General features: G+C 33.8%; 3 protein-coding genes and 2 long non-coding RNA genes across 15 annotated transcripts; 3 read left to right on the top strand and 2 right to left on the bottom strand.

The window, feature by feature from the left end:
* The first annotated feature begins 8,105 nt into the window (after positions 1 to 8,105).
* On the top strand, positions 8,106 to 40,566 carry LOC124361501. Its single transcript, XM_046815558.1, has 7 exons — positions 8,106 to 8,232; positions 10,549 to 10,618; positions 16,644 to 16,696; positions 18,226 to 18,261; positions 20,162 to 20,285; positions 21,050 to 21,108; positions 40,484 to 40,566. The coding sequence occupies exons 1-7, from the start codon at positions 8,179 to 8,181 to the stop codon at positions 40,502 to 40,504; spliced, it is 417 nt and encodes a 138-aa protein (XP_046671514.1). The 5' UTR covers positions 8,106 to 8,178; the 3' UTR covers positions 40,505 to 40,566.
* An 8,075-nt stretch (positions 40,567 to 48,641) lies between these two features.
* Positions 48,642 to 176,894, top strand: LOC124360267. 11 transcript variants are annotated; one of them, XM_046813717.1, is made up of 17 exons: positions 48,642 to 48,805; positions 55,583 to 55,676; positions 127,531 to 127,692; positions 141,509 to 141,621; positions 144,566 to 144,680; positions 147,004 to 147,083; positions 148,576 to 148,691; positions 150,370 to 150,581; positions 151,871 to 151,979; positions 153,208 to 153,302; positions 156,482 to 156,545; positions 159,716 to 159,794; positions 163,446 to 163,607; positions 166,466 to 166,592; positions 167,407 to 167,539; positions 167,993 to 168,076; positions 169,936 to 176,894. In XM_046813717.1, the coding sequence occupies exons 2-17, from the start codon at positions 55,624 to 55,626 to the stop codon at positions 170,071 to 170,073; spliced, it is 1,842 nt and encodes a 613-aa protein (XP_046669673.1). In that variant the 5' UTR covers positions 48,642 to 48,805; positions 55,583 to 55,623; the 3' UTR covers positions 170,074 to 176,894. The 11 variants fall into 11 exon arrangements, 10 of the variants coding, with proteins under 10 accessions (XP_046669673.1, XP_046669681.1, XP_046669675.1 ...); XM_046813719.1 differs by having other exon boundaries at positions 48,644 to 48,805; positions 163,446 to 163,556; XR_006922229.1 differs by lacking the exon at positions 169,936 to 176,894 and having other exon boundaries at positions 163,446 to 163,556; positions 166,446 to 166,592.
* Positions 176,895 to 178,604: 1,710 nt separating this feature from the next.
* On the bottom strand, positions 178,605 to 182,091 carry LOC124360269. Its single transcript, XR_006922230.1, has 2 exons — positions 181,913 to 182,091; positions 178,605 to 181,627 (listed from the first exon to the last, which is right to left on the bottom strand). It is a non-coding gene; the product is annotated as an uncharacterized LOC124360269 (long non-coding RNA).
* On the top strand, positions 179,362 to 183,199 carry LOC124360270. Its single transcript, XR_006922231.1, has 2 exons — positions 179,362 to 179,810; positions 182,085 to 183,199. It is a non-coding gene; the product is annotated as an uncharacterized LOC124360270 (long non-coding RNA).
* Positions 183,200 to 189,531: 6,332 nt separating this feature from the next.
* LOC124360271 (cell wall protein PRY3-like) lies at positions 189,532 to 223,384 on the bottom strand. The gene is made up of 4 exons (XM_046813728.1): positions 223,067 to 223,384; positions 200,143 to 200,289; positions 198,555 to 198,774; positions 189,532 to 193,753 (listed from the first exon to the last, which is right to left on the bottom strand). Exons 1-4 carry the CDS (start codon positions 223,346 to 223,348, stop codon positions 193,527 to 193,529), a joined length of 876 nt encoding a protein of 291 aa, XP_046669684.1. The 5' UTR covers positions 223,349 to 223,384; the 3' UTR covers positions 189,532 to 193,526.
* Positions 223,385 to 239,764: the final 16,380 nt, after the last annotated feature.

The raw sequence follows: 239,764 nt of genomic DNA on the forward strand, positions 1-239,764 counted from the left end.
GTCCTTTTACAGCCATTTAGATAAAACAGTATATCAAATTATGCAATAAATGTATTTTAATATTTTTCTGGTCGTGTGTTTTGTATAATTATACGTTTCTATAGCAATCTGACATTACCAAAAAGGGTAGGTCTCAGTTTTTCTAAGGGCATTAATAATCAAAGTATTTTTCGCCCTTCTCCCCCAACAAAAACTTATAAATAGTCAATTCATATTATCTTACTTTTTCATAGATGATACATTTTTGTAGGTTTCACAAATAAAATAATCTGATTTTTACATCCATATTTTATTAAAAGAGGGGCAATATTAATAGTCTTTAATAGAAAGAGGGGCATTATTAATTGTTAATTAATTTAAATTTTTACTTATAGCACAAAGGGTTTTGTACGACCTTTATGCTATACATAATCATAACACAGAAGTTGAATGAAATACTCCTGTAATTCCATACAGTATTTATTATCCTAAACGAGTGAAGGAAGAAAAAAATTATTCCTTTGAAACTCGTTCTAATTTTTTAGTTGGAGTAAATGCAAATACCCCAACTGGAGCATTTGTTCATTAAGACTGCAACTAACGTTGTACCTCTTGTTTTCATTATTAAAAAGAGTAAAATCTACTCATTTTTAGATAAGAATTGGAAGTTGCCTTGGATAATATAGAGGACAATAAAAAATAATTTATACATAGTCAAAACATGTTCTGTATTATTTACGCCATACTCGGGCGTTACCAAGCAATAACATTTATTGATAAGATTAATATATTTCAGCACAAAGTGCGTCAGGATCAGTCAGACAGTTAGATTTATTTTCACAAATCAGGCTTAACTTCTGTAACCAATTAAGAACTTCCTTACTAACTTAATTAAATTATGTCATCTTGCCTGAAAAGTTTTCGGACGCTCGTCAACAATGTAATATTGTATTGTTCATCAGATAGTACCAGAATAGTATAACGAAACTTTGTCTAAACCTATTTAAATTATGGTTTCAATATGTAATACATATGAATGAATTTTTTAAATGCTTTATTAATTTAGTTTGCTCTTCAAATTATTGATGTGAAATTTTGCTCTACAAATTTACACCATGGCGCTGGTAATACCCTACGGTTTACGAGATTTTAACTGGTTACCCTGTGTGATGAGATTTTGTTACCTTTTTCTTAAAATTGACTTTAATCGTAAAATTTCAAATTGTTATTACAGACGCACAGTACCATAAACCACTGAATAGCCCAATTGTTAGTTTATTAACTAATCTCTCTGTTACGTTGCACACCAACCAGTCCCATATGTACACTTTTCAGCCACAAGGGATCTCAGAACTTCAAAACACATGTACTAGAAATAAAGTTAATAGGTGCTACTAATAAAGTTAATCTTGTGTTAATCGTTCCTCGTGTAGATAACAGTTACAAAACTTTTATTTTCCAGTTGGTTTCTGATATTAAAAAACGGCCAAGTGCAAATTTTAATCATCATGTGTACTGCGTTTACATATGGTGTTGAGTTAGTAGCATGCTGTTACTTTTGTATGATAGGGTTTGGTTTTAAGAAGTTGCAATAGTACGAGAACATTCTGTAGAGTAACACCGTGTTGTCGTGTACTTAGCTTGAATACCAATGATTTTTCTAGGTTGTAATGAAGGAATATTAGCATTAAAGACACTGCACATAATTAGATAAGGATACACTTCTCAGGAACGTCCATGATAGACCAAACATCCAAATAGCAGTCAAACAGTGAAAAAAGGGAATAATTAAAATTGCACAAAGAATTTGGTCCCCAAAAAATCGTAAGTCTGCGCATGGAGAAATCTTCAAAATAAACATTGTCTGAAAATGCCATTAAATGGATCTAAGTTTAAATAAATACTAGTAGCAAAATAATGACTGACTCTTATTAATAGCTCAACTTTAATGATTAAGTATGATAATCGAGTTTCTCCTTCCATCATTATTTCTTACGTGACTTATCACAGCAGTTTAGTTTGGAGTGTAGGAGTAAAGTGACTGAAGTGGCAGATTATAATGATACCATTACACTAAGTGGAGGCTTTTACCAGTAATTATTGCTAACTGCGTGTCCCAAACAGTGTTTACCTGGAAGTTCAACTCCATTATTTCTTATCTCATTATACCAGCAGTTTAACGCCGCAGTGCAGTTGTCTAGAGTGTAGGGTGTAAGGGCAGAGTGACTGAAGCGGCAGATTATAATGATACCACTACAGTGAGTGGAGGCTTTCGCCAGTAATTATTGCTAGCTGTTTACCCTACACTGTTTTACCCCCAAGTGTAATTATATTTTTAATATTTCAAAGTAATTTTAGATATTGTAGTTTCAGTTAACTGGCTGTACCATTCATTAATTAGGTTACACTCTTCCCCATAAATACTGGTTTTAATATAAAATAGTAATTATCTTAGGACATTGCGCCAAGAATGAGCCGAATGAATGATTGAGTTAAGTACTTCTGTGTTGATTTTCGCTTAAGATAAACTGGAAAGTAAGTTTGGCGAAAACGAGTTAGTTTGTTTTCATTACAATCCAAGTTTGGTCGTTACGACCGCTTGGTTCGCAAAGGGAACACAATATTTAATGAATAAATCATTGTCATGTTCGCGTTGGTGCTTAATTTTGTTTTCGTTTGTATTATTCAAAGTACTATTAGTTCGTTTCACGATTTACAAGAACCACTGTAGTCTACTATAAAATAACTTGACAAAATAAATAGACTGTATAGTTTTGATTTACATTGAACATTTTAAAATATATATTCCAAATATGACTGTTCTGTATTTACGTCCAATTGTTATTCACAACCCGACCAGAGCTTCTTCGAATTGTACTGTTATCCGTCCAATGAGACAGAGAGAACCTAGACACTTGGAATTTGGTAGATAGGTTCAGGTAGTCCAAGAAAGCTCCCTATTAATGTTGGGGTCATAAGGTCATAGGGCAGTCCATATGTATGTATGTCCTTCTTCCGGCTATGTTATTATTTTTAGAGAAAGTTCTTAGAGACATGGAATTTAATACATAGGTAAAGTTTTTCTTGGTGCATGAAAGAGCTGTATTAATGTTAGGATCAAAAGTCAAAGGGCAGTCCATCCATATGGGCCATAACTCCTAGTATAACAGTCCTAGAGGTTTCTCTAAATATAACATGTACATAGGTCTCTCTTTATTCATTAAGAAAGAAGGGTCAAAGAGCAGTCCGGATGTCGTGCGATAACTCTTGCGGTCTCTTACGGTTCGATACTTCGTTAAATCGGTTTATTGAATATTTAATAATGAATCAAGTATTTAATTTTAGTAATTAATTATTTATGATTGAAGATACTTTAGAACGAACTACATGCTTTGTTTTTTTATCATGTAATTTTTGTGTTTGTTTTCTTATATACAGTTATAAAAAGATGACGGAAAGGTAAGAGAACTCTGGTTAACCTTGCTACTCCGGTACTCCGGTATGACGTAACTTCGGTCTTGTCAATACAGTAATGTGTTTAATTACTCGCTTGAGCGATTTGCATCCCACAACAAACGGCACGGTGCAGCGCAGCGGTACATGTTCATGCTAATTAGAGGAGCTACTTGTACGTACTATCGAGATTTCCTAGTAGTTTCAAGGCAAAGTTTACAAAACAAGCCTTTGAAAACTGGCAGGCTTTTTGTTTGAACGTCGGCTTTAATGGATCGGTGTACTTTCTTTGTTTATTGCCTTAGGCAAAGATCGGTTAAGAATCGTTACTGTAAATGAATCACCTGATTTAATTTCAAATCTGTAAGTAATGCCAAATTACACTATTAGGATGATTATTTCCAACTTTATAATAATTTACATGGAATTTAAAGCATAAAGGGGGTTATCGTATATATTCCTAGTGGTGGTTATATTTTTCTTTATCATAATTCTTTTAAATTACTGCTAAATTCGTACAGTCAATGTAATTTGAAACAAAAAATTAAAAAATTCAGCTGTAATGGAAATATTATTACATTAATTAATTCTTTAATGTACAAATAAATGTGGAACGTGTGTGGACAACTAGCGATGAGGGTCAAAACAATGACTAACTGTACAGTGGTTGCCTGCAGACTGGAAAATTTTGGCAATACGTATTTAGTTGGAAGACGTTTTTAACTGTTATACCGTAACATGTATAAAAAATTCGTATTTCTGGATTTTATATTATCAAAATTAGGTTCATTCAGCAATGTCAGCACTGAAATGGAGTACAAAGGGGTTATGCTTGTCACGAAACACAAATGTATTATTCAATTATAGTACCTCATCTCCAAAATAGTTAACAGTTATTAGTAAACATTTGAATTTCCAGTTCTCTTTTGAAATACATTTCTGGTACATTTTCTACAAAAAATAGAGAATACTTAAACGATTTGTTCACATTTGTTGACTTTACGCAGCTAATCGTCATCGTTACTACACTGTTGCAGTAACAAAGACACAAAAAACCCTTGTAAACACTGTATACTTTCTCTAGGGTAGTACATGCTTGCAAGCAAAGATTGTGTAATATTATTGATTTTTTATATTAAAATGGTCTTACTTTAGAGTTCATTAAAACTGCAGGTAAATACAGTGTATTATACGGCTGGTCGTATTCCCTTGCAGTTGTGTGTGAAGAGGGAGGGATCGGCGTGTATGTAAGTGTAAACACAGCCGCTATCCCTAATTGCTAACTTAGGAGGTGAAAGTTTTTAACAGTTAGATTCAGATGTGGAATTCACATAATGCACATACAAGTGAATATTTTGTCTCTTAGGCTCTTGATAATTATTTTATTTAGCCATAGTAAAATTGTGTGAGACTATTTTACGTACTTCACGTCGTTGACTAACCAACACTGTGACTAGTGTCTGCTTATCACACTTACTAACGAGAATAATTGCTTCTCAACAACTCATTCCCATAATTTATTGATATTGCCACTTGGTATTATTTGTAATCAATTGCACTAATTATGCTATATGTTAAAAGCCTATTATTAATTTTAATCAGGAATAGAGTCCTGTTGGTGGTATTCCAACCTATTGTTACCCACAGCTTCGTACATAATTTTGTAGGCTTTCCACGCGTACGAGCACTTCTGTTTCGACTCATAAATATTTCCAACGCCAATGATGAGATTGCGTTGTTGCCACGATCAAGAAAAAAGGGTCAAAGAGCAGTCCGGTTTATGTCAAGAAGTGTATATTTATAGCCATTGACGATTGCATTTTTTACTCAGGCCTTAGTTTATTTGTGCCATGGTTGATTTTGCCCGATCAAGAAAATGCCTATTTATATACATATACAGCTCTGAGAAGCCTACTTCTGTCATAGGACAACTAAGATTGGTTTCATAACACATTTATGGACCTTTAAAATTTATAATATAAGTTAGGTGGTAACTTTATCTTTGATATCTGTATTACAGTACTAACCACGCGTTGTATACAAATGTATAGTTTAAAGTATATTTTTATTAACATTTTTTTTTAATTTTCTTATCTGGATAGTTTATTACTCTGCACTAAACGTAGTTGTTACGGGAAGTGTTGTTACTATCAAGCTTACTAAAAGCTTTCAAAATTATAAATGTAAACGAATGAAAATAGTGGTTAAAATAATTAAACATATTGTTGAGCTATCATAAAGCAATGTTTAAACAGAACAGTTGATTACGTTTATCAGGCTCTTTCAATTAATAACATTTGTTTACTGTAATGCAGCTTAAGAGTGCTAGATGGGACTTTTCGCAATTTTAGAGATCTTTGGGCGTAGCACGGAGGAATTTTTTAAATAAGAATAGGCCTATATGTTATCCATGGACCCTATTAATGTCAATATAAAATTTCAGTATAATCTGTCCAGTAGTTTTTACGTGATTAAGGAACACACACACACACACACACACACACACACACACACACACACACACACACACACACACACACACACACACACACACACACAAAGACCATTTAATTTTTATATAATAGTATAGATAAATACTTGGTTAGAAAAACGTTGTTTAAATCAAGCAAATAGCTATAGTTTTATTAAAACATTCTGTTCTATTTTTGTTAATTACCTATCAAAATTTAACGTAAACCATGAAACACACTAGTTCTACTCATACGTTTACATTTTCTTTTCTTATGATAGAAGCATTGTGCAAGTAGCAGGGTTTTTCGGACATTTCTCGTTGTTTAGTGATACACGATTCAGTAATACTACATTTCGAGATCTACAATTTATCTCTTCTTCAGGTGGATAATTATTCTAACACATAATTGCAATCTAGGTTACAAACAATTTTTACTAAATCACGAATCACAACAAACATATTATTTGTCCATTCTATGCGCTATATCTCTAAAACATAAGCCACATAATAAAAACAAATTGATTATTATAACTGAAATAAATAATACAGGTCACAAATAGGTCTACAATTAACTACCAACCATTTACATCTAAATTGCAAATTTTGAAACGTAGAATAACTGGTTTCTTGTATCACTGGACGGTGACAAATGTCAAAAATCCTAAAACATAACAAATTCCTATATTTTTTAAGAATAATTTGTACTTATAAAAAATCTTTCTAGTCAAATATAAAAACATTTTAAAGATTTGGAGCAGTCTTAAATCAATATTTTTATTAAACTCTTTTTTAATCCTTATAATTTACCCTAGTAAGAAATAATACTTCATTTCTGTGTTTTCCTATAATCTATTGGGACGGAACGATGAAAAAATAAAATTGTGTTTATATTTTATTTTAAGCAATATTACTGACAACTTTTCGATAATTACCATTATTGACAAGAAAAAGCAAAATAAGTATAGTAAAGTAAGAATAAGGAAGCTCTGAGAAAACAAACTTTAATGAAAGCTGGATGTAGCCAGTTCATATTTTCTAACAATAAAATACTTTTGTCAGCAACAAGTTATTTAGTAGTGTTCTGATGACCTAAGCAAATCAAAATCTTTCTGTATGAGTTATATATGAGAAAAAGAGTTACAGTTATGTAGGTATGAACTAATTTATCATACTAGTTAACCATACTACATCCACTAATCAAAAGTTCGTGATGTTTTAACTGTGCTGATTGCAAGAATTTTGGAAAAGACTCTTACAACGAAACAATTTTAAATCTAAGCTGTATCGATCATCCCATATCAGATAAGGGTCTGCAAGAACCTTTAAATATGAACAATCTAAGAAATTTTATAATTCTTTTATTGAAGATTATTAAGTCGTGATTTAGGTCGTACTGTAAGAGCAGAGTTTTAATCTACGTATCTATACATTTCTCATCCTCAACTTGCACGTTTTTCAGTGCAACCATGTAAATCATCAGATCCCGTGTAATCTTGTTTTTTAATTACTGGTATAGTCACTGTAATAGGATAAGTTGTCGAAGTTGGTGGCTGTGCTAGTTCTGCTAATGAATAGGTATAGTTTAAATGAGTAGCATTATTTTGTTAATACTGTACCTGTTATGTAATATGTACTTACAGATTCTATTGGCAGAGCTTTAGCGAAGCCAATCACTCGTGGAGATGGAAAAATTTAATTTCTGTCTTTCCGTCTATCTGACTGTCCACAACGTATCTCAAAAACGAACTTACATTTACCCTTTAAATCGTGTATGAAGCTTCATTTCTATACTGGAGAACACTGAGTTCCATGTCACTTCATGGGATTTGGCTACGCTTTAGCGAATATCTTCACATTAGTCTTATGGGTATCCATGGTTGAAACGAAAGAATATCAGCATAAATAAATTTGTGAACAAACTCAATACACGTGCACATATTAACAGTAGCATAACTATCCCAACACATACAACATTATTTTAATGTGACTTGGAGTTTAGACCTTTATTATTTTAATATTTACAAGAAAACCAACTATTAAGTTATGTGTCAGTTGTGTTAGTTATGTGTCATTAGAACACATAATTATGTGAATGTACCATAGTAGCAGGCTATGTCGAGAAACACTTATATAATATACACATAAGCGAGTTTTAGAACAAACAGAAGTAGAACATACATTTCCTGATCTGTAACACAAGATTGACCTTGCTACATTGTAACTGCTGTGTATATATCTGAGTGTAGAATTTAGTCGCCAGGAAGCCAGTCACCATGCGGGTTCTCCTCGTCCTATTCATCGTATTCTGTGCTTTGCACATTGCCACCGTGAGTCTACATAGAGATATTTGATATTAATAATTATACACAATTAATATCATGTGGTTGTGAAATTTTGTAATTTTTTTATCATATAGACACAAAGATTATTTAGTATTACTTTGTGTGAGATTATTACTAGTGCAAAGTAATTTATGAATATTACAGTCACTCATTATCCCATTTATAGTTTACAGTAATTAATGAAACCACAAAGTAATTCCTTAAGGCATTTTAATTCCAAAAATAGTTGTCAAAAACGTGACGTGACGCCATTATTTTTTTTCATCAAGCAAGCAACGACATAATTTTCTGAAAACCCTGTTAACCATTAAAAATTCTTTAAATGCCACTTTTACCAAACAACACCTCCAGAAAATTATGGGCAAATAATTCTTTCTATAGAAAAATATCACTAATTTTTCAAATGTATGGTACAAGATTCTTGGAGAAAAGTCAGAACCACATATTATTACAGATTAAACTATATACCCCAAGAATACTTGGTCATATACGGGATAAAGAAGAGGTAGGTCATCACGCTGGACTTGATTTAATTTTTATTCTATGATTCATGTTTCATATGTAATTTGAAAACGTACCATAAATAGACAAAACAAGGGTTTGGAGGAAATAAAAAAGTAATTGTATGACTCTAGGTGAGGGAGCAGTTCTTGTAACCACTCAATTTAATCGGCTAAGTTCATTCTTATTTCTGAGTTTTTATTACCTTGAAAATTAAATTATTTTATTTTAATTTCTAGTTTTTTTGGTTTTTCTGGTTAAGAAGTTGTACAATATAAGTGTTTTTGATGACTAAAACCTATTTCTGATTTTCTGTGTACGATATGTTGCCATATCTGGTTATGTTTATGATGCAGTAGCCTTGTTTTGAAAAGAGCGTTGTTTGTAATAGCTTAGTTGTTCTTTTACGTTCTGGAGTGTTTTTACGTGCTTTTATGTATGATGCCTAGATCATCCCACATTCGTGCTATTTTAAAAAGTATGAAAGGTCAGGGTGGTAGGCCTAGCCAAATAACCAAGCCTTGCGCCACCTATCTACTCCTAAGCCTGGATCTTCAACACAGCCTATTTTATAATTTGAAAAATTGTAAGCGGGGCCTCAAATATTAAAGAACTTTTTAAGAACACCAACCAGAGATAAATGTTGCTAAAAGAAACCTTGAGGATGAAATAGAAGCCATATAGAGTGAATCTGGACTCTCATATGAAGCTGACATGTACTAAAACTATATAAATAGATAAAAACTGTTGTTTATTTATTTTTATTATAAAAATGAAAATTTCTCAAAAAGTACACAAGATACAGACCTGAAATTTGTACCATACATTCAATATATTATTCCAAAGAAAACTGAGTTTCTAACTCATTGAACATTTTAACAAAGTGAGCAAAACATATCATCAGAGTAAATGCATATTTTAAAACTTGTTATTTTGTTTATTTATTTATAATTTTAAAAATTAAACAGAATTTAAAATAAACAGTAGGTTTATAACATAATAGGATATATGTGTTAAATATATTAAGTTATTAAGTTTATTAAGTTTTATTAAGTTTAAGTTTATTAAGTATTATTAAGTTAAGTTATTATGTTATGCTTGAGAAATCTCCCTTTAAAGGTTTACAAATTAACAAGTGTTTAACAAGTAAAAGTGTACCGGTATGCAATACCCCTTTAAATGTTTGATTCCACTATTTCTCTCCTCAACACAACTTTAAAGATCTTTATTTATGACCATTTTATTAATTTTCTGTATATATAATAATAATGAGTGCGTAAATAAGTGTACGTATTTATTTATATTAGTTTTTATAGCGCTGTAAGACTTTACAAATTGTTTTCTCAAGAATAATATATATCGATCATTGGCCGACTTGTGGTTAAAACTCTTCAAATCAAAATTGCCATCGGTCAACTTGCATGTGATGGCAAATTCTCAAAAATTAGAAAGTTTCATAGTAACAAACTCAGATGTAGGATTATTATATTCCGGCCATAGGCGTTTGCAGCCACTTCCAATTGTACCTGGGACTATTTTATGATTTCTCTTTATTCTTTTTCTAATCTGTTTCATAACCGTCTCTTTGATATTATATTTAATGCATTGGCTTACCATAGTAGTTTCCTTTATCAAAATATACTTTTCTATATTTCATTCCGTCCTCTCTGTGAAAATAGGAGAAAACCCGGCGTTGGTCTCTAACAGTAACTACTCATAGTACAATACGATTTTCATTTATGTTTTTCTGATAAATAATTGTTTAAGCTCTAAAGTATGTAAACTGGTATTATATTGTAGGCTTTATTGGACAAGAAGAAGATGACCGCCATCCTCACCAAATGTAAACAGCAGACACACGCTACTGAAGGTACAAACACAATATCATTTATAACGCTATTTGTCAACATATACCAAAGGTAATATAACATTTCATGCATAACGCATAACATGCATTTTCGGATTTATTACAGCAGCAAGTTTTATGAAGCCCTAACTGGGAACCATAAGTTGAAGGTGCAAAATCATAAATTGGTTCGCTGCAATTATGAGAACACAATTGAGTATATATATAATATATTATATACCGGGTGAGTTTTTTTTTAAGTGATCCAATAGCTAACTTTTTAATTACACGACTTAGCACCACACTTTAAATTAGGAACTTGCTTCAATTTTAAGAGATACACTTTCAAATTTTTTCCATTTTCCAATATGGCGGCCAACTTTAAAATCTTTTATGGAACACCCTGTATTTTATGTTGTTTTTTAGATTCTACTCTATAAAATAAGACATTTTTGCTTATGAGTTTTTCAATATCTCTAATGGTTCAGGAGCTACGTGGACTGGAAGTTTTCATCCTAAACTATATAGATATACATTTATCTTAGGTAGACAGTTCAGGTTTTAAATAGTTGATTTAGTAATTAAATCAATACTAGGAAGAGCATTACTAAATATTTGTTGATCAATAAAAATGTCAAGGACTGAGCGTTAGTGAAAAAACTTGTCCCGGTATCCATTTAAAGCATTGAGGAATATCACTACGGAATAATTAATTATACTATCAAGGAAACTGACCAGAAAGTTTTCCTTATAAGACGTCAATGTTTTATCTCGATAAATGAAACATGTTCTGCTGTAGCAAGTAAATATCTGGTTGTCAACCAAATAACCTTTTATTTTGCTCACTATTATTTATGCAAGTGCGATCAATAAGAAAACTAGTTCACCTTTATACTGCATAACATGAATAGCTATGAGCTACTGTGTATGTATTATAATACATTTGTAATGTATATCTCTGTTTTTCTTATAGTAATTTCAAAGAATTCTAATGAACTTTTAGGAGTAGATAGTCATGATTCATGAAGAATGCCAAAATATAATTTTTTATTTTAAAGTTTATAATGTTTTCTGAACATATTTTTGCCACCTTAATCATGCAACTTTACCTTCTTGGTAGCCCAAACCTTTCAGCTCTTGCTTCTTCAAACGTCGTGAAACATGTTTTGTTTTATTCTGACATCACAACAGTTCAAATAAAGATCTTTTGGCAGGAATACTATAATAATAGTAAACAGTTCTGAGCAGAACCAGGAAACTCAATTCAAACTAAATCTATCTTTTATTGTTACTGTCGAAGTTTATTTACTCAATTAAAAATTGTCTATTCCTAGTATGTATTGTATTCGTATGTACTTAATTATAATAGCAAGTAGTACGCCACACTACATGTCGCGTAACAGCCTCCCCTGAGGTTGCATGCAAAATTGTAAGTATATAAGATTTCATTAGGCTACAAATACTCTTATCTTACATGTTAAAATAGCATATATAATAGTACTCAGTGTGCATACAAATTTAATTATTTTACGAATTTCTCGTTGCTGTATGGTTACCTATAAGACCAATATAAAAATGTTCACTAACGATCAGCCAAATTCCGTGAGTGACATGCACTATCATCAGTCTCGATGTTGCCTATATAGAATACAGTTCTAAGCAAAATTTGAAGTCTATAGTTAGTTCAATTCGTCCTTAAGGTATCGTCTGGACAGGCAGACAAAAATTTTTTGTCTTTTGGGGCCGGAATTTCGGTTTGTTTTGTATAAAAACTGTAATGAGTATTATCACGCTGCTCTTAAGAGTCGGCTGTGCTGAAGACTATCTTGACTCCATAAGAACAGTGTTAAAACTCAAAACTTTTTATATGCTTAGTCATATAATATAACAAATGCTTTATATTAAATTATATAGTTAGTGTGTATTTAACTGCTTTTTAGTTATCTCGATATTTTTATAGGTTACTCAGAAAAATAATTTCACACTTTTGTGTACTTCGTCTTTTAAATATTAAAAAAGAATACACCTTACCCAAAAATCTAAGATTCGTTTGTATGCGTATTAATTACATACCTATTTAAAATGAGACATCTCGCATAACGCTACGACCAAAATAAGAATATAAAAGTGCATGCGGTTTAACATTGTACTTAATTGGAGAAAACTGAAGGTTCATTATATCCTCTTAATTCTATATTTATAGCTTGTACTGTTTATATATAACGATATATAATGTTGCATTACAATGTAAGCTTACAATATGTAATCCCTATAACCAAGTTATTATGGTCGACTCAATAATACATTTTAAGAAGCAAACCACCATTTAACTTACAAAATATTGAATGAAACCTACATAGATAAAATAAAAGTTGCAAGAGTAAATTTAACAGCCATCCACTTACTCTGTTTAAATCGCTCTTAAGTGCTCTGAGAGAGAAACTTTACTCTACCTCAATCTATCCCCATCTAGGAAACATCTTTAGCACATCTTTACTTGCGTCAGAGAATTATACGTTTAAATTACTTCAGTTTTAGTCTCCTTTATTTGTAGGCAATAATTGATTGAATAATAATTGTTACTGCCCTAACTCACTTTACTACATTATTTTGTACAATTTGTTAATTATTTTCTATTCGTTTGTAGCAATTTAGGAGGCATACGAAATTCATCGTTCATATTGTGATACAACTATCATAAATTGGAATAGAACATCCGAAACGCTCCTTCAGCTGAAATGCGCAGTTGTTTTATTAGTATTAAATAAACAAAATTAAACTTAATGAAGGATCTCGGAACATTGGAAAAAGATTAATTTGATATCACTCGTAAATGAATACACATTTTCCAATGTTAGTTTAATTCTTGCGAGGCCTTTCGGAATCAATGATTCTATCATCAGGCAACTTCAAAAAATTACCTTAAAACAGAATGTATATATTTCAAAACTTAGAAACTTAAATCTGTGTTTTACCAAATTATATGGTGTCTGAAATATAATTAGGCCTATTTAATTTAAAACGTACCTAATATGCATTCTTTTAGACTAAAGTCTGAAATTTGTTTTATTCTCTTCCAGGTACAAGCCTAAAGATTTTCCAACTTATCTTACTTGTAATCATAGAGAAAGCCAGCTCTTATACCATTCACTAACTAGGCGAGATGTCAAAATCTTTCATGATTGATTTTATATAATAAAAAAAAAAAAAAAAAAAAAAAAAAAAAAAAAAAAAAAAAAAAAAAAAAAACATGATAGACAGTATCCAAATTTAAATTTGAGGTAGGAACAGTGAAACTTATAACATCAAAAGACGAAGACTGAAGTCAGCAGCAAATGCAATATCTTCGCCCTCTCGTTTGAGGAACGTAAGATATTTTAATACTAAAAAAAGCTCCGGGTTGTATAGAATATCTCATGAACATTTTAGCGAGTAAACAGCCTGACTAAAACAGATTTCAAAAATTAAGATACAAGGGAAAATATGTGGTTTTAAGAGACAATTTACATTATTGAACCTAATAGGCAAGGTGTAATGAAGCTTATCAACTCTCTGAAATGCTTTGAAAGTAGAGAAAAAAAAACCAGAGAATGTATACATCCATTGATTTGAATATAAAAAGCTTTAGAGGATGTATTCATCTAACCCAGATAATCTGTCAGTAAACAAAGTTTTTTTCGAACATATTCAATACAATATATAATACAGGATGTGGTAAACCCCGATCAGATATCTGTTCCACCTGTTTTATCTTAGCAAAAATAATCAAGCGAGAAAAATATCCATTTCTTAATAATTACTGATGATAAAAAAAGAGTTCATAGATTAAAATATGAGGCATATTACAAAACTCTACAAGACAAAAATATAAACTGTGTATTTTCTCTTTTGACTGCCCAAAAACTCCCTTTGCCATAAGTGCCAGATCAGATAACTTATTGTAGCCGACAAATTTATGTCTAGAACTTCACAGTTGTAGTTTCACGGCAAATCTGAGTTTCATAAATCGAATGTGATGTTATATTGCTGAACAGAGAATTCAGTATAGATTCAGACAAAATATCGTCCACTTAGTTCCATTGATTAGGAGAATTAGGAAAAAGTAGGCATAGTTTCCGTTGGATGCGCCGGACAAAATAAAAACTCCGCCATCATAGCCATGGCCAATTATTGGCTGGTAATAAAAATCCGTAAACATTGTCAGCAAAGGCAGCATTGTCCTTGGTTTCAAATATTGTGTTAATAATAGCACATTCAAGCCAGCCAATCAGTTGCATTTTAAAATTCAAGAGGATTTGTGTAAATATTTTACTCGAACAAAAGTCTCAAGAAACCGTTTGGTTACCCAAAAGCTACAGAACGTGAAGAAGCGAATGTACCAGCTATAGCTCACTGTTTTGTCCCGGAAAACCTTCAAGAGATGTTGTTCCGGAGCCCATTCCAGAAACAAACATTCTTAGCAATGCAAAAAAGAATGATGTCAAAAATCTCTTATTTAAACATCGTGAAAAAAATTGGTATTATGTGGAAGATCTATAGTCTTTTTTTTGGGGGGGGGGTTAGAAGGAAATCAGCCGATAGAAAGGAATCAGTCGTCTGAGTTACCTGATGATGATCCTATTTTGATTGTTTAACCTAAAAAATATTATATCATTTAATTTGTATATTGTATTTATATAGGAGGAATAACAAACCTTTTTGTACCACAACTGGAACCTATTTTCAATACCTTTAATACCAACATAAAGGGAAATATGCCTTTGATTTGAAAACTCACTAATTCTAAGTCGTTAGCCTACAGGTCAAAACTTTTTAACTCCAGACGTGAGTGTCAAAACTTTCTAACTCCGAAATTTATATTATAATTTTTAAAAAAACACAGTGTAAGTTTTGCTACTATATTATTTATAATAACGTTTACCATATTATAATATTTATTATAACAAAGGTTTTCTATGATTATTTTTTTAAATAACCTTTAATTAATTTTTTTAATTAGTCATTAATTTGATTCCAAACCATAAATAAGTAACTAAAACAGATTTTTGCGATTTCCAAAATTGTTATGTTTGGAGTTAGTGAGTTTTGATTCTACGTCCCTCATATATTATAATGTATAAAACTAGGGAATAACCGATATGTATGCAAAAGAAAACTACAATAATTATATTGTAAGTTCTAAAATAACTATACATTATTGTTTATGAATTTATGAGTCGCAATAGAAATATTATAAATTATTTTAAACGTTTCTTACCTATTACTATAGAAACTATACGTGAAAAATTAATTAGTAACTTTTAAATTAATATTCACTAAACCTAAAAAGGTAGTCTTTCCATATAGCTGTACTACAAAAAATGTATCAACAAATCTCCTCCATGTCAAATTTTTGTCAACACTATAAACCAAATAATTCTTTGTAAAGTTATTTATTGTTATTAATTATACATAACAATTGTTGCAGACTTTAAAATTTATAACGCAACATTGTTGTTTTTATGGATTAAATTATTTTATTTTAGTATCATAAAAAAGAAACTAAGATGTATTGAATTGTAGCTATTTAGAATTACATTATTCGTAACACGTTTTTAGGTTTTGCCCAATAAAATAGTAATGTCTTTGTAAAGTCTACATATTCAGGTACAAGAAACGTGTTTTTTTATACAAGAAATGATTATATCGCATCCCATTATAATCTTATTGCTTGGACATTGAACTTTTACCGGAGGTTGATCATTACATAAAGTGACGTTGATGTTTCAAAAAATATTATATCAATAACGATCGTGTATTTCTAATCCAATATAACTTATACACGATAACGTTTAAGCGTCTATCTTGATTGTTGCCATGATCAAAATTTAAGTCAACAATCATCGATTACAAATGCATTTCTAACACAAGCAATAGAGAACCATTATGATTACGTAAATAGTCAATAATCTTCTGTTTGTTTTGGAATTAAAACGAAATTTCATATCGAACTTACAGTTACAAACCACTACTATTTTATTAAGCTAAAGAGATGAAAATTATATTTCAGATGTTGGCGAAGTCGTAAACAAAGAAAAGTTACCAACTTCACCAGAAGGAAAAGTAAGTAAAACTTTAGTTACGTGGCATATTGGAGTGTTTATGATGTTCATAAAAAACTTAATAACCTTAACATTTCTTTGAAATTTTATGCATCATATACATTAGTTAGTGTTTTTTGATGTTCAACTGATTACAACCTTAATAATCCACTTTCTCGAAAAGTACGTGTAAATGTTATAAATGAATAGGTTGTACAGTAAATAGTTCCTATATTAAAATTTTGTACTTTGCTACTTTTATAAGGGTTGTTTGTGTAGACATCTAGTGAAATCAACGTTTATTTATTCAAGATATTTTGTTACAACTTTTAATTCACAGCATGTTTATAAATAAGGAGAAATACGTTATATATATATATATATATATATATATATATATATATATATATATATATATATATATATAATTTGCCGGGTGAATGTGCTACCATTACACCACAGAGCCCTCACTTTTTACGATAGAATTATTTTGTATTTGGCCGTATCTGTCACATATGCGTTTAAATAACCAAACTAACATATGATCGGAAGACCAAATACCTGTCAAATGACTTTTATTTACTTTAAATGTGTAAAAATGGCAATTTCCTTATTATTAATTTCAATAAACATTGAATAGCAAAAAGTACTTGCTTGGACACTTTTATCCCGGTGAAGAATATATACATGAATAAAATCAAATGAATGTAAATAATGGTTCTGTGCACTCAGGACAAATTCAACATTGAAAGTTTTGTTAAAAATCATTAATCAACCAATATTTGGTTAAGGTGTTCTGTACACAGGGTTTTCATTGTAGAATAATTCATATAATAATAGTTTCAGACTCTTTAACAGTTGTTATTATATTATTTATTAACTCCATAAACTTAAAATATAGACGAAAATGTGTATTTATCAGTGTGATCACAATTCTTAACAATCATTAATTACTTTCGGTTGGCCCCACTAGGTTGAGGATTTTTCAAAACGAGCCCTTTTATATTTGTTACTAACCAAGTGTCATTTCAAGGTAAGAGACTTGGTGAAAAGACAGCAAGAATGAAGGGTGTAACATGCTGTTTTAATATTAGTTAGGGGAATGTTCACATAGCTCTAGTGATAAAACAGCGAGGAATTGCCATTACATTTCAAGATATCGATGTTGTAAAAATAAATGAACAAACAGAAAATGAAAAACATAGTCCCATACCTTTAATCTTTCATAATATAATAATTTTACTTTCTAAGTAGTAGTGTTTTAAAAACGTATACTTAAGTAAAGATAAAATTATTATGTTATGTTCACATACTAAACACTGCTCTTAAAATTAAAAGAATATGTATATGCTTTTTAAACGTTGCTTTTATCACAATTTAAGTTATTTCAGTATGATATTTGATCATATTTGCACCATACTTGTATACATATTACACCGTATAACGTCATGACGATATTTTACAGAATAAGTTAAATAACATAGAATACGGAAATATTGTGTTTAAAATACTTTCTCAATAAAACTTTGCTAACTAATATTTTTGTTTCAGTGTATGATGCACTGTGCACTTGAAGCGTCAGGGATGGTGAGTTCAATGTTGTCTGTTGGTTCAAAGAAAATATTTGCTTGTTCAGCTCGAAAACTCCATTATTTTCTGTGGTGTGTCCTGCCAACGAAAATGTTTACACTTCACTAGAGACCTCTTTGCGACGATTGGAGACACATTCAGTTTGTATCCTTGTTTATTTTTTTGAACCAGATTTTGATCACTTGGATTTCAAATATCATTTATAACAACACTGTACGATTATTATCAATATATTCCGTTAAATGAATACGGAATATATTTTTTAATTAGGCCTAATATTTTGATAAAATATAGACATTTAAAATGTATTACATAAGAAAAACTTGTTTAACAACTTTGGATATGTTAATATAAACAAATATTATTATTGGGCTATAAAATATTTTATTTTTTTCTTATAGAATACAACACTAAAAAAGTTTTAATAAATTTACTTAAGAGGTATACAGTCCCATCCACCTTACTTTGTATAGGCCTTTGTGGTACGCTGTTAGTAAAAGCCATATAATTACATTTTTCAAAATCCAAATACAAATTACAAGTAACTTTACTAACTTTTGCTGGTTTTAGCAAATATTAAACTAATCCTAAACCACCCTAAAAAAAATATTCCCCCAGTTCTGAATTTAAAAAACCTATAAATGTTTAATGATTTCAATATTAAATAAAATTCTAAATCTATAGAAACATTTCCTTTTTTTTTGAACACAAACTTGAAGATCTTGGATTCTAAAAAAATCCTGGTTATACAACAATATTAACATAAATTATAATAACAGACAAACATCATAACTGTTTGTAAACATTTGTGAACATTTTGTACCACATTCTAGCTATCCAACTATAACGAAAAATCGCTTAGTTATCAACAACTTTAAGCAAATTTGTTAATTATTTATGATTTTCGTAACATGCGACTGATTGATATGTTATAAATACATCCCGTTCATTTTCATTGTAATTACTGGTTAGTAACAACAGATATTATTGTACTTATTTTAATGTGTCATTAAAATTATAATTAACTTATGTCTGATGGTATGTTTCACTTCTCTATTAAAAAAAAAAATACAGGGTGTTTCAGACCACCCTATAGCAGCCAAACAAACCGAGTTGTATAATTCGTGTCAACATATACCTCTACTTTTGACCTCAAATAATTCAGTAAAATTATTTTTAACTCGGAAATGTTTTCCCACAAGGGCACTTTTTGAAAAGGTAGTGGTCGTTTTTTGAAAAATTTCAAATGGGAGCATAGGTCATGTGGTACCTCATTTTAAAAGTCTATTTACCGTGGGTATTTTGACAAAAACTTAATATTATGCTTATACATGTTTACAGGATGTGAAAAACTGTCTTTAATTTAGATGTTAACAGTAACTTCTGCTCTCAGCCACCCTTAAGACGTAGGCACACCAATTTTTTGTATAATGTTTTTTACGTACCCTATCAGGAAATATGGAGTGGCTAACGTTTACTTCTGAATCTAAATTTAAAAATTCATGAAACATTAATTAATTAATTAAAAACGCCAAAAGTAAAAAACTGTAAATGGGAAACTATGCTGCAACATACTCGTAGACCATTTTTAATCCTATTAAGGACAAAGTGATTTTTGTGTTTGTATTTTTTCTATCATGTGGCCGTTTAATAATAACGCTACAACACTTTACTTTAATATGTTTGTTTTGAAATAAAAACACTAATTACTGTTTTCAAACACAGGGAAAACCTATACCGTAATCTCTACTGATCTAAATCTATTTATAGATACTGCACCGGTGGTCTGAAACACCATGTGTAAGACTTTTAACAAAATAAGTTAACAATAATAGTTCAAGGCAGCATAGACTATTCCAGATCATTATAAAAGTTGAATTAAATGATTTGCTTGTAGATGACTGGTAACAGAGTGAACATCATTGCGATATCAGAGTTCTTGGTGGAACGCTATGCAGGCAACAACACCTTGCTGGAACAGGCTGCGAAGGCAGTGGCGATATGCAGTTCACAGTTGGCTGGTGAGTAGTGAGTTTCGACCGCGTAACCGCCGCGCCCGCCGCAGTGATCATAACTCTGGTTTATCTCTTCCACGGTTCGATAAAATTGAGATAAGTAAATTATTTTTACATTTCCCTAACCCTGCACTATTTACTATTTTTAATACGAATGATTCTTTTCATTAACTATCTACAAAATCCGACAAAGATTACTAAATTTCTATATAAATAATTGCGTTGTTTTTTAAGAAGAGCTGATCTCCCTACAAGTCTTATTTTGCCTGTCTTCATGGGCTAATAGCGTGTGCGAGGATTGTAAAAAATAGAAAGGAGAATAGTACAATACAGTACAAGACCGGTGGTACTGATAACAAATGCTACGGTCACAGACAGGACATGATCCTGCGCTATCTCTATAACTCAGATCGAAAGTCCGATGTCTTATATTATATACTTATATAATATTATAGTATTATATTTGCCTTTAAAGACAATAACCCAACTTTTAACTTAAATTGTTAAAAGTCGTTTGACAGTCTTACGGCTAAAAACAGTTGTTAATCATTATAATCAGTGGTAAACGCAATCGAAATTCTCTAAAAGTTTAATGATCGTACAGCATTGCTAAACCTTCTGAGATATTCCTTCTAGCAATATTTTGTGCGATTGTGCTTCAAAAGGTTGCAGTTGATTGTTTGGTACGGTACATTGTTACGGTTACAACTGCATGATAAGAATTATATTATTGTGATGTATTGCACTGATAACACTATGAAACTTTTTAGGTAAGAACAGCAATGACAACTGTGAAAAAGCAAGTAGTATATTCCGGTGCGGTAAAGAGGTTAGTAGATGTATACTATTAATACTAGATATAGTGGATATAATTGATTACTATTAACTAACCCGTTAACTAAATGAGATGTCTAAACATTTTTTTGGTTTTATAATAGTAAAGAACTTTAAATGACTGGACAATAACGTATTATAATTCATAACTATTATACTTTCTACTTTAAACCACTAAATCAACATAACTTCCCACTTAAAAAGACCTTTACTCAAACTTTGTATCATTCTCCGTACATACATTGCTACGACATAATAATATGAAAATTAATAAAACATTTAACATCAAAAATATAATCAACAAAGAAAGGTTTTTAAGATTATAGTGTCTATCCCAAACACAGAAGTAAAACCTCCAAACCACTCTCTCGTCACTTCAACATAAAAATTACAATTGATTAACTTAAAGTTGCCATTTAAAACTCTCTGTTACATTCTACAGAAAAATAACACTGTTGTGTATTACTGGTTATTGTTTTTTTTTTTTTTTTTTTTTTTTTTTTTTTTTTTTTTTTTGCTATTTGTTTTTAGTCATAAAGAAATAAAAGTGATAATTTCGTAAAACTCGAAAATTGTACTTACCCGAGAGCTTGAAAGTATTAAACGTGCAAGACCAATTTATCATAAATAGAATTTACGATAACTAATTTTTCGTAGTAAACGTTGAGCTTACTTTTCTGTAACATCGAGCAAAAAGTTACTTCATACTTCTCTTACAAAAAAAATTAATATAATGTTAATAATTAAAGGTGATCTTTTTGCAATTATGAGTATTCTTCGTTATTTTCAAAACAGCGCACACTTTAATAATCTTACAAAAAAATGTGCAAAACCCCTGTTCAAAAACAAATACGTTAAAAACACACAACAAAAAACTTTAACACGGTATAATATGTAGAATATTTATTTGTTTTCATAGAATAAAACATGTATGAAATACATTCTTTATTGTGTCTATAATACATATTAGGGAAATGAACATCAGTTTTATGTTCAACTGTATTATCTAAGTAGCAAAAGTCAACAACCTAATCAATGAAATAGATTTTTTGTCCTCTTTTAATTATTTCCTTGGTAGTTTTATGTACGCTGTGATCAAATTTGCAAAAAAAATGTTAAAATTTAAAATTTTGGTTTTTACTTTTTATTAGTAGTTGGTCAGGTGAATTGTAACAAATGATGCATATAAAATTAAGATATTGTAGATTAAACTTTTAATAAGCAAGAATAAATATAACTATAAAAACTCTTTGATCCGTAATAAAGGAAACCGCCAAAATCTCACGAGAAGAACTTTGTAGAGTTACAAACTACTATGACCACCCTTCACTTACAAATATAATGGTTATACTCGTGTAAGTAGATAGTAATATGGCGGGTTCTGGCGCACTTTTGGGACAGACAGAAAATCAAGGGAAAATACTGTTTAAAGGACAATAAATGAATCTGTAAAATCAAACAGTAAGGGGTTCTAGACCACTTTTGGGACAGACAGAAAATCAATGTAAAATACTGTCCATTGAACCATAAACAAATCTAATAAAAATCTAACAGGAAAGCACGAATGTTAAATAACCGAATCTTTAGCTGGTTTTACTGTTCAATGTTTGCTTCTACATTTATAAGCTGTTTTAATGAAAAAATCAAAAAATCTTAATAAAAAATCTTTATTCTACAAAGTTAATTGTAAACACAGTCTTTATCTTTAATAGTCTTCTTTCCAGTAACAATCAAGTGTAATTTTTCATTTTTGTTTAATTCTTTAATCTTTTTCTCATCCAAAACAGTCAAAAATCTGTTCGGCAAGTGTACTTTACAATCTTCCAACTCGGCAATTATTGTAAACCCGAATTTATCTTTCATTTTCTCTAAATTCAAGATTCTATGTTTTCTTCCTTTCTTCCAATTCATTCAACTTCTTATACTCTTTAAACTTACATTCTCCAATATCATTTAACTCCTTCAAGAACTCCATTTAAATAGAAAAAAAATTTAAAGACGGAAAAAATGAAATTCGCTAACCTTCACTCGAGAAGTCGGGGAGAATGTGAGTAAAACCGCATTCTTTTCAAGAGGTTCTTCGTTTAATTTCTCCAAATGTACTATAAAATCATCGAGGATTTCTGGTTCAAAATCATAAACAAATTCAACATCCAGATAATGAAAAAATACAGGTAATATCTTTTCATAATAAACGTGTGTATCGATACCTACAAACCTAATGTATTCTTTGAAAAGGAAAATAATTTTGTCAATGGTTCCAAGAGATAAGTAAAAATTTTTATTCTGTTTTTCTAAATTCTGTAACAAATTTTGTTTGCTTCTTGTCTCCATATTGCAATTTTGTAAGCAGATTATTCAAATGTGTTAATTTATTTCGAAATTTCTTAGGTTTAGGTCTTTCTAACAAAATTAAATTACAACCTCTACAAACTAAATATCTTTTATCGATAATTTCTCCTCTATTAGAACACTTGTAACAGTTGGCATTATACTCTTCCATTTAAACAAAAAGATTTTTTTATAAATGGAGATTATGGAAACTAAGTCTGCCGAGATATAAATTTTTCAGCGCAAATGTTTGTGTTTACATTTCTACAACAGAGATAAATAGAAATAATTTCATTCTATTGTACAACTATTTAGGATATTATGTGTACGATTACAAAGATTATTCCGGAAGAAATCGAGATATTTTTCATCAGCGAAAGAGTATATTTTTGAAGTTTTAGAAGGAATGAAAGAGAATAATATGAACATCATCAATTATTGTAAAAGACAAAATGAATGATTGTGTCTTTGGTGTAGTGTTGTTAGTGTGCGTGTTTGCGCTATGGGGAATCACATCACATTCAACTTCTACGGTGTCTATTGTTTAGAGACTTGGCCCTGCACTGCTACTGTCCAACCAAGTTAATGGCTAGGAGCTGTAATTCGGGTCTTAGACTCTGGAAATTTTTTTGTTCCCAAGTCTCATTTTTTCTTTGGTAACTACTGTGTAGAAGTTGATGGAGAGATACAATTAGGGAATTTGTGTCGGGTGTTTTTGTAAGTGTAATGTTTGTATTAATGAATGATGTGGAATGATGAATGTAATGAACGAATTAAGGAAGAGAAGGAATGTACGAATTAAGGAAGAGAAGGAATTAAGGAATGAAGTGGAAAGGTGAGGAAGCAAATGGCGCGCCAACCACAGTTGTCATTACTCGGCTTGTTCTATAGTCATTACACTATGGCCACTCGTGTAAAGACTTGTCCCCAACCACTGAACGACAACCATGTCTTCCTCAATAAAAAGCGCGCCTGAAGCTCTGGGATTTGAACCAGAACCTCAGGCTTTGAAGGCAAGCGTCTTACCAACTGAGCTACGGAGAGTCTCGAAAGTTATAAGCTATATCTCTGCTATATAAGTTGTTCAATTAGGAGTGCTAGTTTACAAATTTTATTAATAATTTTTATATTTTCAAAAACAACCACTCAACCGATTTTAATGAAATTTGGTACACATATAGTAAATACTTAACTCTTTCGACTTAACTTATCCATAAGGGTGAAATCATCCCCTATTTCTTATATTCATAAAAAAATAAAATAAAATAATCAGAAAAATCTGAAACTTCAAAAACAAGCGAGTTCAACTTAAAATTTCATGAAAAATAACAAAATTTTCAAAAACTACCCCAATCATCCTTATCTTAAAACTCTTTATATCTCGAGAACTGTTGGAGCTTTTTTGCTGAAATTTGGTATATAGGATCAGTAAATATTAAAGTATTTTTTAAAATCATAACTTCCGGTCCAACCCTTAAGATGACCTTGGAATAGTTTTTTGTTAATATCATCCCCATTTTTTAAGATATTCTTTTGAAATTAAAAATGAATACTTATATCAATGTCTTTAACAATAAATTCTGTAAAGTTGTAGAATTATCCAATGATAATATAGACAATAAGACGATTTTTTCAAAAATTTTACTGAATTTCTTTAATATCGTTTCTTAATCACTTCATAAAGCTAAAAATTTCTCAGAGACAACAACAACATAACAAATCGCGTTTGTAACAGCTTTTTTGAAAATCCATATTGATAATTATATCGTTCTTTGAACCAGAAATATTTGTCAAACTCTTTGTTGTATCAATGACATAAATAGGTCTATTCGCTAAAATTCTTTAGGATTGTAATACATTTCCTTATTATTACAGTAAAACTTTCTTAAAATCTTGATACATCTGATACATGATTCTGAAAAGACCTCCTGAAATGTCTTAAGTTTTGTAATTCATCTGGATAATAAGAACCGTTCAATTTTACTCTGATATTTTTTACATCCAAACTATCAAACTTTGAAGGATTTTTTTCTTGATTATTCTGTCTATCTGTTTGAAAACCTATGATAACGAACTTGGGATTGAAGATATTTCTATAAAATATTTGTGATATCGAACGAATAAGTTGTTCCGGAAATACCTTTTTGTTCAATACATTGCCAATCTAGAAAATTAAACATAATGTTTTGACTTTTTGTAATTTCATCAATCAACCTTATTTTACTCGTGATTTTATAATCAATCATTGGAACTCTAATAAAAAAATCTGTAATTGTTATTTTTCCATCAACAGGCATAACATTTCCAGTTGCAGTCTTCAGAATCACATCATCGTCTTCTGCTCTTATAAAACTTAGATAAAATCCTCCTTTATAGATCGGAATAGTAACATTTTCAAAAAAATCCTAATCCAAAATGAGATAAATTTCCAGCTGCTTCAAAAACACCAAATTTAAAATCTGATTCAAAGCCATTAGAAGTTTGAGAAATAACATCACTTTTTGAATACGAAATAGTTCCTTTAATTGTGCTTAATTGGCCACAGTTTTCGACTTCTTCTATCAATTTATTGTGTTTTCTTACTTCAATCTTAGAAAATAAAAAACGTATAAAAATTATCGATTAATCTAATATTATCTGTTCCAAGATATGCTTGACCATCTTGTTTTGTTAAAGTTCCAGAAATATAAAACTGGAAGTTAGACGAGCCAAAAGTTATCTCAAAATCAATATTAAACTCAGTTCTTTTATTCGGTTCATTCAAATGTTGTTTACTAATTGGATAGAAATTTTTAAACTCCGCCCTTTCAATATCACTAGCATATTTTCTGTAGTCCGCCATTTAATAAGAGAAAAATTTAGAAATTTTAAACATCATGTATCATTTTTTCATCGATCTAATGTACGTTTTTATAAGAAAAGATATAAATTTTAGTAAAATAATTAAAAAAGATTAGAGTCATTTTTAATGATCTACTTCGTCATATTCAGGATTCTCTTCCTTAAATTTTGCGATCTCGGTCACATATTTCAATAAAATCTGCACAGGATAGTAACCGCTATCTATAATATTGTTCCAATCAACTGTATCTTTATTTTCATCCAAAAACTTTTATACTCAAGTGTTGATAGAGACAAAGAACAGACATATGATCTTTTAATTGATAATGTATAATTTTTCTTGAATGAACTCTGATGATAAAGTTTGATATTTTAGCAATGTTATAACCAATTCAATTTGTTTACGTATAATCTCATCATATCTTCGGATAATTCATATTTTTGAGAATGTCATCCCAATGTTCTTTTTTCAAATCTCTTTCGTGTTGCATGATAAAAAGATCGAAAGCACTGTAAATGTCCCGCCATCTCTATTTATTAAGAAAAAAATTTCAAAATCAAGTTTTTATAAATTGGCTCTTTTTTGAAGTTACATTCAGCACATTTTTCCAGAAATTCTTTCTTAACTCCGTTAATGTTTGCATAGTATTTTATATCGTTTGTGGCAGTTTTCTCTTTGCACCTCACACAGTATATGAGCGCCATTTATATAAGGAAAATTAGTCATCGTAACCACCTACTCCATTAAATCTGTTGTCGATGTTTTCAAAAGTTTTATCGACATCTTCTTTAAATTTATTAAAGTTTTCTTCTAGTTTATTTACTTTATCGAGATATAAAGAGTATCGATCATCTATACTTTTAAGTAATTCATTATTATGTGTTATTTTCTCATTGAAACGTGTATCAAAATCTTTAAAAAAGTTTACTTCCTCATTGAAATGTGTATAAAAATCTTCCAGAATTTTGTTAATTACTTCACCAACTAATACATTAACATCATTTTTTATATGTATTAAAGTTTTCTTCTAGTTTATTTACTTTATCAAGTAATTCACCAACATCGTCTACTGATCTTTTACTTCTTTCATCAAGTTTTTCATAGACTTCTGTTGTAAATCTTTAACATGCTGTTTATGATTCTCATAATTTTGTTTTAGTTCATTAAACATTTTAATAGGATCTTCTAATTGAATCATTACAACAACATCAAATGGATTAATTCCTTTACTATAACACCGCTAATTCTTTTCCTTTAAAATCTAAGGCATTTTTAACATTCGGATCATGTAAATCAACAATATCGATGTTTTCTGATAATTTTAGAGGTTTTAAAATTTGTTCTTTAACAACAACATCATGTTTGTCAATACCAGGTCGAACACCGACAATTCTTTTCTTATTAGCCAAACTAACATAATTCTTTTCAACTTTGATCGCTTCAGTAATTTCATCAGCTTTTTCGATGTGAGACATTAAATTGGTAAATAATTTTTTTTACACCATCATCAACTTCTTTTTTCCAATGTTTTTATTTTATCAGCAACTTCATTTGAACTCATGAAATTTGCAAGTTTGTTATCATATTCTGCTTTAAAATCTTCAATCTCGACAGCAAACATATCTGAATCTGGAAGGTTTTTGTAATAAATTTTCTAACTTGTTATCAAACTCATTTCTCAAACTATTAAAATTGAAACTATTATCTACATTTTGAATAATTTGTGTACCAAATACGTCAAAAATATTTGTGAATCCATATTTATTAAGCAATAATTTGTTAACAACTTCTTTAAAATCTTACCATTACTCAGTTCATTTGAACACAAAAACACATAAATGACCACAAAATTGGGGGATCTTTGTAGTCTTGAATTTGAGAATCGTTATAATAAAACGCTTGATTTTTTTCAAATATTTAATCAATTCTATAGGTGGTTTGTCCTCAATTCTTCCATACGAATCAAAATAATATGCATTCTTATCATTTTTATAATAACAAATCCAATGTGTTCCACTTCCCATAATCGAGTCTAAATTCACAATTCCACATTCAAAATTTCTTAACTTTTTCAGGTAATGTATCTCTCATGAAGATTCCTCTAAAATGTTTAATATTTTTGCAGATTTCTTCCAATTCCCCGAATGTTAAAGGTTTAAATTTTTTTTTCAATGTTTGATTTCACGTAATTCAAAGTTTTTTTTCATCTAATCCAGATCCTGTAACATCTTCCAACTCTTTATCTAACCAATTTAAAAATGTTTTCGAACAATAGGAATCACATCCTTTTTAACGATTGGAGCAGCTTTACGAACATAAGGAACAACATTTTTAACAACTGGAATATTTTCTCCAAAATCTAATAAATCTTTCAAAAGTCCACCATTTTTAAGTTCTTTCAACTGATTATAAAGAAAATTCTATTCTGACACCTTTATCGTTTTTTCTTTATGTTTTTCGAAGTTTATTGTATTGTCTATTTGTTAAAAATATCTTATCTTCGCCATTTTTTAGTTGATCTATTTTAAATTGAATACTAACGGGTATTTTCTTCTTAAAAGCGGATTTTATTTTTTCTTTCTGATTTTTGCTGAAATTTACGTTCACCTCCATTTATATAGTTAAAATTTCAAGTTCTCTTCGATTTCCCATTCCTAGTTTTCTCTTCAAAAACATTGCTCCAGCTGTTGGAAGCGCAACAAATCTTTCACCTAAACTAGCATCTTTTGATAAAAATCTATCCATTGCCTTATCTTGCAAAACTTTATCTGCGATATGTCTGGAATTTGTGTCTCTATGTTTTGCATAAAAAATATCGTGTTCCATAGCAGCTTGATCTAATTTATTTATACCAGTATCTCCTCTTTTTAGTCTTTTTTTCGAGTTTTGTGCCAGGCCCCAGATACTGATAAGTTGGTACGTGTAATTCAAAAGGTAAATTGTTGATAAAATCATTCAAAAGTCCGCTACCTTCAATCATAGATGAACTTATTGCCGGAAAAACTCGTTTTAAATATTTAATTCCATCAGGTTTTTCAATCATTTCATCAAGTTTGTTCGAAATAAAATCTTTAATCGCTTTCTTTTCGTTCAAAAAATTGTTGTTTCCAGCCTTTTCTTGAGCATAAATATAATTAATAATTCCATCGAGTTTTGTCAAATCGTCGATATATCTGTATTCAATCTTATTATCACTGTATTTTTCTCACACCTGATCCTTCGATTCTTTTTTTCCCAAATTGGTTTAATCAAATTGAGATATTTTTTACCTTTACTTGACTTTGGTTTCTTAGTTGATGGATCATTATTTTTGTAAATTGAATCAGATTTCCATAAAATTTCAGTATACTTTTTCAAGTCTTCTTCAGAATATAAACCGTCTTTTGGAACATCAGTGGCCTGTTAATAATCTCCATAAACCTTGAGTTCCTTCATATGTTTTTTCATTAATAAATGATATCATTATGCTCAAAATTCACGGGCAAATTTCCAATCATAAAACTTTTCTTTTTTCTGTCCCAATACAAACCAAATTTATCATCCTTTGCTCTAGGAAGAAATTTGTTTACCAATTTCACCAATTATTATATCCGTTGTTCCAGGACTTATTGGTTCAACTATGGTAGAGTCTTCAATGATTCGAGGTCTAAATGGTGTTGAAGATGGTAATTTTGGCAATTCAAACTCAGATTCTGGAATCGAAATATCAGCAAATTGTCGTACAACTGGAACCAAATTCATTAAATTTTGATTATCGCTTAAAACATTTTCAATTTTGCCCTCAACATTTTTTTATTGCAGAAGTTACAGGTTGATTAATTTTTTGAATAAATTCTTGTTCTTTTTCATCAATTCGAATCTGTTCTTTAAATTCTTTGATTAATTTCTTTTCTATTTGATCAAGTTTTTTTCGCTTCTTCAGAAGTTACGTTCGCCATTTATTTAGGAAAAATTTTGAAACGTGGAAACGTAAAAACGTGAACGTGGAACGTAAAAAACGTGAACGTGGAACGTGGAAAACGTGAACGTGGAAACGTGAACACGGAACGTAAAACGTGAACGTGGAACGTAAACGTGAACGTGGAACGTAAAAAACGTGAACGTGGAACGTGGAAACGTGAACGTGGAACGTGACACGGAACGTAAAACGTGAACGTGAACGTGGAACGTAAAACATGAACGTGAAACGTAAACACGAACGTAAAACATGAACGTGAAACACGAACGTGAAACATGAACGTGAACGTGGAACGTGAACAGATTTACCGTTTTTCTGTTATTTTCATAATGTAAATAAAAATTAAAGATAAATATAAAAATAATTGTAACAAATATTTTATCGAGACCACTGAGCAGCATTTATATTAGAAAATTTATTCAAATATATTACCATTTTTTAGGCTTCAAAGTTAGATTAATTGTTAAAAATCCATAGTCTTCTTTCCAAATTTTATCACACACAATTCATTAAAGTGGTTAAAACTCATATCAGATCCCACATAATTGTTGTAAATCTTTCTCGAATAGTGATCGTCTTGCTTAAAAAAAACACACAACATATTCAGGTTATTTCTTATAACTTGTTTATCAACCTTTGAAAAGCATTGGGAAAGATAGATACAAGATATGTTTTTTGTGACGGGACATTACGAAATATTCCTTAATAACGTCCTGATTTTCCAAAATACAATCATCAAAAAACGATTAAAGAATTCGGTTTACATTCGCTTAACGGAACTATGTCCTCTGAAGCATTATAAAAATATGATATTTTCTTACTTAAGTTCTTCTCAATATTTTCAAATCTTTCTTGTAATTTTTTTATAGGCGTCTTGTTCTAAAGATTTACTAAAAACATACAAATTGGAATAAGGAATCAACCTATTGTAGATAAAAATTCAATAATAAAGTTGTTTTTTCCACATCCACTTGAAACCAACAATTAACAATCTGATTGGTTGATCTTTCTTATTTTCTTCAAACGTTTGAAGTTTTATCTGATCTTTTTGCTTTAAAAATTTCTCCATTTAAATAGAAGATTTTCAATCTTGAAGCAACGCTTGCGAAAATGAAGCAGTTCAAGTTGACTTCAGAAAGCTCTAAATTAGTTTTAAAACTTGGAACATCCTATACACTTAGAGGAAGAATCAAATTATTTTTATCGGTTTAAGCGGTTTTTATTCTGGACAATTTTGTAATAAATATTAGTGAAAGTTCTCCTTATTGTATAGGATTTAGTGAGAAGAACATAACAAAATACTATGGTTTTAAACAAAGGATATTATACTTTCGATCAAATAAAAAATTCCCTTAAAAATTATCTGAAAACATTCAAACAATCAGATAAATCTTTAAACTTTGACGAAAACAAGTTTGAAATGCAAAAAAATTATCTCTCTAATAAAATTCAAATAAAATCACCAGTAAGAATAATGTTTTTCAGCAATTATTGTAGAATTGTTAGGGTTTGTTCAAGAAACTATTGAGCCAAATCAGGTATATTTAGGAAATAAAACGCCAAAATTTAGACCGTTCGATGTAATTGAAGTGCACTGCAATCTCGTTGAACCTAATTTTGAAAATCATACCGAACATTTACACAAAGAATCTGAAATTTTGTACACATTTTTCCCAAATGTTGCTTATGGATCAAAAATCAGTGAAAAACCGAATGAAATCGATTATATTCCAATTAGAAAAAATATGAAAAGAATTCAAAAAATCGTTCTGACTATTCAAGACTCTGAAGGAAATCTATTAAATAATGAGAGTAAAACAACAATATATTTTAGATTGTCGAAAGAATGATGAATCAAGGGGGAACGAATCGTTCTTACCTTCAAATTTTCAAGAAAACAACTTTTGAATGTATAAATTACAAGAGTCTATCCATAGACCCCTTAACAATCTTCATCCTGACCCTGTTTTTATCAATGAATCTGGACTTTATACTGAAATAAAAATTACTAGTTAAATTTTATTTCTATCTAAATGGAGTCAGTTGTAGACCTACTCAATAATCAACTAAAATTCAATAACAAACATATCTTTACGATTGTTGACGAAAACAATGTGATCTGGTTTAAGGCTAAAGACGTAGCAAAAATTCTAGAATATGAAAAATACTATGCAAACGATCAGAATAAACGTTGACGAAGATGATAAAAACTTCTATTTTTAATCTAAATATAAGGGGGGCTATAAATAGCTTACCTTCAAAACTTCCAAAATAACACTTGTTTTCGTTAATGAATCTGGACTTTATTCTTTAATTTTGAGATCGCATAAAACCAGAAGCGAAATTGTTTAAAAATTGGGTTACGAAAGAAGTAATTACCTTCCATTAGAAAATATGGTGAGTACAAACTCAAAAAACGAAAATAAGCAGTTAAAAGATGAAATAAAACAGTTACAAATTTCAAGGTCAAATGAAAATCCTTGAAAATAGAGAATCAAGAATTGCGAATGGAATTAATGAAGAGAGATATGATATGTAAAAATTTTGATAAGAAAAAAGCACCATGTTTTTGTATTAATTAAGAAGAATCACATGTGGGAATATCCTTATTACGTTATCAGAGCTCAAAAGAGAGAAATACCGAAAAGATTGAAAGAACTTGAAATTGATTACCCAGAAATGGAAATTTTATTAAGACAAGGAGATCCAAATAGTATAAATCTCTACAACCAAATGAAAGAATCTTTGAATATTTTATACAACGGAAATCATTTTACTACAAATATGGCAGACATCTCGACTGATTTATAGAATATCTAAATTACACGATGAAAATGTTTCTAAATTTTACTAAAAACTCTCGATTTATTATATTTTGTTTGTAAATGTTTAGCATAACTAGGTAACGCATTGTAGAATTCTTTTTTCATATTCACAAGGCATTTCGTTTTTTATAACTTTCGCTGAAAAATTTTTTTTAGCACAATCTTTGCAAAAAGCATCTTTTCTATCTTTACTATACTGCCAGTTATTAAATTCAGAAATATTTTTTAATTTCTTTACAAAAGTAACACTTTTTCTCTTCTAAAGTTAATTTGTTCATTTTAACGTATAATTCCTTACAATAACAGTCTTTTCTATTCCTCTTCTTGACACTTTGTACATTTCTTTTGAGACTCCATTTATATAGAAAAAAATTATTACACGATGAAAATGTTAAAACTCTTGAATTATGATATTTTGTTTGTAAATGTTTTTGATAATTATTTAACCATTTTATAGTTCTTCCACATTCACATTGAGTATCTTCATAATATAATCTATGGTGATTCTTCTTTACACAATCTTTACAATATGAGTCCTTTCTATCTCTACTATAGTGATCACTATTAAACTCTGAAATTTTTTTAGTTTCTTTACATTTAAGACATTCTTTTCTCTTCCAAAGTTAATTTTTCTATTTTATCATACAGCTCTTTATGATATACTTCCTATAACAATCTTTACAATTATAAATAATTCCATCTTTTCTACTTTTATCTTTATAAAAAGCTTCAAAACCTTTATTTCTTTGCACATTGAACATTTCTTTTGAGCCTCCATTTATATAGAAAAAAATCTTTGACTTTCTTTCTCAATTCATATTCATAAAACTTTTCCGGTTATTTCTTCATTATTTAAATCTTTTATACTATAAGTTACAGGATCTGTGTTATTAATTTGATAAATCACAAAGATTTCTCTTGACCAATTGTTCTTATATTTGTTCGAAAATGTTTGTTTTTTACTAACAATTCTTTACATGATCATTGACTTTAAATTTAGTTTTCGTGTGAATTTCAGGTGGAACATACTTGAAAACGGTCTCTCTAATAACTCCTTTTCTGCATCCTTATCTACGTCTTTCGGTTTCATTTTGATTGTGCTGTGAACTGTATCGTTATAATTGTTTACGATTTCTTGAAGAATATCGAATCCATTTAAAGTTTTTATTAATCTCAAAAATTACTTTCATTCTCTCATTTTGAGTTCTGTTATATCTCTCTACAATACTACTTGATTTCTCTTCGTTTTCAGTATGATAAATCTTAATGTTGTATTTTTCTCAAAACATCGTTAAATTCTTTATTTTTAAACTCTAAACCCTTATCTGTATGAAGTAGGTTAGGAGGTTTGTGATTGATCCTTATGGCATCTTTTACTATATCTTCGAAAGCTTTTGAAATATCCTTGCCGTTTTTTCTTCTTTTGATAGCTCTTGACCAAGCATATTTTGAGAAAGTATCAATAACATTTAACATATACTTAAATCCATCATTTTGATCTGAATAGTTAGACATTATATAACTAAATCTGCTGCCCATAAATCGTCAATTCCTAATGTTATAATTTTTCTCTTTTTAAACTTTTTTCGTACTGGTGCATGAATTTCTCGAGCTTCAATCCTCTATCTCATCTTTAGTCTTCAATTCTTTCTTTACTTGTTTTTCATAAGGATTCTTTATAAATTTACTCTTATTTGTCTTACATTTTGAACATTTTGCTGCAATTCTATACAATCCGTTTTGAGTTTGAACAATTTTTGAATCTATATTTTTTTCGTTTTCTTTTTACACATTGTGTGACAGTGAATTAAATCATCTTCCATTTACATATCAAAGTTTCCAAGTTTATTTAATTCGTCTAATATATCAGATTATTGCTTCATTTTTATAGCCATACGGTACTGTATCGATCTTATTTTTCTAGGACAATTCTCTTATCATCTTTAGCGTTCAGTGCCAGCTTGTTTATGGTAACAGTGTACAACTCATGTTTATAACTTTTGATGACTGTCATCTCCCTAAATTCTTCTTTATCTTCGAACAAACATCTCTTCAAGTTTTCGATATTTATTGTTTTATTTACAACGCTTCTCTTAATTCCTTTACACCTAACTGGGTTTTTATCTTAGATATTTGTACGAGTACATCTTAGACCTTAAACCACAAAATTCTTCTAAAACTTCGCTATTTAACTCATCCTTTGAATTTCCCTATTACCTTCTTATTTTTAGTAGTGAAACATTCATGATCTTTTGGATAATCACTTGTATCAAAGTCATCTATAATTTTCTTTAATAATTTTAAAAGGATCTCGTTTCAATTCTAGAAAATAACTGTCTGTATCCATGTAACACAGATTCAAATCTGGATCAAACTTCTTTAATTTTGTTGTAATAAAACTCGTACATTAGCAATTTTGAGAGGTCGAGAACTGAAAAATCCTATGTAAATCGGTTTGTTAAATTTAACCTTTTGTTTGTACATGTGACTCGCTATACAGTTGTCGTCAAAGATGTTAAAGCATTTGAAAATTTGTTTTCTTAGCTTGTTTCATTGAAAATTCTTCATTTCCAAGCTTAATATCACATCTGTTTCTCACATTTTCCATAGATTTTCCAAACACACTGAGTTGTTCATCAGCTTGTAAAAGTCCTTTTCAAAGTCGCTTGTAGCTTTGGTTCTCATGTTTGTGGTAAAATCAATGTATTCTTTATAAAAGGCTTCTGATCGAATGCTATAACTCTATTCACATGTTTTCAAAATCATACCTTGTTTCCAAATAGATCTTCAAATTTTCTCGAATGAACACGTATCAGTATTTCAATCCGTAGCAGTTGTGCAAAGTTTGTTTTTAAAATGTTCTGGAAGCAAGAGGTAAATCCTTGTGATGTTCGTGTAAATTCGTTGGATATCCAAGATCAACTTCGAGAATATAGCCATAATCTCGTCGCCAGTGAGTTCCAAAATTGTTTTCTTTCCATTCTTGTATGTTTGTGTAGTTTTTGGATCCATCTTCGAGAATATCACTAAATCTTCGTCAGTTATGTTTTGCATTTACTTGGCCATCCACCATAAACGGCAGTTTTGCATTAGGCCATACAATAAAGTTATTATCAAACGTATAACAAATAGTTTTCGGGCTTTGTCTTATCAAAATCTTTTAAATATTTGTTTATTTGCTTTCACATATCGTTTAATACACTGAGAAATGCCTCCGCGAATGCCTTTTTCAATCATCAAATACATATTATAATCGTTAATTAGCTGAAGCTCAATTTTCGTTAATTTTAACATTGCGTCCCATGCGAGACTGGGAGCTGTTAGATAGTGTGCCGGATCGAGTTTATAACAATTAAGGCAAAATGTTTCTGAAATTTTCGAATATATCAGCAAGCAATAAAACATCTTGGATATTGTACAAATCAGAGTAATTTCCAAGATTTTTTCTCTTTTAATTTGTTCCAAAACGCTCAAGTAGTGTTGATAATCTTTCTCAGATATGCTCTCATCTGTCAAAAGTGAATAGAAATCTTGAATTCTTTAATTCTTCTGTGTAATCAAGTTTTTCAATACTATCGATAAATTCATAGGGAAATATTCCTTTTCCTGACAATATTTTAAAAATCTCTTCTTTGTCATTTGGCTGTCTTTCTATAATTTCATTCAATATTCTTCCATCCTGTATAAAATGATTTGTATGTTTGAAGTCTTCTTTCTTTAAATTTTTCGCTAATTTTTCGATAGATGACGCCATGAATCTAAACGTGTCTACGAAAGAGAATTTTATGAACTTTCTAGGTTTGTCACCATCAAAATTCATACCCGTATCCAGAATTTACAGAGTAATTTATATATCGTTCATCGGTGTTTGCAATCAAATCAACATTACCGTATTGTTTTGCCAATTCTTTATGTACAAATGCGTATCGTAATTAGACATATTGTGACAGAAAACGGGAATATTCTGAGGAAATTTCAAATTCAGATTACAAATTCTATGAGCTGCACCTCGAAATTTTCCAGTCAAATGACAGTGATCTCTGCATTTTTTGAATGCATCATAAGCAGAAACTCCAATTATCTGGTAAAAACCTAAAGTTTTTTCAGTGTCTTGATACGATATTTCTTCACAAATTGTGGCAAAGATTTGAATTTTGATACGAAATTTCTTCTTCGTCAGTCAATTTCATGGGCTTCATGTTCTTTGAATTATATTTTTTAGCTATGTACTTCGATAATTTATTGAGTTCTTCAAACAATTTTGCAGGAACGTTCGGCAACTCTTCTTCATTTTTTGCTCGATAACATATCGGCTTGTACATACGATTGGTCACATTAGACACTAAATATAGAGTAAAACCATAAGGAATATGCTTCTGAATCTTGGTTGTAGTCGATTTTTTGCGGATTGTTTTTGCATGTGGGAATCTTCTCTAATATGCTTTCAAAATCCATATAAATAACGTACGGATGGCTAAATTTCTTTTGGTAATTGGTAAATTTAGTTGTTTGACCCGGAAACGGCATAATTGGCTTGCAAACTTCATGTTGCTTACAAATTTCTAAATGATCTGCTAAATCTCCCAGATTTGTAGAAATGGCTTAAACATCTTCTACATAGCAATTTTTTATGTTCGTGTTTAGATAACTGAGAACTCACTAATCTATTTAAATCAGTTATCAAAACAAAATGGGGATTTGTCTTCTTGTTTTACATACAGTAGATCAATATTTAATTCTGCATCATATTTTTTCAGAAAATTTTGTAACGGAAACAACCTTAATACTTTCATCAAAACTGTAGACATTGATAGACATTTTTGGATATTTGTACTTGGAATTGTAACTTCGTTTCTCAAATAATTGTATATCTTTTAAGGACATTGGATACTCGAAACCTGAAAATATCTCGTCATTTACAAATTTTTTATATTGTTTTGATCTTTCGCAGTCTCTTTCGGGGTTTTTCAATAGCACATCGGATAGAATAAATAAAGCAATAATCATCTTTATTTTTGATATTTATACAAGCTTTTTTTATCTTGATTTTCTTTGGCAAATCGATATATGATCCTGCGTTCATCATTTCGTGTTTGTTAAGGCTCAAAACTAGTTGTTTGCAGCTTTTAAATGTCCATCCCAGAACCCTTTATTTGGATGATTTGTCTGTTCTCGATGTGTTAATTTATTAAATTGGCTTAGTAATAAAGTCGTTTACGTCAAATATTTCGTCTGATTTTATAGTAAAGTACATTGGACACGTTTGTGTTTCACCGTTCACTAAAGTTCGTTCGTATTCGCATTCTAAAGATAAATAACCTTTCATATTTTTAAACGGTTTCTTGAAATTTTTCTATTAAACTTTTAATCTCTGGCCTCATAATTGATAGATATTTGTAAATTGACATGAACTTATCGTTTAAATTCGTTAAAAATGTATTGCTTGAAAAGACCGTGTATTGAGGATAAAACTTCTACATCAATGATATTTTCGGATTTTACTTTAAGAGTTTTATCAATTTCTTCGATCATTTCAGACTTGTTTTATCGTTAGTACCGATAGCCAACTTTTCAGCTATTGAATGAAGTTTTTCATCATTAAATAGGTCGAGATTTTTCTTTTCAACTTTTGAAATTTCTCTTTAATTCACGTAATTTTCTCAATATTAAACATGTTTTCGTGATCGGCAATTTTATTTTCTCTAGCCCACTGTCTTAAATAATTTAGTTCTTTATTATAAATTTTCTTTGTTCTTCAAATGATTTTTCGAATTGTAATGACGAGTATAGTGATGTTCAAAAATGTCTTTTTTGCAGTATGGGCACTCTATCTTTTTCCGCTCCATATTTAAAGAGCAAAAATTTGTAAACTAAAATTTTGAGAAGTGGTGATTTTTGTGACAACTTGACACAAATCAGCACAATTTCTGGTCAAATGTTTTTCAGATTGTTCTATTTAAAGAGCAAAAATTTGTAAAATTAAATTTTAAGAAGTAGTGATTTTTGACACAAATCAGCACAATTTCTGGTCAAATGTTTTCAGATTGTTCTATTTGTTATAGAAAAATCTTTTAACTAAATTTAGTTAAAGGATTTTTCTATAATAAATGGCAGCGCTGTTACAAGAGTTGAATAAGGTTGGTGAACTAAGATTCAAAGAATATAAGAAATTAGTGGAATTGGAAGAAAAAAAGATATATAGAATCTTGAATTTGGAGAAAATGAAAGATAAATTCGGGTTTACAATAATTGCCGAGTTGGAAGATTGTAAAGTACACTTGCCGAACAGATTTTTGACTGTTTTGGATGAGAAAAAGATTAAAGAATTAAACAAAAATGAAAAATTACACTTGATTGTTACTGGAAAGAAGACTATTAAAGATAAAGACTGTGTTACAATTAACTTTGTAGAATAAAGATTTTTTTATTAAGATTTTTTGATTTTTTTCATTAAAACAGCTTATAAATGTAGAAGCAAACATTGAACAGTTAAAACAGCTAAAGATTCGGTTATTTAACATTCGTGCTTTCCTGTTAGATTTTATTAGATTTGTTTATGGTTCAATGGGACAGTATTTTACATTGATTTTCTGTCTGTCCCAAAAGTGGTCTAGAACCCCTACTGTTTGATTTTACAGATTCGTTTATTGTCCTTTAAACAGTATTTTCCCTTGATTTTCTGTCTGTCCCAAAAGTGCGCCAGAACCGCCATATTACTATCTACTCGTGTATACTCAGTTAAAAAGTTTGCTTTTTCCTTTTTATTAGTTGGTCAGGTGAATTGAAACAAATGATAGATATAAAATTAAAATATTTTAGATTAAACTTGTAATAAGCAGGAATAAATATAAATAATATATAATGGTTATACTCGTGTATACTCAACGGTAGTACTACTAACATTTTGTTGACTCCTATATAAGACGTCTTAAAATTATATTTTTAGTTATTGACTGCAGATACACTACGACATAATTTCTTTGATATCCACCAAGGTTTTATTTTCTTTTTAATTCTAAAACAACATCACGGAGTCTGTTCGGGAGTTGAGATTCTTTATTATATTTATGTATAGTCTATACCTCCCTTCGGTGTCTTAAGCTGTAGTGAAACGACTTCGTGTTTTTCATATGACAATGTGACTTTTACGGTCTTATTCTTTATATTGATGTATTTGGATATAGGTACATAATTTAAAACGATAAATCATAAAAACATTTCAGATTCTATCACCTATAGAAATATCGACTAAAAATAAAATTGTAAACCTTCATGAGGTTGAATTTTGTTTTTATAAGGTTATAAACAATATGGCCGCCAGTACAGCCGGCTCTTATTGTGTAAGTTTAGTTTTCAATTGATTTGATCTAACTATCTACTAATTGTCCGTTAATTATTGTGTTGTGTGTTTCAGAATAACATCATTTTGGTCTGAAAACAATACTCTGATAAGATCATATTTTAACATAAAAATTGTATTAAAAACCCTATTGTGTACTCGTCTTTCATTATTTTTCCTTGGAACCATTCTGATATTTAGATAAATGAGTATAAAGTCGAACTCCATCAGTTATCCAATCAAACTCCTCGAAGTGATAAGGATGTCCCATCCAGTCTTATTACTTAATACAGTAAGACTGTTATATCTTTTATTCAATAAGAACATTCATAATACATTATATCTTACGGCAAGCCCATTGGGCCGACTTCTTTTTGGTTGGTTCGCGTGTATGAACGTATGTATTCTCTTTTATTTCGACCTATGTAAGTCGCCTAATATTTTGGTAACAGGTTTGCCAATATCCGAACTGAGAGTAATTTGGAAGTTTTATAATTTTTTTAACTTTTCAGTAAGTAAAAGTTGTCTAGAAGAATTCTGCATATAAAACAAGAGTATACGTGAAGAAAAATATAATATGGTAATCTACTGGCAACTTAGAAAGACTAATCCAAATAAATGTTTGTTTTAGTTTAGTTAGCCTATAACTTTCCACAGACAATATAAGTATGTCATTTGAGTTAGGGATTGGTTTAATAGCACAAACAACTCCCGAAGAAGTTTGTTCATTGGATTTTGAATGTTTATTTCATCTCTTTTTATTTTCAAGGTTAAAAAATTTGTCAAGTCGTATTGTGTAACTTTTTCCAACAAAGACAGTGCCCCCGCTGCCATGATTGTTTACTGAGATTGTGGATTCAGGAATCGCTGCGAAATTGCGCTCACAGCCTAAATTTGTACGAGAGTTTGTTAATGAGATTATACAACAGTTGCAAATTTGTTATAGAGTTACTTGGATAGTATATTTAAATATAAAAATAATTAATTTACCATGATGGTTGTATTAGTGAACAGAGCGCTCTGTATTCTACAGAATCAGAATTGGTATTGTAAAATACTAATATTTAGGAATCTGACTAGATATACATTTTGTATGTACTGTATTCTAAGTTTTGGTTAAAGATTACACGAACACAAGATATTTGATTTTGACTCAGGCGATACCTTTAAATTTTCCATCGACTGTGCAAATTTAGTAGTACCCGAGAAACAAGGAATGAAACAGTGCCAATCCGACTACTCTTTTCTGTTATAATGATATGAAGTTGAAATAACGATATGATCGGGGCTACAAGTTTAATTAAGAAACCAAGGCCAACAATATCATTTCAGTCGGCTACTGAATTCTATGGAGAATTGTACAATTATATAAAACAATTTTCATAGAATTGTATAATTTGCGAAAAAGTGTAACAACAAGTACTGCTTTAGATCATTCACTTTTCAAAATGGAATTAGTGGTGGGGGTATTTGTTTATTAATTTTAACCTAACTTGTTGCTGCTTGTTAAATTTCTTATCCTCCGATTTGATGTTTCGCATTTATTCATTTAAAAAAATTTTTGTTCCGCCCTTTGACAGATTTTGTGGCTTTTCTGTAAAACTTCCACCATGTGTTATTATTTTCTGATTTAAAGTCCGAGCTGTTCAATGTATAACGCTTTTACAGTAGACTGAAAACAGTACATGTGTTGTATTTAGTTTGATTTCGTTCTTGTATTAGTATTATAATGCGTTTTGACATTGATACCTTGCAATAAGTTTAAGTTCAGATGTGGGTAATTTGAGTTCACAATTGGTAGCACTGTCCAACGACCAGGTATATTCACCTGCAATCTGACGCCGATGTAGTTCGCTAGTCAATTTGTGTCGCTCTAGATAGGATGTCACATTTTTTATGTACTAAATATGAATGTTTGCTTCCATCGCTTTTATTTCATATTCACAATTATGTAGGTAAAACTGACCAATGTGCGTTATTGTGTCCTATAGAATAAAATTCTCAAAATTCTACAATATTATCACGAATTAATTTTTTTCCAAATTTATCAGCTGTTACTCTTCTGAACTACTAATGAATGGAACTTTAAACTCTTATGAGAATTGAAATAGAGCTGTAATGTAATCATTAAAATGAGAGGTGTAATGTACTTATTTCAAAATTTAGTATTACTTAGTCAGTTTATGGTGGTGCAATAGGTTGAGATAGTTCTTTTTAACTATTTCTCATCCTTTACTTTTATTATTTTTATTTCAAGGTCATTTTCTAACGTAGGCTATAATCTACTATACAAACACATATCATCGTGTTCAACCTTGTATCACTGGACCTAATTATCATATGTCCTTCATTATTACCCTTCAAATACCTGCAACCTCTCGTAGAATAATCAAAACAGTAAAGGCTTAAAACTTTTAATAAAATGCCGAAAATGTATTGTACCACCTTAAATCTAGCCGTTTTATGCCCATGTCCGTATTTTCGTTGGACTATAAATCTGCAAGTGTCTTTATATTTTGTGTAGATTTTGTCATCGTGATGATTTCACAGTACTGCCATGACAAAACATGTAGATACATCAACAAACAATAGTAGCGCTGAATTTTGACAGAATGTATGAACAAAGTTTTGATTAAATTTTTATTCCATGGCCAACAATATATATATATTATTCATAAGATTTAACGTGTTTAGATATGTTACAAATACGTCTCAAAAGTCAGAAGACAACATATTGTTGTTAATTTGCTGTATAGAGGAGTAGACTGAAGACTTGTTAAATTTATTAGGTTAAATGCGTTATATTGAAAGTGTTAGGATCTTTTGAATACAAATTTATAAGATTTATTAAAGAAAGTTTTAAGATTTACTCATTATAACCAAAAGCAAGATAAGGCTGGTATATTAATGTAATTTAAAAAATTACTGAACATTTATTTTTAATATATTTAATGTTTATTTAAATGATTTTTGACATAGTCAGTCACTGATTTACTGACCTATTACATGAGAAGTTTCTATATGTGCTATAGATATGAAATTTTATTCGGGCAGTTTGAGATGTACATAGCATACAAATTTGAAATTGAACAACTTCTAGTTCTTTGTACAAGTATAAAATATGCCACCCTTAAAGAAACACAAGGAAAACTTGTCATTGCTTTAAGAACATTACTTGTTACAATCAAGCATCATTTGTATCGTTTGTTTATTCAGGTGAGTACATTTTAGAAAGTAAATTGTTATTATTGTAATAGCTAGAACACTCCAAAATATTTTTTAACCATGAAAAATGTTCATAAAACCGTTGGTAAATAATATCTTTAAATAAACAATATGAAAGTTTGTGTCTAGATCAGTGGCGTAGCGAAGGGGGGGGTCCAGGGGGTCCGGACCCCCCCCGGAAATTTTAAGACATTAAAAAAATGAAGCATGGAGCAGGAGAAAAAAAGGAGAGCTATCATTAATCTTGTCTACAAACATTAAATTGATTGATTTAATTGATGAAAGTGACCGTTGTTAAAAATATAATTGTCCTTTCGTTTAAATCATAAAGTATCAAACGATACTTTTGGGCTCGGCTTTTTCGGATAGTGTAGTGAAATCACGGTATTTCTATAGGGCGCGGTCACGGGACGTGGGCAAAGTAACCTGAACCGTAAAACGGCGAACAGTTTAAATTAGCGACCACTTCGTTCAAATTTGTCTTGGGGACGTAAAATGACCGCTTTGAATTAAGTTACGATGTTGATTTAAGGTTTCATTAAACTGTAGACGTGTATATAATTATCGAAAAAAATAAAAGAAATCACTTTTGGTCGGAAAATACACTTGAAAAAAACTACTGATTAGAAGTTTGGCTGCTTTTGGATTTCACTGATAGAGGTATTTATGAATGAGTTATAATGACGATTTTTTTGTATCATTACACTGTAGACGAGTACATAATTATCGGATCGGAAAAAAATTCACTTTCGGTCGGAAATAAAATACACATGAAAAACTCTAATGATTAGAACTTCAACTAATTTGGACTTCAGTGATTGAGGTAAACGTTGGTGTTTTCGGTTGAGTTAGGACGACGATTTTTTATCATTAAACTGTACACTTTACCTATATAATTATCGAGAAAAAAATCACTTCCGGTCGGTAAATACCGAAGAAAAGCTCTCTACAGATTCAAGTTTTGATGATTTTGGATTTCACTGGTTGAGGTAAAAGTGGTACTTAGAATTATGTTAGGACGTTGATTTTAGGTATTAATTCAACGCCGACTAAATACATATATAATTATCGAGAAACAAATCAATAAAATCACTTCCGGACGGAAAATAACGAGGAAAAAGCTCTCTACAGATTCAAGTTTTGACGATTTTGGATTTCACTGGTTGAGTCGTTGAGATAAAACTGGTACTTAGAATTATGTTAGAACATTGATTTTGGGTATAAATTGAACGCCGACTAATAACTACATAATTATCGAAGAAAATTTGAAAAAATCACTTTCGGTCGGACAATACACCGGAAAAAAAACTCTACTGATAAGAAGTTCCGACTACTTTGGATTTCACTGACTGAGGCATTATTTCATTTTCCTTAGTATATTCCGATCGGAAGTGATTATTTTTGATTTTATTTCTTGATATGAATTAATACCTAAATCAACGTCCTAACATAATTCTAAGTACTACTTTTTACCTCAACCACTCAACCAGTGAAATCCTAAATCGTCAAAACTTGAATCTGAAGAGAGCTTTTCTTCGGTATTTACCGACCGGAAGTGATTTTTTTCTTATATATATAGTTAGTCGAGTACAGTTTAATGATAACAAAAAGTCGTCGCCATAACTCAATCAAAAATACCGCGTTTTACCTCAATAACTGAAGTCCGAAGTAGTTTAAAGTTTCTAATCATTAGAGTTTTTTCATGTGTATTTTATTTCCGACCGAAAGTGATTTTTTTCCGATAATTATGTACTCGTCTACAGTGTAATGATACAAAAAAATCGTCATTATAACTCATTCATAAATAACTCTATCAGTGAAATCCAAAGCAGCCGAATTTCTAATCAGTAGAGTTTGTCCGGTGCATTTTCCGACCGTTAGTTTGATCTGTACCCGAGCAACGCTAGGGAAATTGCCCACCTTTTCTAAAGGGTTTTCGGCCGTCAGTGGCCCAATGTCCCCGAAGGGGTATTTTATTTTCTCCACAGAATATAGTTGTGTCAATTTATACACTTGAGTGAAGCTCTGTTTTTGTTCTTCTTTCTTATCCAGTGAATGCAACATTACATTGGTGCCTTCTACTCGGCCAGAATCGAACTTCGTAAAGTTTTCGTAGCTATAAAAGAAAATTTGTGGTACTAGAGTTGCTGTGAGAGTTGAATTTGCCTATTACATCTTTCCACTTTCTATAAGGCATAGTTGTTACTAAAGCTCCATATTTTTACCTTTTATCAGTGAACTCATTGGCAAATAACACACAAAAACGTCCTCCGAATCCCCGGTTTCGGACCCCCCCCGAACGAAATTTCTGGCTACGCTACTGGTCTAGATGCTATAATGTGAAATTTTGACACTCAAGATTTACTCCTTGAAAGTACACCAAAACGAAAAGATTTAATTGAGGTGTAATATTCATATTTCTGTATCCTTATATTTATTTTAAGTTTCGTACATTAAAAAATCACTAGGTAATATCGCCACATAAGAAACAGCTATGAATGTACAATAAATAAAATGCTTAATTACTTTAAAAATTTAAAACTTATGGAAACGTAAATTTTTTATTGTTAACCTGGTAGTCAAGTGAGTATGTATTAAATTAAAGATAGTTTCTTCCTGAGTTCGGCTGTATCTTCGGATTTAAAAAATAAGTTAAATTGTGTGAACATATGTACATTTTGTGTATGATATGACATTATTTATTTATTTGCTTACAAATTTATATTACGATTGTAATCCTCCGACAAGTAAAGTATACTGCCACCTGCTAAAATCGTCGATATTTTTGAACATTTACATGTGCACTTGAGACGAGTATTCAATTTCGAAAGACGTTTTCATAAATCCAATTACAGCTTCAATTTAGGAATGTTAAATATAAAGTATTTCAGCACAAAAATACAGTAATGCTCCTAAAATTGTTGCAAAAAATTAAAATCCACATATTTTCAGGTTTTTTAACTTGTTCTCATGGCAATCTAAAAGGAGATTCCATATTGAGTTATAGCTTCAGGAAAGACGTTCATAATTATTTTAAAATATTGTATTATTAATTCCATTTTTATTAAAATAAAACTTAGTAAAATAATATTTTTAATTAAAAATGTAATAGTTTGCAGGGCTGCAGTGTAATTAGAGACCATCATGACAATAATCATCAACATTTCTGATTAAGTACCGAACAATTAAATAGTCCTTCCTACCCAGATAGAAGAAGCAGGTAGATTTTGTAACAACTAAAGTATTATTAATTTATCTCGTGTGATTTACATATACTTGATATTTCAAAGCTCATTTGGGAAAAAAACTGGAAATTACAAAATCTTTAGTAAACGTCATAATCGTAGAACATCATATAGAACTTTCTTTTTGTTTTTCCCTAGGTTTATAAATAACGAAGTTGTGAATTTTTAACGGCCGCTATATTGAAATGAAATGGCGCACGAAGTTGGCCAACGAACTCAGCCGAGATATTTGTAAGGCCAATTTTTGCACAAAGTTGAACCTTTTTGGGTTTTTGGGACAGTTTTCAGTAAGCCGTGTTATATAAAATTTTGAACAGTGGAAGTTTTTTGGACTCTAGTGGTCATGTTTGGTATAGTTATGTAGAAATGATTGGTAAGTGCTATCATGAGGACAATTGCAATAGGCTTATTTTGTATACATAATCTACCTAAAACCAAAAATAACTAACCAAATACGTTATAGGTATTTCACGTTATAGTATAGTTCATCGGTTTTTATATATAAAAAAGGTATAATTATATGATTAGTTAAAATTATTATTATATTTATTTATTAAATCCTTAAATCCTATTTAAAAACAAAGCGGTGTACAGTACAACTTACTTGATACTATTTTGAAGGATAAACGTATGTAACAACTTGTAGCACTCATGTTCCACTGCACTTGTGGCCATTACTCAAATAGTAGGCCTACACAAATGATTTTACTGTGTTTGGATTAAGTTCAAACATACGGTATTGTTATTCTATACATTAACTAGCAGTTACGAGCATCTTCGCGCACGCAATGTCGTAGGCTTTGTACGTCTACGAGTACTTCTGGTCCGAGTGATTGCATTTCCTAAGCCGATGTTGAATTGGCTTTGTTGCCACGATCAAGAAAGTAGATCAAGAGAAGTGTATACTTATGGCTATTGCAATTTACTCCGGCCTTGGTATTTTTGTGGTAGATTGGTATTCCCTTGTTTCTCCAATCAAGAATGTATATAGATATATAAGAAGATGTTCCATTGGTATTTATCAATTCTTACAACAGTTCATTTCCTTTAAATTTAGTATTTCAAAAGCAGTTATCCCACCGAGCCTTAGGTTGTGTATTTTTGGCGGTGAATGTTAAGGAAGCGACTGCAGTGAGTCCAAAGTTAAATTCAATCTATAGCCTAAATTTGCAAATTACTGTTACTTTTTAGGCGTTTTATATAGGTAGTATGCAATCTTCTAACTGTACCTTTTATGTGCTTCCTTTCCATACTGCTATTATGGATAGAGTATAGGCTATTTGTGTCTAAACTCTTTGTTTATGCACTTTATAACTGTACACAATGTTTTAGGATCTCTTATTATTACTAAATCAATGTTATGACAAAGTCATTCTAGAGTAAAGTTTAAAGTAATACAGTTATAAACAATAATTTGTAATAAACAACAATCATTTTAAGCTTATGTTTCTATTATTTCCTACGACGAAGTTCTGAAACACTTTCGAATAAAAGTGGATTGACACTTACAAATGCCTATATTTTCAGCAACTTGGACTAGCGGGGCTCCATTTTGATGTTGTTATAAATCATATAAATATATATAAATCGATTCATTGTTAATATAAATCCAGATAAGCCGTATCAATAAATTACCATTACGATTACTATGTATCTACTAAAAAAACATTTACTTATAGTACACATTACATTTCTGAACAGAATATACAATGTAGTCGAGTGACAATTGGAATCAGCTGAGTTGTTATGAATTGTCAATCTTGTTTTAGTTTTAGGTTAGATCTCATCCTAGTCATTTTTTGTCGTCTGCTATTCTTTCAACATCACAGTGTAATTATTTGTAACGAATTTATAAATGTATATTAAAAATATTGCCTGTTGTGAAACACAGAGTGTGGAATTTCACTCATTATTAAGTCCTAATTCGGTAAGAAAATGTTTTCTCTTACCGTAAGTTGTTATGTTATAGCCTATCCTTGGGTACTTAGACAGCCTAAAATGGTTAACTTGAGGCTATAAGTTCTGGTGCAAACAGATTAAAGCATTACACTTTATTTAGTCTTTATATGATTAGAATATAAAATCCTAATATATAAAAGGTTTCAGAGTAGGTTTTAACCTTTAATGGAAGCCTTGAAAAATAACCTACCTACTAGCATTGTTAAAATATTACAATGTTGATAGGCTATTATAACCTAGGACTTTAGTTGTAAAGTTGAAGTAAAACTATAAGCAATACAGAGCTGATATATAGGAGTCAAGTTTCAGGGGGGACTTTAATAAGCAGCCTACTCTCGTTATTCAATTGTTATTATCGAACTATTTTATGTATTATTCAAATACGATATTATATATTAATCGTTCAAAAACAAGAATTATAATACATTTACAACAAGAATAGTACATTACAATTTTTGATAAAATTACAAAATATGAAATTTAACTATGGCCTAGACTTGCACATCAGAAATAGCGTAGAGTACGATAAGTGGACCCGTTTTTTATATCGAAATTGGCAAACGATACCTATTACTTAATCATAACCATCGATATAATCAATCGATATTGATTAATTATTTTGAACAATTAACTTAAATAATTTATATCAACAGCTGTAAACACTTTCAAATAATACACGTAGGGTAATTTTTCAATTTTACATAAGTAACATTTGATTATTAAAAATGGCAGTCAATTTTTAAAAAACTACACAGCATTGCTTTGAAAGATGATAGGCCTAAGACATGTTTTTCGTGGCTTCAACATGTTGGACTCGTAACGAAAAATCTAAATATGTGAATTTTGTGGGAAAGAAACAACTGTAACTGTGAGAGGAGCAAATATGGTCGTCTTCAGTTTTCCTAATAATTTGTTTGATCACTGTAAATATTAAATTCATATTTTAATTTAAAACATATGATTATTATTGAGGACTATAGATACTTTTAAATCGATTGATAGTCTAGTATTTGATATGCGAATATTAGGTATCAATGGTTACAATATTCAATATAAAAAAACCAGGTCCACTTATTGTACCCTACCCCAGAAATACGTTACAATATATTTAGATTGCGCGATAGCAGTGAGCAACCACTTTTCTAAAGGCAGTAACCAAACCCATATGTATATCTAAAAAATTATCACAATATCCTCATATTCACCATCATTTTCATATTCTCAGCAAATTAGTTATTCTTGCAGTTTATTGTTTACATGACAAATGACTGTAATTAATAGTAGGGGAGCCCACGTGCTAAATCGGGATTTACTCGAGCATCATAGAGACCTATTGGTTTGTGAAGCTTTAGATGATTACAAAAAAAAAAATGTCATATAATATAAACCTTTTCATCGGTGGGGAAGCGGCTATAAAATTTTAAAAATTTGTGAAAAAAACTGTTGCATGGGACATACTCAAGCACGTCAGATATCAATATCACCTATGTCCTGCGTGTTTTTAAAAACTTACGTATGTTAATCTGATCGTTTTCATGATGGGGGTGGTTATAAATAAGGGTTAAAAATTTAATCGAGCCGTCAGATTTTCTGAGGGGATGTTGAGTGAATGTAAAGAAAGCTCTTTTATAATAATCTGACGATTTAAAGGTGTGGCAAATGCGCACACCATTAATAGAATGTGTAAAAAAAATCGCCATTTTGAAATACTCAAGCGCGTGTCAGATTAAGATATATATGGTTTATCTTTATGTCTTAGACGTACTGTCTCATAATCTGACATTATCTAGAGGGATTTACCTAATCTTTTTTCCAATTTTTTTAATCATTGAACTTAATTAAATTAAAAAAGCTCAGGAGTTGGCATGCGAATAAAAAAAGTGTATGTTTTTAAGAAGAATAATTGTTTTTATTAGAAAATGATTATAAAAAATTAAATTTTTTTTAAAAATATTTTATTTTTAATCATCATCTTCATCGGTAGAATCATCTTCTGGAATGTTGCTGGATTCTCCTGCTCTGTAAAATTTTTAAAACAATAATATAAGAAAGCTGATCATTATAACATGAAATTAAAATATTTTTAAAAAAATAGATTTTTTTCATATCTTATAAAAATGGTATTAATAGTTTTGTTGATGCAAGAAACAATTAATGTTATTTGTTTAAAATAATGAATTTGTACAAATTTATTTAATAAAAATAACTTCCCCAATTTCCGAAAGTTTTAAATTTTTTTTCAGCGGGCAGTTAAACATTTTTTGAAATATTTCCTATATAAAATCACACATTAACACTTACTTGTCTGTAGATGTACCAGCAGATTCAGCAGGAATTTGTGACTGAGAGCACACTCCAGTAACAGGAGCATGTGAAATCAGAACCATGCTCAGAAACTTCCATTGCATTATCACATTCCACTACAAATAATGAAAGTTTACCGTATTAGTTTATAGCTGTGAATAATTTATAGCACTGTGCGTGATATACTTAATTTAACGAAAAAATTCTATCGAAAGTTTAAGATCATCGTACGTTGTTCGGGATTTTCGGAGAACCGGTTTGCTCCGACGATAGTCTAAAATATTTACACCATTTTTGTAATGTTTCTAATGTGAATTTAATTGTTTTTCGGTAAAGTAGTTTTTCACCACAAAATACACACATTACCTTAGTTTCACTCATAGTAAATATCTATAAATTTTTAATTCGCATAATTTATATTAAACTAACAAAATAAGTAAAAACGTTGGAAATACGTTTGTAAACAATATCACGCCACGAACGAGTCTGTGTAATCAGCTGTCATGGCAACCGTAACCAGAGTGGGAACGGTGTAAGAGAGTAATAGATAGAGGAAGAGCGAGAGAGAAATAGAGACGCGGAGAGGGAGTATATGCATCATGTACCAGCACGTATTAAACTTCATTGATCATTTTTTGTTACTGTTGGCTTGTAAAAATCGTCAGATTATATATTTTTCGTAATCCTTAAATGATTCTCTTCAAAATAAAAAAAAAATAGCCACGCTCGAGAATCTCAAGTTGACGTTTTTTTTACAACTTTGCAACCCTTCCCCTTCTTTACGTCACTCTCAAATTGTCAGATTAGTGGAATGTACACGTTTTAGCATGTAACTAACTCACCTTACCTTAAATCTGACGCGCTCGAGAATTTCAGTTGATCAATTTTTTTTACTTATCTGATCCTTTATCCTTGCTGGGCGGCCATATATATATAGGGCTCAAAGTTGGTAAAGGTTCTTAACCGGGTACAAGGTATCCCCCTGTATACTAATCTGTCGCGCTTGAGTAAATCCCGAAACCCCCCCTTGGGCTCCCCTACTAGGAATCATGTGTTGTGAAATAAATTGTAATATTGAACTATTCATTTGGATAAAAACAATCAAACCATTCTATAAAAACAACCGAATGATGTAGGCCACTTATTAAAGTATACCCAAGTTTCGCTATCTAGTAAATATTAATTTACTCACTTCATATTATTTGTTGCTTTTTCTAATGGAAAATGCTCATAAAGTGAATAGAAAATAGTATTTTCTGAGTAAACTAGGCCACCCATTTAGAGTGCTCTGCAGATGTTATGGGAAATTCCAAAAACATTTTAAAAAATGCTGACAGTAGTACCTATCAGCGTGAGCTAACACCGCAGAGGTCTTTATCTAACTTTATATAATACAAAATGAGATATCCATTGATATGATATATGAGAAATATAAGTTTTGTTTATCCTTCTCGCAACTTTGCGGGCGGCGCTAACAATGCAACTACTTTACAATTCGTTAAAGTCAAGTGATAAAGTTTATCGAAAATTTCAACACCTATTTGGTATAGTTAGTTTATTGGTAACACGTAGATATCATATTTGTCGGGGTTTAAGCCCCTTTTGATTGTTAAACACGTCATAAAAGTGGAGATGTTATAGCAATTCAAAATGAATTGTTGGCAAGTAAGAGGGTTAAACAATAAAGTATAAAAATCTTATAGATTTTTTTTAGTTTAAAACTAATGCAAATATTTAAAACCAAAAAATCATTTGGATGTATTAATTATATCTTTAAAATTCAATATCTCCCATCAATTTACATCAAATAAAGGATACACAGTGTTTAAAGTTTAACATTGTTCCTATAGGACTAAAATAATAATGGTCACAAGTACATGTGTAAAAAGTTGCTCTTAAGGTGCAAAAATCATTAAAATTATAAAAACTACAAAAAAGGAACTAGCAGTTCAATGGACTGACTAATGCCTCCAGCTATCCGCGCTGGCTGTGCCTGCTGGCTGTGCCTGCATTGCGCTGTTGGGGACAAACAAAAAATATCCCTCGAGATAGTACCTATCACTAATAGAATAAAATCTTACAGAGTAGAAATGCTTGAGAAAACTAAAATGTAGCCTGTTACAAATTTACCATACTTTAATGTCCTAGATAAGATTTTCTCCATGCTATTAATGTTTGTACTACATACGGTTTGTGAGTGCCTAAAATTGGTTGTGGAAATTAAAGTGTACTATTAGCCAATAGAAAATGTTTTAAAGTGAATTTAGGTAATATGGGTAAAGTAAATATTATCCCACTATTGTTACAGACTGATTACCTGTAATCAAGTTTGGTATAGTCTGCTGTTAATACGAGTAAATTGTCTAGATTTTTTTTATCGACTAATTTTATTAACTAATTGAAAGCTAACCTTATTGATTCCAATGTCCATACAGACATCAAAAATATATTTGTAAAATCCTGCCCATTGGGGTAACTAGGACTTGGCTTTGGGTTGGGATGAATCTGATTGAACAGTACACTATACCGGGTGGTATGGAATAAATATAAACTTATTTTATATTTATAAAACATATAAACTAACTATCTAGGCCTGATTCCAAGTAAAACGTGTCACTTTGAATTTAAAAGATATTCAATTGTTGTTCTACATACATGTTTGTGGGTTTTTGTCCCTCTCATCCCTTCCTGCCACCACTGATCCTGCATATTAGTTAGATATTTACCAATTTCTTATAAAATATAACAGAACTTTCACCAGCTCTGTACCAAAATGAAGACAGTTAATTAATGTTTCTAATAATGTTCTGAACTAAACTGTGTACACTATTTTAATATTGAATAATGTATAAACAGTAATGTTGCAGCTTGATGTGCTTCTATGTAAATCAAATGACCAGTATATAACTAAATAGTTTATTTTTTAGTAAATATTAATACTCTTTTAAATTATTAATTATACTTTGTAGTTTTTTTTTAATTGTTCTTCATAATTTATACTGTACGTGTCATGTATTTCTTCCACAATAGTGCTTTTTTTATTTAATTTGAGATCTATTTCTAGTCTGAATGCTAGTAATGCTGAGAAGTTATAATAAACGTAGCCTACCAATCTTAATATATAAAAATGGTCTCAATAAAACTTGAGAACGGCTAGACTGACTTGGCTAATTTTGGATTATAAATGTCAATAATTTATACATCATCCAATATATAACATAATTTAAAAAATTAAACTCCTTAACAGACTTGGAAATTAGGAACTTCTTCTTTTAAAGTGGTCAGACAGAAACGGTCTCAAACTTAACAAGGAAAGTAAAGTGTCCTTCATCTCACTCGACTGCACAGATCCTAGCAGAGAGCATGGGAGACTGGCAATCTGTGATACTTCAAGATTCTTGGTGTCTTGTTTTGGTTGGTGGGCTCTCATTCACTGATTATGTCACTCACTATCCAGCAAACCGTTGACAGGCTGAGGAGTCTGTCCAGATTCAGAAGCTTCTTAACAGGTTCTGTCAAGCTCAAACTCATGCAGTTTTTGGTCCTGTCAGTATTTTACTACTTTTATTATCTATCTGGAGAGAAGAATTTAAAAAATTCAGAAAGTAGCGATCTGCTTTTTGTCTTCTCTGAAGTGTTCTGATTGTGTTGTATTTGAGCTGGGAATGACCTATGGAGAGAGTTTGCAGGGTATTGACCTACTACATGACTCACAAGATTTTGTGCTAGGATAGCCGCACTTTGTGGTAGGTTGTTGCATAGATACCAGGTCTCTCCGCAAAGCTTCTCTACCTTAGGTCCAAAAATAATGAATGACCTCGAAAACCATATCAGCTTATCTAGTCATAGTTTTTAACATAATTTGACAAACTTTAAGACAAATAGTTGGGTTTTTTTACATATTTGTTTGCATAATTTAATTTGTTGGTTAAACTAGTAAATCATTTATTGACTTCAGTTATTTTGTTAACTAGTGTTCTAAAAATCTGTTCTCAATGAAAAGTATGTTTTAATTATTTATTTTATTTATAAACACTATATGTGGTTTGAGTACAAGAAAAGAACTAAAGTTTATAACATGAGAAGCATTTATGTATTTCAAATAAAACACAATATTCAAGAAAAACGTTTGTACGTTATTGTCAATGAATTCTGAGCAGATTACCAAATGTTCGGACTTGGTTGAAGTTTGCAGTTTGAGGAATAAATAATTACTTAAAATCAGATAAAAGATTAACATAAGACAATTGGAAAAATAAGTGGAAGTTTGTGAGTAGTCTGTTACACACTATTTGGGGCTTACTTAACAACAACATAAGTTTGAGCACAACTGTGGGAGGAAGTGTAGTTGAACGTGACTAAAATTTACATGATCATACAAAATCAACTGAAGGAAATTTTTATTCAAAAAATATATTTTTATCAGGAGACATTGTTATAGGTGTGGCTGTGAACTGGTTGAGGAGGACGGCTGCTCCGTGCATGCAGCAGCTGGTCCGGGGCATGTCATTTCACATTCACGGGCCCAACACTCGGTGAGTACTTTCATTTTGGGTTTACACACAATTGTATGTTCTGTGGTAATGGAACCGCAAACAATGTACATATATAATCATATACGCAATTAAATCTAAATCAGATGCACTGTTGAAAGTTCAAACTAGTCATCCTAAACAATTTTCAAACTGTAGTAATAATTTTACTGTAGTTAAAAGAAAAGTAAAGGGATGGTACACTCTTCCCCTTATGTCAGAAGCAGAAAACAAGCCACAGAAGTAGATGCATTTTGACTAAAGTAGTCTTTTTAAGTTTACGAATGCAAATGTTTTCTTAATTGGAGTAAAAATCAATATTACTTACAGTGCCATAAACATAGCAGACATTTTAACAAGCAAAATTAATATGTAAATATAATTTAATTAGGTACACTTACAAGAGATTGTTACCATTAATTAGTTTGGAATATGTCCTCCTATTACTTTTATGACTTCATAGACTTTTCTTGGCATGGAATTCCACAAGTTTTTTTGCAATTGATTGTGATTGCTTCATCTCTAAACCACACCTGAATCACTGTTTTCACCATTGTTTACTGTTTTTATTGTACAGTCCATTTTTACAGTCTAGCCTTACAAATTGTCCACAAATTCTCAATAAGATTATCAGGTGAATTCCCAGGCCAATCCAGAAGGGTAATATTATCCTTGTAGTATTTAATCATATTCTTTAATAAGAGGCACACAGCTGAGTCTTGATGGAAAATTTTCTCTTTGACCTGGACTTTGTCAAATTTTATAGCTAAGCATTGCTCCAGTAATACTTTGCACCTTTCACTGTTCATCATATCTTCAATAGAAATAAGAGTGCCAGTTCCTGAGTGTGTAAAACAGCCCCAGAACATTTTCTTGGTGGGATGTTTAACTAAATAGCTAGCAGAAAGTGATGCATTGACTACCTTTCCGAACGAATTTTGATCGCTGACCTTGCACAAATAAGTGTGTCTCATCAGAAAATAACACTTTAATCCAATCTTCTGTGCTAAATTGAGTATTTTTTTCCCAATGTTTTTTTTATCATAGGCGCTGTCCATCATAATGTATCTACTCCTTCCTTAGAAGAGTTGTTTGCATACTGTTGACTCGAGAATTTTTATTCAATCTTTTTCTAAATCTTGTTGTAGGTCATAACTTGTTTTCTGGGATGAAATTTGCTGTCACACAAAAGAAAGGCTTCATCTCAAGAAGTAGTCTTCCATTTTCTTCCACATTTTCCCTTTCCACTGTATTTTATTTCATTTCAGAAAGTTTTTATTTCACAGTATTTACAAACTTTACAAGAGAGATTTATGCAAAACAAAAACATCAATAAATATAAAACCATTGATCTTGAAATATTTACAAACTTAAAAATAATTAAATAATAATATAATCTTCAAACAAACTAAAAGTAAACTTAACAATAAAAAAGAACTTACAAAAAACAAAACTCGATAATTGTGAAATAAAATAGAACATCCAATAGGCAAAAGCGCGATGAAGGATGCACATCAGATTAAACTAACATAATAAAACTAAACTCAAAGAAGGATTGAAACCTAAATAATATATTAATAAGAAACCCCTACAAAACCTATAAGTCACGGACGTAAAAATAAATATTAATTGGAATTATAAAAGATGATAAAAATGAACTAGAATATACACATTATTCATTATTTCATTCAACAATTCTCAGAAAGCACTCGCAATTATCCAACAAAAATTAAAACATTTTTAAACTTTTAAAAAATGATTTAATGGTGCTAAATGATCTAGTTTAACAGAAATAAGATTAAACAATCTTGGAGAATTAAAAGTAAACAAATGTTTGAAAACTTAGATTAGGCTTTGGAACCAAAACAAGCATTTCAAGGGACCCTGATTCCTTTTTTTGTTTAATTATTTTGTTTACAGCACCCAAACTTACACAACACTCTTTTGCAATGTCCCTCTGAGTCATTGGTGTATGTATACTCATTAAGTGTTATGATCCTTTCTCTTTTTCTAGCTGTGATATCTATATCAATAAACTACTAAACCTGATTGCACAGTTTTCTCAAAATCAATGAAAATAACACAAACTTGCATACATACCCTAAGATATAATAAAATATAATACTAATGTAACACAAAGCATGTGTTTAACACATTATGTCAATAAGGTTTTGAGGATATGTTGTTTCTTGAACAAACAGATTGAACTGACAAAATACGCACAGCAGGTGTGCCAACGTATGAAAACTGAATTTCAATCTCTGTTCACATTAATTTGCACTGTATTTGTACTTTCTTGGTTAGTGCAACAACTCAATTGTGGATCCGTAAATAAATTATAAAGGAAGTGAATTTAATCGTTTGTATCTTACTCTTTTGGACCGCAATAACTTTACATTAGTACCTAAGTTATATTTTTTCTTTATCAGGACAAAAAAGCAAACTATCACTATAGCAATTGAAAAATCTTAGACATAAAGTAAATTAAAAGAGCCAAAAGTAAACGCTTTTGAATTTAAGTTGGTTTTTGTTAGTATGTATTTTCTTGATCAGGGCACAATTAAACTCAACTATGGCACTTGAAATACCTTAGAACAAAATCAATTCAAACAGATGGAAGTTGACAGGTTTTTGAGACATATTTATATTTATTCATTCACCAAAACCTAAAATAGAACCAGTCCACATTTGATTTACGTTTTGAATCTCTCAACTATGTATACTGAAATAATATGTACCAGATATGTCTATTTATGTTAAAAAAATTTGTAGGGCTCCATCATAAATGATTTCACTAAGAAAAGCCTTCGTTTTTTAAAATTGCGTGTGAAGCAACGGGTAACTGCTAGTCATTTAAAAAGCAAAAGTATTTTCAGAATTTCAACTACCCATACGGTTTTAAAATGGGTCACATCCGTAGAAAAACTATATTTTTGTTTTTCAACTTGTCTGTATCCTAGAACAATCAAATTTGATATACTACGCTCTCAACAGACTAAGTAACGATTTCTCTTAGGAGAAACCACCCTTAAAAGCCGAAACAGATTTGCCCTTAGAAGCACTGTGTTTTGTTTTTCAACTTCCTGTTGTAGGAAAGGTGATATTTACCACACATGTGTATAATAATGCCCTCATCAGACTACAATAACCGGAAATAACCTTAGTCCGGAAATAGATTACAATGGCTAGAAGTAGTCACTTTTTTACGAATGTAGACTTCAGACCAACATATGTATATACCTTCTTGATCGAAATGCTGTTATGGTGCTGGAAATACCTTAGAACAAAAGTAGATTATTTTAAGAATCTACGCTTTTTCACCATAGAAGTTATAGACCTATGTCAATATATATATATTTCCTTGATCAAAGAAACAATACAAATCCTATTAAGCCCCAAAAATATCATAGACTGAAAATAACAATTACTGAAAGCTGGACTTTTGAGATCAACTAATAATTGCATATTCTTAATGAGGGTAACACTGCAAACGCTACTAAGGCCCCGAAAATAACTTATAAATAGTACTTGGTACTGACTTATCAAGTTAAGTTACTGTGTCAAAGTGGATTGAATTTGTCTCACATATTAACTGGTAACCTATAATAGATCAAACATGGCAAAACCAGCTATTGGTGTTCCCAGGGCTTCCTAATGGACTTTAGTCAAACAAAACAAAACCTAATAAATGCTATTATTTTAATCATGGTTGTTGCTGTTTGTTAATTCTTGTAATAACTTGTTTTATGATTTCGTGTTGTAAGTTCCCAAAATAACTAGTGAGTGAATATTTTATCTACCTTACAATGGCTTTACATGTAACTTAAACTGTGGAGGATTTATAAATCAATTCAAACTTTAATTGGTGGCTGAATTTGATAGAGTAACATTAGAGACCTCCAGTTTTCGCCATTAGTCTTCTTTTTATGTATTATTATATATATTTATATATTCAAATATTTAATTCAAATGTGATTGTTGCAATGAATTTTTGTACTTCATCTGTACTCATAAAATCTGTTTTACTCTTTTTATTCATGGCCTCAAAACATTGCTCTTTAAACTTAAAGTCCAATTATTTGGAAATAGTTTATGAGATATCCTCCGGTGACCATCATTTATTTTCCTGAGATTTTATTATGAAAAGGATTTGCCTATGACGTACCTGTTATTCAAAAAGAAATAAAAAATAAAGCCATGGGTAATTGCTAATAAGCCTGTATTATGTTTGTAATAAAATCCAAAATAAATATTTTAATAAAAAATTCAATCACCAAATGGTTACGCAACCACGATTTTTCCTTTTTTCATTGCAGGTTTTGAGTGATGACTTCAAGAGACCTACATTTTGCTAGTGTGATATTTTCAGTCTTTGGATCAACATACTATATCTGTCAATAAACCTTCTCATACTTTTGTGAAATCCAATTATAGAAGAAACCTTTCTGATAAAAATCTATTTTGATAGGATGTTAAAATTCAAGCCAAAATGAACTGACATTTGATCAAAAACCACAGTAAAATCCTACATATACACAACAAGATATTGCTTAACAGAAAAACATGAATTAATTTATGTCAACAAAATTGTAAAGAATGTTAATTTTAGTAAATAATCAAATGTGTTTTATTTGAAAAAGTTTACAGTTTTTTTGATATTCCTGCTATATTGGCTCAGTTATTGAAAAACATTCAAATCTTGGTAGTTTGTATAGTACTTGGCCCAGCTACATTCTAAAATATTTCAATTTGGTGTTCTTGAATGAAAAAGTTTAAGAAATCCCTGATTCAGGGGCCAGAGAAATATTAAAGGGCAAAATAGTAAACAATATTTAAATCTTGTTAAGTAGTTAGCAAAGTTGAACCTGTCATGAAAGAATATTTACATCAATTGAAGAAAATCATCGTCATATACTACACTCTTTGAGTAAAAATTAATTAACGGCAAAACATGTCAGAAGAACAATATAAACATTTTGTCTATGTATGAGACACATAATATTCTATTATTTTGGAATGCACCAAGATTAGTGACACAAGAGCAGATTGATATCTATCATAATACGATATGTAAATGTACAATCTGGGCAAACTGAGGAACATTTTTTAGGGTTCTTACCAGCATAAAAACTAAAGGGAAGATTTATTTAGAAGTCTACTGAAAAGGTATGAAGAGCTAAGAATTTAGTTGGAAATTAAACCTGGGAATATAACAATTTCAGTGAATCTTCTACAATATAACAACATATATAACTGAATAAAGAGCAATAACTATCTATTAGTGAATTTATATCCTAATAGCTGAACAAATCCCTTTCAAATTTATAGTTTATATAGTACACCTTCATTCAACAATGTACCAAGACTTTCAAGCAGATCAATTTTTTCACTTATAAAATGTGTAGATACTGAGTTGGATTTGTTTGATTAGTGATGCATGATTTTATCTCTGCTAAGTGCAGAAAAACAGTTATATAGGATACCTGTACATCATTAACATTGGTATTAATGCAGATTTTTATAAGTTGTTAACAATTTAGTTCAGTTAGATCTAAAATACACATTCAGTAGCTATTTCAGTTCTATTTTAAATGTGTATGTTGGCTTAAAATATTAAATAGTGTTAAATAAGTATATCATTTACCAAAATTATAAATCCATAAATCTCTCATTTAAAGGACACATAAATACCTATGCCACTGCTATAAAGATAGTGTCAATAATCAAGGTTTGGCTTAAGAAAGATTAATATTTGCATGTAACTATGCATTGGTGGTGGTCAGAGTTTGTATATACCAGTAATCTAAGTTGAACCAAGACAGATGTCCAGAAATGAGCAAATTGCTCAGAGGCAAAGTCAAACACTGTTATGAGTTGCCCAGCAGAGAGCTGGTATTATGTTTGATATGCTAATACAGTAGGCACACCTTTGTTTATTATTGAGGTGCAGGTATTAGACACATTGCTGTGCTTGGCCTCCCGGTTTGCCTCCTTTGAAAACGTAATGGACTGGTGGTGAGTTTTTGTATGCGATGAGCAGTTTTTATCAATCAGTACTATTATCGTTAGGAGTCTCATCATTAAATTTTGAAACATTTTGTGGGCATTTTTTCTAGCAGTTAAACAGAGATGTTAATGTTGAGGAGATGTCAATATGATGTTACGTTTGATCTCTATTTCATTATCAATTTAGTTTATCCGCCAGCTGTATACCGTATACTATTACCAGTTTTTTGAAAATAATAAAACTCAAATATAAAAAACTGACATTTCCATAAGACAAGTTATAAAAACTTACTGGGTGAAACTTTGGAAATTTGGAATAATTATTAATAACATAATATTAAAACAGAGATATATTGACAGCTAGCTACTTCGGGATATCTGATTTTGAGGATAAATTATAAATATTTTCAGTGTTGTTAAAAATTATTTTTAAAACAATTGAAAATAATATTTTTAAACGTTCATTTCTTTTATAAATACATGTATAATTTTGAATTGTAATAAATGTAAAATTTTAAAAACCATTTCCTTAAATGCATTTTTGAATAGTCACTTATACATACATGGCCTAGAGAAACATTGTACTTTTGAATTATAATGAAATTGAAAATGAACATAAACAAAATAGATTTTATTCTGATTTTAAGTAGTATAAAGACTCCATTTAATTTATTGACTTACTTCTGTCCTTAGAGTATTGCTACCATTATGATTATGATTAAAGACAGTAAATACACCATACTGAGGTGTCTATATTGGTACCACTAGGATAATGTGTTAACTATGATTAACTGACATGTGTAATTGCCAAGAAATATGAGTCAAATTCTAATCAATAATATTTAATTGAAGTGCAGTCACCAGGCCAGATGAGAAATATAGCAGATTATTACATGGTCATTGCCAAAATGTATTTAAAAGTTAAAATAATTTCTTTTCAGTATTGGCAATAAAGAGGTAGTTAAGATAGTTGGTAATAGATTATTAATTGAAAGTAAATAATTTTCCACTTATGAAGAAGAGAAATTGACTAGGTTTTTGTGTAAAGAAAAACAATGGATCTGTTTACAGATTAGATTATCACATATCAGCACAGACAGCTCCAAGAAATCATTTGTGAACACAATAACAATTAGTGGGCCCAATGTCAAACTTTGTAAACCAAAGACAATGAGCATCAAAGATCTTTTATACTTTGGAATTTAGTAACTACTGTAATTCTCACATTTAACTCAAATCGTGTTAATAGAAAGCGCCTTAAAATTATCGCCGCATTCACGAGGCAGCGCAGAGTCCGGTCCGTTTCACAATAGAACCTGCAGGCGCACTCTTTTGATTGCCGATAGAGCCATTGTGGCTTACAAAGAATTAATTACACGTGTTCACAGAATGTTTTACAAATAACGTTGCCTACGACCACATCAATAATTAAATCCAATTTAACAAACATCCTTGCTAGCTGTGTAGTTAACTCCCCTCTCAGCTTATCACCCCAGGGGTCCGGGTTCGAATTCCGATTCGGGCTGTGTCGTACGGTAACAAACAATTTCATTTGAGACTAGTCTGAAGCAATGTAATAACCGGTTCCTGTCTGGAACTTCAGGTCCTATATCCATGTGGTGAAAGTGTCCAGAACGTTTTAACCCTTATTCCAGAGTTTTAACAGAAAAAGCGTCAATTTGAATTATTACATTCACGCTTGATTCAGATTATAAAGTCAGTGTTAGTTTGCATTATCAGTTGTGCACGAATCTTAAAATGAGTGGAAGTTCTGCCAGTTTGCTTTCATTTTTAATTTCTTCAATTGTAACTAATACTATCCTAAAATGTAACTACAATATTTATTAATAGAAAAACATATGTTTTATTTATAAGGAAAATGTGAATAATTTTAAATAATATTGTTTTACCAAAAATTTGATCGTTAATCATATATTCAGTGTCGTAGTTCGTTGGTATAATATCCTTTCTTTGCCAAGTTCTCTGTATGAGGAAACTTGCACGCATATCCTATATTTAAATGCTTACTACAGGTTAGATAGAGAGTGTGACTTATGTCACTGTACAGTGTTGGTGCAATGCGCCTCACGGCAATTCGTATATGTGTAGGTCAATTGCATGCCTTCGTGAATTTCTTATGTTTTTCCGAACTGTTTTAATAATTAAATATAATTATTATATAAGATGTTTTTATATTATCTGCATCTAAATTTTTATAGAACAGAAAATTATACACAGTCGAGTAACGTCAATAACTTATAAATACCTCTTCCGGCTTAGTCATAAGAAAGGTAGATTTCACATGTAGCCGTCATCTCTAAATGTCAAACTGAATAATATGTGTTATTCGCTGAGACATTCAATATGCACAACACTCATGGCACGATAAATCTTAAAGTATGGTAGTAACACTTTCAATTACCGTGAAACCTTACTAGATAAAAATCGTTGTATACATTTAAATTTGATTATAAAAACGTGGACTTGATTTAGATTATAGTCAGACATTATTGCGAAAATATTCACTTATAATGATATAATTATTTACCTCTAAAGCTTTTGAAACCTTTACAACGCCATCTTCAAACCTTTAGGAGCTATCGTAAATTGTATAATAATAACTGTGTTTGAAATTACTTGACAATGTTCTATAAAGTGTAAATTTATATTTTTTATTTATTTATTTAATATATAAGGTAAAGTCTTACTCAAATACGGATGTCTGCCATCTTAAGGCTTTTATTGTTTCACTACCTGACGAACTTATGAAAGTATTGTTTAGGTACTCTCTTAGTACCAAGTCTAGTTTGAATCGTTTAAAATTTACGGCATTTAAAGCGTAAACTACGATTTCCACAATACCTTACAAAATATTTTTAAAAAACACGCAAGGATAAACATTATTGTAAATGGCTTGAGAATTCTGAAACTGTGTTCCTTGACAATATGATAACTGAGATACGAGTATAACCGTTTGTTGTGCACACTTTGAACGGCCACCAGCTTGACTCCTTAACAGATATCGAAGAATTGAAACAATATAAGTTGGTTAAAATTACTTAATATTTATAATACGTCTATTATTTTGGATGAATCATATTTGGAATTAGTAGAGTTATACAATTTGCACAAATACGAACGGCCGCCATCTCGACAATTTTTATTGGTTAAGATTACCAGACGATCTCCTCCAAGATATTTCTAAATTCTGGCTCTGTTTCAAGTTTAGTCTGAAACCGTTAAAATTTACGGCAGTTGTCGTGTTTACAATTATTTCCGCTTATACTGTACTACTCAAAACAATTCCTATCTGGAAACCGTATAATATGCAAAAACAAAAACACGTTAGAATAAACATTATTTTAAATGACCTGAGAATCCTGAAACACTATTCTGTAATAACTTTGATAAATCTTTCCTTATTCAAACTTTGAATGGCTGTCATCTTGAAAACTTAAAATATATCGAACAATGTTAGTATAAACTTGTCTATAATTGTATATAGTTTAAGGACATGTCCTTTTGGATACATATTGAGAATGGGCCGCCATCTTGAAGTGATTAATCTTTAATACTGGCTAATAAACGTATCCATACAATGCCCTAGTACTGCCTGAGTAGCAAGTTTCGTCTGGATCTATTAAAAACTACGGCACATAAGACTCTGCACACATACATAAAAGTGCGTCTAAAAAGTCCCATACTCCCTTGATTTTTTTACTTTTGATAATAATCAAATAATCTTTAGTATATTTAGACATAAAACTTTTGACGTAGTTTCAGCCCCCGCTTGAAGTAAACATTTAAGGGGGTGACTTAAAATTTTAATTGGTTCTAAATTTTAGTTAAATTATTTACTTACTGCCGAAGGGTTTTGTAGATTGTGGTATAAACTAATGTGTTAGATTAAATTAGATTGCTTAAATCAATCTATAAAAATAGTATGTGCGAAACAAAGGGCTTGTGACTAATATTAATTTCAAACAATTATTGAAAGGCGCTTTACAGTTAGTTGGATTTATTTTAAAAAAAAAACACTACTTTCTCTTTACATTCCCTACTAGTCTACACTAATACCAAAGACCGACCTGTTTTCCAGTCAGATTTACAGCTCGAAATGACACGATAATTCACGTCCTGACTAAAGAAAAAGGCCTTCCTTACATTTTATAACGTGTCTGGTATAATAGATGACAAGAATGTACAATCATTTCTCGTAGCTCATCAATGTTTTGTAGTCTCATTTCATTATTTTTACGTTTTATTATTTTAATTTGAAAGTAGTCGGACTTGTGTTCCCATCACACGTTATGCACACTACTTTTACCCACTTGCGCAGCTGTTGATCGCTGAGCCGCGCGTGTGTTTATAGTTGCCTATAACATCAACTTGAACTTGCTCAGTAATAATGCGCGAGCGTCCTGGACGTGGGCGTCTGTCAAGTTAAACGTTATTGTAAATATATCCACTAAACGCTTCATGTATTCCATATATATTGCCATATTCGTAAAATTGTCGTTAAATAAACGCATAACTTCATGTACATTTCTTCTAGCCTTGCCATAACATAAAATCATTATTTCAACTTTCCATTCATTAGAGCGAAACCATTTCAATCAGTAGTAAAATTGTAAACTGTTTTAGGTACAAAAAGAAATAGTGAAGACTGCCCAACTGCGAAACGGGAACTGATAGCAGATAAGAAAGAACAAGTAACGGTCCCTTTGGTTTTCCCACGCTATAAACTTTGGTCGGAAGTTATGCATAAGACTGCATTGTTATTGATTTGCTGTAAGTTTGTTCAGGAGGTTTTTAATTCAAGATCTTATGGAACTATAAAGATGTTATTTAATGAGTACCTCAGTGAATTGAGAATAGAAAAATTAAGTTTTTCAAAATACTAACTATTGGTAAATATACACAGTCATTGTTGAACATGGTTGATAAAACTTTTAGAGTATTCGTATAACCCTCTTTTCTTTTACCAAGACCTTCAAAACAAGAAGCGCCTAATAAGTGTTTGAAATCAAGGTTTTTACACGCATTCTGTTCCTTACATTAGAAACTGTATTAACAGACTTGATTTTAAAAGTTTGGCGGATGGTTAACTTTTTAAAGGTTAAATGTACATGAAAAAGATTACTATTTTTCATTATACGTAGTTTACTATTTTACGGACAAACGTTGAAATTGACAATGAAAGTCGTCTATTGACTTGCATTATCTTTGGTGTGACTGAAAATTGAATGTTCACTGTTTCTTAGTCCGGTAGTTTAGAGCCAATCCGCGTGTTAGACAATATACAATGTTTTTCATTAAATCGATAAGGATATATCCCCTAATGAAGGAATTGGCAGTCGTGTTAGTTTTGGTGAAAGTTGAAGTAAAAATTGGTTAAATTTCAAGCGACACATTTTATAAATGTAATATTTTGTTGTTTGACACGCTTAATGTGAAGAGTAAGACTCGAAATTAAAGTTTAACTCAGTATCAACCAACGAGATCAAGATCAAATATGCAGCATAAGATAGTAACTCTCCGTCTCATTATCTCGTTAAGTGGAGCTAATATAATTATTGTTGTAAGTGTGTAAAACATATTATCTGAGTAATATTTTTCACTTTGTATATCTGAATCCTTTCTTTGGAAATACTTAACACTTGACGTTCACCATATCTATCGCGGTTGAAAATTGATTTCTGGGTCAATATCTTTATCGATTCCACGATAACTCGGTCGTGTGCTCGGGCAATGAGCGGCCATTGACTGTATACAGACTGACTGGCTGGCCTTACCTTACCTTACCTAGTCCAACGTTGAGGCAGGAGCAGTCTCCTCATGTCCTTTCTCGTCGCCGCGACCTCGCCTCTGCTTGCATGTCACGGTCTCTCCAGCTTTTGGCCTGGTCCTGCTGTCGTCGTCGCTTTTATTGCCATGTACATAAAGTCAACGATTCTCCTACAGGAAACACGACCATTCCATCATTTTCCCCGCAAATTCAACAGGTTGGACGAAAACAGACTGAGCAAAGATCGGTTTTCACAAAAACGTATCAATAAATCATATATATATATATATATATATATATATATATATATGTATGTATATATGTGTATATATATATATATATGTATTTATATATACAGTATATATATATATATATATATATATTTGTTTTTTTTTTCTGGAAAATATTTATCTTTTAAAGCGTTATACAAACATAAACCAAATTTTAGATAGGTATTATCTTTAATAACGTATGTTAAAATTTTAAATTTTCTATTTATCCATTTCAATGAAGCAGCCGTTTAAAATTTTCTACACAATATAACGGAACGCAAGTATTTTACAAACACACACAAGAATAAATTGTGAAGAAAATGTTAGTCCTATTAGAGATTCAACAACAAAATGTTTAAGTACATCGAGTGAAAAATAAACCAAATATCGCAAATTTGTGAAGTAGCAAGTATTCGCTTCTTGGTTCCACTTATTAGTTTCCATCAACAATTAAAATCATTAAAATGATAAACACATTTGTTAAATACGAAACAGTTCCTTCCCAGTGAACATAAAACATTTATTCTTAATATTGGCTGTTCAAAACTGAGTTATTGCGTTATTGAAAATTAAACCTTGAAACCTTATCATAAGCCTGCATGCATAGTTGTTGGAGGATGAGTCCATGCATTTTCAAATAATTAGTTTCTTTATATTTGTATTTATATGGTAGCTTGTAAAGTATAATTAATTTAGTTCAGTATCAGGCGCATAGTTTATAGTCTCTCGAGACATCTGTTTTAATATCTTCAGTTTTATGTGTTAGCTGTTACAACTGAATAGCCGATAAAACTCTTGTACACCCAGAAAATAGTAGTGAAAATTGTAAAAATGTACCTTATTTATTTAAATGACAATCATGATAGATACAAATGATAACGTTTATTAGCTGTATCAAGTTTAACACATGAAATGTATGGATGGCAGTATGGCACTTTATATTGTATGCCTACTTTATTTGTTTTAAATTATAAGATAGATAATGTACTTCTTTGTTGTAAGTAGGTTTTTACTCGTCTATTTTATTTTTTACTGTTATGATCGAATAATACATGGAGTATACAGCTGTGAAAGAAAAATATGATCGTCATTAATATGTAGTCATGTATTACTGTATTACTGTTGCAACACTCGGCCATGTAACGCTCGTTGTTCATCGTGAAATATTATTGCGATCGATTAATTCCGATCGGGTGGGTGTAATAAATACGGTTTAATGACGGACCGAGAGTCGGCCTAACCTTGACATTTTTGCCGTACTTTCACCTGAGCGGGTGACGTCACCGCGGCCGTATACGGGCGGCGCGGTCGCGCGCTCTCCTGGGCGCTGACATCACGCTGGTCCGCGCGCACTATCACTTCCTTTTATAACAAGTGCTTGCTTGCATCTCCTGTGCTCAGTGGGCGTTCAGGTCACCCTCCACTCTCCAGTTGTTTCCTTTGTCTCAGATGAGTCACGCGCCTTTGACTCCTGATTAGATCAGCCTCTTCCGTGCACGGCTCTTTGTTTATGTTGTTGCTGGGTAGTGGCGGGTTCTGGGGAATTCTACCCGGTTCAAGGCCTTGTTCGGGATTGTGTTTCGTCCAACAAAAGTACTTTGCTAAATCCAAAAAAAATTTCTTTTCTTGTTTATAATAAGATTTTACTAAACTTAAAAGATTACCACTTAGTACAGTATCACACTGATGTCCAGATCTCGGGGGGGGGGGGAGGTATTCCATCTCCAGATCCTTCTGTACCAAGTCCGTTAAAAATTCTAGATCCGCAGCTTCGGCGTGTTCAGCTTCGAGGGTTGAACTGCGCACAGATTGGTCATGACACAAGGTAGAAGTACGCCCAACAATATGTCGTTATTACACATTGGGCTTCGCTGAAATCGTATGCATGTGTCAAGTATATAGATTATTGAACTGAATTCATTTATGCCATGGTTGGAATTGTACATTAGTGTCATAGACCAGAAGACTGGCAAGTATAAGGATGTCATTTGACTGAAAGAATCTCTGCCATACAACTATCCCGTCTACCAGCGCCTTGGAAAGTCCTCATGGTCCTTTTCTGCAAAATTATTATTCTTTAAAAAGAGGCCTCACAACAGAAACAGAAATTCTAGAAAACTATGCATAACTCAGTCTGGATTTAATTAAACCATAACAGCCAAGGCGAGAGCTTCCCTTGAGGCAAATTGTGATATGCACCTTAAATGGAAGAGAGCTGAATTTAATTGCAAGGTTTGTTGTTAATTAGTTTTTAACGATGGTGTTATTCATATAAAGGAAAGGGTAAATTTGTTGATGATTTGGACTGAAACTGAATCATCTATGTCTTCGAAATGTTAAAAAAAGACTGCATCAACTCTTCGAAATCATTGTGATCAAGTACATACCACGCAAGTGCGACAGCAAGAATTCTAAGGCAATTTAATCATTGAAATACCGAGACAGTATAAAAAATGTTGGGCACATCACTAATATACATTAAAAACAAGAGAGGCCTCAGAACAAAAGCCTGAGGCACACCTGCCTTAAAGAATCTGATGCTTATGTTCTCTCATTACTTTAGATTTGAACATATTATAAATAAAATTAAACAATCCTCAGAAAGTGACCACGAAAATCATGCCTCTAGTTTATTTTAGAAAATGGAATGGTCGACAACGTAGAAAGCTTTGCTGGGATTGCAAAAAGACCAACTGTGTGACGTCAGTATCAAGAGAAGTAGGGATACTCCTGAAAGCAAACACTGATGTATTTAATTATTATCGAAAACCAAACTTACGTGTACTTGGGCAGTACATTCTTTCCACAATAATATCAATAAACCTTATGGAAATAAAACGTTTATTTGCAGACCTACAGCTGTAAATGACCTCCCAAGTCGTTCTCACCGGATTACTACTCTGAGTGATATGCTCTTCCACCTACCTGACCTTCGTATCCTTAATGAGCAAACGATGACGTCCTCTCGAAAATGTGTAGTACTCCTTCAAGGGAGAAGTGGCTTCTAATTGCAAGATAAAGCTTCCTGCAACTTTCTACGGCTTGCAGTAACTTCATTTGTTGGCCTCTTAGACCATCCAGATGTGTTGGCTGCCTTTTCACAATAAGAAAACAAGAATTGAAAAACTCATAAATTTATCCGTTTTTTAGACAGGGAATCCAGCTATTATCCAACTTCATTCTTGAGATGTCTTGTCGAAAGACAGACATTCACGTCACATGTTAAAATGACAAATTACTGTTTGTTATCAAATTACTTAATTCTACGATTTTCTCGTTGACTTCACGGTTAACCATTCGCTAATGTCCAGCTAAATTCCATGAAGTGACATACTCCATCATCCAACGTGATGTTGTCCATACAAAAAAATAAAGCTTCGTGCAAAATGTCAAGTTTGTAGGTTAGTTAGTTTTTGAAATATGAAAGACTAGCAAATGAATTTTTCTGTCTCTCGAATGAGATTTGCTTTGCTAACGCCCAGCCAATCATAACGTTTTATAATTTCTTAAACACTTCATTACTGATTGTGAGTATTTGTTGTGGGGTTGTATTTTCTAGAATGTGCTCCACTAATCTTGGAAATTTATTGAATGTCTGGTTGGTTTACTTGTGTCATATTCGTTTTAAATTGGACATTTAACTTATTTAGCATATTTTGACACATGTTACCGTACTTGCTTTTAGACCTGTGCTTGGATATGATATGCCCGAACGCGGGGAAGCGACACCAGTAATCAAGCCGTCCGGGAAGTATTTAGCTGCGCTTCCATTCCCCGGGCAAGGCCCACCTCTTGTAGCAACTGTTATTTGGCCTTTTAAGCATTCGCTCAATATAAACGCATGTTTAAAAAGCAATTACATTGGGATCTAACATTTTTTTCGTTAACTACATACATTATCTCAGCAATCATAGTTATTTTAATGTTTTACCTCATTCTTTGAATTGTAGCGTGCAGTTTCATATCGATAATCAGTATTAGACAAAGGATATTTGACGTTTATAATGTTATAAAACGTTTTATCTGTAATAAAAACATGAGACCATAACTCTTACTTTTATAATATGTAATTGTTGTCCTCTCTCCTTCTTCCAGATTCGAAGGAAAATCTGAAATATTAAAGCGTAATTGCAGATGCTTGTCTTTTGAAAGGTAACAATAAATGAAATACTATTGTTTATACAAATTGAATTTCTCTCTATTTCTCTCTAATTACTTTTTCTTTACCTGAAATGAAAATTTTCCTAACCTTATTCTAAATTTGGAGAATATTTTTCCATACGGCTAGCTAGTTATAAAGAGTAATTAATTTAAAATAAGTATCTAAAAAATGTGTGTGCCATGCTGTTGGTGTTATTTTCCATTTTATTTTTTAATTATTCTTCTTTTTCGGTAACGGTCTCGTTCCATTCAATTTGACTATTCCTTCCTTAAGATTTTATAGGTTCTACTTTGACTCTTCGTTTATCCCAAGAATGGGAGGACCTACATAATAACGAATAATTGTTATTTTAGTTATTTGTTAACTAGTAATATTATAGTTAAATCTCTTAGAGTCATTAAGCTACTGCTGAATTTATGTTATACTGCATGTAATATTTTGGTGTTGTAGTTTGCTGTTGTAAAATGTTGTATTGTAAATAGAAAACAACAAGGCAGTCGTGTGGTCTGGCATGTCTGGTCGGGGCCGACGCGACGTTTAGTTCCTCGAAGTTTCATTCCGTTTTTATGGTCGTAAACTATGACGTCGAACGTAACCAGCGTGTGGAGAGCCAGTAAACCTGGGTTGGACTGTGGGCAACCAATAGTAGTTGTGCAACTGAGTGAGGTTTGTGCGACTGAGCACAAGCGGTTTCTGGTCCTGCGGCCCGGATGTGGCATTTAGTCATCCCTAAGTATTTACTCGTCCGCACTGCCTAGTCAGTGAAGGCTTGTGTCGAATCTAATTATAGTGTTTAGTTGGATACTGGATGCAACGTATGTTAGGTGGATTACATCGGCCCTGTGATGAGATAAGTAACAATTTGGAGATACCGTCTCCGGCAATTCTAATCCCTCCACCTACCGCCCCTCCCCTAAATTCACCATTTCCTGACCTCCGCATGTGCCTGTACTTCCTGTATAATCTGAGTGCTCGAATTGCAAAATGGAGTTTACAATTAAGATTTTCATAAATATTCAACGTCGTAAAGCATGATTGGATGAGGTAGATGCATTTCAAGAAGGTTCTAAGCGCGTGTGTGGGCTACTTTCGAAGGTTTATGTTTTATGGCGAGGTATGGCGCGATTCCGCCAAAGAAGGATGATCAATTTCTGATTCTACATTTTGTTGAGATTCTTTTGGGCGTACTCGTAATGCGAACAAGAGTGTCCAAAGTACTGCTCGCCTTCCAGTACGTGATGAGGCCGTAAAGACCACTAAGTAAACAGATGCTAAGGTCAAGGATAAAGCATAGGACGAAAACATTAGAGCTGACATATTTTCGAATACTGATCGTAAAGACGTGACCGGTATACGATGGCAGTGTGACTAGGCGCATGGATAGCGTGGCAGGCATAGCATACATCTAGCCACGTGCACTGTGGACTGACCTTAACCCAGGACTTGGCTGCCGCGCGGCGTGCTGTTCTACTGGATGCAAGTGGAGCTGCGAACATCTCATGTGTTTCGTATTGCGATGGATTTGGAGGTAAATTCTTGACGCAACCATATCTCATACGTCCCATACACACCATATCCACCAACGTCACCTGATTAAGATTCCATGTACTAACATCCTCGCTTTACTATTGTTACTGATTTCTCGTGTCAACTACGTAAAGATCTCTTGGGCATTGGAAGGTATCATAGTGTCCGGACAGCTGGTTTTACACTCGAATTCCTTAATTCATATCATCTGCGTCTTTGACGATGATCGTGCATATCTATGTTTGTTGCGATTGTTCTCAAGACAGTTCTGACACTGCGAAATCATAACAGGATCAGATATGGATTCATTTCGGTGAAGCAGCCGAAGGAGAGATCCGAATCCAGGACCTCAAGTCTTCGTTTTCCGCCTATCTAAACAGGATTGAGTGTTAAACGAAAATCTTGGAAACTCAGTCTTGCAAGGCACCACCCCGGACCAACCTTGTTTGTCGCCTACTTTGCTTCCAAACATGAATCAAGAACGTTATGTATCAGGTTAACGTTATTACCCACACCTCCGCTTCATATCATGCTACAGGGTTGAAGGAACAGAGGGCCCACTCTCATAAAAACTGGGAGCTGGTATGGTACGTCTCAAGACACAGTGATATCTGTGTGTCATTGCCACTCTCATGGTAAATGGAGTTCACGCGTTGAATGCTGCGCATGCTGAAAAATTGTTTAAGTATTTAGATAACAAGTTATTAAACCTGACAGCCTCATATATTTGAAACGAATAGCATCATCCTCTCGTCATTGATGCGAGAGTTTAGTGTTCTCAAATCGCGCAACTTTTGGTGAGTTATAGCTTACGTATTAAGCTGCCTCAGGGACATCACGACCAGAGTTGTAAGGTCTACATGGGCCAAGGTATTCAACGTTTTACAGGTGGATATAGCAGTGGTACATTGTGGATGTCAGTACCCAACCATTCCTTTCCTCTCACACTCGTTTCCGTGTATGCTACTGGCCCGGCACAGAACCGTGCAAAGTTGCAAAAATAATCTCCGTACGTGAGAAACCGTCCTAGATGAATTTATCTAACATTTTTTTAAAAACGGAAAGGCAGTCGCGGGACTGACCGACAGAAGTGACTAATTCTTATAACGGGCTATGAATACATATCTTGAAAAAGTACGTTTGCAATGGTTCTTTTTTATTTTAGAATAATATGAGACACTCAACTCTTAAACATAAAAGATCATTGTAAATTCTTTATTGAACATATTCTTAGAGAACAGTACAATTTAAAAATTCATTTATCGTGTAAAATGGATGGTCTTGAAGCCAGAGTTTTAGTTTGTGTCCAAACTGCAGTCGGTCTCTCCTCTTCAGTTTTAGTGGGAGGGCGTTCCACAGCTTTGCTCCGACATACGTTGGCTTCTTCTCCGTGGGCGCTAGGCGGTGAGCTGGAAGATGGTAGTTTGCAGCATGCCGAGTGTTGTAGTCATGTTGCTGTGCTCCAGTCATCACTTCATCGGGTGATTTCAGGTGTACGTAGGTCACAGCTTCTAGGATGTATAGGTTGACCACAGTGAGAATCTTCAGTTCTTGAAAGGGCTTGCCTGCATGATTATCTTGTGCGTAGGCTTGCAAGGATCCGAATTGCTCTCTTTTGGTGTATTAGGACCCGTTGCAGGTTGCCTAGTGTGGATAGTAATAAAAACATCATTATATTTTCTTATAATTTTATGCATGCATGCATTAACATTTTATACATTACAATGGTCACTGACTACTGCAGATTACAGTAATAAATATCTATACATTTTCTTTATTAACATTTGTATTGGTTTCTATAATTTGGTCAGTATCATTTTCACTACAATCTCGTATTTCCGAAATAGTTACTTCATTTTTATTGTCATTATATTCTAAAATGAATGTATGGGTTTATAATAACTTAAATAGAAAATAAACAATCTGGAGTAATATCTTGCTAAATGTTTTGTAAGACACCATCTATTGTTTTTTTTCATATCTCGTTGTATTTATGTTGGTAATTTTTATTTATTTTTCGGTCAATTAGTGGTTTTGACGTTTTTTCTGAAAAATTTGTGTTAAAATCTGATTTTACGTAATTTATTTTTTTAGTGAATGTAAGGTAAGACCTAACGTAATTAGGTTATAATTAATTATAATCAACAGAAAGTCTAATTTTCTTCCAGGATTAAATTACACTCGGCTTTGTTAGCTAGAAAAGATCTAATCAATTAATTTTTTAATCCTCGTCAGAACGAAACTAGTAGTGAACTGGAATTAATATTAACCGTGCTGAAATTCAGTTTAGAATCCGATAAGCATTAAATACTGATATTAAAAAGATGCAGTAATTTAATCAATTTTACGTTGGATTTATTAATAAATAAATTAGTAGTTCCTAGATTTATAATACCAATCCATTTACCGCCAAAAGAAGTAGACACTTCAATAAGGAGCGACAGTAACCTGTCGCTGGCATGCTTGATAGCCACTGAACGGAGAAACGCCCTGCCTGACATCAAAATGACCGCGATAGTCCCGGCCCCAAGCGTGTCGATTCGTTCCGTGACGCACTTTTCCCACCCTGTAAAACATAAATCCATAGCCCGCAAAAGAAGTAGTCACTTCAAAAAATTGTATACCTAATGAGCTTTCAAGTATTTCCCCATGCGAATAACGTTTAAAAATTCAAAACTTTCCAGGTACTTGACTAAAAACACATTTTTAGGTCTCTGTCCAAGATGGCATAAACTCCACTTCATGGGTAGCTGGTTTATTCGACGCACATGATTAAACCAGTTGGTCAGTTGGTAGCTGTGAAAATTTCACGACACTCCTTTCTTGTGCCAATAACATTGGAATAGTTGAAAAAAGTCGACACATTCAAAATAATATGTTGGCTGTTATTTTTTCTATTATTGAATTTTTACCTTACTGAAGAAACTTGGGAAGTGACATGTGTGTCGGACTAAACTTACAGTAATTCAGTTATTTTTTATCCGATTTCAAGACATGAAGTCTAAATTTTGTACGATATTTTGTTAAGGTAGTACTTTTTAGAAATACATTAGTTAAAGTATTTAAAATGGACGCCATTTTTAAATTTAATTTGAAAATTCGAGCAAATATATGTTGATAGATCTCATGAACATATTGAATTTTATAGTTTGATTGAAGTTGGTTGATTAGTGGTAATTTTTTAAGATTTTCTCATACAGACAGACATGCGTTAAATAAAAAGAGATTAACCATTGCTTGCCCTTAGTTTTTGTCTTTTCTTGGTCCATGGAACAATATTCTAAGGTTCACAGTGAGAGTTTTTTTGGACCTATAAATAATTTTGTCTCTTACATAAACTGAAAGATATAGATATAATACGTCACTCTATTGTTTAATGTTACATAACATAAAGTAGTTGGTATCTTCTCTTTTCTTCAGGTGTCCGAACCAAATATATTGTACAAGGTTAAGTATGCATGAAATAATCAAGAAACATGGAACTGGACACGCTTTACAGCAGGTTAGCTGGCTGGCCGTCTGTCTAAAACCTGCGTTTCCAGTTTCAGTTTGTTTCTTTGTTATGGTCTTCACGCCACGGTGATAAATATTCTCAAACTTGTTACCTTTCCAATCAAAATTCATAATGGTAATTCGTGTATTCAGGAGCGTATAAGTAGGAAAGAGAGAGAAGAGGTTCTATGATATGAAGTACCTGCACTTGGTGTATAATTTATTGCACTTAGGTCATGTTATCTTGGAGCTCACGATTACGTTGCTATAATATATCAAGATAACACGATTTCTTGACAGTTAACAGCTCTGCATGCCCTTATCTTTGCGTTACGTCAGATTAGCTAATTGTTATCCTTCCTACAGCTCTGAGACGTTTGTTTTTATTTATCATTGTTTTCATTACTGAAATGTTTTGACACTTGTTGTTTAAATTATGTAATGCGACGTTCAACCGTACAAATCGCAAACAGTATAAAATATTATCAGTGCACGTATAATACCGCATATTATTAAACCTATCGAAGATAGATTCCAAAATGGGGTTTCGTCATATTCTGTGTTATTTAACGATTCGATTTAAAACGCATATAACCCAAATAGATAGAAAACGTTACAAGTCTCCGGTAAATTTCTGGAGTTTCTGTACTACCTCAAATATTGGAACTGTGAGCACATCAAAGTTAAAGTGACAGAGCACCAGCGTGTTTAAGGAAACTTCGTAACTTCACAAATTACAATACGACACATGTTGTGAATTAGAGTGCGGTATAAAAATATAACTAAACTCGGAAGTATAAGCGTACAAGATGTAAAATAAAACAAAATGGTTAACAATGGGAATGTCTTTTATTGACGTGACAACGTCTTAAATTAGGTTGCGGCTCGGAGTCACTCATGAAAAAGTGTAACGCCCGGTAACGTTACGATGCCCGTCCAGTGGGTCCGCCGCACGGGATCCGCACGGGATAAAGCAGATAACTGTGGGTCCGCCGCACGGGATAAAGCAGATAACTATGTTTATTCGTGAAAATGTGGAGTGCTTAGATTCGTCATTTACACAACTACAACAATAAAGGTAAATAATTGTACACTGATATTTCATTATCGTAAACTATGATTGATTGATTAATTGTTAGATTGACACAAAAGTTGAGAAACTGAGTTTATAGGTTATGTCATACTATTGACAAATGTTGATAGTGTTAAGTAAATTATTAGTTTAAATCACTCTGCAATCAATCGTAATTCAGTCGATTGAGAAGAAACAGCGCGTATTGCTAGTCAAACATTTAAAATAACAAATTATAACCTCTAACCTGTCATAACAGTGCGACCAAACAAACGAACTAAACCGACCAATCACCACGCGCGGAGTTAGAATTTAACTGTGTTTAGCAAGAATTTAAAATTCCAATTTTAGTAAATGTTTTATTCAACAAATTTTAATTAATTTCAAATTATGTACAATGTTTTAGTAAACAAAATATATTTCTATAGTTAAAATTTGTGCAATTCTTATTTTCATTCAATTCCTTGTTCCTATTGTGCAATTTAATAATATTCATATCAATAAATATTCTACCGAGAAAAAGACGTTGTCACGTAAAATCTTCGCCCGTAAAACCGACTTTACAGGCAACCATAATTTTTTTTCTGTATTGTCAGCAACATAGGCAGAAATTTGTGAGTCAGAACAATTCAAGAGAATGTATAATGTAAATAGATAAAGAAAACATAAAAAAAACTCTGATACCCGAAATGTTATCAGTACTAAACTGATTAACTCGATATTGTTTCACGTTGCCGCGCAATAGACTGCCTCTTCACTCCATTGTTATTGCCACAATGATGTACAGACTGTATTGACATTCTTAAGGTGATGCAATCTGTGTACTGTTAGGTTATTTTTTAATTTTCTTACAATCTAAAGGTGTTAAGATTTCTACTTTTTCTTTTTTTTAAATGTGTTTACACTTTATTGTTTCACGAGGAGTTGTTAGTATTTATACAAGTATTTAGGGGTATAATATAATGAAAATAATAAAACCCCGTTTTAAGATAAGGATGTAATTATTTATATATGTATTTGAAAGCTTATTGAAGGGAATGAGATTTTTTGCAGAAAGACAATTTCTTATAATCACATTTTTTTTAAATAGTTTCCTTATATTAAAATGTATTTAAACAATTTCTTATCCTTAAGACATAAATACTGTTTAAACTATGTCTCTTTTTGAACCCATATCTTTATCAGGTCCTTGATTACAAAATTGCTCACCTTTTAACTTTAAATATCTATAATTTTTGAAGTAATCAAAACATAAATCTCAACTTAAAACCGAATGGCGCTGGGGGAGTCACTACGTGGCAACTTAGGGTTCCATTACGTGAGTTGAGTGGCAATCTCCGATATTCGAGTGAACCGTAATTATGTAGCCTGCCTGTTGATCGCATCTGTTAAGATGTATGTGAACGAACTGAACTCGATTTCGACTTGGATAGGCTTTGCAACCCATTAAGCATCCAAACAGAATATTACCATATGTTGATATATTAAATATCAGTTATCATGATAGAATCTACGCTTTGTCAAAATCATCTTTAAAAACACACGTAAATCAAATTAGTACGTAATTTTACTGCCTACTAGAGAGAGGACTCAATGACGTACATCATTATTCTGACAACAATGAGATCGGATAACAGACAACCCAGTGAGTTCATCTCCGAAGTTGACACTCGGTTGTTCCCACCTTGTGTTCCTCCATGTGTTGTTGGTAGGTTAGGCAACCGGCGGCGCGGCGCCACATCAACTCGCCCTGCGCCGTCATGTGCCCGCGGGCAGCGCCACTGCTTGTGTGACATCACCGGACAATTGCCGCAGCCACACTAATACCTTCTCACTTCCCTTCAATAATGACATGTTTGGCCAGTTCCCAGTATTAATTGTGAGCGAGTGTGAAACGCACGGCCTCGGCCTTCTCACTCACTGGCCTGGTGTCATTGTTTCCGAGTTGTTGGTCGTAGTTGATGCAGCACAACAAAGTGTCTTGACTAACTTCATCATCTAGTAAAACCAGCTGGAATTTTACCATTGGATGTGATGGTGAGGAATTTCAATGAAATAGATAGATATGATGTCACAAGTATCAGGAAATAGTGTACATCCGTTAGTTCTTTACTAACTCTACCGGTCAGTTGCCACAGCCACACTAATACCTTCTCACTTCCCTTCAATAATGACATGTTTGGCCAGTTCCCAGTATTAATTGTGAGCGAGTATGAAACGCACAGCCTCGGCCTTCTCACTCACTGGCCTGGTGTCATTGTTTCCGAGTTGTTGGTCGTAGTTGATGCAGCACAACAAATTGTCTTGACTAACTTCATCATCCAGTAAAAACCAGCTGGAATTTTACCATTGGATGTGATGGTGAGGAATTTCAATGAAATAGATAGATATGATGTCACAAGTATCAGGAAATAGTGTACATCCGTTAGTTCTTTACTAACTCTACCGGTCAGTTGCCACAGCCACACTAATACCTTCTCACTTCCCTTCAATAATGACGTTTGGCCAGTTCCCAGTATTAATTGTAAGCGAGTGTGAAACGCACGGCCTCGGCCTTCTCACTCACTGGCCTGGTGTCATTGTTTCCGAGTTGTTGGTCGTAGTTGATGCAGCACAACAAATTGTCTTGACTAACTTCATCATCCAGTAAAACCAGCTGGAATTTTACCATTGGATGTGATGGTGAGGAATTTCAATGAAATAGATAGATATGATGTCACAAGTATCAGGAAATAGTGTACATCCGTTAGTTCTTTACTAACTCTACCGGTCAGTTGCCACAGCCACACTAATACCTTCTCACTTCCCTTCAATAATGACATGTTTGGCCAGTTCCCAGTATTAATTGTGAGCGAGTGTGAAACGCACGACCTCGGCTTTCTCACTCACTGGCCTGGTGTCATTGTTTCCGAGTTGTTGGTCGTAGTTGATGCAGCACAACAAAGTGCCGTGACTAACTTCATCATCCAGTAAAACCAGCTGGAATTTTACCATTGGATGTGATGGTGAGGAATTTCAATGAAATAGATAGATATGATGTCACAAGTATCAGGAAATAGTGTACATCCGTTAGTTCTTTACTAACTCTACCGGTCAGTTGCCACAGCCACACTAATACCTTCTCACTTCCCTTCAATAATAACATGTTTGGCCAGTTCCCAGTATTAATTGTGAGCGAGTGTGAAACGCACGGCCTCGGCCTTCTCACTCACTGGCCTGGTGTCATTGTTTCCGAGTTGTTGGTCGTAGTTGATGCAGCACAACAAATTGTCTTGACTAACTTCATCATCCAGTAAAACCAGCTGGAATTTTACCATTGGATGTGATGGTGAGGAATTTCAATGAAATAGATAGATATGATGTCACAAGTATCAGGAAATAGTGTACATCCGTTAGTTCTTTACTAACTCTACCGGTCAGTTGCCACAGCCACACTAATACCTTCTCACATCCCGTTAATAATGACATGTTTGGCCAGTTCCCAGTATTAATTGTGAGCGAGTGTGAAACGCACGGTCCCGGCCTTCTCACTCACTGGCCTGGTGTCATTGTTTCCGAGATGTTGGTTGTAGTTGATGCAGCACAACAAAGTGTGTACATCCGTTAGTTCTTTACTAACTCTACCGGTCAGTTGCCACAGCCACACTAATACCTTCTCACTTCCCTTCAATAATGACATGTTTGGCCAGTTCCCAGTATTAGGCCCCGGGCACGATACGAGCGGTGAGCGCCGAGCGTCAGAGCGGCACCACTCTGCCAACGCTTTGCAATCGGGCCCCATATGTTGTCGTGCAAATGTGAAGAGGGGTGTCACGATAGACTTGAGCGGTGAGCGACAGTGAGCGGCGCCGCTAAGCGTCGAAAGCACCGCCAAACCTTGCCCGATTACTTTTTGTACGACACTCGACGCTCAGATGAGTCATGCTTCTTTCCACGGTTTTCAGTCTAGTTCAATATGGCAGAAGGGCAAAAACCACGTGAGCCTCCGGCTAAACTTAAGAAAAAGGACATTGTTGCTTTGAAGAAGCTTAGTGATACTCAAATTGAAAGTTTGGTATGTGAAGTTCCGTGTCGTTCATCATTGTGGAATGATAAAGACAACAACGTTCTGGATCTTCTTTCAACTGTTTGATGAGATGGTGGTACTCTCCATAAACCCTTCTTCGCCCTGTTAATTGGATGAACTCCCCATCGTTTTATCCCACGCTTGCAACCCCGAACTACACGCCTTTTCAATATTGAATTTTCCGATAACAACAGAAGATGTACTAGGTCCTCACTCGAAGGCATATTGCAACACACTTGCGCCGCTTGTATCGTGACCACCCTCGCCGCTCTGGTGACGCTCGAGTGCCGCTCGACGCTCGACGCTCACCGCTCGTATCGTGCCCGGGGCCTTAATTGTGAGCGAGTGTGAAACGAACGGCCTCGGCCTTCTCACTCACTGGCCTGGTGTCATTGTTTCCGAGTTGTTGGTCGTAGTTGATGCAGCACAACAAAGTGTCTTGACTAACTTCATCATCCAGTAAAACCAACTGGAATTTTACCATTGGATGTGATGGTGAGGAATTTCAATGAAATAGATAAATATGATGTCACAAGTATCAGGAAATAGTGTACATTCGTCGAATGTGGGATTAGAAAAGTCTCAGTTGTTTGTAATTATTTTTCCTAATCCAGACTCGAATAACGATAGCTTTAGTGTTACTGAGTTACTCAAGCCAAGAACTCCGTGATTGTAAATATCTACGTTAAAATGGATGGGTTAACCTTAATTTGATTTTAGTACTGACAGGGTCTCAAGGAATGAACTTGAAATAAAAAAGTATAACAAACTTGATGACGACTTAATTTCCATTAAAATGAACAAGATGTGTTTTTAACCAATTTTATTTATTAAAATTAGTTTTTTTTAATACAACAACGCAAATGTAAGTAAAAAATACGAACACCTATGGAAAATGTGTTATTCAATTATAGGCTGGAGGACAACTTTGATTTAAAATTTCACAATCATCCGAGATTAAACTATTTAATTTTAATGTATCTACATTATTCTTGGGTCTTTGACTATCCCCCACATTCTAAAATTGCAATTTTGATAGATGTTACAAAAATATGATTCATAAACATGAGAGTTGTACTTTAAGTTATGATATGTTTTGGTTTGTCATTAGAAGTAAGCGTATGATTATATAATTTGAAAATAAATAGGCTACTAGTAAAATCATGAAGTAAAATGAATAAATAATGTAATATTTAAGTTTGTAAATTAAAATCAACTACGTTGCATACTATAGACATATAACATTTCAATGACAATGCACCAAAGAGGATGACAAGGGAGGGTTCTTGCCAGAGGACGGAGGACTACGCCGGGCGGCAGCACGTGAAGACGTCAGCTGTATAAATAGCCCGCGATGACGAGTGCCAGGTGTGTGAACTGGTCAGGTTGGAGGTCGGTGCCCGTCGTCGTTTATTATCATTGCCAGAGGACGGAGGACTACGCCGGGCGGCAGCACGTGAAGACGTCAGCTGTATAAATAGCCCGCGATGACGAGTGCCAGGTGTGTGAACTGGTCAGGTTGGAGGTCGGTGCCCGTCGTCGTTTATTATCATTGCCAGAGGACGGAGGACTACGCCGGGCGGCAGCATGTGAAGACGTCAGCTGTATAAATAGCCCGCGATGACGAGTGCCAGGTGTGTGAACTGGTCAGGTTGGAGGTCGGTGCCCGTCGTCGTTTATTATCATTGCCAGAGGACGGAGGACTACGCCGGGCGGCAGCACGTGAAGACGTCAGCTGTATAAATAGCCCACAATGACGAGTGCCAGGTGTGTGAACTGGTCAGGTTGGAGGTCGGTGCCCGTCGTCGTTTATTATCATTGCCAGAGGACGGAGGACTACACCGGGCGGCAGCACGTGAAGACGTCAGCTGTATAAATAGCCCACAATGACGAGTGCCAGGTGTGTGAACTGGTCAGGTTGGAGGTCGGTGCCCGTCGTCGTTTATTATCATTGCCAGAGGACGGAGGACTACGCCGGGCGGCAGCACGTGAAGACGTCAGCTGTATAAATAGCCCGCGATGACGAGTGCCAGGTGTGTGAACTGGTCAGGTTGGAGGTCGGTGCCCGTCGTCGTTTATTATCATTGCCAGAGGACGGAGGACTACGCCGGGCGGCAGCACGTGAAGACGTCAGCTGTATAAATAGCCCGCGATGACGAGTGCCAGGTGTGTGAACTGGTCAGGTTGGAGGTCGGTGCCCGTCGTCGTTTATTATCATTGCCAGAGGACGGAGGACTACGCCGGGCGGCAGCACGTGAAGACGTCAGCTGTATAAATAGCCCGCGATGACGAGTGCCAGGTGTGTGAACTGGTCAGGTTGGAGGTCGGTGCCCGTCGTCGTTTATTATCATTGCCAGAGGACGGAGGACTACGCCGGGCGGCAGCATGTGAAGACGTCAGCTGTATAAATAGCCCGCGATGACGAGTGCCAGGTGTGTGAACTGGTCAGGTTGGAGGTCGGTGCCCGTCGTCGTTTATTATCATTGCCAGAGGACGGAGGACTACGCCGGGCGGCAGCACGTGAAGACGTCAGCTGTATAAATAGCCCACAATGACGAGTGCCAGGTGTGTGAACTGGTCAGGTTGGAGGTCGGTGCCCGTCGTCGTTTATTATCATTGCCAGAGGACGGAGGACTACGCCGGGCGGCAGCACGTGAAGACGTCAGCTGTATAAATAGCCCACAATGACGAGTGCCAGGTGTGTGAACTGGTCAGGTTGGAGGTCGGTGCCCGTCGTCGTTTATTATCATTGCCAGAGGACGGAGGACTACGCCGGGCGGCAGCACGTGAAGACGTCAGCTGTATAAATAGCCCGCGATGACGAGTGCCAGGTGTGTGAACTGGTCAGGTTGGAGGTCGGTGCCCGTCGTCGTTTATTATCATTGCCAGAGGACGGAGGACTACGCCGGGCGGCAGCACGTGAAGACGTCAGCTGTATAAATAGCCCGCGATGACGAGTGCCAGGTGTGTGAACTGGTCAGGTTGGAGGTCGGTGCCCGTCGTCGTTTATTATCATTGCCAGAGGACGGAGGACTACGCCGGGCGGCAGCACGTGAAGACGTCAGCTGTATAAATAGCCCGCGATGACGAGTGCCAGGTGTCTCGACAAGTCGCGCTCGCACTTTCAGGATATCACTCAAGTCATTTCCCAATGACATCGTAACAACAATTATTTCACAATACATGTACAGATGTTGCAATGGTTGGCGTTTTTTAGTAAACCACTCTCCCTCTACCTATTATTTGTTTTAATCTAAGTCGACTGTTTTGTCAGACGCCGCGTGTTACACATGTTCCTATATCTTATTTAGTGTATAACATATAGAACTCAATTTTCTCTGTCACAGCTTGTAATGGTACGACTTGTGATGGTCGTGTTGATTATGTCAAGTTGGAGAAGTTGAAAGATCTGTGTTATAAGTTATTGACGGATGTAGTAGTTCACGAAACTTAAGACGTTGCCTAGTGTATGATAAATAATCGACTACAAGCCCATTCCTATCTCATATAAATATAAACAAATATCATCAAGTCGATTTCAAAATAGTAAATAAGTATTTTTAGGGATAATTAAAAACTATAATTTTTAATTTACCGTAATTTTTGACGCCCTTGTAAAATATTAATAAAATGTAAACTCGGTGTTTTAACAAGGTTATAAATATAATGCGTGCTACTGTCGTTTTCCTGTTTAATAATCTGAAGACAAAAACTTATTTCACACACTACTCTACACACAATGACACATTACGTCATAGGTCACGATTATTTGCTTCTGTCAGTAAACCACAATGGATTCAGAGAAGAAAGCTCTTGCCTAACAAACGATTATATTAACGTATTTGTTAATTTTATATTATAGGAAGAGATGTGAATTTTAGAAGCATTGGTACAAGTATTATTTTTTATTTTCCCTCTACCTCCAAGTCACGTAAGAGATACTCTGAAAGACTAGTTTTAATGTGGATATAACAATTTTTAGGTAGGTTATGTTCCTTTTTGCAAATCGAGTACGTATCGGATACAGAAGTTATGAATCCATTCGATTTATCAATCAGAATAAGTTACATTTGAAACTGTAATAGGGTCTCCCTATATGTTTGTAAGAGTGTGAATAACAAAAAACTTTTAGTTGTACAACTTATCCAATACATAGTCAATTTAAGGTTATTTCTGTTTTCGTTAATGTTTCGTACAGTATTAATATTAACACATATTTGCAGCATAATTTATATCTTATCTAATAGTGACTTTTACTTAGCTGTGGTCTAGTTTTGTTTTCCCTTTTTAACACCTCTTTTTGTGCATAAAATGTGTTTGTTAACTAAATTCACTCGCACATGTTCATAAGTCATGTTATAATGAGAGTGACTTTTATATCGTCGGCGTACAATTTAATACGGCAATATTTTATATTTTATTATATACTTATATTAACCTATAGTGCACCTACTATATCTTCTAGTACAATACAGTTTTAGATTTCTTTACGTTTAAATAAAACATTGGTTCATATTAATCACGAAGTAAACAGAGATTATGATTTTAATTCGACCTCAAATCACAAGCAATTAGTATCTTTTAGAGTTTTGTAAAACTTTACGTAAATTACTCAATCTTTTATTTAATTCTGCAATTTGTATAGGACTGATTTTTATTTCTCTAATAACGCTAACCTTAAAAATGTTAAGTTAAAAATGTTTACTTAAAATTAGGGAAATTTCTAATTTAACATTTTAATTTTGTTTGCTGTTTTTTAAAAACTCGTATTTAATTTTGAAGCCTTTTACTTTTACTGCAAACATAAAATTAATTTATAAATAATTATGTTGTTTTTTTAATTTTATTTTACAAAAATATGAAAATCCATTCTATGTTTTTAAACATAAATAATTTTGTAATTACTATAAAATGTATTGGATATTTGTTCTGTATGGCTCCGTATGCATATATATATATATATATATATATATATATATATATATATATATATATGTGTGTGTGTGTGTGTGTGTGTATATATATGTATATCTAAATTTTGTAACCATCTGTCGACCAAAGATGATATTAGACGTTATTGTGAATTGACTGCAACATTGCGTATTATCACATAATCATTGAAGTGGCCCAGTCAAGTCGAGATTCCAATCTATGCTGTGTAATTTAAACTGTCTTTTTAGACAACCCAGGCTCAAATTGCGACCCCTTACACTGTGAGCTGTGTACATACAAATTCCCAGGCAGGAAATTTTGGGATCGCCATCCTCGTAGTAACCCAGAAAATGGGTGTATCAGCGCTTCTGGAAACTTTATCAGTTTCTCAATGGCGCTGAGATCTGAGGACGTTATTAAAATTACAGTACTTAAAAAGAGATATGAATTAAAAAAATAAACATTTATAAAAATTGTAGAGTGGTTTGGAAGTACAATGTTAGTGGTGTCAGCTCAGGATACCCTAAAATAGGTATTCCCTAAATAATCTCAATTAGATTTTTTGTTCCATTATAATACGTTATAGATTATAGACGCAATCGTTATGTCATAAACTTTTTAGGAGAGCACTAAATGACTCGTGGTGGACAAAAATATTCTTTGACTTGAGGTGTGCCCAGTAGATTTATTTGAATTTCATTTATGAGACTAACTTGTGGACTATACAGAAAGGTTCACTGAAGACACTAACATAGTGTTACAATAGTTTAGGGGATATAAATTCCTCCTAGATTATTGAACTTTAAGAGCTATATAATCAATGTTATAAAGCTCCTCTGGGCTTCAATTTTTATTCCCCCATGTATCATTTGTACATGAATATGACTTTTATTGTACTCGTAAAGTATTATCTCAGACTAAAGATATGTCTATAAGTTATGATAGATTCTTTCTCTGTGCTATTATATCATGTTCTAAACTCTGTTTTTTGTCGTGAATCTGCTCAACATGCACCAACCGGTATTAACGACGGTAGTTGCATCAGTAAAGTAACCTTATGTCTGTTTGAGTCATGCATTAACTTTAAGCAGAGTAAGCTCTGCCAATCGCGTGAGTTTGTTAACTATCTGCCAGTATCAGCTAGGGCGGTAACGGTCGCAGCAACGTGATATCATAATGAAATATAGGGTCGTAAAATCTGCGGAATATGATTAAGTCATTTCAGGGTCTTAGAGGCCGCGCCACCGTGTCTGCCAACGTTACAACAGAGATAGTCGATGGTCGCAGCGCAGCGTCATTAACTCGTGAAATTTATAAAACGTTTTATTACATCTAGCTCAGCAAGTTTGTTTTACCAAGAGAGATATTGTTTTACATTGTTGCGTTATCCTAATTAATATTATAAATACGAAAGTGCCTTTGTTTGTTTGTTTTACTTTCGCGCGTAAACTATTCAACCGACTGAACTGAAATTTTACGGGGACATTCTTACGGTCCCTGGACTGAATATAGGGCTACTCTTAATTCAAAAATCCCTCTGGGCCATGCTCCCCTGGTGACTAAAGCAGCAAAAATTCTCTTATTGGTCTCTGAAGTTGTGTAATATGAAAGAGCCTGTTAAATGTAATCATTCTGTGTAAGCATTGTATTATGACAACACGACCATATGTGTAATTAATTTGACCAGAATTTTCAACCCGTTTACATTTTTACGGAGTGAAAGCATAACAAAGTAACAGCACTTCTTATTTCAACAACGTGGTAATTAATATATTTTGGATGTTACCTATTCTGAATGCAGGCCTACTAAATTGGAAATGTGTCTATGTAAGGTATTGCATTTGGTTTCCTTAGGAATTGTAGTATCACAAAGCAATACACGAGACATCAAATGTAGTTGTAATGGCAGAAAATCGTCGAGGGGACATACCATCCATTTCTCACTGAATATGTATACGATACAGATTAGGTATATAAATACTGATATCATTTTTGGAGCGAGGAAATATTGATATTGATGATATTGCAAACAAGGATTAGGAACCAAGAACGTGTACTTTACTTTATATAATTCTTATATAGATTACAAATGTTACAATTTAAGTATCGAAATGTGTAAGTATTATTGATGTTGATTTTAGTTTTTAATTTTCAATTACAATATTTATATCCATACAATTTTTCTGTAGTGTTTTGAATCCAACCTAATTACAAAATTATACATATATATTGTTTTTTGGGGTAAAATAGCAACCTCAAATTTTGAGTTGGAAATATAATTAATTTGAACTACAAGTGAAACCCCTGAAATAAGAATTACTCGTAATTTTGCTTAACTTCTGGTCCTCTTGATAATGAACAATGAAAAATTGGTATACCTACCTGACGCTTTATATATGACTAATTCCATTTTAAAACTCCATCATACTCTATCGTATTACAACACAAGTGCTTTCAGTAAGAAAGCAATGCACTCCGACTTGAGTTTCTCCAGATAGGTCTAAAATGATTAAAATGTTACTGAAATCATGGGAGCTATTCAATCAAATACATGGAATGTTGCAATTGCTGGTGAAGCCGATAGTATTCTTTATTAAATCTTTCTGGTGTACTCAATTATTTACCATAGAGCATAATACAAATGAGTTTAGTGTTTATTAAATATCTTTATAGGCCAAAAAGCCCAGCCAATGAATGATTGTAGAAAGTCAATAAGCGGAAAACCAACATTATTCGGGGTACCTGGTACTATTAAATACTAAAAGTGCTCAACCCTAAGGATGGAAGGGGAGTTATCCCTTGAAATTAAAAAAAAAAAAATACTTTTAGAACAATATTGTTCACTATCAAAAGACAAATACCCTTTTCGATAGTATTTCTTTTTTTTCGAAGTCAAGTTTCCTTTATAAACCTTTGTTAAAAACGTCCTTATTTGGCCACAAGACTCCCAGTACGAATATAATTTTAATGTAATTGTTTGTATGCTCTGGTTCATATCTTTTTTAGTTTATGTTACGGGAATTTGCTACAGATACGTTACTAAAAAACGATTTCAATAATTAGCTGTCGACTTTAAGCGGGTTTCAGTGTCGGGCTTTGAACCATGTCCAAATGGCGTTATGTACCGGTGTTATTGTGGTATAATGAGCGCCTAATTGTTGCCGATTGGGGCGGCGCGGCGGTGCGCTGAGCCTCGGGCTGGCGATACTCCAGCGCCCACGGCTCGACCCTGCCCGGCCCCGGCCCTCTAGCGGTCGAGTGGGAAGTTATTAATTGCCTAATAGACTACTTCTGCCAGTCCCGCTCCTCTCTCAACAGTCCATTCAAATCGTACCGCGTCTGTACGTATCGCTGATTTAATATAAAATGTACGTATAATCTTATTCATTTCTTGTAAGAGCTTAGAAAGTTGGCAGCCTGCTTGCTATTTGAGTTCCAACCCAGTTGTCCTTCTCGCGTCTGGTGACAGAGGTCGTTATTGCAGAACAAAGAGCTTGTGTGTACTCTGGACATGCTGAAGATTCATCGTTAGGCTAGAAAATTTATAAACATGTAATGAAAAGTGTAGAAGAATACTTAATTTAAAACACTTAAAGGTTCGTTCTCAAAGCATATATGAGTCAGGGCTTCATGTGACCGTCAATTTGCAATTGCAGCTGAAATCCTTCACTATTTATAGAGTGATATTTATATTTTGCTTTAGCGTTGTATTTTGTGCACTATCATCAGTTTTGCCTTCTCGAGATACAACAATTCTTGTAAATTTAGGTTTCAATAAAATCTTTACATCACATCCAAAGACTTTTCCGCTCACCGGCCACAAGATTTAGGTACATTTCCTTTGCAGTTCGTAAGAATGGTAATCGAAACTTACGTCACTGAACCACCTTATTCCGTAAAAACAACAGAATGTACATTAAACTAACTCTGAGACATTCTCGATCTCATCTGCTAAGAGCGTTCGCCCTCTGTCAGGTACCTACCTATTGGTCTCTAAGAACTCTCACTCTCTAGGACCTTCCGGCCTCTGATAAGCCCCGGTGTCTGGCGTCTCTCGGCCTCCTGTGAGCTCTTTAGAACCTTCTAGTCCCTAGTAGGTCCCGGCCTTCTGGAGCCCTTGGCCTCTGGCAGCGCTTAGCCTCTTGAACCTACCAGACCTTGGGAACTCGCAGTTTGAGAACCTCTAGCTACTGGCAAATCCCCGCCTTCGGAAGCCCCCTCCCTCTGGCAGCTCTTCGCCTTTTAAAATTCCTGGCCTTATGGAGCTTTCAGCTTCTAGAACTCCTCCAGTTTGCCACTGGCAAAGTTTCTTCCTATTAATGCTCCTGACCTCGAACAGTCCTGTATGTTGGGATCTGTCATGCTCTAGAATCTCCCAGCCTAGCTTTCTGTAGGCCAACGGCTCTTGAGAGTCGTGGGCTTTGGTAGCTTTCGGACTCTTGTAGATCTTCAATTTATATGACCTCCCGCCTTCTTCCAGCTCTCGGGTTTTTGCGGGCCCTGGCCTATTGTAAGAGTCAAACTCCTAGCTCTTCTGGCAGCTCCGAATCCCTGAAAGTTCGCACTCTATTAACACGTCTGGTTCTGTACAGGTCTAGATAATATATATCGCATTACAAAGTGTTTAGAAAGAAATTGTTTATAAAAGGCTTTTGACGTAAGGCTCTGTCCCACTGTCTCAAAGGGTGCCGAAAATCTATGCTCGATTATTATTTATCTTATAGAGATTTTATGACAGTTTTGGTTTAAATCGATTAACCCCCAAGCTATACATGGTTATTATTTGTTCTATAGAAGATTTATATCAGTTTTGTCTAAAATAAGTCCAACCACAAGGTATTCAGGGTAATCGCACTTGTTATGGATTCGATCTTACGCTAAAACGCCTTGTCTAAAAGGGCGCTGAACAAGCTCCCTTCTTCTATATTTATCATATACAAAATGCATGCCAATATTTGTTAAAATACATCCAACCGCAATGGGTCCACAGCTGTTGTGCATAAAATGGTTTTGGGATAAGGGTTCCGCCTCGTTAGCTTCAAATTCGGATATGGGCTATCCTTTAGTCATTACTTGTCCTATTGAATGTAAATGTTGAATGTGAATGTCCTTTGTATATGTAAATGTTTTTTGTAACACATCCAACTACATGGCGTTTATCATAATAATTGTTTATAAATGGTTTCAACCTTGTCTCAGAAACATATCGAAACCCCATCCGGAGTAAAATAAATATCGTCAATGCGAATCTTTATTAAAATCAATCCAACCGCAATGCTTCTAAAGTTCTGTAGAAAAAGGTTTGACTCTGGGGCTCCAACCATTGGTTCGATTTGTCCCAATCACAAAATTGACCTTCCGATTCACTTTTACAACGTACGTACCAAGTTTCTTAAAGATGCGTTAAGAATATTGTGGTTGTATTCTTGACGGTACCATAGATACATTGATAATGTTAACATTAACCACACAACAAAAGGGGAAATTAGAAATGTACTTAACATGCTTGGAGCTTGTCGAAAAAATTAATAAACATATTTTAGCTTAATATTATTAAATTGATAGTGATCACATATACTCATAATACCTGCTTCAAAATAAGTCGTTTACTTCTCGTGATCACAAAATTGACCTTCCGATTCACTTTTACAACGTACGTACCAAGTTTCTTAAAGATGCGTTAAGAATATTGTGGTTGTATTCTTGACGGTACCATAGATACATTGATAATGTTAACATTAACCACACAACAAAAGGAGAAATTAGAAATGTACTTAACATGCTTGGAGCTTGTCGAAAAAATTAATAAACATATTTTAGCTTAATATTATTAAATTGATAGTGATCACATATACTCATAATACCTGCTTCAAAATAAGTCGTTTCCTTCTCGTGATCAGAATATTTATACACGTGCAATACCTGGGTATTTAGATAAATATAATTAAATAAAAACACTAAACATCTCAAGGAAAGTATAACATTTATGAAACAATTTATATTTTTTATTATTTCTTTGCGTATCTATTATTGAGTTAAAATTAATGTGTTGGCGCGAAGACGGATCACCGTAATAAATAGCTTGTACTGTGCTGTGGCAGCCAAGTGGCCCGATACGCCCGTCACGTCTCGGCATGAGCTCATGGCTGTTTGGGTCCCTACATCTGCTCCCCGCTCCGCTCTTGTGTCACCTCCACTATTCGGCAATCTGACCGCTGCAGGCTTCAGAGACTAGTGGTCTGATACGCCCGTCACGTCTCGGCATGAGCTCATGGCTGTTTGGGTACCTACATCTGCTCCCCGCTCCGCTCTTGTGTCACCTCCACTATTCGGCAATCTGACCGCTGCAGGCTTCAGAGACTAGTGGTCTGATACGCCCGTCACGTCTCGGCATGAGCTCATGGCTGTTTGGGTCCCTACATCTGCTCCCCGCTCCGCTCTTGTGTCACCTCCACTATTCGGCAATCTGACCGCTGCAGGCTTCAGAGACTAGTGGTCTGATACGCCCGTCACGTCTCGGCATGAGCTCATGGCTGTTTGGGTACCTACATCTGCTCCCCGCTCCGCTCTTGTGTCACCTCCACTATTCGGCAATCTGACCGCTGCAGGCTTCAGAGACTAGTGGTCTGATACGCCCGTCACGTCTCGGCATGAGCTCATGGCTGTTTGGGTACCTACATCTGCTCCCCGCTCCGCTCTTGTGTCACCTCCACTATTCGGCAATCTGACCGCTGCAGGCTTCAGAGACTAGTGGTCTGATACGCCCGTCACGTCTCGGCATGAGCTCATGGCTGTTTGGGTCCCTACATCTGCTCCCCGCTCCGCTCTTGTGTCACCTCCAATATTCGGCAATCTGACCGCTGCAGGCTTCAGAGACTAGTGGTCTGATACGCCCGTCACGTCTCTGCATGAGCTCATGGCTGTCTGGGTCCCTACATCTGCTCCCCGCTCCGCTCTTGTGTCACCTCCACTATTTGGCAATCCTATGTTGTTACTAATACACTAATATAAACTCACTTACTTTATGAATTAATGTTGTGAGAACATTGTACTAACTTCTCTGACATGTATTTCTGAAATTATTTGTTTTACATAAATAACCATAAGAATAATAAAAAACATAACTAAGAGAATCATGTCGAAACAATTTCAGAAGTTACAGATACTGACTCTGCCTAATACGTTCATGTTATAAACAATTTAAAAATAAATATCTAGTTGGAAATGATTTTCATAGTTAAAATAAAATAAAATTCAAAAGTCTCGATAGTTCATTTTAAATTTATTTGAAGCCTTTCTAATTCAAGCTGGGGTTTGCTTATTTAATATTTTACCTGAATATATAAACTTATAAAATAATTAAAATTTGTTTAAAACAAAGTTACAAGCTTTTTAATACCCATAGCTTTTGACAGTGTTGGTGAATTCATTGGTGAAATAGTAAATAATACAAATTATTAGAACATCTCGTACAAATGAGAACCAAAAGAACCATTAATAATTTTATTTACTAACATGGAAAGCCAATCCTATTATTGTAAGTAATAAAAGACAAATAAATAGCGTGAATATGAGGGTGTTAATATGCTAGAGAAAGCATTGTCCCTTATGATTCACACATACAGAGTAGCTTCCCTGGAAGAATATGGCAACCAAACTAGGAGTGCACTTATTAGATGAGTGGACTTACACGTTTGCAAATTTCACAGGACTACAATGATGTAAACGCTAGGTGATTAGATAATTGCGTGAATAAAAGCCGTACGATTCCCAGGCCGGGTGGTTAGGTGAGGTCAGCGAGTGACGTGCGGTGACCCCGGTGATCCCGGACACGTGACGTCACCTCGCCACCACAACAGACTCGACCACCGGAATAATGATACAGGCCAGCATCGTTCGGCTTGGAACCAGATCAGAATGTATCGTCAAATTGAGTAACGTGTCATCTTTCTCATGTCTTCGCAGCAGTGTCGTGAGTAGTCAGACTGGAAGAATCTGTTACTTTCACTACTCCGATATTCAGTTTGATGATTGTAGCTTGTTTGCCTTTCAATAAAGCCTAAAACTTCAACGCCGCGCCGATAGAAACTCAATTTACTGGATGAGCTGTAGAACCCGTCGCATCGCAGTTTAAAAGATCTATTGTGCAGCAAAGGTAAAGATGAAAACGTGGAAAATCAAATCGATCAGATTTTTCCAATTAGACTATTCACAATGTATTGCATATGCAAAGCTAAAGACTACACCGGTAAACCTGTGATTTCAATTGTTGGCTTGGTTAGGAGACCGCCATTTTCTCCAGGCTGCTTTCTTTTTTTACTGGGTCATAGTTTCACCATCAGAAGTGATATTAAGGTTCCCTAAAATAACAAGGTGACGCCAACCAAGGTAACGGTTGATAGAAAATATATCCTTCTCTTGCATCGTGTCTATATGCAAGAAGATGTCAAGATTTGAAAGCGATCAAGTCAAGATTTGAAAGCGATCAAGAACTCTTGCAGTGTCTGCATGTTTGATATAGCATTGCAACTGTGCATTTAAAATACGTGTGTGATAATGATATTTCTTGTTAGAATAAACTACCTACCAACACAGAATATGCACAATATTTAGATGGCTGTCTGCGTCGAGTGGGTTGCTATGGCTCGTAATGTGACACCCACACTCGTTTTCTACGTTTCCACAGCAGTGAGTGACATCACTGATAACTGTGATTTTGTTTGACAATTGGTTGACCAAAGATGCACCCGCGTCGAGTAGGTTGCTATGGCTCGTAATGTGTCACCCACGTTTTCTACGTTTCCACAGCATTGAGTGACATCATTTATAACTGTAATTCTCTTTGACAGTTGGTTAACGAATTATGCGTCCGCATCGAGTTGGTTGCTATGGTTCGTAATGTGTCACATACGTTTTCTACGTTTCCACAGCATTGAGTGACATCATTGATAACTGTAATTCTCTTTGACAATTGGTTAACGAATTATGCGTCCGCGTTGAGTAGGTTGCTATGGTTCGTAATGTGTCACCCACGTTTTCTACGTTTCCACAGCATTGAGTGACATCATTGATAACTGTAATTCTCTTTGACAATTGGTTAACGAATTATGCGTCCGCGTTGAGTTGGTTGCTATGGTTCGTAATGTGTCACATACGTTTTCTACGTTTCCACAGCAGTGAGTGACATCACTGATAACTGTAATTCTCTTTGACAATTGGTTAACGAATGATGCGTCCGCGTCGAGTTGGTTGCTATACACACCTCTCGAAGAGATGCTCATTTAATATGTACCGAGGTAAGTAGATCCGGACAATCAATCCTGGAGTTGAACAATTTGTACAAAAAGAGGATGGCATACATATTAGTACGAATACCGTCTTGCAGGATATCAAAGTCGTCGATGATAGAGACCTAGGAAAACAATTTTTCGTCATCAGCAAAGAGCAAAACATTGGAATTGAGACCTTTGGACAGGTCGTTTATGAAAAGGTTCTTCGTTGCCACGGCAGTCAGTGACATCATTGATAGCTGTGAATTTGCTTGACAATTGGTTGACAAATGATGCGTCCAAGTCGATTGACGTTGCTGAAACATTGGAATACTAGGTTTATTTTTTTCTTTTAGAGCAATGTCATGTGTTCAGAATGTACAACCACAACAGCCTTTAATTCTGTACACATAATGTATTGAGGCAGAATTGTTGTGAAACGAACTATCAGAATGGTATCCAAGTTCACTAATACAACCTTACTGTTGCTATTACAGTAGAGAATTTCTCTAAATACATATTATGTTTAAAATATTAATTATATCCCTAAAATCTACTCTTACGCCTTTAGATATTCTATTTGGTACCTCAAGCGCGACATTTGATGAGATAACAAGCTTTGGTTTCGATATTATAAACCTGGTTATCTATTAAAATATATATATAGGTACTGTAAGTGCGATTATAAAAACAAACCGATCATAAAAAAGCTTGTAACATTTTAGTGAAAAACAAAAGTAACCTCTAATTTCGTAGACAACATTATAATCTTTTTGTCTTTAATACTTATGCTCTTTAGAATTATTTTAAGCAAATTCAACTTAAAGGTGGTTTTTGGTTGTTATTTTCATGTTATGTGTTAGAGCCCTTTGAGATTACTTTCCCTAAGGAGAGAACAAAACATAATTTGTAACTGTAAGCAATCAAAGTAATAATTTGTGCCAGCTTCAAATAAGTTTCAGAAGAAAACGTCTGAAGATAAGTTTATGATATGTATATGAAATATGACTGAAAGGAATATTTATGGGTTTATACATAAAAATAATTATGTCATGTAATATAACGTTTAAAACTTAAAATGTCAACATTTATATTCTATTTAACAAACGCTACTGCCAAATTTGATCAAGTTGTAAATAATTAATACACATGTCATTCATCTAAGTCATAACTCATATACATCTTGTAATTGTCCTTCTTTCCAACTGTTTTCCGTGGAGCCTAGTGGAATATTAACCAAATTTGGAGTGTATATTTTTTGTGAAGTACTGAAAAAAGAGGTATTATATTTTTCCTGTCTCCATGGAAATTATCTGAAAGCGCTGTTAGAAATTGAAAAAATAACCCAACCTAAAACTGATTGCACCATCTGAGAATTAGTTGAAGGTTGAATAGTTAGACAAAAGATAAATTCCAAGAAATAAAATGAAATTATCGTCAACAAGGGCGGTACTTGTTTGATTATCGTGCTGACTAAGAAGTATTCGTCACTACAATATCAATCTAATATTTCGTCAATTCAGAATCCAGCAACAGTAGAGATAAGGTCATAAACTGTGACTACCACCATGAATCATCAGAAACTCTAAGTCCTTATCATACGAGGGGGGCTCGTATAAACGACATAATATTTTTAACATTTTAGATATTGTAAATTATGACGGGTCAATATTTCTTGGTTTGTGCATCTAAAGTAAACATGTGTGTTAAAAATACACTTACCTACTTATATATACCAATATACCAAATATGTGTTAAAATGAAAAGTTAAATAAGTCAAAATTCTTTTAAGTAACCTTCCGGAGTACAGGGTATAGTTTACAAAATATATTTCATGAATATTATACCAATTATTGTTATACATTAATCCCTAGCTAAAGTTTTTGAAAGCCTCGTCTTGGATAAAACCTCTCCGTTTAGCAATATCGTTGAAAAGGAGTACCATGGATTCCAATTTGGGCGTTCGACAGTCACCAACCTGCTATTGTTTCATGACTTTGTTCTGTCAGCGTTTGAAGAGAGGAGGCATGTAGACTGCCTTTACTTATGTTTCTCTAAGGCCTTTGATAGAGTAAACCATTCTCGTCTTGTTGCCAAACTGAATGTTTATGGCATTCAAGAAACCCTACTTGGAGGGTTTAGGAGCTATTTTTCCAATCGGAGGCTGATAGTGAACTTCTCTGGAACAACGTTTGCCTTGCTTATCCCTGGTTTCCCGTAGGGCTCACGTTTGGGACCAGTCGTGTTTAACCTTTTCATATACGACCTGTCCAAAGGTCTCAATTCCAATGTTTTGCTCTTTGCTGATGACGAAAAATTGTTTTCCTAGGTCTCTATCATCGACGACTTTGATATCCTGCAAGACGGTATTCGTACTAATATGTATGCCATCCTCTTTTTACAAATTTTTCAACTCCAGGATTGATTGTCCGGATCTACTTACCTCGGTACATACGTATTAAATGAGCATCTCTTCGAGAGGTGTGTATAGCAACCAACTCGACGCGGACGCATCATTCGTTAACCAATTGTCAAATAGAATTACAGTTATCAATGTTGTCACTCAATGCTATAGAAACGTAGAAAACGAGGGTGAAACATTACGAACCAAAGCAACCAACTCGACGCGGAAGCATCATTCGTCAACCAACTGTCAAACAAAATCACAGTTATCAGTGATGTCACTCACTGCTGTGGAAACGTAGAAAACGTGGGTGACACATTACGAACCATAGCAACCTACTCCACGCGGACGCATAATTCGTTAACCAATTGTCAAAGAGAATTACAGTTATCAATGATGTCACTCAATGCTGTGGCAACGTAGAAAACGTATGTACAACATTACGAACCATAGCAACCAACTCGATGCGGACGCACCATTCGTTAACCTACATCTTAAATATCACTCCGCCATCTCTGGGTTTTATCATTTGGGCAACGAGGCCGCTGAATCTGGTATCGACTTCTTTTCTGACTCCGAACTGACTATCTGCAGAAAGAAATTGAACTTTTCAATTTAATAAACATACCAGAAGCATACAGTCTTTACCTGAGGATCCTGCAGCAGAGCCAATTTGTATAATTTGCAGCAAATTATTATTATATACTTCCTTGACATACTTGTACTTTCTCTGTTAGGACTTTAATCTTTACTAGGTTTGCATGTTGGATTCTCCGTCTGATAAAATAAAATAAATATCGGTACTTTAACATTAATATCTTTACGAGAATATTAACGTTACACAGAAACGGTAAATACAATATCTCATATTATGATATGGTTATTGCCTTAACCCTATTTATATTGGTTGGAAAGAATGGTCATTTAGCAACAAAACATGTTTTCCATCTCCACCTGGTAAATAGCCGACGGCTATTTATTTCCCATCCAGTGATAATAATAATACTTAATAATATACTCTCGATAAATATTTTTCACATCCTTCAACAAACTGTTCAGGTACCAATTTATATCTAATACACTGGTCTGATAAGTGAATTAATCTGAAAAATACGGTTTAACAATTGCCCAATTCTTATAATGACAACACAATTTTAATCAGCAATTCATGTCGAGTTGACACATCTGAACTTTCTTTAGCTTATTTAGAATTGTAGAGCCTATTGATTTTAAGATTTATGTGAATGCAACTGTTGCTTTCTTGGTTCTGGCATCATCCTTAATGTCTATCTCCTTTTTTTATTTATTTATTTTTACTTCTTTTTATGTATTGTTTTCAAGAATTATTTTATCTGTTATTTAAAATCACGAGTTTATTACAGTACTTAGCGACAGGCTCGAACCTGTGACCCTTCTACTATGCCCGCTTCTTCCATTTTTGTGTGTGATTATTTACATTTACTTTTTTGTTTCTTGCTTTTCCCACGTTGTTACTAATAAAAGTATAGGGTCTTTTCTAGTATGTCCCCGCATTCTCTATTTTAATTTCTATAAGTTAGATTACGTTACTAGAGCTACAAATGTAATTTCTAAAGGTAATTGAGGTTAGGTTAAGCTAGGTTTTTGACAATAATTTGCAAAAACAATTGAAAAACGAGTTTATTAATTTGTACGAAAAAAAACACTAATTAGTAATGAAAGATGTTTAAAATAATATACTATTCTGGTGGCCAGAACGCTTTAATGTCCTCCAGGATTTGTTCGAACAAATCTGTGTTTTGTTGGCGATGTTTCCACAGAAACTCACATAAGTATGAGTCTAGCAAGTTGCGACTTGTACCGCATTCGTTCCTATTACGCCGTTTTGCCGACGCCCAGAGCGATTCGATTCTCTGTGTGTGTGCTCCTGTTGTAGGATCAACAAAATTTTCAGAATGGGTTAGATCACGCGATGCTTACCCGCTACACAGCGCTTCGCGCTGCTTGCTCTTTTAGAAAAAAATTAACTTGAGCTTGCAAAGTCCAAGTCCAGATCAAGCGGCGCGCGTTTATCACTGATATTTAATTACGATCTTTGTGAATGCGGGGACATATTAGAAAAGACCCAAAGTATAATATAAATAATAAATCTAATTATTGTGTGTGCAATTTTTTATGTAATAATGAATTTAATATTACACCTGAATATGAGTACCTTATTACATTATATTTATTGGTGTAATTGAAACATATATGATATTACCATATCTCGTTACTAGTTTTGGCAAAATACACCTCTAGTAATGGCGTAACACCTGAGTAAGTTTACGCTTATTGATAATTTTGCGTGGAGAGTTTCATTAAAGCTATGTGTAACGTTTTTAGTTCTTTTGGTCTTTTTGGTGCATATATATTGGTAGATATGATATTTCTCACCTTCGTCAAGGTCAGAGGGACCTTACCTCCGTTAGGTCTGTACAGTGATTTTTAGAATTATGAAAAGTTTATTCATTTACGTTAAAGAGCGTATCAGATATCAAGAGACAGCCTTTATATTATTTTTACCTTGCCCTTTCTGTCACCAACAAACACAATTGTACTGACGTGCCGTATAAACTAGTTAATAAGTTTAAACAGCATTGTATCAGAATCGCCACAGTATCGTCTGCTCCCCACCCTCCGCCGATACAAACCTGGTAACTGTTTAGACTAGTCTACATGAGGTCAGTTTGACATCTGTGTGTAACCTGCTTGTTTACTCGTATCATTCAGCGGCAGTGTGTACTTTGCTGATAACAAACCAATGGCATGGAATATTTTCGTGGCGTGTGTTTTCAATGCTGCATTATTCACCTAAGTTCGGGACGTTCGATCCATTTATCTGGGTCTTGTTCACGTACTTAAAGTTGCTTGAGTGTAGTTTATATGCACTGGGCTCTATTTACAGGGAATATTTGGATCCTGTGTTGATAGGACTGATCAATCCGCTCTGATGTCCGCAATTCAACTGCAGTACAGGTAAGCTAAATCGGTCATCGAAGTTTTACATGCCCAATTACAAGTCTCTCAGTCTGCCTGAGCTCGGTTTGTTGATACCGAACTCTCTTGATAGGGAATATTTGGTTCGTGTATTGGCAGCACTGGCCGGCCCGCTTCTGTTCAGTTGCAGTCCAGGTAAGCTGGATACTTCATCTTCTGTACGTTACATCATCGGTTCACGTGTGTCAGTCCGCCTGAAAGTTGTTAGTTGATATCGGGATCTAGTGGCGGGGAATATTTGGTTCGTGTATTGGCAACACTGGCCGGCCCGCTTCTGTTCAGTTGCAGTCCAGGTAAGCTGGATACTTCATCTTCTGTACGTTACATCATCGGTTCACGTGTGTCAGTCCGCCTGAAAGTTGTTTGTTGATACCGGGATCTAGTGGCAGGGAATATTTGTGGGTGTGTTGGCAAGACTGGCCGACCCGCTCAGCTGTTCAGTTGCAGTCCAGGTGAGCTCGGCCCCTTATCTGTCCGTGACGTCACCCGTTCACGTGTGTCAGTCTGCCTCCTACGCTCTCAGGGGCCCTGCCTCTTTGTATTGCTTGCAAGTGATTTTATAGAGTAATTGTCCGCCTCTTCCTTGGCTGTCCTTGACATGTAACCAGACGACACATAACCCTATCTGTCTAGGTTAGTTGTTTCATTATACTTATTCCATCTTGTGGTGTTTATACTTGTATGCGGCTTTTTGTAAACATTATGTGGTAAATAGATAACTACTACTTGTGTCTTTCTGTTAAACAGTTACTGTACACATTATAAATTAATGTATTATATATAACAATAAATTGCAGCTCCTTTTTATTTAAAAAAACGTATTAACATCATGTAATGGGTTAAGGTTTCGTTAACCTTATGGTAGTTATGTCGACTTTTCTTTTCCGTTAACTTCGTTTAAAAAGTAAAACACGTTAATTTATTAATTGTATATAAATATATTGATAAATATTGTATATTCTTTACAAATAATTTTATTTGATCATTTACATTTGACGTTTTTGTTCATACAGGAAAGATACTATCTGAAGAAACAAATTAGCTAATTGTCTACTAATAGGAGCGTCTGTCTGCGGGTTTAGTACCAACTGACACAGATGTTTTGTATAAATAATGTAACATACTAAGTAAATTTATAGTTTTGCTAAAAATTAATTTACAGAAGAATATTTGGCTATTAATGTTATAATATTCATAAATCTCACCGTCGTCGTGCTTACTGGTTTAAATTATTAACAATTTTCACTCAGGTAGTCCATTAGTTTTCCTAAGTAAATAATGCATTTCATCTTGTCACTACAAAACATTATTACACGTTCTAAGTATTACTTCGTGAAAATAACTATCAATATTGATAGCCATAATTTTTAACAAATAGACGGGAGAAATGGTGTTGCTCTTTCGGAGAAATACGTCTTTCCTGTAGAGGCATACGTGATTGTTTTTGTTGGAGAGTGTACATAGATTTAACACTTTTTCTATTTTATACTTGTAATCATTTTTGGTAGTGTGTCACGGTTTAACAAGAGCTAACTAAGGTTACTGTTTACACTAAATAATGAACTCCTGTGGTTGAACTGGGGATGTCTACAAGATTTTAATTAGTAAATTATTTAATATTTTATAGTTATATCGAGACCGAATGCTCCTTGAAAACTGAAAAGACTAATTACTAAACCCATCTTAAGTAGACATACCAGGAATGATGCGGTCGAGGAGGGTTGTGGTTTTTATGAATCCTAGATGTATCTCCAAATGGATTAGTTTAGGCGATACATGAAACATTATGTTCGTGCGTTTAAAATGCACTGTTTACATTCTATGTATATTTTAACAAAAATTGCATGCAGTATAAATTATGACTGTTATTCATCAAAGTGCTTGAAACTACTTGTTCGTTTAATTAGTTACGTGAGCCTTGCCTTATAATCCCGACTTGTTTACTTAACAAGTTCTAAGTGTATTATATTTCAGATTTTTGTTTAATTATTTTATCAGAACCTTTCATAAAAAGCTAGGAGAAGCAGACGCTTTTTATCTGCAACATGAGCAGATAGCATCGATTGATACAGTGAAATAAAATATCCGATTATTCTCGTTTTTGTAATAAAATAATATAGTATAGAACTGTCGTTAGTACTATATTCAGCATGCACGTATGTAACTTTGCAACTCTATGGTGTGTGAGGTGGGCCAATCTGAGTTATATATCTCCGGTTAGACTGGAAGAGCAAATCCAGCGATTTGTTTTTTAAAACATTCGATTAGGATAATTAGGGTAAAACGGTCATTGAGCAACAAATTATATGAAAATAACATCTCCGTAATTACTTGAACTCAATAATTTTTATCTATCAAAACTCAAAATTCAAATATTGTATTCTTTTCGGTTAATGTATTCTTAAACATGTCATACACGTTTATTATTTAGGATTTACTTTCATAAGTATACATAATTTTTTTATAGTTTAGTCTTAACTTTGTTTTAATAGTGGTATACTATTAATTTAAATGGCCCATTATAAAAGGATCAATATGTAGAATAGATAATATATACATGTCAAGTTTGTATATACAATATACCTCCAATTTTCATAGAATATTTCTAAAAGAAATTTGCAAAACTATATTAAAATAAATTTTATACGATGCTTGCTGTTGTGTGTAGCCTAAATAGTTATTATGGCTGGGATGTTTTATTAATAAATTATTTAAATGATTTTCTTAATGGTTTTGTTTAAAATGATAATTGTAAGGACAGATTACTAATACAGAATTCTGCAACCCCAGTATCAACGAGTAAAAGAATAAATCGATGATTAAAGGTTCTTCTTTATTTATGTTAGGTATTTTCTAAGAGATATCGAAATAAAACTCTACTTTTTATGTTGAAAAGCTGTTTCTAACAGATAAAATAACCATCTCATCCATGAACACCTCATGCTAGTCAATAAGATGCATAGTGTTTAATACATTTAAAAGTGTTATTAGAGTGTATATTTAACTTAGAAGGCCAACATTTAGTATTTTCACAAAATTGGCTAATGGTTTATGTTTAGTGAAAACCATAAACCGCGATATTAAACAGAACAGTTTCTTCTCAAACCCCAAAAACTACAAGCTGGAGCCAGATAGAAGTTGTTGTACTCGATTGTTTTATAGGTAGTGCGATCAGTTTATGGCCGGGGTTTTGTGTTCAGTTTCATATTCACAGCCCTTTAAATTGCCCCTCAAAACAAAAAAAGAATAACATAATTAGTTTTTATCATACATGGAATTGTGTGTAGTTAAATAATTAATTTTGTAAATAGGCTCTAGAAAAAAGAATAAAGATAAGGATATTGATTTTTGAAGCATGTATATCGCTTATAATTACAGGTATTTTTAAACAACTAGTGATATATGACAAAAGAAATTATGTTTTTCAATAATTTAACTTAAGGACATGTTATGTATTGAATTTAAAATACAATATATTTCTTCCAGTGTAGACTTTCATATACGCAGGTTTACATTATAAACATATACAATTCTTATCTGAGATGTTTTCCTGTAAACCTTTCTGTTTGAAAAAGGGCCAAACTTTTCTTATTAAACTCTTAACATTTACTCGTCAAAAGGTAAAATAGAATTATTTTTTTATTTTTCTATTTTCAGAAAAGTCGTTTAAAGGACTGTGACTATGAAATCAAAAGGACAACAACATTAATTCATATTATATACTCATTTACGTGACGTGCTATTGCTTTAGTTTCTGGTGGTTAACTAATGATTGTAATTCTAATTTAAGGAAAAGTAATTAACGTACAGGCCCGTGAAGTTATTGTTGTATAAAGCTGCTCCCTGGTACAGACAATTATTGCGGCGCTGACAGAATAATGCCACATTGACATTACTTATTCCGTTATTCAATTTAGTTGCACCGCGCTATTGTCACAGTCATATTATCACTAGGTTCTGCCAGCATGTGGAAATAAAACTATTTGGTAGATTTGAATATACGTGGAATGTAGTCTTCGAGTTCGTGCGTTGTTGTGTATACATAATCTATCTTGTGTTGTTATTGTACAGCCGCGACCCCAGATCTCTGTGAGCTCGTCACGTGATCGGTACTGTCGCCAAGGCCTGGACGTGGCAAGAGGATGTGGTCTCAGGTGTTATAACGGCTTTTAATATTTTTGGACAATTGAGCAGGAGCGAGTGACAGGAGCCAACTGTAGGCCTGACGCCGCGTCAATGAGTGTTTACATGTTCGCCTTGGCACTGGGCCGTCGTGTGGGCAGCCTCGAGCCGCAAGTCGCCTCTACTTCAACCTCCCGACACGTACTGCCAAATTTTTAATTAATATTACACTGTCGCTTTGTTGTTTATTTTTACCGAGAACGTTTCATTTGCGTAAATTTGTCATCGCAAATCGACATCCGACTCGGTACTGCAAAAGCTTTGGCACGTACAAGTGCATTGTTTCTTCAGAACAATGTGACGTATGATAAGTTCGTCTTGACTGTGGCTGACTCTGAGTCGGTCTGGAGTACAGTTGTCCTCACACCTCCACCCGGGAGGAGCAGCAGTTGCGACAAAAATGCATATGGACGAACACAAAGAAGGCCGAAGGGTGGAGGATGTGTAGACCAGGTACTCGAGTACATTGACCACCACTCACAGATCTATATCATGCAGTGTGACTTGTTCCCACCCTGTCCACCCAAGTGGCACAAGCACCAACGTACCACTAGCATAACACGTCATTGTCTTGGTGGTAGTTTATACCTATAGTTTAAACTTTGATCAGTGACAATAGCCACAATAATAATTGTGTATGTTACAATTTTACAATATTTTGTACGCTTTTTCATTTAAATTTAAAATATATATTAATGTATAAAATATTTGAAGGTTTATAGTACTGAGAAACATGTTTAGATTACACTGCAAACGAGTTCTATGAGATGAGAACTTTATTTATAAAGCAGCAGCTGTTGGTCCCATAGATCAGAGATTAGCTGTGTTATACGCAGACAGCGCTGGTGTCAGTTTAAACATTACATCGCACGTTTATAAGTATGCTATGCCCTAGCGTCTTGACCTTGGGTACGATATTGAATGGCAGTAGCGATTTCTCTATCTACTGTAGCTAATAAACGAGTCGTGCTATGATATGTGAATGTTATTTATAAAGCAGTAGCAGTAGATCAGAGTTTAACTGTGTTATAAGCAGACAGCTAATGGCTGTTTAAACATTATATCGCACGTTTATAAGTATGCCATGCCCTAGCGTCTTGACCTTAGGTACGATGTTGAATGGCAGTAGCGATTTCTTGATCTACTGTAGTTAATAAACGAGTCGTGCTATGATATGTGAATGTTATTTATAAAGCAGTAGCAGTAGATCAGAGTTTAACTGTGTTATAAGCAGACAGCTAATGGCTGTTTAAACATTATATCGCACGTTTATAAGTATGCCATGCCCTAGCGTCTTGACCTTAGGTACGATGTTGAATGGCAGTAGCGATTTCTTGATCTACTGTAGTTAATAAACTAGTCGTGATATGATATGTGATTGTTATTTATAAAGCAGTAGCAGTAGATCAGAGATTAACTGTGTTATAAGCAGACAGCTAATGGCTGTTTAAACATTATATCGCACGTTTATAAGTATGCCATGCCCTAGCGTCTTGACCTTAGGTACGATGTTGAATGGCAGTAGCGATTTCTTGATCTACTGTAGTTAATAAACTAGTCGTGATATGATATGTGATTGTTATTTATAAAGCAGTAGCAGTAGATCAGAGATTAACTGTGTTATAAGCAGACAGCTAATGGCTGTTTAAACATTATATCGCACGTTTATAAGTATGCCATGCCCTAGCGTCTTGACCTTAGGTACGATGTTGAATGGCAGTAGCGATTTCTTGATCTACTGTAGTTAATAAACTAGTCGTGATATGATATGTGATTGTTATTTATAAAGCAGTAGCAGTAGATCAGAGATTAACTGTGTTATAAGCAGACAGCTAATGGCTGTTTAAACATTATATCGCACGTTTATAAGTATGCCATGCCCTAGCGTCTTGACCTTAGGTACGATGTTGAATGGCAGTAGCGATTTCTTGATCTACTGTAGTTAATAAACTAGTCGTGATATGATATGTGATTGTTATTTATAAAGCAGTAGCAGTAGATCAGAGATTAACTGTGTTATAAGCAGACAGCTAATGGCTGTTTAAACATTATATCGCACGTTTATAAGTATGCCATGCCCTAGCGTCTTGACCTTAGGTACGATGTTGAATGGCAGTAGCGATTTCTTGATGTACTGTAGTTAATAATCGAGTCGTGCTATGATATGTGAATGTTATTTATGAAGCAGTAGCAGTAGATCAGAGATTAACTGTGTTATAAGCAGACAGCTGGTGTCAGTTTAAACATTACTTCGCACGTTTATAAGTATACCTTGCCCTAGCGTCTTGCCCTTAGCTATGATGTTGAATGGCAGTAGCGATTTCTTGATCTGCTGTAGTTAATAAACGAGTCGTGCTATGATATGTGATTGTTATTTATAAAGCAGTAGCAGTAGATCAGAGATTAACTGTGTTATAAGCAGACAGGTGATGGCTGTTTAAACATTATATCGCACGTTTATAATTATGCTTTACCCTAGCGTCTTGACCTTAGGTACGATGTTGAATGGCAATAGCGATTTCTTGATCTACTGTAGTTAATAAACTAGTCGTGATATGATATGTGATTGTTATTTATAAAGCAGTAGCAGTAGATCAGAGATTAGCTGTGTTATACGCAGACAGCTGGTGTCAGTTTAAACATTACATCGCACGTTTATAAGTATGCTATGCCCTAGCGTCTTGACCTTAGGTACGATAGTGAATGGCAGTAGCGATTTCTCTATCTACTGTAGCTAATAAACGAGTCGTGCTATGATTTGTGAATGTTATTTATAAAGCAGTAGCAGTAGATCAGAGTTTAACTGTGTTATAAGCAGACAGCTAATGGCTGTTTAAACATTATATCGCACGTTTATAAGTATGCCATGCCCTAGCGTCTTGACCTTAGGTACGATGTTGAATGGCAGTAGCGATTTCTTGATCTACTGTAGTTAATAAACTAGTCGTGATATGATATGTGATTGTTATTTATAAAGCAGTAGCAGTAGATCAGAGATTAACTGTGTTATAAGCAGACAGCTAATGGCTGTTTAAACATTATATCGCACGTTTATAAGTATGCCATGCCCTAGCGTCTTGACCTTAGGTACGATGTTGAATGGCAGTAGCGATTTCTTGATCTACTGTAGTTAATAAACTAGTCGTGATATGATATGTGATTGTTATTTATAAAGCAGTAGCAGTAGATCAGAGATTAACTGTGTTATAAGCAGACAGCTAATGGCTGTTTAAACATTATATCGCACGTTTATAAGTATGCCATGCCCTAGCGTCTTGACCTTAGGTACGATGTTGAATGGCAGTAGCGATTTCTTGATCTACTGTAGTTAATAAACTAGTCGTGATATGATATGTGATTGTTATTTATAAAGCAGTAGCAGTAGATCAGAGATTAACTGTGTTATAAGCAGACAGCTAATGGCTGTTTAAACATTATATCGCACGTTTATAAGTATGCCATGCCCTAGCGTCTTGACCTTAGGTACGATGTTGAATGGCAGTAGCGATTTCTTGATGTACTGTAGTTAATAATCGAGTCGTGCTATGATATGTGAATGTTATTTATGAAGCAGTAGCAGTAGATCAGAGATTAACTGTGTTATAAGCAGACAGCTGGTGTCAGTTTAAACATTACTTCGCACGTTTATAAGTATACCTTGCCCTAGCGTCTTGCCCTTAGCTATGATGTTGAATGGCAGTAGCGATTTCTTGATCTGCTGTAGTTAATAAACGAGTCGTGCTATGATATGTGATTGTTATTTATAAAGCAGTAGCAGTAGATCAGAGATTAACTGTGTTATAAGCAGACAGGTGATGGCTGTTTAAACATTATATCGCACGTTTATAATTATGCTTTACCCTAGCGTCTTGACCTTAGGTACGATGTTGAATGGCAATAGCGATTTCTTGATCTACTGTAGTTAATAAACTAGTCGTGATATGATATGTGATTGTTATTTATAAAGCAGTAGCAGTAGATCAGAGATTAGCTGTGTTATACGCAGACAGCTGGTGTCAGTTTAAACATTACATCGCACGTTTATAAGTATGCTATGCCCTAGCGTCTTGACCTTAGGTACGATATTGAATGGCAGTAGCGATTTCTCTATCTACTGTAGCTAATAAACGAGTCGTGCTATGATATGTGAATGTTATTTATAAAGCAGTAGCAGTAGATCAGAGTTTAACTGTGTTATAAGCAGACAGCTAATGGCTGTTTAAACATTATATCGCACGTTTATAAGTATGCCATGCCCTAGCGTCTTGACCTTAGGTACGATGTTGAATGGCAGTAGCGATTTCTTGATCTACTGTAGTTAATAAACTAGTCGTGATATGATATGTGATTGTTATTTATAAAGCAGTAGCAGTAGATCAGAGATTAACTGTGTTATAAGCAGACAGGTGATGGCTGTTTAAACATTATATCGCACGTTTATAATTATGCTTTACCCTAGCGTCTTGACCTTAGGTACGATGTTGAATGGCAATAGCGATTTCTTGATCTGCTGTAGTTAATAAACGAGTCGTGCTATGATATGTGAATGTTATTTATAAAGCAGTAGCAGTAGATCAGAGATTAGCTGTGTTTTACGCAGACAGCTGGTGTCAGTTTAAACATTACATCGCACGTTTATAAGTATACCTTGCCCTAGCGTCTTGACCTTAGGTACGATGTTGAATGGCAATAGCGATTTCTCTATCTACGTTAGCTAATAAACGAGTCGTGCTATTATATGTGAATGTTATTTATGAAGCAGTAGCAGTAGATCAGAGATTAGCTGTGTTATACGCAGACAGCTGGTGTCAGTTTAAACATTACATCGCACGTTTATAAGTATACCTTGCCCTAGCGTCTTGAACTTAGGTACGATGTTGAATGGCAATATCGATTTCTCTATCTACGTTAGCTAATAAACGAGTCGTGCTATGATATGTGAATGTTATTTATGAAGCAGTAGCAGTAGATCAGAGATTAACTGTGTTATAAGCAGACAGCTGGTGTCAGTTTAAACATTACTTCGCACGTTTATAAGTATACCTTGCCCTAGCGTCTTGCCCTTAGGTACGATGTTGAGAATGGCAGTAGCGATTTCTTGATCTACTGTAGTTAATAAACGAGTCATGCTATGATATGTGAATGTTATTTATAAAGCAGTAGCAGTAGATCAGAGATTAACTGTGTTATAAGCAGACAGCTGGTGTCAGTTTAAACATTACATCGCACGTTTATAAGTATACCTTGCCCTAGCGTCTTGACGTTAGGTACGATGTTGAATGGCAGTAGCGATTTCTCTATCTACTGTAGCTAATAAACGAGTGCGAGATACAGCCTAACATACCTCTATCCAACTGTTGTTTATCAACAATTAATTATGAATTGGATTATCACACTCCTTAACTATATCGTTACATCAATCGTAGGTGTTGGTAACATCCAGAAAATTGTCGATAGTCAGCACCCTCGGTCCACATAAAACATAATTGTTTTGGTTACGATGGAATATAAACATTTTACGATAGATTTTAACCATGGCGTCACATCAACATCCGTATATCCGGTATGCAGACCGTTCTTGCACCACTATTAAAGGTCTGGACTAAAAAAATGTCCTTTATCAGATTGTGATTGGTGAACATGTACGAACTGAAGGTTGACGACATTCCTGACCGTGGCGTCACATCTTCATTCGGTGTGGTCTACATCTCGACTGGGCCGCCGCCACAAGAACAAGACTTATACTAAATACATCTGCTTTCCTTCATTGTTGTTGATGAACTAGTACTTATTAAAGGGTGACGTTATTCCCCTAACCATGAAGTCATATTTTTAATAGGTTTACTCGATGTCCAGACAGTTTATATATTACCAGTTTGGTCTATCCTCAACACATATTCTTATTTGATAGTGAAAGACGAACAGTGGCAACTGAAGGCGGATGACATTCCTGAACTTTGTAGTCATATATACAACGGTGTGGTCGATATCCAGACTGTACCTACACTGCCAGTTTGGTCTATCCTAAACACATCTCCTTATCTGATAGTGAAAGACGGACAGTTGCAAACTGAAACCGGACGACATTCCTGAACTATGTAGTCATTTCTACAACGGTGTGGTCGATATCCGGACTGTACCTACACTACCAGTTTGGTCTTTCGTAAACACATCTCCTTGTCTGATGTGAAAGACGGACAGTTGAAAACTGAAGGCGGACGACATTCCTGGACTATGTAGTCATTTCTACAACGGTGTGGTCGATATCCGGACAGTACCTACACTACCAGTTTGGTCTTTCCTAAACACATCTCCTTATCTGATAGTGAAAGACGGACAGTTGCAAACTGAAGGCGGACGACATTCCTGAACTATGTAGTCATTTGTACAACGGTGTGGTCGATATCCGGACTGTACCTACACTACCAGTCACGTCTTTCCTACATATCCTTATTTGATAGTGAAAGACGGACAGTTGCAAACTGAAGGCGGACGACATTCCTGAACTATGTAGTCATATCTACAACGGTGTGGTCGATATCCAGACTGTACCTACACTACCAGTTTGGTCTTTCCTAAACACATCTCCTATATCTGAGGACGTGTGTGGATTGTTACAAACTGAAGGTGAACCACAATGTTGAACTATGTGCTCTTATCTGCAACCGGTCGATCGGAATCTGGAAAGTTAAGTTGGTAAATCTATGCTGTATATATTTGTGGCAGGATCAATATATATGGATCGGTAAGTTTATATACCTTATGTTTTTCATAGATCAACTAGTTATTTAATTTATAAGGTAAATGTATTTGATATAAAAGGTTTTTTTAATTAGTTTATAAAATAACTGTAACATTACACGGTGGCAGTTTGATTTATCCTTACAAAATCCTCTTTGTGCCGATACAACTCCACTTGTAATTAGGCTAACCTAACAAAACCAATCTGCAGAAACTAAAAATGACAGAGTGTGCTTACGATCATCTTTTTACAATCGATTCCTAACTTTAATTTTAAAGTTTGTGAGGTGATTTAATCCGTTAGTGTTGATATTTTTATCACAACATTTTTTCCAACATATCATCCAATTCTTTCTCACTGTTCCTAACTAAGGTAATGATACTCAACGGAGAGCTTAAAGAGGAAACGGTATGGTATCATTTTCACCTTATTGTTTGTGGTAATTAGGTAATCTTGAGCCTCCGTGCACTAAATAGGAAGCAGTATTCAACGTACTCGAAAGAAATCTTCGGATAATCACTACGGATAATCAGTTTTGGGAGGAATAGATTGTCACTGCTTCATTTCAAAGAATACAAATTGCATTAAAAATTCCCTTTCACTTCTTCCAGTCTGAAAGAAACGTTCTTCCTTCCAACAAATATGAAGTCTCCAGAAATAGTGAAAGAATGAAGCCGGTATTAGACTCAACCTCTGAAGCAGATCAGTTAGTGCAACGACTGAATTTCTCTAAATCTGACAAGGACAATATTTGTTATTGCTGTGAACTATCTCGTATGTATTTGATTCATCAACACATTCTTTACGTATTGTTTTTTAGAGAAAGCACTTCTTATGTTTGCACTTTACGAAAATTGACACGGACATTGTACACGTTAATGGCAAGGTCTAGTTTATTATTGGCGCCAACCGGATCGAAAGAGCAGATCTCCATAAGTTTTCTTCACAACTACCCTAAACACTTTTACGTTTAACCAGAATTGGCTCGATGTTTTATGGAATAATGTTAATCTAGGATGGCTTTTCGACGTCGTTCGAAGGCCAACATCGTCATGGCCAAAACAAATCTCTGCATAATTACTTCAACGCCTTACCGTTGAATTCTATTTGCCAAATTAGGCTGCGTTATACAAAAGAAATATTAACTAAACATAGCTTAACAGCTAAACGGGGAGATGCAGGGCAAAATCTGTTTAAAAAATCGTATGCGTTGTGGTCATTTATGGTTTTAACAAAACTTGCTGAAAGTTTTTACAAATAAACTATAAAGTCAAGTTCGTTATTGACGCCAATCGGTTATGAAGTCGCAAGAACATTATTATTTCTTAACAAAAATGGTAAACTTCTTAGGGATCCACAAATTTAACTAAAATTGACCTCGACTGTTTTATGCTAAGAGCGTCTACAAACCGATACCTCTGAGTACAGGATTATTTAGAGATGTTGCAAATGCCAGAGTTTGGGAGCTTCGAAAGACAGATGACAACATAGACAAATGTCTGGCCAAACTAAGATGTGGTAAGACCCAATCGTCGTAGTTTAGCCCAAATACTGCCTAGCTGGTCACCCCGCTATCAAGGCTAGCTTTGAATATTATTAGAGTACCATTGTCATAAATTTCCCAGTCACTGGGAGTGGAATAAGATAGACTCATAAAACTAAATTAACGGTTATATAACGGTGAACGGTTATACATATATATATATATATATATATATATATATATATATATATATATATATATATATATATATATATATATATATATATATTTATATATATTTCTTGTGTTCGTGTGTATGTGACTGAACTCCTCCTAAACGACTGGAACGATTTTGATGAAATTTTGTGTGTGTATTGAAGGGGATTCTAGAATGGTTTAGATTCATGATTTAGTCCGATATAAAATTGAAATGAAATTGAAATTTTATAACTATTAAATTACTGTCAATTGCTTGATCAGTAGTGTAATGCAGATTGCAGAGACGAAGTTACTAATTTTAAATTTTGATTGCGCCAATGATCAATAATCCATCTAATGCCATGGAAATGCTATTTATACGCTCCAAAACTAACATATGAGACCATTGTTTTGGTTAGTGCAACAGCATAAGTCAATTGTGGAATTGTAAATAGATTAGACCGAGGGTGAATTTAAACGACCAGAACAGACCCATATTGACCGCAGCAACTTTTTAGTCGGACGATACACTTTCGTCACTGGGATATAAAGGCTAACTCTTATTGTTACTGAAACCGTCGGATCACTTCAATAAATTATCATGGAATGTTGGAGGGAATACGAATCTTATAAAAACTGTTTCGCTTTACGACTTCAAGACCCCAAAACACTGTTCTTTAAACTTAAATCTAAAATGGGTCAGGAGATTGGAATAGCTTTGAGTGACTATAGATTATCTCAGGAGTGTTTATTATGTCATAGATAAAGAATACATGAATATGTTGTCCGAATTTTCAACAGTTAAATGCGTGCGAAGTCGCGGGTAACTGCTAGTTGTAATGTGAATATGAAGTATCTCGGTAGGTCCCTTAGTTGTCGCCTGTCAAGATCTGCTGGTATTTAATCTAATAAACTGATACAACAAAGTACCCAATCGACAAACTGAGGGAATGACCGTAGATCTTATAACCCCTAAATTCATGGGCGTCTTCCTTACAAGTGGAACTTACATACAAAGTTTCTCTATGACCTTTCTATCTCGACTTATCGCACGTCTGTCATAGACGTCCAACTCCTTGCATTAATAAAGTCATGCATCAATGAAACTAAATATGTTAGATATCACTGGTACAGAGCCAGACACTCTGTGCAGACCGTGATAACTAAACACTGACTGCAAAGTCTCGCTTTGTGTAGACACGCACGTCATCTCGCGGTAGGTATTCAGACCTTCTACCCTGATACTTTCCAGCTCCTTTGTTCCGTAGCAGAAGAGATTAGCGTGTTTGTTACCATTCATTATCTTTACTGGAAATATACTATGGCGACTGCCGCTACATACCAGACGTCGAAACCTCTCTGCGGCTTTCATGGCCTAGAACTTACTTCAGTAGTTTCAGTGGCCAGAATATACTAGAAACTGGCAGCTCCCAGCTTTAATGAACTTTTAATAGTGGTAGTACCGTACTTCAAGGATCAGGATTTTCCAGAAGCCAAAAACGTTTGTAAGTCGCAAACATGCAGTTGCTGGGAGTTGCCAGTGACCTAATCTCTAGAAGCTAGGTATCAGAGAACGGCAATACTCATAAGCTGTGATAATTTAGACTGGAATCTTCCAGATACCAAAAGTTGCAAAAAATCAGGAGCTCGTATAGGTTCTTGAGTCCGGGGGCTCAAGAAGCTGGAATATTCCAAAGTTAGAGGTTTTAGAGAGCACAAGCTCAACAAGACCGGGAAATCCCACATCCCGGGTCCCCCTCCCCACACCCCCTTCATTAGGGTCTCTGTGGCTGGCAGATTCTACAACCAAGAGCATCCATAGGTTGGAGACTCCCAAATGTTAGAGACTCTCAAATACTGAGATCTATCTGGGAACGAAAAAAACTCAAGTGACTCTAAGAGGTTGCTAGCTAACAGCATCCGGGAACACTAAGGATTCCATGACACGGATGCTGTCATAGTCCGATACTTCTTCAAAAATCAAAAACTTTAAACTACAGAGTCCGGAATCTCCCAGAGGTCCTCCATTACATAATTTGGAAGCTCATAGAAATCAGAAACTCGTAAAGTCTGAAACCTTATGATCAGCAAATTCTTCCAGTAATGCAAGGAAGTTCTAGACATAAGAAACGAAAAGATGCCGAAGACTACAGGTAGATATAGGTTTTCTTTAACAGATATCTGTTTAATACACCATGTTAATCAGTACGTAATCAGCCCAAAATCGTGATACTTCAAGTACACTACGAATGCTTGGAATCTCAGCAATAACTATATAATCCTAAACTCAAGTACGCGGGCTTTCAGAAATTACATTTTTCCAGAGGTGATGTAGTATACCCCCTAAGAGGCTTTCAGGATTCAGGTGGTTCAGAACCTCAAGTTTAAAAATACCAGGTCTTATAAACTGCGAAAATCTGTCTGAACTTTTTGGCCGGTGAGATGTCTTGTTTAGTATCGTTCGTGTTGATGTATTTACTAGGTTACTCTAGTTATAAAATTACCATAATATTAGTGATATCATAGATTAATAATACCTTAGTCTAAATTTCAATATGTATTTTATTTCTCACTACACATCATAATTTGGCTGGTGCATGAGTTATAATTTTTAATTTTCAACCGTATACATATTATAACGCAAGATTTGCCACAGTGTAAGAATCGTTATTATTCCATTAATCTAATTTTACAGCAATGCTTCCAAAAATTATAATATACTAGCAGTTGCCCGCGGCTTCGCACGCAATTTCCCGTTGAAAACAGTACACTATATTCACTTATTCTTTTTCTATCACAGTCGTTCCTTCGTGAGCCTCTTGGGCGCATTATGAAGGTGTGTAGGCTACCATATTTCCGGCCTGTATCTTTCGTGGTATTTGCTAGGTGTTGATAAGTTATTCAGAACAATTAATGTATATGGATGAATCTCGGTAAACTAATTAGGTTATAAAGAATCAAATTCGGTCTGTTAAAATTAATTGTCTGTCTAAGATATTTCCAGTATTATTTAGGAGTGTGCCTTCAAGAAAATGTATCAAAGAAACCCAATTTCGATCATAAAGTGTCTTTTTCGGCTTTTTTCATTTACCTTCGATGTAACCAAATTCGATTACCTTATGTGCAAACATTCACGGATTTGTACAATGAGGTTGTTTTCATAATAGCGTTTAATAGTATTTTCATTGCATTAGATAGTTTATTGATCATTGGTGCAATCTGAATTTAAAATTAGGCAATGACGTCTTCTATGCAACCTGCATTACACTACTGATCAAGCACTTTACAATAAAACTGTTATAAATTTTAAATGATGTAAACAGATGTTTCTGCCTTTTTGATGAACTTCAGCTGAAAGTATTAACAGCTGTTAAGTATCAGTTCGCTTTGTATTCCAATATAAAACACTCCAACATCAACAACAATTTATAATTAAAAAATTAATGAAATAAACTATTTAAATTGGACCAAATTTTGAATCTAAACCATTCTCGAATTCCACTGAAAATACACACAAAATTTCATCAAAATCGGTCAAATAGTTTACGATTCCATAAAGGACAAACACAAACATGCATATATATATATATATATATATATATATATATATATATATATATATATATATAGCGGGCCCGGCGCGCTTTGCTGCGCATTTCAATAATTTTTTGCAAAAGTTGCCCGCGGCTTCGCACGCAATTTCCCGTTGAAAACAGTACACTATATTCACTTATTCTTTTTCTATCACATTCTAAACATTGCTGAGATAATTGATAGTCGTTCCATCGTGAGCCTCTTGGGCGTATTATGAAGGTATGTACCATATTCCTGCCTCTATCTAGCTGTTACCCACGGCTTCGCACGCAAATCTTAAGAACCGAAGTCCTTATATTACTTAGTAAATTTTTTTTTTTTTTACTATAATAAATTTTAGATTAAATTAGTTATATCTCCGATGCCACGATTGAGCTTGCTTTGTTGTCTCGATCGAGAGAATATGTACACACGGAGTTTTGAGAACCATACTTCTGTCAAAAAAAACAACTAAGGTTGATTTTATAACATTCTTTATATTTGTAGCCAACGTAAGATAGTAATTATGATATCTGCATTACTCTTCTGATCAAGCATGAGCATGGTTTATATTAAATAAATATTGCAGTTAAAGGTGAATTTTTACGTCAAATTTGAATTGTATTATCTGGATAGTAAAGTCTATGTTTAACAGTGATTGCAAAAACAGTTTAAACAAAATTTGTCGTTTCTCTTAAGCTTACTCTATGCTTTAAAACTATAAGTGTAATATATGTTTACAAAGAACAGCTGATTAAAAATTTGAAAAGACGTTAACATATGTTTGCTGCAATGCATTTCTTATGGGTATTTCTGTAACCAGTGGGGCGGAATCCTGAATCGGGAAAGGGATGGGCATAGCTTATAAACCTTCTTCGTGGAAAAATACATATACGTACAAATTTTCATCATGATCGGTCCAATAGTTCACGATTCCATAAAGGACAAACATACAAACATTCATTTTTATATATATAGAAGATTAATGTTGCATACCTTCTTTTACAATAATAGTTTCATGTTTAATTAAATGTTTTAATGGTGGTTTCCTTGCATTTAATTCAATATATATAGCGTGCATTTTTGGAACTTTTACGATTGTTTTTATTTATTTGTTTATCAAGTATATCGTTCACAGTGTGCGGGATGCGGCTTTCTCCAAAATTGAAACGAACTCGGATGCTAATGTGATAAAACAAGGTCGGTGATCTCGGTATCAGCAGAAGGAAGTGGTCTGAAGGCCACACAACCCTAGCCGCCTGCGCCATGCCGCACAGCGCCTCGTCGTCATCGCTCTCATTGTTTTGTTATCTCATACAACTTAACTATTTCATTGGATGAATGGTTTCTATTGTTAGATTTGCATTAATATATGGATACGTAGAATGCGTGTAAAACGCCCTCGCCCTGAGCAATTCGTTGCCCCAACACAGGATCCATTCCTGGGGAGGGCAACATAAAATATCTACTTCTATATGGACATGTGTTAGACCTATGGGCGTAACTAACAACAATGTTTTCTGAAAAAGAATATTAGAAAACAAAGTTGCAAGCATTATTGAACTGTCGGTAGTGCTAACTAAGCACTACGGTTTCCTGTAGTTAAAATTATTTATGCGCTATGAATACGTAAAATTCTTTTTATTTATAAATACAATTAGAATAAACATGACGTGGGAGACATTTGCAAAATTAATCTGAAAACAGATTTTACATGCAAGCATTTTAAGAAATGTTTTGTGTATCTCGTGGTTTCTGCATGATCATAATTGACAAATAATCATGCAGATAAAGCTGCGCTGGGAGAGATAGCGCTCTGAAGTAAACATCATGTGCTGTGTGCACAGTGTATCATACAGTAGAGTTGATGTCTGTAGTACAGGTGTTTAATGCCGTGACAAAATATACGCCTGTCGGTACGCTGACAGTGATCTACCGAACGTGATTAATTGTCGACCGTGAGAGAGAAGTGTCCGTCGAGGATATCAGGGAATAGCTACAAACAGCAGCAATACCCGAATTGCCGGTGCCGTCATGCGCCCGAAATACCGCGGAAACAGGGCAAGGTTTCAACCGGCCGGGCCTGGGCCGCCAGACATCGCTACAACAGCGCTACAACATCGGCCCACCGAGACAAACCGTCAACATCCGACCAGAAAATGTTTACTGGACATTAGGTCTTATTCTCCCTTCCGTAGCCATAACGCCCAACAATTACGTGATCACCTGGAGCTAATTTCCGATTTTCAGGCAGACTAAAAATAAGCGAAAACTGCAAATATTGGCATTGGTCAAAAATGAAGAGAGGTCCTATGGTTATCTATACGATTTTTTATCTATACAAGTTGAATCGCATAAGCGTTGTCATCTTTCGTTCATAACAGACCTTTTCTACATCCTTTTTCAACAATACTTCACACTCCTTAAGGACTTCTCATACAAGTTTGTTCTTCTTTCGTATGTTTGTTTATTATCAATTCATGGTCTAAGAAAAGAAGTGTTTTGTGAATTTGTCACTGTTGCCAATAAACACTGATGTTTTATAAATTGTACAATTTTAAACAGAGAATATAATCTTGTTAGTCGTCATTTAATAATTAATGATCAAATAAATTTCGTTACATTTTTGAAAATAGAAGATAATATATTATTTTGTGCTGAAATCATTATACCAAATTATAATGGAATGCTGCCTTCTGTTTAGTTGTGTTGCCTATAAAGTAGTGACTAAACAAATTCTACTGTCTTATTGTGTACTAAAGTACGCAATTTGTATGATTGTGTGATGCAGAGATATGTGCACAAGACGCACCCTGCTTCACAATGAACTACACAGACATTTGCCATCGGCCGTAAATAACGACAGTTCATTAATTGCAATGAGGAGATGACCTCAGACAGTAAGAAGTGATAAATGCAGGGCACTCACATTCATCTTCCTACACTCTTATTCGTTCATTACTTTGATGCACGTTCAGCAAAAATGTGTAATTTTCAGAGGTTAAGTTTTTAAACGTTCATTAACTTTTAATATGTGTATAAATATCCACGTTTCTAATAAATAAATAATGGCGATTCGTTCAGTTAAACGATGCAATAGTTGTTCTAATTGGAATATTATCCCCAAGTAAGTAAAATAACTAATGTTTGGAATCACACAGGAACAAAATATTGGTGAACATTCTTGTTAAGCATTGTCATCCTGTTGAGTTTAAATTATCAAGCCAGTTGTACAAAATATTATTCCTTTAGGACGGTACAGAAGAAATTGTAGCCTAAAGTATACCGCTTAGTCGAGATAGGATTGTGAAGAAAACAGGATTTTTCCGGACATTTGCCATCGTTCAGTGAAACAAAAAATTATGTATTAGGTTAGTTAATTACCTGAAGAAGATATCAGATTGCAGATCTCGAAACGTAGTTTTACTGATTGTTTTGTTTTAGGAAAATATAGTACTGTTTATTTACTACACAATTAATTTATCTCGCCTTTCGCAAGGTTCTGTAATTTTTCAACATTGTTTTATTCGGAAAATCAACACGTTAAACACACATTAGTAATACGTAATCGAACTTTTCTTTATGTAAATTTGTTCTGTATGGTTTCAGTGATTAAGTCAATGTATTTTACCCATCGATCTCGGTATACCCTGCGGTATCTCGTCTTACACGTACATTGATTACAGATAGTGGCCAATATGATTACTGGCAAAGATTGTTAAGTGGAACTTTATGATACAAGATATGACTGTAAGATATACGAAATATCATCATGATGAGAGATGTTCGAATGTTGAAGTCCCTCTGTCTGCTGTCCAGCTTCACCGCTGTTCCATATCCGCGAGTTCGTGGTGTATTAGCAATTCTTACTTGGAGGCGAGGAATCCCTTTGTTAAAGGATTGTGGTCACTAGGAGTAAGCTTCAGTATTGTTTGCCTTTTTGTTTCACTGTGCCAAGGTTATGGTCTCAATCACGCGCCATCAAGACATCGCGAATCTTCCATGAGATCATTGTTTGTCATTAATATGAATAGCGATCTCCAATCTCATGTCTGTGTCGAGACACAAAACCCGTACATGAGCTCATTTGTTGCGACAGAGGCATTACCGAGAACCGTAGTCTGGACGGCAACATTTCCCCAAACAAATCCAAGAATTGTTTACTCTACATTCCGCATAGAGTATCACTGTTCAGGAAGGAATGAATTGTAATCAATGCACACGTTTTTAGTACTATAATAACTTATAAATTTCTGCTTCAGATATTTAAGATAGATAAGGATAATTTTCACCATCAAAACGGCACTCATTTTGAAAATCGAGCATGGTTATTTTTCGTTTACGTCGATGACTTGGCGAGCAAAGAATCCTTGCAGATTTACTAGTCAAAAAATCAACATTTAAGTTAGTTTTCGATAACCACACATATGTGCAAATAAAACAATTCCTATACTTATGTTTGGAATGTTTTTTTTTTATTTCCGTGATATATTTTTTTCAGTCGTTTTTGATCGTATCACAGTACATTTACACCTATTAATATATTTCTTTAACAAGAGTACGGAGAAAATAATAGCTTGGTTTAGTTATCATTTACAGGATATTTCGTATTGTAAATTCTTTTGTGAGGTTTGTGATCTGAAGATAGCTTTAGCGTTATTGTCTTTGCTTATTTACATGTCGGGTTTCGTTCAGAACTTCTTCTAAAAATTTCAAAAAGCATCAGTGATGAATAAGTTATTCATTCTTAGATTTCTTAGATTAGGATGGTTAAGCACGTAACGTTTATGTGATCAAGTGAACCTTGGAAAATGGCGGTACTGTAAGTGCAGCAATTTAGTTTTCCAAGAAGTTCTCCATCCCACAATGGACTCCCGCTGTCTCGACTTCCTTATTACGTTAACAGTTTTTTTATCGGTAACAGTGTTTATTATACGCACGTTTTTTATATCTAATTTTACTGGATGGAGCCTGATGAAACCGTTGAGGACGTAGGATGAGTGAAGTGGGCTGGAGGTGGGAGGACTGGACACTCTGACCACGACACCGCACTGAGGAGGCTGTAGACACAGTGGGCGACCTGCTCCTACTGACGTGTCGGAGGTGTCTGGGAGAACGACTTCCATCTGAGGTCCCTCCTAACTGTAGACTTTGAAATTATGATTTGAGCTGATGGTTGAGTTACTCGAGGAAGTTAAAAATTGTAACTACGTGAATTATACTCGTAGTATCCAATTAATGGATCTCTGGCGATAGGAATGTCAGTGGACAATAAATACATAGTTTCCGTTTCAAATTGTAACACTTTTTTCTGGCAAGAGATTTTAACGGGTCTTTGCTGATGGATGTCTCCTGAGTTAATAAATATATCATACCCTTTGCATTTGTTTAATAAAATAGGAAACCGTTTCCCTTTTTATGACTTTTTCTGCCCGTCCTGATAGGTTCCGGCTTGTGTGAGAATCTTATCAAACAGAATAAGGAGATAAATCGATAGAGTACAATCGATGGTACTGATAAAAAGTGATACTTGACTGCACAGGATTTTAACGTGCACTATCTCTAGCAAATTCGAGTCATACTGGCCATCGGCGTTCCAATAACTGTATGTCCTGTCTAGAGACTTTTACGGATCATTGCCAATATAAACATCATTATTGACATCACTCTCGTGTTACTGAAACAGTGTTTTCCTGTCAAGAGGCTTTGACGGGTCCTTACCGATAGGAATATCCTGAGTTTGATAAATACTTCGTTCCCGTTGCAAACTATAACAGTCTTTTCCTGTCAAGAGGCTTTTACGGGTCCTTACCGATAGGAATATCCTGAGTTTGATAAATACTTCGTTCCCGTTGCAAACTATAACAGTGTTTTCCTGTCAAGAGGCTTTTACGGGTCCTTACCGATAGAAATATCCTGAGTTTGATAAATACTTCGTTCCCGTTGCAAACTATAACAGTGTTTTCCTGTCAAGAGGCTTTGACGGGTCCTTACCGATAGGAATATCCTGAGTTTGATAAATACTTCGTTCCCGTTGCAAACTATAACAGTGTTTTCCTGTCAAGAGGCTTTGACGGGTCCTTACCGATAGGAATATCCTGAGTTTGATAAATATTTCGTTCCCGTTGCAAACTATAACAGTGTTTTCCTGTCAAGAGGCTTTTACGGGTTCTTGCCGATGGAAATCTCATGAGTTGATAAATACGCCATTCCGGTTACAAACTGTAACAGTGTTTTCCTGTCAAGAGGCTTTTACGGGTTCTTGCCGATGGAAATATCATGAGTTGATAAAAACGCCATTCCGGTTACAAACTATAACAGTGTTTTCCTGTCAAGAGGCTTTTACGGGTTCTTGCCGATGGAAATCTCATGAGTTGATAAATACGCCATTCCGGTTACAAACTATAACAGTGTTTTCCTGTCAAGAGGCTTTTACGGGTTCTTGCCGATGGAAATATCATGAGTTGATAAAAACGCCATTCCGGTTACAAACTATAACAGTGTTTTCCTGCCAAGTGGCTTTTACGGGTTCTTTCCGATGGAAATATCATGAGTTGATTAATACGCCATGCGGTTACAAACTATAACAGTGTTTTCCTGTCAAGAGGCTTTTACTGGTTCTTGCCGATGGAAATATCATGAGTTGATTAATACGCCATGCGGTTACAAACTATAACAGTGTTTTCCTGCCAAGAGGCTTTTACGGGTTCTTGCCGATGGAAATATCATGAGTTGATTAATACGCCATGCGATTACAAACTATAACAGTGTTTTCCTGCCAAGAGGCTTTTACGGGTTCTTGCTGATGGAAATATCATGAGTTGATAAATACGCCACTCCGGTTGCAAACTGTATACTATCGTTATTGTTAGTAAAATTAAGGAAAAAAGGAGGATCGTAAGGTTTATTCATAAACTACTTGAAACAAGATTAACTGACTTAAAACTAATCGTGATTTCCACATGTATGCTTTCTTTTTGTTAATAAAATTAAGGAAAAAGGAAAATTGTAGCGTCTATTAAAAAACAACTTGAAATAACATTAACTTATGTAAAATTGAGACTAACTTGAAAGTGTTTTCGCTTTTCGTTTGGTAAGTCTGCAATTTTAAATTTTCAGAGCACTGGATCATATGTAAACTTCTGGGGTATTTGGAAAAACAAAAAGTTATGATCTAACACCTGTGTAACTTTTATTTTTTCATTCGGTGTTCTTGACCTGTAATGCCTGGACTCACTGTACCTCGAACTCGCCTGATACGTCAACACATCAGAAACTTGGTTGGTTGAATCATTGGTACTTGTAGTGCGATATATATTGTCTTCGATCATAAGCTAATTTCGTCTTCACTTGTCATTGGATATCAATTTGACATTTCGTACCGCACATAGCTCGTGGTGTCGTTATATTAGCCGTAGTCAAAGCCGACAAGACAAGTACACATGATAATTTTAATCGGAATTTGAAATAATCTATGATGTTAAAATAATGAAACATTATTTATAGCTGCGTGGTAAAGTCTCACGTATATTATATGTAAACGTGAACAGAGCATAACCGTGTTTATTTGCACGCTGTTTGGAAAATTGTTTATAATATAATATGTTCGAAATGAATGAAACGAGTGCCTACCATTAGAAGAGTCTCTCAGAATGTTTTGCAGATTTATTTTAGGAACTCTAACGTAGAGGGTTCAATCTAATGTTATAAAAAGTTTTGAAAACTCAGTACATTTTTATTTTGGGATACAAACAGACAAAATACTAAGTTCGTAATAAATGCTTCGCAGAAGTGCTATTGTGCTATTTTTATAAACACAGCACTTGTTTTTAGTTGGTTTACGTCGTATAATGTATGCACAAATGAAATAAACAGCATGTATTATTTTTATATTACGTAAATGTTAAAACCCCTAAATATTAAACAAATATAATAATTTGTAAACGAGGGACATCAAATATTTATTTAAATAGGTTAGACAACATCCGATCGTAAAGGAATTTGAGTATAAAATTATTTAAGATTTCCTATTGAAAATGGTCATATGACGTTATACTTCAAAGATAATAATTTAACGTTTTATGTGTATATATGAACCTGTATAAACTTAGAGGAGTAAACGTAATACACGTGAAAGCTATAAACTCCATTAGAATCTTCGCGTAACGAAATTTTCATGGTTCGTATATTATTATGAACGTATTGTAGTGCTTATCTTTCCGCACTAAATACAGTTCTCTTGCAAGCTTCTATGCGGTATGTCTCGCTCAGAACCTGGCTCCGGCCAGTCATCTGTGTAGGAACTAAAATCCAAACTATATTAATGTATAAATAGGGCTCAGCCCTTGCTTGTAGTGTTTGACATTTCAAAAAGGCCGAGTGTGTGTCCTGTGTCTCCTTGAAAATGATGAGACAAGGTTGCTGTTGAAGCCGGTTTGATCTCAATGCCTACTAGGAACCACGATACACCCACCCACCTACCTACCAAGACAAATTTAAATTAAAATGTTAACTTTTTATTTTTTTTTTTTTTAACACACATTTTGTCGCTGAATTAACGGTTTGACATTGGAAAAATCTTTATTTTAGCAGATCGTGACAAATATGGTTTACAATTTGTATATTTTTGTGAATAATTTTTGTTATTACATTATGGGTGTCAAAATTAGTGCCAGATGTATAGTCGTTCTTGTGGTGCGTCATAATGATCATCAGCAGCTTCGTAATCCAGAGCCTTCATGCACCAGTTACTTTGCGTGCGGAAATCGTATTTCGAAGACGACGCTTCAGTCAGACTACTCCATTTCTACTGTTTTCTGTTTACTCTAAAAATTCTTTCCCACGTGGAGCGGATCACTCAATCGCGTTCTAATAATGTACAGTCGTGCTCTAAAATTAATTACTGAGCTTATTGATGTAAACAGCAAAGTGTGTTAGTGTGAAATCAATTTTGGTTTGTACAAACTTTACGAATAGAGTGGCGTTACAGTGCGTGACCGACGGACGCTTCAATTGTGAATTCTCTCGGGAGCGTGTGTGGCAAGTCGTGTTTATTGATTTGTCAAGGATTATACTTTACGTCTGAGGCTGGATTACCAAAATTTTACATTAAACCGTTCACTTAAAAATGTCCGTTTTCGCAGTTATTTGTCAAACAATACAGGGAGTTCACAAATATGGCTTAGTTAACGGCCTGTCTGTTTGTTAGAGGTAAAATTGTTTTTAAAATGAATAATATTCTAATTTTGCAAAATTTTAGTCTAAGACCTATTGTTAAAAAATGTTTCAGAGGTGTGTCATTTTAAGTTTAAAAATAGCGGCCATATGCAATTTTTCAAACTGTAATTACTCAAAAACGGGAGATTTTATAAAAAATGTACAAGGGTAGTGAAATATGGATTACTTTTACATGAGCCTTTGGATACCAAATTTATTTCGCTACAACAAATAATAACGGAATATTAAATTATTTTCTTGGTTTGGTTTAGTTTTTATTTTTATAATTTTAATTTTGGTTGAACCTTTCTTAATGGATTTTGTTTTGTGTGTGGTTTTGGTCGATTTGGTTGTTTAATTTATTTATTTGTTGTGTATGTTTTGTCAGTGTCAGTGTCGGTGTGGGTGTCGGTGTCGGGTCGGTCATGTGTGATACAGTAGTGTCCCCGTTGCAGTGAGATGTCGCTAGTGAGACCGTTGGCCGGCCGCGGCCCGCGACTGCGCCTGCGCCCCAGTTGCTCGCCGACCGGCCCCGCCAGACGAGCTGTCAGCGCGGTCACCTCGCTTCCATGGCAACCGGACCACACGCTCACGCGACGCACTGCTCACTTTGCCAGGTACCACAACACTGTCAATCCATTCTTGTTCTGCTACTCCTCAACACTTTGGTGCCCTTTGTTTTCCAATATTAACTGTAACTGCTTTGAGAGGACATTCGCCTTTAGCTAATAAATTCAAAGTCTATGATCATCGTCAACCTACCGCAACGTTATTCCTTCGTGTCTTGCATTGTAGTATATGTATTAACAAATATTCTATAGAAACATTAATCATATTTTCTTTCACGAGTGCTTTAATACATAGTTAATAAAGAGCCTCAATTCTGGTGTGCAAAATGCATTTATTTCCTGTTTTAATTTTTACTTGTGTTAAGGGTTCTCTTAAACGCCCTATCCGTTGCAAATAGAATTGTCGATGTTGCATATACTTATAAGCTTGGAAGTGGAAAATTAAACGTAACTTATTTCGAGTTGAAGATATTTGGACTTTCTCATATTTTTGTAGTGCAAATGAAGACTATTGCTTGACTTGGGAAACTGGCACATAGTTTATGCATAATTTTGAAGTGAGCAAAGTATGCCACCAAGGAAATTCCATTCAACTACCCAAATAAAAGTGGACGTGGAAGTGTAACGTAGCCGGTATCCATGTGAAGGTTAATCAAATACACACGTCTCTATCAGCATAACTTACTTATTACGAGCATTATTAATGAGGAATTGCTTAATTTATGTTTATATAAATATATTCTATACATTGAGTTTTACTGTCCAGATTGTTTATTCGTTATTTATTATTCATGGAAGTAGTATTCATTTTTTTATTTTATATGAAGTTAATTTGAGTATAAGGAAATGCCTTTAGTGTTAACTACAACAGCTCAAGTAGTTATTTTGTTACTTGAAATGTTGATTTGTGCTCCTCTCAAGCACTGCCAAAGAGAGTAACAACTCTTGTTTGTTAACCTAATTCACTTTTGTTTACTGCCTTCTAAGTGATGAAATTTAAAAGTAGTGAGCGCCGTTATTTTGTTGTCACGTGACACGTTCGTTTCTCTTGCATGGTGTGAAACGTAAATTGAATTATAAAGAGACGATTTCCCCAAGCATGACCTCTCCCCCCCACCACCACTCATGTAGGATTGGTGTAATGCTATTAACATTTGCATAGTCGGGTTCGCAAGTTTCAACCTAGCAAAAGTAGTGGCTGCATTGTCTGTGGCATGAATAATGTTGTGCGCGCTTGTAAGTAATTTCTAGTTACATTTTGTTTTATTGAATCAGTATTGTACTAGATTCTTTGTGTCCAGATCAAAATGAATTAAAATTATGCCTGATTTGGGAATGAAATGGTGATATTGCAAGTAAATGTTTGTATACTGATGTAAAATTAAGACAAATGTTGAACAATTTTGAATTTGTAAAGTGAGGAGTGGTACTGTAATTAGATATTTATATTTTTATAATTTTAATACCCTGAGATACAAAATACATCAACATCAAAATGATTCCTTGAGGACAAGCTTTTATATTTTGAACATATTTATGTTGTGAACACATGGTTGTTTTTGACGAATTTTGATTATTGGGTATATGTTAGGAAGTTCTTAGAAAAAAAAAAAAAAAAAAAAAAAAAAAAAAAAAAAAAAAAAAAAAAAACTGTTGTGACTTTAGTTAAAGTTTGAATTTGAATTGACACTATTACTAATAATTACATACACTTGATAATGAGTGGATTGTGTAGTAATGTTTCAACTAGAACTATTACAAACATAAAATGATATACAGAGAGCTAATGCCCTCTGTCCTAAATCTATATGTAATGTTGTAGCTAGTGAGTACATAACATAACTGATTCGTGTTGTGGCTCAGAGCCCTTGTCCTGAGATTAAAGTATTTTTTCCAAAAGGCATGAAGTTCATCCCTTAGAACCTCAAGGGTGGCTCTGGCATAAACATGGTGGTTAATCCCCATCCCTTGGTTAATGCCTCTGACGTACTTTACTTTCTTTTATTGTAGGGAAAGTTGTGTCGCTTCCCATGCTATGAGAAATAGACGACCCCCTCATAAATATTAGGGATATCACCCGTATTGTTTATGATTTCATCAACTCTTCTTTCTAACGATTGGTGCAATTGTTTCTAACTACCCTAACAATGATACCTAAACATGAGACCTATGCTAAAATTTAATAATACTATATTTACAAAAACTTTAACTAACTATAATTACTAAGACAAATAAAATTTAATGCAACAAGGCTGGGCAGTAACAAATACATAGAGGAAAGAAGAAGCAAGTGATTATTTTGTTTAATTCCATACCCTAGACGTTTCCTTTCAGGTTTAAGGCAGCAAGTCAATTCTTTGGTTTTGCTGACGAACTTCTCTTAATTTTGAAGTACTTGCATCTGGTGGATGAAGCGGCAGCGACTGATGGCAAATTTTGTCTCTCGCCCAGGCCAAATCAAAAAGACTAAGATGATTGTAAATCTTATATTCGTGGATAACAGCTATAACCTAGTATATGCGGCAAAGGTAGTGCGCCACAGCAATGTAAAGGAAATATTTGAATGTAGGTAGACAGTGCCTCGGCTGCAAGAGTAGGATTTTCTTCCCTTGAAATTCCGGTTGCGTACATAGTACTATGTGGACACTTTAACGGTCACAAACCGTCTCCGTCTTTGATTTCAAAGGCATGAGTACTTCCATTCATCTCGGTGGCAAAAAGGCTTTTCTCCTGACTTTTCTTTTATTTACGTAACCTAGCTTTGAATCCAATGCAGCACATACCTGTTATGATTTCGGTTGAAACTCAAGTTCCTCTGGACCGATCATCTGCTGGGCTATGATGGAATTTCAGAGATGCAGACGAGAGTCGTTTTCTTCAAGTCTCGAGCATACATCAAATAAGTTCCTCGTATGCAAATAATTATGATTTTTTGAACGAAGCTAATCCATTTAACAGCTGAAAATTGTTCGTTCCAAGGGGGTACAAAAATAATACGTTCCAGGATGGAGTCGGATGTGTGAAGATCTCTATAATAAGCTTAAGGATACACATATCCCTGGCAGTGCCGACCTCCTACTTCACAAATGGTTGAAGCGAGAAGCGAAAAATGGACAAGGTCCAAACCATCAATTTGAATCATAGTAGGCGGAAAGCTGGTCTTTATTGACGAAACTTGTGGCTAATATTGCATAATCCAAACCCAAACCCGATGATCTACCAAAGCGTATTTTGCAACAAAATGCCAACCCACTGACAGATACGTTTGCTGCAATTTACAAGAAATGGAAACTAAAAGCTATTTCTAAGATCTTTCTGCTTTTACCTCGACAACAAGTTTGAAAAGTACAAACTTAATGTTCGTTGTGAAGGTGTTCAACCATAATGAACACACAAAGTAACTAAGTATTGCTCATAGGCGTTAAAAAGCATCTAGGTGGCTTATCTTGGGGAGACAACGTACAAGTTTTCCGTACCTCAGCTCTGTCTCAGGTCCACTAGCGCAGCACTGAAGCCTTACTAAGAGAAGATGACAATGTTTTATCAAACCCCGAATTACCTATCTTGAAGGACCCCCCACGTGGCAGAGATCTATGGAAGTCCAGACATCCACCCGTACAAACCGTCAGTGACCATGCAAGGAATGAAGTTTCACCAAAAAAGGCCAGGATGCATTTGATAGGAGACGTTAATTGTTAATTCCAAATCCAACAGAAATAGTAGGTAATGTGCAAGTCCTCGGAGAGAATGGACTATGGTGGATAGATTACGTACTGATGTAGGTAGGAGTGAGTCTTGAAAGTTTGTGGGGTAAAGGTTCCCATTGAATCTTGCGACTGCGGAGTCGAAAGTCAGGCAATGCGTTATATATTTGAAAATTGACCTTTGCTTCCATTTCCAGAAGGGGTTAGCCCATGTTCATACTGCAGATAAAGTAGCGTTAGAATGGATAAGAGGGCAGGATTTACATTTACAAAGATGGAAACTATGTTCCCTAGTTTATGAAGAAGCAGGATCACATGTGTGGTACTGGTACTGGTAGTGAGAAGGGCTCCTGCATTTAAGTACTCGAATAATAAGTCTTTGAGCCAAGCCCCATCTCGAAAGTACAAGTTGGCGCTATAGTATCGTAATATCGTCGTGTAATATCACTTGGAGCGGAGTTCTTACTATGTTTAAACCATACACGAGTACGGTACACAGCTACGATATAAGACTTTTTATAGGCAGAAGCTATTCAGGGTCGGGTAGTCCATCTTACCATCTTACCAATGTGTAGAAGTTGAGCTGATTTAAAGGGGCAAGTGTTGTGGGCACCAACGCCTTGTTCTTTTTACCATATATTTTACCCTTTGTGTTCTTTTCTCTTTCGGATTGACGTCAAAGTCAAAAATATGACCTCCAACTCATGAATAGGAAAGTTAATTAGATTTGCGGTCGAAACTGGAATGTGCTAGAAGCGATATTGTCATTCCTCATATCACTAGACTTCCGTCACGCTGCATCAGCCTCTGTGCTCTCGGGTACCTTCCGGAAGTGTGCATCATCGGGAATCCGCAGTGCAGCGACGTTTTTCCTAACATTAAGAAAGCCATTACGCTAATCCATTTAGATATATACTACCTATACGGTATACGCATTAACTATATTTGTCACAATTGTTTTCAACTAGGACATTTGTTTACAAATAGCTAAAAACAAGAGGAAAACGCTAGTATGAACACTCAGTTGTCCAATGAGAATGTGGTAATAGTGTACCCCCAGTAACCATAACCTAATAAATATAAGGGGTTTGAATAAAAATAATAAAACCTTACCAAACGTGTGATCATCTACATAGTTTAAATGTCAAGTTTCTGTGTTTTTCTTTTTCAGAAACATCTCACTCGTGACTCTCTTATGTATGCTTTATTTAGCTATAGAAAAGTGGTATAGAATAGCTTTTTAAAGCAATTTCTACAGAAGATTAAAGCAATTTTGGTGGTACACGAGGTACGTACTAACTATTCGGGACCTTTTTAGGGATGATTTGTCTACGCCAGTATCGGTTATAATTTAATAAAGTGCTCTAAAGGAAAACTGACCAAAGCCATTTTTTTAAATGTATATAAAACTTTGTTATTTACCTGTCAGGAAATCGAACCCGAGACCCCTCGATTATAGAGCCATACCCTTGTCTCTGGGCTACGGATAAAGTCTGTTATACATGCGAATAAATTATTTTGACTTGAAACAGTAAAGCTAATCGTGTGTAATCGTACACTTCTGTTTTTCTTGTCTACGTCAGTCGATTGCAGAGGTTACAGCAGTAAAAATGTTCGTATCGTTCAATCACTACTTTATGGCTAAGATAAAAAAAGGTCAGTCAAAGTCTGCCGTAATAAATCAGGCGTCCGGAGTGTAATATCGATTTAAGTTTATGAAAATATCAAAATACAAGTACAGTACATTATTTTATTTATTGGTATTGGATACCAATTTCATTAGTTTTAGTTTGGTGTATCTTATACTTGTGTTGTTTGAATAGTTGTTTTAGACGTGTGTAGTCTTGTCTAATCTAATTTTCACTAGACCTATTATTGATATATTGTCGGTAAGTCACATATATTTCGATTCGAATGGTAAAGCGTCTTAACTTTTTAATCAAATGCATTGGAAGTTCTGAAATAAGTATTATTTACACAATAAATCTTCATATTTATAAGAGAACATAACATCTAAACTATATGGACTGTATACACGTCAGCTTGTAACCCACTTCTACCAATATTGGGTAGAATACAAATCAACAACGCCCAGTAGTTTATGTTTTACATAAATTTATGGTATTGTTCAATTTTTTTATGGTAGCTCGTTACACTCTTACGTAATCTTGGCCTCGGGACTCTGTTGTCTTACTCCACTCTCGGCTTTCTTCGACCTTTGGATTCGAAAACTTGGAGAAGCTCGCTACAGTCACCCGTACCTTTGGCCTTGGGAACTGTGTTTCCTTGCTCCACTCTCGGCTCTCTTCGGCCTTTGGCTTTGAAAACTTGGGGTAGCTTGTTACACTCACGCGTATCTTTGGTCTTGGGAACTGTGTTGTCTTGCTCCACCCTCACCTTTCTTCGACCTTTGGATTTTAAAATTTGGGGTAGCTTGTTACACACACTTATTTTTGGCTTTGGGAACTATATTACCCTGTTATATATAAAATTGTAAAATTCTTCGGCCTTTGGCTTCAAAAATTTGGGAAGCTCGCTACACTCAAGTTTCAAACACTAAAACACATGTTCAAGGGTGTAAAAATTGATTTTGGTTATTTAGTGCTATACAATAAATTGTTTACTTTTTACAAGTTGTAACATTCGACACCTTAAAGAAGGGGATAAATTATGTCTTCGAAACTTTGTGTTTTATTGAATGGTAACATATTATAACTATGGAAAATATCAGATTTAAATATTTCTAAATTTGTATATATTTCAAAATAGAAATAAAAACTTCAAGCACAAAACTGAGCTCGTTATTTGTAAGGACTTTAAACAATTAAAAAAACTGATACCTGTATTATAATATTGCTGGAGGAAGTTCGAAATACAAGTATTGACATATCGTCAGTGTCGTTTGTCATTGGTGGAAACAGACCATGTTAAGAGAGTTGAGACTCAGTTACGATACGGTGGTGGAGTGGTGACAGGAGTAGTACTGACTGAGCCGATATCAGCTGATGGACGGCCTGGCCGGGCTGATTGGCGGCGAGGCGCGGCGCAGCAAGGGCCTCACTCGTTGCGCACAGCCGGTTAGGAAATCTGTTTAGCAGTTGGTGTCATATTTATTTTAAGCAATGATTAGATGTTATGTAAGGCAAGGAAGGGAAGGGTATGACGCTACATCGGGCCGGCGGCGCGGCGCGCACTCGCGTTGTACCTGCCTGCCTGCCTGTATGGTGCATACTACATCATACTCCAGTGTAGTAGACGAGCCATATACTCTAGTTACACATACATCCGGGATTGTGTAAAATGAGAGAAATGCTCTGTCGATAACCAAACACAAACTAGTCAAAAGTAAAAGTACCTACCAAGCTGAAGTACGTGTCAGTATATTAAAAGACGGCAATATCAGAACATCAACGTTTTTTTTAATTATTGTTATCCATCTTAACATGTTAAGAAGCGCGCCCTCCATCAGCTTGATGCTCTAGCGTCGATGTAAAACTTAAGCTTGAATTGGGCGTTAAAAAATATAGAAAACATTCGAAACAGTTTTGTATTAATTATTGTAAATAATTAATAAATTGTGTTTTAATGATGTAAATTTAAATTTGATAACACAGTGGTATATACTAAAATCAGGCATATCCTATAAGAGTGTAACGATTATTTGTATATGTTCAGTTATACAATGAGACAAATACATTTTGTACCTAATGGACAATACACATGGGGTTGGATACTGCTGAGGTCGTAGTAATGAATACTCGATATTTATATATGTTCAGTTATACAATGGGACAAATACATTTTGTACCTAATGGACAATACACATGGGGTTGGATACTGCTGAGGTCGTAGTAATGAATACTCGATATTTGAAGTTTACGTACATGTTTAATATTGGCAAATAAACATAAAATAAAATCACCACTTCTAGTTGGTAAAATAAAATAAAGTATTTCCACGTTGGCTGCCAAATAGAGTATGAATGAACTAAAATATGATACCATGCGATGGGCCTAAATATTCCAATGTTCTATGGATTGTACCTTCGAAATTAATAATTATTAAAACTTTAATAATAACTTCCCTTTACGATGAACGTATCTCACAAACACGGGCGTCAGCATTCTTGGCTCGACAATGCAGCTGTAGTCGGAAAAGGGGAAGATTATAACATGACTGGAAGTCTGTAACATGAAGTAATTGGGCTTGAACTCAAGAAGTGAGCTCGAAGAGCGAACTGCAACTCGCGGACAAGGCGCGCGAGATGTAGCTTCGGTAGCGAGTTCGGCAGCTACAAAGTTCCCGAGAGAAAAAATTAATACGCGTACCAATTAGGTTATCAATCCGCCAAGAATTTAGTTCCAAGAACATCGGATGTAACTTATACTAACCAGTAACAAGTAACTGGGTTGCGAAAATATGTACTTTATGAAGTAAAACTAAATAACGGTACAATTTCTAGTGCCTGCAGCTATAAACAAAGCAGAAAATAAAATAATAATAGCTATATTTAAATCAAATTAAGTCTAAAGAAAATGAAAATATCCTATATGTGCGTGCTAATTAAAATAGTGAGGTCCTAGATAGATCCTTGTCTGACGTGTCCCCCACTTACAAGGGTCATTTCGTAGTGCGGTTTTCCGGGTGATAATGAGTTAATGTCACATCATTTTCTAATTTAAAACCATTATATCAGAGCAGAGAGGTGACACTGTATTATATGATGTGAATAATACGCACTGATAACGACAAGTACGGTTGTGATAACGTTGATTTGCTAACATTGACAGTAAAGTATCAGCTCATCTATCAATAGTGAAGGAGACAGAAGACGACATCACGAGGACCTCACCTCTTGACTCCACTCGGTTCGTACAGCATATATTCCCACTTGGTTCCCGTCAGTCTGGATAATAAGCGTGTGTAAGGCAACCCCCGAGACCGTGTCTTATCATTGGCGGTAACTAACGCATAAAATATTCACTGTAAATTATTGTTGTGTATCTTAGTCTGGGAGCCTAGATCCACTGAACATTGTATAAGCAAGAAACCCAGTTTTTGGGAATCGTTTGTGGGATTCTCCGAAGAAGATTTTGTGGGGATCAAAATGGTAGACTATCAAAACTAAAAGGGATTAAAATGCGGAACAATAAATTTCTCATAGGACATATGCTTTAGCTCTACACACATAACTTAGACCATGGAAGACTTGAATAATAGTAAAATAAGTGCCAGTCAACGTAATAAAGAGGGTTAAAGTCGCCGCATTATTGGTTTTTGGTAGATTTAATAAAACTTTGCTGTATTTTCTCCAACTATGGCCTTCAGAAGACAAATCCAAAACCGGTTCGCCAGCTTATGGACATGAATGTTTCCGTAATTTTTAATAGATATTTATACGAAAATTGGTACGGAGATACTATGTACACTTAGCTTGTATGAGTTCGTTAGTCAGTCTCAACCAACAAGAAGTTTCAAAATGTCGGCCATTTGTGAAAATCTCGGGTATTTCACAATTAAATTAAAATTGACACGGTTATCTTTTTAATTGTCAACTCTCAAAATTACAACATCACAACAAATTACATTTTACAACTCTCAGTTTTCAAGATGGCACTTGTCCAAAATTTGAAGAAATTTCTGGTTATCTGTCAGTTATTATGCATCATAGACGAATGTAAAAGGAAATTTTTAGAAAAATCAGATTATTCTCAACAATGTGTGTATTTACGTGGTTTTTGATATTTCAAGTCTTCTTGTGTTAATATAAAGCTCGTAAAAATAGTTTGAGAAGTATACTACAGTATTACATTGAATTTTACAAACGTAATTATTAGTTAATTTTAACTATGCTCAAGAGTAAACAAATTTATATGCTTACAAAGAATTTTGCTCTAAGGTTTCATGGTGGAGTTTGTAAATTTATGTTACGAAAATGATACGTACTTCGTATCACATGTACTTCATCACACGCTAATCTTTATCGTACTATCAGTGTTGTACAAATTAAGCATGTACACTAATAATGGATGTATGGTTTGACATTTCGTGATTGTGGCCACACATGACATCTAGCTTTTTTCCCACTAAGCCGGGTTTAATTCACACACCAGCGTTCAATATTACAGTTTGTTATTAATACGAATTTAACATAAAATACAGTGAAACTAATGAAGGTATGACAATTTGAAATTCTAGTATCTAGTGGCTGTAGCTATAAAATAGGGGTTTTCTTATTTGTTACATTCTTTACTCTAAATGTGCTAATTTAATTAAACGTATTCTTTATTACATTCCAGAAAATGTGGGTTTTATGGTAATATTTGTTAAGTTGTATTCCATCTCTTCTATTCTCCCTTAAGAGGCGGCTGTTTCAAGTGACCATCTTGAAAAACTATGTTGCCACTTCAAACACTTAGGTCCTTACTTTTGTGATCATAGAATTTTGCGGTATGTCTCTTTTCTTTATTTTAAAATCTAATGATATGGTTAGTACGCATCCAAAGGGTTATATGCTTTTCGATATTTTTATTGGTTATTTAGAAAAAATCTCAAATCATTTTTTATGTGTTTAATCGAAAATATTAATAAACATACATTTGACTATAAAAACTAAAAATCCTATGTTTGGTTTTATTCTATCTTTAAATAAGACAACGAAGTTTAACATTGTTCTTAGGGGTAAAGTGAGATGAAGTTAGGGGACTAGGGTCGCGTCCGTCAACAGCCCCGTCCCCGAGTAACCTTGGGTGGTCCCAGCAATGATCAAGGTGGGTAGAAGGACCTCGAGCAATGACTACCACACTGGCGAGAAATGGCCTTTGGTATGAAGAACCAAACAAAATTATACAGACTGGAAATAAAGTAATTCCCCTCTTAATTTTGGAAAATTAGAATATTTTCAGGGAATAGTAATAACATAATCTAGATTGTATTTGTATGTTTCAAAATTAACTATCTCCGTACCCACATTTCAGAGAAGGCGTTAACTTAAAAACTTAGTAAGTAGTAAAGTAGTTCAACCCATTATACTTCAATACCCGTATTGTTACAACTCAGATTAAGTAGACACAACCAACGGCACCAAAAAATGACTAATCTATCAAAACTAGGGGCAGTAACTTCAAGAAGAAATATAAACCATTAAGAACTGTTAATACTGTGTTTAAACCTGCACTACGGAATAAAACTACTTTGCTAGCAATTAACACTTTAAATTGGAATTTACGCATCTAAATATGTTATTGAGAAGGGAATGATGACATAAACACTTAAATTATAAATCAAGCTTGCAGCACATATCAGTCGTCTAACCCATTATATAAATGTACGCTAAGAGTTTTTTGTGCAGATACATACCCCATGGTTTATTAACTGATTTCAATGTTTGACGTGTAATTTTAAAGAGCTGACTGTAAATGGGTATATTTTGTTATTTTCAAATATTATGGTTCTGCCCTAGTGGCTTTTGGATCATTAATGTTACCCAAATGGAGCTTGATAAATGTTTAGATTCCCAGATGGCTTAACCTAGTTGTAAAGTAAACAATAACAGTGACATAACTTAGCAACAGCTGCAACTAAATACAAACATCTGTAAAGCTATCTGAACAACAAAGAGTAATATGCAAGAGTTTATATGCACGACAAATGACAGTCACACTGTGTAATGTGTAGTGGCGTTTAGGATCAGGTTTCAAAAACCTTTTTGTTGTAACTTACAATGATAAAATACGCATATGAAAGTATATATGTATATTCTTAATCAGCATAAACTAAGGAATCTTTTTACGAAATTAAGATATTACGATGTTTAACCTCAAAGTCCATCTATCCCCTTTAAAACAGTATTTTGAGACTGTGATGACGCCAGTAACGAAATAAAATCATTTAATGCATTGAGAATACTATTTATAATGTTAAAATGCACATGTATTTCGTGAACACAAAACTTATTATCCTCAGAAGATGGTTTGGTCAAAGAACACAACTGCCTAGACAAGGATGTGGAAAATGCACTTATTTTTCCTGAACATAAAACTCGGTATCCTTAAAAAAAGTAACTTTTTGCCATGAATTTTAACAATTTTTTTTTAAATGAGGTGTATTTCATTTCAGGAAACTTGACTCGTGTAAACTTTTATAGTTAATGCGGGAATAACAAATTGATTTATGTTTAACAAGACGGTACTCCACCTTATTTTCAAAGAGAAGACCAAGAGTTTTTAAACCAAAAGTATATTATGAAGGGAGATCGATTAATAGAAGAGAATCGAGTGGCCTGCCCATAGAGAGGAATATTTCCTACAGGGGATTATTTTAATTTCACTGTATATTAATATATCCTAGTAGTATACTTACCATTACACTATATGATACATCTTCATACTGTGTACAAAGATATTATTAACTTTTTGTTTTCTGTTTGTTTGGTTGAACTATACCAGTACTTATTAAGTTCTAAAATCTACTAAAATAAGTTATAGCCTTACATCTCTTGATATGTTTTATTTGTAGTAAGTCACCAATCATAAAATTGGAGATAGGAAAGCCATAAACTCCTAGCACCGATTTGGCCTTCTAAAGCAGAGAGTTGTTGCCTTCAACAAAATCGAGGACATGACAAATGAAGTTGTGACAAGTCCCAGTATGATGTCTGTCAGTGAATATGAGATTTACATTGTATTTGTAGCTAGGCCGGGGTGGTGAGAAAGGGGAGGACATTTATGTGCTCAGTCAGTAGCTCGTGAGACAGTAACGTGTTTGAGATCTGACCTGCAGGGGAAGGTTCTGGTGATGTTAACAAAGTTGGGAATACGACAAATGGCGTTGTTGTGGACAGTCACAGTGTGGTGTCTGTCAGTGAATGTGACATTCACCTTGTAGCAAGGCCGGGGTGGTGAGAGGGGGGAGGACATTTCTGTGCTCAGTCAGTCAGTAGCTCGTGAGACATTGACATGTGTGAGATCTGACCTGCAGGGGAAGGTTCTGGTGATGTGAACAAAGTTGAGAACACGACAAATGGCATTGTTGTGGACAGTCCCAGTGCGGTGTCTGTCAGTGAATGTGACAGTCACCTTGTAGCAAGGCCGGGGTGGTGAGAGGGGGGAGGACATTTCTGTGCTCAGTCAGTCAGTAGCTCGTGAGACAGTGACATGTGTGAGATGTGACCTGCAGGGGAAGGTTCTGGTGATGTTAACAAAGGTTGGAACACGACAAATGGCGTTGTTGTGGACAGTCACAGTGTGGTGTCTGTCATTGAATGTGACAGTCACCTTGTAGCAAGGCCGGGGTGGTGAGAGGGGGGAGGACATTTCTGTGCTCAGTCAGTCAGTAGCTCGTGAGACAGTGACATGTGTGAGATCTGACCTGCAGGGGAAGGTTCTGGTGATGTGAACAAAGTTGAGAACACGACAAATGGCGTTGTTGTGGACAGTCCCAGTGTGGTGTCTGTCAGTGAATGTGACAGTCACCTTGTAGCAAGGCCGGGGTGGTGAGAGGGGGGAGGACGTTTCTGTGCTCAGTCAGTCAGTAACTCGTGAGACAGTGACATGTGTGAGATCTGACCTGCAGGGGAAGGTTCTGGTGATGTGAACAAAGTTGAGAACACGACAAATGGCGTTGTTGTGGACAGTCTCAGTGTGGTGTCTGTCAGTGAATGTGACAGTCACCTTGTAGCAAGGCCGGGGTGGTGAGAGGGGGGAGGACGTTTCTGTGCTCAGTCAGTCAGTAACTCGTGAGACAGTGACATGTGTGAGATCTGACCTGCAGGGGAAGGTACTGGTGATGTGAACAAAGTTGAGAACACGACAAATGGCGTTGTTGTGGACAGTCCCAGTGTGGTGTCTGTCAGTGAATGTGACAGTCACCTTGTAGCAAGGCCAGGGTGGTGAGAGGGGGGAGGACATTTCTGTGCTCAGTCAGTCAGTAACTCGTGAGACAGTGACATGTGTGAGATCTGACCTGCAGGGGAAGGTTCTGGTGATGTGAACAAAGTTGAGAACACGACAAATGGCGTTGTTGTGGACAGTCTCAGTGTGGTGTCTGTCAGTGAATGTGACAGTCACCTTGTAGCAAGGCCGGGGTGGCGAGAGGGGGGAGGACGTTTCTGTGCTCAGTCAGTCAGTAACTCGTGAGACAGTGACATGTGTGTGTTGCAGGGAGATTTACTCGGTGTGGTGTGCTCGAGTGGGCTCAGTTTCCCGCCACCTGCCAGCTGACCAGGTCCAGAACCTCCTAAATGAGATGCAATTGTACCCCACACAAGCCCAAGGTAGGTTTATACATTCACTCGCCTGGGTGCACGGTTACATTCAATAGTCGTTCATAAGAGCAAGCAGATAATGTTTAGAAGAAATAACAATTAAAACAATACATTGACGTTTTAGGAGTATTAAGAACCGTAATCTCTCAGTAAATAAATTATATTCATTTTGTCCATTTTGTTCATAGTTTGATTGTGTTTATATTGGATATTTTGAGTGTTTTTAAATAAATAATTGTTAATGCTAGGCTAGTTTAAATAATGTATGTTTAACGTATTTCTTGTTAAGTAACACTCTGGACGTGGTGTCACTAATCTTTAGTATTATTTTACTAGAAGTACAAATGGATGTAGCATCATGTTATGAAGTACACCATTTTTTTGTCTTAATGCAGGATGTTTTAACAATGAAGGTCTCAAGTAACACCTGTTAACAAAAAATCTATGTTAAATGTTGGCTGTGCATTTTATAACATGGGGTTTAGTTTAAGACAATTCTGTTATGAGTAGGAACTAATGCTTATATCAAAATATGTTTCATTTCAATAACCTCGATTTTAGTACCTCAATGCTAATTAATGGTTAACTATACGGTTATTTATTCACTAAGGTTTTATAAATGATGTTCAATATACATTTCCACTTTATAGTTAACAGGTTTGGAGAGAATCAGTAAAGAAACTGACGTAGAAAAGCGCAATTGACATAGGCCTAATAAATCTGAGTACACAGTCTTTCTTAAAAACACGGTCCTTGAGATAAACAAAGAAACTGACGTAGTTGTACGCAGCGGGACGTTGATTTGAGTACACTCTTTATTAAAACTGTAAGCCATGAAAAGACGTTCATTCAGCTACTGACGTAGAGAGAGATACGCAGAAGTATGAAACAGAAATGCGCATGCACGACCAAAATAATGACGCTCCGCCACCCTTTAGCTGTTGATTCAGCCTGTAAACACAGAGAAACAAGCCTATAGTCCTTTGTCTGTGTTACTAGTGACGAATATTCGAATGTCTGTTCGATGACTTTAAGAGGTATTCGAGTAAGTATTCGTTAAAATAATTCGAATTATTCGATGTGCTACTTTCTGAACCGAACTGTTCACAGTGAATCAGGCTCTCGAACGATTTTATTCATTATTTATTCTTTGACAATCAATTTAAATGATTTCACAGGCACTGCAAACAACATTTCAATAACATTTGTACTGAGTTCTTTCATACATTCATTATCCATTGTGGATGTGTCATACAAATAAAATGTTTTTTTATTACAGTTAGGCTATTCAACATTAATCAAAAGAAAACTTAACACAGAGAGCATCAATTATTTTTTTAAAACCCAATGGCGTCCATTTGTTAGACAATATACCCAAACATCCATTCGCCAAAGTAGTTGAAATCATTCAAGTAGTATTCGTTACACTGTTCAATAACAAGTGGTATGAAAATAATTCATTAAAATATCCCAATTAGGGACCACATTTCTATTCTAATGCCCTGTGTAGCTTATATTAACCTTTTAAAACGGGTATTTACTCCCCCATAAGCTGTAATAAAAATGTTACAGTTAGCGAAATTCAGAATCGTAGTTTTATAATTGGAATAAGCTGAATACAGACATAACGGTACTCACAATAATAATTGCAACGATAGGTTCCTTTTCACCTTGATGTGTTGAAAAGTGCAATAGCTCTCTAGCAGAATGAAGCGAGGCAATCGCTTATCTTGCTTATCGCTCTTCGTTATGCTGATTTTCCAATTTCTGTATTATCGATGTGTATTTATATAGCCAGTACGTTTGTTTTCTAAACAGCTGCAAATAAGGCTGTGGACCTGTTTTGATTGAATTTCAATTAGTATTTCTCTTACTGAGTTGTAAATTTCAAAATTTTCTAGTTAAAATAAATATTTTTCAATAAACGTTTTTTTTTTTTAATTTTAACAATTTTCTTTCAGTTATTATTAGTTACACCAATATAAGTTTAGACACTAGAGTTCACTCCAGAGTAACATAAATGTTAGCCCTAAGACAAGTGTACACTCACAAGAATTACTAGGCCTGATCGTGGGTTCTGAATTGATAGGCCTACTTCTCTATTAACTACACATAAGAATTTTTTTATCCAACACTAAAATATTTAGTATACAATAATAATTTTGACTAGTACAATCAATTTGTCATCTAAGAAACTAGTGGGTATTGTTTAAATAAACACAAATCCCATCAAAATTTATGACTTTTTTTATATCAGATTTAAATAAATAAAGTAATAAATAAAGCATAAAACAACGTAATTATTTCTGCTGCTACTTCTGTTTTTGTGCTGGTTTGGTGTAACAGTTTTTATTAAACAACCGCCATATTGAAACTAGTTCCTTTGTTTTTAGCTCCAGCAGGTAACTAGATACAATATTTTTACCTAAAGCTTCTTACTTGCCTTTATCTTCCCAAAAATTATACCAAAACAATTAATAATAAACTAATGGTTTCCCATTAAGTTTCAAACAGTTTTGTGTCTAGTTGATGTTAATATCGTGTTTTAAATTTTGGCAATTATTGACTCTGAGCCAAATATTATCTTGTGTACTCTTCTGAGAACTAGGAATTTTCTAGAAAGTAATCTATTCTATTTAAATAATTGTTTAGTATATTTAATTAAATTTGGTAACTTACTAGAAGGAATAAAACAAGAGACTTTGTGTTTTCCTACCACTCTTAGACTACTATGCAATCTATAAAATGTGGATTCCTTTGCTACTACCATAATAAGCAGTTTACTATAATAAGCATTTTATTTTGTTCATGTAATATAGTTGTATATTTTTAATATGAGGTAAAGAACGCATAACACTTTTTTTAGCATGTAGTAAAGTTGTGTTTGGCAGTAGTAAAGTTGTTTTGGTCATGGATGCCGTTTAAAGTACAAAGTATTACTGTATGTTTAAAGTGTGTGAAATGCTCCAATGTGCCCAAGACTGTGCAGACCGTTCCTCACCAGCCCATCTGACATTCGGAGAATTCTGCCTGTTTGCCACGGAACTGAAGAGGTGCTATCACAGAGGGTAAGTGACTTGTTGCAACCACTGGCTGGCTGACAAGCTATCAGGCATGTTCAGTCATGCATGAGTAACAAGCGTCACAGTGTTCTGGTTAATTGGCGTTGCTATCTGGAATAGGAGTTTATTGTTGATTATGTTACTTATTAATGAATGAGAGACTAATGAGTGTGGGATAACGAGAGGGAATTTATTAGTGGTCCAGTTGCCACACTGGCTGTAGTAAACACCTAGCCAGAAATAGTAATGAAGTCAGCTCCACAAGTAGACCGCTTGAGGCCTTATCTTATCTCTGCACTATGTAGATACATACATCAATTAATCTCATACACATGTTCTCTTTGTCATTGCCATTCTTGATTGTGCTTTGGATTTACTGCTATGGGATGTGCACATTTTCAGTGCTGGGGAAATTCGTCATTAGTAAAGTTACTATTATTTTATTATAATGTGTAACAGATATTTGTGTATCCACTGTTCAACAAATATAATTTATTACTAGAAGCATCAAAGATATGATAAAATGCCTATCAAATTTTCATTTTATACTATGTAGGTCAAATCTGGTTAACCAAAGACAAGTTTTTACAGATTAACTTAGTGGCTTGTATAAATTCTTTAACTTAGTAAACTACAAGCACATTATAGATTTCATAAATTTATTCATTGTTTAGTAAATACTGTACATTTACAATTCAAATTAAAACAAATCCTTATGTTAATACATTATGTGGTACAAGTTTCCAATCTGTAAAATGTACAGAATAATCATAAAGCGTAATCTTTTGGTTTTTTGGTTGACATGCCCAGCTAGTTTCAAAGCTTCCTTACAATTAATCTACAATATACTGATATATTGATTGTTATAATTATTTATAACACAATATTTACAGGATGATACTGTATAAGATTAAACTTTCATGTTGAAAACCACTTGTATATTTAATTTTGTAAACTTAAGTGTATCATATTATATTTCACATACTTGAAATCTTATTAATTTTTGTTTAAATTAGTGTAACCTAAATAATTGAAAAATTTTATTTGGTATAGTTAATGGTTACAAATTTGATACAGTTTTACATAAAGTTTTATTTCTGTTTTCTTATAAAACCATTCATATCCTGTAGTATTTGTAGATATTTTGAAACAGACTGATGTCTGGCATCAAGGTGGGCTAAAATATATTTAGACCCAAAAACCAACCCTGCACAACCTCTATCTCAAAATGAGATCATATAAATTATATACACTTATTAAAAAACTTATGGAACAGTTTAAATTTTTGTGAAAAATTGTTTTTGTTCAAAATGTCCATTGCATTTTATGTATGTATCTTATTTGTAATACAAAACTATTGTAAATTGTTTTTGAGCTAGGCGTTGATTTGTATTTATTCATCAGTGTTAATGATCCTGACTTATTAGTTTGTTTAGTTTTGTCCACTGACCGCCATTGTATGCCTTTTGTTATAAATTTTTTTATATGTCATTTTTGTAATACTTTTGATACATTTTTACATACACATTTCTGCATTGTTTGTATTTTTATTGTTTGACTATTAGTAGTGACATTGAAACTATTAATAAATGACTATTATTACTAACTAACTAACTACTTAACTATTATTTATTATGTTTGTGATTAATAAATGGTCAGAGAATGTTTTGACAGAATATAGGTAAATTAACCTTTCTGTTATGATCATATTTATTCCGTTTTCAATTTCCCTTACCAATTTAGTAGGGTAATATTTGAAAAACCTAAAATACTCTTTTATTTCTATTTAATTTTGTATTTCTTTTTCAAATTCTATGGTTTTTTTACTGAATCTTTACTCTACAAACAGTTGGAAATTGTGATAAAATACACATTGCCTCATTTCATAATTGGATATATACAAAATCATACAGGCTTTATGATGGGATAAAGTATGACCTGTTATTAGTGACTATATTTTTAGTAATACATAATTTTTTATTGGTATACATGTTTAACTTAAAGTAAATAAGGTATCAAAAGAGTAATCAGTGTGTTACATAGTAATTTTAAGAGAAGGCTGTAGAAGAAGGGCTTTAGATTCCAAAGTATACCTTTTAATCTCTTTTAGCTTTATCAATTCCAAAATGTTGACAAAACCAGATAAGGAAAGTTTAAAATGAGTCCACTGTATATATAATTTTTATTTTGTAGATCTTATTTCAATTTCTAATAATATTCAATGGTGACCTCAGTGATAAATAATCATCCATTGCATACATTATTAAACATGGATTATATTTTTTTGTTTAAATATACTCCTTGTAATCCATAGTTTATAATTTTTCAGGGTTCCTAGATCAAGCCACTTGGCTCGAAAACTGGAAAGAGATGGAAAGGAGAAAAAAAAGCGCTCAAGAAAAATGTCAAGTAAGTAAATAGTCCAGCATATTGTACATAAATGTATAATATTTATTTATTTATATATATATATATATATATATATATATATATATGCATATATAATATAATATGTATATATCAAATCATTTATTGCCATTGATCATCAATATGAAATATGCATAATCAATTACAATGTTCAGTAACTTTAATACAATACAATACGCATTTTGTCAATAATGACAAATAAAGATGTGAGTTAGTTTAGATTAGATCACGTAATAAGTTATTTATAACATACAAGTATATAAGCTATACTTACACCACAATTTAAAAATCTTGAATAGTATAAAATGGATTGTTCTGCAACCGGATAATTAATTTATTTATTTATGAAATCTCACAATGAGTCAGTCAGCATCTTGTGTACAATTTCAACGCTCTATGTGTTCTTTTAAGAATGTGTATTTGGATAATCCATTACTAATATCATCTATCATGCGCATCATTATTTGACAGTTAAAAAATAGAAAAGACCATACAGAGGTAATTCTTCATTTACACAAGAAGTTTAAGGTTGTCTCGATCTTGGATCATCCTTCCTGTGTTCAATGCCATCATAAAAATCAAACCAAAATCATTTATTCTCTAAAAAATTTAACAAAAGATACATTAAAAATTATTCTTTGTCTTTAAAAATATAAACAAATTAAATATTTGGTCCTTTAATATGTATTGTGTCAAAAAAAGTTTAAATTACTTATTTTATTGTGGGAGAGTTATTCCCACATGGTTGGTCTATAAAAGCCTGTGCATGAGAACAAGTCACCATAGAATAATTGGTTTGAATTACAAACCAAAAGAAGTTATAGTATAATTTTAAAAAACTAAGTAAAAACCTAATTAAATTTAAAATAAATTTTTGTATTAAAAATTAAAAAAGAAAGAAAAATGGGAAATTATCTGAATGAAGTAAGATTTAGAAAGTATTGACTTTCTAAATTCATATAGTACGTGAATTTGAATGAAGATTACCAAAATTGACAAACCACTAACTATTGGAAACTATGATCTTAGACAAGCCTAGACTCAACTCAACTATCAAATGGGTATAATCGAGACATACTTCACTCACCATTCCTTATCGTTGAGGATTGTAATCACTATATTTATTACTATTACCTCCATAACCTATAACACCCATATCACATGGATCACGCACACTCCCCAACACATGCACTCAACAAATACACTGTCACACATAAATTTGTATACATTTCTTTCCGCCTACCATCCCCAGCCTACATCATCTGCTGCCTATATTTTGACAAAATCAATAGTTCAGTATCTTTCCCACTAAAATGCTTAACATTCTTGAAAATAATAATTTTTTTCATTCGTTGCTCATAAATTTCATCAAATGTTTTACGTTGGCAATTAGAAAAGATTCACAACCCTTCCTTCCTATGAGATATTCTATCTTCCAAAGCTCAGCAGCAATTGACTTGTTGTATGTTGACAGAGAGTGTGCTCGCCAAACATGAAGTGTTTCTGGGAGGATCATGCAACCCTACGACCTGGAGACACGATATAGCCATCCCTCTGCTCAAGGGTCTGGGCATTACATACTACAATCCGGTAATTTACCACAATTTATTCAAATGTAATTAATAAGAAATGCAAGATTGTCTAAAGTTAGAGTTATATTTTGGGTATAAATATGTCTGATGTTACTTTTAGTGCCACATTGACTTTTAAACAGTGTAAAATGGTTAATGGAAATAAATAAATAACACAATTACGTTGGATCTGAAATATCTTATTCTCTTACTAGTATAATATTGATTCTATACTTGTGAAATGACCAGTTAACTCAAAGAATACACAAATATTTTAAATACAAGCAATACATATATTTCATTTGTAATGCTGTACTATCCTGAATGACCTCAAATCCAAGCAATAGATCTGTTCTATTGATGGACAGTTACACTTCAAATTTAAAGTTTACAATAGATATTTGACACATCTCAAATTACAACTACTGTCTATTCAGGAATTGACATTTAAAAATATAGAGATGGACCAGGAGATTGGCAAATATAAAATGGTATATTTCAATTTGAAGATTTTCTAGAGATCTAAAGAGTACTCTACACAACATTTTGGCACATTAATCATTAAACACTACGAGTACCGATTGGCACATAATGTCAGTTTTACTCACTGTAATGGCAACTGTAACTATTTTACACAATAGAGGAATTTTGGACCTTCTAAACTATAATTGTAGCATGCTAGAAGTGTTGCAGCTATTGGATAACTGGGATGTTGGAGCTGTTGGAACAGGAATGCTAGGCCAGGCAAACAGTGATCATGCTGTTTTACATGGTAGAGGAATTGTTGGGCCTTTCGAACTATAATTGTTGCATGCTATAGGTGTTGCAGCGATTACAGGACTGGTATGTGGAGCTGCGGGAACAGGAATGCAGGCCAGGCAAACAGTGATCATGCTGTTTTACATGGTAGAGGAATTGTTGGGCCTTTCGAACTATAATTGTTGCATGCTAGAGGTGTTGCAGCAATTGGAGTACTGCGATGTGGAGCTGCTGAAACAGGAATACTAGACAAACAGTGGATCATGCTGTTTTACATAGTAGAGGAGTTGTTGGACTTTTTAAAACCACAATTGTTGACATACTGGAGTGTTGCAGCAAGTGGAGGACTGCAGTATGGAGCTGTTGGAACAGGAATGCTAGGCCAGGCAAACAGTGATCATGCTGTTTTACATGGTAGAGGAATTGTTGGGCCTTTCGAACTATAATTGTTGCATGCTAGAGGTGTTGCAGCAATTGGAGTACTGCGATGTGGAGCTGCTGAAACAGGAATACTAGACAAACAGTGATCATGCTGTTTTACATAGTAGAGGAGTTAGGACTTTTTAAAACCACAATTTTGACATACTGGATCATGACTGCAGTATTGTTTTAGGCAAACAATAGAGGAATTGTTGGGTCTTTCGAACTATAATTGTTGCATGCTATATGTGTTGCAGCGATTACAGGACTGGTATGTGGAGCTGCGGGAACAGGAATGCTAGGCCAGGCAAACAGTGATCATGCTGTTTTACATGGTAGAGGAATTGTTGGGCCTTTCGAACTATAATTGTTGCATGCTATAGGTGTTGCAGCAATTGGAGTACTGGGATGTGGAGTTGCTGAAACAGGAATTCTAGATAGTGATCATGCTGTTTTACATAGTAGAGGATTTGTTGGACTTTTTAAAACTACAACTTTCACTTACTGGGGTGTTGCAGCAAGTGGAGGACTGGAGTGTGGAGCTGGTGGAACAGGAGCACGAGGCCAAGCAAACGGCGAATGTGCTGTTCTACGTAATAGACAGTCAGACTCGCAATGTGGTAGGCATGATAGAGGCTGCAGCGTTTGCGGGAGCCAGGCGACGGCTGGTGCTGGTCATCAAGCCATACAAGCCCTCCCAGAGCATTGGTGGGGAAGTTATATCTCACCAGTACGTTTCTGTCACTCAACTAGTTTTAGTTTGAATAAATACTAACATTTTAATTATTTGTGGATATCAGGTTCTTTTAAATACACAGTAAGGATTTATAAATTATAAACTGAATTTTTATTTCCTCACTTGGTGTTTAGACTAATGTTAACAGCCGAACACAAGTCTTGATGGGAAAGTTTAAGTTGTTAGGAGTGGTTTTTTTTTTACATAATATAGTTAAAATATAAGGTAATGGTTATGTCAGCAATTGTCCACTGCAATACTGTAAATTAGTTTATGGCCATTCAAAATCAAATTTTCAATGGTGGGTTTCAAAATATTACGGTATTTTAAGGATATTTTGTGTTCTAATTGCGGTTATTTTGTTATTTTTTTTCTTTCTCCCCTTCTTCAATAAGAATATACATATTTGTAATGTGTGTTAATTTTCTGACATAGGATATTTGTATCAATGCTTTTGCACTTAATTATGACAGACTGAGAGTATCCTTTCTGAATCATGTCTGATTCTGCTTTTTTGAGTTTATTTTTTGCCCATCTTTGTCAAGCACAAATTCCTTGCTCTTTCAAACATGTAACTCCTTCTATGTTAGAGTTTTAATGGTTTGTTTACAAATTTAGATACGGATCCTTGTGTATTTTCTTTCAGTAATACAATTATTCAGCATACAGATGGACAGACATATAAACGGACTGCCCTTAAGCCTTTTGACCTTAAAATCAATAGGATTCTTTCTTGGACCAATGTTTCAATTTTCAAATCCCTAGGACATTTCTATCAAGATTTATCGCAAAGACAGGTTGAAAGACAATGGCCTGCTCTGTAACCTCTTGATCTTAAAACTAATAAGGTTTTTCCTTTGCCCAAGAGGAACCCATGTTCCAAGTTTTAAGTCTCTAGTACTTTTCTATCAAGATTTGTTGCATATATGGTCTGTTCTTTAACCTTTTGATTTTAAAATCATTAAGGTTCTTCCTTGGACCAAGAGGAACCCATGCACTATGTTACAAGTCTCTACTAACTGGGAAGAATATCAAAAGTTATCGCACAGACAGATGGATAAAACACGATTTCAAAAAAGCCCTGTAGAGTCGTTAATAAAGATGATAACAGCTTTTTCTCTTTTCTTGTATAAATTAATCATCACTTTTTTAGAAACACTGAAAACTAATCTTGTTTCTCCAGTCTGTAATCTCAAGATATAGACTATCTGCTAATGAAATATAATGTAGGATCCACACCGCAGACTGTAGGAAGGTTGTTCATGTTTGGTCTGTTGATGCAGAGAGTATGATGAGCTGAGTGGTTCTCTACTGGTGCTCAAGAGTCTGGTGGAGAGACAAGGCATTCCTGTCTTCAATAACATCCCAGTAGCTGTCAAGTGTACTGCTAAGGTACCTATAGTTGTATTAAATATTACTGTGGTTAAGTTGATGATGGAGCTTGTATTGGCTACTTGTTAACTTATTTACATTCAAACACATAAACCATAAATATTAAAAATATTAAAAACTGTTATTTTTGTGTGGCCTTTCGATAGCAAGGCTATCTTCGTCAGACACATCACAAAAGTGATGATGAAAAATGGTGACTTTTGTGATGTGTCTGACGAAGATAGCCCTTGCTATCGAAAGGCCTCACAAAAATAACAGTTTTAAATATTGGTTTATGTGTTTGAATATAAATAAATTACTGTGTTAGTTAATATTTTTATGTCAAATTATGTTTATTAGATGATGATAAGTTGGTTGAATCATGACACCAGCCAGCACACTGTTAGTGATTTGACATTATCTGTCTGATGCTCTGCATAGTGAGTTATACTCAGACCAGAGAGCAGCCGGTGGTGGTGTTTCATCAAATCTTTATTCTCCAACACCAGAAGTGTAACTATTGGAAATTTGAACCACTTAAGAAGAGAGGTTTAGTTCTATTTAGCTTGCCCTCCAACCTAACAAAAGACAAAGTGGTTACTAAAAGAGTAATAATAGTTGTCAGAACAGAACAATGTGATGAGCCAGTTACAGCACAAGGTGTACGCAAGTGTTCTGGTTAAATAGAAAACCTTAAGAGACTACTGTAGATGTTTCTGGCATTTTTATGGTCAGCAAATAAACTATACCAGACCAGTTACACTTCACATAAAGCCCTTAGCACATCATTTCATCTCCTGCGACATTCCAAAAGCATTAAATAACACTCTCTTTCTAATACTTGGATTTTTACTCAAAATGATTATGGTTTAAACATTCATCAAAATATTGATATGTGATTGTCTCAGTGATATATTCACTGAGACAATCAAATAAAATCATCAAAGTATGCTTATGTGACAAGTATAACAACTATTGTTGATAGTTTTAAAACAATTATTCCAGTTTTGTTGAACTACATATATTTATAAATTATTATGGATGAATAATACAATAATTACTTTTACCTGTGTAACATTATTGTATGAGTTGGTTCCTTATTTTTTTCAGTCAGGTAATTCATCACTATTTTTCATTCTACACACATCCCGTATTTGCCCTTGATTTCTGGGAGAACTAATAGATCTGTTAAATAGGTTTAATCGATATTCATGATATTGGTGCTTTATGATACAAATTATTTGTGCAGATTTTGCGGGACAATATCAACATGCAGGACCTTGTATCGGCTGATCTCAAACAACCCGTCAGCAACGGACACGTGCAGGTGGCAGAAAAACTTTTGTACGTTCTCTAGAATGTATGGTCAAGCTATAAGAATGTTATTGAACATTGATTGCATTATTTTGCAGGCTCCACATGTTACAGTATACATTACATTTACAGTGAAGCAAATGTTTAAATCTCTCAAATAACTATCACAATATAACTTTAGATGTTGCTGAAGTTCTTACTGACATGAAACAAACTCGAAATGTCAAGACTATTATGAAATCCATCCCTTCATTCACAAAACCAAATAGAACCAATGTGCTTGCTTTTCGATTGGTGGTATTTGTATTTAGTTTGTTTATTACACCAAAAACATTAACATTTAACACAAATTAATAATGAATCAATATCCTTCCATGAAATGATCATTTTAATGTTTTCATATATCCATGATATTATGTTTTTTGAAACCACTCATTATCAACAACATACTATTGTCTATTGTTTACTAGTGAAAATTACACCTTTAATTGAACACAGCCTAATATTTCAGAAGAGTAATGAACCATTTATTCTATTGTTTTCATTTATCTATAGTATATAAATATAACCCAACAAATGCTATGTAAACCTTTGTACAATGGTGTCTCAATGTAATGAATTTTTAGGATGCAAAAAACTTTATTCTTTGTTTTTTATGTGTTTTTGAGGTAGTGGAATCTACATGAACTACTGTGATAGAATCGGGTTTAAAGTGTGAGAAATTAATTGTATAGAGGTTGTATTGGATATGTACGGGTTTTGTTCATGGAATATTTTTTAGTTTAGAAACATTTTGTGTTCTCTCCTCAAATTGTAAAAATATTTGTTATATTGAAGTTACAAACTAAATACTTTGTAATATAGGATATTTTTATTATATTACATTTCTACTTAATTATTACAGGTAGTTTTACTATTTGGATGTCACATACGTATGATGGAGATAAAAAAAATGTTATATTGTGGTATTCGTTATATAGAGACTCTATTGTTCTACAGGTTTCTGGTTAGCAAAACTGGCACATATGTGTACGTTTCATTGTAAATTTGATGTATATTATGGTAAAATATGCTGTCAAAACATAATTTATAATAATGTCATTTTATGTTAGAGGTCATTTGTAAATTTTTGCATGTATTTGAAATAAAATTTGCCTAAATAATACACTCTCCAAAAATTATGAATACAAAAAAGTAAAATATGTAAGGTGTTTCTGCTTTCCAATTTTGTTAATTTAAAATTTTTACTTCCAAAATACATTTTTGACTGCTCATTTTAAAAATAGGTAGGATACGTGTAAACAAGCAATTAATTAGTAATTTACAATTGCATATATTTTGTGTGGTATATATTTTTCCTTTTACTTTAAATTAGTGCTTATTTTTAAGCCTAGATCTGTGCAGTGTTAAACGTTCAAATTGATCACCCCATTTTCAGTCCTATGCAAGCATATTTTTTTAAATGAGTGCATGTACAAAATTTGCTGAAATTATACACTGCTATACATTGTTTTTTCCCAGGAAATTTAGATTAAGATTGTGTTAAATAAAATAATAAATATGAAACTTTAAAACAATTTTTAAGCAAGATAAATGAAGTTTGGTTTCAAATCTTACATTAAAAATCTTGTTTCTATCGTTATTTTAGTATCATGATAAATGTTTTGAAGAAAATCCAAAATATACAAAAAGTGCCCAATTTCATAAGGAATATAGAGGTATAAATAAATGTTTAAATATGTTGAAGAAACTTTCCCTATTAGTTACTTAGGAATTAGACATATCGGTAAAATGTGAATGTGAAAATTCATTTTATTTGATTAACTATGAACGTAATACTGCATCAAGGTGAGTGGAATCTCAGTATGTTACATTAAAAAACCACCTTTTTCATTAAATATCGAAATAATCAGATTTTCCATTTAGAACATTGATAATATGTATCATGAAAATCGTCATCAACATGTCACATTTTGATGCGACAGATCCCGGTTCCATAAGATATTTAGCATACATTGTTTAATATCTTAAAAATATTCTGTAAAATACAAATACCAGTATATTATGTGAGTTAACTATTATCAGTTGGAGGGTTAAAACATGTTTATATCTCCTAGAGAGAATATTATACTATATATTATATTATTAACTGTCCAAAGAGAGGGTTGAAGTTAAAATTTCCTGCTACTTAGAAATGTTTTTTCATACTTTATATATAAAAAATGTGTTGTAAGTACTTAATTCTATAGAGTTATTGTAAGTTATATTTTCTAACTGAAGTGTATAATTTTTATACACTACTGTAATTTTATAACTCTGATCCAAGGACATAATTTTAGAGATTTTTATATGCTTGTAGAGTAAAACGCATAAAAATGTGAATATTTTTAACTTTTAAAATAGCACCAAATAATCATGAAGCACAGTTATTCTATACAGGGTGAGGCAGACCATCCTTCCGCAATTTATAGTGGCTGAATCGAGAAACTTACCTTCTTCGTTTTAATGAAGACCCCCATATTACGACCTAAAGAAAATTTAAGTTTGAAATATCCTAAATTTGAACTATTTAAAAAGTTACAACTTTAACATATTTTGAAAAAGAGTACTTCTTTGTTAACCTTCTATAAAAATTTGGATTTTTTAAAATTTGTAACGAGGTAACAGTAATAAAAAAATAAAAGAAATAAAATTAAAAAAACCGGTACAACTTTGACATTTTGTAAAGAAGTGAAATAGTTTTATTTCGAATTTATTTCAAAATGATAATTAAATAGAGACCTTTAAAATTAGGTATGGCTCAACCTACCTTTACATTATAAAATCTTTAAAAAATTATCCCTATTTCCCTAAAAATGCAATTTTGGGTGTTAAAAATTATTTTCCCAAATTCTTTAAGGTCGAAATATGGAGGTTTTCGTTGCTTCCAGGATCGTTGTGATCCTTGTACTTGTTAGACAAGATTACAAGAGCTGGCTACTTACAAATTCTGTCTCAAAAAATTATCAATATTTTGTGATTTATAATAATTAAGTCCCTAATTTAATTTATTAGGTATATGCAGAGGTTAGGTTAGTTAGAGATAACTTTCAGATCATGTGTGGTTTATATCAATCAAATGGTAATAATAAGATTGGTTGAAATTCACACATTTTTAATGTTATTTTGAAAATAATTGTGTTTTCATATTTTTCTAATTTTAATTTCAGTAAACTAAGAGAAGCCTTCAACAATCGAGACACATCAGGGTCTGGCCAAATCAGTTTAGCGGATGTAAGTTTTAGCTTTAAATTACTAATAATGTTCATAAAAACTAATTAATTTAAATGGTTAACAATTAAAATATAATTTTTTTTGCTTTTCAAATCATTGGTATTTTTAAATGAATGTATTAGAATATTTTATTTAGTATACAAAATTTTGTAGTATAGTGATTGAGTATTTACCATTTCCCCCTAAAAGATTATAAGGTTGCGAAATAGATATAATTGTAGGTTTTAAATAATATTTAAAAAACATACCTACCAATATTTTATTGTTCAGGCTAGTTCTTAGTTATATTGACTGACAGTGCACCTATTCATTTATGGATGTATATTGTGCTATAAAGATGACACGATTAATACTAATATTTTTAATCTGGTGGTTTTTTAATGAATGTTCTCTGTTGTATGAATACCACTAAACTAATTCATCTGAAATTGTTCATAATATTTCTAATATTCACGAGATTTTATTCAATATTTATTTATATCCTGCCAGTAATTTCAAATAATTTGTCTCACAGCTCAGAAACTCAGAATTCTCAGCTTTGATGTTATTGTAGAATACTTACATAGCCAAACTGGCTACAATCTTGTGTCTGGTCGTGAGACAGGAGTAGCTGTCCTAATGCAAATTAATGTTGCACCTTTACAACAACTTATATTTCTTTTTGTATCAGCCATTTGGCAAGTAAAGACATACACAGCAACCCTATATATTTTTACCAATTTAAAATTAATTTTTTTTTTTCAAAAACTAAAAACTATTGATTTAAAAATCATTAAAAACATTAAAAAGATCTAATTTTGTCCTCTTGAAAGGTAACTATGAAAAAATCCTGTCTACAACAGCAATTGAAGAAAAATAGGTTGTTGTTGCACAGTCCACTTCCTATGTTTACAATAATGTTCTACTACATTTATGTGTGCTTCATTCGTTTCTTGCTCAGCACTCATATTATTCTAGATATGTCTGTAAATGTGGAAAGAATATTTTTATTATATCTCGAGTTGTGTCACTTGACTATGGTGCACTATACCACATTTGTTTGTACTGTACCTTACACTGCCGTTCTTGTTATGTTTTCTAACGTTTCTGATTAACATTTAAATTCTTTGATAGTTAAATCAAATTTTGTCAGTAGAAAGGTACACTAATAATTTGTTAAATAGTTCTTGCCTGTGTTAATTAATTGAAGTTTTAGGGTTTTTCTGTAAAGTAATGAGACTATCTACTTTATGGTATTGCAGTCACTAGCATCACGCTTGTGGCAGTGGGATTTATGGTTGTGAGATTTAAGCTAAACAGTACACCGGTTGGCAGTCACCTCTGTCGCAGTAAGGATCACGAATTGTGCATAAGCGTAAAACGTCAAGGAGCGTTCACTGAAGCAAGTCATGGAGTGATATGGACACCCTTCAACAAGTGCTTGTACAAAATGTGTCAAAACATAAATTGCTTATTTTTCAGACAGATTTACAGTACTAGTATGTCATTCCGGTGCATTCCACCTCAACTAAAACACATTTCAAAACAATGAGGGACAGATAGCTTACTTTGCTTTGTTCAACACACATATTCGATGAACTTTAGGTCTAGAGTAAATTATCTGCATGCAGATAATATGCCTACAGGGCATAAAGATTAACCAGAAAAAGACATTTTTAACTCTGGCAATCTTACCAATCTTACTACCAAGGGATTGTTGCCATCATTTTTGTCAACATCACATATATATCTTATTGAATCTGATGTTATAGCAGTTCTCTACTAATAAAAAAATAAAGAATATTGGTTTTGTGTGAAACAATCCCAAAAGTATTGTGATGAGCAAAACCTATGATAAGTTTTTGCAATGTTGAACACGAAATGTGAAAGGAAAGAATGGTCTTTTTAGACTTTGTACTAGCAGGTGATTAACCAAGGGTGTTGCAATACAATTCCGAAATCATGGTCAATAATTCGGAGTGATACATTCTGAACTCCTCACATTCCAATGAAGCAAGAAAGTTAAAAATCTCAGGAAAGGCAAAGATTATTTTTCTTTTTCACAAGCATGGGATGATTCACAAAGAATTTGTTTCTCCGGCACAAACTGTCAATACTGTTTTTATACAGAAGTCCTAGTGAACCTGCATGGAGTCATCAGATGAAGATAACTGTATATTGCGGATCAGTTGAAGCGGCACCACAACAATGTTCCAGCTCACAATGTCTTCATTGTGATAGCCTACCTGGTCTAGATAACGGAGTAGTTTTGCCACCTGCATGTCAGCCTGAGGTGAGCCCAGCAGACTATCCTCTTTCCAAAGCTCAAGACATGTCTACAGATCACCATTTCACAAATGTTCCTGCTGTCCAATGATGTGTCTCAGTCTCTAAAAGAGGTTATAGCAGCTGATTTTCTAGGAGCATGCACAAGATGGCCATCACTTTAGCAGTGGTGTAAGGAAACCATTTTGAAGACTTTTAACAATATACACTGATCAGATCAATAAGTTGTTTTTATCACACTTAGTCACACTACTTTACAGACAAACCTTGTGCGTACATTGTAGCTGTGATCACAGTAGGCCTTGTTCACATATCTCTGACAACTGGTAAACAGTGTCAGCAAGGCAGTTAACTGGAATGTGAACATAAATAAATCTTAATCTCTTTTTATATAATTTTATCCCTTTTTTAAAATTTCAGGTGTTTTGATTTAATTTTCTTTATAATATTTCCTTATAAATTAATTACTTATTAGTTTCTCATTGTAATGTATAAACTAGCCCTATATCTGGACATTAATGTGTGAAAATGTTCCTGCAATATTATAACAATTTATTAGTTCATATTGTTTAACAATTCTTTATTGCCATCCAAACGTGGACAGAAACATTCATGCATTCTTAGATCAATTCAAAAGGTAAACTAACTGATTTTCACTGAAAATTAAAATGTTATCCCTAAAATTTCATGTAATCGTAAAATTACATGTTAAATTACGGTGTCTTTCTAACAAATAGATAGATTAAGGGAATTGACTGATATCAAATCAATAGGAACAGATGAAAATATTGAAGAGAAATACAAGTTTATTTCTTAATAAAAGAATGTTATTTTGAATTCTATTGATTTTATTTTAATGTGTGATGACAATTCATAGGCCTAATATGATAGTCTGTATGTTGCAGGTGTGTATGGCCTACAGGTTGATGACCAATAGGAAACTGTCAGTCTCAGAGCTCAAGGGGCTTGTATCTAATACTTCAGGTAGGGTACTTCAATATATTTTCTGTTTCACTTATGTGTCCTGTTCACTCTATCTTAATGAATTATACGAGTATTACCATTATGATTTATACTCACTATCATTATCATATTAACATGTCATCTGTGCATGTATGAAACAACAAATGTTTTTCTATCCAATTACCTCGGGCAATGATAGCAACAACAGAACTTTTAATGTTCTCAAAACAAGAAGAGTTTATCAATTTTACGTTATTTTGTGTAGTATTTTAATTGTGTTTGTCATGTGTTGCACACACATTCATCTCAAAATGTAGTGTGCATTGATAAATTATAAAATTATGTTACATAAAAAACATTTTTGTAATAACCGCTTACGAATCGTTGACATCCAAACAGTTCACCTCAACATTGTAACTTGACAGTTACACGTAAAAATAAGGCACTCGGGTGTCACACGGAGTTCAGGTAAATTCCTTACAATTTGTTTTGTTTGCTCGCAATATTTGATAACTTATATAACCTTGAGGATGGTTCTTCCTCCTACCACTTCACCCGTCAGTGTTGTGACTTTTCTTTCCTGATGACATATCTCTATTTTTATTCCATGACAGATTATTTATTACATGTTTTGTCTGAAATTTTCCTGTGTGATTTATGATTGCAGTATAGTTGTGAATAAGTGTTAATTGTGAAATTATGTTATTTTAATTAGAAACTAGAAAAATAGCCTATTATAATCGATTAACATATCCTCAAATTGCTCTTAAACAAAATATTTAAGTCTTTTAATACAAAATGTTTAGGAAGGTGTACATAATATTTTGTTATTCAGTAAACATGTTTTAGGGATTTATTTCATCTAGAAAACAATATATATATATATATTCAAAATAAGTGCAATGAATAAAACAAATTGAAGTACTCTTAATTGCTGTGTCCATGTGACATTATTATGATCTTCTGCATGGCTACTGGGGTGTTAATGTTGTTTTTAACCCATTCACCTACTAATATTTTAGCACACAGTTGGGCCAAGGAATTCCATTATTTTTGCCTATTATTTAGGTGTGCAGATATTTAGCTGTAACTTTCTAGTAAATCCTAGTAAATCATTGTTTTGCAAAAAATATTTTGTAGCAGTGTTTTTCTTGAGCTTACCTACCATTTAAAACTCCCTTTAAAAAAAAAAAAAAAAAAAAAAAAAAAAAAAAAAAAAAAAAAAAAAAAAAAAAAAAAAAAAAAAAAAAAAAAAAAAAAATGGAGGTATTACGAGATATAACCTATAACATACCGGCAATAACATAAATTTATTTATAAATAAATTTTTTTTAATTTTATGTTGCCCACCACCAATATTTTGTTCCCAAAATGAAAACCTTTAATGGAATTATTATTGTGTAGCCTACCTTATTTGTCCTTAGAAGTCACACACCAAAAGAGTGTTGTATATTTCATAGTATATTTACACACAATTATATCGTTTTTATATTATATACCCTACCATATTTATATTTATATTCAGAAGAATTGATCTGCATTGACAAGGCCTACGAAGTCAGTTTCCGGTCCGATGTCAGGAGTTGGTCATTCCTCTTCTGAATCGAAAATATCGGAGTTTTGAAACTGTTCCCGTGTCACACGATCCCATTCCACATCTGATTGATCACTACCGGAACTGAATTCTTCACTACAATTATTAGAATCGTTCATAAAACGATCTATTTCACTGTCACGTAACCTATTACAAGCCATGTTTACGGACACTAACAACAACAGGTGTCATATGGAGTAAATCCATCTGTTATTCTTTGCTTACGTCAGTTTAGCCAACTAATGACAAAAATATTGTTTTAAACAAACAAGTAACCATGGAAACGAAACATAGTTTGATTAGTGCAGCTATCTGTCGAGTTTAAAGTGAACTATTACTGCCGCGGAAGCGCTCCGTCGAAGTATGGCAGGACCCGCGGCGCGGCGGAACGGCTCCGTCGAAGTAGGTGAATGGGTTAATGTGTGTAACAGCACATACAAAGTGTTTTTTAATTAGTGTAACAATTTTTAATTGGTAAACTACATCCAAAATACGACAAAAGAGTGCAAATTGTACGTTTTTCATGTAAACCATTATTTTGAGATTTTAAAAAACTCTTAATATAATAATTGATCTGTATTGAATTTACTACAAAAACTAATATTTAGCTTAATGTGATGCCATTTTCAAAATCCACATAACATTTCAAAGAATAATTTTGTTTAAACCTGCTAAATTACAAAATAACTGTGATAAAACTAAGTGAAAATTAAAATTTCTGACAGTTGAGAAAAAGTAATAATACAAAAAAGCTAAGATCACTGTTACAATTAATTATGGTTTATAGGGCGTCAAATACCATAAAAACTAATAGCGTATCAATCGGTGCCAAGGGACCTTTATTATGAATCAGGCTTATGAGACTTGCAATAACTTAAATGCTAAAAAACACAGTATATCTGACCTCACTCCAAATAACTCAATAGTGCTACGCTTTAGTCATTTTTGCTATTAGCGTAGCACTATTGAGTTATGACACTATTAGAATTAATTATATGTTCAAATGGCAAAATATTGTCCTATGTCAGCTTAACCCTTTGAATACCAAGGTGACAAATCCTTACCACTAATTATTTTAGGATCCTTTGTTTATATTTCTCGATATTTTTAGGTTTCAACGTAATAAAGTGTATTTCCAATAATCTGCCTTTAATATTCTGTGTTGTTGGAATAAAATCCAATTCAAAAGAGAATATAAAAAAAAGAATAAACTATGTCCATATCTATAGAAAGTTGTCTCAAAAACAAGAGGGAGCCTGATTTCAAAACAGGAAGAAAAAAATCAAGAACAGTTGGCACCAACCGTGGTGAAGCCTGCCATGGCATCTGCTTCCCAAAACACAAAAGCAAATGAAGTGAAGACAAAAAGTTGTAAATAGTGTATGTAAATAAACATTTAGGCTTATATAAGTGAAGATTTTTAACTGCAATTTCATTCTTAGTTCTTGAGTATCAGAAATCCTGTATGTGGTGAGTAAATTTGATAAATTTTCATTCTCATATACACTATTGTATAAGACAAGGCTATGTGTATTTTTTCAAACTGTCTTTAGTCTAAAAAAATGTTATCCCGGTTTTAAACATAAAACTTTGAAATGTTGCACATTTTGTATTAGTAATATTTTCTTTGAAAAGAAATTGTTAATTTTTTTCCATATTAAAAATATGTTTTTAAGAGCAATAAACTCATAAAATGTAAAACAAGAAAGACTTTTTTAAATATATCATCCATTGTTTAAGAAAATTTTGTCATAAGAATATAGCCTAATTAAAACCAAGCATTTTGATCTACAGAATTTTAAGTTTCTATGAAAATAATCCTGTAAAAAAATGTTTTACTGTCACTACAAAAATGGGATTTCTGGTCTGGCATTTTTAGACATACACTTTAATATAACATCTGCAGCAAAAAATTCCACAACACAATATATGGTCTTGGCACTCAAAGGGTTAAACTGATATAAAAAGGTAAAGGGTTAATGGAAAGAAAATATATTTTTAAACTTTAACTACTGGGAATTATTCTTCTTGAAAATATTGGTATTGCTTAAAATTGTGAAGTTGCATTTGTTGTGTAGATTGCAAAGAACATCCAGTCCAAGTAAACTTCGAGGAGTTCTGTGCCATCATTGCAGAGTTAAAGTCTGGAGATGCACATAACAACAATAACAACAACGGATCGTCTGAAAGTGAGAATCAACTTTGCTCGTTTCTAATTAACCCCTTCATGAGGTTTATAGGTACTAACATTTTCATACTAACACACGTCAGTAGCATAAGTCGTATCACAAATATTTAGCCCTGCACTATAATTAATTTGTATTTTATAGTGTTACAGTGACGTACTTGTTTATGAATAAAAGTACATTCGATACCTAAAAGTATACATTTCAAAATTTAACAGCAAAAGTTCAGAAACAGATTCTTCATACAGAAAGAAAGAAAAAAGGTAACAATAATACGAATCCGGCAATGCATATTTATGAAGCTAATCAACTTTTTGATTAAATATTACAGAGTTCACTGTACATCAGATAGGGCAGCTGGAACACTTGTGTATCAGAGGAAATTTATCAAGTTTATTGTTCCTAAGTCACCTGCTTCTGCCTTAAAACAGGCCCTTCAATTATTAAATTATGTGCACAGTCAAAAAATAGCTGATGTAGTGTGCGCGGAGAGATGGCTCAACAACAGGAGTTGAATACAAGGGAGACAACAACACCCCACAGGCAAGTCTAGGGAGTTCTAGTCAAGAGAGTGTGTGGGCAAGCAACCACAATTAAATTGAATTAATGTTAACCACAAGAAACAAATGTGATACAGAATAAGTAACATAGGACTACAGCTAATTTCCCATAATCACCACTTCAAAGACAGCAAACCACAATCACTAACCGCTGATAGCAGACCAAGTATCGCACAGCGAGCTATTGCTGCAGATAATCCAGACCTACATCAAATTGATTTACATTGTGATTGATTACTTGTAATAATTGGTTTCAAATTTTACTGTAGCAAACAAAACAATTCAGTATATGCTTCATAGAATATATGCTCGTACAATTCTTTCTGTAAATATATTTTTAGACCTAAGTTGTCATAAATTTTATTCCCTCTAAATGAGGTCTTCAATCCTGGAGAATCTTGCTGTTGAATTTTGAAACACATTCTATAGTTTGCAAACTATAACCTAAATAAGTTTAAGATCAATCATTGAGAGGTAGTCTACGAAGTGATTTCCAATAATAAAACCTCTATGGAGGTTACCAGATGTTAATGTTGTATTTGCTGTTTTGTGATTTTCACTGTTATTTTAGTGACTAATGTTAAAAAATAATCTTTTGTGATTTAACCCTTGTAGTATGAATCAACATAATTTGTCGATCAAACGTTCCTTCACACAATCACATCTTATTCAAATACTACAGTAACATATCGATTTGATTCATGCACCATTGGATTTGGGAAGAAAAATGCTAACAAAAACTGAAATGTTATTCTTCTTCATTATATGGCTGTGACGTAGCAGGTTGATTATTTCAAACATAACAGAAAACGACGGCTGTTTGTTGCGAACACCATCTTGCCATCGTTGTTTACCTTTACGTCTACCAAGACGTGTATAATTAGTTTTAGTAAGTTTATTAATGTTTTAGGTTCTATTCTTGTTTTAGTTTTGTTTGAAATGTGTAGTGTGTTGTTGTATATTGCAATAGTGAAAATAAATATATTTTAGAATAAAGAAATATTTTTTTAGTGAAATGTGTTTGATAATTATCGGGTCTGAGTATGCTATTGGAAAATCGCTTGGCTAAAATTCATTTCATGTAGTTTGTTATTGTTTTCACCTACTAAACAATATTTACTGCACTCTTTTAGTTTTGAAGTAACTATTTAGTCTGGATAAATATATATATATATATATATATATATATATGTAAAGTGTTCGCAAACAAATATATATTTATCCTGATGTCTATGGTGTCTATGACGACGGCAAGATGGTGTTCGCAACAAACAGCCGTCGTTTTCTGTTATGTTTGAAATAATCAACCTGCTACGTCACAGCCATATAATGAAGAAGAATAAAATTTTAGTTTTCGTTAGCATTTTTCTTCACATATATGATAACAGTTTGGATCATTGTTTGTCACGTATACACAATTATTTGAGTAATCCGTATACTTTTGGAATAACAATTTTGTCTTGGTCAGATTTCTATATTAAAAAATAGATTATTTCTAAAATATTGGTTGTAAAATAGTGATTTATTGTAGGCTACAACTGAGTAATGACTCGTGCTCTGACCTCAAGTCTTATGAAGGGGTGGAGCAGAACTCAGAAACTACAAAAACAAAATATCTTGAAAATCTACTATTAAATAGACTACAGTAGGGTATTTTTGAAAAATTGAAATAGAAAATTAACTCCCAGATCACTTCTCAGTATTTGATCCTCCAGTTATGGGATTCTGTACATATCCATGCACATTGTGTGTATATACATTTTGCTGTGTAAAAGTAGTAATGATACTACTACTATCAACAGTGATGTGTATAACGGATGTGAACATTTGGTATTGTTCTAATTTCTTCATGTATTCTTAAAAATTTATTGGCTGAATGTTAGCAAAGCCTATTACTCGAGGGCCTAGAAAATTCTCATTTTTGTCTGTGTATCCGCATGATATCTTGAAAATGAACTGACCTATAGTCTTAAAATTTAGCATGAAGCTTCATTTCTATATAAGCAACATTGAGTTCGATGATTGTACATGTCACTCTATGAGATTTGGCTTAGCGTTAGTGATTATTTTTACATCGGTCTTACAGGTAGCAATGATGGCAATGAGAAAGTCTCAGAACAAATGTTTAAACAATCTTAGTACAATGGTACTACATTTTAAAATTTGAGATAGTAACACGTATGACTACAAAAATACATAAACAAAATTTTGTATGCAACCTCAGGGAAGCATGTTTCATGACATGTGGTGTGGAGAACTCACAATTGTACTATGTACTAAATAATTAAATCTAATTATTCTAAGTTTCTTATTGTCAAATGATTGAATTCAGATATATTTTGTTGTGGCCAGAGTGGGCTTTGTGTAGTCGACCACCACGCTCGCTCTCTGTGGACAATTCCAATCTGCGGGACGTGTTTTTGGCTGGAGACTGCACTGACTACGCCTGGACTCACCACCTGGCGATCCCTTCTCTCAAGTAAGGATATACTACCTTTCTTAATCTCTCAAGTAAGGATATACCACCTTTCTTACTATGAAAAATAACTCATATTATTATAATAATTTCAAAGTTCCACTTTTGTTCTCTTACTTCTTTGTAAAAAGAACACTTATGCTTCGTCATCAAAGTGTAATTGCAGTTTGTGGTCTGTAGAGATTAGTATACTAATAAAAACCTTCAAAGATGCCAACGACTGATTCATGACCAAATCTATCCTCATTTGCTGTTGTTTATTCAACAACCTTTTGGTTTCTTCAAATCATTTCAGATCTGTCCTTTCTATCAATAAGAGCTGGCTATAATAAAATAACCTTAAGTATTTCCCCATAAGAACAATGTCAAAGCACATGTAGTTTTACGCCCTTATTTTGTATCATAGGGTTATGGGGATGTCTCATTTTATTGGCATAGTTATTAAGCATCCAAATAGTTTTTTAATTTTTTACGTGTATATTTAAACAGTGGAAGTATAACAAAATTTGAGGTTTTCGTGCTGTCAAATACAGAAATATGATGCAGAATTTATTTTATATAAATATAAACTATAATTCAAGGGCATGGATAATGCGAAAAAGACCATATTTCATGCACTGATCCTTTTTTTACTACACAATAATTGTTTTCCAATTATTATTTAGTTTAAATCAGGATGTGTACCACTCCTCTCAAAGGTAAATAAGTAGGAGAAGAGTGGTAACTGTAACAAAATTGACATGTACAGGAGACATGGTCTGTAACAAAAATTGACATGTGCAGGAGACATGGTCTATAACAAAATTGACATGTGCAGGAGACATGGTCTGAGCTATCACCTGCTGGAGGAGGTGAGCGGCAGCCCCCCAGATCTTGCCGTCATAGACAACAGCTTCGTCTTGTTGTTTGTCATTACTGCCCAGTCTCGCAGTTTATCTGTCATGACCATGGTAAGTAGACTATTTTAACTTTTGAAATCATCAATACACGTGTTTCGATGAAGTTTTTTCACAATATAAATGTAAATTAATGAAAAGAAGTTTTCATAACATAAGAAATTGAGGTTTCACTCGCCTGGAACGTCAACTATACTTTTATTATTTACAATTATAACACTTTTAATCACAACGTCTTTGACTTACTTTTTAACTATATAGTAGACTACAGAATATATATTAGATAGCTTATATGCCAATATAGGCTGCAGTTATGTGTTATTTTGGATCTGAATGGCATTATTTCTTTCGTGATGCCTTTCTCATCTAAAGAAACAATATCATAAAGTATAAAAAGTAGTATTTTGCTTGAAACCGTTCAGATTATATAGATAAATTGTTTTAAAATTGTTACAAATATTATTACTTTTAGATTTTATGAAATTATTTAACAAATCTATGTTTTAGGCTGGTCACTACATTGGTCTTGGCTGTAACGTAGTTTTATGTATCCAACACATAATGGAAGACCTTGTTTTAAATGGAGAAAAGGTGAGAGGGAATATTCAAAAAATTCTAATATAATAATTGTTTTATTATTTTTTTAAGATATAGACTGTAGGGTACAAGATTTTACAACAACAAAAGTTTATTGTAATATAATAATATCTTAGTAAAATTTCCATTTTTGAAGCTTATTATTTAAAATCAGTTACATAAGTGATGACAGTTATAAAGTTTATAAAAGTTAAAAATTAAAATTATTATTTATTTTTTAAGATTTAAGCCTTTGACTGCCAGAAACTAAAATATTTGCTAGAACAAATTGATTTAACCATGCAAACTGCTACTGGCTTTTTTTACTGGACAGAACTAATTTAAATTTATTATATAAGTGGTTGCTTTTTTCAATCTGTATCATCTATTGTCTTCTGGTGTCAAACTCCAAAACAATTTTAAGCATTGAGAGAAAGTTAACAATTTAGAGAATTGTAATTAACATGCTGAAGTAATTTAATAACAGAAAAGTTGTAAACAAACTTTGTCCAACTCTAAGGAGAAAACTGAACAAAAACGTTATATCACTGCTCAACTCAGATGCACCCACTACAGCAGGTAAAGGAAGACAGAATAGGAAGTTTCATTACAGCAAGGTGTGATGTGTGGTGCAGCTAACCTAGTGTCAAATACAAGCTAGTGTGGGTGAGGGAATAAAGCCTTTCTTTTTTCATATATCTCTTGTACTGGGTCAAAGTCATTATGTGTCTAGATTTTGTTAGATGAGGTTTATTTAATTTTCATTGTTAAATTGGGTTTCATAGTTAATTCTTCTTTATAATATTTGCAACAAGAAATAGGTACTCAAAGTAAGAAAATTAAAACAAAGAAAATAGTGTATCCACTTCAATATGTTATGTATCAGTTAAACACTGTTTTCAAGGAGCGCTATCCTCAGACTAACAGAGAAGTAAAAATCCACTAAATGTCTTTGTTTTGGCGCTGTAATCATTATACACATAAAATAATAAAATACATTTTTACATTAAACATTTCATTAACTACGTACGTCTAAACACATACGTAACAATGTTCTGACATGAACAGGTAGATGACAGGTTATGTAATCCCCTCTCCTGCACATCAGAGAGGCTGTGAAGTAGGATCAGCTGATTTTTTTCAAATAGAAAGTAGTTGACATTTCACATACAAAACTTTATAACATCTAAGCCAGCATTTTGAAAATTCAAGCCAATACCTATATTAAAATGAGAATAAATTATAAAACCCAATTAAATTATAAAAAGTAAAGAAACCTCATTCAACATAACTTGGACACACAGAATGATCCTTATACCCAGAAAAAGAGATGGGAGTATGTATGGCAACCATCCTACCATAATGGAACTTTCTGCTCAATCACCACTTCCAATACCTGCTGCTGTGTTCATATCATAGCTTACAGCTGTGCATTCATGCTGTTAAAATGTACTTTTTGTATTTCTTCTTTACTTGGTGTTGTGTTCCAGATATTATGTTGTTGATGTGCAACTGCCTGTTGATACATTTTACTTTGGTGTTTTGTTGCTCTGTATTTTATGTAACTTTCTCACATGCCTAACCTTTGTTTTAGTGCTTGATACTGGAGAAGAGAACATATACTAGTTCTTGAAACACAGTGTTTAAGTGCTTGTAATATAAAACTGATAAAAATATTAGTAATTCTTTTGTGTAAGCCATACTAAGATTCTATTTTGCTAAGGCAGTGTCCAAATACTTACCAAACAAACTGCCTGGCAGTATTTAGATATATTTCACCGAAATTGCTCAGCATCAGCAGCAAAAATTGTAATCTATAAAATTCAATCATTGTTAAATTGTGTATATCTTTCAACTGGTGAATTTGTTTTTAGATGTCGAAGCAGGCTGTGAGCGATTACAACCGTGGCAGAATTTACCTCAAGGACTTGGCCCATAGAGACAATATCCCAGTGTTCCACACAGTGGATGAGGCAGTCACGTGTGCTATCGAGAAGTGTCAGAGTCGGTAGTTTCAAGCTTGTAGGCAATTCCCAACCAGCTCATCATCTTCATATACAAGGGTATAGATATAGTGAGAGCAAAGTAGCAGATAAAATGTACTTTCCTGTCCACTTTACACAGATCACGCGTGTAGAGACACGTAGTAAAGTATTAACGCTAGTATAATTCAGTACATGTTAAATGTGAGTGGCTGGTGTTAATGTTCATACTCAACTAGCTACTCCACATCACATAGTGAACAACGTGCTGTTTACACAAGTAGAGTGGTGGGGATAGCCATCTGTAGCTAGTAACTTTACTCTCACTTATTATCATTTTGATCTGTAGTTCTCACCCACTGATTTGTTACTAGGGTACAGTTACAGTGTTCATACAGTACTTGCCTGCCTTTTCTTCCTGTTACAGCATTCTTTATAGTTCCCATTTTCATGCGGCCATTCTTAAATTTTATTTTTCTGACAAGCTCATGATCATATTGTATATTTACTCATTAACTTTTTTCAAAATTTCCTTTCCATATTGTTATGTTTAGAAGCTCATAAATACAAATTAGTTGTTGGAAAGTGAGTCCTCGTGAGCTTGACCAGATGTACAGTCCGTAGCAGTGTATGCGTTACGTCGGCGGGTTGGAGAAGTGCCTACAAGTAATGCTGTGATGTGTAGTTAGTTAAATGTTCTGTTGATATTACAGGTAACTGATGTGTGTGCATGTTGTCCGGTTGGCAACTGGTTATTAGATATAAACACGAATTATTTTAAATTTAAACACTGTAAGTTATGTGTAAATAATTAGTTTTAGACCTTCTAACTAAAACACACTTCTCTTTGATTTGGCATCAAATGTGTATTGTTGTAGATTTATTTTTTATTTATATTTACAAACAATTATTTTCAATCAAAGTTTGTTAACCATTTATTTCACCAGAATTGTATTTCTTCTATTTCGTTCTGTTCTCGGCTAGGTAATTTTGTTAGATCTCGTTATAATAGACAGTTTTATAACATCACCATTAACAACGTTAGGTCAATTTCATCACAAATAACAGTTTTCTGGACTCTTTTTAAAGGTTCTAGATGATTTTATGATTTTGTCAAGCTTATTGATAGCAAAAAAATATGCAGCTGTTACTTGTAGTTAGGGGTATAGGGCATGATTTTTTTGTTTTTGTAGAAAATGCTCCTACCACCTTACTCTGTAGAAGGTACTATATTCTTAGATAATTTTACAATACCCTGTTAAAAATATCACTTTGGCTGTCGCATTTTTCTTGAACTTCTAAAGTAAAATAACTATGTGGGGAATTAAATGTCACACAGGATAATGAAACTTAATATTGTTATTTCAGATTGTAATTGTTCTCATTTTAAATGTTTAAGTGATCTAGATTAATGTTGGGTTTACCTCATATTCAATAACGAACCATGCAGCTTGAAGGTAATGTGTGATACACCGGTGGCAGCTTATACCTGTTAAGGTTGCTTTAGTTTTAAAGAGTAATGTTTAGTAATTTTATTATAATTATTAGTTTCATTAATGATCACAACAGAAAAGTGATGTTAATTTGAATATTGTTATGTTATTACGTAATAAGTGGGTATGTACAATTACATCACATTGTTACAATCAGACAAGATCCTTACAATTGTAATGTAATAAGTTGACTTACAGTCACTATGGTGGAAAGATCAATTTTTCAATGTTTGATTTGAACTATTGCTGTTGTCTAGTATAATTAATAATGAAAGTCCAGAATTCATTAAATTGCTCAAAACTTGATTTTTTACATTTTTGTTAGATACTTCTTCATAAACGTTTATGTATAATCGCTTTAATCGCATTATTTATTGATTAACTATTAAGTTTAATTAGTGTAATGAATTTTATTTAATTGAATAATATTTTATATTAATTGTTCTGTTGTGTAGTTTTATACTTGTTTACACTTGTGTATTGAACTCTTGTGGTCTAGGCGTGTATGTTGTGTAACAGTACCTGAATACATACGATGAGTTGGTTTTTTTCATACTGTCAGTATATTGCCTTCGTTAGGGGTATTGAAATTGAATATCACATTTATTCTCCGTGTGTAAAATTCTATGAGTTCTAACTTATTTCCTCAACTATTCTTTAAATACTTGTGGAAATGAATTTTTTGGGAAATAATGATATTGAAATATTTTTCTGCAACACTAAACTATTCAAAATTATTTATAAACCCTAAAATTAATTGTTTGAAATAAATGTTTAAATGATAATTTTTAAATGTAATAGGTTTCATTGACTCGCAAGAATACTTATACTTTGTTGGCAGCTCACATGTTTAAGCTCTGTTAGTAGCCTATAATCTGTAGTTTTATAATCAAGAAACAATCACTTCTTATTGTGCCTAAGTTCGTAAATAAATTTATTGTGAAACTGTCATATGGTGTTGGAAGCTTACCAAACACGTAGTACAAAGAGTGGCACTTCCTGTCTTATAACAGTTACAAGTATTACAATTGTTTTCTGTTAACAGTTTCAAGTGTTATAAGACTTAAGTAATATTGTATTCGATAAAATAAAATCATCAGTAGATGTCAGTTATCTAAATTACTGGTAATTGAGAAATGTGGTTGAGTTTTGATATTATAGAGAGATAGGTCTACTTTTAAACAACCCATGAACAGGTGAGAAATAGTATGTTTTATATATATATATATATATATATATATATATATATATATATATATATATATATATATATATATATACTACACGGGATGTTGAGGTAAACATTACACTATGGTATTATTTTTACCAGTCTAGTATATAATTGTTTTTTATGAAATTTAGATAATTGACTCTACAGTTTTAGTATACTTACCTTACCTCAATATACAATAATAAAGGGAAAAATCACTTAACTATTTATTAATTTCTAAACGTCTCGTTAAAATATGTAGTTAATAGCTAATATGTTGAAACAGTGTTATAGCATACGCAACTTAAACTTGATGTAGTATTTGACAAACGTAGTGGTTTTAATGAGTTGATATTTTTTTATCTGTTCCTAATAAATTAGTTATTTTCATCTTAAATGAATTACCTGTTGAATGAATTTAGTTAGTGACGCCTGTGTCAACAGGTAATTATAATTTCAATCATCACGTTCATTAATTAATTAAACATCACTACTTCTGTAACATTGTAGTTTGTAAATTCATTGTTTGCACAAATTCCTCAACAGAACCAAATACATTTGAACCTGTTTAGCTTAAATACGGTAAACTCAAGAAACTAAGCTGTTGCATTATTAAAGCTATAAGCGAATCGTTTTAGAGTTAGTTATTAGATGTTATTTTGTAATATAATAAAGTCATATTAATTGAGTCACAGTAGTTCAAGTCTCTGCATATTTCAGAGTGGTGGTTTTGGAGAAAATAAATAAACATTTTCACTATTGTATATCAAGAACTATAACAAGCAGCAATTATTGTGTAAGCTTCACATACTATGTATTTCTATATCCTACTCACTGTTTATTTACGTTGAGGTGAACACACGCTATTGTTGTTATTTCATAGCCGTGCATAGCAGGCCTGAAGCCGCGGTAGGAGCACATACATCCCAACTTCTTTCTAAGACTGTACAGTACACAGCAGACTATTGCATGCTGAAGATAATGAAGAGATGGCAAACTTTTGTCATAATGAAATGAATTTGCAATAGCCATAAGATTGTTGACTGTGGTCAAGTAGCCATATCTCGGCATCATGGGGCTGACCATCACCGTTGGTGCGTAGTTTATGTTTGCTCTTACACAAAAGTTCATGGTGTCCTATCTGACACCTCAGATATTCCAAACTTACCCATTTAGTATGTTTAGAGATAGTGTTCACACTAATTAACTCAAACCATCAGTACTCTTGTGTAAGTTGAATTCTGTGACCCGTTTCTGGAGATCATAAACTGAGCAAAGATGCTCTGAATATGTAAATGATGAGAGCTATAAGAAATAGTGGAAAGGGATTCCTGCCTTGTGCAATTCTGTTAGAAAGCTATTAACCCTTTAAACAAAGTCATTTTGTAAAACGCTGTGAAGGCCCCCATACCAGATTTGCTAGAAGTTGGGGTGCAAAAATGTTCGATCAGCGATTCTCTATACACTACCAAACCTGGTCGGCCACACAAGAACCGAACACGGTAAATACGTTATTTGCACATGTTTATGACCAAAATGATACCTGATGTTGTGCAGTCATAATAATAATATATATTATTGAGTCAGAAATTCTTTTTATGTAGTTTGATTTGTTGTCATATTTTTTAAATATATAAGTAATAATGCTTACATATTTTAATTGAAAAGATCCAATACACTAGGAGCATTTATTGCTCATTTTCAAATAAAAATGTAAAAAATAAATATCTACTCACAGAAAAAGTACAAAGTCACCAAAACATACAAATATGTTACAAATTAGATCACTTGTGATACAGAAGATCAGTTGTGCTGACATGTGAAAAAAGAGCAGTAAAACGTTGTCATATAATGGCATAGCCAAAATGTTCCAAATTTATTCTAGTTTCAAAAATGTATAGTTCTGTATAATTTTATATATAGTTCATAACTGGAAATATTACTTGAAAATCTAATGTGTTACTATATAATTTCATCATATAAATTATTGCATAAAACATCAATCGATATTGGTCTCACCGTTCCCTAATATAAGTATATAAATACAAAAAGATAAACCAATTTACATGATGTATTTACTACAAAACAATTTTGAAAACAAGAATAAGCACTGCCAACAGAAATGGCACAAGTTTCAATGGACAGACGAATTGATCTTCTCTAGTTTCTGGTGACTGTCACTGACATCAAAATTAACAAACAGGAATGAACAAAGACATCACATTATTGAGCTGTTCATCACATTTTCTATTGTATATAAATCATGTGGTGTTTTTACAATAATGAGGACTGTAATATTTGACATGAGCGACCAAAGCTAATCAGTGGGATATCCATTGATGCCAGTTGAGATGCCCGTAAGCAACAGAAGATCTGATCAGTAAAGATGGTTGGATGACAAATGAGTTGGTCATTTCACAAAACTTTGGTTTTTATTCAGCATAATCATATTTATGTAGAACTGCCCCTCTATAAATTACAAAAATAATTTATAAGGAAAAGTTTTAAAGGGTCTTAAAACAGTTGGGCAATGCCTGTGGTCAATTAAGATCACAAATTAAAAATCTTGTGGGCACAGTGTATATCAAAGTAAAGGAAAGGAATAATAATTTTATATGGGCACATAAAACAGTATATTTAACTTCTCTCCTAAAAAGAAATTATCATAATTTAGAAGTGTCCTCAATCTCCAAAAATAATTTGTATGGATCCTATTTTGTCATAGTTATGCAAGCAGTCTCATTTATAATGTATGTATGATTTACATGTGTGCAACTTCATTTTAGTTTTCTTGACATTATTAACAGTTATACAACGTAAAAGTTTTTTTATTCAAATGCTTAGTTACATAAAACTAAAATAATACAAAACTTCTTAAGTAGTTTTACTGTGAAAATTGTAGCTTTAAAATGAGATATGTCCCAAAATTCAGGGATCCAAAATAGAAGTGTAAAATTAGTAAATGTTCGAAATTTGCACATTTCTGGTCAAAGACCTTCATACTAAGCCATAAAAATCTTAACTGAACCATGTCATGTGAACCTAAAAGTGCATATACAAAACGAAGAAATAATTTTTTTTTTTGTAAAATTGTCAAGCTAACATTAATTTTCTATCACACTTTAAAAAAATCATTTTTTTACATTACTATTGTAAAATACAAAACTAGCTTTATAACCAGGGTTTCTTGATCTTTTGGTATAAATCAACACAGTGTAATTTGAAGGAGGTTTGAAAACGGTGTAAGAAATGTATTTGCATTATATTTTGTTTATTGTTTAGGATTAGCCAATATAACATTTTTGAATCTATTGATTTATTAAATTTATGAAATAAGACAATTTTGCTTTAAAATTAAGAAGGTATTCCTTACACAAAACGAACGTTAAATAGTGATTAACAACATACGGTAAGAAAATCCACTGTCAGTATAGATTTATTGAATGGCAAGACCGTTGGTAGTTAGTTACTGAAAGCCAGAACTTAAACAGACTTATCCCCTTAATTTGTATGCTTTTAAATTTTTATTTTGAAATTATATTATACTACATAAAGTAGTACAAAAGGCATCTTTAAATCACAATTGAAGACTGGCAGCTGCAGAGACATAAAACATGTGCAACGTACTCAGATATTACTAGAGTGCGTTTTTCTCTGGAAATATTAAGTGTTTAAATAAATGGGATGTAAGAGTCATGTAAAAAATACAGTTTATTCCTAGTTTTGCCTAGTTTCTTATTTCTATATTGTGACTATTTTCAGTAAAATACAGTTAGTTTATATTATCAGTCATTTATCATAAGATTGACAACTATAACAAATAATCTAAAATAAATAATACCCATTATTAAAAGTAGATTCCTTATGAATTTGTACTCTTAATTTTCTCATCTAGGCTATTCCTCACTCATCACTGTTATAGAATGCAAACTTGTAGTCTAGTTAATATTTTCATCAATGACACCTTTATAAGCAAACAGGTTCTGAGGAAATTGTGTTTTTGCAAGGTAAAAATTATTTGTTTAAAAGCTTTTATTATATATGTATGTACCATAAAGAGTTACTAATCTATGTACTTATTATATTTATACAACTGCATTTATACAAGCAAATATTAAAAAGTAATATAAGAATATGTTTATAACAAGTTTTAATTGTTTCATTTATCCATCCACATAACCCATACATTAAAATAGATTTTCATGGAGGATTTGACTGTTCGTATCCCTCTATTGCATATAACAAGAAGTTGGGCTCTGAGAAAGATCATATTCAAAAGTCTTGAGTGTCTTGAGTATGTTCGCCACTGAGATTGGGAAAAGATACTTCAATTTTAATATATTTCAGGAGAATACCATTGTGATGTACCCTACTATTGTACAAATTGAGGTAAGTGATTTATTCTGTCAATTCACCTCTTAAGTTGTGCAGTTATAATTTAGAAAGTCTTACTTCAATGACCATGATTGCTGCTTCACTTCTTGCATTAACAGGTTCAACGGCAAATACTTAGTTTGCCAGTTGACTTGATATATTTCCTAGACATTATCTGTTTATTTGATGTCACGTGCAAACTCAAATTCGTTGTGTTTTCTCTTAATGGCAGTGGGATAATTCACCAGAGTATAAACTTGCAAGGTGGAGAGTGAAGTGTCACTACTGCCAAGGTTATTGATCAGAGTTTGAATGATTTTTTTTTACTACAATCGTAGCTCTTCTCATATAATTATTTCTTTACAAGACCTTGATATCTTGTTAATCTTGTGCTCACTTTTGTATTGTCTCCTGCGCCTTGTTCTGCATTATTCCTTGGAATAAAAATGTTAAATTATGTATACAATCATTCTTATAATAGATTCAAATTCCACTTTACATTTTATTCATTTATTTAACACATGTTCTTTTGAATTATAAAAAATGTTTTTATTTATTTGCTTACTTAAGTATGTGCGGTAATTTTCTTATTTGTGATCACCCGTTCAATGTAAATTTTACACCAGATTGTACAGTAGCTTGGAATACAAATGTAAACCCACAGTGTACAACATTATCAGAGACACAATATTTTAAAATGTAAGTTATTTTATTTTGAGAAAAGTAATAATGTTGAGTACACATATTGTCAATTTATGCAAAGAGGAATTCTCAAGTATACTGAGTGCGGATGAAATGGCAGTTATGTCCTACTCAATCACCTAGAAGAAATGTTTGTATTTGCAATAAACAGAGTTATCATGGTGCATTGTAAATTCCATGATGAATGTTTGTGCTCCATAGACGGACTGAGTCCAACATCGCTGTACCTCTCCATGGCTGAACATACTCAATCTGATGTATGTTATTGGTCTCATATGTCCATTCCACTTTGTGACATTTTTTATGTATATCCTTAAGAGACAAGTTTGCTTCTTTTTTGATGGATTCACTTTTTATTTGTTTTTATCTTTTAATATGTTTATTTTGGTTCAAAACAAATGATAATTCATTTTGCTGATCAAGTGTCGGTCAGATGTTATCACTGTTTTTTAGTTCAAGAGTATCTGTAGAATGTTACTTTAATTTCATGAATTCTTCAACAAAGACTTAAAACTGTTAAAAATACTACAGTGTACAAATACACATGTATTTAATTTTTAGGTCTGTGGTGTTTATTTACTAACTATAAAGAAAAAATATTAAAAATTGTTAATAATTAATTGTAATCTTGTTTTAATTTAGATTCTTAATTACATTTCTGCAATATAATCCCTTCATACTACAGGAAGTTAAATTGGTAATGATACAGAACTTTTACTTTCATAACATGTAAAATATTAATTGCTATCACTTCAATTGGGTCAATAAATAAGATTTAACAATCAGAATTCATCCTTTTATTTGTGATCCACTAAACTCTTGAACATTAATAAAACATTAAGCCTAACTTCCATCACAGCCTAAATTATACACATTCATTATGGCACTTTCATCGTTACATTGTTACATACAAAAATAAAAACATTGACTGGAAATTAACAATAAACAACAACAATACAACAATGATTGGTGTGGGTTTCTTCATTCTAGCTTCAAACGATCACACATTTGTATAAAATTAAATTGAGCAGCACAATAAATGTTACATAGTAATTAACCTAAAACAAATATTCATTGTAGTAGTAGATGATAAATTGTGTTATTTGAAGAACTTAGAGCTCAAAATCAATTAAGACTGTACCTTGATTTGGAAATAATCCCCCATAAGCTTGTTATACTACTTTTAAGTTTATTTTTCATTATAATTAATATAATTTTTAAAAGAATCCAAAATTTAATTATTAGTATTTAACAAGACTAGTGTGCAAATCTCAAACCTTACAGCTTATGTCTATACAGTGTCTACAGTTCGAATGAACCACCCATTTTCCCTTCCTCTAATCACCACTTTATTTCCGATAGGTTCGGTAATTCATTTATATCTGTTGCTGTTAAAATAAAAATGGTGTCAGGTTATTACATTTTAACTCTTGTATATATATTTTCAACAATTTGAAAAAGCTTTCATGCATATTTTTTGTTCAGTATTTCATTATTTATTATGTAACAAGCATATCTAGAATACTATATGGCGTTTTTACACAATTGAAAAGAACAGATGTTTTATCTTAGTTTTATTTTCAAAGTAAGAACAATTAGTTTCCTGATTTCACTTTTATAATGCTCGCCTAATTTCAATAAATCTGTTTTTATTGCTTGAAATATTAATTATTTCAATAAACAAAGAATGCTGGAGTAAACTGTAGGAAACATTATTGCGCAGTTAGAACAAAAATATTATTTTCGAGAATCAATTATGTTAATGTTTCCAACACAAATTGTTGGGTTATATGAGAAAATTGTTGTGATCCACACATAAGGTCCATCCAAACAGCATGAATGATGTTATGTTCCAACACCAATTGTTGGGTTATATGAGAAAATTGTTGTGATCCACAAATGAGGTCTGTCCAAACAGCATGAATGATGCTATGTTCCAACACCAATTGTTGGGTTATATGAGAAAATTGTTGTGATCCACACATGAGGTCCGTCCAAACAGCAGGCCCATTTTAAACCCTGCCTGCGCCCTAGGCACAACGAAGAGTTGCGCCTCTTTTTATACCCCTGCCAGCTGACTAAGACCCCCCACAAGCCCTACCATAACGCCTATACCCCATAACTTTAGATTTAGTCTGAAATGCCAGTTTTGGTTCGGGAGGGACTCTAGACTTAATGTCCCTTAACTTTCCTTTACAACTTATCCTGATTCTTTTCGAGAGCCTTCCAATTATCCATCACCTATGGACCTGCCGTGTCCCGGACTAGCAACCGGTAGCCATGAGGTATCTACTGGTCTCCGGTGGGAATGTGTGTAACATACCTCACGGACCACCCACCCTCCCTTCTTTACATTTGAAGTATTTATATTATTTATAGTATTCGTTTAGTGACAATTTCTTTGGATTATTTTTGTTTTGTTGGCTTACCACTAGACTGACTAGAGATTCATACAATAGCTTTTTTCTGGTTTTCCGTGTTGCAAAGTCGTCAATAATGTTTTTGTAGTCTAATTTTAAAATAATGTCGATTTGGGTGCACAGCAACAATAAACCATTAAGCTTTTCATCAACCATCGACGATCTAATATTTTCTGACTTCACTCTTTTCAAAGCTGAAAAGCTATGGTTTAAGTCTTGCCCATCAATATCGTTCATGTATACTTCTCCTAACAGTTTAGCTTCACAAGCCACCTCTTTGGAATTTTTCTCTTCTAGATTTTGTAAGATCTTAAATCTTATGTCGAAATTTTTATAGGCCTCCCTCCTTTTGTTGAGCTGCGAAGCTATGTTGTGAACAATGGCAATAAACACCCCAGTGCAAAATCTTTCTCGGGGAGATGTTTCTTCCATGCTTCTGTCCTTCTTTTCATCTGGTAATAACTTTATTTTTCATACTTTGTCATATACAGCTTCTTCTTTTTCTGCAAGTTTCAATGCTTTGGACTCGAAATCATCTCAAACGAGGAAAGTGTTTCAAGTTCCTTTGTAGCACGAAATAGATCTAAATTTTGATTTGAAGAGTTTAGTTGTTTCATCAACTCTCTCGAGAATTTCGTCCCAGATCACAGTTAATAACACGATTTGGAAATTTCCAATTGTTTTTAGAAACCCATTGGCTGTGCATTGTGTTCCTGGTGTCTGAGTATCGTCTTTATTTAGCTCTTCAAAAGCATCTTTTAATTCATGTCGACTTATTTTTAAAGCTCGAAGGGCTTCTGCCCTAGCAGACCTTCTTGTGTCACTCAGGGTTTTTACAATTAGCTTTCTCTGATCTTTCTTTAATTTTCCTTCGTTACTCGTTTCAATATGACTTTTTAGGATGTTCCACCTGTAATTGGATGCCGAGAAAAAAGCATAAAGCCCTTGTACGAATGTAAAAAATGTTGTGTGTTATCTGGCCACGCCTTCTCGGCAGCAAAACACCCAGCAAGGTTTAGTGAGTGAGCTGCACATGGTACATAGTTAGCAAGATAAGAGTTGTATCAGGCGTTCGTTGGCGCAAGCATTGGGCAATGAAACATACCGAAGTACTACAGCCAATTGGTCTGTGTGCGATACGTCAGGTGTGGAGTCTATGATTAAAGAGAGATAGCGAGCTTGCTTGATTTCATGTAAGATTTGTTTCAGTACTTTTTTGCTCATAATCTCCATAAATTCACTGCAAATGTCAGACAAAAAGTATGATACACTACTTTTGCCTTTGTTATCATGTGTTGGGCGAGAAATGGATCAAATTCATTTATCAGCTCAAGACAGCCTAGAAAGAGTCCGTTAGATGATGATGCAAGAAGATACAACCACGCCTATACCCCATAACTTTAGATTTAGTCTGAAATGCCAGTTTTGGTTCGGGAGGGACTCTAGACTTAATGTCCCTTAACTTTCCTTTACAACTTATCCTGATTCTTTTCGAGAGCCTTCCAATTATCTACTGCCTATGGACCTGCCGTGTCCCGGACTAGCAACCGGTAGCCATGAGGTATCTACTGGTCTCCGGTGGGAATGTGTGTAACATACCTCACGGACCACCCACCCTCCCTTCTTTACATTTGAAGTATTTATATTATTTATAGTATTCGTTTAGTAACAATTTGTTTTCCCATTTTTTGCGCCCCCCAAAAAATGCTGATTGCCTAGCGCCCTAGGCACGTGCCTACCGTGCCTATTCGGTAAAACGGGCCTGCCAAACAGCATGAATGATGCTATATTCCAACACCATTGTTGGGTTGTACGAGAAAATTGATGTGATCCACACATGAGGTCCGTCCAAACAGCATGAATGATGCTATGTTCCAACACCAATTGTTGGGTTATATGAGAAAATTGTTGTGATCCACACATGAGGTCCGTCCAAACAGCATGAATGATGCTATGTTCCAACACCAATTGTTGGGTTGTACGAGAAAATTGATTCATGCAAGTGTGGAGTAGTGTAACACCACCTTTTCCGACCTGAACTATAAATATGTGGTAGAATCCATTTCTGCAGTAAATTTGAGGCGTAGCAATGTTGCTGATACCAGATTTTCCCTCTTGGATTAAATTTATGTATTCCTCTAATATGGTTCATTCGAACTGTGAGGATAGGACAGTTGTGAAAATGCAACTGTAAAGGATTACATTTTGCAAGTGAGTAATGATTCTTGTTCTGGTTTAATTTAAAATGTACATTTTAAAATGATTTGTGTACACTATAATCAACATTTTCTCTCTGATTAGGACTGACCGGTGTAGCCAAAGCCTGAAACAGTAATGCAGCTATATTGGAAACAGTTATAGGTTAGTAACTGTTTAATTCTAATGATATTCATCCAGCAAGGTGTAATAACAAGAAAGGTTAACATAATTGATATAAATAAATCAATATGTCTACATTTTTAAAATAATTATAAAAATATGCAGTAGAATTTAAGATGAGATTTATGCAGGTAGTGAGTTTATAATAACACTAAATTTGAAATTATTGTGTATTATGTACTATTGTGGCAATGTGTCACAGAATGAATGTAGCTGATCATAGCTGCAAGTATTGTGAAAGTGTCCTCATTATAAGGTGTCATTACTAAACCTATAGCTGTATTGCGTCATTCAGTGAAGTGAATAAAAACAAATATAAGCTTTTAGCTACGATATAAAGAGTAATTGCTTGTTAATAATAGAATACTCACTAGTTAATAAAGTATTCATTCAAAATACCGCAAAAATAAGGCGATTGAAAAAAGTATATATTGTGGATTTACAAGTCAACTCTATGCCATGCTTGAGCATTTTACTTCACCTACGTAGCAGGGCAGCAACTACAAATTCAGCTTCAATCTTACTAGAGGTGGCAGGCTATATGTATCTTAATGCTCCTGAACACCATGACTGTGTTGGACTACTTGTTGGTAATTGCAAGCAGTTTTTGAGATTCAAGACTGAAAACTTTATAAAATAATATAGTTTTGAAGATATGCAAAAGAATTGTGGAGTGGCAAGAATGGAAATATTTTTACGATATTTCAGTGATAAAGGTTTCAATGGTGTGCCTTATGATGTAGGCTTAGACCAGCAATAGTATGCAATACCTTTTATGGTGTCTTAGACAAGACCAAATTTGTGGTAAAAACAAATGATCATATTAACTTTCCATCTTCTGCCTCCGAAATAAACACAGCAAAGACAGAGTGCAACGCAAAATTCCACATACCCACAGTGATTGGGTCTCTTGATTCCACACATATAAAAAGCCTAGACTTTCCGGAGGTGAATACATCAGCAGAAGAGAAAAGTCAACAATTAATGTAAAAGCTATCCAAGAAGCAAATGAAAAGTTCACCAGCATCAATGTTATATAACGGAAGCGTACAAGACACAAGAATATGGTGCAATAGCAATATTTAGTACATTGTGAGCTCCTTTGATGACAATGTTTGTTTACTGGGTGACCAAGGATATGGCATATCTCCATGATTTCTTCTCCGGAAAACGATCAGGAGAGGCTGTTAAATTTAATGCATGCTCAAGAAAGAATAGTTAGAATGAGTATTTGGATAACTTGTACAAGATTTTACAATGATTGAAAACAAGATTTTAATAGCCTTGCAGAACTTTTCCCCTGCTCCAAAGTGAGCTGTGCTGTTCTACACAGTACTTTAAATCACTTAAATGATGGTTGGGATTTTGACTACCCACAGTTCAATGAAATGGAACAACTTCCATTTTAACAAGTTGAAATCTTGCGAGGAATTAACTTTAATTCACACAGAAGTGAAACTTTTACTTTACTCGTTAGTAAATTCTTCTAGCATTTATTTAGTTTTTATTCACTTGACCCAATAATCTTGAACCGATCTTTTCACACAAACACTGGAAAGCAAACATTCACTTTTCAAATGTTTGAGCTACAAGCTTAGGTTAGTACCAGGTAGAGTGTACTAAGTATTTGTTAATTAAAATGCCCAAATGAGTTGTCTAAGTTTCCCTAGTCAGCATGTCAATTGCCTTCCACTAATTACCCTACATAACATTAACTAATTAACATTTAAAAAACATCAAGGCATTCACAGAAACTTTTAAAAATTTCTAGACATTAAGATTGATTGATCATTGTTTTCTAAAGTATTTTAAATAATATAAATTGCAACCATTAATTAAAAAGGCAACAACATTAACATTGCAAAATCCCTCAGAATGTGAAAGGATGCACTGCTATAAGCTCGAAGCATGGATTGATGACTTATGGTAGTATCTACAAACTCATAGCTTGTGCGTTAATAACTGTTCTATCCTAATAACATTAACAATTATATAGTTACAGCATATTTACACTAATTTACAAATTAACTTTCTGAGTGCACTTTGAAGATGATTGTACAGTTTTATCTTATAAATAATATTAAGATTAGTGGAAAGTAAATATTAGTATTTTAAAGTTGAATTAAAATTGGACTTAATGAAGAAGACTCCTTTCAGTTGTTTTCAGTATAAAAGTATGGAAGGAATTATAGTATTATTGTAGAAGTTGTCAGATATAATAAAGCTAAACAGAGTCACTCACTCACTGACTAATCCATCCACACATACTCTCACATAAAAAATGGACAGTTCCAGAATTACAACTAACTTTAGTTTTAATACTCTGATGTATTTTGGATTGACACAACAGAAACTGTTTTATATACTCAATTTTATTTTATTTTGAGGTCGTATTACTGGGCAAAGTATATCAATTTTGTCACCTAAAATTACATGGAATGTATATAAATTTCTATAAAAAAGGGTATATACATTTGGACAGAAAATGTGGTATACATATCAATTACTAGCCCAGGTAGATCTACAATTATCAATGAAGTAGAAGTTCCGTACTTGGGAGTAAATATTATATGTACTGATGTGTCCACACAGTACCATTGGCTGCAATGAGTTAATCGAGAAAGTTTCATGAATTCATGAAAATGTTTTAAAATTTCTAAAAACATTAGTTTCAACTTATTTTGGAGACATTAAAAATGTTTCTTATTAACAGCAGCTCAGAATGTTAAAACAATTCATAAACAGTGATTAAATTAAAATCTACTTAGATAGTGGAAGGTAAAATTCTCAGAAATAATTACTAACAAATTGACTAAGTATACTTCAAAGTATACCTTTACAATGCACCTCAAATTAAATGCTATATGAGTAAAAATGCTTACATTTACTGAACTTCTAAGAAGTCTAAACAAGAAAAGAACTCATAAACATACACATATGACTTCAAAGTGATTTCATAGCTACAAGGCCCTGGAGACTAATACATTTGTAGAGATACATAAATTTTGTACATACTTACCTAGTTTTGTTGAATTGGATAAAACATTATACAAACTTTCTTTCTGAATATAAAAGTTTTATGAAATTTTGAAAAAAACAAACTTTGGCACTAAGCACCAAAAATGTATTAATTTTTTTTTATTTAAAAAAATCAGAGTAAGTTGACATTTAATTTCCAGAAAAGTCAAAATACATAACCCATATTGTCCAAAAGTACCTAAATATGTCCAAATATTTTAAAACAAACCTTTTAAAACATAATATTTTTGTATCAGACTAACAACTGAACGACTCAGTGGCCAAGGGGTCTAATATATTATAGTAGGGGAACCTGGGATGCTAAATTTTCAGATAGTAAAGTGTCATAGGGATCTATTGGATAGTAAAGATTAGGTCCTAAAACAAAAAAGTGTACCATTTTAGTGGAGAGGGGAGCTACAAATTTTCAAAAACGTAAGAAAAAACAGTCACAAGGAAATATTTGAGCATATTAGACATATTATAAATGTCACTATGTCTTTATGATAACCGAGAGATATTAATCTGACGAGCAGTGAGCGGAACATTGTCGTAAAAAGAGGTAGAAAAAAAGTTATTCCAGTGTGTCGGATATTCAGAGGAAATATTAAGTGACCTATTCAAAAGTCTTAACGATTTGGACGTGACCAGAAGTCATGACAGATTTTTGAAGATGTGAAAAAATGTGATCTTGAAATTCTCGAGTGTGTCAGACTTTTATACAGACGGTTCAACTTGAGGTACTAGTCGTCCTAAATGATAATCTGACAATTTTATGGAGTAACATTGGTAATTTGACAAATAGAATTTTTTTTATTACAGGATATAATAAAACAATGTACATATATTTGTACAGTTCTATAATTTATTGATATAAAACTTTTTTTTTAATAACTGTGTTAATTTTCATTTTATGAAAAAAAATATTACAGGAGTTAAGTTATAGAAAATTGTATTAGCACCAAACAATGTTTAAAAAGTTATTTTTGTAAAATCAATAGTTTGTAAGATAAATAAAAAAAACCGTTTGCACTCCTTTTTTCAAGATGGTGGCTGAGAGACTAGAGTCATGACCCCGCAAACTTGGAATGAAACTTTTGCTAACCTCCCACTTAGTTTAAAAAATAAAATTGCGTCCTCTAAAACATGCAAACCCAAATGTGACTTTTTCAATGGACTATTTGTTAATCTATTACATTAATAGTACTCGCCTACTATTGTACGAGTAGTCTACATTGTGGAAGTGCTAGAAGTAGATAATCGGAACTCTCTTGAGCTAGTTCTGGTGCATCATCACATTTCTGTGCATTTCAGTGTAATTTAATTTTGCCATTAAAAATCAAATGGTATTTTATAGCTGTAAAAAGTTTGTAACACTGGGCATGATAGCCATCATTTCAAGATGTTTCATTAGAAATTTCGACTGTAGCATAAGCATTGCTAGATTTTTTTTCGGACCGGTTTCACTTTACGATACTCCAAAATAGTAATACTTTTAAATTTTCTTACAAGTTTCTTCTCCACAAAATAAACATTTCACACCTGCATCACTCATTATTGTAATGCATTAAATTCATAAAATTGTTTTTTAAGACACAACAAGAAAATTAAAGTGTAATTTCAAAAGTTGCCTGACTACAACAACAAACACATTATTATTGTGATCAGCTGAGATGGCATCACAGCGGCAGACGCTAGTGTGAGGATGGCACGAGAGAGTGTGAGATAGAGAAAGAGTGAGAATGAAAGAGAGACAGGGAGTGGGAAATACAGTTCTCATCAGCTGTACCTACATTCCACACTTTATTTAGGAGTAATTTCATTCAAAGTAAAATTTCAACCGCACTAGAGTATTTCAAGATGACTTTTTTAACAAATTTATGACTCGCCTATTTCCTTACGCCATGCTCAAATCATCAGATTATTGAAATATACACTGTTTTTCATGTACTTAACTTACCTTGTCTTAATTCTGATGTGTTTGAATTTTTCTGAGAAAAATTGACAGAGCTTGAGTAATGCACAAAAATCCCTGCTTGGGCTCCCCTACTAATGGAGTTTGGCCATGAGTTAGAGATAGCATATGATCAAATTTTGACTTTTGAGCATTGCACTTTTATCAGATGAAATAAAACAAACATGTGAAATCTATATTGAAATCATATGTTTTCCATAAAAAACAAAGAGGATACAGTATAATTGTTTTACAGTGAACAGTAATCAGTTAAATGATCTAATGTTAAATATATTATCTAATTATCAGTAACTAAATAATAACAAATAAATTGTAATCCATTCAGAATAGACGTACAAAAAATTAACCTTTAATACAGATTTAAAGCATTTTACAAAATTGAGCAAAACTCAATGGTGTTTATTGTGTGTGTGTGGAACAGACACACACATATAATTCTATAAATAAGTATGTTATAAAATACAGACAGAGTTGATTCTAGTACTTTTGTGGTTTTGCAACTCACAACAATTTTTTAGCTTCTGTATCAAAACCTTGTACTAGAAGATAATTCCCCCAAAAAATAGTGTGTGTTGTGTTTCTACAAAGCACCTGTTTTAAATAATAGTTATTAATTTTAGTTTAACTTTTTAAAACTAGATTGATTGCACCATCGCAATTAATAAAACTATGTCCACACATTACTTGTATTTCTGAAATGGTCTGAGATTTTATCAAATTGTTTGTTATAAAAAAGGAATAACTTGAAATACAAAAAAGTTATTACAGAGTTTACTTAATTTACAATTGCAGAACAAAATATATTAAGTGGCAAGCAAATTATATATTCAAGGAGACATTTGACAGCCATTGTTGAACTGAGCTAACAAGGAAATTAACTGATGTTTTATGAAGATACATAGAACAGTTACTTTAGTATAAAAATTACTCCCAGACAGATTAAAGTAGAATATATTAGAGAAAAAGTTAAAACTAAAACACGGGACAAAAATAAATTTTAATGTTCTCAGGAAATAAAACATCTGGAGAATTAAAAAGATTTGGAACTCTTGGCTACAGTAAGGTGATGCCAAATTTAAAAAATCAACAATCATTCAATGTTTCTCACAAACCTAACAATAAAAAACTTATTTTAGTTATTTTTCAACATCAAATACAGACTTCAACATTTACATTTAGTTTATAAAACATATAACTTAAACGCATTAGGAACACACAAGGAAACAGTAGCAGCAATTGTACATTTCAAAGTGAATAGAGTTAAGTTTGTACTATATATATAAATGAATTCAATGAATTCAGATATATTGTCTTTAATTATTCAAGACTAAGGTTTGGATCGGGCAACCCGATATACTTAACAATAAATGAGTTTCTTAGGAACTACCATATCATCGCTTTCGGCTCAGAGGTATCAAAGTGTACTGTACTACTTAACTGACAATCTTTTGTATATTATATCCCATAGGAAAAATTCGAAGTATTTGAAATATTCTGATCCTATATTAGATCATAGAATTTTTCTAAATCTATATATATAAAAATGAATGTTTGTGTGTTTGTCCTTTATGGAATCGTAAACTATATGACCGACCATTATGAAAATTTGTATTTATACATATTTTTCCACGGAGAAGGTTTATAAGCTATGCCCATTGATGTAACTCACCACCAAGCGGCGGTGCAAAAGATAAAAGGTTTCAAAGCGCTTGCACACTATAAACTGCAATTACGAGACAGTTACGTATATTACATAGCCAAACACTATTTGAAGGCGCTAAGTTATTATGTATATTTGTCTTTAAGATACATTTCTGATTGAACTTAAAGTTTGAGTGTTAGACCACTTTATAATAAAATACATGTACGTGCACAATGGCTATAAACATAAACATATTTTCTTGATCGTGGCAACAAGGCAAACTCTACATCGGCATGGTAAATATAATTCAATTAAACCAGAAGTCACATACACGGGCAAAGCTTACGAAAAGTGTGCAAAACCGCGGGAAACAGTTAGTGTTTAATATAAAAGTATGATTTATATGTACCCTATTTTAGTTTTCCAGTTATCGTTATGTTATTCACTTAATTCAAAAAATTTTATTACTAAAACATGATAGAATATATATAAATTTTAAGCATTTAGATCTGTATTGGTCATACATTTGAATTAGACAAAGTTCTGTAACCAAAAGTAAGGGATGACATGGTTTAAGATTTATTATTCTTATATAAAAAACTCAACATAATTTAATATAATATCTGGATTTAACTATAATATTAAACTCCATAAAATTCCAAACCATTCTCTGTTAGTAACAGCTATTTGAAATGTACAATTTAATAATGAATAACACATTATTTTGGATTACTTTACCAACTTTACTAATTCAGTTCATGGCCTGGTATGTTGACATGAGCAATGTAATGTACTTAAGAAAACAGAAACTATACTGCACAATGACTAAAACTTCAACTGGAATTGGATGTGCAGCAATATTAACAAACTTCTGTAATTTCCTAGAGTATAAAAATGTTCTCTATTTTACTATTGTTTGTTAAATACATTGTTTTTTTAAGGGTGCTAGAAAATCTATAGTGCTGAAATAACAGTTTGGTAGAGTCAACAATTGTTATAAAAAGCATTTCAGGAGTTATAGTACTAGGACAAGTTTCATATATCAATTACTCTGCTGTTAAAATGTGTTCTCTTCAAAAAGTTTCAGGAAAATTCAACCTTATTTCTTGGCCTTAGAACATCTTTCATTATTCTAAAATACACTTACAGTTATACTTTATTGTGGTAACTGATATTAAAAACATCATTGTAGTTTTTTCTGTTCCGTAAAAAGTGGCATTTTCTATTGTTGATTATTACTTTTACATAACTCAACTTTTATAGTTGTATAGTTTTAATTTTACAGTTAAGCTGTATTATTCAGCTATAAAAATACATCACCAAGGATTACTTTAAAAAAGATTGTTAAGTCAAGTCAAAAGTATTTTATGTAAGCCATTGTTTTTGTTTTAACCTGGTTTTATTTTCTTTGATAGAGATCTATATAGTTATAAATAAAAATGATTAAGCTAAACTTCCTTCATGAGAAAGATTACTGATATTTTAACACAATATAATACATATTGAAACAAACATATTTTAAATTGATTGAATTGGTTTGAAATTTCCATACATTTAATAAATAACGTTTTTAACTGTGAGCTTATTTTGTACTTGAACTGATAACAGGATAAAGATAATAAATATAGCTGTGTCTACTCTAGGGAAGTCTAAAGAAACACTATGCTGTTAAATATAAAGAAAATTTGTACTTAACATCTTTTTAATAAATTGAAAATTTGTTTCTTTTTCATGTCTTTTTACTAGAAGAGTACATTATAGGCCTATCTTGTTATTATTCAACACATATAGTAGTTGTGTTATATAATCAAGTAGCTGGCAACTTATCATTGTGTGCTTCAATATGCTTTAATTAATAAATACAGTAGTCTTCTCATAACATTATCATTGTACTATTCGATAAACCTAAATCAAAATATAAAGCTTTACTCACTTAAAAAATCAAACAGTTGAATTTACTTACAAAAGCATTGAGTTGAAACATAACAATTCATCAATAGTAAATATTGAGCTAAATTGGTTTACCTGATTACGTTGTATATACCGCAGAACATATTTTCTAAATATAAGGGAAGCACATAACTCACATTAATAAAAATTAACTTGGAAGACATATTTTAGGAATTTTATGTACACAATGAACATGGTTTGTTAACATTCTGTTTGAACTGTACTGTTAAAAATAGTCTTATACCGACAGTAAAAAATCATTTAAATACAATTAATGATCTTACACATTTGAAAAGCCAGTCAAAATACCTGAGGTGGTCCAGTTTTCTAAAGTAACGGCACGGCACAACAGCTCAAATCTGACTACACAGTAGCACTCAGAGTAGCCATTTGTAACTACACAAATACCTCAACACTTCACTGTGATATGCAATACTAAGGCTGTCAACATGGCCCTTCATCCATTCCTACACCACTACACAATGAAGGCCATGCGGAAGGTCTGACGAAATAGGAATTACATTTTTAAATGTACTGCAAGATTAGGTACGATGGTAAAGGTAAAGACTTGTTTATGAGATAAAGTTTTGTCAATTTTAAACAAGTTTGGCAAGTATATGCATCTAAAAGCTTTTTAACTGTACCTAACTTCAACAACTATCACTCCTCCATCTCAGAAAAGTTTAAGAGACCATTGAAATATTGACAGTTGCAAAACATGTCTTGGCATCTGTCACACTGAGACATCTGAAATAAGAACTACAACACAGATCCATAATGATAACACCAGACATTCAACTAACTATTGGTTTCACAGGAAACCAATTATAGCACGTACAGTTTGGTTTGATCTGAAATAAAATTATTCACAGGAGAATTAGACTACAAAATAAAGATCTACAGTTCTTGTCTACCTCCATTAAATCTTCAATCAGCGAGAGAGAGAGATGACAGGAAGGGGGAGACAGAGGTATAAATAGATAGAGAGACGAGAGAGATAGAGCAGTTGAAATATGTAATTAGATTTTCAAGATAAATTAAGAATCCTACCATGGTCTCTTAGTTCAATTTTCATCTACAATGTAAAATATTTCCAGCAAAAATTCTCTTTGGTCAAAATATATAGAATGCCTTTGTTTTTAAAGTAACAACTACAGTCACTTTCGTAGCTTGATTCAGAGAAATGTAAATTGGGTCATGAGTTAGGGGATGAGACTATAGGCATAAAACTAAGATTATTTCAGTAAACACAAGGCTAGAAACTTCAGCATACTTGAAACTATGAAAAAATTCTATTGTAAAAGGTGATATTGTAGATTTGAGAGGCAAACACCTGAAAGAGAACATTTTTATGAACTATTTAACTGAAACAGGCAGCAGTTTATCGAGTTATGTATTGGTTAATATCCAGTTGATAACAATGTTGACAATGGAAAACGTGACAGAAGAGAGGAAAGATAAATGTGGGAGGAATTCGTAATGAAGAGAGAATAGAAAAACTTTTAGGAAACACTAAGATGACTTAACTGTTGTTGAAAAATATATCTCAGAGTCTGGAAATGATCTACAACCTTCATGCCACTACCAGTTTTAACTTTGGTAAGAAGTAGAGAAAAGATCTGCCAAATTATGATTTAATGATTTTACTTTGTGTATTTTGTGGAAACGAGAAGTGACTAAGCTTATTTTTCTTAATATCTTGTAGTTAATTTAGTATTTAATAAACATCCTATAATGTGTATAAGGTATTTAGTATTTCAGTATAGAGCAAAAATTACAAAATAATGTGATTGTATTGTTTATATTAATTATTGATTATGGAATTGGTCATTTTAGTCATTATTGATTGTAGATTATGTTCATATTTATGCCTGTTATTTTATTAAAAATTAAATATTACGGATTCAAATAATAACATTATAGCAAATAGCTAACAAGTTCGGAGTTTACATTCATCACATTAGGATCACATTTCATGCCAATACCTGTGTAGTACATTAAGGTCAATCGAGTTACAAGATAAGAGATTACAGCTGCTGAGTTAGACTAGTCGTATCAATCAAGCTCAGGTTTTAATCAATTTATAGTACAAATTAATTTTAAAATATAAATAAATCGTTTTTATCAGCTGTTCTACATTTAAAAGCCAAAGCATAATAGTTATCTTTGAAATCTTGTTGGATTACTTGAGTACTTTGTCTTGATCAGTCTATATAAAACTCATCATTTAAGCCTACTGTTGCAAAATAGCAACTACAATATATAAAGTTGACCGAAGCACTTGTTTGATAGGAAGAGCCGTAGGTACTACCGGTACCCCTCATGTGTTGTAGTCGGTACTTCTTGACGTGCTGGAGTCACTTCCTGACACACTCGTCATGTCCATCTCACACTCCGGCACTGGTGGCAGAACATTGTCTTTGAACAGTCCGCTTATGTTTCCAGGAGGCCTGTAGTTTGCAACTACCAAGATTTTGCCGGATCTACTCCTAGCTTTGCCAACTCCAAACAGCTTGGTGCTCGCCCACACCAGTTGAGTGAAATGACCTGTAGGAGAGAAATTATTAAATTTATTATTTATAAAGTATTTTATAATATTTATGAAATTAACATTGTTGTACGTTACAAATTTGTAAACGTTTTGACACCTAGATCATGACATAAGTGGAGGGTACATGTAGGTATATGTTATAATGACAGATAATGATGACGTAAACATACAAACCATGAAAGTGATACTGTGTCTTTTTGGCAGTCAAATGTTTACATCTAGATAATTTACAGACTGATTTTTGTGATCTAGTTTCAACGTGTTTGTAATTAAATTTAGCAACAAGTTAATCTTAATAATATGTTGTTAAGTTTTAAAATTTTAAACCATCCGTCATCTTGAAACATGATATGATAATCTATTAAGGGTAATCATATGTATGTCCGGCAGCTGCACGTCACTAACCGCATATGTCGAGATATTGGGTAGATCGATCAAAGGTAGATCCAATACTGATATTTGGAGGGGGGCACCTTGGTTTTAGTTTATCATTATCTTTACTATAACAGGTGATTTGCATTTTGATACAACAAAAATAAATTTTTTAGAAAGAAATATACTCATACTCAAAGTTTAATTAATTAAGTAAATTTTATTTTTTATGGTTACCATAAAAGAGTGAAAGATTTTTTTATAAAAACGTTATTTTAAAATCCCAGAGGGTTCTCTGCATCCACAACTGAGATCAATAGCCGAATAAATAAATTATTGGAATTTGTTTTAGCTATACATAAAGAATAAAAACATATTTGAATCATGTTTAAACTGCTTGAAAAAATCAGTGAAACAAACTAACAACAAACAATGCTGGTGCGCCGCTCAGCTAGAAGTACAAATAAACATGATCGGATGACCTGTGGAATCGGATGATCCAGTGTATTCATTTCAAATAAATCCATGCGTTTTAATTTAAATCCATAAATTGCAAAAATGATTGTGAAGCATGTTTTTGGAAGAACTCCATATAAGCCAATAACAAAAATGTTTCACTGTTGTTCCCTGACAGAACTAAATAAGAATTCTGAAAATAGTTTCCCTAGACATATTTGCTTAGTAGTTGTATTAGTTATACAGGGTGACAATTAAGTCTGGAACCTCTTTTTTAATTTTTGAACCACAATAGAAAGAAATACCAAAGTTCACACGTGCTTACTGGTGATAGTGACGCACACATCTGCCCAATTACCGACAGGATAATCCCTTTGGGGGACGGTCCACAAGGAGTCAGACAAAATTCTTAAATAGCAGCATAGGTCAAGTTTGGTATCAAATTAAAGGTCTTACTTAGCAGAGTACAATTCCACAAACCGGACTTCAAAAGGTGGATTCATTCAGTAGTTATAGCTATTTGAATTTTAAAACAATTGGACAATGTAAATTATTAAGTATTACAAGTAAACACAAATTTTTAAGTACCTGTGATATAAGTAAGTGTTTAAAATGTTCCCCTCCCATCATCTGACAATGTAGTAATCAAAGCCAGGAATCAATAACTATTACCAATAACACAACTACTGTTAGAATTTGTAAGTGGCAGATTGAGTCATACACATCATCCACAGAAACTTAACGTTTGGGCAGGTATTATAGGAAATCAAATTATGGGCCCATTATTTATCAATGGTAATTTAAATGGTGACTCGTATCTAGCAATGCTCCAAAATGAGATTATTCCTGCACTACAAGCTGCTCTTGGTCGACAATTTCAAAGCATTTATTTCCAACAAGATGGCGCGCCACCACACTTTGCTCTCCTTGTTAGAGAATACTTGGATACAATATTCCTTCACAGATGGATTGGAAGACGCTGTGCAGTAGAGTGGCCTGCTCGTTCCCCTGATTTAGTCTTTGGGGATACCTCAAAGATAAAGTTTATTGTACTAAGCCTCGAGATTTGGCGCACCTAAGAAATCTCATAGTCCAAGAAGCTCAAGATATTCCTCGTGACTACCTTCAAAATGCAGTGGATGGCTTTTACAACCGCCTAGGACATTGCCAGACGATGGGAGGGGAACATTTTGAACACTTAGTTTGATAAGAGGTAAAATTGGTGTTTACTTGTAATACTTAATAATTTACATTGTCCAATTGTTTTAAAATTCAAATAGCTATAACTACTGAATGAATCCACCTTTTGAAGTCCGGTTTGCGGAATTGTATTCTGCTAAGTAAGACCTTTAATTTGATACCAAACTTGACCTATGCTGCTATTTAAGAATTTTGTCTGACTCCTTGTGGACCGTCCCCCAAATGGATTATCTGGTCGGTAATTGGGCAGATGTGTGCGTTACTATCACCAATAAGCACGTATGAACTTTGGTATTTCTTTCTATTGTGGTTTAAAAATTAAAAAAGAGGTTCCAGACTTAATTGTCACCCTGTATGTACTATTAGTTATATTGCACAATGTATTAGTTATATATAATTGTATCAGAGTTAAGTACAAGCTGTCATAATAAATCATTGTAATTAAAACATTGGGATTTTTCATTCTTACATGTATAAGATTTAAATATGAACCACCTCTTTTTTCTAAACATAGTACATTTAACCAAGGCCAGACTATAATACAAGTTGGAGTTCTGCCCCCTGCCACCTACATCATACTTTAAAAAGGTAAAAGGTTCTCAAGTATGGCATTTAATTATTTTCAATTCCAAAATAAAAACCATATAATATTAACAATTCTGAGGTCAAGAGCTTATATAATTCCATCTAAATATGAGATAGTAGCTCTCTCCCCAAAATTCACAAAAAAGTGTTTTAAATCTAAATCTGTGTCTGTGTCAACCATTCTGTTCTTTTGGGTAAACTTGAAAGATATGGCTTGAACGGTGCAGCTCTCTCACTCCTTTCCTCATATCTCTCTGAGAGAAAGCAGACAGTTTCTGTAACAAATAAAGGACAACTTCAAAGAGGTTGGTTGAGGACCAGCTCAGGAGTGCCTCAAGGCTCCGTACTTGGTCCTTTTTTATTTTCTATATATATAAACGACCTTCCTTCCAATATGAAATCAGACATTGTTTGCTATGCGGATGACACAACTGCTCTATCTTCTTGTCGTGATATTCACAGCCTCGAAATTATTATGAATCAGTCGTATGTCAGCTTGAATAAGTGGTTTGAGTCAAATGGTCTCCTATTGAATGAAGAAAAAACTAAAATCATGGTTTTCTCACCAACTTCTCGTGATATAGCGGGTTTCAGCGTAAATGGTATCAACCCATCAGAGTCTGCCTCTCTTCTTGGTGTTGTCATTGATTACAAGCTCAACTGGTCTAAACATATAGATACGCTATGCTCAAAGCTGTCTTCAATTACCTTTGCTTTTCGAGTTTTAATGCCTGCAGTTGGTAAAGAAACTATCGTTCAAATTTACTATGCTTATGTATACAGTAGACTGAAATATGCTATTGGATTCTGGGGATCTTCTAGTGAAATTTTAAGGGTATTTAGATTCCAAAAAAGAATTGTTCGCATTATGTCTGCAGCAGGTAATCGTGCTCACTGTAAGCCTTTTTTTCAGCAACTGAATCTCCTCACTCTTCCAAGCATCTATATACTTGAAGTTTTGACTTTCTTCAAAAATAACCCACATCTTTTTGCAGAGAACACTTTTAATCATCAGTACGATACCCGCCACAGGGGTAATATGGTCTACCCGATCCATAGATTGACAATATTCGAAAGGGGCATGCACTATTCAGCTCTACGGCTCTATAACGCGCTGCCTCGGCACCTGAAAAACATAACCAGCTCACAAATTTTTCTAAAAAACATTAAAACTATTTTGCTTGAAAAATGCCCATATTCTGTTCAAGAATTCCTGTCATATTGCACAAACATGTGAAATAACCTATGTTGACTATTTGATTGTTGATTTTATTTAATTGTTATTGTTATATTTATATACGTACTATTTTATCTATGACTTATTTCATGTAACTTTATGTTATTAACGAAATAAATTATTTCTGATTCTGATTCTGATTCTGATTCTGATAAATTTATTCCATACTTTGAGGTGTGATGTTATTTTCAATCATATTCATACCACCTCCACCCCTCCTCCCAAAGCTAAGTTCTAGTTATGCCACTGCCTATGAGTATTATAAGATCCAGTAAATGTTTACATGGTTTTGACAGGTAAACAAATTTGGAGGTTATTGGTGTGTAGTGGATGTTAATTTAAAAGTTCTTTATTAGATTAATTTAGGAAATAAATTTGGAAATTATAAAAAAAATAATAGAAATCCTATAATTTTCGGATACATTTTAACAGTAACGACTTTATTACAAACATTCTAATTTAAAGAAAACTCATCGCACAATGAACAAATAAATTGCGTTATATTATTGTCAGAACAAACTAACAACACGCCGGGTTCGGGTTGGTTAGTTGTTTATAATCAGTACACACACACACACACACACACACACTCAAGACAGTTCTATCGGACTATCAGTTTCGTCGGCATCGGCTTGATATTGTGATCGTTAATGTTTGACCATGTCGTGTCATCAAACACACATATCAGTTGTCACAAGCAGAGATTGATTTACAATGGCATATTTATTCTAATACCAATTTTTAAAACCTTTTACAACATTAAACACTTAAATTTATTTCAATTTATACAAATTATTATTATGAAAACTATAATTAGAGATGACTATACATTTTTAGACTTCTGTCGGAGATCTTTTTTATCTGCCATTGAAGCCTTTGAGATAACTCAGGATATTGTACAGTAAAGTCTTACCAAACACAAAGATATTAGTTAAATTAGTAAATACCTGCATTGACATTTGCGTGTAATACATCCGGTTCTTTCATATAATTGTACTGGCGCACGGCACTATACCAGTAGGAAGCCACTTCCTGTCCTGTCACATCTGTCTGCAGCATATTTGTCAAGCGACAAAACAGATTCTGACCAACATCCTTCGCTTGTTGATAGAAGAATGTATTTGTATGAGCCAAATGGTTTGCCCATGACTGCGCCCTCTCACACAGCTGAAATCAGGGGGTACATGACACAAGTAAGTAAGTTGATTATTTATTTAGACTGTACAGCATTGATCCGTTGTATTAAATTGAACAAATAAGTCCTTATAAGTTAACTTATACAATTCTAGCAACATAAGGTCATTTTTTAATTGTCCATACTGGTTAAGACTCCAAAGTCTCGTTATAAAGACTAGGGCTACACCAATTCGTCTTCCTCTCGATCTTAATGAACTTGGAGCTCACTATAGTATGAAGTTAACATGGTGGGTCCATATAGGCAGGCTCCAGTCACAATGTTCAATGATAGCATACCATAGGTTTCATTATCTCTACTACCTCTGTGATGACAGCTAAAACGTTATTATGACATTTACATCTGTACTTGCTATCACTTTCTTTATTAGACCAATAAACATTTCTCATTACTGTCTCTTAGCAATGAGGGTCTCTTAAATTCCATTCAAGAGGCTCAATCATAATGTCCAATCTCTGAATCATAGGCGTTTTAAACTAAATTTCATAAGCAAGGCTATACGTACATCTGGTCACAGTTTCAAATTAGTCGTATAGCTTTGACTATTTTTTTACATGTTCGGCAACATAAATATAATTTATAGAAAATAGGAAAAGGGTACCAAGTTGAATAGACGAATATTACAAAAATTAGTATACCTTTCCTCAAAACGGTCCCATTTTTATTCAGATATTTTAATTATTAGTGTTGTTTGAGCTGTTTATAAAAAAAAAACTGTACTTCCTCTAACGAAATAGTGCTTAACATTTCATCTAGGTTTACATTTAAAAATCGCTAAAAAGAACTCTTATATTGCTTATTATAGGACAAAACCCGTAATATATCATTATTAACCATAACGTGGTAGGTAATTTCAATTTGTAAATCCAAAACGAAGATAAAAATACACTTTGTAGGCTCCCAATTTTTATTGGTAGGATATAGAATCAAAGTTTAAAAAAAATAATTAAGATTGTAACACCTTTTAATTTTCAGAACAGTCTCTCTGTCTAAGAATTTTAAGTAAGAAACCTTTTCCCCAAAAATCAGAATTTCACTGGCTATGCATGTCAGTTTTTAAGACGTGATTATGCGTGGTACAATTTTAAAGTAATTTAATGAAAATATCAATTGAAAAGTGTTTATGCCAATCATTTCGAAAATCAGGCATACAACTGTGAATATATAGCACTATTTAGTAAAATAAGTACACAAACACGAAAGTAGCTTTTTTAACTCTTCAGGATACAATTTTTGAAAAAAAAAAACCTTTTTGTATTACAGTGGGGAGGTGGTCTAGAAGACCCAATGTACTAGTTAAAGTTATAGTATATAAAGTAGTTGAAAGCTGAGGTACATACTTGAGGACATAGAGTGAGGGATGGAACACTATGTCGCTGTCTGTACACATTGTGCCAACATAGGCACTCAGCTATGAAGTCACTGTCTAACCAATCAGTACCCAACTCCTCTTGTTCTGTAACTATTCCGGGCTTGTTGCTCAGAATCTGAAAGACAATTATGACATTAAAATCTTACTCTGGTAATTTTAAACTATTTGTCTTGTACAATCATTTTTGCACTGTAAACACAAAACTCACATGGACGATGTATATGGAAATATGTGAATACACAGAAACAAAATGAGTTTTCAAGAAATAAGAGTGTTATTATAAAAGACATTGCACTATTAGTTTTCCACTATTTGCATTGCATTGTTTTTTGGTCATACTGGCAATATTACCTCTGCATACAAGTAGCCCAATCGAAATTTTTATCAGCAAGACCTTTTAAATTCATTTCATGGATATCCACGACTCTTATTCTTTATGATCTTAACCGTAAACACGGTGTTTGGAGCTTTAGAATTAACAACCTAAGCTGAGTCCATCTTTTCCGGGTTATTAATGATAATAATGTAACTACTTCTGCATCATCTACATGTCTGTACATTACCCTTGGCAAAACAATTTTCATCCAGACATACAGAGCATCACGCTACATAAAAATGTCACAGCTCCGATATTGCAACGGATTTTAAGTGAACTTGATTATTTATTTTTCTGTCATTGTACCCTTGTCTTACAATCTACGTTTTCGCCTACCCTATCTAGACTTATTGACGATGAAGTAAACTGGAAATACGATCTATTGATCTAGATAATCATATGACTACCCCAGTAGACTTGTATATAACCGATGGTATTGATAATGCTGTTAATTATTTTACAACATGCTTAATAAAACCAACATAGAGTGAAATTGTTAATATTTAACCCCAAAATCGCACAAGGCTCTCTCAATACAGACATCACTTTTCAATGTTTGTATTTCACTTGGATGTTTTCAAGGTTTGGAAGCATAGTACTGAAATTACTGTGCTCCACGGCTCCAAAAAAAAACCTAAAAATTTCCCAAATAACTACTGTCTGATCAGCCTTCTTTCATAAATTTCTAAGTTGCTGAAGAAAATTACTTAGAAAAGAATGTTTAAGTATTTATATTCATTTACAGTTATTCCTTTCTTCAACGACTCATCAAATGAGGGGGCTTAGAATCAAAACTCGCCATGTCCAATTTTTTTGAGAAATTGAGTTAGGAGTGTGATCTTATTCTCTATGCATGGCCTCTATTCAGATGTGTAGATAGTATGAATCAAAACTTGCCAAAACCTGTTTAAATATATAGTTAAATATCAGGGGTTAGAAACATAACTGGTCTTGTCCAACACGCTGTTGGAATCAAAACCGGCCTTGTCCACTTGGTAACAAAAAATCGCCATGTCCCTTAGAAACAGATGGCTGATTAAGTTGACAGGAATCATAACTGACCATTTTAACATTACTACACTTTTCCTTTTCTTTCCCTTTTAATTTGGAAACAGTTTCCTAGTTTTTAATTACTATGGAAACTACATGGTGGAAATTGAAAAAAAATACTAACAGCTGGCAATGCTGGCAATGGCATTTATTGTTGTTCTTTGGAATGAGATGTATTTGTAGTAGGTTCTAAATCTAACCTATACACTGTTATTCATTTTTAATTACCTTGCTAGGAGCATTATATTAGTTTAAAAACTTCTTGGTGAAAGTTTTAAACATTATAATGAATAATACAAAATTACGAGCTACTCCAGGAAGAGGTCAAAGTCTGTGATGATAGAGTTGTTATTTTCTTATATGATTACCAAAAAAAATCTTGTCTTACTCAGGTTCCTGACCAGGCAGCATACTATTCCCGCCAGTTATATTATAACAACTTTACTATGTGTAAAGGATGATCAAAAGATCCTCAGTCAAAAGAAAATGTTTTTCTTTATGTTTGGAAAGAAAATGAAGGCTCGAATGATATTGCATCCGCAATTTATCACAGTCTTTGTCATACAGAATTTACAAACGATCGTGAAGAGGTAAGGCTGATATCAGATGGGTGTGGTGGCCAAAATAAGAACACTTCGGTGGTAGCAATGTTATCCTATTTGGCTTGCACATGATGCTCCAAATCATGTTAATAAAGTGCAGATTTTCCCAGTAGTCGGGCATTCATATATTCCTCCAGATCGTGTTTTGGACGAATAGAGAAGGTGTTGAGGAAGAAAGATACCATCGTTCTTCCAGAGGATTATTTGCAAGTTTTTAAAGATCATGGAACTACAATCGAACATGGTAAGGACAGTGAAATTTTTGATTGGAAAGCATAGCAAGGATGACGTGCTTAAGCGCACAACAAATTGGCATTTCCAATTTAAATAAATCGAAAAGGATTTTTATTAAAAGATCAAGAAATGGCGGCGTCGTTGTTAGAGGCGAAGAGCATTATAGGAGGGATTTTGGTAAATAAAAGGGTGTTTGTAAGAAAGGGAAGTCCATTAATTTTATGTCTAAAGTGTTTGTTTCTTCCAATGTCAAAAGTAAAACCCGAAAAACTCAATGATGTGGATAATTTATTTAAAAAACATTTCAGTGAAGATTGGCAAAATGAACCTTCACTATAAACAAGTTTTGACATCAGCTGATCATGTTGTGAATAATAATAATAGCAATGATGAAGATTGGTGTGAACCACGAAATTTTATTGAGGAAGCTAAGGTATAGTTTCATTTTCAAGCCTAGTTAAGCCTTTTGTTTAGCTTTTAAAATAAAAATTTATTACTTTTTTTAGCAAAACAACTAGTTTAGATTTTGTAACACTGTACAGTTTTGTAACAATAAAAGTGTGTTTTTTCTCAACCTGTAAACGTTTCATTATTATTACTAGCAATAAAACCAATTGTTTCTCTATTTCTCTATTTGAAGATAAGAAACAAAACTAGTTATGTCCAACAGTTTGTAACAAAACTTGCCATGTCCAAACTATTTTATGCTATAAAAGTCCTTTTATTCAACCTTTTAGGCTTGAAATGGATCTTATTAGACATTACTTTTCATCCTTTAACACATTAATTACCATAAAAAACTATGTTGCAAAAGATAAAATATCCCAAACAGTTTTTTTTTGGATTTGTGAACATTTACCCATAATGGACATGACGAGTTTTGATTCTAGCCCCCTCAAATATTAAGAACCAGTGAAACATCAATCAAGGCTTTGAAAAATGACTTCGAATGCAGTAGAATTACTGCAGTATTCTTAGATGACCCGTAAGCATTTTGACAATGTTTGCACGGCGCCTACTTTATAAATTATACTACTTTGGTAGTCCTTTGTACATACGAGTTCATTTACAATCTTTATTGACTGTTTGCTCCTTTTCTGCCAAACCTCACCGTACGCTTACAGCAGTGCACCTAGTAAGAGCAGGGGTCCCTCAAGGCTCGATATTGAGTCCTAGATTTTCAATATTTTCCTTTCTGACCATACCAGATCTTTTCTTGCCCTTTTTACCGTTGACACGGCCATCATAACTCAACACTGTAACATAAATTAAGCAAAAACGTTAGTACAAACTAGTGTTAGAACTTTAGCAAATTGATTTAAGAGTGGGAAACTCGCTGTAAATGTAACGAATTATAAGAATAATGTATTTTCTTTGAGAAAGTATATTACGCCACCGAAAATTTTAATAGAAGGCACCTTAATCTCATGAAATGCGCCAAAGCATGTCTCATCATGACAAGGACGTAGCCAGTGCTTCAGGACGTAGCCAGAGTCCAGACCTCCAAATTTTCAACTTTTTAATTGCTTTTTTTATTAAACGGTTATTATTATTTAAATAATTCAGTAATACTGACATGTACTGCTGAAAAATCGTTCTCAACAAAGCAACGGGTCAAGAACCTGGAACGATATGGGGCCTTACTCTCTGTCCACTACGGGAAAATATCAGTTATCTGGACCCCACTAAAACTTTTGCCCAGCTACGTTCTTGCATCTTGATCATTAATTACTTAGGTGTGTATCTTGGTAAGAAATTATCGTGGAACTTACATACGAAAACAAAATTAATACAAGCCTATACACGATTACCTATTTGTGTTGCACAATGGGACTCTTTTCTAAAGCCGGCTTGCACATTAATGATTTATAAAGCTATACTGATGGCCTTTAGAATCTACGCCTGTCTAGTTTGAGGACTATGCCTTTATTCTGATAAAATGAACAGTATTCAAATTTTTCAAAGTTAGCTATTGAGAATTGCAGTTGCCCATGGTTCATTCTAAATTACCACTTCCACAAAGAATTATAACTTGATTCAATTGGTGAGTTTATTAAGATAACGTCTTTTAGCTCATTTACACTGTGTTACGTTACAAATCGAAAAGAGCCAACTTTAAGACGACGTCTGAAATCAAGACTTCCTCAGAACATGTTAAACTTATTGGAAGACATGCCTAACGAAAGATCGGTTTTATTAAAATTTCCAATCCTAGTATGATGTTTAAATATTGCATTTCAGTTACATGGTGTAATTTTCTTCATATTCGTTAGTTTGTTATGTGTATAATTTAATTATATTGGACCAGAAGTAAATATTGTTAAAAAAAATAACAGAAGCATATTTTGGCCATATGTACGAGAAGTGTGTTTTTCTGGCTTGAAGATAATATCTTAGTCTGAGGCCCAAGTTTGTTGAATTATGATCGCCTGATTTTCCTTCGGCAGGAAGTTATCATCATCATCTAAAAGGAAGGTGAACTGGAGCTAAACTCAACATTCACACTGATTCAACTCTACCTGCCATAGCTCATTATGTGTATCATCATCTAGTTTCTCGTATCGTCCTCATCACTTTTTCATGGATCGTAGAATATTTACCAAGAATATGTTTGTACTAACATTATTTTGAAACGTAATTAAAGAATATAGTAACCTGTAAATTAATACCACTATGAAAATATACGAATACAGCTAAACGCTATTGTATGTATTTACCTTAATCTGTGAATATAATATACAAACAATCTATTAAGATATTTTTAATATATCTGAGAAGAAGCGCCTCCATTTTGAAAACCATTAAAAAGTTAACACCATTTTGTAGCCATTCAATTGTTCTGCTTCTATTTTCTATTTGAAGTGTAGGTCCTGCTCATTCAATTCTTTCAAATTAAACACTGATAATAAATTCTTATAATATATTCGTACTATTTTCTTTGTTGATTAACACTTTGAAATCACACTCCTACTTTTACTAACGATTATTGTACTGTTGAAGCTTTATGACATAAACTAGTGGTTTCATATTTTTAACTTCGAATGGAGTTTCTCATTACCAGCGAAATTAGGTTAGTATCCATGCGTGAACATTGGACAAGTTTTGTACACCCGAATTACGACTAACTTCAAAATATGTTATATTTGTGGTAGTAATGGAGATTCAAAATTTAATATACTGTAGATTTCATAAATTGTAAAAAAATGTGAGAATAATTTTCACTATATATTTTAATTTATGGTTGTTCTCGAATTTTTAATATGTCGTGTTTTACTTTCAAAATGTTTATAAAGATATGTGCAATCATTACTGGTCATATCTTTGATATCTTCTAATAACCGTCTAATATTTTAATAAGTTATATTTATCCTTAAAACTAATACAATACTGCTCGTCACTGTCATTTTAAGAAGAGGTTACCTGAAGAAATGTTTTCTACAGTTCAGTCAGACTGAAATTACCCAGAGGCACATCACTTGTGATTTGGATTGGTTCAAGTCTTTCACTTTATTAGTTACACAAGAGATGGATTAGGAGTGATGTGGTCTGGGGGATTAGTTCAATTAGTTCTGAGTTAACGAAGTGTAATGGCAAGTGACAACCCCTTCATCCCTGTTTCACGACCGCAGGCAGCGCTGCTCTTGGCAAGCGGATTATAGTTGCGATTCTAGGGAGCCGACTCGAATAGAGGCATTAGCCTATCACTTGCTACTCCATTAACGCAGCGAGTGAGAGACACGATAAGTTCATTTCTCGACAGGATGGGCGCGCCACAGTACCGCTTCACACACCACAGGAAGCGTCCGAGCGCTCACTTTAGTGATGCATCAATTTATAGCATTGGATGGGTTATCTCTTTTTTAACTATTACAATAAAAGGTTCGAAAGAGCGTAGCGATTACAGATTACGAGAGGCCATGGGTTCAATTTCTAGGAAGGACAATACAATTTTAAAAATTGTTACAAACGTATTTTTCTAAAAAAAAGTGTAATGTTACCAATTACATATATCATAAACGTTGAAAGAAATCCCTTAAGAAAAAAGTCACTTATATTGAAAATAACGGACTTGTACTTAGGATTTTAAAACACACTAAGTCCACAAAGTCATGGCATAATTTTAATTGTTTATAGCTATAGTCTATTACTGATCCAGGTAATTGTACTTGTACACATAGTAATATTGTACGTGATCATATAGTAATATTGTACGTGATCACACAGTAATATTGTTCTTTGTCACACGGTAATATTGTAATTAGGTTTAACAATATTCTACAAAGTCATGTTACACTTTTAATTTTTTTATAACTACTCTGCTAATGATCACAGGTCTATGAAACAGTTGTAAATTAAAACAGCCGCTTATAATGTTTAGTTTTCATTAATTGAGTTACCCATTCTTGTCATCTAGTAAGCGTGGCTAACGATTTTACAAGGCATGGCAACTTTGTAAAGAAAATATCAGTGTGTTTTGTGCAAAGTTTAATTCTATGATTTCATTGAAACGTGAGTATTGTCGAGTGTATAATACAAATCACCCTGACAAATACAATATTGATCTATGGGATAAGAAATTTAAGGACATACGACTTATTGGACAAAAGTTGACAAATATAACAAAAACAAGAAATAAAACTGTCGAGAACATTGAAAACAGTTCTTTGTAAGTACTCCAAAAAGTCTGAAATGTGGTTGAGTTCAATTTCGCAAGCCTACAGTTCACAAAGTTTTGAAGAAAAGAATACAATTTAATAGTTATACACTTCAAATATTGTATGCTTTGAAGCCAGATGATAAATTAAAGTGATATAACTTTGCTATTGATATTTTGTATAAACATGACCTGGATAAATAAATAGCATTGTTTTTGGATGAGGCTACCTTTTTTCTTATCTAAAAATGAGCATCATCATCATAACGTTTGTATCTGGTGAAGTGAAAATCCTCATGTCTCATATTGACATGTCTCATGTCAGTAATATTAGAACATCAGCGCGGTTCACCTAAAATAAACGTTTGGCATGCTCTGTCCCTAAATCTTGTTATTGATTCTTTTTTTTTTTTTTTTTTTTTTGGCTGATAACACTATTAACAAATTTATCCATCTTTATATGTTTGAATATTTCGCTCTTCCACAAATGGAAAATAGAAATATGATTATTCAACACAATGGAGCAACTCCCCAATAAGGCAAAGTTGTTCGTGTTTTTCTGAACGATAAATTATCTGTATGTTGGATAGATTGAAGTGGATGGAAGCTTGATCACTCCCTCGTCGGACCTTAGTCCATTAGAATTATATTGGAGCTGTGTCACAAGTCAAGTTTAAGGTGAACGTATATTCGAAATGTTGAACAGTTAAAGCAAAAAATCAAAGCTGCGATTTAATCAGTTACACCAGAAGTCTTGAATAAAGTATGCGAGCATATCAGTGTTCGCTTGGACGTCTACAGAGCGATCCATAGTGCACATGCTGGCGCACTATCCATCAATCTAGTTGGCAAAGAACTATAACCAAGCTATCAAAAGTATCTTACAGTAATATTATTAATCCAAGCTGTATGTATAACGCTTTTGGTTTTTTAGTATTCTAGATATGTAATATTTTAGTACCAGACTTGGAGGCGCAGTTAGGTTCATTCGGGCCAAGAGGACTATGAATTAAAAAGGATTTTGGCTGAACCACGACAACCATTTGATAAATTTTATTTCTCACAGAACTTCAATTTTTAAAAGCATATTTTTATATGATTTCAGTTAGGTTTCCTGGTTAGCGATGCGATGCCGCACGTCAAAGGCATTGGCAGAAGAGAGGAAGAACAAGACCCGATTCCCGAAAGACAGATTTATTGACAACTAGCGGGCCCGGCGCGCTTTGCTGCGCATTTCAATAATTTTTTGCAAAAGTTGCCCGCGGCTTCGCACGCAATTTCCCGTTGAAAACAGTACACTATATTCACTTATTCTTTTTCTATCACATTCTAAACATTGCTGAGATAATTGATAGTCGTTCCATCGTGAGCCTCTTGGGCGTATTATGAAGGTATGTACCATATTCCTGCCTCTATCTAGCTGTTACCCACGGCTTCGCACGCAAATCTTAAGAACCGAAGTCCTTATATTACTTAGTAAATTTTTTTTTTTTTACTATAATAAATTTTAGATTAAATTAGTTATATCTCCGATGCCACGATTGAGCTTGCTTTGTTGTCTCGATCGAGAGAATATGTACACACGGAGTTTTGAGAACCATACTTCTGTCAAAAAAAACAACTAAGGTTGATTTTATAACATTCTTTATATTTGTAGCCAACGTAAGATAGTAATTATGATATCTGCATTACTCTTCTGATCAAGCATGAGCATGGTTTATATTAAATAAATATTGCAGTTAAAGGTGAATTTTTACGTCAAATTTGAATTGTATTATCTGGATAGTAAAGTCTATGTTTAACAGTGATTGCAAAAACAGTTTAAACAAAATTTGTCGTTTCTCTTAAGCTTACTCTATGCTTTAAAACTATAAGTGTAATATATGTTTACAAAGAACAGCTGATTAAAAATTTGAAAAGACGTTAACATATGTTTGCTGCAATGCATTTCTTATGGGTATTTCTGTAACCAGTGGGGCGGAATCCTGAATCGGGAAAGGGATGGGCATAGCTTATAAACCTTCTCCGTGGAAAAATACATATACGTACAAATTTTCATCATGATCGGTCCAATAGTTCACGATTCCATAAAGGACAAACATTCATTTTTATATATATAGATGAAATGTTTGTTTACCTTTCACTGTTGTCAAAAATAAATGAAAACTAAACTTAGGTGTATTAGGTATTTCCCGCGGTCAGTTCAGTTTTAAAAAGAAAAGAAATCATTAGCAAATTATTAACACCAAGGTAACTTTTCAACGATAATAGAATCATATTTTAATAACAGTAACTGTATAGGTGAATAAATGTAATTTAACATCTAAGGTAACCTCAATTTCTTCATGACTGTGAGCTCTCTCGTTGTATTTTTATGTAGTAGGCTAGTTAGTAATTTAATGACTCAGGAGTAGTTGGGTAGGGTACGATAAGCGGACCCGGTTTTTTATATCGAAATTGGCAAACAATATTACTTAATCATAACCATTGATATAATCAATCAATACTAATTAATTATTTTAAACAATTAACTTAAATCTATAACAGTTGTAAACACTTTCAAAATATAATACACGTAAGGTAATATTTCAATTTTACATAAGTAACATTTAAATTATTAAAAATGTCAATTTTAGAAAACTACAAGACATTGCTTTGAAAGATGATAAGACATGTTTTTTGTGGCTTCAACATGTTGGACTCGTAACAAAAAACCCATCATGTAAAATTTGTGAGAAAGAAACAACTTTAACTGTGAGAGGAGCAAATATGGTCGTCTTCAGTTTCCCTAATTTTGGTTATAATAATTTGATGATCACTGTAAATATTAAGTTCATATTTTAATTTAAAACATTATTGTTATTGAGGACTACAGATACTTTTATATCGACTGATAGTCTAGGATTTGAGATGCGAATATTAGGTATCGATGGTTACAGAGTTTATTCTTCGATATAAAAAACCGGGTCCGCTTATCGTACCCTACCCTTGTAGTTTATAAAATCATGCAAATAATTTACATTATATTCAATACCGCCTTTCCATTACATTCTGGTGTAATTAAAAGTGGTTTTGTCAATTTAACTAAATATTGGGCCGGTGAAACTAGATTCCATCCATATAGACAGTTTTATAAAAGTCGGATCGTTCGTTTCTGAGGTCATCCATAAATTTGTTTTTTCAGCACATAGCCTGTACGATCGATTTACCTCCGAAAACAGGTCTAGCCTAAGAATGAGGGTAGTAATATAATATAGTTTAGACTATGTACTGACTGTTTATAGAAAGTTTTATCAAATTCAGCTCATACGTTTTTGAGGTACGGTCATTCATAGATTTGATTTTTTTTGTATTTGGCCAATAAAATTGAGTAGACTGTTAATTTAAAACGGTGTTTGTAGTTTTAGAATGCCAGTTAAGTAAATTCTATAGATTTAGTTTTGTATTTGTCTTCAAATAATAAAATTAATTTAGTTTGATTCAAGAACTAGGTTAGAAGTAGTTCAGAAACTAGGTTAGAAGTAGTTCAGAAACTAGGTTAGGAGTAGCTGATGAACTAGGCTATGATTCATGTCAAAGAAATAGTTATTTCTATGGATGGAGCCTATGGGCACATTGCTAATAATGAGTATAAAGAACTGGCAGATACATTACTCTGTATTTTTGGGTGTTTCGCAGATTTTAAAACTTTTTTTAGTATAAAAACCAATAAAACCGTGGCGTATTATATATGGTTTTATTCATAAATATAAGTAGAAAATGGATATCTGTACAAAAATATATATTTTTTGTATAATTATCTTGTTCATAGTACCAAACATAACAGTTAATAAGCAAACAAGATAAACACATTTGGGACCACCGTGAAGGAAACAGGATTCTTCCAGACATTTTCCATCATTCAGTGATACAAAAAAATCAGTAACACTATGTTTCGAGATCTGCAATCAGGTCTCTGCTTCAGGTAATTAACTGTTAGTATTAAATAAGGATTATAGAAATCCCGTTTCCTTCACAATCCTTCTATCATCAAAAACAAACTTTAAACAAAGAATTGGGACAACCCTTGGCAAACAATGTTGTGGTTGTTCAATAATAAATTCAAGATAGCCAAATTGTTAGGAATTTTATATAGTTTATGGAAATATATAACATGATAAATGTTTGATGGGGCTGAATGTTTAAATTTACAGAATATTGGAACAATGCACGGATATGACATGGGCTTACTGTACAGTATTCTCTCAGATCTGAGGATCTGTTTACCTCAGCCTTGGCTCTATTTTATTATGTGAGGAAAGTAGGCCTAATTAGAAAAAGATTAATTTCAGTTTAAAATATTAGTTTTGGCAGCAGTCATGCATAGAACGCCTAGCCAAGCAGGCAAACCTAAAATTCAAAAATCAACCAATTCATTACTTGTAAATTTACAAAAAGATAACACTCATTACACAACAACAAATTACTGTATAAATTACACTACCAACAATTTCTTCAATTAAAGATTTAAGTAGATTTGAAAACAATTACACACAACTAACGAACGTTTAAAACTCGAAATTCGTCTTTTTAAATAGAACACAATCAAACAACAAACAGCTGTCCAACGAAGATTATTATTAAGAGTCACAGATTATACATTGTATAACAAAACCTCTGCTAAAATTAACAGCATTTTATCATTTTTACAACGGTATGCTTAAATATCATTAGTACAAGGTGGAAGTACGTTATAAAAAGTGTTTTTACAGACGGTGTACCACGTCTTGTTTTTAGGCGGCTGCCAATACGCGCAGCAACAAACCAGCCTGAGAACGGGCAGTTGCCAGTTGAGGGGTTAAATGCTCTACAGATAACCACATCAACGTGGTAAATATTAAATTAATAGCTGGAGTAGTAAAATATGAGTTTTACGTTTTTATTTTTAACCTGTTGCAAATGTACTACCAAAATTAAACAATTTAAGTTATAAAGGGGTAATGCCCTTAGCCATCAGTTCAGGCTTTGGTACCATCACGCACTACTGGCACAAATAGCAAAACATCCCTCAATATAGCACCTAAATTAAAGTTCAGACCTTGTTAGGGCTCCAATCTTGATGGGCATTGCATTGATTAATTAAATAAGGTAAAGATGAATTTACACTTTTATCCATCTATAATATTTATCAGACTTGCTATCACGCACAAAACTGATTTGACTGTTTCCCACGTGTACCTTTTTATTACTTGGCAACAACGATGACTTTCTTACACTTAGTTTTACAGTTATTTTCTAAGAACTACCTTATCATCATACTAAAATATGAAAGAAATTGAAGTTGACTGTAATTGCTCAGAATTACTTGCACTATTGGCATCAGCCATCTTGCCATCTTTAAATTCATAAATTCAATAACAGTGAATTTAAGGGGTTTTCTATTTAAAAAACAATATTTTTTATTACAATGACTTTCTAATAATAAAAGTTTATATTGGTTACTGATCGGTGGCTAATGACAGTTTTTGGTGCTGCCCTGTGCTGATTAGGCGAGAAATAAAAACCATCCCTCGAGGTAGTACTATCACTATAAGATAAAATTCTAAAGAATTCGATTACGAGTGCTTCCAGCTATTACTGCAAGCTGAGAAATACAACTTGACAAAGCAAAAATATTGTAAATTCGCCTTACTATAACTTCCAATTTTAATCTTTCATCCAACAGTTATGTCTTTTATATAAACAGAATTCGAAAGTTAATGAAATTTTGGAGTGTTGTTTTGGGACGTATAAGTATGTAGCAACCAAGTTTCCTCCAAAATTTCTTTGTGAAAACTAAATTGAAAAATTGAATTATTTTTGGATCTTTTTCAATTTGTTGGCAATAACTTGAAAACTATGAGTCCTTTGGAAAAATCTTTCCGGTCAAAAGTTAGAAAGCATTAAAGTTACTTCAAAATTTACTGGTCAAACATATTTTTTGCCCCAGTAGGTACTGTGTACAGCCCTCTTAAAGTTAATTAAACTTTTAAAAATGTACAAATTCACTAAAAATAGCTTGTCTTTGGCAAATTTATTAACCATCCACTTCTACTCACTTTGACCCTCTCCTCACCATTCCTTATGAAAATGTACCTTGTGAAATGCATTCTAAAAAGTTATGCATTTTTTAATCAGTACCAAATCCATTTCAAAAGTAAATGGGGTTTCATGACCAAATTATGCACATTGAACTGTTTGGATTTAATTTGTCTGGCCTCTTTCATTTTCATATTATTGCAAGTAAGTAGCAGTAGGTATTTACGGAAAAACATTGTTATTTATATATTTTAACTTAAAACATGTATTTAAATTAATTGTAAAGTAAAGGTAATAATATATTTACATTACACCAATAATAATGGTAATCAATTGGCAATTTTAATTTTGGGGCACATCGCCATCGTTTCATCATCCTCCAAGTCTTCTTCCACCAAATGGGCTGGTTGAAGCACAACTTACACTTATCTTGTGCATTCAGGATAGAAGTATAAATTGTAATCACTTATGTTTCTCCCTGGATTTTCAATTCCATAACCATTTCACCCAGGAACTATTGATGAATTGTTACTTTTCATAAAGCCAGGCCATGTCATTGGCAGATGGCACATCTTGTGCTGAGTTCATAATGATGTCAGTCAGTGGGGCAATTGGTGGTTGTGTACATTTTGAAGGTCACTCTAAATGAAGAGTTCTGAGATATATGAAGAGTTTTTTGTGCTAGACTTGCCAAACGTTAGGTGTATTCAAAGTAATCCTCTCCAGTGTCAATTTACTTTTGAAATCGGATTTATATTAGTTGAAAGCACTTAGTCACTCAATTTTCGAAATGAAGTCAAAATATTTATGAATTTCATCATTATTTTTGGCCTCCAAAGTATGAGAACGTACAAAATGGCTCGTAAAATGACAACTGCGCAAATGTTTCTTCATATTCAAGAATAGCCAGAAGGTGAATAAGGGGGTGCTCCATTGTTTTGACGCATTTTTGGTCAAATACCATCCAACTCCAAAACTTTAAGACGAGGCATTGCAGTGGTGCAAACTAAACCCTTAATGTTCAAGTCCTGAAGATCTTCTGGCACGCTTGTTTAGAGTACCATCTTGCTGTGATATTTTGTTGTCCCTCTATAGTTAACAGCCTTCACCAGTCCCGTACTCCTGAAGAAAACAGCTTACATAACTTTCTTCACCGATTGTTTTTTTTTTAATGTTGTTTAATGTTCATTTGTCAAATCGTAAGGTACCCATCAAGAACATTTTTTTCTGACTTTTCAATACCTGTGCAATAATATTTGCACATCTACAGATCAAATCCCTAAGGAAGCTTTAATCATTAAGTAAGTGAAGTGTTTGTCCTGTTGGCTCATAGAGCACACCCAGTCAACGTTTTCTTGAGTGACAGTGGATTTAGGCCTTCCTGAACATTCTTCATTTTGAAGCAAATTATGGCCCTTTCAAAATTATGAATGCCATGTAAAAACAGTAGCACGGAATGATGCTTCAGAATCAAAGCCAATTTTAAAATGTTTAACACACTTCTCTTGTGACAAATTGACTTTAAAATCATAATAATCATAGTACAATACTGTTTCCTCGATAACTCTATGACTTCACAAAATTGATTTTTCAGAATAGACAAAACAACTACTGATAGGCGCTCCAACAATCATATAAGAATTGTGCACTGTCTGTGGGTATCTCAAAACTTTCAGAGTGACCCTCGAACTGGTTAACATCAGGGGTGTGTTTTTCAATTATATCAGGTGATTTAATGCGTTTTACGCAGTCACATTCTGTGTACTGATAACAGTCTCTCTTGAGCTAATAGCTATTACTTCTCTCATTGTATCAAACTTTCCATATCTATCCAAAGTGGTGGCATAGTCTGAATTGTCAAAAACAAACTAGCTGAGTCTACTGGCTGACTAATCAATACTCTACTGGCTTTCTGTGCCTGAAGTACATACCGAGCATTCAAATCTAGCTGCTTCATCATATGTAGCTGAAAATCCAAATTTAATCAAGGGATTAAGATGAGGCTTGGACCCAAATTTTTTGTGTACATATGTAGCAACATCAACCATAATAGGTGACAGGAATGATTTTGGATGCACAGCAAGCATAATATCATGCACAAGAGCGAGACATTACTCTGCCAGGTATCCAGTGGACCAAGTTTATTGGTCAAAATGATTGTATGCGAGAGGAGGGTGAGCTTTTCTGGGATAAGGTGTTATGAACCAGCAAAAAAGTTGTCAACAGGCAGATACGCTGTTGTAATGTAAACCTTCCAAAATAATTTCCAGCTGTTTTGACAATTCTTCATCTTTCTTCTAAAGGATAATTAAATACCAATGTTCAGATATAATTTGATGACCTGTGTTTTTGAAGCATATAACACTATGTGATGAAGGGGTGTGGCGAATAAGAAAAAATAGAGAATTACGCAATGTATACCAAGATCCTGATATTGTGGCTTTGGTGAAGGCAAAGAGAATTAGCTGGCTAGGACATGTACATCGGAGACAGGAGGGCACAAGGTTAAAAGAGGTCTACCAGGCGGTACCGGCAGGAAGGCGCCCTTTGGGTAGGCCAAAGATAAGATGGTGCGATCAAGTGGTCGAAGATGTGACCCGGTGTGGAGGGTCTGTGGAATCTGGCGGAAGACAGGGTGGCGTGGAAGAGGCTCATAGACGAGGCAAAGAATCGACTGAGATTTGTTACGCCCCGGCAGTAAGTAAGTAAGTAACACTAGATCTGCTGCCTGCGTCACTGATAATGATGTTAGCTTATACTTTTCCTGTAGATGCCTCCTCAAAGTCCTCAAGTATCTGAACTGATTGAACTGCTCAAATTCCCTACTACTTTAAATTCCTGTGATTCCTTATGGAGTGATAAAAACAAATTTATAAACTTTTCTGTCATTAAGGAAATGATCTTAAAAAGCTATGAATTCAAAATTTAAAAAAATATCCAACCACAAAAAGAGATTGCACTACTTTTTGGTTTTTGACACCTGATAAATAGAATAGATTCCTCAAAACAGAGTTTTTTCTACATATAACAATGGCAAATGTCTGAATACCTATTATTCTTTCAAATCATACATCTTCAGTAATAAAGAAAAAAGGAAGGACTCTGAATCAATATCTAAAAAACATATCAAACCATTCTTATATTTCAATGAAATTTAGATATTATTATTGATCAATGTTTTAAAAGTACTAAATAGAGATATTGGTTTTGTGAATTAATTATGCATCAAGTGGGAGTAGATAAATGTGAATGTTGAATTTAGTTCCAGTTCACCTCCCTCTAAGGACAGGGTCTGATATTTGACTCGATTGTGCAATTGTGAGACAATGAGAATACCTATTTACCTAAACTACACTATATTTTGTAGTCTGATGTTGGAAGGATGGAATGAGTTCATTGCTCATGAGCTTCTTTGTAGTCGATTTTCTTTTAATCTCTTCCAACAAACATGACTCCAGATTCCAGGAGTCAGGTTTGTGACAGAGTCAGATTCCAGACGCTGCACTTAGAGGAAGGTGAACTGGGACTGAATTCAATGTTCATATTGAATCAACCCTTCTGACCATAGTTACATTGTGTGTAGATAAAATGTAATAAAAATCATTTAATTTTTTAAAGAAGTTTTTTTGCAACCCAACACAAGACTTTATTGGACAAAACTTCCAACTTTACAGATTCATGTACAGGACTAAACAAAAAAATATAGTGTAGTTGATATTATGCTAAAACTTACCTAATGAAAGCTGGAATTTACTTTGTTTATAATACTTCCTCCTACACTAGTTTGCAAAAGAAAAAGTAAATAGTGATTGACATTTCCTTTATTAATGTAATTATGAAACCTATTACTATTATTCTAAACATTCTGAATAGAAATATAGAATATAGAGTTTTACAACTAAAGGATATTTTCTTAGCAATTATGATGTTTTTTATGTTTTAGGTAAATCAATGGATACATATACAGCAACAACTTTTCACAATGCTTCCATATTGGCTCGTACTATACTGCATAGTATTGAAAAAAATTATGAGAAAAATAATGAACTAAGTGATGTAGACTTGATTCAACTTTACCATGTATATGGTGACATCGCCGAAAAGGCACTAACCATTTTTGAAAATTCATCAATTGTCCGTTTCATGACTGAGGATAAAACAGTCAAGATATACCAAGTAGAAGGCTCTTCTGGAATACAGTATCTCATATATCCTAACTATAACTATTGTGCATGTAGTGCTTATAAATATCATGTATGTAAAAATGAATCTTCGTATATAACCTGTAAACACATTCTAGCTGCTAAGTTAGCTGAAATTACACGAAAATTCAAGGATGAGACAATTTCTCATACTGGGGCTGTTGAGTTATTAATGTCCAGTTTTATTACAGATGCTTGAGTTTAATAAATTATTTTATTAGAAATCTTTGCTGGTTTTAATTTTAAAACACCATTTATATCTCCAATATAAATTTATTCATACAATATATTGTTAGTATATTGTAAGATTTAAAAATTTAATTGTGCATTGGTTGATATAGTTAGTGTATTGTATACAACCAATAATCCTTGTTTTAGATATTCTTGATGAGGTTCTCCAAGAGTATATCCTTTGGTCCTGTTTATTATATCTAAATACTGGCGTTTTTTTTAACTTGCATATTTATTTATACCACCCCAAATGCCAAGCGTAAAAAAATGTGATAACGAAATACCTCATGAGAAATTTCGAATTAAAGTGGATTTAAAGAAAAACTTTTTGGTAAAAACAACAATTTTATCAGATAACTTGTTTAAAAACACCCTAGTATCTATAAATGTTGATGGCAAACTCTGTATTTATATCTCTTAGTTTATAGTCAATACTCAAACTACTTTATTCTGTAATATGTACAAGGTACAAAGAATAGCGTCACTACAATAAAAATAAATACTAATATTAATTTTAAAACATAAATTTTAAAAAAAGGGGTAACATCTTGTATAAATATGCAAATTAAAAAATACCCTACATTACACATTTTTAAATTTATATATGAAATGCTTTTGTTTACAAACTCAAAATATAAAACCATTAAATTTGTGCTGTTACTAGACAACATTTTTTGTGGAAAGAATTTCAAAAGAAAGAATAGCAAAATTTATTCTCAGGATTATTAAGACTCTGCTTCCTGTTTATAACTGTAAAGACATTGTGTAAATAAAGATTTAATGCTGCAGACCACATGGCACTCCACATATTAGTTCCAACCCAGGTCTTTCACTGGTTCAAATTGCAAGCTAGCATACACATTGAAGACAAACACACTACATCCAAACTTCCACAATCTTCTTCATCAAGTTAAGTTTTTATTTAGTTTCTTCCAAGACATTAGAGAATAGGAGAGACCAAATCTAGGTAGCTATGTGTACATCACACACAGTTTTAAAAACATCAAATAAAATTAAGAAAAATACTGTTTTGCTATAATATTTTTGTTTAATTTTCTAGTGTTTTTAATTTCCCCTCGACATTTTGGAAATTCTATGTAGGGTAAAATAAGCAAAGATGAGTTGGAAAATAAATTAAAATGCTAAAATTGAATTCTGTCTACAATGCCAAAATCAGAGATGAAATGATGTGAATAAGAACAGGTGCTTGTTCATAATTATATAATAATATTTTAATATTATTATTAGTATTTTGTGTTGTTACAAGTGTACACACCACATGCAAGATAAGATATTAGTAAAAAGCACAGCACCAACAGAAAATATGTGGTGTACCATGGCTCGATCAACCATTTTTGGATGTTTTGTTCTATTCTACGAAAGGGATGTATTCTTCTCCATGTTTTTAGTTTATGAGATGAATAATTATAAAATAACACGAAATTTGTGTTAAAATAATAATGGCAGTTGAGTATAAAACTTAATAAACCAAAACAATATAATTTTCCTTGGAAATAATTGATTGATAAATAATAAGATCATGACTTTGTAAATTAACAAACCTAAATTACTTTAGCGAAAGTTCTCATATGTAAAAATACTGCCAAATTGAGAACCTAAAAGGCAGTACGGTGTTGTGTTAGTTTGTTCGGTGGTTTAAAAAACCTCAGAACAACATGTGGGAGAATCATACACCAGTGAAATTTTAAACAAAAATGTACCTTCTTCAAAAGTTGGTGGTCTAGCAATTAATATTTGAGAAATTCTACATTATAATGAAAATCATACTACAATTTGTCAGATATATGCAGCGGGAGAGAAGCGATGACGTTGAATAGAATGTAGCCTATAAGTCAAGGATGAGACTCTGTTATCATTGATTGACCTTTAACAACCGCATGAGCTTCCACACGTATCCCAGTTAGCCTCTTTGTACAACACCTATAGCAACCAGTAACTAGCAGGGGCGCACAGTCTGGAGGGGGGACGAATGGTACCTGACACCCCCCCTCCCACCACCCCGAGAGCATTTTATTTCAAAATTATCGATCGCCTAATTGTTTATTTTCGACTAAAAATAACATTTATGCTGGAACTTTGAAATCAATCATAATCTAATATATGAATCCAAACTGTATAACTATTTTCATTTATGTAATACTTTGCAAATAAAATAATTCAGTTTTGTTCAAAACTCGAAATATTTTAATTTAACCGTCACGCAGCAACTAGAAAGTGAGGTTAGTTTTTACGATTTCTTAGTTTACTGCAATATAACTTTTAAATATTACTGCCGTAGTAAGATTTTAATAAACAGCTGTATGTTGCGTACATATTTAACCCTTGATAGATCATCCACATTTTTATGTTTCTGGCTATAATGAATTTTGGCAAAAATATTAACCACCACTTACATCATTTTGGTGGGCAGGTAGGTTTTCCTTATTTTTGCGTTAGCGCATACTGACTAATATTTTAAGCACCTATAAACGCCATTCTTGCTTGATCCGTTGAGCTAAACCCAAATTTATTGTCACTCACAGGAAGAGAAGAATAGAACTCTATTCTATTCTTTCCTCCCTGTTCACTCAGCTCTCTAGCGGTTACCCACCAGTTGAAAGAAAACTGCTTAACATACTATCTAGACTTGTTCAATGCAGGGAGCTGAAATTCGTCTGTGGGCAAATATTTAGCCACTAAACTTCTGCAGCAAATGTTGGTGACTTTAAAGTTTGTGTTTGTTGACAACATTTAAGCTCATTTCTTGCCAGTTATTTCGCCATCCATAGTTCTTAAGGTTTTGTTTAATCAGGGCCACTTAGGTTCCAGAGAAAATACTGTCACGATACAGCTAAATTAAATTTTCAAAATCGCTATATAGGTTTCTTTATTTATAGTAAAAGTATCTCATAAAAAACTAGATTTATCATATGACAAACCTGTTTAAATACTTTTTATACTTTGATAAACTGTTGAAAAGAAATTTATAATAGCATATTATCATTATTAATGTAACATAATATGACTGATTTTAGCTTAAAAGTGAATGGTCATTAAATTGACCAGTATTCTTGAAAAGAATTAACACAAGCACAGACTTACTGATTAATTATTCAGGTACCGCATGGGAAACATATACAGTTCAGAATATTTCTTTAATGTCTTGTATGTGGCTTATAAGTGACTCGCTCTGAATAAACCACGGTGTACCCATCAGGAGGCAAATCTTGTTTTGAAAGCTCTCTAGGGACTTCTGGCGCTGGTAAAAGTCTGTGGGTATCAGGCAGGTGCGGCGTATGTTACGATTGGTCTGACGATAGCCTTGTACAGCTGCAGCTAGCACAGCTTGGTCTTCGTGGAGAGCGATGTGTGTCAGCGCCACGCGGCCCGCTCTACCACCTCTTGGCGATCACAGCTGAGCTGAGTGTCCTGTTGAAGACAACTCCAGGTATCCTTTGCCCTTGCTCCACGTCTGTACGTCTCCCTGTAGAATAATGTGTTCCCTCTGGACGTTTCCTCAGAGCTTCGTGAAACAGATGGCTTCGTCCTCCATTTTCTTATCCCTGCAGGATGTATATTTGGCATTGCATATAAACACAAGATTTCGCGATCGTGGTTGAGAGGACTAGGAAGAGAGCTTCATCAGCATAAGGGCCAATGAATTGTATCCTGGGAGCGACAGGGACATCATTAATGTAGTAGTGATAAAGTAGGCCTACTGATTCCAAGACCGATTACTGTAATAGACCAGCAGTTACCGGATGTATTGATGATAGTGCTTATCCGTTCTTTAGTGCTGCTATTGTTTTATTTAGTGGTCACAAGTAGTAATTTAATGCGTCATGCAGTAAGTCTAAATTATTTTTTATATAATACAATGTTCAACAAAACGCAGCTAGAAATCGATTCCTTTTGAGTGTTTTGATGAAATTGAAAAATATTTAAGTTTATCATGAATTAAACTGTGACAATTAGTTGTAAACACACAAAATGTTCAAGTAGTTGCTGACATTGAAATACTAGGGGTAGGTGTGGCAGAAAAATCTTAGACCGTCCTCCGAAGAATTCCTAGTTACGAGCCTGGTATGAGTTGATAGTGAACGAGTGCGTAGAATATAGCAAATAGGTGAATTTATGAATTAATATTAAACCTATGACATAATAATTATCTGTGCAAAGGATCTCGTCAAAATCGTATGTAATCCGTGTCATCAATAAGCCCCAGTTAAGGAAACGGTAAGAGAAACAATAAACAAATCACTTGTTATTATTGTTGTTGTTGTCGTTGTCTATTTTATTAATTCAATTCATTTTAAAGTTACTATCGTCGCTGCTTTTCGTGATGTTGCTATGTATTCAGGCGCGTACTCAGACCAGTTTTTTGGACAATTTTACCGGAGCACGGGCCTCCTGAAGGGGGCGGGAGACAACGTGGCCCGGCCGAATATCTTTCCCGGAGCCCGCCAAACCTGATTACGGCTCTGTATGTGTTTATTTTATAACATGAATGTTTATTAAAGACCCAACTAGGCCATCTGTAAATCTTGTTTTCTGTCTGTCTGTCTGTCACTCTATCCACCAGTCCAATAACTCTTGATAGACAGACTTCAGAGGCTTTAAAATCACTACACTCCTTGCCCAAGGAAATGTTGCGATCAAAAGGTCAAAATTGAAGATAAAAATAAAATTGTATAAAGATATTTACACTGGTACAAAATAATTTGAGTCTAATCCTATGATATTTTACCATTTCACCATTGAACATATAATTGAGAAACTTGTGATAAAGTTAAATCGTTATGTTGGTTGGTAATGCGTTACGATACGATAATCCGTTTATCAGTTTATTGAACAAATCATCATTTACACATTGAGGTTACATAATATATATATATATATATATATATATATATATATATATATATATATATATATATATATAATATATGTACTAAGTTAATAGATTTATTTTGCTGGTTGTCATTTTGTACATAATTTGTTTTATGTTATTTGAATGAAAATTGTGAAACTATTAAAATAAATTAATAAGCCTTATGTAGGTAAGATAATGGTGTTACCATCTTTGTTAGGAGAATGACAGCCGCTGACCTACTAAGTCCATCATGTCTGTATCTGGTGATATCATTTGAAGTTAATATACTCTTTTACGTACAGGTTTTTCGGGATCTTGTCTGCACTGTGGGGTTTTATAGGATTGTCCTAACATAATATTTTAATTTTAGCAGTTCTCTAGTCATGCATTGGCCTAAATATTTATATACCAATATAATACTTCCAATTGTGTATTATTTATAGGTTTGGCGTATTATAGTCAACAATGGCATAACAGATATTTAAGATAAAATAAACGAACAAAAATTGCATAAAGGGATAAAACACTTGTTTACCTCAGTTCAGGGAACTGTTCTCTATTTACTACATATTTTTTATTAGTTGGTATTGATTGACAACTCTTAAGATCTGACCTTTTGGAGGAGTTGTGGCCGATTATCGAGTTTTGGTGGTTTAAAGATTGTACTGGAACCGGACGGTCCTTCGATGAGCGCCTTCTGAGAGAGACCTTGAGTGACTCGCTTCTGGAGGTTCTCGAGGGCCTGGGCCTCCTCTCTACGGCGCGACGGTGGCCAGTGAGCGCCAGTGCTGGGCCCGATCCCTCCTCCCAGGATAGCGACATGCTGCTCCAGCAGACGACGGGAGGCAGAGTTTCGAGTCCTTGTACCTCCGGGGGTACCGTCACTCACCTCCATGTCACCGACATAGTTGTGCTGTACTGCGGACTTGCCACCCACCCACCACACCGATCGATCTGACCACCCACCACCCTCACACCACCTTCACATCCTCTCTTCTCGTATTAGCTAATTAGTATTCTCCGAGTCGTATCTAACACTATTGGGACAAGATTGTCCTTTTCAAACAACAACAATGTAAATAATCTACAGATATATGTTTGGAAATCTAACTATAAGTAAATTAGCTTATGCGTACAGTACCTCATTTTATTAAAATTAAGACTGTTCAATAATTTAGGTAATATATTTTTTGAAACATATACTTAACGAACTACCAATAATTGTGTATAAGAAATTTCCTTTAAACTCAATTAATTGTGTGAATACAGTAGAGAGTTGAGAAAACACAATTGATATCATAATCACCTACCATATTAATAAAATGTATAAAGAATGTAATACACAGATGTACTGCATTATTAAAATTACGATTACTGATTTTGTTTTAATTGTTATTTCACTTGTTTATAACACTAACTAGAAAATATGAGCTAATTATATTAAAAAACTACAACTCGTATGACAGCGAAGACATATTGTTTTAAGATTTAATTCAAGGTAGTCTGACAGTAAAATAATACAAAAATATTACTTTAATGCCCCTATAATGTTTGCCAGATAGAAAAATCCTTATATACGTACTCTATGCTTCCTTAGAAGGCCTGAATGTAGCTCCGTCCAGCGCATAACCTGTTTTAAAATCTCGCTCAACTTTTTTTCTCAAACTCAAATTTTGGAAAGTGGATAACACCTAAATTCGTGTTTTTCGATAAAGTTAGATTTGGAAATGTGTTTATCCAACTGCATTCATGTATACTTTTTCTTGGAATTCACCTCAAAACAATCAGTTCAAAATCTATTCTTGTGAATTTCTGTTTTCGCGAGGGAATTAACGAAGTCATACCTGCAGTTTTGATGGATGATGGTATGTTAGAGGAAATTGACTCTGTAAAGTTCCTAGGAATATATCTTAATCGAGGTTCATTGACTCTGCTAAGGTTACTTCAGGTATATATGCCTTACTACACATTTGAAAATCTGCTCAGAAGTGCTAAAATATAGCATATTATGAAAGCGAGGGAGTCGTGCCTTTGGATTACTGACTTTACCCTGTATCTACATTTTTTTTTTTTTTTTTTTTTTCCTTTGGGATATTGGGGTGGATTCATAGATCCTCACACGTCAACCTGAGCTTATTGTGTGCCCCTTTGATGTCTAGAGGGGTAAGCCTATCTTCGTGCCCTTAATTAGGCTAAGAAGCCTTTTCCCCCGAATACTAGCATCTGGTTCGTCGCCTGGTTGTTTGTCACCGAAAAGAGCCCTTCTCCTTGCTCCCAGTCTCTCACAGTCCAGTATTATGTGTTTTTGCTAGTCTCTTCATACTTATTGCAGAGTCTACACTCCGAGGCCTCATTTCGTAAACCTAGAGTGTTTAGGTGTTTCCTGAAGTGGCCGTGTCCAGTGATCAAGGCAATCACTTGCTTAACCCGATCCCTGCCCAGCCCCATCAGCCATCTGGTGAATCCGGAGCTAGAATCGGCAAGCAGTCTTTTGCCGAGTGCTTGTCCTTGGTGACTCTGCCACCGCACGCGGTGTGTCTTCCTGGACCATTTGTTTATACTTTGGTAAAGCGGCTGACTTGCTTATACCACAACTCGGTTCTGGACCGGTGTATGGCATGCTTGCTCCCGCTTTTGGCAAGCCTGTCGGCGCATTCGTTGCCACCTATGCCTATGTGGCCCCGGTACCCAACCAAGACGCACACAGTTGCGTGATCCAAGCTTTGCAGAGAGTGTTAAAGCACTCCCACACAAGCCTGGATGAAATGCTGTTGGAGTCAAGAGCTTTAAGAGCTGCCTGACTGTCTGACATTATATACAGATGTTCATTCCCTGGTACCTTCTGGTGAGGCCTAGGTTGGCACAGGCTAGAGATACCATAGATTTCGGCTTGAAATATGGAGCCGTTCCGACCCAAACTGCCGCTAAGGGCAGTTCTAGGGGATTGACTAAACACTCCATATCCAGTTTTCTACCCTTAATAAGCGAGCCATCCGTGTACCAGACAAAGCTCTTTCTTATTGTTGGGATGTTATCTTGCGATTTCCACTCATCTCTGGAGTAGAAGTCAACAGAGAATGGCTTATTGAATACGAACTCCGTTCTCATTGTGTCGGAGACCATTTCGAGAATAGCGCTTGGGTTTACAGCTTCAGTGATGGCGCCATGGCTCGCGTTAGACGCGCCATTCCTCCACAAGCCAGCAACCATCAGCCGATAAGCTGACTTACGCGCTTCAGCTTTTATATGGACATCAAGAGGTAGAAGTCCTAAAGCACCTCGAGGGTCGCTGAGGGACTGCTCCTGAATGCTCCGGTTACAAAGATTGTGCCAAGCCTTTGTAAGCTTTCAAGCTTGGCTTTGGCAGTTACCTGATTCACCCTTTTGTCCACCAGGACTAATGAACCATAAGTGATTTGAGGCCTTACAACTGCTTTGTAAAGCCATAGTGCTATGTGGGGTTTTACGCCCCATGAGAATCCTGCAAGTCTCCTGGACGTCATGAGCGCCCACTTTGCTTTGTGCAGGATATTATTAAGATGATCATTCCACGTAAGCTTATGATCTAGAGTCAGTCCTAAATATTTGACTGTCTTTGACCACTCCAGCTGAGTGGATGCGAGTTTCAGCCTAGAAAGAGACTCTAGGTTCTTTTTCCTAGTGAATGGTACAACTACTGTCTTAGAGGGATTTACTTTCAGTCCCTCTCCCTGACACCAGTTGTGTACATGTTGAAGGTTGGTATTCATGATATCAACAACAACATTTGTATATTTTCCCTGTACCATAAGGACTATGTCGTCTGCATATCCTTGGACATAGATTCCGTTGTTAGTAAGGTCCTCAAGTAGACCATCTACTACTAGGTTCCACAGTAGAGGTGACAGGATGCCTCCTTGAGGACATCCCCTTGTGGGTGCGATCACAAGCGATACTTCATTAGATCGGCCCTGATCCGTCTGGAGCACAGCATGGCCCTAAGCCACCGGCACAGAGCTGGCTCGAGGCCACGTCGCTGTGCTCCACTTACCATTGCAGTGAATTTGGCATTGTCGAAGCTCCTTCAATGTCTATGAAGGTGCACAATGCCAATTCCTTGGGCGGACAGGCTATCCTCAATCCTACTGACTAGTTGGTGCAGTGCTGATTCACAGGATTTGCCTTGCTGGTATGCATGTTGGTTGCGATGAAGGGGAGTGTCTGAGAGAACTCCCTTTCTCAGGTGCCTCTCCACCAGTCTTTCTAATGTTTTCAGTAGAAACGAAGATAAACTGATGGGACGAAAAGATTTAGGGACAGAGTAGTCCGCTCTCCCTTTTTTAGGGATGAAGACCACCCTGTTGAGACGCCAGACTTGTGGTATGTACCCATAGGCTAGGCTCGCCCTGAATAGTTCACATAGAAGGGTAAGGAGATTCTCCGGCCCTTGTTGAAGCAGGGCCGGAAAGATTCCATCCCCTCCTGCAGATTTGAAAGGGGCAAATTTAGAAATTGCCCATTTGGCTTTAGAGAGAGTGACAATCCTTCTGGCAATGGCCCAGCTACCACGACAAGCTCTTGGCCGTGAGCCTGCCTCGCGGTTACCAGACGTTCCAGTGTGTCGTCATTCTCAAAGATACAGTCAGGGAAGTGAGTCTCAAGGAGAAGTTTTGAGGCTATCACTAGACCCGGAAGTGTGTTGACCTCCCTGGGACCTTAAAGATCCCAAGTGACCGGTTGGACTTGAGGCTAGTAAGCGTTGCAGTCTAGCTGCCGCGCTTAACTCATTTACCTTTCTGTGTAAACTGCCTCCAGGAACTTTGTTTTGCTTTTTTAATCGCTAGGCTGTATTCTGTAAGAGCTCTATGATAGGACTCCCAGATACGGCTCCTTTTGCATTGATTGTACAGCTTCCTGACATTAGCCCTTTTGCGAGCGAGGTCCGCAGTCCACCACTTAGTATTGGTTCGACTCTTCCCCCGTCGCAACGGGCAATTGTCGTGGAAGCTATTGATTATAGCATTCTGCAGGTCAGAAGCTATCTGATCTATGTCTGTGAAGCATCGCACCCTTCCGCCTACCGATCCCAACTGTGACTGAAGGTCAGACTTATATCCCAACCAGTCAGTCCTCCTGGGATTGCGATAGAGGACCTCTGCAGCCTCATCTTGCAGGTTAAAGCGGATATACCTGTGATCCGATAATGAGGCCTCTTCGCTTACGTGCCACTTATCAACCATTCCAAGTATACCTTGTGTGCAGATTGTTATGTCAATAACTTCTTGTCTAAATTCGTGTTGCGAACGTAGGGCGGTTACCTTTATTACATATAAATAGGTCCCTACTTAGAAGAAATTGTAAAAGTGCCTCACCTCTGGGGTTAGTGTTTGTGCTGCCCCATCCAGCAGAGTGATGGGCGTTGGCGTCACAACCTAGAAGAAGTTGTTGACGTCTGGCTTGTGCTTCTTCCACCAGGAGCTCTAGGTCTCTTGATGGAGGGAGTTCCCTGGCATCATATGGCAGGTATACGGAGCCTACAATTGTGCTCTGCACTGTGCCTCCATTCTTCCAGGTCAGTGTGCCCACAGTAAGATCTCTGGAGCAGAATTCGTTGAGGGTTAGAAAATCCAAGCCTCTCCTCCAACAGGATGCAGGTTCTGACATTCCTTAGAGAGGTGCAGTAAAATTAACTTACCTTTGGTTTCATTTAGGCCCGCCCACTCTCCCTTGGTGAAGCCATGGTTCTTTGTATCAATGCCAGATCAAATCCCTCTTGGAGGAAGAACTGGCAGAAGGCTGCCGAGGGCAGCTCTACTGTGCTGGAGGTTGATTTTGTAGAACTCGTGGCATTGTCCTTGACTGTCGAGGAGACAATTGAGACCTGCCAGAGTCCTAAGTTGGCTCTACAGTTGGAAGCCCTTCACAGCCTTGTAGCAGACCTCGTCCAGGAAGCAGACGAATCCGTAACTTTTCGGGTCTGGCTTGGATGGAAGGATTTTCCACTCGTTTACATTCAGGTTGGGGTTCTGCTTATTAAACATCTCAAGTACCTTTTTCAGGTGTCATTCTTCAGAAGCTTCGGGTGAGCTCTGAAAAACACCCTAGTGGACCTCAAGATGTCCTTACGCAGTCCCACTCTCAGAGAGATGTCATCTCCCAGAGGTTTTTATCCTTTGAATAACTTCTTCCAGCCAACGTTTGGTGTGTTCGTTTGATGCAGGAAGCAATTAAAACACCTTTCTCTAGGTAGGTGCCCGCAAACGATGGAACGGAACCATCCTCCAGGGGTTGGATTTCTTCCATAATTGCGTCCTCGATGGCTTCTCCTTGCTCTGCACTTAGCTTCGCTTCCGGGTAGCCTTCGAGGGCTATGGCCATTTTGATTGCTGCGACCTCTCTGTAGGTAGCCTTGGGTGGTGCTACCAGAGGCCTCGGGATCGTGGGCTTCGGGCTTTTGGGTTTCCCTCCTAGCCTTCTTTGCGGGTCCCTCCGCGGAGGGCGGGGTGACCAAAGTGCCTCTGGGGCGCCTGGCCGACCCCACCCCCGCCTTGGCACCCGCAGTTGGGCCCGGAGTTGAGACCTCCTGCCCGTTCTTGATTCTTTTTCCTCTTCTTTTTCCCCCTCCTCCACTTGGAAGGGTCAAAAGCTTCACCCTTTTCGAGAAGTTTTAGCCTTTAGTGCTTCTCTTCTTTGAGCAGTGGTGAGATTGGGCCTCTTCATTCTAAGGTTGCCGAGTTGCTCTGTGGCATCATCATCCAGCGTACCTGTAGACTTGGGAGTGCTTGGCTGTTGAGGAGCTGATCTTCTATATCTTGAAGGGATTTTGCTTCCTCAGCGCTTGTGCTGCCTTCCTCAGATAAAGCCTTTGCCATGTATGGGAGCTTCAGTGTGCAATGGAACCTCCTGTGTTCCTAAGGCACTTTGTTGAGGAGAAGGTAGGGATGTTGGCATAACAACCTCTTGAGTTGTGTTTGCCAGGTGGTGGTATGTGCGAGGTAGCTTCAGGAGCTACCTCAGCAGGAAGAGGTAGGTTTGAAACAGCTTCAGGAACTGTTTCAAGGGTTGGTTTGTTTTGATTTTTGTGTTTGTTTTTTTCCATGTTGTTCCCACGAGAAGCTAGGGAATGGAAGGTCCCACCCAGACAGAGCCCCGCATGCCTGGGTTAAGCTGCTTTTAAACTGGAGGGTCGCCGGTGTCCAGAGTCCGCATAGTAAAGACTGGTTTGCCACCCAGCCATTCAGCCCTGGCCTACGCTGTTCCACCGTGGCTTGGCCCCTAGTGGGAGAAATGAAAGGGAAACTAGATCGAAGAGTTGAGGAACTTTACCTCAGATAGAAGAGAGTGAAGAAGAGAGATAGGCTGACACATAGAAAAGTGTGCCAGCCATAGGCCTCCAGAACAAGAAGAGAAGGGATCTGGAGCATTAGCTAGGGTACCTCGGGGTCGCCATTTACCCGTACGGCCTTGAAAGTAAGACCGCCCCTGAGGGTTATCTACATACTCGAGGTTGTCCTGGACCGCAGATTCAGGTTAATAATATGAGTTAAGTCAGGGAAGGAACATTCATCGTTTTGAAACTAGGTGTAGGAACAGTTATTGGGTACAGCGACAGAACTGACCAAGGTGGTGCCAAGTAGGCTACATCAACCATCTTCCCGAAGATGTAAAAAAAATTATTGACCCAAAAAATTTTAAGTCTGTAAATTTTTAAAGGCCAAGACATTTTACTCTGTTGGTGAATTTATGGAAAGTCGCTTGGGAGATTAAAATCTAAATCCCCCTCCCAATTTAAAAATTAAAGTGCAACTTCCTAATACTGTATAAAACGTACGCATGTGGTTTGAGTGAAAGTAGTAAAATCTAAGTGAGAAAGTAAGATTGTGACTGACATCTAAAAATGTATATATATTTAAAACGATTGCGATGCAATGTAAACAATTTTCTTCTGCAATAAAGTTGTTATTAACTTATTATTATAACTACGCGGAAGCCCATGACCGTGGCTAGTGAGGGTTCAGCGAGGTATGGCGCGGGGAAACATTTGTGCATTTCTGCCACCCAGGAGCGCATCGACGAGGGGGGAGGGAACAAACGGGACCTGTCCTCCCCCAAGAGCATTTTATTTCACAACAACAATCGATCGCTTAGTAGTCTATTGTCCAAGAAAAATAACATTTATATTGGAACTTTTAATTTAATCATAATCAAATATATAAATTCAAACTTGATAACTAGTTTAATTTTCGTTATACACGACACTGCACATATAATAATGCAATTTTGTTTAAAGCTACATATTTTAATTTTTCCCTCAGGCATCAATTGCGAAAAAGAGGTTAGTTCTAGCTTTTTTGTGGATTCTAACTATACCCGGTGATTTCAGTAACCGAGTACAAAATGTACTCATACTGATTTAGAATCATACCATTAATACTTACTATTACTTCTAAACAAGTCCAAGTACTTTGTACTAGAGACGGCTTGTACGGAATGTGTAAAGTATCTGCATCGTAAAAATACATGAAACAGTAACCTGTACCGGGTACTTTCTGTTTGTAGTAAGTAGTACTTTCGGGACAGACGAGTACCCGGTACAAAGTATCTTAGTCCCAACGTGATTCGTTGTCACAGTAGAGAGTGAGTTGCTGAGATCTAAACAGATCTGTACTTTGTTACGATATCATCTGTTGTCACTTCGATACAACACCGCCCTGGGCAGTCTGGCGATTTGCGCGTTAAAAACGAGACATTGTCGGCCACGGTAAATTTAAAAAACTGCTCAATTTAATCTGTGTTAAAAATTAAATTAAGAACTCAATAACGTAACTAATGCCGATTTTTGTAGACCATCCGGTCCCCGCCAAGCATAAAAGTTAAGATGGTAATTTAATAACATCTTTACTTTCATACTATTCTAAAATTACGTATTCAATTACAGTAGACTTGTATGTATATTTTTATAAACATGTCGTCTTAATCGGGTCACAAGTTTCCGAGTCATGAATGTTCAAAGTTGCAGTTTGATTAAAGAGCACCAAACACCGGCACGTTTTGTTGCTATCGCTATGTAAACTGGAAGTTATTGTAAGTAGTTTCATACGTATAAACTTAGAAATAAACAATCTAAATTTTAATATAACTCCCATTATTGTATTTCAATTAGTTATTTTGTAGTGAACTTTCAAACTCGAATATGTTTACATTTTGATCCAGACATCAAGATTTAGATTCGGTCTTTATTTGTGATTTAAACTTAACTATTTTGTTTAATATTTTGTTAATTTTATGATTAAATTTTGTTTCAGTTAAATACGTTTCACATAAACTTGATTTTTATATAATATTTTACTATCCCTGAACAAGTTTCCTGGTGGTATAGTGCTTTTACTGTAAATTGTATACACTCTAATCTGATAATATATACAATAATGATCTTTAAAACATATTGAATTCGTTTTAACAGAACCATAAAACCTGCTGTCACTTTAGAGCCCTGTTAAAACAGTATGCAGAAATATCATCTTTGATTTCTGACTGGTTCTGCACCAATAAGCTGTTCTTAAACTTTTCTAAAACTTATATGTGGAATTTTGTTCCACACCAAACCTCCCTAAATGTTCCTAAATGTACCTTTGGTGGGAATTTAATAAATAGCACCTTTTCTGTAAATTTCTAAGGGATTCTTCTTGATTTTGAGCTGAAATGGAATACCCATATAAACACATTAACGAAGCAGCTAAATTCAGCTACACTTGCCCTGAAGCGCCTGTCTACATTTTTTGTCCTCGAAGAAGTTCTTAAACTGGGTTACTTAGGCTTATTTGAGTCAAAGTTCAGGTACGGATTAATATTTTGGAGATTTTATGGTATCATCAATTTTAATCATCATTTACTCTTCCAAACAGAGCGTTGATGGTCGTCTGGGGAATGAAACCAGATGAAAGCTGTAGAGAAAGTTTTCGAACTAGTGGGACCCTAACTTTGGCCTCCCTTCTCATTTCCATTCAACAATATTTGTTTTTCAAAATAAAAAGATGTCTATAAATTGAAATCATGATTACACAACACACAGCACAGAAATGGCATAATTTCAGACCTATTTAGTCTCAACCTTTTAAAAAACTCAATATTTTATTTTGTTCCTAAACTTTACAATCAACTTTGAAATGTAATCAAAATGCAAACAAATGTACACAGATTTAAAAGGTATTTAAAGGCTTACTTGATCGGAAAGGCTTTCTAGTCTTCACGATCCTCTCGTGATACCCATGTCTTGATGAGACCGATAGTGTTTTGTAGTAGGAATAATTGTAATAGTGAGTAAAAATTTTTACAATGGTACAGTACATTCTGTTTTACACTCTATTTCTTTCGTATAGTTACTTTGTATACTGATGTTTTTATTTGCACAGGAAACCTTTGTGTTCTATTGTATAAAAAGATCATTCTTATTCTTATTCCTAATATTTCAAACATTTCTCAGGGGGGGGCCCCCAACCTCCCTGGTGTTCCGGACACCCCCCAGAGAAGATTTTTTGGCGCGCCACTGCGGTTACATCGTGGGTTACCTTTACCGCTCGTGGCTATACAGGTTTTTACGCTCGAATTTATTTTAACTCCTTTTTATTATTATTTATTTTAACGGCCTGCTCAGGTCGTACGCACAGTAATGGCGCCTACTGTTCATTACTATTTGCACTAACCGTGTCCAAAACGATGTAGCCTATGAACAACTGATACAGATACAGTATCAGTCGCGTAGCCAAAAGAAATTTTCTGGTGGGGGATGTTTGAAATATCCAAGAGTTTTAGAAAGGGCTGTTCCCATAAAATTTAGATACTTTTGGACTCAGGAAGTTCAGTTTTAGGCTAATTCATACTTAAGGTATAAGGGTTTGAAATAAAAATGACCAACTCGTCAACATTTTTAAGATTTGTGTTCTTAATTTACTTGTCAATCGTGCTTCTTAAGAGCACAAAATACAAAAATAACTCAAACTAAACGTTTTAAAGGAAATTTATTTTTATTTTCTAATATAAAAACACGTAGTCTAAATAGTCTTAACGCAACTGTAAATGCAGTCTATTTCATATAACCCCAGTCATGGTTAAATAACACTATAACTTGTAGGCTGTTGTCATATATTACAAAAAGTTGACTCACAGACGCAATTGATGAATTTGAGCCAATTCATGTAACTTTGACCCTTCAGCAAATAATTAATAACGTATGTCACCGTGCCGGGTCGCGCTTTTCAATTCTATTACAAACGTAGAGGTGTCTTTTTACTTTAAAAGTTTTTCTTTCATAATGCTCTAGACACATTGTCAGGACGACCTGCTGGGAATTCCTTTCTATAGTTTGTTTTTCTAAAGATCCCTGACGGGGCCGGGTTTCGACAACCTCTCTCACACGCCAAATATCTTACTTCAAACTTTTACCACATTTAAATATATACCTATATTACCTCGGAAATAATGTTTTACTGATTGGGTAGTATTCATCCATATATTCGACTAAAAGAAATATTTTCTGTGTTATTGTGGATTATAACAACAACAAATAAGGAGAAAAACGTGGTTTTCTGATTAAAATTTAAGCTTTCTCCACTTTAACACTTCATTATTCCAAAAGTAACAACGGTAAAAAGAATTCTTATACAACATTTGTTGTACGTCTCTTGAAGAACGACATGCCACAATTGAGAGTACTAAGTTAATAATTTTATTAAATGCGTTAAAAATTATTTTGTAAACCCTTACGAAATCTTTTTTAGTTATTATTTTGACATGTTAAAAATACTGACCGATGCTATACGTTTTGCTTGTGAATACTGATCTGAATTTATACCCATTAGACTTGTACTTATTTACAAATCAGGCAATATTTATTACTTGCTGTTTTTTCTTGTGGGTGTGAGTGCACATCAAGGGAGGTACAGTCACAACACTAAATTCTAGACATGCTGCTTTCATTCGACCAGCCACTGGGCCGTGAGCGTGTTATATTATGCCATAATAATGAAATGCACCTACCTATCCTGTATGACAAAAATTTAAAACAAATTAAAAATATTATTTTCACATGAACCAAAAAGCGAAATGTTTAAATTAAACCTGTGTGCTTTTAAGTAATGGCATATTTAATTCAAGAAAAGGCCGGCCTCCTTCTAGGCATGGGTAAACGCTGTTCTTTGTAGGGCGGCTACTTCCGTCTTAATTTTACAAACCATTCTCTTTTGTTATCCTTTGGTGAATGGATGCTGCTTGTGATTTAGTGATTTTATTCTAACTAACAAGAACCTATCGATGTTTATACACCGGTTTATATACGTTATTATTATACGTAATGTGGGTAAGTTACATTTCAAGGTGTGAAATTGGCTTATTCACTTTGAATTAAAATTATAACACGTTTACTTGTTATGTAGTTTTATGAGAACTAGAAGCAGTCATGAAAAATGAACTGCACATAAGCCGAAGCCGTAATTCTGTTTTTTCAGTATGGGTAGACTAAGCTACTTTTCACGCTGTGAAATTGGCTGTCCCCCATTAAGCTGATTCTCTAAAATGATCATTACAGAACTAACGATAGTCTTGCAGAAACTAACAGGGAACTAATAAAGAAAAAACCTTAGGTATTTAGAATATATGATTATTTTGATTTAATGTCGGTAATCTAGGTACTGATTATACTCAGAAATTAGCTTACACATTGAATTAAGACTGTAAAATGGTTAATATTACTGATATAATAATTAATTCATGAGAACTTACAGGAACCAACAGTATACATATATCGAAAATCTACAGTAAGCATTTCTGGCCTGTTTTTATGATGCACAGGATTCAATAAATATAACTTTCAAAACTTTTGGACGGTGCATTTTGATACGTTCTAATCATGTTCCCCTTACAATGATTGACACGCAGTTCTGACTGCATCCTCTTGGTTTCGGTGTGTTCAATCCCTCACCTTCGATTCGAATTTATCTGTCTACAATAAAACTGCTGAAGTAGGTTTTTCGTGATGAAAATATTAGAAACATTCACCAATCGATAATGTAAAGACGCAAATTGTAATATTGTAAGCCTTCTCGATTGCTTTGTCTTTTATGGCCATTGTGAGCCATTTTTTAATTCATATCCAGTTGCTCTATTAGGTAACAGACCCTACTGTTGGGTCGCAGTGTGACTCATAACTGACATCTAGTAGGGTCCACCCAGGCTGGTATACTACTATGTGACTGTTTTGAGGCTGCTACATCTCCGTGGGATTAAACATTTCAGCGTTTGTAATAATCTCATATCTATAGAGATATTTTCGATAACGCGAACTTCTAAGCCGTGGTTTTGCTCCCGCTGTTCAATTACATCTGCTGCTTTTTTTTGTAATATTGTGCATATGGGTTAGTAGGTCTGTTAACTTGGCCCATTCGGTTGCAGCTGCATATTAATTGTAACTACGGCGTTAATTAAATATAACTGGCCATATCAAGATAACTCGCCATATAGGAGTAATAAATCAGACATATAAACGAGGAATTTGTGCATTCACTTTTAAGCAAATACAATCCATGTCCTGTAATATATATTTTCTGTGTAACAGAAAGTTAAACGAATGTCATCACACTATAATATTATTGCCTAATATAATATTTTGTAAATATAAAGGTAGTTTTTAGGTCGTTTTTTTGGTTGTCATTTACTTGTGGTTGCGGCGTATTAATAATTAGTCCATTGTGACAACATGAGTTACAATGTTCATTTGTGAAATTAAGTGCGTCTCATGCACTGCATGCAAGTGCTGTTCAAAGTACCTAGATTATGAAAAACAAGACTTAAGTTATTTTCCAATGGTGTTTTGAAAGCGGGTAAGCCATCATGTAGCTCCCTTTAAAAACGTCAACTATGGTCTGGATTCCGTGTACTCGTTAAATTCCTAAACACTCTTCCAGTCTTGTATTCCTATTAATTAAAAATTAGAATAAAAAGCAATAATTTTGAAATGTCATTTAACTTATGAGACATTAAGTATAAGCTGAAGAAATAACCAAAACATAAACTCTTTCTTTTATTAGTAAACTATACATTCTTTCAGACCCAGCACGTTCAGAAATCCTAGCGGTCATCATGAGTTCATCAACTATAGTCGAATAGATATAACTTCCGAATTGGAAGGGTGTGGAGGGGCAGCGAGCAGTGGGGAGACTGATGCCGCGGTGTTGCCACGTTGGTGCGGGCACTGCCGTGAGCGATCACTTTCTCACCGAACACTGAGAAGAGAACATGAGACGGTGCGCGCCAGCGTACTTACCAACAAACAACGCGTCAGTGTGTGTTGTCTTTTGATTGTTTATACTAGTAATCAGAAACGAAATTTCTATAATTTAACACAAATATGTGCGATATTAATATGTTACCATTATACTATATAATAATCTACAACTACTAAATAATTCGGATATCATGAAGGACAAATAATTTGGGTACTCTGAAAACCTAATATTGCATTCACAACACAAATATATTTATTTCGGGGGCTGTCAAAATACTTCAAACACCGTCAGCATACATTCTGTTGACGTATATTTCCTGTGTTCCTTAATCAGTTTGCACTCTATATTCGTCAGCAAAATCTTCCAGGTCACTAGTTTCACTGTCACTGTCATCTCTATTCACGTGAATTATCATTTCCTCTACTGCTGTTTCAATGAGACCTTCTTGTGCCCACGCTTCTAAAATAGATTTTTTGTGTGCTTTACGATATCCGTCCATTCTACGGTTGTAACTTGTTGAAGTCCTTCTTCGGTTAACCTCCTAACTTCAGTCATGTTAAATGTTTTATTGTTCCGAGCAACGTGTCCCTTAACTTGTGCCCAAACCATCTCTATTGCATTGAAATGGCAATGGTAAGGTGGCAGTCTGACAGTTTTATGTCCTTGAGCTTTAGCCATTTCATCTATAATATACTTGGGGACCGGTGCGCGGTGGTTTATTCATTTCACATATTTCTAACAACTCGGCTTTTGTAAAATCTTCTGCAAATTGTATGTTATGCTCGCGAAACCACGCCTGAATTTCCGCTTTTTTGTTACGTTGCGTTGGGGCCTTATCTAAAACCTTGGAGTGGTATGGGGCGTTGTCCATAGCAATAACCGATGGAGCAGAAAGGTTAGGTAGAAGTGATTCTCTGAACCATTTTGAAAAAGTGTCATGGTTTATTTCTTCATGGTAGTCTGTGGTTTGCTTTGAAGCAAATAACAAGCAATAATTAGGAACAAACCCTCCAGATGTACCAGCGTGCAGTAAAATAAGCCTACCGCTTTTGCCAATATGCCTTTGCCGATGTGGCAACAGTGCCTGTTGCTATGGCAACCGCGTCCTACGCTCCTCGCTCCTATTGGTCAGGTAGCCAACCAGGCAGTTCTCCCTCTCACTCCAACGTCAGAACGCCCCGCCCCGCCGATTCGGAAGTTATATCTATTCGAATATAAGTAAAACCCTTGATTATATACGAATGATTAAGAGTAAAACTCATTGGACACCAAAAGAACAGGTCCAGTGCAAGCGATGCAAGAAGGGCTTTCCTCGCATATTTCATTAAAAAAATGTTAAAAACACTAATATTGCTTACCTTTTCTACAATAGTAGAATAAAACACACTCAGCGTATGTCTCGTAATAATGGCTTGTTAATACAATTCTTAGAACCAGGTTTGAGAAATAGTGTTATGTTTACAACGAAAAATTATATTTGTATCAAACACTTTAGGTATTAAGGCAACACTGATTTTAGTAGTGAATACAATCAAAGGCAGTTGTAAATTAGAAACGCTATCGAATACAATGCAATGGGAGTGCCTCTTGTGTTGAAATGTGCGAGGTATCATTTCTATGAACGCGAATTATAAAAATCGTAGTTGAAGTCTGGTAATTTAAATCGCCTTCCAATTGACCAGACGGGGACGCTGCCTTAGCATCTCCTGGAATTAGCACCCTTGGGCACTGACGTCACGCCTGGGGGGGGGGGTGCATATTAAGCGCATGGAGACGGGCAAGGCGCTGAATTAGCACCCCCTCCCCCCATAATGTCAAGTGGGTACTTATTCAGTGCACTGACACGGCCAAGGCGCTGAATTAACGAACCTCAACTTCAATATTTCAAATAGTTGTCATAAATTTTAAACTAATACATTACTATTGTAACCAGTGTTGGATATTTTCCATGATTAAAAATAGAACTCTGCGTTTTAAAGATTGGATTATTTATAATTAATAAACTTTAAACAAAGAATTAGAAGTATTTCAATTAAATAAATTATATATTTTACATTTTTCAATTACCCAGAACCATTATATCTCTTGATTTCGCGTTTTAATTTCAGTTATTAGGTTATGATTAAATTTTTTTATAACAGCATTTTAAATACTAGTTCTTATCTGTAAAGATGTTATAACTAATAAAACGAGTTAATTGGCACGATAATGTTTAGCTGCATATATGTTTTTAATGTCGGAAAGCATAAAAAATATAAATGTAAAATTCTATAGTTATGAAAGTAATCCTTCGAACACCTTGCTAACAACTGTAAAATTATTTACATGTAGGATATAAACTATTTTTGACAAGTTAAGTCCATCATGTTAGATGTCCTATTGTAAAAGAAAGGCCATAAAAATATATTTTCGAAAAAACCTCTCTAAGCATATTTTACATTCTGTATTACTGTCACCATTCTATGCATTTAATTTCAAAGGCAAATTAAACTTACATTTTAGTTCGTGTGTTATTTTAGATTAAAAACTGTAATGTTAAGGGATAAGAGCCTTTCGTGTCCATGGAGTTGCTGTCATAGAAATAAAAATAGTTACAATTAATTAGTAGTTGTTTCTTTGAAGATTCAATTCACGAAATGTCTAAAGTATTGAAGTTTAGGTTAGTCATAACTCTTATATTGACAACTGTTTCCACAAAGAATGATAATGTGCCAGGCTCTCACTTGGTCTCGATACAAATCCTCTCTGTGCGGCGGCATACTCGAATGCATGGAGATATACGTGTACGACAAAATTTTAGGAGCACATAACCTTCCGACAGTTTGCTCCTCCAATTTGCGTCCAGCCCTAGCTTAAACGTAAGGACTTACTACCTCTGCCCGCTTTGGGCAGACTGGAGGGCTAGTGCAGAGCTGGTCCCCCTTATCTCAAGGTGATATGAATGACATATAGTGCCTGCTACCCCTCCTCATGGTTCTTGACAAGTGGCAAACAAAAACATGTTAATGTTTTGTCTAATTAAAAGTATTGTATACTATATTTATTTATAAAGA

This window comes from Homalodisca vitripennis, chromosome 4, assembly GCF_021130785.1.
Source record: "Homalodisca vitripennis isolate AUS2020 chromosome 4, UT_GWSS_2.1, whole genome shotgun sequence".
In the NCBI taxonomy this organism is placed as follows: Eukaryota; Metazoa; Arthropoda; class Insecta; order Hemiptera; family Cicadellidae; genus Homalodisca; species Homalodisca vitripennis.

Bases quoted from the DNA above. Each gene is read 5' to 3' on its own strand.
- LOC124361501 (XM_046815558.1), top strand. From the start codon at position 8,179: ATGCGGGTTCTCCTCGTCCTATTCATCGTATTCTGTGCTTTGCACATT. The intron at 10,619-16,643 runs GTACAAACACAA...ATTATATTTCAG, and splicing joins GCAGACACACGCTACTGAAG to ATGTTGGCGAAGTCGTAAAC. The intron at 18,262-20,161 runs GTGAGTTCAATG...ATTTGCTTGTAG, and splicing joins CACTTGAAGCGTCAGGGATG to ATGACTGGTAACAGAGTGAA.
- LOC124360271 (XM_046813728.1), bottom strand. From the start codon at position 223,348: ATGGAGGTGAGTGACGGTACCCCCGGAGGTACAAGGACTCGAAACTCT. The intron at 200,290-223,066 runs GTCAGATCTTAA...ATTGTCTTTCAG, and splicing joins GGCCACAACTCCTCCAAAAG to ATTCTGAGCAACAAGCCCGG. The intron at 193,754-198,554 runs GTATTTACTAAT...TCTCTCCTACAG, and splicing joins ACACGCAAATGTCAATGCAG to GTCATTTCACTCAACTGGTG.
- LOC124360267 (XM_046813717.1), top strand. From the start codon at position 55,624: ATGCAGCAGCTGGTCCGGGGCATGTCATTTCACATTCACGGGCCCAAC. The intron at 166,593-167,406 runs GTAAGGATATAC...TGACATGTGCAG, and splicing joins CTGGCGATCCCTTCTCTCAA to GAGACATGGTCTGAGCTATC. The intron at 167,540-167,992 runs GTAAGTAGACTA...TCTATGTTTTAG, and splicing joins GTTTATCTGTCATGACCATG to GCTGGTCACTACATTGGTCT.